The sequence below is a fragment of the Lates calcarifer genome, linkage group LG12 (assembly GCF_001640805.2).
Source record: "Lates calcarifer isolate ASB-BC8 linkage group LG12, TLL_Latcal_v3, whole genome shotgun sequence".
Classification (NCBI taxonomy): domain Eukaryota; kingdom Metazoa; phylum Chordata; class Actinopteri; family Centropomidae; genus Lates; species Lates calcarifer.
Window position 1 is genome coordinate 13,464,101 of NC_066844.1, and position 287,936 is coordinate 13,752,036.

General features: G+C 40.2%; 6 protein-coding genes across 15 annotated transcripts; 4 read left to right on the forward strand and 2 right to left on the reverse strand.

The window, feature by feature from the left end:
• The first annotated feature begins 21,348 nt into the window (after positions 1–21,348).
• prok2 (prokineticin 2) lies at positions 21,349–25,093 on the forward strand. The gene is made up of 4 exons (XM_018698967.2): positions 21,349–21,384; positions 22,428–22,619; positions 24,107–24,232; positions 24,656–25,093. The coding sequence occupies exons 1-4, from the start codon at positions 21,349–21,351 to the stop codon at positions 24,779–24,781; spliced, it is 480 nt and encodes a 159-aa protein (XP_018554483.1). The 3' UTR covers positions 24,782–25,093.
• A 4,503-nt stretch (positions 25,094–29,596) lies between these two features.
• gpr27 (G protein-coupled receptor 27) lies at positions 29,597–33,006 on the reverse strand. The gene has a single exon (XM_051074681.1). The coding sequence runs from the start codon at positions 31,721–31,723 to the stop codon at positions 30,608–30,610; it is 1,116 nt and encodes a 371-aa protein (XP_050930638.1). The 5' UTR covers positions 31,724–33,006; the 3' UTR covers positions 29,597–30,607.
• A 2,000-nt stretch (positions 33,007–35,006) lies between these two features.
• Positions 35,007–41,163, forward strand: eif4e3 (eukaryotic translation initiation factor 4E family member 3). The gene is made up of 7 exons (XM_018699009.2): positions 35,007–35,348; positions 36,715–36,787; positions 38,185–38,279; positions 38,700–38,760; positions 38,881–38,947; positions 39,051–39,206; positions 39,597–41,163. The coding sequence occupies exons 1-7, from the start codon at positions 35,164–35,166 to the stop codon at positions 39,641–39,643; spliced, it is 684 nt and encodes a 227-aa protein (XP_018554525.1). The 5' UTR covers positions 35,007–35,163; the 3' UTR covers positions 39,644–41,163.
• Positions 41,164–47,221: 6,058 nt separating this feature from the next.
• On the forward strand, positions 47,222–197,557 carry foxp1b (forkhead box P1b). Of its 10 annotated transcripts, none has more exons than XM_051074689.1 (21): positions 47,222–47,477; positions 51,750–51,828; positions 65,510–65,571; positions 80,873–80,916; positions 96,844–96,910; positions 114,628–114,798; positions 141,832–141,990; positions 159,959–160,096; positions 160,374–160,493; positions 163,953–164,103; positions 170,575–170,761; positions 176,023–176,130; positions 180,532–180,619; positions 181,952–182,035; positions 186,044–186,248; positions 186,461–186,537; positions 187,190–187,291; positions 188,510–188,631; positions 189,539–189,608; positions 189,818–189,984; positions 192,656–197,557. In XM_051074689.1, the coding sequence occupies exons 6-21, from the start codon at positions 114,640–114,642 to the stop codon at positions 192,798–192,800; spliced, it is 2,082 nt and encodes a 693-aa protein (XP_050930646.1). In that variant the 5' UTR covers positions 47,222–47,477; positions 51,750–51,828; positions 65,510–65,571; positions 80,873–80,916; positions 96,844–96,910; positions 114,628–114,639; the 3' UTR covers positions 192,801–197,557. The 10 variants fall into 10 exon arrangements, with proteins under 10 accessions (XP_050930646.1, XP_050930649.1, XP_050930654.1 ...); XM_051074694.1 differs by lacking the exon at positions 47,222–47,477 and adding an exon at positions 47,527–47,710 and having other exon boundaries at positions 160,377–160,493; XM_051074695.1 differs by lacking the exon at positions 47,222–47,477 and adding an exon at positions 47,528–47,710 and having other exon boundaries at positions 160,377–160,493; positions 163,956–164,103.
• A 55,422-nt stretch (positions 197,558–252,979) lies between these two features.
• Positions 252,980–259,181, forward strand: mdfic2 (MyoD family inhibitor domain containing 2). Its single transcript, XM_018698970.2, has 4 exons — positions 252,980–253,260; positions 253,383–253,470; positions 255,993–256,214; positions 258,741–259,181. Exons 2-4 carry the CDS (start codon positions 253,383–253,385, stop codon positions 258,995–258,997), a joined length of 567 nt encoding a protein of 188 aa, XP_018554486.1. The 5' UTR covers positions 252,980–253,260; the 3' UTR covers positions 258,998–259,181.
• A 14,822-nt stretch (positions 259,182–274,003) lies between these two features.
• Positions 274,004–285,550, reverse strand: zgc:113054 (uncharacterized protein LOC541322 homolog). Its single transcript, XM_018698965.2, has 11 exons — positions 285,459–285,550; positions 284,185–284,374; positions 284,005–284,096; positions 283,669–283,901; positions 283,198–283,434; positions 283,028–283,102; positions 282,670–282,886; positions 280,431–280,639; positions 278,920–278,992; positions 276,394–276,511; positions 274,004–274,845 (listed from the first exon to the last, which is right to left on the reverse strand). Exons 1-11 carry the CDS (start codon positions 285,472–285,474, stop codon positions 274,650–274,652), a joined length of 1,656 nt encoding a protein of 551 aa, XP_018554481.1. The 5' UTR covers positions 285,475–285,550; the 3' UTR covers positions 274,004–274,649.
• Between the last annotated feature and the right edge of the window lie 2,386 nt (positions 285,551–287,936).

Genomic DNA, 287,936 nt, shown 5'->3' on the forward strand with positions numbered 1-287,936 from the left:
TGACAGCCATTTGGAGCTCATGCTCAGCTTCTTTCATTCTTTATTATTCTCCCCTATGTGTGCTAAAGATTACAGATGCTGTTCTGGAGCGTAATTTCATTTAACCACATTATTACAAATGTTTGAACTCTGGCACATTGGTATAAATTTACACACATTTGCACATATTAAATTGCTGTAGGAGGAATTCTCAATGAGTCAAACATTTACACAAACATGCAACTATGGAGAGGGTGCAGCATGTCTCCATAACTTTTCTCTCTTTGTGACCTGACTGCTCTTTTGTTTTATCACTGCACAATACAGCCCTGTTACAGCAGCTCAACATGGGTGGTCCCTTTCATTTTGTTCTAATAAAAACCCTTCATCGTTAATGAACATAAGCACCAAGGTCGCCTAATTGGTGAACATAACACCACTGGTCGTGTGCAGCAAGAAATTGAAAAGTCATAAAAATGTCACATGAATATTCAGGCTGCTCCACACTGCCTGAGACGGACAACAACAGCTGTGCCCTTACATCTTCATCTTCATCCTTCTACATCATCCTAATTATGGGGATATGTTAATTGGGCATCTGTTGCCTGGAGTCAAATTCATCATTTTCCCGTCTCTCTCTCTCTCTCTCTCTCTCTTTCTCTTTCTCTCTCTGCCTTTCTCACTGCTTCTCCCTCCCTCTGCTTATCTCTGCTATCTGCCTCTCTGACTGGCTCGGAGGTAAAATCATCTCTCGGTCCGAGCATGCACCACCACCACCAGCATTAAAATGCGCACACACACACATGCACACACACACACACACACTTAAATGGAAACTAGAAGTAGCAGCCACACATGTGCTCATCTCATGCATGTTAACCCGTGTGATTGCAGAGATGCATGAATGCGGCATATGGAGGTGGTGGCAGTCTTCTGTGGTTGAAGGCGTCAGCTGGAGCTGTGAGGCAAGCTGTGAAACCAAGTCAATTAAGGAAACATGAAATTTTCAGGGAGTAAATATGCAATACACCGGCTGCTGTTCCTGCCTTCGATGTGGATATAATGTAACATGCTGCCATTTGCTGTTTGCTTTTATTCAAAGTGCCTCACAGTTCTGTGAGAGTTTTTAGCATGGCAGCGGATCAAGCATTTAATCCTGGCTGGCAGTGCCGGCACCAGGCAGGGAGCTACTCTGTCTAGTAAAGGCCAGCATAGTGGAGGTTGCTTGAGATCACTGTTGGAGGGTAACATCAGATGAAATTTCACAGCTGAAAGTGAATGCTGGAGTGTCACTTTATGATAAATGTTTCTTCTGTTTCCTGTCTCCACCATGTCTCAGGCTGGGAGGATGGGAGGCAGGTGTGTGTGGCAGCCACAGTGATGCTTCTTCATCTCCTCCCCTGAACCACACTGTGACAGGCATGTGACAGCATCCAAATACCAAACCTCAGATCTCAGGTACAAGTTATCATCTGGTAAATGAGGCACTCACAGTACAACAATAGTGATCAGGACTTACCTTTACCTTGTTCCCAAAGTTTTTCGAACGATGGCACCCTATTTTTTTCTTCTTTTTTGCCATGGCACCTCTTCATGTGTGTTGTGTGCTGTGTTGAACACTGATCTGGATCTGTGTTTTATTTTAAATGACAAATCTGTTCATAGTTTGCTCAGACAATGGCTATTTCTGACCACACTGGGAAACTCAAGTGTGTTGTGATACTGTGACAACCAGGAAGAGTGAGCTGTCATAGCTGCCACATTAGTGTATGTTCTACAGGGTTTTAAGTGCAGTGTGTACAATGTTTATTTCTTTCATTTTAATACATCCATCCATCCATTAGCTATACTGCTTATCTGTGGAGGTTTGCAGGGAGCTGGAGCCAATCCTGACAGGGGCAGGATATGCCCTGGACGGGTCACCGGTCTATCACAGGAGTGACATATAAAGATAAACAATATTCACACTCACTTTCACACCTATGGGCTATTTATAGCCACCTATTAATCTAACCTGAATGTTTTTGAACTGTGGAAGGGAGCCAGAGTACCTGGAGAGGACCCATGGAGGCACAGGGATAATTTTATTCAAATTTATTGGTGTGCGCAATTGTTCAATATTTCTAGGGCTACTGGGATGAAGTAGAGGTCTTCACAGGAGTCTCCACAAGGTCTAAGGTCTGGTAACTAAGACCAGACCTCAGCTGAACTAGGTCCAAATTATATATGGTCTAAATGGGCTGGCTAAGGTTTCATTTTATTCTTGCAGGTTTCTTGCCTATTTATCAACATGTCTGATATCCGAGTAAGAATAAACTCACTATGATGTCTGCTCACATGATGTATCATGGATAAAAATGTTTTTTAAGGATGCAGCATTTAAAAGGTGAAATGCAGGAAAAAATATTATGCATTGCTACTCCCTTTTTAAAAAATATAACTGCTCTTTGATAGTGTAGGTGATCTCTCTCTTTTTCCAAATCTGTATTAGCGAGCTTTCTTGACCTCCACTGCTTGACATTAGTAGATCCTCTAGATTTTTGCCTGAGACAGTCATTAGGCTCAAAATATACCAGACATGTTAGAACTGCTGTGTCTATGATGACTGATAAGTCACCTTATAACAGCTTTTCAGTTTTCATTGTGGTACCTCACATCCACTCTGCACATCCAGGTACTGATTTAGAATTTGCATTTAAATAATTCTCACCTCCAGCAGGAAAGAGAGTTCTTTAAAACCACTTTGAATGAGTAAAAATGTTCACTTTTTTGTTGGTCTGATAGTGGCAACACAAAGAGTTCTCTGTTTTCTTGGTCCCTGGAGGCTGGACAGGGTTCATTTGTGGCTGTGTTACATGGAGGTTTGCCTGCAGCGCTCTGTGACGATACATCCTCCGCTCAATTAGCCGCACTGACGCCAACGCCTCCCTGAAGATACCTTGGAGGCAGACAAGATGAAGCAGCACAGGATCCTGGGAAGCCAGAAGACTATTCTGAGTGATTCACAGTTTTGGCTCGTTGCCCACGCGAAGGTACGTTCAAGGTGTGTGTAGACATGGGTGGAAAGAGAGGGGAGGGCCCGCTTGTGTGACTGCTCTCCCCTCTCTCTCTCTCTCTCAGGTGAAAGAGAGAGTCCTTGAAGAATCTTGACACATTGTCCTGCAAGCATTCTAGAAACACAAAAGCTCTCAAAACCCCACACTCTTAGAGGCTTAATGTTTCTTTTTTCATCAAGGTCAAGTTGATAAAGCAGGAGAGTACTGTAAATGTAATGTTGAATTGCATGCATATGTGACTACAAAAAGCCTGTGAATCCATTACCGAGCTATTCTGCAATTATGCAAGAATAAAAGAGCAAGGTTTTCATCTGTTGCCCTGGGGCATGAAGTCAAAGTAAGAATCTGGGAAATCTGTTTCACTGTTTTTCTCTACTACTAAGACAGGAGCAATTCAACTTATAGCTAGTTCAGGAAACATTTTATAGTTGTTACCCTCACACATTATGTCTAGTAGGACTTTTAGAGAAATCTCTAACAGTGCCCATTATCAGAATAACTTGTCAGCAATAGCTGTCATGATTTAACAAAAGAGTGCAACCTATAGAACTATCAACGACGTTAAAGTCCCAGGAAAAGTCTTGCAGCTCAGGGGGTCACCAAAGTTATTAGGATTCATCCTCTGGATACCATGAATATCTGTGCAAAATGTAATTTGAAATATTACAGTATGGACCAAAGTGGTTGACAGACTGACTGACCAGCATCACCATCCCTGGGACCACTCTGCTCGGGTGGCTAAAAAACACTGTGTGTCTCAGGACACTGAGACAAACATTGTGATATTGATAGAGATTAGCTGATTATGCAAATTTACATTAAAGTGCTCAAAATGGGGGAAAAAAATAATTTGGAAGTTGACAAGCAAAACAACAAATATGCTACATCAAATCTGTGACACAAAAGACAGGATTCTCTGCAATAGGTTAGAGAAAAGAGGAATAGTAATATTGGAAAATACTCTGCTTTGATAAGGACAGAGAGCATTGCTCAACTTTGGCAAATGAAAAAAAAACAACTAAAAGGCACATCAGGTTTCACAGTGAGCTTTTTATCTTGTGTTGTACTTATCACACAAACCCCCAGAGGATGTAGGGAATATCTGCTCCTTATCGTATCTCATTTTCCCCTCTCGCAGTGAAATGTCCAGCCATAACATTGGATATCACAGTGGACCAGTTTCTGGGACAACACCAGGCAGGGAAGTGCTGTGCAAAGCATTTGTAGTTCATGCCTTCTGGTAATTTCTCTGTTTGTATGCTACTTTACAGTCCAGGAGATGGGAATCAGCCAAGAACAATAAAATCACATGCTGAAGGCAAGAGCAGGGGGGAGGTTGATCCAATAGAGAGAAATTCATGCTCACAACAATATATGAAGAAAAACAAATCCAAAATAAATATTTGACAGACATGGTGAAACTTGATCACTTAACAAATGAGTTTTCAGACTGGAAAAATGCCACTTGAATCCTTGAATCAAAGTTTGACATTTTCTTTTGGTTTGTTGCCTTTTGCCAGAATAACCCGCTTCTTTTGAACCTCTGTTATACTTGAAATCAGAAAAAAAAAAAAACATTCCACCACTGAAAAGTAAGCTGTCTACTTAATGTATGGCATTCATTAGTTACATTTCATTATTACACGGGCACTACCAGGTAACCATTTTAACTATAATTGGGCTGTGCTGTGTCACAATGTTGCATTATGGCCAAGACATGTTTTTGTTTATTCATTGTTTTTTTTCACAGAGAGATTCCTCTGAGACTGAAATCTATTTTACAAGCCAAAACAATCTATGAATAAATCACTAAAGCACAGACAAAAAAAAAAAGAACAATTCTCCAAACAACAAAGAGAGAGCAAAGAAGCTGTGCAAACAGTAACGTAGTCACTGTGAAGATGATGATGAGAATAACAAACTGTGTTGGAATAGTAGACAGGTGTACACAATACAAGAGGAAGGTATATACTGTCACATTTTGTAGCTCAGTGGTATACATTTATAAAGCTACTGATTATTTCATTAGGTTTGTTTTCCAAAACAGAACACACCCAATTTTGATGATTTGGAAAACAAACTCTCGGCCCTCAGAGACTCTCAGTCTGATCTTTTTATTTTTAGGTGATAAACCTTTTATTGATATCTATGTACATACCAACAACAAACTGACAGCTGCAGAAAATGGGCAAAACAACACTATAAAAATCTTGTAACATGTATGGCCAAAGAAATGCCACTTTCAGTGCAACACTATAGTATACTATGTAATATTATTAAATACAATACAATACTATGCTATGCTATGCTATGCTATTCTATACTATGCTATACTATGCTATACTATGCTATATTATGCTACGCTATGTTATATGAGATTATACTATGCTATGTTATGCTATACTATGCTACGCTATGTTATGCCATGCTATGCTGTGCTATGCTATATTATACTATACTATGCTATGTGATGCTATACAATGCTATTCTATCTTCTTCATCAGACATTTGGAGACACTGTTGTCCAGTCTGTTGAGGCATCAATCTAAGCTCTGAGTTGGCTGATGCGTGGACATCTAGTCTACCAGTCTGCTGTCAATTTGACTTGGTTTGTTTGCAGTACTTCATGAGAAACGTGACAGCCATTTGTGGTTTTTTTGTGGCGTTTCTTTATTCTGTGTGTTGTTTATAGGCCACATGATTTCCTGGGATGCTTAAAACCACTCTGATAGAAGTATCTTTCTTAGATAGTTCACACCCTCCCTTCAGAAATCAAAAGTGATTATTAAATTAGCTGCAGTGTGGAGCCTAGCTCCACTCTTGAAGTAATCATTAAGCATTCCTTTGATTCACATTGACTCAGAGAAAGAAAAAGATCATCCTTGCTCTGTGCTTGTGCTCTCCCGTGGCTTTGTAGAATCTTATTTTTGGCAGGAAATTGAAAACTCAAATTGTGTTGAACCTGTGGCCCGCAGGCAATTCAGTGGGAAGCCTCCATCCTTTTAAACTTGGCATATATGAAGGGCAAGTAAAGGTTTTTAGAGCAGCTTTGTTGACAGTTTTATTTTTTCCCCCACATTTTGAAAATTTATTTCTCTATGTAACCTACTGTTTACATCATCCCTCTTCTAGAGCTTTAGAGGAATCGCTCTTTTTTCTTGCTTTTCAGTGAAAGCCCTTTTTTTTCCCTGTCGTGTGCCACATCCCCCAGAGCTCTCAGCTGTGTGCCCTATTTTTAGAGGAGCACTCTGGCAATTTAGCTTAACAATGTGCTGGAGTCGCATCTTCGCTTCCATGTGATCTGGTGGGATGTTGACTGCAGCCTTTATGTTTACATTGTATGTGTATGTGTGTGTAGCCTATATTTTCAGACCTAAAAGCCCCCGTTAGGAACTGATATATACATGACATCTTATTCAGTACAGAAAGAAACAGAGGGGTCATGCAGTTAGGCCATAATTGGATGATAAACTGAATTTCTAAGAATTTCTGTCTGGCAGATATTAATATTTTCTGCACACTACTCTTGTAATATTTGCTGATTTTAAGACTAATCTATTCTTAGATTTATTAAGAAAAAGACATGTAAGGTTCACCATTATTGAACTGCATTACTATATGAACAGCAAGGCTGAGTTAACTAAATGGAGGCCCTGTCATGTCCTATAACAGTGGGAGCAAGCTCAGTTAACTGCCTAATTAGAAGCAGGGCTTGCATGAAACATATGAATTCATCTTGTGTCCCAGCCAATTTACTGATCAGTGCCCTCTGATAGAATTAACAGTCAGTCACACAAAATGTAGTGAGCCAACAGACACACAAAGAAAAGAGCATACATTAATCAGAATATAATAGGGAAATAATGTTGTTCTTACTTATTTGAGTCACTTATGTGTGTATTTTTTTCCTCATTAAGTTCTTATAATGGCTGAATGAGAGCCTGTATTTTTAGGTCAGTGTGCTCTGCTGTACTTGACTTCCTGCTCTTAAGAGGTGAATCCAGCGCTCAGATGTCATCATCAGTGCACCTTCAAATAGAGATTTTACCCCTGAAATATTAAAGAAATTCTTGAAGAGCACTTTCCTCCTGCTGAACATGAATAAACACAGCAGGTTTTTTCAAGGGAGACGCCAGATGCGAGTGAGAGGCGGGGATGGAGAAGCAGTGGGTGGATGCTGTACTCAGAGGAGTCCTGTGTGGGGGGGAAGGGGGTCTGATGAATGGGATGAGAGCAACTGAAGTGGCATTGACAAAAAGGCAGGAAGTCAGATTATCATCTGGAGAGAAGGAAGTGTATTAGAGGTGATAGCCTTGCCCTGTGGCAGGTGAAATGCAGAGATCTGGGAGGAGTAAACAGAAGGCTGGATCTTTAATCACTGGGCAGCCTCTGTGTGAGCTGAGAGCCAATGGGACTCAATAAGAGTAATATTTTGTATTATATTTATGCCTGGGATATACCATACAAATCATTTATATGACAATGTAACACCATGCACACACACATACATGTATGCAGTATAGCTAAAGGACAAATTATTGATAGACGACCTTAAAACAAATATTGGTTGACTTTAAATTAATCCCACAGTACTGCTGCTGGAAATACTCACTAGAGCAGCAAATTTGTAGCTGAATATATGACAAAAACTACACTGCCCAGCTGTTTAAATGAGCTTGAACAAATGTATAGTAACATCCTGTTAGCATTAAACTATGAATGAGATCTACTGGAATGCACAATTGTCATGACTTTCTCATTAAACCTATAATAAGACAGTGAAAACAAGCTGTAAACACAACATTGTCATCTACTTGTTAAGTAGAGATGGTGAGCATGTCATGAAACAGCTGTTTCTGGTTCTGCAAATCTAACAGTTATAACGAGACATTATTATTCATTTGGATGGCCACCTGGTAAATGTAGGTCAAATACTGACTCTACTTTCAAATCTGTTTTGGTGGGCAATGCCAAAGGGAAATCTCTGGAAATCACTGTGTTCATTTGCAAGTTGCTAACTTTATGTGTCTGCTGTTGGCTGCTGGGCAGGTATACAATGGGTGCTGCATCCAAAAATGAAACGATGAGAGTGGTCAGGCTAAACAGTTAACAGGCTAACAGTTACACAAACAAAAAAGCTCCAGAGAGCTGAGGGGTGCTGCAGAGTTTGGTGATAATTCTTTGTTTGTGTTGATGCCTTTCACATACAAGTAGCCATGTCATCCATTGTTAATATTAAAAATATATATTATAGCTGCCTCAGTGTAAACATGTGGCTCTCCTGTTCTCTTAATATTTTAATTATTTTATTTTTGGCTTCTATTACATGACCAGAGAGGTTTGCAAAGACACTAAGTGTGTTAAAATGTATCAGAAATGTATTAAATCCTACTAATTCACCACCACTTTCCAGAAACACTGAAGCAGAGGGGTTCAACATTACAAGCAGAGCTATTTATATTTAGTTCTGCCAGAAAACTGTTTGCTTTGGAGATTTCAAAAAAATAATAAATAAATAAAATTTTGTGTATCAAGCAGAGTGACAGAGTGAAGGTTTTGGTTTGAAATGTTTCCAAGTGTCGCATCACCTTAGCAGCAGAGAGGAGAGCGTGTTTATGTGTGTGTGTGTATGTGTTATGTCCTGCCACGTCAGATACAGCCACGTCTGTCAGTAAAGATATAGTGTTATTCTGATTCATCCCAATTTAAGCCAAAAAGCATGAAATGCAATTCATCCTTTGAGCGCAGACACAAAAATATAAATAACTGTCACAACTTCCCTTTCGTAAAACTTCTTCTGTCTGTATTCATATTCCTTACTGTCAGACTGGCACATCTGCCATGCACACTGCAGCTTCTGTCAGAGAATCAGAACAAAGCAGTCAGCTGTTCCCCTGTAGGCATATACGCACTGAGCTATCGTTGAGTTTTTATATCAGTGTTACACACAGAGCTGTACGTGTCATTGTGAGTGTGAGAAACAGGGACAGTGTTTGCCTTCAGAGCATCTTTGATCCTCCTTGTGCTGCTGTCACAGTCCATCCTGTGTGAAAAGGATACTGGACATTTTAAGATAAAAAGCTTACAGTCATTTGAGGAAGGAAGGAAGAGGTGGAAATCAACCTGTAAAATGGTTTTGTATTTCTGGGCTGATAGCTAGTATCAGCACTCATGACTCACTACCCATACTGATGATAATGTAGAACAAGCACAAAACCCATTTAGGCCCATGCAGATAAATTGTAGTGGTAGGTGAGAAAGCTACAAAAAAAAGACATGAAATTTTAATCTTCAAGGAAATGACTTTAAAAAGATTTTCTTCTCAGAACAAAAACAGGAAGAGGGAAAAGATAAAGACCTGGTTCAAAGCACCCTCTACCCCCACAGTCATGTCACTGACATGCTGGGAGGGCATGGTGAAGGAGGAAGAGGTGCCCAGAGCCACTACAGGACGAGGACACATCCTCAATCACCAGCTTCCTGAAGGCTGAATGGTTTGATGCCGGGCACTTCTAGGTGCTTCACTCTCAGGGTCATGTAGAATTTCTACATCTCATTTGAGGACGATGGGCGGTCACAGTCATGAAAAACACAACCGAAACACCACAACCACTTTCATCCTCAGAGGCACGCTGAGAACTAGCAGTGTTGGCCCTCAGAATCCAATCATTTTCATTCTAACATTCATACCCCACACTCAAACAGAGCACTTGTGGCACAAAGAAAGGATGAAGCTTTATGGAGAATGAAGTCTTCAGTGTGACACTACACTAAACTACATATTGTATTTGAACTTGACTATCTTTAGCAATAAAGAATAACTAGTCAACCTTGGCACCCTGATAGTAGATCCAGGTATGCAGTACAATATGGCTCTATTAATGAGAAAGTTCTGCTTATGAAATGCATTTTATATTCTTACATGGGATATTTTCATCCCAAATTAACAAAAAGTGAACAATCTGAAGAAAGAAAAAAAAATCTTCCCTGGAAATAGAATAAAATGAAAGGATCATCAAATTGGCTGCAAAGATAAAAGGTGAAAGGCAATGTACTATTCCACAGCATCTTGCATAATAGATGTGATGCCCTTGTACAGGGCGGAAATTGTCTTTCTAAAAATATTAGGGGAATAAAGGGAAATGTGTTTGAATGGGAAGCTGGGAATAATTGCATGCCCCTGATAACCAAAATACAACCAGATTTCTTCTGTTACTTTTTGCGATAGATTGAATAAAATAATGGTGATTCGGTTATGTCAGACACGTAGCATATACTTCTTGAATAAGCACTGAGGTTTGTGTAAAACACTCAAAAACATTCTCCACCATTTGATTGATTTGCAATATCAGATTAACAATATTTGGAGAGTATATCAGTTGATTGATGATGATTTTTATAATTAAAATGAATTATTTTAATATGTCAGTCAAGGTACTTCCATTATGTCTCTTCTATTGATTTTGTAACTTTTATTTGTGAAACACTTCTAAAATTTGGAAAATTTGTTAAAGACTTTTCCACAGAAAACATTCATTAAAATTATAGAGAAATCCAAACAGTGATAAAACACAATAGCTAGTTCAAAAAGCATTCACAAAACAGTAATTTAGTCTTTGATTTATGGAAGCATTTTGAGCAGCTCACATCCTGGCAACTGTGAAGTTCAGAAATAGTGATGGCAACACCAAGGTGCTATGCCGTGCTACAGAAGTCACACTGTATCTGAAACTGAGCCAGCACACTCAGACCTCTCACTTTGAATTCTCACACTTTCAATGTGGGCTATGATTCATTCACAGAAACACAAAAAGCTGAGTAAATTATTTTATAGATAACATGGTGGGTTAGGTGGAATTTTTTGTAGCTTTATTTTGCCTGAATGAAAAGAAAGAGAAGAATTTTTATTATATCTCATTCCCAGTCTCATGAGTTCTAATGTCCAGAGAGATATTTCACTTAGAGAAGCAAAGTTGTGTACATTTAGAAGTGCACATGAAATGCTACATGTTACCTGTGGATAAAGGCAAGAATATGATGACTATGAGAAGCAGCACTGCAATGTCATTAGTCAGTCATTACTATACAATATCTGGACATAAATGCTTAAAATTTGTAACCCACAAAAAAGATGTTTAAAGCTGCAGCAATTGACTTATGGCCACTAGGAGGCAGCAAATTAACAACAATCATTTGTCTTAAAGGGGTTATTGGTGGTGATAGTGGTTTGCCAAGAGCTTCAGCCAACATTGCTTTTGTGCACTCTGAGCAGTGCTATTTCTTCAGGGCAGTGTGAGCATTACAGTGAGTCGCCATCAAAAAGTGATGTGATGGGCCGGCCAGGGCTAACTGGTCAGCACGCTAACTTAAGTAGAAGAATAGCAGTGTGGAGCAAGAAGCACGTTGCCTTCCACCACAGGAGACAGCTCTGTTAATGCTAATATTGACTATGTAGTGTATGTAGTGATAGCAAACCTTACAAAGAGAAAAGAGAGGGAGAGAGCTGTTTATTTATATGTATTTATTTATCAATCTATTTTCTAGCAATTTTGGCTGTCGTTAGAATTCCTCATTGCCAAACACAACTTCCCAAACTACAACACAGGCAGGTTTTTTCTTTGTGCTGTAGTGCTGCTTTGTTGCCTCCACAAATGACTGTGCACTCAGGTGTGGTGTTTCCATTGTAATTAAGAAGCCAGACCTAGCTGCTGTAATGCCATACATGAATCACAGCACTCATTAACACCCAGTGGAGCTATCTATGGACCAGTCTGCATATTTATGCTCAGTAACTGCTGCTCCAACTCTCCCCAAGGAGGCTGTGTGTTTACTCATGGAGGTTGTTTGACATGCAGCACAGCATGTCAGGATATAGCCAGGCATCATGTTTTATCCCTCCTCAAACAAATGTGTTTGAGGCAGGATAAAAACATGTTGTAGTGGGGCTCTGATCCCATTAGAAGATGCGACAACAAGATAAAAAAAAAAAAAAAAAAGCTCTGAGGCTTTATTCAGATACAGAGGAAGAAACACACAGTCACTGAAATAAAACCCAGTCACAGCTTTCCTGCTCCATGTCAGAGACCCTGATCCCCTGGAGGACAGGGGAGAGAAAGGGCAATGTTCCTCAATGTTTTTTCTTTGGTGAAGGGAGTACCTCGTTATACTGTTCATCTCTTACCCCGGACCAATTGTCTTGGATAAACAGATTGGGAATGGTGGTGTGGAAATAAGAACCAAGGGAACAGAAAGCAGTTATGGTTAAAGAAATTATCTTTTCTTATCTAAGGTCCAATTTAGTCAAAATGAAATAAGCTTTTATGAGAAACCTGGAGGCCTCGGATGTTTTAATTAAATTTTTGTGTTTAATTTGTTTTTTTTTTTTTCTCATAAAACCAGCATCTAGAGGTTATTAGAACACTTACATCGTAAGGTGTTGGATTCAGACTTCCATGCAGCAGCATCCATGATTTTACATACCTGATATTGTTTTAACATGAAACCTCAAATGATAAAACCAAAGAAGAATAGGAGGCAGAGTCAAAGATGGCAGGCAGATTAGGAGCTGGACCATAATGTTCCTGAAAGATGACAGTCATTTAAGGCCATGATTGCCTCTTTAGAAAGAACTCACTGACCTACGTCTGCACTCATGCTTTATTTTTTACTGCTGGGGACAAAGTGTGTGTGGTCTGCATCCTCAAATACTCCCCCTAAAGCCTCTCTCTAGCCTGCTCTGATGATAGACAAGCTGTTTGTGTGTTACTTTGTGCCTCAGAGAATCTACTGGGGGTTAGTTGAGATTTTTTTTCAAAAAGGTTGCCACTTGTGTCTTTACTGGAGTCAAAGCTGGTTAGCCTCAAGTAACGTGATTCTGTCAAAAGTCCAAATGTAGAAAGGCCTTAGAACATCCTGGGAAAAGATGTAGAACATGGAAAGTAATTTTTCTGTGGCTGAAAGGATAAAGAAAAATGTGTTTGGATGTTCAGGGTTGCAGTTGTGAATAACGGTGACATTTCTTGTGCGTCTTCTCAACCTTACAGAGTTACAGTGTGTGGAAATAGTAGTCCATTTTGTACAATGAAGAGCATATCTATTGGCTTGTTACAGAATAAGGTCATGAAACCCCTGGGTACAATTAGTCTTCATTAGAGATGCATGGGTCACCTGACATCATCCTGATGTTCATGCATTTAAGGTACATGCATCCATCCGTGCCAAACATGATGATACTAAGTTATCTTAATGAAAATGTACTGATAATGCACCACAATAGGTGATCCTTAACAACAAATCCATGCAATAAACAATGTTGTTGCTTTGTGACTTCTTCCAAAATATGAGTTACTCAGACCACTCAAACACATGGTGTGGAGTTGTAGACATTCACCACACTGCTGCAGCCTGAAAGGTGAAGATCACTTAACCAACAGAGACAGCAAGCTTATTTTGGGTAGCTTTAGGGTTGTCCTGTTGAAGATGGCAAACAGTAAAAAGCACACAAACACAACTGTGTCCATTGGGAAAAGAAAAACTGTGATGCCTGTTAGTCCACCTGCTGTGTGTCTTCATTCTTTCACCACTATATAGTTCTGACAAATTTGAACAATGCTAAGCATTTCAACCGTAAAAACAATGATTTTGAATACCACATTTCATGATCATATCAAAATAAGCAACTTTTCAGTGTCTGTATTGTCACAGATTTTTTCCTCAAAGTCTCAGTCCTTAAATGTCAGATGATGAAGAGGGCACAGCTTAATACCACTGAAACAATTAGACAAGAAATGTCATTCACAGTAATGAATTCCATCTTAAAGGTGCAATCCGTAATTTTTGTGCCATCGCTACAGGGCCAGCATTAGCATTTTCAGCTGTTTACTTATCAGCCTAAAAGTAATCTAGCAAATTTAGCATTAAATTTCATTCCTTTACTCACCAAGACCTGTCTCTAGTGGTGGAAAGTAATGCCAATATTAATCTTGTATTGCTTTGCTTCTACTTAAATTAGCATGCTAAACAGTCTGTCCCTTCTCGTAATCCCACTGCGATAGTGAGTCACTGTATCCACTCTGCCCTCAGTCCAACATGAGGAGATGAGGAAGTAGCAGTAGCACATCTTGTCTTGTAAAAGCAACAATGGCTGAAGCTCTTGGTAAGTAAACAGTTATTAATGCTAATGTTACAACATACAAATAGCACCTTTAAATATGTTGCAAAAGGTCTAAACCCAATGGTGTCAACAGAATCTTACCACAGGGTCCACTTAGTAGATGTTCTGGGGCTTTTGATTGTATTACATCTTCTTCTTCGGCAGATAGAGTTTGCTTAGTTGTCATGGAATTGTAGATGTTCAGGGTTTTTTTTGTCACGTTGGCTTAAAGCTGGAAACATTATACTGAAACTGAAACTCTATTTAAAGTGGTCCATCCATTATCTATACTGCTGAAATTGGGTGAGAGGTAGCATACACCCTGGACAGGTTGCCAGTCTATCATAGTGCTGACATATAGAGACAAACAACCATTTACACCTATATTCACACCTGTGGGAAATTTAGTCTATTTAAAGTGGTGAGATATTTTTTTAAACTGCTGCTTCCAAGCTCAGTACTACATAAAACACATAATTTGATTCACAATTCACCATTCACCTTATTCTAATTTTATATTAGTGTTGATTCCTTAAAATTCTTTTACACTTGTATGGCATGCTTTTATTGCACAATGTCTCTTAATTTGTTATTTACCCACACAGATAATAGTCATAATAGTAATTTCCTCTATACAGTATCAATCAACCTGCATGTTGTAGCTCATATTCCAGCTATGACCAGTGTTTTCACTGACAGTAATGATGCATGTGATGAAGTGTCGCCCACTGGCCAAGCAAGCTTTCCATGCTGTTATTTTAGCATCATGCTGTGGTGCAAAACAACATAATATGTGTTGTAGTATGTTATAGTATGTGCTGGTCTCAGTATCTTTCCTTATCCATGATGGATTTACTCACACAAAAGAGAAAATCCCTTTCTCTGGCATGTTCCGTGTCTTCATCCTTTTGACCATGCATAGGAAGCCATGAATGAAATTGAAGGATGAACTATTACAGATATCAAGGTACTCTTTTACAGAGAAAATAAGAGAGTTCTGTCAGAGATTGATGCCAAGGTAAAATAAAAACAGGAATGTGAAAGTTGTGGCAGTCTCTGATGCATTTCTGCCACTGAAAGTTGTGTTTGAAGTTGTGCCTATTAAAAACTACTTCAACTTTTTGAAAGTTTGCCCCATCAGTCCCCTCACACAGCATTTGATGAAAGGACTGATACCAACATCACCTCCATGTCTCCAGTGGCTCATAACACTTTAAAACACAGCATGTCAAGTAGCTGTTGTGAGATAATGAGCATCAGCAGCATATATCTGTATCTTTAACCAGCTGTTTTTAACTTAATGAGACATCTAAAGCTTCTGGGTTTGTTTACTTGTTTACATCACTAACAATGTCTTCATCATTAGGGAATTCCATTTATGAGCAACATTTTGTCCTGAGAAGTTTTGAACCGAGAATTGACAGAATGACATAATTGAAAAAAATTGTGAAAACTGTACATCTATACATATTTGTTACAAAGACTAAACTTTAAACTCGTAAAGCATAGTTCTGTAACAGTAATGTATATCAAACTAGAATGGAAAGCTCATGAGGAGACCCTCAGTTTATATTTACTCAGTGGATAAAGGTGTGTTTGGTTTGGCATTTTGTCTCTTTTGCTGTAGAGCCAAATCAACTGACTGACCCAGACAGTTATAAACCTCACTGGAATGTGACACTTTCCCTGAGAAGAAAAAAAAAACATTAATCAGACAGACAGAGAAGATAATTGCAGAACTTACTCACACTGAATTTTGAATAGCAGCTCCTCTATCTCCTCATATGCTTCACACACACTGAAAAGTCCTTGTCCGTACTCTCAACAGCATGCCTGTTCTATGTTATCTATAAGCTCTCACATATGTAAATGCATGGGTGTATATGAATATGAGAAGACATCCAGGTAACATATATGTTATCACATGTTATATTATTTATGCCCTAATCACACACAAGCCTTGTGTAAAGAAGTTTATATTAAATATCCCTAAAATATTATTGTTTGTGTATATCCTTCTATATCACATAACTACATACACAGCCTATACATAATTCATACACCCATAGCAATTCAGTTTATATTTGATATGTTACCTGTATACCATATGCAATACAATATCACACACACTAGCATACAAAAATGTACTGTATATATCTATACACAGGGTTCTAAAAACTCAATTCAGCAAAGCCTGTGAGCTGAAGTCACAGACCAGGCTTCATTCTACCTGCATGCCTTTGGAATGTGGAAAGAGGTGTAAACATTAAACATTATATAAACATTACATATTCTACACAGAAAGCACCAAAGCCAAGTCTTAAACTGTTAATGCTGGGGTAACTGCTGATAAAGATATATAATTATTGTGCTTTGGGGTATTTAGTGACATTTTCATTTTAATGATAGTCATCCTGTGTCCAAGGACAATGTCCTACCATGTTTAGTCATATGCGTGTTATGTATCATGGGCTATGTGTGTGCTAAAATGATTATATGACACTGTAAAATATATCAGTGAGAATCAGCACAATGCTGCATACACATTACCATCATCATGCTGAAGCTACAATGTGATACTACTGTGATTTGCTGTAATAATGTCACTTAGAATATCAACTAACCAGTATCTGTGATTAATAAAATAAATTTGAAGAATCAATACGTCATGTAGGATGAAAAGAAAAATGAATGATATACGGCATAACTGCACATCAATCCACTGCAATGTCAAAGTGTAAAGTATTTTAAAATCATTAAAAGGACAATATTTTACCTTTCTAATTACTCATACATTGGCTAAGAAAAATAATAGCTGAACACAAGATTTTAACCCTTTCAAAAAAATGTAATATTGATGATTCTGGCTTACTACATATTTCCTTTGATCTATGCGGGATCATAGAGTTTATTTCTGAATCTATGCAAATGATGTTTTAGAGTTTAGCACTTACTTATCCTAACTTTGGTCATGCTGCACACTGCATCCTTGTTGAATGGTTGTAGATAATACAGTATTATCTCAGGCCAGTTTCATCTTATCATAGCTTCAGACTTGACCTAGTTAAAAAGTTTTTACTGATCTTTACACATTGCTAAATTTAAACTTACAACTGGATGACTTGTTGAGACCTGGAGGGTAAAAGAAATATGAAATATGGTTGTCACATCCAACTTGACACCTGATAAAATGCTGTTGATAATGATGATAAATAATGATTAAAAATTATGTTTCACAAAAATAATCCAACACGCTCAGCTTACAAAATGCTACACTAATAACATTTGACTAATGACGTTAGCTAGGTTAGCTTAATCTAATATATCCCTCTCATTCTTAAGCACTTGAATACACGAAACCATTGTCCTCATTTTTTAAAATCAATAGTTTCTTAGAAAAAGCTAATTATAAAATGATGACAGCTCTGACCTAGCTCTCACTACTACAACCAAGCTAATCTTGAACTCCAGTAAATTAGTACGATTTCTAAATGTGATTTGGTGAATTATGAGCTGATCTGTGAGAACTCCAGCATTCATCCATTACAGCACACACACAGGCCTCTGTAAGTAGAAGAAAAGACCACTTTTTATGGCAAGGTGTGATGGAATTTGTAGAGGATGCACAAGTGTGAACTCTTGTGACAGAAGGAATGGAAATTATCATTAGAGTGCCAGTAGGCGTGAGGTGTGACTAAGCAATAGGTAGGTAAGAGGTAGTGTTAGTGGAAGGAAAGCAGGAAAGGATAGCTCTGAGAGTGAAATAGCTACCTTGTGAAGTGACAGAGGACTGATGTGTGTGTGTGTGTGGTTGTGTGTGTGTGTTTTAAATAGATGGAAAGCAAATGGCAGGTACTTGAGTTAGAATTTATTCTATGTAGTAGATGCCAGGAATACATCTCATACATCTCAGTGTAACTGAAATGGTGCTAATTTTAACATGAAGCATAGAGATCCAACAGAAAGCCTTTGTCTAATGATGAGGGGGCATTCTGTGGCAACAACCCTTATGCATTTAAGATGATCAGAGGATTAGAGACAAATGAGATGAAACTCCAGAATGTTACTGGTTAAAAACAGAATCCCATGCAAAATGGCATCAGCATTGAACTTCATTACCTTGAATTAGTGGTTCACAATATTTTTCCCAGGCACACAATCTGCAGCTGTTCTTGTGTCCTTCAGTTTTTGTACATCCAGTCCTCAGCTGTTATTTCGACAGCCAAGGACAAAATTCACACTCCACCAGTATGCTACTTTATGAAAGACTAATAAATGGGGAGCAAGGCGAGGCATTGAGTACTCTGAGCTTCTTTGATAGAATGTTGCAAATATTGCGAACTGGCATGACGGTGCTACTTCTGAAAGAAACAGAATCCATAATTCATCGCTGTTGCTCACTTGGGGTTTTCTATCATTTTTCCACGCAATTTCCTTTATGTATGACACTGTGCAGTAAGGGTTCATATACTAAAAAGGAGGCAGACAACATGCTCACCCATACTCCTCCCTAATCTCTTCTCTGGGATTGTCCCAGCAGGTGGGGGCCTGGCATTACTCAGATTCACCCAACACGAAACCATGACAAGAGGGTCATAATAGAAAGAGAGAGAGAGGGGAAAAGAGAGATAGAGAGAGAGAGAGAGAAACAGCAGATTATGTGCAAGTGGGGCAAGCTGTAGGGATGGGGAGGGGAATAAGGGAGGAGGCATGCTGGGAGCATGGTGCGCCAACAGCAGCGACATTATGTCATCCAAGGGTCTGATCCTCTGATGACATGCACTGGCAGAAAGAATCTGATGTTCGCAACAACCCCATAATCTAGTGGCATGTGTCCCTCTCACATGTTTCTGGATGTGGAGCAAATGAGATTGGAGGGTAGAATCAGAGCAAGAGTGAATGACGGAAGCTCTGGCTGTACTGCAGTCTGCGAAATCCAACATGTCTGCGCAGTGGTAAACAACATGGTTTTTATCCCTCTGCTCTCTGCTGGGCTGGCAGCCCAGAGGAATGCTTTTTGTCAAGGATGTAAGCACCACTTCATGCCTCTCTTTTTTCATCAGAACATAACCATTAGTGTAAAAACACACACTGCCAAAAGGGGGGTCCTGGGAGCCAGTAATCTCTGAGTGACACACTGAGGAGCTGAGGATGTCAAGCATGTCTGTCAGGATGCCAAAAACTCTTGTCTTAATGGCTCCTCGTGTCCCTCAACATCCCCAACCACCATAATCCCCACCCTCCTTAAAGATTATAAAACACCACAAAGGATGGTACACTGCCCTCCATCTTTCATTACTTAAATAGTAATTTGGCATTATCAGTGCAGGAATGACACACAAGAAAGAGAGCCAGTTCACTATAGAAATTTTAAGACTGTAGAGGCTTGAATTTGCAGATTTGGGTTTTTGGCCTCATGATTTACCTGGTAAACATAAGATGTGTGTGCAGTGAATATGGGGATGATAAAATGACTCTGGTGATTTGGTGAACTTGTATATTTGTTGTTGGAATAGTTATAGAAGCATTAAAGGCAAATGATGATTAATTATGTCTCCTGGCAACAGGTGGAAAAGTTGCAAAAACTCAGTGTTGCAATAAATTTATATTATAAACTTATATTGGCAGTCACTTGAGGCTGTAAACCAGACCTGATTTTACAGGCACACAGCTTCACTTCAAACCAGATGGATCCATTTTGTTCAAATATGCCCTTGTTTTAGAAGCCCTTTATTCCCGTTCTGTTTACTCTGTTCTTTGATTTCGCTTTGCTCTTCACTTGAGGACAACAAGTGAAACGACTGAACTCAAATGCTCCTCAAAGGCAGAAAATGATAGCTATTTGCAGTGGCTGAGTGTACTTATATAGCTGCAACCTACTCCTCACCTCTTCTTCAAATTTCCTTTTCAGAAATACTTTTTTCCTTCATACATTTACAGAATAAAGGCCTCCATCTAGGGAACAGTCTATGCAGGTAGTTGGAGGTTTTACAATGTGATGTGATGAAAGCTGAATCTTTAGTTCATGCATGCCAAAGCATTAGATATTTTGGCACTGGGACAGAAGTGATGATATACAGGAGATGGTGTTTTACTCAGCTCAATAAATTTTTTCCAGTACTGCACTGATAAAGGTGTCAAATGATATTGAATATGGATCCAGTTTCGGTGCTGCTTGACCATAGTGTAGCCTTTCATACTATTGGCCATAAATTGCATCTTGATTGTACAGTCACTCCTTCAGACCATATCTCAAAAGCAGGCAAGACAGTTTTATTTCTATAGCACATTTCATCATTATGATTGGCTACATCCCCCCACAACCTTTAAAAATAAGCAGAAGATGGTAAGGTGAGATGGTAAGGGCCGGTTTATGATCTCTCAGAACTAGTTCTTAAGATGTGCTGTCCAACCGTGTCAGAAATCAAATGTGCTGATAGCAGCCACACTGGAAGGTGGAGTGGAAAGCCAGCCAGTCTTTCTTTTTCTTTGATTGATCGATAATGATTTGCATTGTTCAGTATAACAGTTGAGATGAAACACGGCAGTAATAGGTCACGGTCGCACGCTGGATTCTTGTCTTCCTGTGTGACTCAGTTGTCAGTGTCACTCTGCGAGGCTGTGATGAAGATAGATTTAACTCAGAAGTTTTGATTGGCCATGTCAGTCAGCTATAGGTGCCACTGTTCTAAAACATGGGACTTCATGCAATGGTGAGAAAACTACCAACCTGTGAACTACAGTAAACTGAGGTTTCCACAGGTTGCTCACTCAGTCCATCTGCATTTGTTTGTTTCTATTTCAGGATTTGAACTTTTCTATTCCCACAAAAATCTGACATCATTAAATCTGATGGAAGAAAAATGTGGTTGTTTAAGAAGCTGTACTGTAATTTTAGTAACTAAGTCTGTCAACTATTAATGACTATCAGTGATAGAGTGCTACACGAATGATTTATTTTCATCATTTCATTCCAGTTTAACTGATTTAATGATATTGATGAAAAGGTTTGAGCCTGTAAATACTTGTACTATTTTACTATTCTTTCCTTAGTAATTACCTAAAGGAGAACTCTGGTATTTTGGAACCTGAGCCTTATTACTTACTGTGCCCATGTCTTTGGGTGTAAATGACTTGGAATTAGTGCAAAATTAAGCAAGAATGGTGTACTCAGCCATTGCAAGCAGCAGCTGCAATGTAATGCAATGGGCGTCTGACAACATTATGGAAAGGATTCCTATAGAGATTTAGAACTTTTTATTAAAGAGTAAGATCCTTTTTGTTTAACTAGAAAGACCGTTATATATCATTACGAATCCATTTACAAAAACAGTAATTTTATTGAGTTGCTATAATACTGCTGCCTCAATCGGTTAGTTAGTTTGTGTCATTGTGTGACTTTCACTGATAGAGGAAGTATTGAAATCCTTTACATAAGTAAAGGTACCACACAAAGTACCTTTATCTTTAATCATGTAACTGATTATTAAAATTGCTGTTGACATTATTTTCTGTCAGTCTGTAATGTATCCATTTATCGATTAAATATCTCAGGGCAACTATTTTGCGTCATCAAAGGAACTTTTCTCACCCTGACATTTTTTTTTACTTACTGGATTATAATGAGTGGCAGTAAACTATCAAGCATTTATTCAGTCAAACAGAAGGATAAGGTTAGGATAAGAATATCAAGTTGAACTAATTTGGAAAATGTAAAACCCTTCTGTGACCCTGATGCAGGGTATGGTACTACATTTACAATACAAATGAGAACAACCAGAAATTGTTGTGCGAGATAATAAGTGGCCAGTACCACTTAAGTGTATTTCTTTTTCAGGAGTGCAGAGGACTCAGAGAATTCACATCCATGAATTGGAGCTGCTTTCATTGTGAATATTTTCTGTTCACACAAAACTGTGGCCTTGGAGTGAAAAGGTGAGGGGAAGAAAAAAAGGCAAGGAATATAACAGGATGATAGGGTGAATATGCCTACACTGATCCTTGAGGGTAAAATTATTGTTTTTGATATGAAAATGTGAATTTGTGGTAAAGAGCACTGTCAAAAAAAAAGACAGACAGAAAGAAAGACATTGGTATTGTCATGTTAAAGTCTACCTTGGACTGTCTTTTTCTTTCTTTTTTGTGTAGCCACTGCAAGGCAATGCTGGTGTGAGTGAGTCACAGAGTTTCTGAATGGCAGGCTGGGTTTATAAACCTCTGCCAGTCCCTCAAAACACAAGAGTTTGGAGGCCACTCGTCTCTGCAGTCGCTCACATATGCACATCCAGCAAGGTCCGTCAGCCTCAGCATCCTCGCTTTTCACCCTGGAGGGTACAGGAGCACAAAGACAGCTCTTTATCATGAGGTCCTTCTTCCTAATGCTCTTCTCCCTGTTGCTGGTGTCCCATGGATCTTCAGCCGTCATCACCGGGGTAAGTGGAAGGGAACAGGTAGATACCTCACAGGGCAATGGAAAGCTTTCGGCAAGGACTTGCTTTACAAACTGATATTTTCAAAAAAGAAGAAATGTTGCCTGGGGTGCACCTCTCAATGATGATGGCAAATATTTAGCACCAGTTACCAAGAACATAACAACACTTCAAAGGTAGGATACTTGAAATAGTAAAGCTACAGTAAAGTAATGATGCATATTATGCATGCATATTAATGCTTAGCCTCATTTTAACATTCAGCATTATGTTAATCAGTTTAAAATTTTAGAATACTAGAAAAGTACTCTTCAAATATTCAAATAAAGTATTTTAATTTTATGGTTCAGTAAAGGAAGAAAGTCAAATTACATTGTTCTGAAAATGTATTGTTATGCAATATATTTTTTGAGAGTTAAAAAAGATGACAAAAAAGATTTTTTTTTAAAACTCATTTCAGAAAAGCCACACCTACATTGTGTTGTTAGACATTTTTGGGGTTCTAAAAGCATAAAGGGCTAAATGTTATGTTATGAGAGTATAGAGTATATGATATATAAGTGCATCTGTCAGTTTATCTATGAATAATTTTCAATTTACAACAACCAAACAGTAAACTTATGAGCTTAGTCTTTGAATGAGTTCCCTATCCAAATCAGGATTCATGAGTATAAATCACTGCAATAACCTGCTAATAAAAACACTCCCTGCCGCCCCTGTCACTGTATTGCTGATGTGAATTGAGAGAGGAGCATGCAGCCAGAAAACAGAAAGTGATTTTCATCCACGTCTGTCACATAAAATCACTTGTGTTCCTCTTCATTGTGTTCCCTCCATCTCATCTAAAGTGAGAGCTGTCACTCAAATTCTCCTCCCAACACTCAGAACAATAAATCGCCGCCAATCCTGACAGGTTTCATTGAAGTGATGGTAGGACTAATGATGTAATAACAATACCATTAGCATTATATACTCTTAAGGGTAAACACCAGTGTGTATTGCACCTCTGCTGCCAACACCTTTCTCACTTCTCATCTAAAAGCTCACTAACACACAACCTGCCATTTCCTGTTAACATGATAATTATCACATAATATATTCAATTACACAACATCACATCACATACATGTGTGCCTTATATAATTACATATATAATTACTGCCTTCGTCTGTCCTTTAATTTGACACAGCACCAGTCACACCTGTAATAATAATATCTATTAACATTTTTAAACCTGGAAACTCAGAAGGTGCCATAATTTAAAATTAATAAGTCACAAAGTTATTAATGAAAAACTTAGATAAATGTATTCCATTACCTAGAGTACAGTATTAACTATTAGCTGGAAACAGTTATTAAATTAAGATTTTAGTTAAATGTCTGCAGTCATTAATATTCTTAACAAAGTACAATCACAGCATCTAAACCTGTGTGCACTAATGCACGTGTGTTGTTGTGTTGAATATGTGTGTGTGTGTGTGTATGTGTAGGCCTGCGAAAGGGACTCTCAGTGTGGAGGAGGGATGTGCTGTGCAGTGAGTCTGTGGATCCGCAGCCTCCGTATGTGTACGCCCATGGGACAGGAAGGACACGAGTGTCACCCTATGAGCCACAAGGTGAAATCTCCCACAGCAGTCTGACCTCTGACCTCTCTGTTCTCTAGTCTCATCTGTGACGCATCACATGCCATCGATTTTTCTCCATACAATGATATCATAGTGGTGATGACACAGGTTATGGGGTAAATGAGATCATAGTCTCCATTACAAAGACACAGCAGAAGAGTTTCTCTTGATGAGGTTTTGTAAATAGAGCTGTCTTCTGTTGCCTGTTGCAGCTTTAAAACTGAGCTAATCAATATTGTGATTTTGTTTTTATGTGATCACACTAAAAGCACTTACACCCTCCCCTTCAAAATTCACACAAGAGGCTAGAAAAACAATGTGCAAGAAGCAGTTATTGTCTCTGCCATCTCACCACTTTCCACTGCATCCATTATACCGGATGAAAATAAGAGGTGTATCCTTTTCTGCTTCCAGGTTCCTTTCTTTGGGAAAAGACTCCACCACACTTGCCCCTGTCTGCCCAACTTGTCGTGTATCACCATAGAGGAGGGCAGATCTAAATGTCTCTCACCCTACAAGTATCCAGACTACTACCTCTGAGGACCAACACAACAGTTACACTATTTGCTAACTGCACTGTAATTATTTTACCTGCCTTTAAAAGCCTGTTTCCACTTTTTCATTTATTTTGAATAAAGAGATATATTTAATAATGCATCATCGTTTTGGCTCAAGATAAATCAAAGTATATATTCAAAGGAAAATCCAACTGCTGGATCTTAGAACCAAGAAACTTTTTAAGATGATTCCATGTGGGGAGAGATGACTGCACCCTGCTGTTCATGATGATGGATGAGTGTTGTGAATATTAAAAAAACTGCATCATATACTGTAGTTTCTTCTTAAACATGTATGATGTAGCCACATTACAAGCTTGAATGTTTATTTGATTTACATTTGTATACTGGATCTTCATTTACATCCTTATATTCATGTATGCTTGCTTTATTTATTTCAGACATTGAACTTTAAAGATAGATATTCTGCTTTGTGATAAAAACAGATACCTCCCATAGAAATCTTGTAGTGAATCACTCAATCAGTCATTGTTTTTTAAATTTTAGACGTACTCATGCACACCTAACTTTCACATCAGCACTTTTAAGAAAGCAACAACAATGATAATGATAATTATGAATTAATATAATTTTCTGAAATATTTTTTTGCCCTTTAACATTAGATTTTGCGAACGTCTCTGTTAGAGACAGTGGACAAACTATTACAGGTTCAAATGGCTTCATTTAAACAGATGAAATAAGAGTTATTTTAAGCATGTTGTGCACCTTTAACAATGGTAGTCTGCCATGCTGGTAAAACCAAAGGAGAAGAAAAAGTAGGTGCTGTTAGCATAGCCAGACTGGCCATCAGGACAACAGGGACAAATCCCAGAGGGCTGCTGCACTAGTGGGCTGGTGGACAGTCAAAAACTCCCGTAGCCAGTAAATATTTACTGTGTGCTGCATGCATGTTCCAGGACTGGTTCACTGTTCACTCACAGCCAAGTTTTAACCATGTATTAGCAAACACACAATATTCAATTAGAATAATGTTCTAAGTTTATATCCATTTATACCTCTTATTAGGTACTTTTACCTTTTGGTTGACAACACAAAGAGAGCAGGATAGAGTCAGGAGAGAGAGAGAGAGAGAGAGAGAGAGAGAGAGAGGAGAGAGAGAGAGAGAGAGAGAGAGCAAGAACCAGGTGAGAAAATGCACAGTTAGTTAATTCCACATAAAATACCACACTGTAAACATGTCACAGTCTGGTCTGAGCCCCTCTAAAGGTCTAATCCTAGAATCAGTCCTGTAGTGAATAAAGTTTGTGATTAATTAGATTTTATTCAGTACTATTATTAATATATTGTTAGATTTTTGAGTGACAAACATAATACACAAAGAAACAAGCCCTTTTCCTTAACCAGCATCACATCTGTGTTAGGCAGTAGGAATAATTGTCACTTCAAACACTTTATGTTACACTGGCTTTTATGTCTCAGAGTTTGTAATTTGCAGTTTTAGGTGAGCTTTCAGCTGCCCTCTAGGGAAACATGAGGAGAAAAACACATTATTTCACTGGTAATAAAATTACACACTAAGTAAGATGTACAAGTTGGGTTATAGTTTCATTATCCACTCATAATCAAAAAGCAGATGCGACAGTATCTCTTCACTCTTAATTGCTTCCCAACCACAGTCAGTACAAAAAAGAAAAACTTTGAGAGCATGTTAATTGGTGTTAAAAGACGAGGGGAGACGGGTGTTTTCTCACATCCAGCTTGGCTGCACGTCTTTACAACACCAGGAAACAGTGAGACAGCTATGAAATTATTCACTGTCAGGCTTATGATTCACAGCATTTGTTCAAGGCTCATAGCCAAAATTAGATTTCTCCAATGTATAAAGCAATGACTCACATCAGTCTTACACGATAATGGATATTGGCCCTCGATGGCTCTAAATATGATGTATAGAGGTACATACAAAGTGGAAATACAAAGGGGACATACTGTTTGTATGCTAGTAACATCTTAATGACTTCAGACAGAATTCATTCTAACTTACTATACGGGTGTAACAACATGCAACAAATTAAATATGCCTAGGATTTGTGATTTTAAGACCATGTCAGCAAATAACTTGATTAGTGCTGAGTCAATTAATTGATAAGTTAACTGGCAGTAAATGAATAGGCTATTGTGAGAATGGATTGATCATTAGAACAAATCAGTAATCAGTAAAATTTAAATTACAGAAGTCAAACATGGTTCCTGGTTCTTAAATGTGAGAATTTGTTTATTTTCTTTGTGTCGTGTAATAGAAAGTCAGATATTGAGAAAACTCAGTCTGCCTCCAGGGATGGTATGATACAGTCAAAAGCTCCTGGACAACGAAGTAATGTGGACCTTGAGAGAAGGAATTAACCAATTACTCAAGGAAATAATCTGCAGTTTAATCAGTGAAGAAGACAAAAATTAGTTGCAGCGTTAAAAGGGGAACTCATTTTACACACCAAAGTCTGTTTACAGGTGTTGGGGAGTATTGCTGCATAGGTGAAAAAAGTTGTATAATGTCTTTTGGAGCTCCAGGATGAGCTGGATGGAGTCTAATAAAATGATATCACTTTAAAGCAAAAAAATAAAAATAAAAAAGAGAAGTGGGAGGAGTGAGCTTACCAGACCTCAGTAACCCACTCCCCAACTCTGAGACCTGTGTCTCCAACTGAACTGTTAGCAGTTAGAGTTGCATGGTGGGTAATGTAGGCACTGGATTTTGACAAGGAAGAAGAGTTCATAGAATATAAATCATATCTGTGATTCTGCTGCATCAATTTTTATTACTTTAAAATGTTAAAAGTGCAAGTGCAATGCTGAGTGAATAGAGTTCTCTCTACATTTGATGATTTCTTATAAAAGTTAAGTTAATAGTGGCTTTGAATTTTTGTATAACTTATATTGTTTTTTGTTTGTTTGTTTGTTTTTAAACTATTTAAACTATTTCAGCTGTCCAAGCTGTATTTTAGGGAAACCCGAGTGAGGAGAACCAAGGGCATCACTGTTGCTCAATGAACAGAGAGACAGAGAAGGTCAATGAAAGAACCCAGCAGTAAAATCCCAGCAAAAGGAATCGCATTTCCCCAGCATCACAGCAGAGCCTGTGTGCCCTGAAGACAACACGATGTGCCAAAAATACCTGACCTGCATCTGAATTGCACGAGAGCACGTGCAGGTGAGCGTCTTCTTGCAGCTGAGGAAGCCACAGCGGTTGCACGTTGAGATCTCTGCACGCTGGTAACGGAGCACAGCCAGCTGTCAGGGACAAGCAGGCATGTTGTGATGCTAATGGTTATGGATGCACTGAGGGCAGACAGTGTGTTGAGGAGCTCCGGTGTTGTATGGCAGATCGGAGTGACAGAGGGGGCTGGAGCTCAGAAGCACCTCACTAAATCACAGTGATTAAAGTGTGCACTGAGAGAAGTGCTCAGCCTCTAAAAGCTGCAGTTTGGTGTAATCGAGACCAATGTCAATGAATGCAACAGCAATTAGCTGAATCAATAGCCTGTTACTAGTTGAAGGAGGGAGGAGAGGTTTGGGGTTTGAGGGATTTTGAAGCAGGTGGCACAGAAACAGCCAACAAATCTATAGAACTGCTTAATACATGTTCTGTTGAAAACCATGAATCAAAATCATACAATTAACCTTTAGGCTTGGCAGATACTAATGATTTACCAGGAATTTCTGGCCACATGCTGTTGCTTGATGCTAACCACACATTGACAAGGTGACATGACACTGACATACGGTATTTCCAGCAGCTATAATTAGCTTGACAGCAAAAGATTTTTCATTGATATGAAATGGTGGCGGTAAATGTCAGGTTCAGGTGTCAGACTGTCAGAATCAAAGAGCAAAGGAGTCTTTTTAGATTTTCCATTTTAACCTGATGTTCAACAACACCTATGCTAGACACAGGGCTGTAGCCAGGGTTTCAGAAATACTAAGGTCATGATTCCCCTGATGCCTCTACAGCTTGTGTTTCTTTAAATATTTTCTTTTTTCATACTTTCATATTTTTTCAACAGTTAGCTGTTCATTTATAATTCCAGCTCATTTTACTTCAAAACATGAAAGTCTAAGCTGTTTCAAAGCCTTATTCACACTGGAGGGATGTTTTGGTGGGGAAATACAAGTCTGTTCATTTATTTATTTGTTTACTAACCTAAAAAGTAGAGACATTTAAATATATTGGGTGTAAAAATACTGGAATCAACCTAAAATATACCAAACACATGCATATGTAAGTACTTAACTTCCTGCAGGTCATTGAAGGGGCACTCCACCAATTCTGCACATAAAGTTGAGTTTACTGATCTGAACTGGAGGTACAGGGTTTGGGCATCTTGGATGCAAGGAGGGTGTGATGAAAAATGCTACTCATTTGCTTTATAGGAAATGTAGACCAAAGAAAAAAAAATTCTCTGCCTGTGCTGCCTTAATATTGGCTATTCTTTTTTGAATGTGTAAGCTCTCAGAATGGATATAAATATTAATATCAAGAACATGACCTAAGTGTCCTTGTAGTTAGGGGGTAATCCACTATGGAAACACTAAAATGCCAGTGTCTGTCTGTTGTTGTAAATTGCAGTAAATTTGTTTGAACAGGGGGTGTAACTCTTACTTTTTAACTGGGAACTGGGAAACGTAAGAAAACGCTGGCCAGAGCATAACCCAAGGCATCATGAGGGAAACTGAGCCTGCTGACAAAAATAAATTGCACAATACAGATGTCTGAGGGTGGCGGTTTTCATTTAAAGACATAACCTGAGATGCATTCAAGAGCAGAGTCAAGTAAAGATGTCTTGTTAAAAACAGATGATAGAGTCCAAAACAACTTATCATCCATTTCTTATTTATTTGCTAAGAAATACAAACAATGCAAACATCCTTTCCAAAGCACCAGATTGTTAACATTTGTCCCAATGTCTATAGTTTATAGAAAAGTGAAATCTGTAATCTATATCCTGCAGGGAATGTGAATCGACCCATTTCTTGACACAAACGACCCATGAAGATGAGTAAGACTTCAAAAATACTTTGAAAGTGATTTCTAACATCTTGTCCCAACACAAAGAATTCTAAGAGATTATGAAATATACAACATACCTGGTTGAAAAAAGCTGAAGGAAAGAGGGGATGGGGCTTTACAGTATTTACAAACGTGACAATGTCCTAATTAAAAAAATATACTGAGATCTGTATGTGGCAGATGTCAGAGATTCCAATCAGCTGATAGTTCTGTTGTGTTTCAGTCGTCAGTTCTGCAGAAGGCAAACAACCTCAGACAGGGGCGTTGGAATATAATTTCAAAATATACAAACAAATAGCCAAAATGACATTCATGTACAATATTGTAGTGGACTAGAATAGGTTGATATACTCAATATGGCACATATGAGGGGAAAAAAATCTCCAAATGTAGAACATAACATGGCACATATTATTCATAAGGGTTACATTCTATATTTGGAATGAATGTCACCTACAGTACATGCAAAGGTGTAAATTAAAAGGTGGCTTGAATATGATACCCAATAACATTATGCTTCTATGCCTTAATATGCCTCATAGCTTTAATCAGTCTGACTCTGATGAGCACATTTTTTTCTCCTTAAATCTGTTTTAAATAGTTGGTAAACTCTTTGCCACAAATAAAAAAAAAATGTAGGTAAACTGAACTGCAGTGGGCTCAGCCTCCACAAAATCCCTGTCTGCATGTGCACAACACATTTTGTGGGACCAGTCTGTGTACATTCTGGAACAAGATACTACAAACGTGTCTTTGGCAGTATTTTGAGGGGCCAGTGTGGTTCAGATGACACAGTATGGCTCCATGGGCGTCTGTGTTCCCAGGCAGCAGGGGAAACAGGCTCTGAGTCGCATCCGGAGCTCCTTGTTGAACAGGAAGCTGATGATGGGGTTCGCTCCCGCCTGGGCGAAGCTCATCCACACCGCAGCGGTCAGGTAGAGCTGCGGGACCGGAGCCCCCCGCACAAATATTCTCAGGTAGCAAGCGCTTATGTAAGGAGCCCACAGAATGAGGAAAGTCAGTGTGATCATGTAGTACATCTTCCCGATGCGTTTCTCCATTTTAAATTCATCCAGCACCAGCAGCCTCCTGTTACCGGGGTGAGAGGCTTGCCTGATGCCGACCAGCGTCGGCGGGGTGGGTCCGCGGCCGAAGCCGGCGATCCAGTTGGCGGCGGCCTGCCCGGTGGCTCCGGGGCCGTGGAAGGTCCAGTTCTGGCTGATGGCCGGGACCAGCTGGGCCGGTTTCATTTTACGGTGATCGTAGACGAAGCACAACATCTTAATGTAAACCACATGGGTCGTCCCCACGATGACGGCCAGCATCAGCATGAAGCCCAGGGTGTCGTTCGACTTCACATAGCGGTGCTCGAAGATGCACTGCTCCTCCTCACGGATGAACTTATAGGTGCCCACGTCGAATACCGGGGGGAAAGCCATGGCCACGGAGAGAGTCCACACCATGCAGATCACCGCCACGCACGTACACAGATTCATTCGCTTGGAGTAAAACCTGTGGTGGGCGATCGCCATGTACCGGGTGACGCTGACGCAGAAGAGCAGGAAGGCTACGTGGAAGCAGAAAAGCACCGACATGAAAGCGACGATCTTGCAACTGAGCGCACTGTACGGCCAGGCGGAGCCGCCGCCGATCGATGCCATCACGAAGGGGAAACACACGGCGGAGCGGACCACGTCTGCCAGGCACAGGTCCAGGAGGAAATAGTAGGGAGCCTTGTGCAACGAGCTGTCCTTCAGCAGCAGCAGCGACAGCGACGCGTTGCCCAGCAGGCTGATGCCCATGATGAGACCCAGGGAGGCCAACTTGACCGCAGAGGCCGTGGACGCATAGTTCTGTAAGGACGGGCTGCTCTCCCCAAACTCACTTGTGTTTGCCATCTATGCAGCCGAGGTTGACTGTATTCCCACATCAATTCATCGACGAGCGGTAGTATCCTGCCAGGGCTGAATGGAAAAACAACATCAACGCGATCCACCGCCCCTTGAACAGGAAAAAAAAAACTGTCAGGAATAAATTCCACTCACAAGCATCCGCTCAACATCGGATCACATCCATCCCGACGTGCACTGATCCCCACCAAAAAAAAAAACAAAACAAAAAAACAACTCTAAACAAAAGCCATTTAATATTTCTTCTTTTCTTCTTATCCTTCATCTCACTAGTGTCCGGTACAGAAAGCATCCCTGTCTGTTGTTCCATCCTCTCCTGAACAGAAGCAGCCTGGTTTAGTTTTGCACACCATATCGGAAGGCGTCCGTTCAGCAGACAAGCGGCTCAGGAAACACATCTCAATTGACACCGATGGCGGAGGTCTCCCGTTCGTCTTGAGAAATAAAAAAGCAGACAGTGTGGTGCGGAGGCATGGCGCAATTACGCACCCGCAGCCTCAGCAGCGACAACTAAAATATTAGTTCTCAGAGGTCGTATTAGCCAGTAAACCCCCCCACACCCCCTCCAACAAAAATGTTTGTAAAAGCTGAGTGGAGGTCGGGAGCACGCAGAGGGGAAGGTGAGCCTGTGTACGGCTGTATCGGTGGATCTCACTACGGCAGCGTCTAGTCTATGCAACGCACGTCCGCTTCTTGCATGTACTGAGCAGGCCTGGGATCAGGATTCTCATCTGCCGGTCCTTGACTGTTGCAATCTATAGGAAGTCTGTCTCAGTGCACTGATGAGATGCAAATGTTCCCGGGTTGTACGTGGTGTGCACTATATTTAATGAACACCACTCATATTACAGCAGGTTCTAAAACCAACTTTTGATCATAACTTTTAGGAAAATGTCATACATATGTGATATATTATTATTATTGCAAAACATTTTGAAACACACACATATGCACAAAGGCACACACAAACAGAACATAATTATGTGATTATGTGAAGATTCGTTTTAAATGAAATCAGTTGATTGAAATACATAAACAAATGAAAAATAGTCGTTTAACACTTAACACTAGGTGGTCATCACACTTCTAATAAACTATGTGACTTGATTTCTGCTGTAATTTTAGTTTCAGTCCATAAGTGATTTGGGGCTTGTTTTGTGTGTGCTCATATGACCTGTACCCACATATAAGGTAGACTCATTAACTGATAATGTGTTTTGCTACAATCTAGTAAGTCCCTCATGCAGTGAGGTATTCAGTTTTTTTTTTGTTTGTTTGTTTGTTTTTTTTAAAAGGAAAAATATAATGTTTTCTTGACTGACCCAAGACTTTAACTTATCAGACATGGCTATAATTCAGAGTGAATACAGCTAACTGATGTGTGAGATTTAAGAATGGCACAATCAGAGCTTACAGTGCGAGTTCAAATAAGGTAAAGAGTTACATAATGAAACAGCGGTGAGTAGAATGATATCTTAGAAGAATCAGCAGAAGAAAAGTGGGTCTGACAGAGACGGTTAAAGATGATACCTTTACAAAAATGGCAGTGGATTTTACAAGTGGCTTGAAAACAGCTGCAGAGAAAAAGAGCTATGTTGTAACATGACTCTCAAGAAAAAGAAAAGTGAGTCACATGTAATCTAGGATGTTATATTAATATGTTACAGATCTCTTGCTCTCAGCAGAACTTTGAATTATAGTTACCATCATGTGATACAGCTGCTGCTGCAGTGATTCACCAGCACCCCCTGCAGCCTGCTCCATGCAGTAGCATCAAGGGTGTAAGAAATCAGGTATATAAGCCTTAAAAGCTGTCTTAGAGACAAATATTGACTTTGATGGGAGAATTAACACTCGTATATGTATCAACAATGAAACCACAGCTGACCTGAACCTACTTTGGTCATGTCTAAGCTCTGCTCAAGTCCAATGTTTGTAACACTTTTTTTCATACAGTATATGCCCCATGTGACAATACTGGAGGATGATCCAACCAACACCACAGGAATAATCAAATAAGGATCGTTCAGGCAGATACTTAAAATACTACACATCCCAATAACACTGGTGGATCACTCATATGGCGTCAACTATCAATTGTAGGTACTGTTCTAGATATAGGTTTAGGTTGATAAGGTGTGGCACTCAGGTTGGACACATATGTTTTCAGGGTCTTATGGTGTGACAGTGTTGATGGTTAAAAGTGGCGATAACATGTTAATTTTCCAGGATGTAAAACCATAATTTTATACATAATGTTTTTTTTTTATATATCTTTGGTAGTTATATTAGAGATGGTTAAGTTAAACAGTGGGTTTGGTGCAGTTGAATTTTAAGGAAGGACCTGACAGGATGATGAATAGCTGAGATTTGAGGGGTTTTTTTTATTAATGAGCATTGAAACCTCACTACTTGTTTGCGTGAATGTTCAAATGCCCAAAGAACAAATAGTCTAACCCTTTGGTAAAGTAAAATGTGTACACACTAATAGGGAATCTTACATTTATAATATGCACATTTCTTGACATTTGAGTCTTGCTAGATCCACTAATGGCTGGTGATTTCACACAGACAGATCTCTGTGTGTATGGGGCTTCACCAACAACTGTCTTGTTGGAGCTTGCAAAGTACTTACACCAAGTGCCCTAAAACAGGCAACAAGGGGCTTGAGACTCAAGATAGTGTAATAGGAATGATGCCTCACTCAGGCAAAAAACTTGCACATTTCCTTGTCTACACAAGAGGGCTTCACTTTGTGCTTGGCTAACATAATGAAGGAGATGTAGCTAAAATAATGTCCTGTGATAGATATAGAGAGTAGAGTAATAATCAGGCTTATTCACCAAATATCTATCTCCACAAAAAGTAGTTTCTCTTTGCTAATGATAAAGGACACATTGCAAAAATATATAGCTATTACATACAGGGAATTAGTCCTGAAAACTAGGTGAAGGAGAAACTGCTGTGTTATGCCATACAGGTGTATAGCAGTGCAAAGGACCTGTGACAATGTTGCTTAAATTTAAAAGCAAAATTCTACCAGGTATACAGTAGCTGTGCCACATTTATTAAGACATCCTACTCCTCACACCATCAAATTCTTATATGGTTCTTTCTTAGCGTGGTAATTTAACATATTTAAGTTACTACAGTTGTTTCAGTTCAGTGTACCTCCATGATGGCTGGCTGGTTTGTGATTCAGGTCAGTTTCTGCTACCGGAAATCAGGCAGAGTGATACATCAACTTATTTTCCTGCTCTGTGGGATGGACCAACTGCGACGTTTCTGCCCAATGACGCAGAGACGTTACCAGTCGGTAGGCGGAAAAGCGGTGTGTTTCTGTATCTGGAGATAAAGCCAAACCGGGTGTAATTTTTAGGGACATTCATACAGGGACCATATAAAGGTTTAGCTTTGTGCCTGCTGAAATGGCGGTTCCCACGGGTCAGACAGATGTACAGATGGACAGAGGCGGCCTGAGCGGCCAGACAGTTTCCTCTGAGAGCAACATTGACATCGACGAGAAAGAGTTGGAAAACATCACAAAGAAACACCGAGAAGACGATACGACAACGCTGCCTTTGCACTCACCTTGGACGTTTTGGCTGGACAGGTAAAATATACCCCTCTTCCGTGTTGTCTTTAAGTCTTGAGCCCGGGACGAGCAGCAATGAGGGACGAAAAATAAAATTCAAGGCCACAGCTTTCCGCAAGGCCTCTGGGAGCAAATGTAGCGGGAGAATGTTTGCGTTCAACATGACCTTCTTTATTTACACCACTGCATCTGACACCCCAGAAAAGTTATCATTTTCACGGCTATGTCGTCATTCAAGGTAATGACCCCTACGTAACAAAGTGGACATGTTCATGTAATTTTTTGGATATCTAAACATGCTAGTCAAGTTACAAAAGCTCTGTTTCTCAGCAGGGGAGCCTAAGAGGGTATGGGTGAAATTGAGACGGTTATTCCATTTTCCAAAAAGTCAGAGAAAACAGGCTTCACTTTTTCCAACTACCAAATGGCGTATGACAGTCTGTGGTACACTCTATCCTTGCTGTGGACCCCTTCTTATCAAAATGAAGGCCTGTGGTGCAGTGTCCTTAGACATGTCAATAAAATGCATCAGCAACATTATATTGCGTGTTTTATTCTCTTGTATGAGATCATAGGAATTTTGATTGTCATGCGAGCACTGTTTAGATCTTTTACTAAGGAGCAAAGGTTTTCAAAGTTTGGATGACACTGATGTTTGATTTGTTACCTTTTTTGAAGTGACATGTTAATGAAATATTCTCATGAAACCTCTTTAAGGACTGAAGAATTCCCAGACCATAGACCCTATTAAGACTGAAACAATCATAGACAATTAACTAATTGGTCAAGCAACAAAGTTTATCAATCGTTACAGTCGTTTTAAACTCAGGTTTTGGACTGGTGGTGTGACAAGACATTTTTTAAGATGTCAAAGTTATCCAAACTTATGTTAGGCATTTCCCAGCAGTACTGACATTCAGAATGACTAATCAAAGAGTTAATGTGAAAAAATAGAAAAAAAAAATCAGTTTAATCAATGATAAAATTATTTAGGTACATTTAACACTAGTCCTGCTCTAGTACAAGTAAAACATAGATGGAAAATAGGAATTATGAACCTGTCATAGTTTAAAAATAAATATTATCTGTAAATTAAAAATAATGAATAATTGAGTGATCCAGCTGCTCCAAAAGGCTTCTGCCCATGTATACTTGTGCATTGAACATTTCATTTGTTTTAGTTACTATAAGAATGAAAGAAGACTACATGAATTCTCTCCGTCATCAATAATCCACAATGACAGAGTGAAAACTTTTTTGCAAATGTACTAAAAAGTACTAAAAATCAAAAACTATATATATTTATGTGTGCGTAAGCAATGCACTTTATCAACTTATATCATCATCCACAGTTGACTGACACACTTTTAACTTGTCTTTCTAGGTCATTACCAGGCACGACGGCTGCAGAATGTGAATCCAATCTGAAGAAGATCTACACAGTGCAAACTGTTCAGGTGATTTGGTGCAAGAGCTTCATCATCTTAAGAGCCAAGAGATCGAGTGCATGATTTGGCTGAGAGTCAGAATTCGCTTCAGCAGAGCTTCATTGATGCAAGGGAATAGGCAGTTCATTGGCACTTAAAGCCACAGTAGGCATGAATAGTGGAAAAAACGGAACCATACTGTTATGACACGTGAATGTTGTGAATAGTTTAGGCCACAGAGACCATATTATGCCAGCTATTTCTAGTGAAATTCAAACAGATTCAAGCTGCAGAGTGACTGATCTGTGTACCACCATACACGGTGCATACATTGCTGCCTTTTGATATGATGCACTGATGGCTGGTGTAAGGGAAAATTAAGGGAAAGTTCCTGTTATGCTTTCGTACCAAGCAGAGGTTTTGTCCCACAGAATTCCAAAGCAATTGAAACCTTGCCAATTGGCAAATGGCAGGTCTTTTAGTATAAAGCTTGACACCATACAACAGTCAAAGTTAGTAACATTTTGTGATGGTCTTCAAGGTTTGTTTACATCGCTAATGTCACTGTAAACACAGAAGTGAAACAGGCCCGTAGTTTCAGTTTCAGCAGAGACACACATAAATTACATATTCAACAGGTTTTTGTCCTGTGCAACAGTTTGCAGTTTAATGCAATGATGACAGAGTACGTAGTTATAGGGAGGCCTCCTATTTATTTGAGTCAACCATAACAAAACCTGGAAAAGACACTAAATGACCAAAGTGTGATGCAACTGATGTTAACATGTTTATGTTTGTGGGATGTGAAAGTTAAAAACAACAGATAAAATGCATTTCTGTTAGCTTTTTGGAATTGGTTTTATATGCACTCTTAATGTTACATATTATATACTGCAGTGTTGCAAATAAACCACATGTAACCTAGATGAAGGAGAAAAAATTTTGCTAGTCTCTGTCACAGAGCAATAACTTGGAGCATTAAAGTAATCAGAAACAACTCTTTTTCAATGTGTTGTTGGAGCTAGACTGATAAACCAGCCAGCCATGTTTTACCTAATTTTAGACACACTAATATTGGTGTAAATGTTGCCCAATAAGTAACAGGAAATTGCAATAAGGAAATGACAAACTGGGTTTTAGGTCATTTAAAAACAGTGTCTCCTCTACATAGTTTGCCCACCAGAGAGCACTGACAGATTGGTGTTTCAAACGTTCAAATGTCCTCTGCTCAGTATGTATTTCGGTCACAATTACAAAAATTGAAGATAAGGGATCCACATCGAGATGTGTAATCCCCAACCTATCACTATAAGATTTTTTATACTCCCAAATATCTCTACCAGAGTTAGCCTCAAAAATCAATTTTCAGTCAGGCAGTAATAGAATTCATTGTCTTTGAATTATATGTCTATTTCTTCTGTTTGCAGACATTCTGGAGTGTATACAACAACATCCCACCAGTCACAGCTTTGCCTTTGAGATGTAGCTATCACTTAATGCGTGGAGAACGAAGGCCACTTTGGTGAGTTTGTTATTATTGTAAGTAATATGATTATTTTCCATATCACTGGCTTGAACCAAGGGTAAATTATAACTGCAGGTAATGCTGTAACTGCTATGTAACTCCAGTTTCATTAGACATGGATAGCTGATAATATAATAATTACTATACAACACCTCCATGACTTCCTTTAAAGAGATGTAAAATATACATTTTTAAATATGTTTAAATATTTAAACATGTTACATAATAATTGGTGTCATATGATTTTATTGCTATCCAATAGTTATATACATCCATGGCCATTCAGATGGACTTTTTTTTATTTTGAGAAGTTCTTACATTATCCAGCATTTTCCTCTGTCTCTTGTCTTTATTGTAAAACTGATCCCTCTGCACAGTATCTAAAGTGTTTTTTTGTTTTATTTTTAACACTACCAGGGAAGAAGAAAGCAATGCAAAAGGAGGAGTTTGGAAGATGAAAATACCAAAAGAAAGCACTGTAGGTTTTGCGCTTTGTTTAGCTTCTTTTTTTGGCTTTGTGACATAAAAACATCAAAAATTTCACATCATAATATAAATTACCGAATTATTAATAGTTTATTCTTTGTTCTTGTTTCAGTCTGCAGTTTGGAAAGAATTGTTACTCGCTACTATTGGGGAGCAGTTTGCAGATTACTGTGCTTCAGGTGCAGTCCTTTACCTTTTCCAAATATAGCTATTGTACTGATGTAAAATTCATCTACCCTTAACTTTGGTGCTGTTTTCTGTTTTTCTCCTTTTGCTTCTCAGATGATGAGGTCGTTGGTGTCAGTGTTAGTGTTCGAGATCGGGAAGATGTTGTACAAGTGTGGAATAAAGACGCATCTCTTGCTAACGAAGCAAATATCTTGAGAAAAGTCTATGAGCTCCTCCCATACATATCTTTTAAAGCAGTTTTTTATAAGTGTAAGTATGCCCTTTTCCCTCACTTTCATTTATTGTACCATTGAATTTAGAATGTAGAGTGTACATGGCTGTAGGCTTATCCGGGGTTTACTGATGTTGCAGAGAAGGCAGCAAGACAAATGGCTCATATTTTTTCATGCTTGCTTCACATAGCACAGTCACATACATAGGCTAGTCTTGTCACTACCTGTTAAATATTTGTTATCAAAATAATAACTAAAATACAGTATTTACCTTTGTTTTTACTTAGATTGTGTTGTTTCAATTCAGAAGTGAAAAAACTCTCTCATCAGTCAAGGTCTTAACTGTGTCCTGCATGTAAAATGATCCTTATTCATGCCAAACAGATTAAATGTTTATACTCACAATGAATCACTTTCACTTTTGCAGCTCACATGGAACATCATGCCTTTGAGGGAGGACGTTCAAGACATTAGATTGTAACGCACTTTTTTTTCCTTTCTTTTTTTAACCTGAACTCTGTACCTGCCTTGACGTGAAGGCTCTGTCCACAACCTAATCAAGGATATTATTTTGCATCCAACAAGGAAATGTTATCAATATATTTTTATAACTTTTAATGACTGATGCCTTGTTTCATTTCAGTGTGGGTCCTAAAGCTCTGAACTCCTATGAGAATGTGTATATCCAGTGTAAATCTCACTCAGAGTTCATTCGTTCATGTTGATTTTGACTTCCTCCTATACTGAACTGCACTGTCATGGTCCTGTTCTCTGCATGGGCTATTGACCTCACAATTTATCCCCGGTATAGCAGCTGCATAATGTAGTGTTTTAACTGTTTGATATGGTAGATATCTCAGTTCATATCATGTTTTTAAGTCAGCTTATTCAGTGCCAAAGCACTTTTCTGCCATTTTCAGAAGTTTGTATCCTTCTGATAAAAGTGTTTTTATTCAGCTGGGGTTTTCCACCTCTGAGGATGAGTGAATGTCCCATTTAGTTTTGTGAATCTTCAACCGTACATCAAACTTCAGGGTAACACTTTGAGATATTGCAAATGACTACCTATTCCAATCATAGTGTCCCTCAGTTGTAAAGCCATCATAGGGTATCCAAACATACTCCAGCACAGATATGGCCCCAAGAAACTTTAGATCTGGTTTCTAAGATGTTTTTTTAAAGGGCAAAAATCCATCCTGAAAGGTGCCTCTTTGAATGTTCCCAGCCACACCACATTTGACATTTCTTTCAATACACGTGTTGAAAGCAGACCCTCTGCTCTCCAAAATGGAGTCACAGATTGTTTGGTGTATTACTCTGAGGAGATACTGCACATTTTTGTGCTCAAATAGTGGTGCTCCTTAGTACTTGTCTACACTTGTTTCCCCTACCAGTAAATCAAGTGTGCTTATTGGACTGTGTCCTTACAAACATTACACACACAGGAAAATGCAACATCATTATGTTTTGAAAGGAAGTAACACTGGCTCCTGCTACTCTCTTATTTAGCATTATATGTTGATGCAAAATGGCAAATTTTATTATCAAGAAAAAGTCAAATATGACAGATGTGGCAAGGTCCAGTAGTCACTGAGTCAGTTTAGACAGCTTCTTCAAAGTACATTATTAAACCATCAGTTACACTGACATCACCTATTTGATCATGTTCATACTGATTAATAGCACTGATTTTAATAGAGAAACTAGAAGCACATATTTTTCTATAAGATTCCTTTACGCAGCTGTGACTTCATCACCCAATCTGCGTTACCTTCACTAACACAGTTAACACTTTAATTACACAATTTCTATGATTTGTTTTATTGCAGTGTAGGCTACAGTAAACTCAATGCTTCTGGTATTATTGTATGTCACACAACTTTTATAGTTCAACTTTGAACTGGTTGATAAGTTATAAGGGGACAATATTTCCTTTGTAAACATGATTTTTGCAGTGACAAGGACAAAGTAAATAAAATGGAAATCAAAACAAAGTTCCTATCTGTGTTTCCTCTAGAACAGCACAATCACAAAAAAATATCTGTTAAAGGATGATGTTGCCACTCTGGCAAGTTAGGTATGTGGTAATACCTCAGTGTTTCAGCATCTTTCACTTATGCCCAGCCTATTTGTCTTGATTAATTCCAGTTGCTCATTACATCCTTTGTGTTGTATCAGTCTCATCAATGTGTAAAGCAAGATGGGAAATACAAAACGGTGTGTAGCAATGGCTCTCTAGTTGAAATAACATGTATTTCTGAGAGTTAGGAGGCCATTTGTGAATTTCCAGACCTTCCCCAAACACAGGTCTAACAAGTAACATTAACTGGGGCACCATAATTAAGATTATTTTTTATATTTGTGATTAAAGCTGCATTATTTTTGCAACTTTTTGGCCACTTGGCTGCACCACATCAAACTGTAGCACATCTAATGTTTTGGCAATCAGTTGTCTATTGACACATCCGGCAGATATGGCACAACAATATCATCCATTTGGGGTTGTGTCTCTGGTTACCAGATAAATATAAGTCCAATATTCACTCTCCTTTCAGCTCTGTTTTCATCTCCTCTGGGTAAGATTTAGTTTCTTGGATGCTAAATGCACAACATGATTAAGGTAGTTGCTAAGTTGCTAACGGGCATAAAACCAAAAATTATTGGCTAAAAATGCTCTGTAGGTAGATGTAGGGTTTTTTGTTGGTTTGTCACAGGCAATGCTTTTCATATTACATATTATGGTAATATGATATATTGTTGCTGCTTGAAAGGCAAAATTCAGAGACATTTGGATGAGTTTGGGGTTAGCTCATGTGAATATTTAGCAATGTGGTTTTAATCAGGTCACTAATGAGTCAGTATCACGTACAAGGCCACCCAAGTAATCTCAACAGTAGTCTCTCCTGTTTACAGTTTGTAACTGCAGATTCTCTCCCCTCAGTGTAGTCAGTCTAGAATAACAGTATTCAAATGTTTTCACAGTAAATCTGACATAAACCAAACCGAGCCAGACATAAATCCAAACCACATAAAATTACTTGTTTTGATCTCTCAACATGTCTGACAACCAAATACACAAGAGTTGATGTGAATGTCTCCGTGTGCAGAGGCTGAGGGTGAGCAATTACATGAACAGCTTGCTTAGCTTTTAGAGTGCCTCCATGTCCCCTGGGGTTGTAAAATGCATTCAGAAGGCTTGTCAGTAATTTAGAAAACCAGTGCAGAGTGCATCTACCTCCACTCTGCACTACACGGGGCTGTATATTCACAGCCAATTGAAATGGTAAAAAAAAAAAAATGCTTGTATGGACCAGCACATTCACCATTTTACAAACTTGATTGTATCCAGAGTCAAACATTAGAAGGATTCAGCAGCCGGTGACTTGTGCAGTTCAGAAACACTGCTCTAATGATCAGAGGGAAGAAGAATAGCTGACCCTGCCAAGCTACAAAGAAAAGCTTCTTGATCTTGGGGGAAATGCTCCCATCCTTACATGATTTACTCTGACACACACAATGGTGCCTCATTTCAAAAAGCAACACATCATTTAGACCTCAGACCTCGGTCAAAACCTAACTGTCAATGATGTTGAAACTATAATAGTTGTTGTTCTCCCTGCTAGTCAAAACTCCATAATTTATCTGTGTAAGAATTTCATGAATGCCAAAAGAGAAGCAGTTTTGAGTTTATTTCCTGCATTGTTATAAAATTAGGTAAGTGCTATGGATTTACTCTACACTGTACAAATACTAAAAAGAGGACACAGGTCAAGGCTTGATGCTATTGCTGCTCATCATGGTAACTGTGACCTCATACCTAGTTGTTAAGAACACTGATTTCCCTGGCTCCTGGCTGTGACAAATTTTCCAATAGACATGAATACTGTTTAATCATTTTAAGAATATCAACAGAATGTTCACAGTTAAAGACTGCAAACACATCTTGACCACATTTAGTTGAAAATGTTTTTTTCTATTCAGAGAAGCATGCAGCAATGTTTTTCTTGTCTTTAAAACTATGGTAAAAAAAAGGAACCAGGTGTGTAAAAATGATCATTCTTTATATATGTTATGCACTGTTGCACATAAATATAGCTTTCCTTGTGTGCCAGTGTTGTGAAAAATTAGTCAGTTGTTAAAAAATGCAATCAATACTGTATGTACAAAATCAATTTTCAATGTCAATATTGTGTGCAACATAGTAATTTAGTGTCAGAGAAAATGACAAGAATACAGTTTTATTTATGGAAAATTTACATTTAAAAAAAGGTGTGTGGACATAAATATAAAATAGGTATATAAGATATATAACGGCATATGGTATACTCTAAATGTTCAAAAGCTACTTCTAAGACACACAACTCAAACATGTTCCTTTGAGTCTTTGAGTCTTTCCTTGTTTTCAATTTCTACAGGATTCTACATAGTATATTTAACCTTTCTATTCAGAGATGCATTTGAGTTTATTTCCTGCATTGTTATAAAATTAGGTAAGTGCTATGGATTTACTCTACACTGTACAAATACTAAAAAGAGGACACAGGTCAAGGCTTGATGCTATTGCTGCTCATCATGGTAACAGTGACCTCATACCTAGTTGTTATACCAGCATATTTGGAACTCTATGGTATATACTCATACCAGCATATTTGGAACATTCTAAACAAATACAAATACAAAGATATTGTTCAGCTGAACTATACATAAAACATAACAATGCAATCAACATCTCAGTGTCAAATAGGACCTATTTTCCTAATTACCCCTAAATAATTACACAAATTTCCATTTCCATTATTATTATCATGTATAATATAGTTTCATTAAGGTAAATAACATTTTGCATGTTGACCTGTTGATCCATGGCGTCTAACACAGTGGATGGGATTTCTTTTGGAGTACTAAACTGAAAAAACTCCCTTGAGAGCCACTCATTCATGCCTAACTATTAAAAACTACTTATTAAAAACAAGTCATTTATCTTGTTATGTTTTTACATTTAAACACATCAAAATGTTAACACCCTATAAAATATTTATGTTTGGCTCATTAATTTGAAATGAAAATAAGCTTGGTGCAATCCTTGACTCTCAAGAATATCCTTATGTTTTACCTTATTGAAAACTATGAAAATGTTCTGTTTAAAAATTTAATGGTTATTTCTTAATGTTTGTTACCTAAAGATAAAAAAAAATGCACTGCCACATCAGGTATATTTACAAAGGCAGAAAGCAGCACAAGGTATCTCTTCTTTCACTCATTTAACAGTTCTCTACTGGTCATTATCTGTCCGGCTTCCCCAGATGTCCTCTTCCTTTCATTACGTGTTGAATGCTACAGCCCCCAGCAGCAGGGGAAAAACACTGTATGAAAGCAATCCGTCCCCCTTTGGAAATCAAGAGGAGCTCCTATTCATTTGCTTAATTACCTAATTAACAGAAAGCTAATTACTTTGTTGTGTGTATGTGTATGTGTGGAGAGGCCGTTACGTAACTGATAGTGATCCTCAATTAATTTGTAACTACACTCAATCAAGTCAGGGCCTTAATCCGCACGACACATCACCAGTGTGACACCAACAGAACAGGATAATAAATTCAGACACAGACACATGATTACGTGTTAGATTGCATTTGTAACACTGTACATACATTTGAATTTTTCTCATTAATTACAGAACGTAATCATGTTTACAACCTTGTGAAAAAACCCAACAGTAATCTTATGAATGCCTGTAGGACTGGCTTAATATACAAATCATAGAAAAACTGCTAACCTGTTTGGAATAAAATGAGGATAATGTAGTTATACCATGAGAGGTTAAAGTTCATGAAGTAGAAAAATGTCACCATTATTTCACTGCTGAGTACCACAGACACACTTCAAACGAGATTAATATTTTAGTTTTGTGACAAAGTTGTTGTTTTCTCTCAGGAACATCAGTATTGTAATTCATTTTGAAAGACCAAATTTTAATCACATAGCTCTCTCAGTTCTGGTCATGATGTGAGTACATGTGTGTTGAGTGCCCTAATTCATGTGTTTAAATCCAACTCTTTGGTCTCAGGCTTAACACTTATCACTGTGTTGCTCTCGCTTTGAGGGCCCTGAGGTCATTAAATGCAACACTGTGGTTGTAGGCCATACTGATGTGTGTGCCCTCAGGCTACTTGCTGCCATATATACAGCAGAGTGGGAATATGGCATTGTTTCTAGCTTGCCAAATATGACCTGTGGGATTGAGGATATCCTTTCATTACGACACACATGCACACACACCCACAAACACAGAACTATAGAAATATGATCAAGTGCCACTGATAACACCTATAACAGTATGATTAATTAATTAATATGTGTGTTGTAATTACTTGTCACATAATTGTTGAATGTGAAATGTTCCCCTCCGAAACTTTTAGAAGGTTTTTAAACCTTAGGTATGTAAAAGAGTTTTATTTTTATATTCACGGTCTGAAGGTAACGGGAAATATTACATTGTGTTTTCTTGTTTGGCTTTATTTTGTGTCACTGTCACATTAATTAAAACATACAAAAGGATAAAGAAATTTCTCTCTCTTAGCTTACTGTGACAGTGTACTGCTGGTGTGTTGAGTTCCCTGCAGAGGAGAACTTTGTTTGATGCTGAGGGATTTTGATTTCTGACAGTGACTCTGAAAATGAAGATGTGCCTGAAGCTTGGTAAAGATTATACTTCTGTGTGTTTAGATGCAGAATTGGAGCTGCACTGCTAGCATGGAGGACAGAATGCATGAAGTGCAAACATGTTGTAATGACCACAACACAGTGACTGTAATTTGTGATTACGGTAATAATTTGTATTTGGTGCCTGTCATTGAGAAATTACAGTGGCTCATGAATAAACATAAAATGTAATAAGTTATGCTGATTGACAGCAAATCATTTTGAACCTATTAATAGTTTTTAAAATGTCTTTTAGGGGTCTGTTATTGGCAATATTATTTCAAGAAGTTAACAGACATTAGTGTTTTAATTGTAGTCTGTGATACGTATGTAAAGTCTCTGTGTTTGGCAAAACACCCACACACTATAGGGTTAATTTATTACATGAATAAAACTGGTTTAAAATAGTATAGTGCCACAAAAGACTGAAAATATAAAGTAAAATGACCAGAAATTCACTGTGATGAAGTAGTCAAACTGTGGAAACATTATCATTTGTTTTGAGACTATGCATGGTCAGAGGGTGGCGCTCTCTACTAAGAAACAGCCTTTCCTAAAACAGTCCACTAGCAGCATTCCTCCCAGATGCAGCCATGATAAATGTAATGTTGTCCTTAGTGAAATGATCTGTGCTTTTCAGATCTTGATCAAGGACAGAAAACAAGATAAAATATTTTCCCTTAAGCCTAAATTAATGTTGCTTTACAGTGAGTGGTAACTGGACTGTTGAACTGTCTTCCTCCTCTGGGGCAAGTGACAGAAATTTTAGTTACTGTCATAATGTTTTTTCACTTTTTGTGACCATCATGTTGAGGGAAACCTGTTGAGGGGTCCGCACAACTTTTCAGCTGCAAAAAAATATGCAAAGCAGAGGTTCTTAATGACTTTGCTGAAATTTAGACACAGCTGTGTCCCCTTCAAAATATTATGAAGGGCTGGCCCACAGGTCAGAAAATAGAACCACACAAAACTGAAAGAAACTGCTTTCTTGTTATCTACACTGTCATTTTCAGAACCGTAATATCAGCCCCTTTAACTTAACTAACTCCTCACAACTGAGATTAAAACATCTTTGATGGTTATGTCAAAGCATTTCATCTCTTTGCAGCGAGGCTTTGGAACAGTTATGATGAACCTCAGATCAAAAAAAAAAAAAAAAAAAAAAAAAGACAGGAGAATTTTCTGAAATAATAGAAGTTCATTCTGCCTCAGTTGTAATTAGTCAGCTTAGACATTTTAGCTTTTCTGACAGCCCCCTCTCTCCTGTCACACTTTCAGCTAAAACTAATGCATATCATTACATTTCCCCATAGAAAGGACCCACTAAGTGCTACTGAATTGTATTTGTGACTATGATGTTTCTATGAGGGATCTGCAATGCAATGAACGTTGTTTATAGAGGCAGGTGGATATGACGTCACGGCCTTTGGATTGATCAAAACAACAACATCCAAATCCGCGATTCTTCCTTTTTTTTCTCCTTCTTTTCTCGGCGTGTTAAAATCTAATAACAACATTAAGAAAGGAGCTCGTGCCTTTCCTTACGAGGCAGGCTGGGAGGCAGCGAGTGTGAAACTCCATATTTTGCTCTTTTTCGACGCCCTCGGTAAGATTATCTCTTTCTCCTTGCATGTAGTTAAGTTTGTTAGTTAGTCCCCCCACCTCCCCTAACACCGAGGCGGGCGGAGTAATAGGCTATATTGTTGGTGTTTATGGTGTGATTTGTTGTCGCCCGCGTTCTCGGTACACAAGCTCGCGTGCACGGGTTCGTTATCTCATACTAGCGAATCGGTACCTCCGCGTGCGCCTGTTAGCTGCTGTAAAGCGTTTTCCATTCTGGTAAGTTTCACTATTATCATAATGTTAACATTAGCTTTGTTGTATCGTATCTAGATACCTGCTGCTGTTGTTGCTGCTGCCGCACTCAAATACACACAGAGAGACAGAGTTTCTCTTCTGGTTTTGGTGCTGTTTTCTGTAATTGTTTCAAATAGCGAAATAAACAAATAAACAAACACCTGTATTGTTGTCAAGTACGGTGGCTGCTAGCGATGTTTAATGTCGCTATAACGAACGCTTGTTACCGGAGTCCAACCACGAGTTTAGTATCCATTACTTTTTTGGAAAGTTCGGTTTCTAACTTAGTTGAGGCTACTCATGAGACCCCGGGGGGAAATGCACCTTTGGGGAAAAAGCATTTTCACCATTAACGCTAGTTGGTTAAGTGCTAATCAGCGATAGTCATTGACAGTCCGTAAATACGACGTTACCTGTTGACGATAACGGCATAAAAGTTTTTAACTTTACATGGTGAAAGGGAAGTTTGAGTGCCGTGATTTCTTTTGGAGTAAGACCAGGGAAGGAGCTTTTCCCCACGTGTTAGCTGTCCTCCAAACTCCGAGAGACCGAAGGAAGGCACTACAACTGCCCAAACTGTTCTTATTTTAAGTGTAATGTCGGTTTAGCTAACAGGTAGAGCTACTTTTATTTGGCTGTCCGTCTTTTGCGTTATTGAAGTTTTCTGTTGTTTTGGTGTGGCTTGTCCGTTTAGCGATAAGGCTGCACACAATACATTTAAAGCGGATATTCACCTCCTAGTTAACTTCTCATTAACACAAAGGATTTAGTAAATTAATTTTTAATTATAGCTGTGACAACGTTAAGTTACACCCCGATATTAGAAGTTTTTTAACATTATGTTTCCTTTAACTGCATTTTTGGCTTGCTTAAAGTTTGAACTCAGTGGTTTTATTGAGTCAGATTCAGATATGGTGTGGGTTACAGTTGGAGATTTTCTTAACTGTAAATAGGCTGAAGATGCAGAGCTCTTTATTATCACTTGTGAAAAATAGAGTTTAAGTTATTTTTATATGAACAATCATCTTTTGCTAGTATAGTGTGCAGGTGGAGTAGTAGTAGTTTCTTTTATGTTATCCTAATACAGTTCAAATGAAAGTTTGCTAAATAGACATATTTTTAAAATACTTAAGATCTGTTCCATGTTTTAATTAGCATTTTAAAGCAGGTGTAATACAGAAAAATGGGCACCAGTAATCAACATTATAATACATTTTACTGTGCAGTTTTTATATGTGTATTATAAACAATTGTCTCATGTACTTAATCCACACTGATGTATTATTAATTATTATTAAGACAGACAGAATTAGTATGTTTACCAATTATATATATATATATATAACAAAATATGTACATGTATTGAGATTGAGTAGCATACATATAAGAATGTAATATTACCCTAATATTTTATACAGTAAGTCGGCAGCTGGCAACAGCAGGACTAAAACCATCTGAAAATTTACAAAAGGGAAACTGCAGCTTTAACAACTATTGCTGGCAGTGCTCCCTCCTTCTTGGTCTTTGGATTAGTCATTGTCTGAGGGGAAAAAAAACACTTTTTTGTAGGAGAAGTAAAGTAAACAGCCTCCAACAAGCGAACCTTGACAACCCAGATTAAGGAAAACATTGGAGATCAAACAGTGCTGCTGCTGGGCTGTTGTCATGAGCTGCCTGAGAGAGAGAGCTGCAGACTATTTGAACAGGCACTGGGGTTTGTGTGCTCACTTATGCAGAAATGGACCTTCGCAAACGCTGACCCAGGTTTTAAAACACAGGATGAACTTTCTTTGCAACTTTTCCAGGCCTTGCTGTTTGACACGGCTGTTACATACAGACGTTCAGCCCGCATCTGATTCTGATGGGAACAGGCTAACACCGTCCCCCGCGTCTGCCTCTAGAAACAAGAATGACTGTAGTTTCTCTGCCCCATGCTACAGCTGAATAAATTGAGTTGGCAGGGAGGAAAGTAAAAAAGCTTGCAATTTGAGGAAGAGCAGCTGTATTCATTGTAGTGACGCAAGATGCTTTACGCACCAATCTGTGATTTTGTATTATTTGGAAAGCCCTTGTTTCTAGTTTGGCCTCTTCAGGCTCGGGCTAAGGCTCTTCTTTGTAGAGAGTTGAGGTTCAACTGGTAAGAAAGTAATCAGTCACTCATGCATTCAGTGTGAGGACTCCCATCCCTGAGTGGAGCGGCCCTCTCTTTCATCTGACGGCTCAGTATTTGTGAACACACATTGAAATACCCTGTGCTGGGTACGGAGGGGCTGTAAACTGACTGTGCACCCTTGCTTGCAGCTGAATGATAAGGAGAGTTATTTTCAGTCCAGTGTGGGAATAAGGTTCTGCGTTTGCAGTTTTTTTTTTCCTTTCAGATTTATTTGCCGGCTTCACCCCTCATTTGATTTCAGATACAAGACGCCCTCAAACCAGTTGCTTGAAACATTTTTTTTTGCACAAAGCAAGACAAGTGACAGATGAATAAAGGGAATTTTCTGGTAAATGAATTTGTCATGTGATTTTTGCATGTTTGATTCATACGACACAAAAGGGAGGAGAGTACTGGCAATATGAATATGAGGGCAGCGCTGCTCATTAGTGCTGTATTACACGAATGGAAGTGATAACAAAGGAAAGCAGAACAATATTACCAGGGTAAAGGTTAGTGTGTCCCGGCCCCTGTGGTGTGCCCAGGCAGACGGCTCTCAGTGCCAGGGAAGGCGATTGGTCAGAGAGTGGACAGCTTCAGGTGAGCTCTGTGCAGCTCCTCAGTCTCTACAGAGACTGCAAAACGCTCAGGACGGCCATTAACTCGTGCAGTCATTAATTACTGTCTTCTACTGTCATCTGTCCTTAATAAAGGGAGCGATGCTGACAAAAAAATGTCATCCGTCTGCATGGGAAGAGAAGGAGCATGCAATTACAATCAATTAGCTTGAGTTACAAAATGAATTTACTTCTGGTGTTGTGTTTCAGGAATACACCACAGCACTAGAATATAAATTGTCCATTTTTGGAAAAAGTATCTGCTCTTTCTGTCAAGTTGGTGTATTTAATAATTATCGGTGTGCTGATTTTACAATAAAGCAGTTTTAATTTACTATATAATTTGTCCTGTTTTACATGCAGTTACACATGCACTATTTTGCTTAATCTCTTAACATTGATTATATACGCAAATCGGACTGTTCTACCTTGTGTTTGAATCTTGGTAAAATGTGTTTTTGTAAATACTCATCCGATACTTGAGAGCACAGCAGAGTGCTGATGGACTTTTCTCAAACAAGATAAAGAAAGACTTGGAATAAAAAGATAAAAAATTTAATGGAGCTGGCGTTGCACTGTAGTGTGATCTGCAATGAGATTTGATACCTTTAGTAGAGAGGATAGTGAGACTGAAACCTATTCAGTATTAACAAGATGTATACATTTAATTTGACAATTCTTTTGGGTTCAGACATTGACATAATTAAATAAACAAAACTTAGTCAGTTTAGAAAATCATTAGATAATTGATGAGATGAATTGTAACTAAGTGCAAGTTTTTCTTTTTTTTTCTTCTTTTTTTTTTTAATCTGTCCAAATGGTTAGGATTATGTACAAGCTAATCACAATATTTTTATTCATATGATTCCCTTTTCTCTTTTTGAGTGAGGGCAAGAGCCTCTTAGTATGCAACAACTTAACATCAGAGTTTCTTTAATAGCACAACAGTTTTGGGAATGATGCAGGTAAGCTACAAACATTTTCATCCAGACTTTAGGGGCTCAACCATATGCTACAAGCTGTGTTCAACTGCCAGGCAAAACCTCAGCACCTGTTTCTATCAGCTGTCCAGTCTGCGTGTCAGTCTGCGTTTGTTTATGATGTGGCTCCAATGGCCTGACGCATGACATGTCTTTTGTTTTTAGGAAATTTTCTATCAAATACGCACTGATGAATATCTACACTGAGAGGGTTTTGTCATTACCAGGACATAACCTGAGATACTCACGTGTTGCTTTGTTTGTCATTCCAGGGCAACATGGAAAGGAAGTGAAGTCGGCTGCTTTGGGAACAATCTAAAGCCACTAGTGAAAGTTGGTTACGTCAGAACTGTAAGTCACTCCTCTCTTTGTTTGAACTTCCACTGTATTTTCAAAGGTTAATGTTCAAATAACGGTTTATCATTTGCAGCCTGGAACTACAAAAAGATATCTCTTGCTTCATTTGTTAAAACTTCATGCAGGATGAAGTGATGTAGACACTGATAATATTTTTTTTTTTGTTCAACATGGTGAGTGAGCAATTTCGCTTACTGGCAATTTTGAAAAAGCCAGACAAAGACAAAATAATAATATGGTGACTGTTCCTGGAGAAGCTAATGTTGGAATTAGGCTGTTCCTGAGCTCTTGTGGCGATAAGCAGATTAAAAAGGTGGCATGTTCCACTTATGTAGGATGTGATATTTAGTTGAAACGGACAGTTTGACTCAAAAAGTGCTGTTTGGGAAGGTTTAACTCATCTTTTTTTGTGTATTTTGATGACAGGTTGTGTGGTTTGATTAGTCAAACAAGTGGTTAGATCTGTGATATATTTTGTCGTTGTACATATAGTTTTAGTTTCTAGTGGTGGTTCTTTTCCTGTTCAGCTGTGGTGGCTGATCATGTTATCTATCAAGTTCTTCTGTTTAAATGCCAAACCAATCACTGCAATGCTGCTGGAAATTTGTGAAAATCTTTGCTTACACCAGCGGTTTTAGATCTCAAGACCTATCCAGAACTAGATGCTTTGAGCTTCAAAATAAAAGCTTTCATAATCTGGCTATGAATTAAATCATTACTATGCTTTCTCAGTGCAAGAATTAGAGTATCATAACTTACATTTACTAATATGAAAATGTCACAGGCTACTACTTAAACCCTGTTAAGTGTAGTAGACAGTATAATGTGAAATAAGGTTGCCGGAGCAGATCTTTAAGGGCCTCATCCTTGACTTCTTGGCTGTGTTTTGAGTCGGCAGCCCCAGCCTAATAAGAAACATAACATGGCAGAGCCTGCTCTTCCATCATCATTGCTGGGTGGAAAGTTGGTGTGCTTTGATCATGTCTTTTGGGCGCATCACTCCAGCTTAGCCTGCTGCTCGCTATGTGATAAGCCATCAGAGTACTCAGATCTGAGCCGGCAGCTCCGTGGGCTTGAGGAAAGACAGGAGAGTAATGGAGATGAGGAGAGAGCAGCAATGCAAATTTTGTTGACAGACTGTTACTGCAGCTGTTCTCTTTGCCTTTGAATTCAACAATGTTACTGTCCCTTTTCATTCATCTGTGAAGAAAAGGCCATGTTTCATTTCGTTTTTAAGTCCTTTCTTGGTGGAACAGCACTGTTTCCTTGTTGTACGTTTTGCCCTGTTGGCAATTAAAACCCCTTTAATTAGAGGTGCATATTAATTGCCTCAAAAACACATGTGATTTAATTATTTTACAAACCACTATGTTCAGATGTACTCTTGCTCTACCTGATACAAGTTCACTTTGAAGCCGAGTGCTTGGTTTTCGCACTTAGTTTCCTCTCTCTGTACATAAAAACATCATTTTGAACCCCCCTTTATGAAAGGGTGCTCCTAATTGACAGGTTGTTGCTTATTTATTTGATATATATTTACCAGCTGGGTGGTAATTGGGAAGCAGTAATTACCCAAGATGCAATGCAGCGCTTTGGCAGAGGTGCTACCACGCTGATGAGTCTGGAGTGCAGATGAAAGTATGCAGGTTACTATTATCATCCTAGCTGGCTGTTTAAACACTTGACAGCGGAGAGCAGAGATGGCTAATTGGGCCTGTGTCACTTATGCAGTCTCATTGTTTACTGTGATGATATACAGGATGAGATCAAACACATACTTTTATCTTTATGCTTTTTTTGGGTAGAATTGTTACTAGTATACCTGAGCTGTTAATAGCAACATTAAAAGGCCAGTGGAAGTACGGGCCTCGTGGATTCGGAGTCCTTCCTGATGATGTAGTTCCTTTACTGATAATGGCCTTGTTAACTGAGATTCATTACCTCTTCAGTCAGAGTCCCCTGGATATTGAGGGAGAGTGTTCTCAAACTACTGGGTTTGCCACGGTGAAGTCACACTGATGTGGTTTTGTGAGCTATTCATGGAAGGTGGTGACGGTATCTTCCCTGACTCCTGATGATTCAGTTGACCTGAGACTGGGGCGATGGTGGGTGGTATTTGACTTTGTTTGCAACTCAATTCCACTTTCACACCAACTCTCGCTTTCTCTCTCTTTCTCACACACACTTTCTCTCATTCCCCAGTTCACTCCCTCAAACGTACAGAGATGCACACCTTGTTTGTGTGCAGGCTGCTGTTGTTTGATAGCCCGCTCTCCCAGTAGATCCTCAGACGTTGTTGTTGTTTGCCTGTATTGGTCGGCGTGTGTGACTTGCATTTGCCCTGGCTCCTTGGAGGGAGTTTGTTTTTGTTCTCGCTGTTGTAAACAGGGTGGGGCTCCGTTCCCAAACCACCCAGTTTGGAGATGGTTATTTTCACAGGAGTTATTTTTTTGTTTATCATTTCGGTCAATAGATTAGCCTTGGATGGAATTATGTGTTCAAGCAGACAGTGTGGCTAACCATTTGCTGCATGTGCTGACTAGAGAAACACTTTGTCACTGTTGTTTTTGTGATTAAAGAAGCACTCTGATATGGTTTTGTTTTTTCTAACTTTGTCAGGGCTGAGTGATAATTCAGTGGCATTATTCATGCTTTTCCTTGTGATTACACTGTGCCAGAATTCTCACTAATTTTCCTTCGGAGTTCTCATTTTTAAACAAGTTAAATTTTGCCAAAATGTGTCACACCGTGTAATCTTGTAAAACACTGTAAAACAATTTACCTCATTCACAGTTGTTATGTTAACTTATAACAAATTATTTTCAATACTGTTTTCAAATATTATGACATATTAGTAACAATATAGGGCTTCATTTATTCTTTTTCATCGCAATATTTATTTTGTTCAGGTAGGTGTAGAGGGAGATTTTGGACATTGTGGTATAAAATTGCCCTTTTCATTTATAACTAACTGTAACTGATACATGTTCAGTTAAGTCTTCATTCAGGTTATGGCATAATGTTCTGACTAACATTGCTCAAGAGTGTTTTTGTTAGAGGAAAAGAATGAGGTTGTGTTGAGATGTTGTATCAGAAGCAATTTCAATATTAAGATTTCAGTTAAATGCCAAAAGGGTTATAATGAATTCAAGTCCCTGCCCAGTTTCCAAACATCATTTTTGTTTATTATAGCCAACTGGCTGAACACATCCCTGGCTAGGAATAGCTATGGCCAGGGATAGTCCTTCTCCAGCCCACTAGTTTGCTATGAGCACGCACTAGTTAAGTCATGCAAGAGAATGCCAAGGCTGATGACAAGACTGCTATAACTTCAACTTTTTGAAATTATATTTGTATTTCTATAGGTTTCCAGCCTGTGCAGTATTTTTTGGGCTTGTGTTTATGAAGTAAGTTTCGTTGAGATCCACACCAAGATCCTTGTCAGGTGTGTGGCTTTCACAGGGTGGCTCAGCATCAGGCGCTGCGGATGTGTGTAAAGTCCCTTTTAGATAGGTGGTGACAGCCACAGCGGCTGCCGCTGATCCTGCAAAGGTCTCGCCAGAATCATACAGCAGCAAGCGCAGCGGTCTGCTGCGTGACGTACGCTAAGCAGTGAGGTTGAAATGGTCAACAGCAGAAGACTTGGAAAATCTGTGTTCTGTTATGTGAGTGGGAAATGTATCCCCCTGCCGTGCCACTACCGCAAAATTGCTGTCAGGAACTCACTGCAGTGAGTAGAGGAGTGGGAAGTGACTGCATATGCTATGTTCATACAGCCAGCTAAACACAATTGTCACTCCTCACATGAGTTAAAAAAATTGTTTGTTATTTTGCAAGAATGTCAGTATGATCATGTAAGATTAAGTGTTTGGTTAATTTGTGAAGTATGTACAACAGCAAACCACACTAGATTTTGTGTCAACGTGGGAGCTAGGAGCAAGATATCACAAGACTTGCTGTATGTTTCTTAACCTGATCATATACACATTTCATTTCATGACTTACTCTCACTAGCAAATGCAGCTGTCAATCCCAGACACTTGCTGTTTGAGTGTAGCAATTTGCTCAGACATATTAATCAAATTGAAAATGTTTTAAAATTCACAAATTCACCCCAAATGCAGTTTGAATTATCATAGCAGGCGCTTTAGCAGCATTTTGTGTAACAACAAAGTACTGGTGGCAGCATGTGCTTTACGTCCTGACAGTAAACATGCACACACACACACACACACACACACCCCAGTAGTCAGGTGACATAACAGCAGCCAGTAACAGCAGGCACATAGCTTGTGTGTAAAAGGTGACGTGTCAAAGACAAAATGAGTGTTTACAGTGGTGAGGAAAAGAGAACGTCAAAAAGTTGATGTTGTAATATAGGACAAACCCAGTGTAGTTCAGTGATGAGCTTTTGTAGAAGAGCACAAACACAGACGTAAGCTCTTGAATATCTGTTTCATAAACCAGCATTTGTGCTTAATCTGAATGGGTTATGGCTGACTTAGCTTCACGACCCTGACTCTGTTCGGCTTTCTTATGAATGGGCGAACGCACGTTTATATTAGGGATGGAAATTTTGTTTAATGTTTTTGTGGCTTACAAGACATTTATGTAAGTGACTATACCTGTCTAAAAAAAGATCAAGATAAAGACAGAGCACAAGGGAAAGAGTGTATGAGTGGGTGAGCAAGAGGGAGAAACTAAACTGGAACTGAAACTTTATTGAGCACTTATTTTGTTCCAGTTACTAGTGTAAAAAGCATGAGAAAAAGTGTAATTCTGCACTTTAGCAGTGATGTGATTAGAATGCGCCTCTATGAACAGTGACGACGACCTGGCACACCAGAGGTTAACCCATGTCAGCAGTGGCTTTTTTGAGGGATTGCATTTAAAAGGAACCCAAATTTGTCTTACATTTATTATTATTATAATTATATATATTATATTATTATTTTTCATTCTAGCTATTTTTTATTTTATTCTATTTTTTTTAACACAAATGATACCATCATCTTTAACTGATTGACATTATTCACAATGTTTTTCTGCATTATGGTCTATGAGTACAAAGTTAGAGTGATGCTGACAAGTGACATCAAAGTGCCTTTTGCATCACGCACATCATCACTTTCCTCCCAGCTCGCTTTTGTTAAACATTTACTATTTACCGTTTACAGCCTTTTGTTGGAAATTTACTACACCTGTTGTAAATGCTATAAATTCAGTGCGGTTTAGGCAATCAGCTGTCCTGAGTTATTGGATATTTTTCTAAAAGCTTTTTCATGTTGTGTGTATGGAGTGTATGATGTACAAGCTTTTAATGTGTTGACCAATCAATTCCTCACACTGAAAACAACTCGCAGTGAGAAATGAGTAAATCAATCTTTTCATATCCTACTACAGAGAGGAGTCGGGCCAGGCTTTTGAGTGCATTTCTGTGTACTTTATACACAATTGTATGCAGTGATTGAAGGGCTAATTCAAAGAATTTTAATCACTCCGCCCAACCCTCTTGCAGTGTCATCTTTTTTCAAATGCCTCATAAAATGAATAGATGAGCAGTCTCTTTTTAGAGCATAATGGCTGCATTAGAATAGGAGATGGATAGTAGATGAAAACTCTGTATCCTTCATGCACTCTTTCTCTCTCTCTCCCTCAGTCACTCTGATCTCTTCTATCAATAGCGGTGCTGTGTAAAAGACCTTGCAGGGCACAGTGAAGTGTTGAGTTGAACCTCACATAGACAGAGGAATGGGAAAAGCAGAGGTGAGAACAGTTTGAGCTGTAAATTGGTGCAGGATTGACTGTTTCAGAACCAGCTTAGCTAATGTATGATTTCATGCTGCGGAACCAATAATAGATTTGTTTTGTTTGTGTTTCTCCACCTTCATTGATTGCAATGCCACACCCTCCTACTAGATTCACAGTGACAGCTCTTTTTCCACCAAGTGAGATCATGCTATTGGAGGCTGTGTGTTGTTCTCATCAGGGCCAACCACATAGTGCCAGTCAATATGTAAACAATGGTGGAGACAGTTTCTCATTGCCTAACTGACATTTCTCATTGCTTGGCTGATGATTCATCTGAGAAATGTCATCTCGCGACGTGTTTTCAGGGTGTACTGTACTTAAGGTAGTTTCAATAATTCACTCTGTGATCTTTGTCCACCACATTCACTGCCATACTGTATATAGTACTGGAGGCTGTCCAAGGCCATTCACTTCTTGTTTGGACTCTGATCCACAAATAAGCAACATATTCCTGATCATGTGATCAGACTTGGAAAAACAAGTTCTTGTCTAAACAGACAATAGTGTTGCTGACAGACATTACCTGTGTTTTGTCAGCAACAGGTAGATCTAAAAGTTCATATGTATGGAGGCAATCACTTCAGTGATAATCATAATTTTGATTTACCGTAAGCTGTCCTGTCACAATTGGTTTTGCATTGCCAAAGGACACACATTTAGTCAGTCCCTTGTACATAGGAAGTGTCTCTGCTCATGCCCAAAATAACTTTGAATAGCTAAGGATAATAGTTTGTTTTTTCATGTGGTCAGGTGCTTTCTGAGGAAGGTGCCATCTATTACTAACCCCCTTGAATTGCAGTGTAGCTCTGAACAGTACTCAATCGTGGAGAACAGCAACTGTACTGATCTTGGATTGACAACAGTAACAACAACAGTAACGACTGTATAAATTTGTCATTCACCAGAGATTCTTTCATACTATTATTCCAAGCTTACTACTTTTTCTGAGTGTCATAGCCCATTGTTATTCATAGTTAAGTGTTCAACAGTTTCACGATAGATTTTCCATAAAAACTTATCTGTATCACTCACTCCTAATTCTGCTCCAAACAATTGTTGCTTCAATAAATAGCTTAATATGCTAACTCTGATGTGCGGGGGCTTTGAGAAGGCAATACCATGTCGCAGACAAAAGGTATTTGTGCTATTTGTACGTTTTGTTGTCGCTAGCCAATGTTTGCAATAACAACTGTTTACTTACCAGTCTAGAATAAACGTTGTGGGTTCAATATCAAACATATCATATAACATATTATAACAAACGTATCCTTTGCTCACCAAGAGCTGTGTCTTGCAACAGCAATGTTTTGCTTGAAGATCTATAACTTCTACTAAAGTTAGCATGCTAATCACGTAGCCCCACCTTCGCCACTTTCCGGTAACGAGTCACTGTACCAGACTACCCTGAAGAAGTAGCACTGCTCAGAGATCGTGTTTTATGTCTTCTGTTTTAAATGAAATGATGGCTGAAGCTCTTGTCAAGCGGTCATGTTCAGTAGTAGAGAAAAAAATAAATAGCCCCCTTTAAGCCACAGTATATTGCAGAGAAACAATTTTCTCAGTTATTTTGAGTACTTCTGTAAGTATTCACAGACGGACATCTTAAGATAACCTAACAATACATAAATAACATATAATTTGACTGCTTATAAGTGAAAGCCAAACTATTCTAGTGAGAGTCACCATGTTGAGAATACACAATATACATTCCATAAACATACAAACAGTGATGCTGTCTGTATAGAAAACCAACTGTGGGGCTTTTCGTTAGTTTAGCATTCTCTAGAAAGTCTCCTATTAACTGGCAATATAATGAGATTAAAGCATGTTATCCACATTCTATGTAGTTTCTTTCCTGTAAAATAAGAGAATTTAATTTAATATTCATCCCATTCTAACTTCAAGATAAGTAAAGGTTGTAGGTGTCTTTTCCCTTTAATGCTGCTTAAGATAGTATAAGATTTGGTTAGTGGAAACTACCCATTTTCTTACAAAGACACCTGGCAGTGAGGTTACGGGAGGCAAAGATTTTCTTTGCTTTCATGTTCTGGGAGCGAAACCTTAGATATTTTTCTGCTCTCTTCACTTGTGCTAATGTAAATGATTTGCATGGAGTTTGTCCCCGCTGATTAAGGCTGTTTGGACTGTTCTTCTTTGGAACCATGCCAATTGAATTTTCTGCCTTCTAACACGCTTGGAGAGTGGGGAATATGGTTCTCATTGGGCCTGAGGCTTGATCTCCTTCTTGCCTCCCCCCAATCCTCTCACATCACTCTGACAATTAGTGAGCTCGACCATCCCCAAATGACACACGTAATTAAAGAGTTGGCATTATAATTACAATGTGTTTATTGTCTGTTTATGGGTTCTGTGCAGTGCATAACGCGCTTGGAGATTTCTTTGGTGTAAATGGATTGAGGGCTGTTAATATACTTGGTGGTAAATGCGATTTCATGTGGTTAACATCTCGATACCTCCTTTATCAGCCCTTTGACAGTCGCTCTGTTTGTCGCGCATACAACTCAAATTGGCCGACAGCAGAACCTGGCACCCGAAAAAACCAAATTATTTAGTCATGGGCTTTTAACGGGCACAACGGTAAATGCATGTTAAGTAAATGATGCAATTTATTCCCTTCTCCTCATTGCCAGGCTGGCTGCCACGGGACTTCTGCCAGCTTTAAATAAGTGGTACCCAGATGGTATTCACATGATGCCCACTTGGTTACAAAACGGTCCTGGGGAATAAAGCTGACTGCCACAACAACCAATGGGTCAGCCGGTGTGCCTGTTGCTTTTGCACTCTGCGTGTTCAAATGGGTTAATGTTGTATCACTTTGCTGAATTCTTTGGGAAGGTTGTATCTCAGGGGTCCTAAATGAATTGGAAAAGACCCACGTTAATGAGGAGGGCGGGATAGAGAGACAGGGGAGAGATATTCTCTACAGGAGCCTGTTTTTTTTTCTTTGCTAATGTTGGGCTTCTTGCTTCCTTAAAAGAGAGAGAGAGAAGGACGCAAGTGATGAGCAGTGCCTCCTTTTCTCTCCATGCATTTTTGCAGCCTCCCTCCTGCTCTGCAGCTGTGCTGTCTCTTGGAGAAGTGGTGAACTGTGTCATCTCCAGCCACTAACAACCAACAGCTGCAGCACCAGCCACCGCTGCAGATCGAGGGACAATGTGGAACTGATTTTCTAACGCAGAGAAATAAATAAACAAAGACCCAGAAAAAAAAGACACAATACCACAAACAACACACAGCTTATGCAAATGCAGGAGAAATGTGTTCGCGAATCGATAAGCCTTATTTGTGTATGAAGAGACTATAGGACAAGAGTGACCATTTTACACAGAGATGCACATTACTAAGTTTGCTATTTTATCTGCAGTAGCTACCCCCAAACATCTGTTTAGTTTTTTCCCTCCTCTACAGAATATGTTAAACCAACACATTATGATGAAACACACAAACTGTTTGTTGTTGAGTTGTGACATGAAACAACTCAGAGGTGACACCAGATGTTCGAGGCAAAGTTTTTAGTCATGTGGTGGGAGAGAGGTCAAACTGTCAGTAGGTTAAAGGTTGAACAGCGCAAAAACAAAACAAAAAAAAACTGCAGTGCCCACATGGTTAATTAGGGATGAGGGATTTATCAGGGAACGTTACATTCATGTCACTGTGATAAGTTCTTTCTCTGTGAGTCTAGTTTTGCTGCTTTTGTTTTGAATGTGATCGCAAAACATGAGAATTCTGTCAAAGTCTATTGCAAGACAGTACTATTTATTTTCTGAGATATCAATTTTTTCCATGAATGAAAAATGAAATCTCAGCAGCTCTTTCCATTGTTTAGCTTTTTCTCCCAGTCACCTTGTAATTGTTTCTGTGTCATAAGCAGCTATTAGTATTGCTAGAAAATGGTAATGCTTTGAGAGACTCATCTCTTCCAGAGAATGGCTCTCTATCACACTCTCACATTCTTTTAAAAGGGAAAAGGAAGATGAATTTTGCCCATAAAGGCTGTATCACAAGGGCTTTTTATCCTAAATGGCTCTGGGGATTGTTATCTGTGGGAAGTGTGTCCTGCCTCCGTCGTGTTCAATCAAGTGTCCACTTAGCTGTGACTGGGAGTAATTGTTCCCAAGTGGGCCACACACTGACCTGTTAATGTCTGCGTTGACCCTCTAACCTTGTCAGCACGTCTTGGGAAGGAGTTTAAATCATGTGGATCTCCTCCCTGTCTTTACGCTACCGGGTCAAGTGGGCGTCGGCCCCTGAAAGACCACTCTCTTGTAATTGTCCCCAGCAGCATGGGTCAGCTAGGGGTGTTCCCAAAGACCAGCTCTTATTAGATGAGGTACTGGGAGTGGTGTGACTTAATGGGTCATGCCATTGATCCGATACAGCACCAATGTCCCCCCTGAACAGTCACAGTCTCTGCAATACCTGGTCACTGGCTTGACTCTGGTTGAGTGCGTGTGAGGTGGGCTACACTGGAGATCCATCTCTCTCTGTTTTTATGGATGTGGGGTGTTTTGTGAATATAATTTCTTGTTTATGAACTGTATGACTTATTGTGCCCTTCGCTTTTTTCCCCCCACTTTCAGTTTTACTTCATTTTGATGAATTTGAATACATTACACAAGTTCCTTTTTGTCATTCATGTTGTAATAGAACGTGACAACACAACACAGACTTAAGGCATTGTGTACGTGCCCCATGCAATGAAGGGCCACTTACATTTAGATATGATAGAGATGAGTGCAAAAAGGGGCACAAAGCATGTTTAACTCTCTTTTGTTGGCACTTCCAGATTTAGCTTTAGTGCCCATCTCCCATGAAACAGCCTTGGCAACACCAAGTGATAGAATGAGATGATAAGAGAGAATAATGGTGCTGCAGAAACATATTTATGAATCAGGATTGCAATGTAAAAATGAATAAACTTGTCATTCAACAGCATATACTCGTAGCTTGTGAATGCACTCCAAGAACACATGAAAGTGGGTTAGGTGTTGAAAGTAAAAAGTTAATAGTCTGCATCACAAAGTACTGAAGAATTTTTTCAGTTATATAGATAGACGTCCAACAGCCTTACTGATACAGAGCCATTGGATCTGATGTGACTAACAGTCAGGGAGTGTAAATTCATTGGGGGGGTAAAGTTTTAAAAGCAGTAAACAACAGTGACAGTATGCAGCAAACATTTTGCACTGTGTTTTATTCAGCAGCTGACCTGTGTTGATGTTTCAACCAAAAATCAACATCTGGCACCTGCTGGGTGCTAATTTCTGACCCTGCTCATACTCCTCAATGAGGACAGACAGCTTCAAATACCTGTCTAGATTGCCTAGAAACTCACAAATGAGTAGCAATTAACACACATGCTACAAAGTGGCTCAAAGTGGAGTTTCTTCAGAAACTGACATAGTTTGTAATTTGAGTGAAAAGGGGGGGATTACAACCACATGTTTCCAGAGTAGGAGTGATCTGAGTGTTGAGCAGCTGGCATGCAAAAAGGCCACAAAGTGAGAATGCTTTACTGCTGGAGGTGAATATTTTGAACTTTATGTTAGCGTCTTAGCACATTGAAGTGTTTGGTTGTTTAGTCTTTTTTATGGACAGATTGCGCTATAAAACGTAACCACTTTTTCATTAGTTGTCATTAATTTGCAGTAAAGACCCCAAATCAGGGCTACCTCTTAAGTGTATGCACTGCAGTGCTATTTTAACATCCCTTTTGTGAGACTGCACATAAATCCCATCTCTTCTGAATCTTCTCATGAAGTAGTTTGTAAAGCTTGAGTAAGTTGTATGTTTGGAGACATGGCAGCAAGCCTGGCTGAAGACACAGAGTGCCCTCTGTCGCTGATCCCAGAATCAGGGGACCCTTAAAAGCGAGCTCCTTTTGAGGGGTATGGAGATACAATAGTACAGCCTTGAATTGATGGGGGGGGGGTGGCTGTCTTGTGGGATCAACATATTTTTGGGAGTAATGACAGGCATGCAACCGAGTAATCAGAAGGGTCTTATCTGGGGCCGATGGTAGGCCCAGGAATGTGGACAGGCTGTGGAAACAACGGCTGCACTAATGGGGTTAGTTGAATTCCACACTGGTGAATTATGAGGAGTTGGGACGTTGGTGCTGTGGTGCGGTGTGGTTTGTTGTGTCTGGTTGGAGCGCTACACCGCTACACACAGAAACAGAGTTATAGATTTGGTTTTTGACACATTTTCTCATAGAGCAGGCCAATTAACTGGGAGCTGAATTGCTTTGCTCTGCTGCTGGAGACACAGCCACATTAAACAGCACACACACACACACACACACACACACACACACACACACACATACATATATATATATATATATATATGTATATATATATATATATATATATATATATATATCATGGGGCAACAAGCCACACATGCAGCCATGACTTCTGTGACAGGGACAAAACCAGAAGCCATCCATTCTGCTGCCTCATTTGCATGATCTGAACCATATGTGGAAGTCATTAGCATCTTTCCACTTGTTTATCTGGCTACAGATGAATGCTTTTGAGCTTAACACCAGGTTTTTGAATAAACAAAATGTCCAGCTTGTTACAGACATTTTTGCAGTGGTATAAGCCATTTATCATTTATGCATGCATTTATGCAAACCCATGTAATATTCTTAATATTTGTTTTATTACTAAAGTTGAGACCACTGCAGGTCACTATTACTGTTATATATTGTTAGCATGTTTCTGATTTAGTTTTTGTAATGTGGTATCAGTAATGTATTTAATGCAACAGTGACTTTTCTCAATGAGGAACTTTAAGTAGTACAAATTGTAAGCATGATTGTCAGTAGTAGTAAGTATTTAATTGTTTTAATACAATCCAGCCGTTATACTGTTCACTCTAACTATGATTTATGGTTGCCATAATTTTAGGAATATAATTTCATATTGCAATAGAAATATAGCAAATGGTCAAAAATATGATGATATAATTGATTTCCATTCTTAGATAGCATGAACAAATGAGTCACAAACTGCCACTCATGTAAAAGGAATAGAGGTATACATTGTGTAAGGGCTTCAGATTAGTTTGTTAGGCTGTCATTATAATTGTTTTTCTACCTCAGATTTGTGAAATGTTCCACTGTTTGTCAAGTGTTTGTCTGATGTCCTGACCAAAAAGAAGAGTTTAAAACTACAGTTAAATGTTTGGTTCAACTTTCACCCAGGAGCATAAATCAGCCTCTAAACTTTAAAGAAATAATGACTCAACCTTTATCATGATAATTACAGATTTTGACTAATATAAATTCTTATCTTGATAACATTTGTGGCCATATTGCTCAGCCTTTCTTGCATATGGCCATTCAAAATGAATGCAGCATGTTTTTATGTGGGCTCTCACAGGTTAATAAAGGGCAACTTTACTGTGTTAAAGTGAGGGATGAATCATAAAGACCAGTTACTGTGATGCAAACACTTTTGCTAGTATTTTACATTGTGCGTCTGTCATAAATGCTTATCTGCATTTCAGATATAAAAGACTTGATATGCATATAGGCCAGGAGATGCCAACAGGAATCAGTGTGTCATAAAGTATCAAATACTTGTGGCTGACGACGATCACGTTTACTTTTGCCAGTTCTTATGTCATTTCTGTACATGTGGGCTAAGTGGACCAGGGTAGGGGCTTTCCCCACCTTTTCACTTCCTGTTTGTAATCGTTGTATCTTTCCCCTTCCTTCCTTCTCTCTCTCTCTCTCTCTCTCTCTCTCTCTCTGTCTCTCTCTCTCTCTCTCTCTCTCTCTCCCCCCCCCTGTTTGTGTCCTCTCTGAAACCCCCATGGTCCTGCCCTCAAGACTGTGAGCTGAATTCTGATTGGAAGAATGGAGTGCCAGTCTGTCCTGCACCAGTGATCAGGGTATGTGGCAATCCTCCCAATAACCCGTCTCTTATTTCATACAGTAATGTGTGTGCTGTTAGTCTGTGAAATGACTCCAAAACACAATAAGACTATTAGGCTTATTTGTATCAGGCCATAACTAGCTTGAAGCAGATCCCTACAGATTTACTCTGAGCTTTTCATCAGTTTTATTGCTCAGCTGCTTAGGTCAGTGAATACGTGTATGAAAGATAAAGAAAACAAATAGTACAGAGTAGTGCTGAATGTTTTTGAGAAAATGTGTAATTGGAGTTTTCTTCACCAATACTGCAGTTATTTAGTAAATAAAACTCCAGGACTGTATTTGTGTGGACCGGCTCCAGGCCGCTGAGTTGTTGCCGACATGTCAGATTTTTGCCAGTTATTTTAAAAGGACTGGGGTTGCTCTTGCCCATAGCTGTTATCCCACTTCAAAATAAGCAGGGCCAATCATGGCTACTTCACAAACTCTTAATTCTGGAGGTCCTGATTCAGAGCTTTTAACTCAATAGTTTAAAAGTGATATGATGTTCTTGTATTTTAATAGAAGATCTTGTCAGAGACTCACTATTAATCCACTATCAGTCATTTAGCTAGCTGCCAACAACAGTACCTGTCTAAGAATGATGTAATGACTAGATGTAGAGACGGATTAACCACTGTCTTTTTGAACATCACAAATAACAGAGAAGTAATGCTACTTAGCTACAGCTGCATTAATGAATGGTTTCTGGTATATATTTTCACTCCTTATAATGTTTTAAGATGACCTTGCCAATAATTGTCAATTAGTTGAGACACTATATTAACTGGCAACAATATTTTAATTTATTTATTTAGCACATGAGCAAAAATTCAGTGGTTGTAGCTTCACAAAGATGACTTTGAGTCTTGGACCATTGACTGGACAAAACATAACATTTTTAGACATGTTAGGCTCTGGGAGCTTGGACATTTTTTGAGTTAATTAATTAATTAATTGCAGCCCTAATAGGCAATAATTAAAATGGTAAATTTTACTTTTTCATGTAATGTTGATATAAAAATTATAAATACGATAATGACAATAATAATAAGTTCAATGTGTTAATACAGCTTAGTGCCCTCTGCCTGAATGTTGCACCGTCAGCTGCTTTGTGTTCATGACTCTCCTTTGTTTTTTAATATCGTTGGCATACTGTAGTCTTTTCTGTCCCTCTGCTCACCTCTGTCTGTCCTGGGAGCCCTGATTGGCTGAACACTTTCTGCACTACAGTCTGGCTGCTTGCCAGCCATGCTGCCAGTGGCTGCTGTGCCCCCTGATCAGAAGAGAATGTGACATTTGTGCAGAGGTAATGGAATCTGCGTGCAATTAAATCTCTGACTGTGAAGAGGAGTCTATCTCCTCCCCGCTCCCCCTCATCTCCTGCCATTCCCAGCAGCAGGGGGGGTCAGGTATGATGATGAAACCGTCCCAGCAGGCCCATCGCCGCGCTCTTTTTCCCAATCTCCATGTCAGGTTGTGTTTTTTAACTTTGCTGCACTAGCCCTGCCTCTATCTGGCAATTAATTACAGAAAATGTCCATTAGGAATCTCTCCAAATATTGTATAAGAATTAATATTCAGTTATAAAAATTACATTACAAGTCTGCAATGTTACCAGTGCTTTAATAAATTCTGCTGCTGGTGACAGTTGTTATTTTGTAGTGAATGTTGTTGGGTAGTTAAACATGATTTGAATTTTTATTTTTTTTTTTGTAGGGGGAGGGGTGGAGTGTAAGACAGACAGAAGGAAAGTGAGACAGAGGGCAGATTCATGCATGGATGAGAAGAGGGTCATATCTCTCTGCTCCGCTTTCTCTGCTGCCCTGCCACTACACTTAACGCCTCATTTGTGGGCTTTGTGGCCAATGGCTTGAGTCTGTGATCTGTTGCCATAAAAGGCAGCTTTTTCCTCTCTGCTGATGGGGCACTTGCTTGTGGGTTAATACCAGACCCCTCAATAGGCAGACTCGTATCTAATGGATATGTGTATCCCCATCAGGATAGCTCATCAACATAAAACTCTTTGCTGCCATTGTGCTTGGTGGAGCTGGTTGGGAAGGACAGAGCCACGCCATGCAAGCATTTCCCTTGAACTTGTGTAGGAGTTGTTCCTATCTGTGTTCCTCATCCACACTGGGTTGACAGAGATGCAGGATATCCAGATCAAGGTTTGGCTAAATCCTCCCCTGTGTTGTTCACACCCTGTCTGAACTCTTTGCGGTTTAGCCACTGGACATAATATTCATTATGAATATTGAAATGGAAATGTATGTTCCAGTTCATTTAAACAATGAAAGATTACACTTTATTTTCCACATGCTGCTGCTGAATGTCTGAACCCAGCTTTAATGTGACGATTTTTCTGTCATGTTGGACTCTTTTTTTCACATTCAGCTTCCCTGGTAATGTCTTTTGTAATGATGAATTATTAATGTCAGCGTTGGTTGAAGGGAGCGTTGTCTCAGAAAATAAAAGGGTCACTCTTTTTCTTCTTTTCTCTACAGCCAAGGGTTAATTTGAACCAACAATCAAATGAACCCCCCCCCCCCCCCCCCAATTTCCTTGCTGCACCCTGAGTTGTAATGAAAACTGCTGGGTTTTAACTTTATTGACTAACATCCTGCTAAATAAATACAATGTTATTCCTCTTGGCTTCTCTCTACTTTCCTCTGCTGCAGATGGCTTTGCAGCGTTGTGTGATACAGAGAGAAAGGCTTTGCTCGGGGAAGGAGAGAGAAAGAGGCTTACTCCATTAGTGTCATTCGAATGGTGAATTAGATCAGTCTGACAGATAGATGCGGAAAATTGTTTTAATTGTATAATTATCTGTGGTTAGCCACTTGTGCGGAAAAGTGCTGTGATGTGGGTGAAGGCCAGGGAAGAGCACATTTTGGCCTTTATGTGCTTATTTTGTCTTTGCACAGGAAATGAACAACAATCGGGGGGGGCCTGAGGATAAAACATAAACACACCCAAACTTGCAAGACACTCACACTCCCCCTAGGCAGGTTAAGACATGCTCAGTGGGATGCTGCCCTTTAAAGTAATGTGTCTGGCCAGTGAGCCTTCTCCTGAGGAAAAGAGGGAGTGCGCCTGTAACCATCTGAACAAGATGGCACAGCTTAACACAAATGGAACAGCTATGTAGAATGCCACTCACTTAACACTGCTGGTGCTCTGAAGAGAGAGCAAGAAATAGGCCCAGTATATCAGTAACTGGCTTAGTCACCTTCAGCTGATTTCTGATAAGATGTAAAATGCAAGACTATGGACAAATGGCACTACACTTTTGGCTTTATATCTGTCAGTTGCTCTGTGCTGTTTTTTTCCCTTTGCAAAACATTCCCATTAATGATTGTGCATGAAGTTCCTATCTTCACAGCCAATTTGGTTGGAAAATATTGATAGATAATATTTCCCTGTTTAAAACAGTGAGGAGTTATTTTACTGAACACCGTATGTTTTTGTTGTATACAGAATGTTTAACTGCTGGACTAATTTGGCTCAGTCTTGCTTCCTTCATCCTTTTTCCCCAGATTATTGTTGATATAATTTTGAATCACAGTACTCTCACATTGCATCCTTTGCACATAGAATGTTATCACTGTTAGAGCAGCAGACTACTTATTGTTGCTGTTTTAACAAAGATTTTCTGTATAGATTTAATAGTTAAGTGCTGTTCCCATTTTGACACCAGTCAAGCAATAGTTTGTGATGAGAGAATTATGTTAATTCTTAATTTAATTGGAAATTTAAAAACAAACAAACAAACAAAACAAAAAAACAAACAAACATGTCACCTTCCTCAGTGTAATGAATTATATAAAAATCTAAATTATGAAAATTTGCAAAATTTTGATTTCAGTGATTATGATATCAATGAACATACAAGCATCCATACAGAAAGCATGTAGATGTGACTTACAGTCTTCTCTTGACAGATCAGTTACTGAATGATTTTTCAAGCCTGGTGGGCAAAACTAAGCCCCAGCCAAACACTAAATGCTCTCCAGTCAGCAGCCGCATTCAATTTTCAGCTCAACTCATTCAAGTGTAATGAAACAATGCAAGAAATGCTGGAGGACTATGGGCCAGGATGCTCTCACTCTTGAATGAAAAGTTGAGATAGGACATAGGACGGGAGGTGCTACCATATAAATTCCCTTCCCTGAGCATCTGTTTCTGTTCCTAGTTTTGTCTGTTATCAAAAGCATTTTGTTATATAATACACAAGTCGGTTTGTCATCACATCAAGAAGCCGTAACCAAATAATAGATATTCACAGGCTGAGCCAGTCTGATGAGAGTCTTGCAACACAAAGCAATTTATGGACTGAGAGCTTGTCATGTCTCAGTTGTTGCCTTCGTCGTGCTCTGTTGTTCAGCTGCATCTCCTGTGATAATGCACAGGGGATTAGCAGGTAACAAGGCAGCAGCGCTCCTCTGAGGATGTTGCGCGTGGCTTTGAACGTTGCGCACAATACTACATAAACAGAAGGGGAGTACCACCGAATGGTGATTTCCCGGCTACACAGGGAGCCTCCTCCTGGATAATGTGGTAATGAAAGGTGACAGGAAGGACTCAGGGTCTGGAACGAAGCCGGGGCAGCTGGTCAGAGCAGGAGAATAGGAAGCAGTGTGCACCCGGGCTAAAGTGCAGTGAGAAGCAAATTAAAGCTCATATCTGCCATCTCCCTCGCCTCCCTGCACTTTCCTGTTTGGACTTGAAGGTGATTGGGAGCCAAGGCGGTGACAGTTGACGGAAGCTACGCGGAGGAGAGAGTATTTATTTACAGTGAGATGCAGCGATGCTTGTTCAGGATGCGGTTTCACGCAGGATGTGCCCCCCACCCCCACCCCCCCTTCCACACACACACACACACACCTCCTCCCATCGTTCTCATCTCCACCCTCACACTACAATCCCCAGGTTTGATCAAGAATGGGAAGTGAGTTATTGAGGAGGAGGGGCTGGCCTGCTGCAAGGCCAGGCAGCTTGTATTGTGTAAGAGGCTGGGTCTGGACACAGCCAGCAGAGAGCTCACTCAGCATGCCTTCCTGCCTGGCCTGGGAGGTGGTACCAAAGTCAACACAGGTCACTCAGGAAAAGGAGTGTGAAGCATTAAGATTGCATTGTGTGATAAAGATTGTCTTTTTGCATGTGCATACAGAGATCTATGTTTGAGGCAGAGAAATTGAGAGATGTGGTGCATATGAGACATGTGTATATGTGAGAGAGAGTGTGTGTTTTACGAGAGAGTGTGCGTACCCTGCCAGGAATTCCACCTTGTAAAGCAGGGATTAGGGGGGATCTGAAGGTGTGTAAATCCCAATAATTACACCGCACACTGCAGTTGCAGTACAATTACCTTTGTTGTTACCCCACAAAACATTATTCACATTACAATTAACTTATCATTTTAAAGATGCAAGTGTGTGCAACCAACCACCCAAGAGGAAACACCTTAAAATTTTGGCTTTATTAGTCCGATAAAACTGAACATGTAGCAGGTAACAAGTTTTCACCTGGCCGAATTCTGCCATCCCTGACTTCCTTTCATCTGGTGAGATATCGAGTGCTAAGCATGTGAGTGTGCTGAGAAGGTGAGCCATTCTGATCTCTGCTCACTAGCTGTCATGTCGGCATTAATCCACCCCAAAGTTTCAAAGGCAGGTTTTATGACCTGCCTTACGGCCTCATCTATGTGGACAAGCGGTATCTAAACTCTGGAGAACCTGCCACATAAAAAGCACATCTGTTAGAGCCTAAATTGTAAAACAGGCCCCACGTGTCCAGGCAGCGTTGAGTTAATAATACACTTTAAGTGCAGCTTATAACACTCCCCACAGCAGAAGCAGCAGCAGCAGCGGCAGTGATTGTCTTATAGTCACTTCATTTGATCAGCTCATATCTTTTTTGCTTATTGTATTTTTATGTCTTTTTCAAAGTTTTTGACCTTCAAAGACAGTGTACACAATTTCTCCTGGTTTAGATCATATCTGTTTAGTCGAAAAACAGCAGTGTTTTCACTGCAACTTTCTGTTTTTCAAGCCTATTTAAATTAGAACTCTCAAAGTTCTCATTAGATGACTGTTTCAAACTTAATTCCTGATAAAATGCTAAAATACATTACAACACTTTTGTTAACAGTTTTTTTTGGTCACAGTAATCGGCTACCACTGTCTTTACAGACTTCATTGTCATCTGAGTCATAAATACGACAGTAATGGAGAATTGCTGCAGGGCTTAAAGGTCAGGCTAGCAGCATAGTAGCATTAGCCAATAATAGCAAGATTATGCTCAGTCTTGAGGTTTAACACTGCTGTCTATATATACGGTACTATTAACAGATTTGTGAGTGATATAATTTAAGCAGCAGTTGTCATTACATGGACGCAGTTATTATACACTTTTGCTCAGTCTCTTAAAGAGGAATTGTTCCTTCTCTACTTTGTATATTCTGTCATTACTCTTATCAGTGCATTCGGATTCCTGATTCCTGTGTGTCTGTATGTTGATGTGTGCCCCCTCAGTGGCCTGTACCCCTGTTGGTTAGCTGTGTGCCAGTGAGTTCTTTGAGGGGATGGCTTGTCTCCAGATCTGTGAGCTTAGCTTTGGACCTGGAAGAAACGCGGAACACACAAGCACAACAACATAAATTGCAGAGTTTATTTTAAGTTTGCTCAAAGTCATTTGGCAGATGAGGAACTGTGCAGTTGTAAGATGTGCAGTAACAAAACTAAATATCAAACAGTTAAAAAGAAACTTGCAGTTTCAGTTTATTTTGTAAATGTTATACATGATCGCTCTTGCTGAAATTCTGTTTTTAGTGGTGCGAGAATTTTGAGGACTGTCACTTGAGTATTATCTCTAACTTTAGAGGGTGAGAATGCCAATCAAACCAACCCTGTTAAAACAGGTGAGGTATTTTTTTGTAGGATATTGTTATTGATTTTTATATGGTCATTTAAGAGATTGACTAATTGGAAAAAGAGTGAATTTTTAATGCAACTCTGTGACAGCAGAGCCTGTGTAATTGGTGAAAGCCAAGGATTATCCTTGAGAGCACTTTTATGAATGGATTGATATGTGTTTAGCGAATGTCCACTAGAACACATCATCATGTTTCTTGGAAAACAGGTTTATAACTTCACTGCACAGGACCACCTGTTGTAACACATATGTAAAAGACAGACATAAAATTATTTTGCTCTTATACTCAGTATGAATTGTATTTGCATTTTGAGCTGGTAAAAAGTTTTGAGTGTGTCTGTAATATTTGTATGTATTGAAGTAAAGAGACATGTCTTCAGTTGTAATAAGTTAAGAATGTACCTCAAAGCTTATTTCCATTCAAAAGCCAAACTAATCATGTTAAAAAAAACAAGTTAATTTAGCCAACGCTGAGAAGGTCAAATAAATTCCAGATTGTATTGTTAAGTATTTTTATCAGGTCAGAGGGTCCAGATACAGCACCTGTTACTGCTGAAGGCACAGAGGGAACAGTATTAAAGAACTTACAATGTTTTTTATTCAGTATTTTCTGTCCTTGTGATGCTGTCTGTAATTGATAATGACAACACAGGTCCATCTTGCATGAATCAGGCAACATTTGTTATTTACTGAGATAGACAATGCTCTCTCAGAGTGTAAGCTGGGTCTTAGCCTAATTGATGTTTTGGAAGATGAGCTCAATTGGATGAGTCATTAGGCCTATTACCAGAGTTTTATTAAATGCCCCCACCCAAAAAGAAAGAAAAAATCTGTTGTGGGATATTTTCTTCGAAGAATAACAGGAGGTTGGATTGGTAAAAGGCAGATAATATATGTGTGAGATTGATCAGTGAGTAGCGACCCCATTATCTCCTGAGATGTTAATTACACTGTGCTCAGCTTGCATGTCAAAAGGCAGATAATTGAAGAAGGTAAAAGATGTGCCACACTTTATTTATGCGTTCACTTGGAGCTGGTAGAAGATTGTCTCTCTTTCTTGTGTGCTTTTTATTCCTCTCCTTTCTTCTCTCCTTTTTTGTCTGCAGTGTATTTATTGTTGGGTAATATTACATTGTCAGAGTTGATAATTTAGCAGAGATATTGTTCACAATCATTACCGTGTCCCTTGTGTGTTGTGTGTAGAACACGCACAGTAATCCTCTGTCCTGTCTGTGTATTCACTGCCCCAGCTTTCTAAGACCTTTAAAGGTCTTGTAGTCAGCTGTTGTGTGTTGTGACAAATACTTTTTCAGACCTCATAGAGAACTCTCTGCAAATTATCTCTAGCTTGGTTTTAGTTTGAAATTCAACAGCTTTTTGTAAACATCTAAATGTCAGCCTGCAGTCACACAGATAATCTCACTCTGTTGCTAAAAACTGTAGGTCTGAAAATGAACAAGAGTGCAATCATGCTCTTTATAGATCCTCTAACTGAGGGAAGTTGCAGCTCCTTAAATGTTATTTTATAAATAAAAAAGTGGAACTATCATTTACTGTATCAGGGTAAAGTTAGTGTAATAACAGTCTCCTATTAGCTGATGAAATTTCCTGGTTGGTAATGTGTTACAGTGACTACAGCTGCTGGATGATGACAGAAAGAGTGGTGAAGCATAACACAAACATTAAAAAGAAAAGAATAAAGAGGGCAGCGTTTTTGGGAGAGTCTTTGTACTATTCTCTTTAGCTAAAGTTGCAGTATCTGTCAACAGAGGTCCTGAAATACACACTTAGGTGCGAAAAGCGCCAGAAACCCTTTAAAAGGTCTGTCGCTTTTTTCTTTTCTTTTCTTTTCTTTTTTTTTAAACAATGTTTCTGATCTGAGTGTAGTTCCCCCACCTGTGTAGCTCTGTGTCTGTAAACTTCCTATTGACAGTGTATAAGCCATAGGGGACATGTTGTTCTTTAAAAAAAAAAAAAAAAAATCTTGTTTGTCATTTCGCATGCTTACATGCTTAGAGATATCGTCAAAACTGTGGTTTCCTGTGGTGTCTCTGTGTGCTGCAATTTACAAGTGCACGTGAACACTGTCTGCACTCCCAAAAGCGAATGTGCACATACGCACACACACACACACACACAAACACACACTCGGTTCTCCTCTCCTTTCTCTGTTGACATCATAACATGGGGCGGAGCTTTGAGGGAGTGGCCAGACCGTGGTCATCACACCTCAGGCAGGGCCTGATGGACAGTTGCTGCACAGATGATTTAGTGCATCACCTGGTGGACGCTGCTAAGAATGAGCACAGCATGATGGAAAACCACATTCAGAACACTGGGATTTTTAGTGTGGTGACGTTACCACTGTACAAGACTTAAGACGGTGACATTTTGGGTTCTGGTTTTGTAGTTTACTTTCACTCATTTGTGTATTTTCTCTTTTTTTCCCATCAAATACGGGTTAAATCCACCACACGTCAGAGTCAGAAACCGTTTACAATGACATCATTACACCAGATTATAATAATGACTAAACCCATGGTTTAAAAATAAATGGAAAATGTAAACTCTTATGTAACAGTGGATGAGGACAAAGTCAAATGTCCAAAGGAGGTTTTATAGTAGGAATTCACAAGGATTTTAGTGTTGAAGGAGGAAACAGTTTAAAGCCCATTCTCTTCTAGCATGAAAGTCAGTACAGAGATAGAGCTGAGGGTTGCTAGTACAGGTTCATCTTTGCACAGACATCAGGAGGAACCCCACCTTTCTCTCTGCTTCCGACCAATATCTAAAATCCATTAGCATCTTTCCACTTGTTTATTGGCCGTGCCAGCAGGCTCCACAAGGCAGAGAGTGAACTTCATTAGATTTAAAGTTTTTTATGGTATTAAGTTTGAAGCGTTTTTCTCATTTTGGCCACTTTTTGTTTGCCAGAGAAAGACCTCTGCTCTCAGATGCCAGCCAGCAGTATTTTGCTGTGGCAATGCAGCCTTATCTGCGCTTGAGGTCTGTACTTTAATGGGCTTTATTGATCTAAACAACATCAAGGGGTTGCGGTGATGTTATTAAGGCAGAGATAACTTCTGTGTAATTCCACTCCAACAATATATTAGCCTTTTATTGGTCTAAATAACTTTGCCTTTTAGACAGTAATGCACCAGTAAGTCACAGCAGCTCTTCATGTCGGCAGGATCTTAATAAAGCATTTCCTCTGGACATCCTGCTGCGGAGAGAGTGAAAAACGACAGGTTAAAAGGCATGCTGGGAAGTTTCCATGCCATCACTGTAAATTATCTCTTTTGAATACATAAATATAGCGAGAGGAGAGCTGTGAACGGGAAGGGGTGGGGGAGATTGGTGGAAGTTTGCACAAACATGTGTTCCAGCGCTTTCTCTGTTTCACACATGGAGGTGCTATGAGTAGCACTGTATGTTCCAAAAAAAAAAAAAAAAAACGGAATATGTGCAACATCATGTAGGCAGTAGCAAATCAGTGTTGCTCTGTTGCCATATGGTTTTATTTACTGCTTAAACAGTGAGATGAATTGATTAGTTCACGTAGATAACCAATATGAATTGCTGGTCAGACAACTTCGTACAAAATTTTAAGACACTGCTAGCTTGTGACAGGCAGTTGTCCGGTATTTTTGCTATATTATAGCCTAAACAATTCATAAAACACAATACAACATAAAACACTATAAAGATACACAAAAAAGAATGAGTGTAAACGTGAATATGGCATAATAGTTGTAGTATATGCTGGATATACATAAACAATAAGCGTGATATAATAGGCATGTAAGTGGGCATAATGCCATACAATGCAATGATTTTATACATAAAACAAAATTGTAAGCCACTGTTCAGTCTTAAGTAAAATAAGAGTTGTAATGTAATGATATAGAATCAAATTAATTATAGTTTTGAAGACCTGGTTGTCATTAGCTTAGCTTTGTTATTGATTTAATGTACATGGTGCGTGTGTTGTGTGTCTTCAAACTTCTAAAGGACAGTTGCAATAATTCTTTCCTTTCAAGGGCAGCATATACTGTATCTAATATTTATATGAAATAACGAACCCATTTATCTGGAAGTGTATTTTCAAGGGGCGGGGGGGAGGGCTGGGCTTCATAATTTGCAGCTATTTAAAGCCTTGGTTTTGGTAATGAATTATTTTGTCATCTCGACTGTGATGAGATTCATCTTTAATAACTGTAACAATTATTTTATTAAAAAGAAAAGCCATGCATTATGGCTATCTCGCCGAGGTCTCAAAGCTGGAAGGAATTCTCATTAAGAGCATTATATTACCCCGGTGCGCTTTCAGTCGGATGTCCCGCTGAAATTACATTAGGTGTCAACAATGTTTGTGTTAGAAGTAAGCAGTCATATTTACAGAGGCTAGCTTTTTCATTTGCTGCCTGACACTGGCAGATGGATTAAAAAAGATACTAATGCTCTGTATCTGATTAAGTCACTTGGAGAGAAACTCCTCTAAAGTGTTGACTTTTAATATAAGGCAAGCAATGTTCTGTCATCAATGCAGACATAAATCTTTATTCAGAGATGAGAAACTTTTGATTGCTTGAGATTATTATATGATTTATTTAGCATGGAACAAAGGGCTCTTATCGCCCCTCATTCCCAACATTTAGATCCTTCCCAAACTATAAGCATCAGGTTGTTTGTGTCATGATTGATTTATCAGTGTCTTTTCATCTACATCCTGTGTTTCTTCTGATGGCTAGCGTGGTGTGCAACATTGTGTTTTGTTAATGGTTTCATGCCCAGGGTTGCTGCTAATGACATGGTTGTAATTGTTTGTCAGTGTGATAATGTGTGATTTCCTATTTCCATGTGAAGTTGGACATTTGATGAAGGAGGGATCTTGTCAGGAAGACAAAGTGCTGTCATTTGTCACCAGCTAAATGAGCTTCTCTCCAGACATCCTCTCTGTTTTCAGTGGCAATATTATATTCACAAATCCCTTTTGGGCTGTTGCCATGATTTCTACATTGTTCAGAGCATTGTATAAAAGGCCGAGAAAACCTAAACTCAACTCTGCTTTCTTCCACATGTGGAACACAGAAGCCTCAAAAAACAGATTTCTTGTATAAAACCAAATTTTGGTGAAAAAGTCAGAAACTGTGAAACCGAGATTAAGGTTAAACCAACAATGAGATAAAAGTTTCAGAAAGTCACTTAGGTTGGGTTTGGTGCTGACATATAGAAATCTGTTAACTGTATTTCACAGAAAGACAGAAGTGAAATTTCTGAGTGTGGTAATCTTTTATTCTTAGTGTTTGCTAGGAGTCATCGCTTCCTTAAACTTAACATTTTTAAACTGAGAAACAATTTCATCATCTTCACAGGAAAGACTTTTTCAGTTCATGTCACTGTATGCATTTAGTCACAGATTTTCTGATTTCATCTTAATGTTAACTCGTTTTCCTTGGCTAATAGTCAATAATATATTTTGTCCATGTTGTCTCTCCAGCTATATCGTAAACTTATGAGGCACATAATTGCAGCAATTGAAGGACAGGATTATGGGACTGCCTCCGTACTTTCCAAAGTCTTTGATGTAGTCGCCCCCTGAATGGGCTGCTTCTGTTTCTGATTAGACTGATTCCATATTGTGAGGTTGGGGGCAGATCCTTCCTAGTTAACAATCTAATGAGCTAAACAAGCTAAACAAAGGAGAGGTGTAGTGAATAGGTCTCCTGAGGGAGCTACTTATTGTCACAATTGCTCCTCTGTCTTCTCTTTCCACCCCACATCGATTCATGTCTTCACTGGTTATGCTCCGTCCGCTGCAGCACACATGGGTGGTGTAATCAGCTAAATGTAGCCTCTGCTTTCTTATTATTACCTGGGTGCTTAACACTGATATTTTTTTTTTCCTTCAAGGACAAATGTTGTAGGAGAAGGCAGATCCCGTGTGAAGTCCCTGAGCTCTCGCCGAGCAGCAGATCTCTTTTCAGCACCAGCTGTTCTCTCAGATACACCAGGCCGTGCTGAAATTCTCTTAATATAATTCTGGGGGCTCAGGAGAATAGTGCAAAACAAGCGTGCCAGCGAGGAGAACGTTGAATTTTTCATCAGTGGGCCTCAACTCGCTGAGTTAGTGGGCAGCGCTCTCATTCATGAGCAGATGTTCAGTGCAGTTACACTCTGCAGTTAATGTGAACTTACTGGCCTCTCTGCCATTGGCTGCAAGGACGTTGGCAGCGACCTGGCATCTGAGAATTACTCCCAGTAAAAGGCACAGGCCTGAAAAGTGAAGCCCTGGCCTTTTTTAGCCACTTCCCAGCCCAGGAGCTGGATCCCGGTCAGGGGAAGGCACTGACAGCCCATCCGTCTTCAGTCCGACAGTGATGAAACACTTGCCACTGTTTGCTTGGGGAATAGCAGTGGAATTCCTACAGATAATTTCCACAAGTTTTACATTAATTTCTAATGACTAGGGTGAAATATACTGTATGCGTGTGAAACATAAATACATTAAGGTTCATACTAACCTGCTGCTTGTATGAAACAATTTTACATGCAGAGCAATTATTCCAGTACCCTTGAAAGAGGAAATTCCTAGAAGCAAGGCACGTGTGAGGGGGTAACAGTTTGGCCCTGGTAGGTCTATAGCTGAAACCAGCTGGTGCTGTGGTCAGCCTGGTGGGCCGTATCCTCTCCCCAGCCTGGTGCTTCAGACATCTGCATGTCCAAGCTGCTCAGGCTGGGTTTGATGTGGTCATACAGATCTGTAATAGTTTCCTCCTAACCACGCAAAAGGCTATTTGATGTAAAATGCCATTAACTGGTTCAGAATATGTACATGACATCAAGTTTAGCAGGCGGCATGCCAATCATCTCAGGCGTGTGTGAAAGTCATCGCAGTGAAGTTGTGCATATGGGACTTAAAGAGTGGAAATGACAAGCTCTTGTTTCCTCTGCATGTCTCATTTTCACTTTATAATTGGTCGTTTTCAGGTTGGCTTTACGAGAGCAAAACTAATTAGTGTTTCTAAATTCAGCAGAAAAAAAAGTCAGTCGGCTTGATTGTTCTGGTTTCCTCTCTTGTGTCAGGCGCGCAACAATAAAATAAGACTCTAATCATTTTCAAATTGCTCGTATTTTTAAACCCCAGAGCTGAATGTCACTCCCGGTCTCTTGGCATTTTGTTTGGCAAGATCAGGGAACAGTGGTTGCCCTCTCGCCTGTGTGCTCTCTTTGTGATTCGTGGGAAGTTTGGACTTGGGGCTAGTGGAAAAAAAAACAATGCGTTGTGTTTTAGGTGGGGTTGTTTCTGCTTTGATTGGGAACGTCCTGCTGACAGGAGCAGCCTAGCAAGTTTACAGTAGCTGTGACATTGCTGTTACCTTTATTCAAAGTGCTCCAGCTGCAGCGAGCCCTCAGGAAGCCCAGCGCAGGCCCACATGGGCGGCTGGCGGCCCACAGAGAGGAGAATGAGCCCTGTTTGAGTTGGCAGACGCTCCCCTCTCGGGGAACTTTTGCTGGCTCTGCAGAAAGGCCAGTGGCGGCGGCTCTGGTGGGGCGGCGGTGATTCTCAGGGCAGGATGGGCTTTTTCCACCTCTCCTCCCTTTCAGGAAACACATTTTGCCGTTTCTTCCCTCTGTGTGTGCGAACGGAGGGAAGGAGTTAAGGCGAGGGGGCATGGGGCAGTGGGACGGAATGACAGAGCTCAGCTGTGAGTGCTAATGTGTGGTGATCTGAAAAGGGCGGTTTAATACCCCGAGCAAGCCATTTGAGAAAGCTTGGGTGCTCACTCTGGTGGAGCTTCATTTATATTAGATAGAAACATTTAGTGTGTGCTGTAAAGCTTACCCTATTTTTATTTTTCCATCAACACTATAGGGATTCAGTCTTCAGAAGCCAGTAATTAAAAAGTGCTTGATCTAAGGTTAGGGAGGAGCAGTGTTTAAATGCAATTAGAGCAATGCTCAAATTAATTTGTACCCAGTTACAGTTTTTAAAATGTGTCATTATTTGTTTAATCAAGGGAGTTCTGTTTGAGGTGCTAAATATGTATCCACAGAGGAAGGAGGGGGGTGTAATGAATAATCATTTCAAAGTGACCTGTTTTGTGTCCCTCCACTATTACACACGATAACCGACACCCAAATAGCATCTGAGGTGACAAAAGTGACAGTGGAAAAAGGTGTATGTATTCATTTTTTGTTAGTCACCCTCATATTTCAAATAATTTCCACTGTTTCTCTTTTTTCTTCCTCTCTATCACCCCCCACCCCCTGACTTTCCTTCCTACCAACTCTCCTCTTCTTCTTCTCTCCTCCCCTTCTCTCTGCTGCTCGCCGGTCCAGCCAGGAGACTCCAGTGGTGACATCCTGTGGAGCCAGAGATCAAAGTAAGTACTTCTCATGCGTGTCTGTGTACTGCCGGGCGACTCCGTTGCACACAGACACACTACTTGTGCGTTAGCTTTAAATCAAACTCATCATTATTTTCTAACTTTTGGATTAACTAGTTTTTAGTGCCTTTTCAAAGGAGGCCACTGTATGGAAATTGTTATTAGTTTGAATGCCACGAAATGATAAGAAAGGTTTTGCATAGTAACCGATTTTCTCATTTCCTGATGCAGTCGCATATTTACATTACTTTGAATGATGCTGAAGTGACGACAGTGGCACTGCCCCCGACAGCGTCTGTACTCTTGGTGTTGACTGTTGAAAGTTGACAGTGAACCTGAAAAGTAAAGAAAAATTGCACATAGTGTGCTGGATCATGTCTGCATCCCCTGACTATCCTAGAAGTCATTACTCCTTGTGTGGTGTATAAACATGTCAAAAACAAACAATGACCCTGGGCAGACTCCACACTGCAAAACAATTTCAAAGCCTGCGGTGTAGTGTAAACACAAAACACGGCTAACCTTCACGCAGGGAAGACTTCACCTTAAACCCGGTGTTTGTTTTATAGTCCCTGTCGACCTTGGTCAGATATAGTGTACATCTCTTTGGTTCTTTTGAGGTCGATGTAGCTCAGGTTCTGCGCTGACATTTAGGTTGAGGCTTTCAGTGGATGTCTGTAAAGGTTTATAATATTGTGTATAGATTGAGGTTGCTGATATTTATTATTTAAATTTATGTTAAATATATTTATTATAAGACATAATGTAGAATATGTAGATCATCATGGGACATTAAAACATTAAAATAAATGAAACTTTTTTTTTTTTTTTTTTTAAACAACAACAAAAATTTTTAAAAAGCCTTTGCTGGGGTGTAGATTTCCCATACAGGGACCCTACACATCAAATGCTGAATATTCATATTCTTGTTTCAGAGACTCTTCTGCCTCTGCGAGCTCTTTTCACACTGAGCCGGGGGTGACTGTAGGGTGATGTGAACCCATATTTTTAATAAAGCCCAGCTGCTGAATGATCAAATAGTGTCTCTAATTAAGGCCTGAGTGTACACCCATGTAAAATTCTCTCTGGAACGCTAACAACCTGTGATACATTTCCAGAGGAATTTGTTGTGCAGGTCTCAGAGAAGGCAGGGGAGTTGAGTGTTTGGGGGCTCAGAGGGAGGAGGGGCAGTGTTCATGTGGCAAGCCAACATGTTGTTCACATCCGTGTCAGATTGAGGCTAATGAAGGCCAGACTGATCCTTGGATGCAAGCCTTAAGTAAATGATCCCTCTTTGAATATATTAGAGCCCCATAACAGCGTTGTGCCTCCCTGCCGTGCCAGCGCCCCTACGCGTTGTCTTGTGGTCTGACGAGGCCGGTCAAAATGGCAGTCACGGTGTTTGATCATGTTGTATACCATCCAACCTGATTTCAGTTTTATTGTTACATTGACTTGGTGGTGGAGAAACTACACACGCTGATCGTTTCCACGTCAGTGTTTTTGAAAAACGGTTTGATAGTAAATGGAAAGTGTGAGGGTTGTGTCATTTGACAATGTAAATGAGCCATCTCAGATTTTTCCCCACCTTCTTAAAAGGGATTGTATTTACATAAAGGGCTATGGTTTGATACTCACACATGCAGTCAAACCTTAGTTTTCTCATTTTGCAGTTATATTTTTATTTTTATGAATTTGGATTGAATAATTTAAAAATGAAAACATCTGAAAATAATTACAGTAGAATAAAAATAGTAAAGAGAGAGAAAAAAGTCTCACAGACAGAACTTTATGGCTACACTAGCACTGCATGTAAATGAATCCTACACATGTAATTACGAGGCACTTTTGAATATTGATTGGAAAGACAAGGGCATAGAAATCAAGCACATTCCTTTAGAACCTACTGTAGCATCCCATTAATAAATACCTTTCTGGCTCTTTAGTGCTGGGCTTGCCTTACACTGAGTGAAACAGTGTCGTTTGATTTTCGCTGATATAGCATGTGTACTTCATAGATGGGTGGATTGGATGGATCCAATTAGCCATGGTCATCGCTCATGTGTTTAAGCTGACAGTGGGAGTCTTGCATAGAATATCCTTGATTTTGGTAGTTTTGTGAAATGCTTTTGCAAAGTACTTTAAAAGCCCATAAAGAGCACATTGTGAAGAATGCACCCTTGATGGAGATTTGATTTACAGCTGTGGCAAATTATCTCAATTAGATGTGGGAGGGAAGTAATTGATTTCCAGGAGGCAGTGTACAATGATGGGGAATTCTTAGTGGATGATAGAGTGACCAAGATCCATACTTTTTTTCCTTTTATATTATACACAATCAACACTGCAATTACTCCTGACTTTTACTTAAGATTTCATACAGCCTTTATTGGCAGATAATGCATCTTTTAATAGATCACAGAGCACTCACATTCCACAGCCTACACACCCCACACTTGCAGCGCGCAGAGAGGATTGATGGCTTGTGACAGCGGCTGCACAGGTGCACGTAGTGTCTCATAAGGCCTCCTGACCTTCCACATGATGCGTACCATGCTGGCCTGTTTGTAAGCGTGAGCCCTGTAAACATGGACAGAGGGGGATGAGAAAGTACATTTGCCCCGGTCGTGCTCAGCTCGCAGACAGGCACAACGCAACATGACAAGCAACAGATGTGTCACACAGGCTGAAATCAAAACAGCCGTCCAGCATGGAGTTGTGCACACCATCAGACATGGTTGCTGTGATGAGGCGGGGAGGCAGCGAGCGCTGCTGGCAGATGAGACAAGGCAGCGCCTCTGCTGCTCCCAGCTTCCTGTCTGGAAGAGGACAGGCCTGTTTGTAGGCTGCTTTGACACTCCTAGTCACTTTGTCATCTGGGGCGCTCGCTGCAGCTCTGATCACATGTACACATTGCATTCAAAGGGCGTCATATCAGCTGTGTGACAGGTAGGCTCCCAATGAGACAACAGCCAAAGGGGATGTCCTTTTCAATAGTACAAATGCACAGTATGCTAAGACAAAATAACATCATATGACATCATTCTGAATGCTCTTGTGTTGACTTTTTTTCAGTCCTGCCCTGTATCAGAACAGAGAGGCCTGTACAGACAGATTAAAGTGACTGTAACTCCATCCATGATGTCCACTTCACACAAACTGATTGTTGTGTTTGACAGCGGCAGTAAAAGTGCAGCAGGCGTTAGCTTAACACAGGGAGCATGTGAGCATGTTAATGATATTCTTAGCAGCTTAATCTGACTATTGCCACTGCCCCATATCCAAATAGTGTAGCTACATGTTGAGCCGTGTGTGTGTGTGTGTGTGTGTGTGTGTGTGTGTGTGTGTGTGTGTGTGTTGGGAGGGGGGGTTGGAATCCATCATCAGAGCAAGCGAATGAATGAAGGTGCAGCAACAGCTGCTTGACTGATCACGCACTACAGACTGTCACCCCACATCTGTTTACCACTCCGACAGCCACATGAGTGTTTATATTCACGGGTGTAATTGAGCTATTTTCCCGAGGGCAGCTGTAACCCACACTAAGTTATATCCCAACTTTCCATTAAAGCGTGGGGGGAAGTTTTACTGATAGTAATCACGCCCAGCAACACTGCTATGTAAATATGGCTTATCAGCTTTGCCAATTTGGTTAAGTGGCATGTACGTGGGTGATTCACATATCCAGCTCTGTGGCTCTGACACAGGCCACATACAGTCGTCGTTTAGTAGGGTTGGTAACTTGCATTGTTAACAGGTATGTGTTCAGCAAGAACGCAATTATGAAGACAATGGCATGTCAAACCAGTATTGTGTAAAAAAGAAGCAAATACCCTTGCAAAGTCTTCAACCTGCAGTATGGGCAAATGTAACTGTCTGCATTCAGCATGTACAGTATATGGAAATTGAAATGGGAATATCTAGATCTAAAACGCACCATTTAAATATTCAAATGTTAACACCAAACAATATAATGCATTATGGCTTTTAATATTTGCATACAACTCTGTTTGCTGTGAGGTGGGGATGATACAAGGAAGAGAGAGGGAGAGAGATAGTGAGGGAGAAACACTGAGTTAGAGGATATGGAGCAGACAAACAAGGCCTTTGTCTGCCTGATATAAGAAAATGACATCTGGTAACTGTGCAAACTTTGTATATTAGTTCTTAAAAACAATCATATTACTTACTACTTATAAGTTTCATTATTGAACATAAAAGATCAGTACCAGTTTTTTGTAACATACCTTAACACCAACAGTTACCTCTCTTGTAATTAAAAAGGGATGAGAAGCAGGAGTGGTGGATTTTAACTCTTAACATTACTTTGTATATCTTGAAAATATTTTGGAAGATAACCACTGAGACTGAGATTGCAGACACAATGTTCCACCTGACAGAGTGTGCGCTTATGGTGTGTTGTCTCCTTCCACCATGCAGCTGCATCTTGGAAAAGCACTTTTTAAGCAAGGCACACCCATCCAGAGTTTTTGACATTGACAACACAATCATTTCAATCCCTAATAAGGAAAGTTGCAGATGTTTTCACATGTAGTAAATTTTTTCTTGGTTGCAATATCCTTTTTCACACTAAGAGCAAAGTGAAGTGTATGCAATGGTGCTCTGAATTTGGCTACTTTAGAAAAGGTGATGTACCTTTTTTGGCAGAGTAGAACTTCCGCTGTAAAAGTGGAAAGTGTTAGCTTTTCAGAACTGTGCTGAAAGACATTTTTGGTACTGGAGAAACTGTCTGTTTAAAGAGGTGAATATATTTAAATAATCTAGCATCTGTCACACGCACTGGGATCAGATGCAACAGAGCAACAGTCTTTACTACATTTTTAAAAAATAATTTCTTCTCCCAAGTAAGTGCTACAGGCAGAGTTTGATATGTTCAAATTGCATCCTTGGGCTTGGGAGAAACAAACTTTTATTAGAAATCTTGATCAGAAAACCTCGTGCAACTGGTTTGTGGTGACTGGTAGGTCTGTCTATGGAAGAAATTGTGCCATTTCCATTAAAAGCCACAGCCACAGTGGCTTCTTTTATTATATTAAATAAACACTTTATATGTAGCATGAATGTATTAGTCGACATAGCCAAACAAACAAATAAAATTAGGTCCACCAACAGAAACAGAAACAGTAGATGTTGCACATGACCTGTTTGGGTATTAAGCTATACACTTATACACATATACATTACACTAAATAATCAGGTCTTATCTGGCACTTTCTTCCTCCCCTCACTCTCTCATCACATGATCTTGTGTGTAGGTCAAACTGAGCGGACACAAACAGAGGAATGGTGAGAGGAAGAGGGAGCGAGAGAGCAGGAAAAGGCCCTGGTCACTGTCTGACAGGGTTAAAGATAGTGAAGGACTGCCAGTCCAAGCTGTGACATCTGTTGCCAACATGTACTGTAATTTTGTACTGTAATTAAATGAAATCTAAAATTTTTAATTCTATGCTGTGCAATAACAGCCCCCAGTAATGAATAATTTAAGGAATAAGGGAGGCTGTTACTTGACCCTTTTTCACTTTGTGTTTAAATTTAGCTGGTGTCATTGTCCAGCAGTGTGATTAATAGTTTATCAGTCTCGACTATACATCTCCATGAAATATCTCTTTCCATCTGTCATTAAACTGCACATGGAAATTGGTTGGGTTTTCAATCAGGCATAGCTTAGACCGAAAAAAAAAGAGGAAAATTACAAAAGGAAATAGCCATCAAGATGTACTCACATACAGGTAAGGCTGTGACCCAATATAGGACATAATTTGTGGAATAAGTCTTTCTAGCACTAAGCCTCTGAATACTTTCACTTGAAAAAATTGTGCTATTTTGTCCTTTTTATACGATAATTGGATTGAGACCTCATACAAGGCACAATATGCATCTTAAATGTGGTTTTAAATAAGCCTGAGGTGTGTAGTAAAGACAGTGAGTTGAGAGAGCGAGGGGCCTACCGCAAGGGGTTGACCAGTGAGCCAGAGATTGGCTTCCCTGTCAAATAAAGATTAGGCCTTTATTTCACCATCTAATCCCTGTAAATCTCTTATGGAAGAACTCGGGCATTGTAGGACTTTTAATGGTGCAGAGACCTCACAGTCTGCATGTCTTCTTTATCTCTGAATGTACATAAGTGGAGACAACAGCCTATGGTCGCTGGTTAGTCAGTGCATTTAAAGGAGCTATTGTAAGGTTTGCTATCGCTACATAGCCAACGTCAGCATTAACAGCTGATGTTGGTTATGTAGCGATAGCTATTCCTGACCAGTTTAGAGGTTCAGCATCAAACTTAATTCCTTCACTCGCCAAGAGCTGTCTCCAGTGGTGGAAAGCCCACACGTCTCATCACTTTCTGATAGTGACTCAGGGTTCAGAGGGTGTATTTTAACCTCTTGTATTGTAAACGCAAAAATAGCTGTAGCTCTTGGCAAGCGACCATCAGCACCACTCACTTCTGTCAAGAAACTGATTGGCGACACAGAAAACTCAGCCACTTTAAATCTGGATTACAAATGAGTTAAAAGTGAAAGCAGAGGGTTATTGTAATTTTACATTATGTTGTTTTTCACCATTGACTTGTGCTTGTTAGCTTCCCTTGCTAACAAGTTTAATTCCAGTTGAAGTTGTTCAGATGGCGCTTGCATTTTAGATTTTGCTATTACTGTATTTAGCAGACTTGGTGCTGTAATGTGACTTCTCTGGCTTCATTTTTTCAGACTTAGTTATTGAATGTCTCCAGTTTTTTCCCCCCTCAACTATGCTGAACATTCTTTTTATTGAATTATTAATGTATGTATTGAATTATTGAAGGAAGATAATTTCTGATCAGATTAATATTAACTCCCTGTTAAATATTAATGACTGATGTTAAAAACGATGAACTTACGGAACTATTAATATAATCATAAACAGACATAGTAAAAAGTGGCATGGAGTCAAATGTGTTGGGACTGCTTCAATCCCTTTTAATGCTGTTTCCCTTGAGGTCTGTGAATATGAAATATTGCAGCGGTCAACTTTGTACTGAGACACTTGGCTAATGTCATTGGCCAGTCCTGCCCCGGGGCTGACGGTGGTGTCACAGGGGGAAGTTCACCAGCATTTGTCTGCAGGTTACCTTTGTCACCTTGTCCACAGCTGACCTGAACTATGGCCAGGGGAAAAATTACAAAGATGTTTTGGTGTTAATATTGGACTGGCCCCTTTATCACCCCTGCTGATTGGCAGAGCTCCACTGACACCTCTAGTACTCAGCTCCTCCCCCCAGCTCTTACTCTGAAGGCTGGTGGCTAAACTCAAATGAGACTCTGTCGGCTCTACCATCTTTACCTTTTTCACAAGAGGTGGCAAAAAGTGAATTTCATCTTGCAAGTCTAGAGCAGGTTAAAGCCAGCCCTTTGTCATTTATGATTAAAAACTCTCTTTACATTAATCATTTTCAGCAAAGAGTTGATGTATAATTTGTTACTCTTTGGTTTGTTATTACGATCTTCCCATTGTATTCATAAAATATGGAAATCAGAAAAAAAATAAACCATTATTGTAACATAATGGTAAGCACCTAGGAAATATGGTTACATTAATTATGTTTTAAATGCTAATGCCAGTGAAGAACATAATAACGAAGACATGAAAGACTCCCTATTCAAAATCTGATAGCCAGGGAGAAGCAAATTATTTCAAATATTTGATATTTAAATTATTTTCAAATGAACAGAGACATGAGTAGAGCAGAGGCGAGTAGTTTCCCCTGGTGATCCTCCAGGCTCCTTTGTTTCCTCGGTGTGTCTCCAGCTCATTAATGTTCTAAGCATGTGAGAGAACCAGACCATACTCTATAACCCATAGCTGGGTGACACTTCAGGCCCAACACACACGTATACAGTACACACGCACATACATTTTCACACACACACACACACACGTAAAAAATCCTCAGCCGTTTAAAGTCTGCTGGCTCTTTCAGGAAGTGATGGCCGCCGAGCTGTCCTGATTAAAATGACAATAGTCTAATTAACTCGACCTTAGTGTCAGTGCACTAAAACGGCTGATGGCCCGCCAGTTCCTGTTTGAAAACGCTTTGTCTCCTCTTCATCCAAAAATATGACTTTTTTTCCCAGCAAAATGCCTCAACCCCATTTGACGAGATTTGCTAATGGCAATTATTTCTCATAAGCTAATTAAATCTAGGCAAAGTTTTCCACCCCCATTCCCCCCTATAGAAATCCTTCTGCTACAATCCTTCAGGGATTTTTCATTCAGGGTGTAGTATCACAAGCACCTTCAAGCAATGTTAGACATTTAGATTATATACTGCAGAGTGTTGTTTTGGTGTTAAATCAGATTTTATTAGAAGCATTTTAAATCCTAGTTTCTTTTTTTTTTTTTTTTTACCACTTCAGTCATCTGTAGTAGTGCCAGTCAGCTGGTTGCGTTTCCCTCTGCTCTTTGACCCACAGCCTCCATCAGTCAAACATTCAAACAGCCAGATAGGAAAAGGCCAAAGATGGCAGGCAAACAAGTCTGTTTTATGGCTAAAATCTTTCACCCTCTACAACTGGGAAAATTAGATTTTTCTTGCCCCTCCCCCCCATGATTCTTTGGCATTATTTGATGGACTCATCTAAAGTGCAGAGGAGAGAAAAAAGAACAACAACATAAAAAAAAACTTTAATGACTGAAGAAGAAACTGGTTTTTGTTCTATTATCCTTCTGTTGGTGATTAAGGTCTATAGGGAGATAATTACGCTTTAGTCTGGAGTTAATGAAACGAAAACTTCTCTTTTCTTGTGAAAAGGAAGGGCAGATCTTTTGTGTTGCTATCTGCAGTCATCTCCCACCCTTGACAAGGCACACAGAGAATTGGTTTTGTTTTAAGGTTGCAGCCCCCTCTGCTGCCTGTCAATCTGTGGCTGATATGAGGGATCTGTGAATGAAGCCAGAGTCAATGAGGTCTGTCTCCACTGCTCTGTTGCATCTGCCTGTCTGTGAACGTTAGCACACTGGAAGACATCAAATAAGAACATCACAACAGGTCATCTGGGATACGAGCTGATTTGAATAATCTGCAGCAAAAAAAAAGAACATATATATATCTTCATTCTATAACTACTACAGGTTGTCGTGTTGTTACAGCACTCCATGTACAGCATACAAGCATGTGTTCGCCATCTAATGACCCTGCTCTGTTGAACATGAAAGGAACGCACGGATTTGAATTTATCACACAGCAACACAGGAGCCATATGTATTATCTGACTTCAGACGCCCCCTCTGAACACATGGAGGTGTCGGCTATTGTCTGGTATGCCAAAGCCGTGCGGCACAAGTGGTGGCCAGAGAGCACATATTAAACTGTCCTTGTGGAAGTTCACATCTGGTGTGTGGAGTTCTGTCTGTGTGTGTGTGTGTGTGTGTGTGTGTGAGACTGTGCCCCCCCCCCCCCCCTTCTAACAGCACTCTCACATTTCATCATCTGTTCTCCAGCGCCAGGGTGCTCCGGCACAAGTTGGCCGCCCTGGATCCATCTGTTGTTATTATTTTCCACTGATAATTGGCTTGAACAATGGAATGCCTGTGTCCCCCTTGCCTTTGAAACCCTACACCCTGTTTATTTTCCAGAGGTCTCATTTCTGCTCTCCTTTCTCTGCCTCTCTTACTCCCTCTCACCCCTCAATTTCTCCCTAGCTCCCCTCCTTTCACCCAATATCACGTCACCCCCAGCCCCCTCCCTGCTCCACCTGATCCGTTTGAGAGGGTTTCACATGAAAATGACATCTTTGACTGGCCACATCAGTATATGTGTCACTCTGCATCTGATGCTGCTCTTCAGATTTTCTGGAGGGGGCTCAGCTCCTTCTTCTCCTTTTTTCCCCCCTCTCTGATGACCTGGCAGTATTCTGCAGGAGTTTCCCCCAACACCACACGCTTCTGCATTCCTGTCCTAAGTAAGAAAAAAAACTGAGGGAGAGATAGATAGGGGAAGAGAATAAGAGGAAAGGAGGAAAGTGGGGACACAAGAGTGTCTTTAGAAAGTAACATGGACAGTGGACATTGGAATAAATCTGATTAAAATTCAGATTTTATTTTTTGCCATTTCCACCAGCAGGTGTGTAGAAGAAGCATATGTAAAGATGAATAAAAGGATGGCAAGGTGTATTTTTTTTTTATCCAGGATATAATTTAATGAATACCCACACCAAAAAAATGACCTTCTTAAATTAATTAAATTTGATATTTTGAAATGTAATTAGTGTTTTAGGTTGTAATTAAACAGTTTCATGCTCCGGTTACAATCTCATGTCGTTCTGTTAATATCAAATTTCACTAAGTTTTATTAACAATCAAGTAATATAAGCAAAGTTTTTTTTTAATGTAGCATACTTATGTACAGTATCTGAGAAGGTGTAAATAAGACATCATACCAGAAAAAAAAAAAAAAAACTCTGTGGCATGTGAAAGTTGTGCACCCTTTTTCCAGCTTCTGTATAATAATCTTCTGTTCTTGTCATTAGGGACATCTTTGAGGACTGAGGAAGTATTTTCTGTTTTTTTTTTTTCCCTTCCTTTTGTTCTGCCTTGTGTGACCGTGCTGATGTTCATTTGTTCTGCCTGCTCTTGTCTAATTAAAAGAGGCCAGGACAGGTAGGGCTCTCAGCAGGCATCTGCTCTGTACCAGTTCTTCATTTGCTGAGTGTTTGTGTTTATGCAAAGGGGGCCTCTTCCTGCATATTTAATCTAGAGCAAGGCACTGGCTTTTGTTGTGTTTAGACCACATACCTCCAGTCCCTCTCAACACTGCAGTCTGGGCTTCAGTTCACACACTCACTCTCTCTCTCTCTCTCTCTCTCTCTCTCTCTCTCTCATACACACACACACATACATTTGCAAACACACTCAACTACCACACACTACTTCAACTACTCCATACCTGCTACTTTCACTGGCAGCTTTCTCTTCCTCAGAAGTGGATTTCAAAACACTTTGCTGAGAGGGAATCTACATCAATATACAGTCTCATGAACATGATGAAAGTCTGTTTAACTGTTCATGGGTAAGTCTGTAAAGATTCCATTATCTTTCGACACTTTTCATTTTTTTTTCCCTTCTCCTCCTCTTCTTGCCTTTTATTGGACATTGGTGGATGTATGTGCATGTCCACGCGGGTGTGTTTGTAGGTGTGTTCTGTAAGTGATTGACAGAGTCTGTGTACAAGGTGTAGATAGCAGTTGGTCTCACTGTAGGTTGAAAGAGATACAGCAATACATCCACTATCCACTTGTAGTGTAATGTTGCAAATTGGTGTTGGAAGTCAGTTGTGTGTCAAACTGAAACGGTCATGGGTACTTTAAAAAGCAAAAATATTTAAGCAAATATTTGCATTTTCCAGCAGGACAATTTACTTTTATCTTTGACTTATATGATTGTAAACTGTATATTTTTGGATTTCAGACTTTTGGAGGGGCAGAACATGTAAGACATCATCTTGAGTTGTGCGAAATGATTATGGACATTTTTCACCATTTTCTCTCAGTTTTTAAACAAAACAATGAATTGGTTAATCACGAAAATAGCTGAAAGATTCACTGATAATGACAGTGTTTGTTAGCTACAGCCCTAGTTGTGCACTTGTGGTTGAGATTTCAAATCTAAATGCATTTAGCACAGACATTGTACCTATAGCTAGTTAATGCAAAGTGCCTTAATGCTAAGATAGACAGCGTGAACTGCAATGTTGTAAATAAAAACCTATTCCTGTTTTTCCTTTACCCTTACAGTGAATTTTTTTAATACATCCGGATTGCGATGAGATCATGTTAAGGAAGAAGAACACGGGAGATAAGAACAAAAAACCTGATGTATAGTCGAACTTGATTAATAGAGGAATGTGTTCTGTAAGTTAAAAATTCACAAATGATTGGACAATATCACCCAGCAGTTATCTTATATTTGCATTCCCCCTGGTGTGGCTGAGCATGCACTGAGTACTGCCGGTGTGTGCATGTGCACAGATGCCTGTGTATGCGTGAAGAAGAGTGTGTCCATGTTAATGTGGTTTTTTTTTTTTCTTCAGTGCAGCAGGGTTGGAGGTGATAGCAAGTGGTATAACCCCACGGTGATGCGTGAGGGTATTAGTTCCTCCCCTCACTCATCGCCTCTTGTTCTCTCTTTGTCTTTGTCTGGGGAAATGGAATCTGCAGCTTATTGATATTAATAGCGCACAGGATCTGTGGTCGGAGAGGAGCTAGGACCTGGGCAAGAGTGGAAACATGATATGGCTGGGTAGAATTGACAGGGGTTGGTTATAAAAATAGGATTGCATAATGTTCACTGTGTGTTAGCCCTTTGTGTGCTGCGCTGTACGTGCGTGATCAGTTTAACTTTTTAACTCCGCTGATCTAATTTCATGTGCAAAGTGTGAGACTCTCTTTTTAAACTGTGTGGAGGTGCCCATCCTGTCACTACTTCTTCTTCTCTCAGCAACGTACATCTTTCTGATGGTTTTACTCATGGATCAATAGATTAGAATTCCTGAAAAGACAGAGGGGAGTGCATTTGGCATCCACTTGATAAGACTTTTTGTATTCAACATGCTCATTTAAATAGTGTAAAGAAATGCGTGGCCTTGTTTGTTTTGGTTTAGGAGTGAAATTCCACTTCCTTGGTATTAAGGCAGCAAAGCTCTCTGTGTGCACTCTGTGTACTTTGTTCTTAGCTCAGCAAAACGTGAGGGCAGGTCCAAAGAATCTGGGGGATCAGACAGGCCTGACATTCACCAGACTGCACTGTTGCCTTTTAAGCTTAGAAAAAAAAAGAGAATCTGAAAAAAAAAAGCGCCCAGAATAAGGGCTGGCTGGATTGAAGTTGGGTTTAATTGGTGGGTTTTGAGTCTGTTTGCGTGTCAGAAAGTGCTGTTGTTTACAGTCTGTGTGGGTGTTAAAATATAACGCCAGGATCCTGCCAATCACATCAAAAAGGGGGAAAAAAACACAATGCTTGTTTTTTCACTTTTTCAAATGCTGACTTTTTTGTCTTTACGAGACTTAGCCATGTTTTTCATTTAATCAGTCCTTCTTAATAAAAATCCCAGAAGAAAAGAGGGAGAAAATAGTGTGCAGTCAGCCCTTTTAGCAGATCAGATCATACAGTAAGCAGCTGCGTTTGTTGAAAAGTGAGTCATGCTTTAGATTTTCCTGTGTTTCAGAGCACAGACAGTGACTTGGAAAATCTCCTGCCCACACCCTAAAAACAAACACCAATGACCCTGTATATAGATATCACTGACTCGCAACTAAAGCTCTCCTACGCCCTCTTCTTATTTACACATTGCTCTTAATACAGATCGTCTGGCCTCAAGGAGTGTTAAACCAGTGTCACTACTTTCTTCTTTGTTTTATTCAAACACACCGTTGGCATGATAAATAGTTACTGTAGATTTATTCAGATGCTGATACTAAGTGATCGAAACATCCCGGATGGGCTGTAAAGAACCGAGAGACAACTCTGGCAGCCTCCTATTGACAACCATTGAGTTGAGCATTAATTAATATGGTAATGATGTGTGAAGGTTCATTAACGGGCTGCCACAGAAGTAGCCACAGATACAGTATTAAGCGTGCTTAGAGTAATTAATGGAATAACTTTACTTAGTGGTAAATATTCATGGGCCCTCATCTTTTTGTCTGCACGGTGTGAAGAGAGAGGAGAGCCTGTCCATTAGAGGAGCTGAAGAGCTGTCCACAGTGAATGCGGGCCTTTTGTTGGGATTGGGTGCATTTCAGTGGAGGGGTATTAATTCATATTTTGAACATGCTATCTTACAACAAAGCCAAAGGCACTGATAACATACCTGGGACTAGAGAGCATATTGTGAAGCCGTGACCCCCTCACAAATAGGGAAGTCCACTTCACAGGTTTGTGGACAGAATAAAATGAGTCTTTGTTCGTGCTCAGATGTAACCACAGCAGTTCATTACCATAGCAAAAAACCCTTCTGATTGTCCATTTCCTCTGAAAATAGGGTGTTTGCATGTTTTTCCCCCCACCACTACAATGAACCCTGTGGTATTTGCATAGAGAATGGAAACATTTATTTGGATCATCTGATCCACTAAAAGTATCAGGCTAACGCCTGTTATCCACTGCACGACTCTTGTAGCTACAATGGGATATTTCTTTGTCAAAAGTCTTTATTGTCCTATTCTCCACTTTGTTTAACACAATACACCTACAACATCCTCTCAAGACTTTGCAAGAGAACCTTGCAAAATGCTCCTTAGTTTCCTTTGTCTTTTGAAATTGTTGCATTTTGATTCATATTCTTAGTTCAGGCCTCTTACTGAGCATGCACATAACCCACCTAGGTGGGTAATTATCTCAACCAGGAGTTGTTCTATTCCCTAAAATCTCAATGTGGGAGTGTGTGATGGGCTCGGTTTTCCCAACCGGGTGAAGCAGCATGCGCTTGTTTATCCTCACCCTACGTTCTCCGCACCCCCACTGTTCTAAATGGCAATATTACAGCCTTGTGCTGTTTGAAATGGAGACAATTATCTGTTTAGGTATTACAAGGTGGGCTTTATATTACAAGGAGAAAAGGCATACGGCTGCTATCAGGATCCCGTTGTTGCCTTTTCTCTCCAATACAAATTTTCCATCATTAAAATGATGGAACATTTATCTAAATGGATGTTATGCATTGGGTAAACTCATTTAGCTCCCGGGGCTCTTTCAGGTGATGGGAATTAATGATGTTTAGTAGTTTGAAACTGAAAATATCTGTCATTTGTCACCACTCACCATTGATTTACGATTCCATTGATGATATGTTAATTGAAGTGTAATGAATCACAATAATAGGGTAGTTGTGTGGGAATGGTCCATTTTCGATGATTGTTCAACCCTCAGTAGAGTTCAGAGCGAGCTGCGTGTTGACTCTCTTTTTCAACAAGGGCATTTAACACATAATTAATGCTGAAACTGGGCAAGTTGGGCTGGTGTGTTTTTTATCTATGCTCAGTCTGCTTTAGATAAACACTCGCACAAATGCCTGGCCACAGTTTTGACTGCCAAATGTAAACGGCAAAAAAGAACAGTGGGAGAGGGAGTTGGAGCTTTTTTTTTTCCTTTCATATTTGGATATGCTTTAATGCTTTTATTCAAATGCACCTGAGATATTGCCCCACAGTCACTTCTCAGTTTACCATAAAAATAAGATTTTGTTTCCTTTTCTCTCTCTTTTTTTCATCTTTCCCTGCCTGGGTTGAGTGCTCAGTTAGGAAAGCTGTGTGCATGCAGATCAGGGCCGCCCAGGGGGAGTTGAGTCAGGGCAGAGCAGGTACAGGTACAGTGTGTTCACCACCAGGGGGGCCAAGAAGGGCATCCGCTGTCAGTAATATGAAAAAGGTTTTGTCTTGCAAATAAACCATACACTCACATCAGACGGCACCATTGTTCACTTGTTATCATGAGTGGGTGTAGTTGTAGTTAACAGTCAGATGGAAATGCGAGGATGTGTCCAACAGTGACAATAGTTGGCTACAGGAGGATAAACGAGAGGTGCCTTTTGCCCCGTTCTGAGCTGAAATGGTGGATGTGCATCCGTAGCAGCAAGGGGAGGTACAGTGACTGGTACTTCATACAAACAAAGGAGAGCAAACAGCACAAGAATACAGAGAAATGATTTCTTTCTTATGATTTCTCTGAACGCGTTTAAAGTTTGTGTTTGTGCATGTTATCAGCTCTAATCAATAGCAACTGGTGGTCCACTTGTTATTGGAGGCATTTAGTTTATACTCATGTACTCTGTTGTTTCTTTTTGTAAATTAGCTTGTGGCTGCTGATGACAAGCATTATGGTCTGTAGTGGTAATTATTTCATAACCATAAATAATTCTCCATGTTGTGTCCGCAGGGTGAGGAGGCTGTTTTACCACCGCTGGAACTGAAGATTGCTTTAAATAAGCAAGCCCTTGTAGAAGGTAAACACACAATCATTCACTAGACTCTGGTCCCTGCATGTACATGAATACTGTATTGAATTGGCTTAATAATTAACAGAATGCAGTGCAGTTGTCTTATTTGTGTGCTGCATTTTGTGTGTGTATGCGTGGAGCAGGAGGTTTTGGGGGGTGGCAGGTGTGCTCTGGCAGTGGTTTGAGGTGCTGCTGATTTCAGAGTAGCATGGAGAGTAAGAAAAGGACAGTTCCCTTGAGGGTCAAATTGAATTGGTTGTTTAATTAGTAGTTTTAAATTAGTTTGAAGTTGCACGGTTAAAGAACTTGGGAGAAATGTGGAAATGTGGCAGTATCTGTCTGTTTGCACGTGTTGACATTTGTCTGGAAAAGCTGAAATATGGTAATGCTATGTTTACCAAACAAGAGGTGGGAGCTTTAACACATTTGCTCTTGTTGTCATTGGCATCTCAGTCATTCCGGTTGCTATCTCCTGTTTACTTCTCACACCCGTCTCCCTATCTGAGAAGGTTTGAGGCCCCTAGGATGTGAACTTTTGGCTAGAGCGATCCGGTGAGCTAGAGTGGGACTTCAGGGAAGTGGTGTGTGTGTGTGTGTGTGTGTGTGTGTGTGTGTACGTGTATGTGTGGTGTTAACACTTCAGGAGCTCAGGGCTTCAGAGGAGGAGGAGTGTCTGTTTTTTGTCTCTTACAACTTCAAACTCACTGTCATCTCTTTTTCTCATTCCCTTTTTTTCTGTCAACATTTCTTCTCAGCACTCTCGCACTCTCCCTCCAGTAATGTGTTGTGACTTATGGGTACATAGGTAGAATGTAATGTGACAAATAAAGACAGCGTATTTGGCCAGTGGAAGCCATTTACAGAGCAACAAAGATGTTCTATGCAAGAAATTCTGGGGTATTTAAGTCTGATTCAAGCGGTCTTCATTTCTGGGATTGCAACTAGTGACTGAATTAATGTAATGATTATTGAATTATGTAACAACATGCTCTGCCCATGGAGGAATCGTTCATATTAGCAAAATTAAGAAGGGATAAAATACCTTTTTTTCATTGTAATATTGCTATTTTTATAAAATCATTTTCACACACTTGATTTCCATAACCATATGCTAATATCTTAATATTTGGTCTTCATGTTAAGTTTAAACAAAATGCTAAATTTGAACATTTTCATGCCATAAAAATAGGAAAAAGAACTCAGGTGTTCTGCCAAGAATATTTTTCTCAAAACAACATTTAAAAAAGGGAGCCCTCTGTTCAAAAGTGATTTCAACAGACAAACATCAGCAACTATTGTTTATAATAAAAATGTAATAAATACATGCAGCTACTTCCTAGTGTTAACTCCTACCACTCCTTTTTCCATTGAGTTTGGAAAAAGTGGTTGTAAATATCATCACATCACAGTTAGACCAGTTATATTTCTCTTCATTGTGAGAGGAGGCCCTCGTCGGCCACAGTATGTTTAACAGCCTACACACCTCTTGTATTTGACTCAGACAATCACAGCCACATTTGGAAAACAGAGACTTGGAGAAAAGCTGAAGTGGTGGATTCGTGCTGCTGCTGTTTATCTGGAGTGCATTCTCTGCATAGTCAGGTCCACTCCAGCAGGCCTCTCCAGTTGCCTGCTCCAGATGTAAGATCAGTCCTGAAATCTTCCAAATGGTTGTGTAATTAATGTTAATGTGGCAAAATCAGCCTAATTATTGACACAGGTTTCCAATGTGATTTTGATTGCATCACTAATGCGGAAGAAATCCCTGTGGCAGCTTATGGGATTAGTATGACTTGGTGTTTAAAGCTCTTTTAAAGTGCAATAGAGTCAAATACAGTGTGCGTGTGTGTGTGTGTGTGTGTGTGTGTGTGTGTGTGTGTGTGAAAACATGCGTTGTTCTCATTTGTCAGTGCATTTGGGCTAACCGTTCTTTTTAAAAATAGTTATCGTTAAGTGTATGGTAATAAGAAAATTATGATTTGAAATGCAGTAAAAATCTTAAAGCAGTCTGACAGAGATGTTGATTTAGATATTACTTATGATCATATGGACATATCTGTGCAATAGGGCTACCACTGTGCCGTATGTAGGCCCGCTCTTTCTGCCAATTTATTCAGACCTGATGACATCTAACTTTGTAAAGCAGTGCCTCTGCTTAGCAGAATCCTCAGATGCCCAAAACATGTTTTTCGGCTTTAAAATGTTATTGTCTCATGCTGGACTTTATTTGAATTTTATGAATCCCTGTAAGGGACAGACAAACACATCATGCAAACACTCACTTTCTTGTAATTCTTCCTTTGCCTTAAATGCTTTGGTTTGTATTGCCTTAGTTGTAGCTGTTGAGGTTGCTTTGTTTAATCCACTTTTTATGGAAGTGATAAGAATAAACAAGTGGATTCATGAGTTGGACCCACAGAAAGGTCGTGTGCAGATTTATGCTGGGATGAAAATAGGGAATCTGTAATAGTTCCCTTGACTGCATTTATTGCTTACTTAAAAAAAAGTAATTTCTTTATATCAGCATCAAGCTGAAAATTGCCATGTATTAGTATTAGGCTTGGTAAGCTTCTAATTCTGTGGCATTTACAGCCGGCTGTGTTTCCATGCATTTATAACACTTTGATTCTTAAGAGCTCCTTTAATCGCTTATGCCTAGCTTGGAACATAATAAACAACTCGCTGTAGCGAAAGTGCCACATGGGGGAGATTTCCAGCAAGAAAGTTAAACGCTTCTGTCACTGGCAGTTTTGTTGCTGTGTTTTTCATGCACTGTAAGTGCCGTAATCTACTCTCTGAGCTTGGCTGCTGTAGTTAAAAACAGTGACAGGCAGAATAGATGCAAGGCAGCGTGAAAATGAAAAATTATCGTTGCCTACAAAGACGTCACAATGGAGACCAAGGCAGAGACATAAAGCGGCGGCGTGCTTGTGCCGTTTCCTGTTGATTGAGATCACAGGATGTGTCAGAGCCTTCTAAACACTCTCACCTGGCCGCCGTCTGCTTTCCCTATCTGATGCTCTGCTCCCATGGCCGCATCAGCTGCTATCAGAACAAACTCTGGCAGATTGCCTCCCTCTGTATTGTCTTTCTAAACAGGTTGCACAGTTAAATGTGTGCCTTATGCTATGCTGAATACAGCTGTCACATAAAATGGAGCAACATTCTGTCTTTCTTGCATCTCCTTCAACTTTCATGTGAATTATCTTCTGTGGAGGTAGAGAGAATCGCACTGATAATGTTATCACTGATGTGTTATCCTGAAGCTACTTAAAATATCCTTTTGGGGGAAAATGCTTTTGGCAACTTTCAATCTATTTTTCTATCAGCATCAAACACACATGTCTTCTTCTTTTGGTCTGGAAACATATTGACGGATGTGTAAACTCTGGTCTGCCTAGGAGAGTGAAGAACTTTGATAGTGTCAGCCTGCTACCAGGTGCAGATGGCTAACGTGACTCTTAGTGTGAGATTGACTGAGGTGACAGAAGTAAGCAAATTCCACCCGCAGATGAGTTTCTTACAGCAAGATGAAAAGGAAATCACAAAAGTGAGAAAAAATGTCAAAGCTCCCTTTTTTTGGTTTTCGGCCTTGTGTCTCTGCCTCAGGAAAGATGAAATAGAACTAATAACTTGGATTGATTTGTTGTCTTCAGAGCCAAATTACTATACAGAATTGTTTTGTGGTAACTTGAGCCAGCATCTGTCAGACTGCAAAACAATATACTGTACTGTGACTAGTGGAACATGAGTTAACATATGTACATACTGCCCTTACCCCTTAAAACAAAATCATACATTTATATATTATGGCATATTTAAAGGAGTCTTGTTTATGGTTTCCTCTCTGAGTAGTGAAGGTCTGTGACTATGTAAGGAAATTCTAAAAAGTTCCTACAAGCTGCAGTGATTCTTATTTGGATAGTTTTGACTTTTGTTGCAATCATTTCATGTCATGGTAAATATCACTTTGGCAGTCTGTTGCTTTCTCCGTTTATTTTAGAAAACAAATCCCTTTTAGGGATAAAGCACCTGGTGGGGCTACTTAATGGAATGGCTTCAGCCCTACGCAAATAAACAGCTTGCATTTTTGGTGTGAGATTAGGAATGAGGCTGAGAGAGAGAGAGAGAGAGAGAGAGAGAGAGATAGAAGGAGGTGGGAAAAAAATTAAACAAAGAAAGTCACCATGTGGAGAAGCCAGAAGTGGAGGAGCTGCACGTCTGCAGTACTTCTGGTTCATACTATAGTCCACTGTTTACATTATATATCCAAAGAAATGCATGTGAACGTTATGTTCTTTGAACCTGGGCAAGACTTTCCCTTTCTCAGCTTCATTCTGAGGTGTAGCTCTTTTTTGAATAGTTGACCAGTGAGTCAGCAGTGGTTATTAATAAGGGCTGGAAAAATATCTGAGTCTTTGTTTTCCACACTTGCACATACACAAACATGCGGATATGCCTTTTCTTAACCTGAAAAAGATAATGTGGTGACCACAGCCAAAGAAAAGGGAGTAAACAGGGTGGAGAACGAGTGACCAGTGGAACATAAAACAGAGTGAGAGCTAAATTTCTCATAGATAGCTCAACGTGATTTTGAAATTAGTAAGAAATGGAGAGACTGCCCTCCTGTAAAAACAAGAGGCCGTTGGGGGTCTTTCCAAGTAGTTACATTGCAGTTACGTTTTATTGTTAGGCAACCTCTAGTAAATATGACTGTAGCAAAGGAGGAAGTCATATGATGTACAACAACAAAGTCCACGACAAAACACAGGACTTTCACTCAGGAGACGTTTGTTTCCTGTGTTTGCGCTGGTACGCTCCTATGGGTTGTAACTGAGGGTTGGGACAAGTGACCTGACCAAGCGTATCAAATAGCATCTCAGTTATTTCATTCAACTACAACAGTTTGCCCATTGCTCTGATTCACATCATATAATGTTAAGAGCTGGGTTTGCATTCAGTTGCTGGTTAGACTCTCTGGAGAGTGTTAAAATAATAAGTCCGAATTAAAGATGTCATTTAAGTGGAACCTTTTTTCTCGAAGCTACATTCATGATGGTGGATAAATCTGAGAATTCTACCAATGAAAGTGATATCATCCACGCTAGCAGCATAGTCAACCTCAAGCGCAAACTGAAATGTGTATCTTGAATCTAATACCACAGTGTTTTAAGTATTGAAAGTCTGCATTGAATTGAGTGATAGAGCACAATCATTGTTTTGAAACATGCGGTTTGTTATTGGTCAATGCAGCAAATTTGCCTGTCAGAGTTCACCAAAGTTGAACTCTATGAAAAAAATTACTTCACTCCCGCAACTCAGTCCACTGATTTGTGAAGTATTTGAATCACAGTATGTGAAGTTCTTATTCAGCCTCTTGTGTTTAGACAATATTAAACCCTGATGCACTGAGAATTTGGAGCGCTTGTTCAGCTGAAAAAGAAAGAGATTTGCAGAGAAACATGTATCATTGTGGACATGCGGTATCAAAAACATGGTGAAATGGAACCAGCTCCATTTTCTGCACCATCCTACTCTTATGACTGTTACTGTTTTCCATTGTAGCCAAACACAACATTTAGATGTTCTCACTGACATATTGTTCAGTCTTGTCTTATTGACAAACTCAATTGAACTGAATTGATGATGACTGATTTTACCAGCTCCCAGTATAAAGCCAGTGTCTGTGAAAGATGGTGGATCATTGTGGAGAAAAGAGGAAAATATGTGTTTCCAGATTTAGCCACCACAGTGTGGACATGGCCTGGAAGGGACAGAGAAGCTGAAAGGGTATTTCTACCAAAATGTGGGGTTGTTTATGTAATTGAATGAAGGTGGAGGCATTTTTTAAACTGATATTTATTTACGGTTTTCTCTTTTTTTTGCCCTGGTTTTAGCCTTGGCTCCTGCGTTGTTTTCATAAACAAAGTCTCTCTGGCTGGCTAGAAAAAACACAGGGCTGCTCAGTGCACTGAAAACAGGAATGACAAACACCATTAGCTGAAAAATTTCCATCTCATTGCAACTATGTTATTGTTTACTTTACCATACACGTCCTAATATGGTTACCTCCCTGTCAAAGCGGGCTAGAGCTGAGCCGAGGGGCCCTCGCAGGGAGACGCTTTCAGCTGCCACTTAGACAATAAGAAACAAATGTCACAGCTCGGCAAAATAGCCTGGGCTTTCACAGTCTTACAGCAGTTGGCCTTCCATGCTGCTTGGCCCAGGCTCCTGTGTGATATTTATCTACTCGGCACTGTTAGATGCCCTCGTAGTGTACCCCCACCTCTCTCCCTCTGTCCCCTCTCTTCTTGTCTTCTTTCTGTCTTTCTTTATTTGTCTGTATCTCTCCATCGATCTCTGTCCCTGTCCTGGTGTTAGCTATGTATAGGTTGACTGATGGGCCTCTGTTTGCTGTGTTAAGTTATTTATCAGGGGGTGGGGGTGATGTGTTTGGAGTGGCTGTTGTCCTCCTCCCTGTGGCCGAGCAGAGGCCAGTTCAGCTGCAGGTCACGCCCTGGCCCAAAGCCGATGCTGCGTTTGAACTGGAAATGTCTTGGCAATGCTCAGAGACCCTTTATGATACTTGGATGAAATCATCTCACAAGAGAATCCTGGGATACTGCAGAAGAAATGTACCATTCTGGAGGCTGTGCCTTTTTTTTATTTTAATGGTTCTGAAGTTTGCTGAAGCATCAGTCGTAGTTGTAAATACCTGCCAGTGTGTTATTTCTTAATGCAGATTGAATAAAGTAGTGATTTAACCTCTAAAATTCATGAAAGTTTTAAGATTTGCTTTTGCAGCAGCAACAGTAGTTTGTTTAAAACAAGCTGAAAAGGATCATTTTGCATGAGCAGTGTCATCAATACAAAAATCCAGGTGAAATGTCAGCAAAATCTTGGACATTACTGGACATTACTTATAGCCAGTCAGTCATCTGGGAGTATCCTCCATGGATTTTCAGTACACAGGCTATTAGGCATTAGGGTCAGGCAGCCTCACCGCAGGTTAGTCTAACGGCAGGTGGAAATAAGGTTCTTTCAGATGCATGGGCTTTCTTTTTCCCAGTTGGTGGAGGATGATGGCAGCCTCACCTCAATCCTAAAATCCTCACGTTTATGATATTTGCCCAGTATTATCTGTGCCTGTGGATGAATGGGAGGACAGAGCATGAGGAATGTAGAAGGTCAGACTGCCTGATTTACACAGTACAGAGCCCGAGAATCCTTGGGAAAATAACTTGGGCTGGGATCAAACAGACGTCATGTGATATGTTCTTAACACTGACCTTTACATTCATGCATTTTACTGCTCCCCACTGGCAAACGATGCACTTAATATAAAACTATTTGTATTTTGGACATTTTAAAAATAAATCCAAGTTAAAAAAAAAACAAACAGTTTTTAATAATCGTGCAGTTTGAAAGATACTTGTTCTTGATAGATGTAAGGAAGTGGTTAAATAATTAGTTATCAATTCACATTTTCAAGAAGTGATGATCACAGTGATAAAATCCTGTTTTTGTTTCAGTTCAGACTTAACTTACTGTTCATTATTTTGTCAGGCCTAAGTATAATTTCCACTCCACTGCAGTTATATTTTGTAGATAAGCTAATGGCACAGACCCTTTGTGTTTTTTTCCACCTGAAGGGAAAGACTAAACCCTCTTTGACGTTAATGAACTTTGTGAAAGGGTTGTTTACTGGCTTCAAGGTCAGTTTCTGAGAAGGGCAACAGGTTTTCTTGTAAACATATTTACAGCCAAAGATGTGTAAACACTCTAAATGTATACAGGTGCAGCAGGGGTGATACTGGCTTATATTTTCCTTTCTTCTCTTTGTGTTTTTTTTTCCTGACCTTTCCCCCTGTGACACACACATACAGGCTGTTGTGTGCATGTGTGCTTATTTCTGGAAGCACTTTAAAGTAATGTGTGCACCAACATAAAACAAAATAATAAAAAAAATAAAAGGTACTCTTAGAGAGTGTAATGATGTGCCTACTCACAATATAAAGCAGAGAGAGGAGAAGAAGGAGAGGCAGATAGCAAGGCAAATGCAGGACTAGTGGGGGTATTAAATATGAATTAATGGAATGTTGCTCAGGCACATCTCTGGGTGTAGTGTAGTGTTGAAAAATAAAATTTATGTTGCCGGCTACTAGCCGTGAAGGTGCATTTGGACTTAGTATCCTTTAATTAGAAGTGAGATATTAGCATTTCATAGGGCTTTATGCTGGGTGAGGGGATCGGCCGGCCACCGCGCCTTCATTAGCCAGCTTCTCTGTGTAATGAGTGCCGTCATTAGCTGATGGAGTGGATTTGCCCTAGCTCTACCTTGAAAGGCACATCTTTTACATACTTGCAAGAAATAAGGCCTTTTAATGGATTTCTTAATGAATGAATAAGATGCCACTTCTTTAAAATTTGTTGAGTGCATTTCTGATAATGTACACCACTAGCTGCTGCCTTTTTCCTTTTCTTTTTGTTAATTATTAGCAAAGGCAAAACAGAGGAATGTTGGTGGTAATAGTAACAAAGAACTATAACTTGACATTTTGCAAAAAAAAATAAATAAAAAAAATCCATCATAAATTCTAAACTATCAATACTATGTGGATGATAAAAGTGCCAGATCAAAAGGATTGACTTTCATTCATATGCACCTGACACAAGGTGTGTGTGATTTCTGTCAGAGGTCTGAGGAAGTGCTCTTTGAGCTACAGTGCTAGATGTTAAAACCCACCGTGTTTATCAGGGAGAGAGGCAGGACAGCTATTGGATAAACCTGACTGCAAGTTATATGTGTGTCTGTGCAGGATTGTGTGCACACTCAACAACAGTCAAGACAGTCAGTGCGGAGGTGTTTTTTTGTGATATGGAAGTCTCCCTAAGCCCTCGGCTGCAGCTCCATTCTCAGAATCAGGCGTGAAGTGATTAGTATTTTATTGATGAGCTCCTGAAGTGGCAAGTGTGGGAAATTGGATCTTTGATCTCCTGGAGTTTGGGAAATATATCCTGAGTGTGTGGAGCTCTCCAGGTAACACCCCCCCCCCCCCCCCTTCCCTCCCATCCTACCGACATCAGTTCAATATACACACACATACACACACACACACTCACAGAAATGTGCACGCACACACACAGACGGACATGTCATTTGGGAGGGATATTCCTCCCCTTCTCCAAAACACATATTTGTTTTGGATGTTTTCACTGAGAGTCTACATGGTGATTACAGATGTTCATTAACAAAATTGGGTATTTGTTTTAAACTTTAACCAATCACTTTGATATGCTAATTACAGTGTAATTTAATTTGAGCCCTGTAATGATGATGCCGTTATTATGGACATAAATGATGCAGTTAAGCTGAGAGTAATCTCATTTGCATACTGTACATGCCAGTAAATTAAGCCCTTTCCTGCGTTGCTTCAGCTTTAATTTTCCACTCCTTTTCACACAGCATCCCTCAGCCCCTGTGCCTAATAGCAGGCCAGTTTGTTTGATGTGGAGAGCTGCTGCCTCATACTAAATCTAGTCACAATATGTAATACATAAAGGTTCTCATTATAACTCTAAGTGCTCTTTTAAGAACTTGGTATTAATAAGCAGGCAAGCTTTTCATGCTTTGTAGTGATACACAAAAACAGTTTTGTCCCTCACCATAATCAGCCTCAACATTCCTTAATCTGCATCTGAGAAATAAAAACTATCATGGTTGCAATAATGATGTACCCGGGAATAGTTAAAGAGCCCCTAATCATATTGTATATGTCCTCTTGCTATGTGTTGATCAGAGATATCTTCAAAGAGGTGATCGTATTTTCATATTCCTCCTTTGAAAAAAAGATGAAGGGCATTTGGATGTGTTTTATAACTAAAATTTTTTCCCTCCTACACAAAAAAAAAACTAATTGAAAAATATGGGCTTATTGTATGTTTAGAGCAAATAATTTGGCATCTTTTCTTTGTACAAATGCTTTTTGATGTCCATATAAAGGAGGCATATTTCTGACAGAGGGACACGGCTGGCCTTGATGAAAGCTCCTGTGTCTTCATTAGAGAAGCAGCACCTCATGGTGTCTGATTGTGTGATGTTTGCAGTTAGAAGGTAAACATGTTTGTCATACAGGGGTGTATTTATGTTGATCAAACATATGAGATGGGCCGTGGTGAATGTTAAGGACTTTGGGCTCAGTGCAGGGCTCAGCAGCTCTGTGAACGTACAGCCTCACGCAATCGTCTGAACTTGCCCGTATGTCCCCTGCTTACAGAGTCCGACTTCGCTTCGTGTTTTTGAAGGTGGGTTAGGAGGGTGGTTTATGGACTTTAACACTGACAATACAATTGCCCTTCACTGAGAATGCTCCTCCATTTTGCGCCATAAAGAATATTATTTTTCTGCCAGCCAATTTTCTCTGTTAGTCTCTAATTGGCTACATAAATCTCGGCCGTTGAGGGTGAGAAATGTTGCCGTGTCACACAGTGTAATCTTCACCCTTATTTACCAATTCATTAAGATTCATTGATGCAGGATCGGTGAGAGGAAATGACAACATAAATCAGGCCTCCAACATAATGACCCTAATCAGTTGGGAATTGCAGAAAATGTCATGATGAACTATGTCCTTGTATTAGTGCCACTGTACATTGTCATTGTGCTGCTTTATGAGTGGGACGCATCCTCCTGACACAGGCTGTATTTAACGAAAAAGAGTTGTTAAAACCTGATTCCATTAAAACGCAGAAATTCATGTAAGGTCTTTTGGTATTTAGCCCCTCGCCCTTTATCTTCAGTTTAACTGCTTAATGGAAGGCACAAGCTCCCTTCCTTTTTAACCCTCTCTGTCCTCTCTCTGGGAAGCTAGGGCTTTTAAAATAATAACATGCTTCTTAGGCTTGAACGACCCTAGTATCATATCCAGGAAGAATTGCTCCTTCAGAGGCAGCAGGAGGGATCAGTGGGTAAGACCACTCCCATACCAGTGACAGTGAATCAGATGCCTAATAGCAAACTGCTGTTGTGTTATAGATTCTCAAACTCAGTAAATTTAAAGCAGTCACTAAGCATTGACAGTCGTAGGGGAGATACTATTGAAATGAAATAGCCACTACATTACCATTCTATTATTTGTGTGTAAAGGTTAATGACTGTGTCCAGAAAATCAATAGCTTAACTTAATCTCTGTGTGAGTAACTCTAAACAAAAGAAGTGGGGGACCTACACCTGCTGTGTGTTTTTGTCCAGAAAGAAACATTTACCAGTGTTAGGAATCATTTAAATAGCAGGGATTATGTCAGACCCTACAGTTTTTTTCCAAGTTATCATGCATGCACTGAGAGAGGAATCATAATAAATGCATCTACCACACTTGATGACTTACTCAACAGTAATTAGCAGCTTACTTTGTGTGTGGAGCTGTGGTTTACCACAGGTCTGTCTCGATGATTTAACAGAACTGCAAAAGCTTTCTCCAAAAAATGATTAGGCTACATATTGTCAGCTCACAGAGGAAGTGTGCACTGCGCTTAGCGCCCCCCCCACCACTACCACCAAAAAAAAGAGCAGTTATAATAATATTGTCCTCTCTTTGCCTATGCGTGCAATATTAATTAGACAAGTTCGTTAAGGCTAACCTTGGTTTTCCCAGGAAAATGCATCTGACACATTTCCTTTGTATTCCTATACTCATGGGACCAGCCCTTACATGAATTCTAGTAAAAATGATTAAAAATATATGACATGCTTTAAGTAATGTTAAAACAATAAGAGCTTTTGCAGTTCCCATAGGATGCAGATAGATTGAAGTTGTGTTTTTCTATGTGTATGACTGTTTGACAGGTCTAATTGGAGATGAGCTTGAGTGTAGCGACGCCTGCTTTTTTCTGTGCATTGAGCTCGTGGTCAGAAAAAGAGGCCCCCTCGTCTCCTGGTGTCTGTCCTCTCAGTGTAGTGTTAATGGGCATGAGCCACATGTGAGCGAGATTATCAAAGTCAAATGAAGGAGAGTCGCTAAGAAAATGTGTGGCAAACCACTCCTAAAAGAGGCTCCACATCCCAGAATTACTATTCCATTCATGTACAACCAGATTTAAACTCATTAGACTTCTCTATTTACTTAGTCTCTATCGGCCCTGGTTGTACTAAAAATACCATGGCCTGCCTTACTTTGGCACATTCCGTCATTGTCTGTGCACAGCAGGCCTTTACACCGAGGTATTTCTCGGATGGCTCCGTGCAAAGGAGACAAACTGTTTTGTATATTTTCTGAAATTATGGATCTACTCAGCTTCTCCATTGGAGTCTGCCTTCTAGTACCCTTCTTATTGATAATTTATTTGAGCTTGTAGCGTGATAATAGGTTGATATTCACATAAATCACCACTGCCTGGATGTCGAGCCCCTTTTCCGCTGCACCTGGTGGAGTAATAGGTTTGGATCTAGATTTCATGCTTGAGAATCCTATCACACTCGTCACAATGTGTTATAAATATGTGTTTGGCACTCTTGCTCATATTTTATGCCTCCTTACATGGGGGTAACTGTTTTTTTTGAGGACTAAATGAAATCAGTAGGGGAAGTGGAGACAGAAAACTATGAATTCTGGGTAGGGAAGCCTCAGTGGATGACTTGAGCTCAGCAGATGGCATGTTGTTGGATGCATGAAAAATTCATGGTCAAGGTGACATGCAGCTTGAAAGTCCCCTCACTACATTACTTTACCTTGTCTTCTGTAATCGCTACTTATTTTTGGACAATGAAATGTTCGATGTTGCAGATGGAGCAACTCGTGATGTGCTGAGGTTACACATAAATCAAGTAATCAAATCCATGCACTTTGATTTATGATAGATAAGATTTCTGTCCATTCAGTTTCCACCTATTTCCTTCTTTTGTTGTTTTTTCACTCTGTACCCTGATGTTGTGAGTGCCAGCTCTCGAAAACCCTGAGACATCCTTTGTTATTTCCACAAACCCAGTTACTGAATAATTGAAGAAGGTAAATGTTTAACATGTTTTTACAAGTTCCTTGCCGCGCTGTTGTGAAGAGCCACTGTTTGTTGGGTCTGGAAGAAACACTCGGTTGCTTTGCTTGACAACCATATGTTTCCACGGGAGACCACCACGCCGGTTGCCCACCCCACCGTCGCCCATCTTGTTCTCATTCAACGGCGGCTCGCCAGCAGCTGCGGCGCTTTATGCGTCTTCAAATGTCAGAATAATGACTTTTTGTTTATCTTGACTTCTGCTTTGCTGTTTATTTTAGCCTGAAGCCACATTTGCATCAACCTTGATTCCCTAAAGCCTCGCCCCCCTCTCCTCCCTTCCCAGAACCTGTTTACACTCTGCCTGCCCCTAGTGTCACCTAGGAAATCGCCTGATCATTCCACCTGGTTAATATTAAATGGCTCCTGCAAGGAGATGTGTTTGTTCATAAACACAAACCCCCCCACCCCCACTCCTCCTGTTTACTGTAGCCATGGCAGCAATCACTTATTAAACAAACAGCTGCTTTGTTTGCCAGCGTGAGTGGTCTGCCTATAACCCGTACAAGGTCTGGGAAGAACTTGGGAAAGTGTCTCGTGTGGTGCAGGGATGTGAGGTATTACTTGCGGGTGGGGTGTGTGTGTTCCTACTATATTGTCACAGTAGTCTGGAGATATGCTTTGCTTATCTGTGACTTGGTTGAAGTGGCTGACAAGATTACATGGTTGTTTGGTCTGACTGTGAATTCTCCTTTGGCAGAATGTCATCCCAGAATGTGTTAGTTCCTCCCAGCAGAGAGCGGCAAGAGAATTGTAGTGAGAGTGGCAACGAGTCCAGATTGAGTTTTTTTTTTTTTCCTTTTTGATTGAGGTGGTTCTGGTTTTGGCAAAAGTCTCATTTTTTTTATAATAATACAGGGGGGGTCGGGGGGGTGATTCAGTGGATGTTTCCAAGAGACTCAGAGTAGTTTGTTATCAGTGATAGCTGTGATAATGGATTATTTAACATACAGTTTGTGTCTTTTGACTTTTCCCCAGAATCAGAAGCCAAAATACAGCAAAACAAGAGACTCTTAACAAACCTTGAGAAGCATTCTGTTGTTGCACCTTTGGTACACGCTGATGTGTTGTCTAGTCTAGTAACCAAGCAGAACCTAAACAGCTCTAAAGTGAACCTCTCCCCATTGTCTCCTCCTTTGTGTGTCTTTATCTCCCATCCAAGAAATGTTGTGCTTTTGTTGTGTGCTTGTGTAAACAAGGGCTGTGTGAGAACTTGGCGAGTCGAAGCAGGTGGCCGCTGAGGCTTTACTGTCATGAGCATTAAAGAAAAACAGAACATGGAGAAGGGTCAAAGCACAGCTGCGCAGGGCCGACCCTACCTTGAATCGACTGCTGACTTGTTTGAGCTGTTGAATTCTAGGCAAGCATGACAGGGGGACAGGCATTATATTTCCACTGAGGGGGGGCGGAGAGAGAGGAGGAGAGGCAGGGTCGATGAGCTTTGGCCGCCGGCTGTTCTTAACCTTCAACCTGTCTGGTCAGGTGGGAGACACATGAGACTCTTGTTTGTACTGTACTCCTCATAGTTGAGGCGGGGAAAACAAAACAAACTGTAAACAAACAGAAACTCTGACCTTTTTTATTATCCAGTGTTTGTTCCAAACACTTGTTTTGTTTTGCAAGCAACTCCCCCCCCAAAAGAACAGAGAGGCAGCTAATAATCAACAGCACAGCCAGTTCTTTTTGTACAAACTGTTGTTGCCTTGTTTTGATCTCCTGGAATTTCCATTATTTAGATTCTTTTTTTAAACTTTTTTCCAGCTCAGAAAAAAAGTTGACATGCTCCATTATTAATAAGAAAGATTTTTTTCTCATGTCTCTTTTTGTGTGTTGTTTTGTGTTGTAATGTTTGTGTGCATGCATATGCTCTTAACCCCAGTAACTACACCCTTTATAGCAGGACACTTGACCCATGGTTAGAGCTGAATTTGTGCAAGTTGTATAAATGGAACGGATGGAAAAACTTGGAGTTTTTTGAGTCATCACAGACAAGGCTATCCCCTGAGCAAAGTGAAAATAAATAGATAGATAAACAAACGCAGGCCAAGTCACGTGGCTTGAGCTGCCCAGGCCCCAGCTGATGATGGTGTCCCTGCCTCAGTGCTTCACAGATTAACATTGTTATCAGCACAACTCTCTAATAAGGCTCTTTCCTATCTGCTTGATATTTATGATGGATAATGCCCATTTTCCATTTTCTTTTTTCCTCCAATTTTTTCGCTCATGATATTGCAGCTTTGAATTATTCTGTGGTAAAATTAATGAGAAAGTAGATTTATGGGTTTCATTTGTTTGTCAATTCGAAAATTAATTGGGTGTTAATTTTAGCCATCCCCTCATCAGTGCCGGTTCCAAGCATGCGCGCATTACTTTGCATTCATTGTAGCTTTTCTCTCCTTTATTGTGGGTCACTAGTTTTGCATACATTAAAATAGCCCTGCGGCTCATTCTCTTGATTACTTTTAGAGATGCCATGCATTTGGAAATTTACGCCTTTCCGTTATAATTATGAAAATTTTGCATGGAATGACAGTGCATGTATAATAGCCATTACTTTCTCCCCCTTTTATGTAGCTTTGGAAAAAAAAGAAAGCAGGCCCTCTTTTTTGCATGTGGAAAAATGTCTTTTATTTGAAAAATAAGTGGGGGTGAATAACGTCAGCACATGGTTTATTTCAAATGGCATTTAATTTCGCCCGAGAATGTGTGTTTCTAATTGGTGTCTCAGAAGGGGAGTTGGTGCAAGCAAGGGCCTGTAGATGGAGTTGTGGCTGGCTCCATCCCATCCCACAGTATTCTTCTTGCTCACTCCTTGTTTAGAAAATCCCATTATGGAGGGAACCCGTGCCAGACTGGAGGGGTGAGCCGGGTCAACATCTGTCTGGAGGGAGAGGGGGGCCGGCTCTAGCCCCAGCCCAGAAAACAGGGCCTGTAGGCCGGGCCCAAGCTGCTCAGACAGGCCCCTGAGTGTGGGGGCGTTGTGACACACAACTGAACCGGCACAGGCCACAGTGTCAGATGACTCACTCGGTTATGCTTCTTGCAAGGAGGGCTTCTACAGGAGTGGAGATGTAAACCATAGTGCACTTTGGGTTTGATTTTTTTCTCTGGTGCTGTTTTAGCTCACTGTAGCCCACAACTGCTACTGATGATACTAAGCTGGGACACTGTCCTTGAGAACCAGGGTATAAACCAGTGTTACATAGTGCTGTTTATTTTTTAATAATCCCGCGTCTGGGATTATTATCTCACCTATGCTCTGTAAATAGTCTTATGTGACAAGTTGTCAACCTCAATTTCCTATCTGTCAGCCTGAGTGTGTGTCCCCACAGTGTCTGGGTGTGCGTCTGCATCTTGTTTAGATCTGGATCTCTGGAGACACCGTGCCCGCATAGTTGAGCACATATTAACTCACTCTGGCCTTTCCCTATTACACGCCTTAAATGCAACACCATAAATCTGCATTTAGTTCCATTTTCACCTTCTTTCATGATGAGGCCCAGTGTTTTAAAGGCATTTATTCTGCTTCATATAAATAATTAATCAGCCAAGTTAATTCGCTTCTGCCTGACTTGGTCAGCTTCATTAACCGCCCTGGAATTGGGAGGCTAGATGCGGTGCACCAGTGAGACCTGCGACCAACGCACAATAGCTGTAAATCATTCCACTGATTTGAGGAATACAGGCACTGATATGCACCAGTGTCACTGGCACTCATCCCCAGAAAGGCAAATGGGGGTGGTGTGGGAGAGACACATAGATATGTCTGTCTGGCCTTTGTGTATCCAAAAGCAGAACAGAGGATGTAACATGTAAGCAAATAGCTGTGTATTCGCATTTAACAACGAATACTGCTATTATATTTTGAAATAAAGCAAAAAGCATACAATAGTACATAAAACCACATTTCAGATATTTGTTTGTTGTTCTTTTGAGTTAAGTTATGAAAGACAGCATTTTTCCCAACTACTCTTTATTATTTATATTCAAACCTGTATTTTGGTGTTAATTGAGCACCCCTGAAGGATTTGACTGTTTTTGCTCAGCCTCAGATTGGCTGTTTCTCATGGAGATCCTTTGGCAGGCCTCACACAGTCGCCCTGTTTCCCATTAAAAAGCCATTCTGCCGTGGTTCTTCTGGGAGCCTTGCAAGTAAATATATCCATTTCCATAGAAAGTGTTTTGTTTTGGAGGTCCACTGTTTTCTTGGGCTCCTCTGCTCTCTCTCAACTCAGGTTGGGTTCCTCTCCAATGTGTGCTAGACCCCAACCCCCCACCACCGCACCTCTGCATATACCCCACAATGGAGAACACAAACAAAAACCTGAGTCCCGCTCACTTTTCTCCAGCCCAGCGAGGACTTGTCATCTGCAAAGGATCTGCACCGGAAAAGACAAAACAAAGGAGCAGTTCATTACTCTGTGGAGAAGCAGTCTGTGAGAATGTGTGCGTGTGTGTTTGCCTCATTGCATATGCTACAAGCAAACAAACAAGACACAGGGAAGCACAAACCAATAGGGAAACCTGCAATAAAAGTGAAATTGTGTGGGAAGGATATGACAGATGTTTATAGTTTGGCCCAGAGTTGAAATGCGACCTCATTGCTGTGTGTTTTAACAGCTGTTTCTCTCTGTCTCTGTCCCTGTTTTCTCTCTTTCTGTGTCTTCTCTCAGGTTTTTTAAGTCATGATGCAAGAATCTGGGACGGAGGCGACGAGCAACGGACCAGCCAGTCAAAATGGAGGAGCGAGTGCGGAGGGCGGGTCCAGGGAGGCACGACCCAAGAGTGCCACGCCGTCAGTGGAGGTGACTGCAGCCGACTTCATGCATCTCCAGCAGCACCAGGTAGACCGGTCCCTCCTTCACACCTGTCTTCACTTTATGAAGCCATGTCAACAGCAGGCCTGATCCCCCCCTTAAAGTGCCCCTTAATATTTAATTCCATCTCCAAGTACATCTAGTACATAAACACATTATTATTATTATTTATGTATATTGAGGCCCTTTTTGAATATTTAAAGAAGGGGAAGTGCTCTCTCCGTGTGATTGTGTTTGGTTATGAACGTGTTTATCGTAGCATGCAGCATCTGCATTTTGGTTAAATATTTATAATGGTGTTCTGACATATTTTAAGTATGTAGGTGCCACAGGATTGTGTAGACAGTTAAGAAACCATGATGTCCAATAGGATGACAGCGTTTTCCCCTGGCTCATTGTAAACACACCTCACACTCACAACTAATGCAACACTTTGCTGCGTTAACCAATGAGACGAGGAGATGCACGCCGGTGTTGTCGTCGGCGAAGCCCAAAACATTTTCACCATCTCAGACTTGAGGCAAACAGACAAGCTTTTTCTGTTGGTGTCAGCATTATGTGTGGCACACGACAGTGTGTTTAAGGAAACAACATTGAAAAGATCAGTGTGTCTTGTGCTATCTCGGTCTATCCGACAGGACGACCGCGGTTGTTGTCAGGAGCTGTTTGGTGATGATGCACAGGCTCCGTGCCGCTGTCTGTTGTCACAGCACATCCATCAGGGAGGGCAACAATGCTACAGCATGCTGTTCCAAGCTGTAGCATGGGGGATATGGTGCTGTAGCATATAGAGCAGAGCAATAATTCACCATAATCATTCATAATCTTTCAGCAGAATCATCATGACATTATGATGCGATATTGTGACTCTGTGATACACAGTTCTGTTGTCAGAAATGATGATAACCAGCAAATTGCTTCATATCTTATTTTGACAACACAAGGTATGAAAAATATTTCTTGTAAATAGCTTAGCATTTTGAAAATGCACCGATATCTGACTTGATGTGATATGCAGACCAGTGCAGTTTTAATCAGCTGATATTGCTCTGCCCTATGTATGTATCACTTCAGTAGTTTGTGATTAGCCATATCTTTTAAGTATTGCTCCATTACCCATGCTTTATTTAATTGTAGAGTTGAAAGATGTATGAATAATTGGCAGAGGAGCAAACATACAGTGCAGGCCAAATGTGATGTTTTAGTTGTGGTCATCTTAGTGTACACAGTGTGTGCTTTGGAACGGGATGCCTCTGTTAATCACATTTTTTCAGGGTATTAAGTGGGAGAGTATTGGACTAGATACCAAAGAAGAAGTGTTAGCAGATCAGTAAGTAGAAAGGGCGTGTCAGCATGCTTCCTGCTCCTTAGTCTCAGTGCTAGGCCTTTAGGCTTTTCCAGATCTGCGCTTCATTCCCACTCCCCCAGCTCCAGACCCCGCTCCCAGACCTAACCTCCAACCCATCGTTTTTTCCAGCTCAAAATGAGCATGTCGTCAGTGAGAAAATCACAGCCATACTGAATTCATTACTGCAGTAGTCACACAAAACCATGGATAAAATTTCAATAACTGCAGGCCACAGTTGAGTAAACAGTTGCACTGAAACTTAATTCCTGTTGACTTTTCCTTCATTCTTTGCCAGGGGCACATTCTGATTCGCTCTGCAAAGACAACAGGGTTACAACTTTGATGAATGTGAGGCAGGGGAGAGGGAAAGAGAGAGAGAAAAGTGTCACGGATGTGCACTTGACACCAAGAAAGGATGGAAATAAAGCCTCCCCGCTAGAATAGAGTTAGTCGTCCAAGCATGGTCCCTGTTTTCTAGTCATCCAGAAAGAACTATTACTCTCCAGGATCTGCGCTGGCATTTAAAGGAAGGAAAAATGAACAACTTTCTCTTTCCCATTTCAATGTATTACAGTCACATTTTCTGCCTTCTGCTCTCTACTGTGTCAAATAACGCTTTTTGCTTTATGCCTTTTGAACAAATCCACTGATTAATTTCTGTGGCCTGCATTTGGAGTTGAGACAGAGGGAGGCATATTAATTGTTGTGTGTGATAAATGACACGTGGATGTGGACAGAGGATGCAACGTCTCACTCTCCTGACACTGGGCTTTGATAGGCTACTTACCAGAGTAGTGTTACTGGGAAGGCAGGCAGGCAGTCTTTTTATTCTCCCATTAGACTAACCCAGGATTTTCGCTCATGCACCATGAACCATGTTAATTGTCCCCAGGGCATTACGATCTTCGCTCAATTACTTGATAACTTTTTACTTTTGTGGCATTTCACAGTCTTTCTTTTAAGTTTTATTTGCAGCTTGCACTAATACGCCTCTAACTGACACACTGAGGTTTTTTTTAATTTTTTTATTCTTTGTTCTCCACAAAACATCCAAGATGCTATTACCCCTTTAGGTGAGGCAAAAATCAATCTAGAATCTTCTCAAATGTCTGAGATTCCCCTGAGTGAGCAGGAACAACAAACCTGGCAGTGGCATATCATTTATTCTTATTAGGGGACATAACTATGAAAGACAGTCCTCATTAATAAAGATGGGGGGATGAAATAATTGTAATCTGTTTGATCATCTTGATTCTGACAGGGGAATTCATCTTGTAGACTAGTCAGATTTGGGGGAAGTGGACCATAAGCTTGATTTAAGCATCTCTATTAGTAAGTCAAATACTGTTTGTTAAGAACTAAGGATGGAAAAAAAAGGCTCTGTCTGTCTTTTGAGTTCTTTTTTTTGAGGAACTCTGGTGATATCTGTTGTGTTGTAACGGTTTGAACGTTTGGGTGTGCTTTTAAACATTGTTGTGTATCTTGTTGCTTTTCTTGCTTAATTATTTGCAGTTGTTTGTGCATAACATATGAGTATCTTCTCTTTTTTTAGAGCGTGAGTAGAGTATTTTCATAACATATGTGTTTTCCCCACAATCTGAGTTATGTTGATTTTCTCGGTGTTTTTGTTTGTGTTGCAGAAGTTGTGGTTTTAACGTTATCCACATGAGGAAGTGAAGATACTGTAGGAGAGAAAATACAAAAAGAAAAAAAAAACAAAAGCATGAAAGGGCTTTTGCAATAACCTGTTTTGCGATTTGTAATTTAAATGATTTTGCAACAGGAAGTTGTGTTGTGTAGCTGTAGTAGTCAAATAAACACACAGTGGCAGTGATGATGTTAGAGACTTTGTATCAGCTTTAAGCTTCAGCTTCAGGACATTCAACTCCCTACACATATATCTTGTGATGTATCGTCATTTTCAGCAATACCTTTTCAACATCACACATGCTTAACCATTCAACTCAAAATTTGGTTGATACAACTGTAGAGCATTAAATATTAATATCCTGTCCTGAAGCCCTTTTAATCAAGTTAGAGCGATTTCTAAAATATCAGCCTGTCTCTCGCCCTCTCAGTGATACTACACAAATATATCCCAACAATATCATAAAAGAAAAAAATAAAGCAAGGATGAATAATTGCTCTTCTTTTATTGCATACATATCCAATTCTGCTTTGTCAAACAAGTGCCTTTAAAGCTTTGTTACTTATCACAAGATAAGCCCAGCCCAATTATGAGCTTGTTTTTTTTCCCTCTCTGTCTGCGTGGTTGTGGATTTGTCTGTTGTGTTGCGTGTACAGAGAGGGAGAGAGTGACACGCATCACTGTGGCCACAGAAAGAGCTGAGCGGGCACAGGTTTCCTGTTTGCATAATGCAAGGCTTACACGGTCCCTTGTGGAGGCTTGAGAAGGTGGAAATGCGCATCTTTGCCACAGTCACCAAAAGCTCTGTTCTGCCAAGCTTCAGGGGGAAGTGCTAGATGATAAGCCTCGCTATCGCGTCACACTCACACAGGCGCGTGCACAAACACACGTGAACACACACACACAAACAGAGACATACAGTACACATACAAAACATGGACATGCTCAGAGAGAACAGAGGCCCATAGGCCAGGGCTGGCAATACAGGGCCTGCTGGTTTCTGGCATCCCGTCCACATTATAGGCTAATGGTCAGACTGAGGAAGCTAACAGCGGCAGGTCAGAGAGGAGGCCAGAGAGCGTTTACCGCCTCGCATCTCTGCTAATCGCATGTACTCTGCTGCTGAGCTGAGGGCAAGAGGGAAGGAGTGCTATGCCTGGATTGAAATATGTACAGTGTTATGGTGTTTCACAAGATGAATGCAGCCTTATCACCACACTTTTGAATTGAATTCCTGCCAGTATCTCTGTATTTACTCTGCTACAGAATTATATATCAGTGTAGTGCAGTGTTGAATATTTGACATGTGTGATAAAGGCTTCTTTGCTCTAGGTGCTTTCTGACCGAAAGCTGTGGTGCATTATCCTACTGAATGTGTGCTTCCAACCTGGGCCTTGTCATCTAAGTCTTGCACTATGCAAGTGCGCCTCCACAGAGCAGATCACACTGAAAAGATCCAAGCCCCCACAGTCTTGCTGTGCATATACTCCTCAATCTCAGGTATCTTCATGTATAGTGTTCATATTGTCACAGGAGGCCAAGCACAGGCTCCAACTTATTGGAAAATCTGGCGGAGAGGATAACATCAGTGTTATGACACTGCATATTGCCCTAAATTGCTTTATTGGTAAAATGATAGTGCTCGTCCAATTTGAATAATTTTATGGAATCCCTCACAGAACAGTTTAATTATGTTATCACACAACTGGCAACATCTGTCTTTATACCACGGCACATGACAGTTTTATTACAGGCTGAATTTCTTTGCTGGTTCTGGCAATTGATGTGTGATCTGATTAATAATCACACAGATGGAGGTGAAAATTGAACAGTGATGCGCTGCTATGTCGAAAAAAGGGGGAAATAATTATTAAAGGGAAAAAAAAAACACAGCCCGTGTCAGTGAAAATAGCACAAATATTTTACCAAGACTTAAACCTCTCTCACTTGAAGCATATTGCTTTTTTAAAGCACAGTTGCATGCATTTTTTCTATCAGAGAGAAATCTGTTTAGTCTAGGTGCAACTTTTCAAATCCTTTTGTCACCCGAGTTTTGTTAGTGAGGTTTTGGGAGGTAAACCACCCAGCACCTCTCCTTTGTCTTATGGATGTCTCCAAGACAGCCAGCCTATGAACTCATCCATTTTGTTGAGTCTACCTCCAGCCAGCCGCTCTCCGACTGGGAGGAGATGAAGCACAGGTTGCATCTGTGCCGAAACCCATAGTTTAAAATAGTTGACTGTTGCTCGGGTCGACATCCTGTTTACACACCCTGCTCATGTGGGCAGCAGGAGGGGGATCACAGGAGTTGTTTGACATTGCGGTAATCAGAATGGACTCACATAGGAACACAAACTTGCACACACTCACTCATCTCACATCGTACATCCCATTTTAACAGAGCACAAAGGAAAAAGAAACATAAGGTGAGTAATGTGATTGTTCCAAACATGCATTCTAACATGTTGGTCCCTGACTAGTTTTTAAAGTTAGACTAACTAATTGTTTAGGGCAGTAAAGATGGATTGATTTTCTCTCATTCCACTTAGTTTCCATCAGTATAGTTGACACACCATCTGAATGCACTCCACAGGTTTACATCATTTGAATCAAAGGAACTAACATTGCTGTTCACTTGTGGTTCATTGTTTTGCAAGTTTAATATATCATGTCAAATATGATAAATATAAACATTAAAACAAATGAAATAAATAAAGAGCAACCTGATTTATACAACAATCAAGTGAACAAACAACACTATTTCCTTCATTAGGTTAGGAATTAAGAAGATGGCCACACCAATCTGGATAAATCTGAAAATGCTTTTTATATGTAATATTAACTTGTATTCTCAATAGCATCTTCCTGTTGTTAGCAATGTAAAGGGCATTTGTAAACACATCCATCCGCAGTGGAAAACTGCCAAAACAAAAGAGAAATACTTAAACGTCCTACACTCTGTCCTCTTTTGGACATGCCTTACAGCCAATATCTGGTAAGGAGTTGGACAGCCAGAGCTGTGTCCTTCTACTGAGTCTCGGCATGCCTCTGTTCTGTGCCCTCTTGCTCGCCATCATCACTTATTTTTATTCATTGTAGCCAAACACACAGGTTAGTTGTTCTTATTGACAAAGTTTTCTGTTCCTGTCATTAGACAACTGAACAAATATTTGATCACGCCTCATAAATGCTACATATTAACCAAGGCTAACAATAATTCCTGTGCTACTGAACTGGGGTGTCAACCAAAGCTCTATTTTATGCCAGTAAATGTTTTCAACACATTGGATACATATAAAACAGACCTGTATTGTATGATTAGCCATGTTACTTTCAAAACGAGAAGTCATAGAGATTATTAGAGGTCTTGTTATTTCATTGTAGTACAAAACATTCCATTTCATATTTCATATTTGTGAAAAACTCTGTTTTTGAGTGTAAAAATGGGGGCTTGGTGTGGACAGAAGGCTGAAATGGTTAATGCAGGTAGATTTATGATCATTAACAGTTAATCAGGTTTCAGTGTGAATATGTGTTTGACAGAGATCGACAGTTTATACAGCTAAACAATAGGCAATTTGTAAAATAGTTCAAACACAATCTCAAGAGTCTGCCGTACTCACTGTCACTCACATTACCAAGCAGATTCCTTATATAGGATAATAGATAAAATACATTCAAAATGTCTCAGTGTTGGTTCGGACATATGGTTGGTGGTAGGAGACAAATCTGATTACAGACCACTTCTATACAGGAGTTTTATAATCCAACTGTTGTACATACACATCATCTGACTCCCTAAACTGCTTTCTCATATTAATCTGGATTCTTGTGTGTGTGTAAACATGGTATGTCCCAATGGAAAATGTGTGGATGAGGAAACGTCTCAAGGACGTGTGCAGGTACAAATGTCTCCCATGTAAATGATGCGAGTGTATGCTGGTATCATTAAGAAGAGTGAAGTGGCTCTCATTGTGTGGCGCCCGGATGGTCTTTGATGGCCTCAGCCTGCGTGTTTGTGCTGAAGTGGGCAACTCTAAACTTTGAGCAGGTGTCTGAAGCAGCTGGCTGGAGGCAGACAGGGAAACACGTCTGCGTCAGTTCAGTATTAAATGGCTTAGAGAGAGGCCTCGGCTAGCCAGAGGACTAATGCATCCTCAATGTTTTATTTAAAGTAGTGCCAACAACCGCTTATGAATGCTCCACATCAAGATGCACACACAAATCCTCACACAAGCACACGCACACACACACACACACACACACACAGAGGCACGCAGAGTAATTTTGCGCTGTTTAGCTGAACAACTTGTGTGTTTAGTGTTGTAAATAAGTAACCGTTTTAACAGGGCCTCAGGAGACTGTGGTCGGGAAAGTACATGCTCAGACATGACTGGCTTTAATAGCCATTGTCAAAACACTGTTTAAACAAAACCCTTTCTTCACCCGATTGGAATGTTTACATTTAGTTGAATAATAATGCCATTTTAAGGAGCAGCTATTCTTTAAGGATAGCCAATCTGACCCAATTTATTAGGGATAGACTTAAGGATGCACAGTTCCTCTTGGGAAAACATTCAAGCGCAGGGCCTATTCATTTTTAATGAGAGCACTACTTTAAAAACTTCATAGAATTAATATGTATCAGTGAAGTCTTTCCTGTGCAGAAAACTTCAGGGTAATTAATATTCATAGGCTGTGCTTGTTAACACCCCCAATGCTAGTGCAATGTAGATCCAATTAACATAGAATGGACCCCAAGGATTTGGGCAGATAAGGGTTAAATGAGCTATTGAAATTGAAACTGGGACCGTCTCTTCTTAAAACACTTATTTGTTTCAGTAAGCCCAAATTTTTGTTATAGATGAAGGCATCTTTTGGATGTAAACAGCCACTAAGGTTCATGGAGAGAGTTCATGGAGACTCTGTATGTGCATGTAAAATGTTGACGTGTGTGTGCATGTGCATGCCTAATACACGTAAGCATGCGCACTTGCTCGTATACATGTGTGCATAGAGGGCATCACCTACACAGCCAGGCTAATGTGAAAATCCTGTAGTGAGCCTGGATTTTATCTCTTATTCATAATCTCTTTGCACAATGTGGGTAACAGACATCAGAGTTCATTCTTGGCATCATCCTGCGAGGCCCAGCCAGGCTAGGCGACAGAGGGAGGAAGTACAGGGGTTCTAAGGGGAGCTAGGTGATGGTAGCAAAATACCTGTTTGCCACCTGCTGCCGTTTGTTAGCACACAAACTGCAGATATTGCTCCCTAGAGCATCCCGAGACAGCGGTGGCCACAGCATCTCACTTCTAAAAGAACTCAGTTAAAGACAAGACCACTGAAGTTAATATGCCATACTAATATCATGTTAGTGAAAATAGTAAGTAAATTACTAAGAAGTACTCCAGTGATTTTGGTATTGCCATCCTGTATGGTTGGGGGACTTGTGAAAGACAAATTGACAAAACAACAGTCAGAGCTGAAGCAGCAGAGATCCAAGACATTTTGACTTTCAGACTCTAGTGTGGCTCAAGCTCCAAAACCCTTGATGCTGACATGATCTGGGACAGTTTTTCAGAGCGTGCCCTCCACTACCATGAAATGTGAAACAAATGTTTCCATGTGTAAACTAAACTTAATGTGTAAAATTGGTGCAGTGCCCCTTTAAATTCCACAACAAGTGAAATAATAATAATAATGATAATAATGATTTAGGTTGTATATGTGTGTCAATGTGTATATTGCGTGTAAAATATAGATAGATAGATAGAATTAGCTATTTAAACCCTCAAATTCATGACTGCATTGATGAATGAATAATCTAATTGAATTATCAGGTACAATCTGTTGTTTTTTTTTTGCCTCCTTTGGTTACACAGTATTATGACTTATTGTTTATGATTGGCAGATATCATAGATCGCAGAAGGATTAAAATGAGATATAATGTTTGAACCAGTCTGTCCAGCTGTACATCATCTGTCCATTTTGCTGTATTTGCCTGGAAATGACCTATGGTATGCATCAATCTGCACACTACACACAGCCTGGATGGGCTTTGTGCGTGTTTGGCAATTTTTAACTCTATTAATAATCATCACACCTTGCAAACTATTTTGTATTTACTCTACAGTGGAGTAACTGATAAAAATTTGAGCAGTCAACTAGAACAGTGTTGCTATAGGAATAAGGTTGAATGTAACACAATAAGAACATATGTAATATAGTATTAAATCTTATGTAACAATGTATTAGTATAGAAATTTCAATAGTACACACTCTATATCCCTTTTCTATGATACAGAAAAAACCCCGACAGCTCTGTTTTCGCACAGGGAGGAAAATGATAAACTACCAATGCTGGCAATCAAATGAGCCTTCATTGAAGTAAATATGCATGGACAGCCACACCGTGTATAGGTCTCTTAGAGTAAATTTGATTGTTTGACATGCATACACCCATCAAAGTATCTATCAGTGATTAATAACAACCCCCTTGCACGTTCAGCAGTGACATGGCCTCTATTTGAGAGAAAAATGGCACAGGTCGGTATTCAGTGGTGAATAGCTGTATACCATTTAGAGAATGATATGGCCTGATGGGATGTCTCGCCATAAATAATAGTGATGGCACCTCTGCATCCTGTGAATGACATGTGCCATAAATACTTGGCCCGGCCAGAGACAATGGTTCATATAAATCCTCATGCAATCTTTTTTTTTCTCTGTGCAAAAAGATATATATTATTTAAATGGACAATAAAAACAAACGTTTTTTCCTCCTCAGTTGGAGGCAGAGAGACCTCCGGAGCAGGACAATGTGTGCCGCTCCCTCGTTGTGGTCTCTGATGTGCTGTTGTTATTTGCTTGTTTACAATCTTTGACATGATGTAATGGGATGGCTGTGAAAGTACTAGCCAGTAAATGGCACAGAAAATAAGACAGTCCTTTATGTCTCCCCCCTCCTCTTTTCTCTTTCTCCCCCCCCCCTTTTTTTCCTTGTTTTTCTCGGCAAACAAGGAATATGTTCTGCATTTGACTGAAGGAACATGAGCCTTGAATATAAGTAACTGTTTTTTGCATTAGGTTCTCCCTGGAGGTAGGGGGGAAAATATCATGTCCCTGCGTGAAATGTGAATGTGAAATCTAGCAGAAAGAAATATTTATGACCATTTTCTGCTTGATTAGAGCTGGATGACATGCCTTAGGAGACAGTGAGTGGACAAAAGGCAGCAGTGCTGCTTCTGGGCAGATGTTAAAGGAAGAGTTGTTTAGGGAGGAGGGCATTCTGTCCAGGGGCTCTGCTTGGATGCCTTTGTGTTTGTGTGTGTGTGTGTGTATGTGTCTGTGTGTCTGTGGGTGGGATAGGGTTTTGGGGGGGGCGTGGGGCACGGAGGGTCGTGTTTGAAGCATGGTAGAGGAAATTGAGTAAGTCCAACAGGAGTGTACTGGGAGGCAGATGGAGAGCACACAAGATCAATCACTGGTCTTGTTCTCAGATGCACACAATACAAGTAATGTCTCTCAGATGCTACATTTAATATCTAAAACACTAATAAAACTCTGATACACTGAGAAACAAAATCACACTGGTATGTGTTTTGATGTTTTACACATTTCACTTCTGGCAACAATTTATCAACCAATCAAGGTCAACTGGGATTTAGTCCAAGATGCAGTGAACTGTTTGATGTTGCTGCAGTGGTTGTCAGCTATTTGACTTTGATTTCACTGCTACTGTCCAGTGTCAAGAAACTGCCTGCTCTTTGGGGCAGGATACTAACTTACTACGTACTTCATACTAACCAGTGTACAGTACTCAGTCAATAATCAGTGCATGCTGTGCACCCTCGTTATGATTCTGCACAGTACTGACATCAAATAAAATATATTTATACAGTGCTTCAGATGGTGTGCTCATTCTCCAAAACAACACAGATGAAACTCAAATTTAGATTACTTTTATCTGATGATACAGAATTTTGTAAACCATTTACAGTTCTACAAGCCTAAGTTAATTTGGACACAGTAGCCGACACTGTGCCACAGTATCAGTGCTTGATGTGCTGTCTGTATTTTTCTTAATTAGCAAAATTCAGATACCAGTAGCCCTGCTTCAACAAATGTAGTGTCAAAATAAATCATCTGTCATTTATCAGTTACTAATTCCCCATCTTACCTGAACTTTACTTGAATCACTGTTGCTTTCTATAGGATAGACCCTCATGTATGACAGGCACACCTTAAATTGTGATTTGATTTTACGTTGGTATCATTGGTAAATAATTATTAACTAAGCATAGCTGAATTTCAAAGAGAGCCTTGTGTTGGAAGTGTTACTTGATCAGTTAGGAATTACTAAAAGTCGGAAATTATTTAACTTTTAAATATTTCCAGATCTCATGTGCACACTGTAGAGTTGAACAGCTTCAGTGAAAGTAAGGGACATCAAATTCATGGCAGTATTTAAGCAGGATGGAAATTTTAGTTGTCATTATTCTGCACAATACCTTATTATACACAGTACGTGCCTTTCAAAAGCTAAAATTGGCCCTTAGAAACTTGATACTGTGTAGAATAAATTCCTCTGTCAACTTAATGCTGTTTTCTCTGTACATTAGCATATTTTATGCTCTGTACATAATATTAGCATAGATTGCATACAGTAATGGAAAGGGCCAAAACAAGGATTATTGAGAACCTACAGGGCCCACGCATGGATAATTGAGTTGTATGGAAATATAACTGCATAAGACACCTGGTCTGAGCAATTTTGTGTTTGCAACTGCTGTCAGTGGGTATCTGTCTTATTATGGCACTATATGTTATTCCGCGAGTGTGTTAGCGTGTTAATGTGTCGTCAAAAAGATATGTTCTCAGTACCAATGCAGAGGTATTTCCCTGCTGTCTGCACCTATTGATGCAACGTCTTGTCAGACAATACCCCACAATACAATATTTTGGATAATTAAACACACAAAGACTCAGTATTCCCGTGTTAGGCCTGGGCTAAACACCTCAGTAATCATCTCCACTTGCAACAGGCTTATCAGTGTTGTAGAGCACCAGGACAAGTGCCAACATATAAATAATCAGTTAATTACTGTATTGATGCAATTGTCTTCATTGCACAAGCAACCCGTCTTTGGCAGGAGGTTGTTTGTGTTTAGATTGGAGCCTGTGACAGGGGAGAAGCCACAGCTCTTAGAGCCATTTCCAATGGATCAGAGAAGTACAAAATTGAGAGTATGATTAATTTTTCAATTTCTCTCTGCGGATATCTAATAATTGTGCCCATAGATAGCCAAAGGCTCTTATTAAACATTAACATGCAAAAAGAAGAGTTAGAATCAGAAAGATGGTATTTTGGATTGAATAATGTAAAATATCTGTAGGGCAACAGGGAAAGAAGCAAACTAGTCCAGGTTTATTCTTCAAATGTTTTCCACCACCGCAATGTCTACTCCTAATTACTGAGCTCTTATCTGCACACTCAACACTATGTTTATTTTTCCTCATTGCTAAATGCAAATTTCTCTAACCTTTTAATAACATGTACATGTCAGTAATTTTTAAACTGAATCATTAGAAATGTCAGTTGGACGCTGCCAGGATTGTGTTTTTAATTGGTATGTAACTCTACTGGACAGACAAGTTTTTATTTTTTAATTCAAAGTTTTTGATAATTAATGTGAGGCTGTCTCCAGCATATAAATACTTGTTTCTCTTGATCTGGTAAAGGCAGTGTTGAGAGGCACATGGTTCTTATTAAAATACATCAGCGTGTTATCTCCCTACTTTACAATAGAGAGACACTTTGCCTTTAAGAAGCTGAGTCTTAGAGGAGGTTCCACTCTCAGGTCTCACTCTTGTCTTCTTTTCTCTCTTTTTCTGTCTTTCTCGGCTTCTCCCCATGCTGTCTCCATCACTTTGCTCACTTCCACATAATATCATCTTCATCTCAGATAGCTGTGGCACACAGGGGAACTGCATTTGTTGATCAGATTTGGCTTGGCTGACGCCTCCTCCCCAGAAGTGTGGGGATGTGCGTGTAATGCTTGCCTGAGCCCCAGCCATCACTGGCTGATTGAGTGATCCTGCCTGTCACAGGACAAGATAACCACATCAGTAAATACTCTGCAGTCCTCGGCTCCTCACCGCCATCCGCCACTACCAGGGGCAGCGCTGCACTCCACAAACACTGATGCATTGATTTCCAGCTCTGGGTTGTGTCACAAGACTAAAAACCCAAATCCTGGTACATATTCTCTTATCAGTCATTTTCTGTCATAGCTACAAAGGGTGTACGTAAAAGCACATTCCATATTTAACACATAGCCATATTGTACCAGCTCTCTGCTCTTCCAAAGGGAATTCTTACTCAAGTTACAGTTAGCTTTCTTCTCAATTTGATGAGGTCTCTAGCTGATATCACACCACCAGACTCCGGTTTCACAGTGCGATCTTTTGATATTCCCCTCTCTTCAAAACATCACTGGCATGGAAGACGGATTGAATTAGCGATTTGTGGTGTATTTATCTCGATCTGAGAGTAATTTGGTGCTCTCTGTCTTAGCACTCAAGCTCAATGAAAACAATAAATGGTGTCCTTATCTTCTGGAGTGAAATCAAGATAGGCACAGGAGGCTGTGAGTTATTTGTGGTTGATTTGAAGGGAAAGGAGGGACAGGAAATGGATACCCCTCTCACATTACCTCTTGCCATACAGCGGGAAGAGAGGGAGAGGCAGAAGGAGGGAAGGTTTTTTAATCAGCAGAAAGCTGTGCTTCTAATGTAAAAGTGTCAAAGATGTGCCTCAACCCTGCAATGAGTGAAATCTGGTCAAGTCTTGTGTTAAATTGAAAACGGGGCTGCTGGGATTTGGAGGTTAGGGGACAGGGGACTCTGTGGCAGTGGCATCTTGGTCAATTATCACAGTCTCCTGTGCTCTGTCCCACCCTTGAGGCCTCCTCTCCTCTGTCTGTCTGGCCCACTACACAACCAAGAGCATAAGGAAACCCCCCCAAAAAAACAAGTAGTAGTGGATTTTGAACATGAGCAAATGTTTCTTAAACAGTTGATTTTCAAGTGAAGCGGTTATTCTTCTCTAAATCAAGCACATGGCCTCAGACATTTTTGCTTTGAATCTCAACTGCAGGTGATTACAGAAATTTAAAAACAAAAAACTGCCACATGTGTCTCTGTTCTTCCCCATGCCCTGCTTGTAGAAGCCTTGCACTTAATGCTCTCGCTGCAGCTGCATGTCCCGGCATATCCCAGCAGCCTCTCTGGCTGGAGAGAAAAGGATCACTTCCTGGCAGGTGCGATGTGGGGAGCCACAGCTCCTGCATTTTTGCTGACTCGTACCGAGTGGAAAAAAAAATTGTAAACTAGAGGAGGGGGAAAAAAATGAAAGTTACCCTACTACTCTATTTATATGTGTATGTGTGCAGTCTATTTTAACCACCTGAGCGGGAGCCAGAAAGCCAGCACTTGCCCCATATTTTAACCAGATGTTGAGGAGGGGAAGAAAAGCCCCACAAGAGTCTTGCAATCAAAATAATTATCTTTATGGGTGGATGTTTACAAAGTGTTAATGTGATATTCTGCAGGCAGACTAACTGAGTAGGCTTTTATGTGTTAAACATGATGAATGCATCTGTCTATTGAAAGACCAACACCTTTTGCTTTATAAAAGCAATGCAGTTTATAAATGTCTTTACAGCTTTCTTCAAAAGAGGGAAAGAACATGCATGATCCTCCTCCTCTCTGTCTCACTTCCCCCTTTTTCCCTACTATGAATCACAGCAGACGGGACAGACAGGAGTGGATGCGGCCTCTTTGATAGACAGTCAAAGAAGCAACAGCCGTGATTTGTAGCTACAGGGAAACAGTACTGCTGTAACCTGTCCCCTTGCCAGGCATTCATATCAGATGGAGGCAAAGGTGCAGGCATTTGAGCATATTTTCATGGTAGTTCATGTTTCTCAAGATCAAATTGTGAATTATATTCTGATTCTATATCATTTATTTATTTATTTATTTATTTATTTATTTATCACCTGATTGGGAAATTTACAGTATGTAGGCAGACATCTAATAGAATGTGCTCATTTTGCACATTAGCTTCAGGGGAGTTTGTGTTTTTGGAGCACATTAGCTTTGCTGCATTGTAGTTTGACAGACGTTTTCTCCCAGGAATCAGTGTTTAATTTGAATAATCACAAAAAATGTGTTCTTTTGGTTTGCGGGGACATCAGTGTCCCAGCTGAATAAAGAAGTAAATGAGGGGAAGAAAAACAGGTAATTATGCTGAAGCAGCAAATGAATGACCCACTGACCCTTAATCCTAATTGATTTTGTAGAGGCAAATTGTTTTTATTACCCATTTTGATGTATTTTTGCTAACTGTCTCTTTTTTTTTTAGATGTAGTTAATTGGTTATGTGAATAAAGAATCAAATACTAGAAACAGGGAGGGAGGAAGTCTGTGTCTCTTCCATTTACCAGCAAGGCAATTATAGTTGGCAGCTTGCACTTTATGCAGTGATGTCATATCCTGGAAGAAGAGCAAAGACTTCACCTCCCACCAGAGTCATTATACCCACAATGTTATTTAGCTTTATTTACTGTTTAAAAACCATGCATGCATAACATTAACATACTGTAGGCTGTTTGGTGGAATAGTTAGGCTTGTAGACACACAAATTATGCAAATGAAAAAATGAAAGCTAAAAAAAAAAGTCAGCAGCAGCTGTGTGTATATCAGAAACAGCATTGCTTTGTGAGTGTCTGCCCTGGGTCAGGCCATCAACCTCACAAACCGTTGCAAATATGTGGCGGTCAGCGAGTGTACTGCGTGTGCAAGCGCACTGTCTGGGTGATGACATGTGCAACTTTGCATGTAAATTCTTAGGCGATTCACCTCCAAGTGAACCTACTGAGAGCGATTCTAGCGCTGGCTTAAAGACAGAGGTGTGTTTTTATGACTAGGTGAGGCACGTCCTCACCAAGGCCCTCAAGCACTGTATCCCTCTACCCTCCCCTTTAATCACTGTATCAACTGCTCTCATAAACTCCATGAGCTGTGTATTAGTGTGTGTGTGTTTGTGCATGTGTTTAAACGTGTGTGTGTAAATGCTGTGTGCATGCGTCCGTGAGCATGTGCCCTTCCTTGTTTCCCCATTTTTAAACTTAATCAGCAAAAATAAAAGCCGTTGTAAGCTAGCTCATATTAAAGAGGTGATTATTGGTAATAAATACTTTTTATACATACTTATTACAGAGGCAGTTTTCTTCTTGCGCTTAATGAGAGTAATTTGATTTGCTTGAGAGATTACAGTTTCCTAGAATTAATGCGGCAATCCCCATTCCAAGATAGAGTGAGATCTAAGATTCTTCACAGGTCGTGTGCTGCTAGATGCACCCCTCTCACATAGCAGCTAATGGAGTTGAACAGCAGTCTGTCATTCCCCCGCCCACCACCCCAGCAGCTCTATAGCCCACATGCCCTTGGTTCCTGCAGTGCTTGTTGTTTGGGCTACTTCTGCCACCTGCATTTTACTTTTACCTTTTATTCACACAACCGCCACTAAGTAGCTCTTTCAGAAAAACTGGGGGTGGGGTGGTAATTTATTGTATATTTGCAATGTTCCATTCTCAATGAAAATTCAACATCTGGACAAATTACTCACCCAATTGCACTAATTCAAATGTCAGGATCTTTTTTTTTTTTTTTTTAACCATAGTTTTTCTCCCCTGTCTTATTTCCTCAGTTTGTGGTAGTTTAATATTTCCATCACATGTTTATGTAAGCCCTTCAAGCTTAGTGCATAACTTAATTTGAGCTGTGATCATCTTCTCCTGCGACATTTATTGAAGCCTGCAGCCTGCAGGTCTCAGCGCCTAAAGCTGAAGGTGGCTCAGGCAGATTGAGGGCGGCCAATTCTGTCAGTGCAGTGCACTCCGCATGTTAATTAAGGTTTAGAAAAGTGCTTACACTCAAAGGACTTTTTTTCCATGACTTGTTAGTCCATAAACACTCCAGAACAAGGCTGAAGTGAAAGAGGATTTGTAAATCAGAATTGTAGAATTCTAAACTATGAATGTGGTTGAATGAGAAGTCCCAGAGTACCTAAGACTTTATCTTTAGTGGTAGATAGACTCTGCATCGACTGTCACAGATCAGGTATAGCCTTAAAGCTGAAGGAAACTCAAAACCATTAATTTGTCATTGAATGGGTGTTGATTGTGTTGGTGGCCTTGCCATCAGCCCCTACAAATGGCACCAAATGTTCAGCATTTCCCCGCTCGTTCCCAATCTTTCTAACATTTCTTTGCTGTTTCAGTTGCTCAGTTCTGAACAGTCAAAGATGGGGATGGATTACTGTTATTTAGGGCTTCACCATTATGTCTAGTTGTCAGGTTCATTAATCAGCTAGTCTACTTGAGAGGAACATGAAACATGAATGTAAAATTAAACGTACATTGGCCGTAGCTTTAGGTGGTTGTGTAACAGTTTTCTTGGCTCTCTGCCATTTGTAGCCTCGTATACAGGCCCTCACTGCAAGCTACAAACCAGTTTTGCCAATTACTGGGTTGTTGTGTTGAATAATTTTTATGCATGTGTTGTAGCAGGTGACATTGCTAAGGTGTTTTCACGCCACGCCAATGCAAAATAAACAAGCTTTCCATTCGGTTGCATTTGGGGTTGGACATTGGAAGGATCCTCTGCTGGATTTTCAGTATTGGATATATGGATTGAAGTTGTTTAAGCTCATCTTGCTTAAACATACATTTTGTGGCTGTGGAAGTCGTCAGTTACAATGGTTGCTGTCTGCAACATAAAGTATGCGTTTTGTCGTTTGACATCCTTAGACTGTGGCACAGTCCTCTTGATTGTATTTGCATATAAGTAAAAGCATCCTGGTGGTCAGAAAACCCCCTTGTAGCAGTTATTTACAGTTTTTGTTTTTGTAACTTCTCACGTTTTAAACAGTGCATTACACAATAATCTACGTACACACTAAACGTGATTATAGATAGAAGTCTTTTATAGCTCTAAATTAGCCTTGTTGTCTATGTTGCAAATTGAGAGAGTGAGGGTTCTCAGCCTCTTTGGCACCAGAACTGTCAGTCTTTGTTTCACCTTCCACATCTACCACCTACCAAGTCAGTGGTAGTTTAATAATTCCTGGCATAAAAGAAGCAGTTTGTGAACCACCAAAAAAGTGAGGCCCACCATGCGTCACATCCTCTGCCTGTGAGACTATAACACATTACTGTCCAGTGTGACTGGTGATGTGTCTGGACCCTGCTGGAGATTACCCCTCTTTATGGCTGGAGCAATCAGATTTTTTTTCTTCCTTTTTTCCCTTCCCTTTCTTTATTCCTGGCGGCATAGGATCATATTACCCATCTTGGAATGACTTCAACAGAGACACTGCTATTCCCAGGGAGCTGTCTCTCCCTGCTGCAACTCAATCCATAGCCAATTGGACTGGCCCGTGATTTATAGAAAATCCTCTCCTTCGGACAAACTCTCGCTCCACACAGACACACGCACACACACACGCACACACACACACACACACACACACACACACACACACACACACGCACACTGGGAATTCTCCCTCAGCAGCTCATGATGTGTCAGGTCTCAGGTCAGGACAGTTCAAGGCAGTGAGCATCAGTGGGAAAAGATATGCAGTCACAAACCACAGAAAGCCTCACCATAAAGGCTATGGTAAGGTTCTTACAAGATACATAAAACCATAGAGGGATGAAGAAGGATTTTTTTGTGGTTTCTTAATGAAATCAAGAGCAGATATTTGTCTGCTCTTTGGGCAGATGTCATTACAAATCCATCTTCAAGGGAGCAGTCAAAATTTGCTTTGGGCAGTGTCACGCTTGTTGTCTGCTTTACTGATTAGCAGGATTATTCATCTAGATGAGTTACTTTTGCATCTACACTGAGTTAATCAACATGCCCTGTGGTGCAGAGGCCGAAGAGTGGTCAGCTGACAACACAGGGCATCAGTTCAGGCCCCAAGCACTGTGACACTCCATGACTGTGGCAGCTGTCTGATCTCTCTTTCACCTTCTCGCGCACCATCCTATAGCTGTGTGCAGACTACATTCATCTATATTCACCACAACTAAATTGGAAGATTTAGGAGGTTTTACGGGTCCTATCCTGGAGGTCTCGAGTGTATCAATAATGTTGAGTCCTCCGTCTATGAGACCAGGGCAGATAGATCTTCCCATTCTAAACAATATCATTCAAGCATGATAAAATCTGCTCACAGTATTCTAGGTCTCACGCTGGGTTTTTGGAAGCGCCCGTTTTCCCAAGCACAACACTCCCCGTTACAAAGTGATGCAACATTTCGACCGAAGATGAAATCGGGAGGAGCGCGTGTTTTCTAACAGTCCATCTAAGCACCCAGCACAGTTGGCATGCCTCTGCTCTTTTCCTCCCACTTTATCAACTTGACGGATATTATCGCCGTATTCACTGGTGGGCATCCTGAGGCATCATACACTCTGAACAAAAAGCTAAGGTCAGGGAGAGAGGGGCTACTGAGATCTGGCTGCTGCATTGTTCCCAGATCATTTGTGCTTTTGCCTTCTTATTTTTTTATGACTCTTTTTAGCTCATTTTATCCTCCTCTCATTCTCATACTTAGGTTTTTTTTTTCTCTTCTTACCCATCTGCCTCTAAATGACACCTAAGCATTGACTGCTCCTCCGACTGATTTGCCTGTGTGTGACCTCCCCCCTTTAGTGGAGTCATTCACAGGCAATGCTAAAGTAGAATGCCTGGCTCTTGGCGGGTAGACATAAGAGAGAGTGACACGCGGCTGTGCGCTGATAGACTTTCCACTGGAGTGGATTAAATCAGCATCAGGCTAGTGGAGCTGATTACCCCAATATGAAAATGCAGTATCTTAATGGTACATATTTTCATGAGGCAGCCCAGTTGCCTTTCATTTTGCAGCTAATATGTCTATTCTTATGAGTCATTTACTTCTTTAATTACCTTTAGCAGCAGATGCACAATGGTGTATTAATGTGAATGATTTTTACTGCCACTTTATCATACTGAGCCTGTGAAGTTGAAAGGCGTAATTGAGGTGGAAGAGCGACTCATGAGAGAAACAATATTTAGTTGACAGCTCCTCTTGTACTCTGGGAGGGTGTTTATGAGTTTACACCGCACTAAAGCTGTAATAAACACAGTATTCGTTTAATAATGGCGGGGTACGGAAATGCTTTCACTGAGATCCGCTCAGTTATTGAATCATCCCGGGAAGTTTTTTGGTATAATCAGACCACACTGTGCATGTGTACGTATTCACTTGCACATTGTTGCATGTGTCTCATCATTGTGTCATTGCATGCGTTTTTTGCGGGTAATGAAATAACTGTTTGCAGCAAGCAAAACCTTATTTGCTGTTCCCCCGTTTGCAGCATGTGCAACTCTGACAATCCATGTAATTTGCATGTGTGTGCTTGTGGTGTGCCTGTCTGTTTTGTCTGCAGCTTGTGTACTTTCCTTGGTGTGATTTTCTGATCCAGACCACTCTGAATAGAGGCCTTCTTTAGCCATCTGTTGTTAAGCTGCTGGCTAAGCAAGGCTGGGGAATCCAAACAAACGCCGAGCACACAGCAAACGGAAGCTGTCAGGCCAGCATAGCTGAGCTGACCTCGCCGGGCTGGGGGAGGGTGGAGGGGGGGTGACCCCTCTGTACCAGGCTCCGAGCGTCCGAACCGCCTGGTTGGGGCACTGTTTACCCTCCCCTCTGCACCTCCTGCAACCTCCGCCTCTCCTCTGATACATTCTGTTTTTTTCTCTCTCTTTCTATCTCCCTTTTACCTCTCTTTTCTGTTTCACACTTGTATTCTCTTCCTCCATCTGTCCGATCCCCCCCACCTCCACCCCTCCTCTCCCTCTTTTCACTCCACTCCCTCCATCATCAGTCCTGCTTCACAGCCCCCTCTCTTCTATCTCCACTCACAGTTAATAACTTTGCTTTCGTCTTGTTTTTCTTACAGTCATTTTTTTTCTCCAAAAAACATTTGTCAGAGCAATGCGTTACCTGTTATTGGGAGAGAGAGGGGTGGAGAGGGTTACAGGGGGAGGTGTGTTGGACAACAATTTTTTTTTTTTTTTTTATTGAAGTCAGACTTTGTCTTATGTAAGTGCACGCACTGCCTTATTGTTTAAACGCGGATATTTGAAATGTTTAGTGTTGTCATAAATATTAATAGATTAGTTGAAAAGTGCAGTGAAGGAAGGGAATCTAATGGTTTGAAGTGGGTATAAAACGTTGATTTATTTATGTATTCTACATGAATTAGTTTGGAAATCTAAACACAGACTGGAGAGTGTTGTTGCGAGGGCCCTGTAATGCGCAAGGTTTGAGCATCAGGGCCTGTTTTCCATGTGGAGTGGCTTTTTGGAAATGGCATTAATTATATACTTACTGGGAAACCAGACTTTCCCTGCTTTGCATTGCAGATAAACGTCTGTATTACTGAGGAAAAGAGAAAGAAAAAAACGCAATTAATATAAATAGACATGATCCTCGCTGCTTATCCGCTTACACGTTTAAAAATCACCCCCCTGCCAAAAAATAAAAAAATTATATGCATTTCAATTAAAATGACAGTATTCCAAGTGAATTCCATAGCTATATGTTTGCATAGTCAATACTTGTCTAGCATTATACCATATATGATTGGATAACTTTGCTTCCTTGCTCTGCCTGTGGAAGGATACTACTTAAGCTTTACATACTAGCAAATTATGTGGAGAAGCCAGCCTATTGGCTTGGTTAGACAATGGCTGAAGAGCAGAGGGCCTTGTCTTTGAAAAGGAAACAGCAGAAGTGATAAATGTCAGGTGAGTTGAGACGTGCAATCAGTCAGAAAGTCAAGCAGATAACCTTGACATTTAGGCTGCTGGCTGTTGAAACCCCACAGAGGCTGCAGAGTGAGACTAGAGGGGCCGGTGTCTTCTGAGCCGGACTACATTAAGAGCTAACCTATTAGTTGTGTTGTTGCTGCCTGTCTCTGAGCTCCACTCTCCTGCCTAATAAAGCCTGGCGAAACATGGCCGTTGTGTAAATACACTGAAGCACACACACACACACACACACACACAAGTACGGAAACACACAAACAGATGCAGATCTCGTTCCTTCTGCTTTTCCCGGTGAGTGGCCGCAGGGATCCGGTTACACCTGCTCGCACATCTTCTAGCAATTAGGAGCAATCTGCTTGAAACCATTTCACGTTCAAGGTCTTCCCCAGCTGTGGCGAGAGGAGGAGGTCTCTCTGTTGATGGGCCTGAACAAACATCGTTGGCCTCGTCGTTTCCCACTGTCTGACTCCCGGTGGAGACACCCCAAATGATTCCCCCCTGAATGTTTTCCCCATCACATTTACCCATATCATGTCTATTTTCTCTGGACATTTTATCACATTCCTTTTCTATTTGTCTGTCATTGACAAAATGTGATTTGAGCGGTATGTGTCTGTCACGTGAAGCAAATGGAGTGATTCAGATGCCTCCCTTGGATTTGGGCTATTGATGTTATTTTTGGTTGTTACTGGGTCACTAAAGTTACATAAAGAGAGAACAGAGAGAAACATATCTGAAATATGTCTGTGTCTTTTTTTTTTATTGTGGGAAAAGGTGCAGTGAGGGATTCAGCAGAGAGCCGACTTTACTGTGTGGCAACGCTCTGAGTTGGGATTTGTAAGACACCCAGAGCTGGCTTTAGCAGCAGGAAACCCCAAAGCCTGTAAATAATCCACATGTGCAGACTGCACATAAAGACATCCAGTACTTAGCAGTTCCCTTATCACAGCGTGATAGCCTAGGGACATAAGAGACGCTCCTGCCTCTGTTCACTAATATGGTGTGAAAGTAGATGCAGATAAAACGCCTGTTGTTTATTGAGGAAGTTGCGTTAACATGGGGAAGAGGGTGTGAACTTTGAACGCATTTGAAATGGGGGGGGAAATAAAAAGAGGATTGCAAATGACAAGGATACCAAATTGCAACGCCTTTGTTGCTGATAAAACCTTGTCATGTGCCAGAGGGTGTTTTCTAATCAAAAGCACCTGGAGGGTTCACTCCCTCTGTGGTGTGTGTGAGTGTGTGCATGTGTGCATATTTGTGTGCATGTAGACACAGACAATGAATGTATGCATGGTGTGTGAATGTAGGCGTCTGCACTTGTGTTCTTATTCCAGTAACAAGCTTGCTTTCCAAACAACTTCAGTTTGAGATTATAACAGGTCTACTGTAGTCCTGCATTCTTAAGCAGAAGGTGATGTAAACTGCACAAATCCAATTTATATCTCAACACACAATATTACAAATTCTTCTTTTCTTTGTTCTTTTTTAACCGTTAAGTAAATTTCCAGTGATTATACAATTAAAAAAAACTATGAGTCAGAAAATACAAAGTATAAAACAATGAGTCTTTCACCATTTACCATGTGTGCAATGCAGTTCTCGGGACAGCCTACTGTAACTTTGTAGCTGATCAGTTTAAGCTGATCTGTCACTTGATTTTAGCTATTATACTCCTCTGCGTGTTCAAAGCCTCGCACCTGTCATCAGTTTCCAGTTTATCACATTTTGTCTGGTGCAGCTCTTACGCTTGCATGTCTATCAAGCGTCCACTTGTTTGAATGGGAGATCAAAAGAAGATAAATTCCAGAGGAGGAGGAGGAGGAGGAAGAGGAGGAGGAGGAGGGGCAGAGCTCTGAAATAGAGGAGTGGGTGCTGTGTAAACACTGCAGTGACAGTTCACAATAGGTTATTTTAGCCCAGCATTAGGCCTCTGAAAAGTCATGCCAGCTCCAGTGGCCTTTTTAAAAATACAAACATGACTGCAACATTCCCAAGCGTGGAGCAGACCCCACAACACCGGTTTTCAGCCTGTTCGCCTGTTAGTCTCATCATATTTCATACCAACAACAGCATTTACTCATCTTTCTATCTTTGGTTTTCAAAAGGCACATTTTAAAGTTATTAAGCCAACATCTCCAGGCATGTGCTGTCAGGCAGCAGTGTGATTTCAGTTCATTTGCCCATGTCAGGATGATCACTGACTACGATTTGCACAGTCCATGATCACATAATTACAGCCCTTACTTTAATTGGAAGAGAATAATTTGAGGAAGGTGTTGACACGAATAGCAGGAGGCTGTTGTCATTTTTACATTTACATTTACATTGCAATGTTGCAAAATGCCATCATTGTCTAAATTGTCATGTGAATCCTCCACTTTAAGAAGAACACATTTCATAAGTCAGTCATGGTAATCCTATAATATGTAACTTTCCTGCTGTTGTATATAAATAATATATACAAGGACAAAACAAAGTAGTTCAAACACACTAACACACATCTGGACACTGTGGTGGTCAAGCTTAGGTGCTGATTGCATAATATTAATGGTGATACTTGCTTATATCACCGCTGTTATTACTATTAAAATTTGAATGTACTTGCTAACAAGCTATTATGGCAATGCCACTATTTCCGCATCTACTTGTAGTGGCTGATCATTGAGCAAGTTTGAAGTTTGCTTTTTTTTTTAACAGATGACACTGAGGGAAGACTTCCCAGAAATGTATCTCTTCATCCATTACTGTCTGAACTTCCTATCATATCCTGTTGACTCAACTCTCTTTGTTCCAACACCCTCGGTTGTAAACCCAGACACACCGCACACACATTTCACTGCATGTGTCATCAGTTACAGGGGAACGAAAACAGCAAACTTTGTTTACTCTTCAATATGCCCGTAATACCACCACGCCTTGGGCGTTGTAAATGATTTTGTTACAGCTTTTCTTTTTCTTTCGAATTTCCTTATGAATTGCTTGTGTCTCAGAGCAAGAATCTGTTTTAGTCACCTGAAGCTAACCTTTTAAGTTCATGACGCTGTGGTGGCAACATTTAAGAAATGAACACATCATTGTTTAATCATTTGTAGATTATCACAGCTGCTAACACAATATAATCACACTACCTTACCCAAGTTATATTACTGTTATGAATATTGTTCTAAGTGTTGGTGACTTTGGTAACTTTGGTACTATGATTTGATGCTGAAATATCTTATTTTTAGTTGTTTGTTAGTTTTTTTTTTTGTTTGTTTGTTTGTTTTAGTTTTTTCTTTTCTAATGTGCGTGGAAATAATGGTGAAATCATTTCCAAATAAAATGTAATTGATAAAAAATTAGTAACCTTCAATTAATTGATTAAAGGTCCTTTTGAATGTAAATAATCAATAAAAAGGCTTCATAATGTGATGAAGAAATATCATCATGCTCTTCACGACTACACATGCTCTTCACGACTACAAGAGACAATCTCTCAGTGTTATTTTCATTAGTACTTTTCTGATCCTCTCCTGCTGTCTGTTTAGCTCATATCTTGTTTTTATTATGTATTATTAAGTTGCTCTGGAGATGAAAAAAACAAATCTAATACCCAAAATGTAAGATAAGTAAAGTAAATATTGCCATCGTGTGGGAGTGAATCTTGTTCACATAGTTCTTAGTTTCAATTTATACACTTTCTTTATGAGTGTACGTGCTTGCAGGGGGTTCCCCTCAACAAATTTCGAAGCAGAGGACAATTAGGCATGCAGAATGAGATATATCGCTCTAGCGTCATTTATCTTTACACGAGAGGCTCGGAGAAAGACAAGAGACAGACAGAAGGAAGGAAAATTTATGCACTTAAAAGTTAAGCATGGTGAAATGCCAGGAGTGTGGCCTCTTTGTAGCTTGTGGTCATATTTATGCCTCATGATGTCATCCGACAGCCGTGTGTGTTTGGGAGGGTCAGTGCATACACCCACACGCAGACCATCATACAGCTGTTCACTCCAACCCCCTGACTGTGTCTTCCCATTCTGTCTTAAAGTATTGTCTGACTTTACTGGCACTAAGGCCGATTCTCAAAGTTATTTCTATCTCTTCATCTGTCCACAGAGCTTTCTATGTGCCCTTTCTCTGTAGATATCTTACTTTCACACAATCTTTCACAGGTTTCACTCACTGGTTCACACGTTGCTCTATCTTTTTTCCTTCTTTTAGCCTCTTTGCTCTCTCTCAGTATCTTCTTGTTAAACATTCCACCATTTTACTTTCACAATTTCTGAACTTCTAACATAATTGACTGGAGAACTTATAGATTGTCCCATTTGTGAGATGAGCTTGGATGTCCCCCCCCCCCACACACACACACTCCAGTCTGTTTGTTTAATTGTGGGAGCAATCGTCTGAGGAGCATGGAAAGAATGAGGCCAGTTATTTACCCAGATGGTTTACTGGTGGAGGTGTGAGGCTGGCCAGCTCACTGTGGGAACACAACGCTTGCTTTTCTTGGTATCGCTGACCGTTTTCAAGACCACTGTGTTTTTTCCCCCCAGCTCTCTCCAGCTTTGTTTGCTCTGGATGGCATGTTTGATTATTTATCGTAAGGGAAAAGGGAGTAGCTGGAGTAATAAACATGTGACTGCACTGTATTTTGTTTTCCACTGAGAAGGCCGTGTCCTTTAACAGATATTTGAGGCAGCCAGAAAGCCTTTTATTTGCTTTTGAGAGAGGAGTTTGACTGAGCTAAAGGAGGATCAAAAGTACTGATTAGTGTCTTTGACAATTTGTGTTTGCTGTTAGTGCAACTTATCAGCAGATAAATATTTCTTCTGGATGGCTGCAGTTGATTTTTTTGTCTTCTTTCTGTCTGTGAATTTGTTTTGACATCTGATCATTGTTCTCTGTCTGTTTGTGGAGGAACTGTTTATACCAGCCATAGCTTTATGATTCTGAATGGGAGAGTATGAAAAGATCGTCTGTGATGTTTGTTTTTTTATCTACCAGAAGGCCAAGGGAATATTATTGTAAGGGGATACATCTGCTCTGATAATAGGCATCAAAGTGTTCTCAAGGGCATATCTACTCCTGCCATTTCTATTGGACTTTTTTTTTAATACATCTTTTTTCTTATCTCTCTGTTAGGCTCTCCAAGTGGCTCGACAGATACTCCTCCAACAGCAGCAGCAGCAGCAGCAGCAGCAGCAGCAACAACAACAACAGCCCCAGTCACATCAAATGCAGTCTCAACAAAACACTGGCCGCAAATCCCCCAAAGCCAGTGACAAGCAGCAAAGCCTACAGGTACTGTAAATATGTCATTCTCAGAAACTCCCTTATTTATTAACCCATGATTATCAGATAGCTCCGTTATTTGACTTTGTGGTTGCTCAAATAAAAAAAAAAAAAAAAGAAGTGAACTTTTGCAACTCTCTCTAGAACACAGTGTGCGAGAAAAGCCCAGCACTAGACTAAGTTCACAAACAGGAAATTAAAATTGGCAGTGCAACATTTGCAGTTATGTATGCTCACGCATTATGTGTGATTTAGCAGCACTCACATGCACACACAAACACACACAAGCACGCACACACACACACAATCAACCATCTAAATCTTGACATAGAACATTAGAAGCAGTGCTGTGTAGAAATGGGTGCTGTTGTGAAATATGTAGGCCAGACTTTTAGAAAAGGCTCTGTGTGGCCAGATCACATGAGCTCATCCATTAGTACCATGATCATTCCAGTGCAATCATACACATCAGTGTATGTGGTTAGTACAGGCTTCAGACTCCTTCTGCCAGCAGCAGGAGTTGCTATTGACCACATTACTTAATTTAGGAGGTGTACGGCCTCTGTAAGAGCAGGAGAAAGTGTGGAAATGAGGGAAAGGAAAAGGGAGAAGTGAGAGAGCTACATTCCTCCCACAAAGAAGTGAGTTTGGCTATGCAGAGGAAGCTTCATGCTTTCCCCGTTTGCCTTTCATCGCACACACACACACACACACACACACACACACACAGCAGAAATGAAAGAAAAAGGAGGAGGTTCTCACCACCAGCAGTAGGAGGTGCTGTGGAGAAGCCCATAAAAGGGGTGGATGATCCAGGTGGAGGGGCTGAGAGGTGGAGTTTAAAAAAAAGAGGAGCGAGGGGTGGGAAAATGTGAAGGTTGGGAGAGGTAGAGAGACTTTAGGCCTTTGTGATGCAAGGGAAAAAAAAGTAGGGAAAAAAAATCTTAAAATTAAAAAAAAAAAAAAATCTCTTTCTGCTTTTAATAAGACCAGCACAGCATATCTGATGCAATATTTACGTTAATTTCAGATCAGCTGCCTCAAAGATGTATATCTTTGTTTGAACAAGGAGCGCTTGTTTGTGTCAGTGTGAAATTGCAAACGACTTCAGGGCATATTTGGTAATTAATACGGAGGCCCTGTTCTCTATGTGTGTATATATATAATATTTAATACCCTTACTATCCCATTGGGGGCCCTTTTTAATGAGCTATTGTAGCAGCTAGGTCTAATGTCAGGTTGTGAAAAAGCCTCTTTGTTGTGCAGATGTCTTCGGAATAGCTCCAGAGGATGAAATATGACTGTGATGACCTTTCAGTTGTGTGCATATTTGTCAGGATTCAAATAAGTTGAAAGGATCAAACTAAACAGTTTCCCCAGCCTGGCAGGGAATTGTGCTGCAGAGGTCAACAGAGGGGACCACAACGGCAGATTCCAGCGTACAGCCAGTTGTTGGTACATAGTGAAGTACTAGAGCATCTCCAGCAGACAAAGACAAAATTAAAATTCTAATTTATTAATGTATACAGAGAGCTTGGCCAAGCTGTCACTCAGCTATTGAAAAGAGAGTCGGGCCCTTTCCCCCACATCCCCTCCCCTCCACCCACCCCCCACCCTCCTGCCCTGTTCTTGTGAAGAGAGCACAGGCTTGCTGTAGTATCTAACTAACACCATAAATTGCCCGCTCTCTAATGTTGTATGTTACATTTTGCTGGGTTGAAACCGCCATTATGACAAAGCCACAGGTCCAGACAAGTGTTTGTTTATCTCTGAAGTACATATTCTGCTAATTAAACACACCCTGGCCACATACACACACAGTTTAAAGCCAAGTGTTCATACATAAACATCAGCGAGCCGTTCTGTGTGAGAGATGTATTACATTTGTTTTTGTTTTGTTTTTTTTTCCTTTTCCTCCTCCACTCATGGTTTTCTGCTGGTGACATTTCTCTTGTTGTCTCTTTTTTTTTTCCCTCACACGTCTCTCTCCCTTTCTCTCTCATAAACACATTTTGTGAAACACCAGAGGGTAACGGTCTGAGTCTCATCTCACTTCCTCTTTTAAGAACAAACCCGTGCTTAGAGGAGCCCTCTACACACAGAACATTCACTATCTCCATCACACAGCCTGGATAATGATTCTCTGTTGAGCTGGACTGGGTCATCAAAAGACATGATCCAACAATTATGAGGCTGTGTAGTAAGCTGACACCCCATAAAAGCACCTGATCTGCGGACGAGGCTCCATTCATCTCAGCGGTCTTCCCATTAGGCATGAGGAGATGTGCAGAGAGACTTTTACTCATTTGGAAATGTGACTCACTTTCCAATTCATTCTTATTCAAATCAAAAATAATGAAGCACGGTATACACAGAACATCTGACAAAAATGACCTGCATAGAGTAGTAAAGGGAAAAAAAAATGAGTCAAACAAACCTCAGAATTCTTGATCAGCATTAAATGGCTCTTTGGTTTTATATCTCCAACAGGGGTGCCCCCCCACACACATACCCCCCTCACCCCTGCCTCTGGATGAAGATGCCTGCGCTGTATACTCAGCAGCCTAGAGGAGCTTTAATCAGACTAGATATACAAACATCTGCTTCACAGACTGGAAAGCAGCTAAACATACTTGACTGGTCAAAAAGGCAGTAAATTACATTGACAGAATGACACGTGTAATTAAAAGAATCCACGCCACTTTTACCTTTTGCGCTTCACACCTACAGTGGCACAACGACAAGAGCCAGCAACTCCCACCCCGCTAATTACCATTATCAGTGAAATGGTAGGGTTTGACTCATTAGTTCCATGTGCATTTAATTAGAGGCAGGCTGAAATTGGATTTAACTTATTACTTTTTCATGGATCACTTTCTTGTCATCACTTCAAATTGGATTGCAGCCCCAGGTAACTAATTATGCCAGCTGCAGGATCAGGAGTGGAGAAATAGGTAATTAGGAACAACACTGTCGGACCCTCGCTGATAGTCCACCAGCACCAAGGTAGGGGGAGGGGGAAATTGAAGCTCATTTGTGGCATTGCTCACGAGCCTGGCTGGTTAACTACAACTCATTGCAAGGGATCCTAGGTAGGCATCCACCTCCTACAGGGGATTATGTGGCATTCAGCTGGGCTGAAGATGTTGTGTCAACATGGTGTCTTTGCTATCAGTGTAATACTGCGATTATGCTTGTTTCCCATCCAGAATTATGCCTGAGATTGGCCTTCATTATTCATGTCACTGGTACAGTGTGAGGTGTGGCCAGCAGCCAGCTGAAGTTCCCTGTGTGGACACTGCATGAATGACATGTCTGTCTGTACTAGTTTGAGGAGTGGCAGGTGAATAATATAGGAAAGCAAGGACAGGCTTAACAAATGTAGCTGTAGCTGAGTTTTTACTTTGTGTGTCAGAACAGAAATAGTCTGCCAAGTTGAGAGGAGTGTAAAGGAAATGATAACTTCCCTTTACGTACTTTTGAAAGCTTTTATGTTTCATCTTAAAGTGAAGAGCTTCTTTGTAAGGAATTTTAAACTACTGTTAAAGAACATCTTTACCCTTTGGGTGTCATTGTTTTTTTGTATTTATTGTAACTGTGCGTTGGCCTTTTGTTTTTAAATGAGAAACACAATTCACTATTATCTGATAAATGTTGCATTGAACATTTTCATGATGTCAAAGGTGGATTACTTGTTATTCTTCAGACACAGAAACTACTGATAATGTTTCAAAACCATGGCAGCAGACATTTTTCTTATCTGTACTCTTACTAGCTGAAGCCACAATCCTCACTTCTTTCCTCTGCTTTTCCTTTTTTCTTTCTTTTTATTTCACTCTCTGTGTTTTCACACCATAGTGTACAGCCTCACAGAGGGCATCTCCAGGTCAAAAGATAATGTCTTTTCAGTTTACAGGATGAAAGCCTTTTAAGTTGTAGAGCGCACCCGCCCCCCCCCCCCCCCTCCTTGCCCCTCCTCCTTGCGTTTGCTCTTCACATCCTTCATTTGTGGTCTGTTGGGGGGAAGCGTGATGTGACACAATCCAGGGGCCAAGCCTCTGTCTGACAGGACAGGGAGAAGCCGCCGGGCTCTCTTTCTCTCCCTCTCCTACTGTTTTTGCAGTAGGCCCATGGCATTGTCCTGACACATGTATACCACAGCGCTCCAATCTGTAAGTCATTAGAGCACTAGGCCGAAGCCTGTCAGCTGGAGCTCAGCCAGTGCTGCAGGGTGATCTGAGGCAGCATTTCGAGGTGTTCCCGCAGCCCAGTCGGCCAGTGGCCCAAAGTGGCACGGCAATGGTAGCCCACTGGCGAAGTGACAGTGAACACAAGATTGGATTAATGTTCTGGGTTAGACGCTGTGAGATAAAGACTCTCTTTACATATAGGGAGAACACATTTGAAGAATTTTAAACTAGAAAAAATACTGAAGAGGAAAGAAAGGAAACCAGAACTAAGTGGAATAAGTGCTGAATATATAACACAGAAGGAATGGTGGCACACTCACAAGACCAAAGCAGTGTCAGTTTCTAATTGATTATGTTAACGACTGCTTTAAGATTGACAAGATTAACCAGTCTATTAATCAAATCTCTGCAGGTTGTTTCACACACACAGATAATTCGCTGAGTATGTGGAAATAACCACTCATACCAACCAAAATAAGCTGACAGTTTGTATTTTCAAACTGATGTGTGTTTTTGGTTTTTTGTTTCTGTTAATGCTGAAAAGATTGATACCACTCTCATATTTGTAAGCATGTAACCACCAGTTAGTTAGTGTAACACAGGGAGTGGTGTCTTGTTGACACCATGAGAATTCAGACAACCGTTAGAGAAGTGTCTAGAGCAAAACCACAATGTGTTGTTGTTACACTTGTCTTTGGGTTTTTGGGCGGATTAAAGATATTAGTTGTAACATGTTAATTAATGAGTTTTGGAGGTACTTGTAGGTGGATTCTGTTACCCTTGGACAGAGCTGGGCTAGCTTTTTTTCTTGTTTGCTGTCTTAGAGCTAAGCTATGCTCCCGCTCACCCGCTGCTGAATCTATCTTCAAATTTGGCATACCAACATGAGAGATGCCCTGATCATTTTATCTAACCCATGGTTAGATAAAAATGTTCATTTAAGAGTCCTGTGATTTTTTTTCTGATTATACTCCAGGTGGAAAATGTAACCTTTTTTTCCGGATTCACTTCCTTACCTCCAGAATGTGGTGTTGCTTATCAACATTTTAGGGAAATATTTTTCAGAATAGCTTCCATGTCAGTCGGCAAAGTGTCTTCAGCAGCAAAATCCTGTAATTCATCAGTTGTGTGCGTGATCTTCAGGAGGAGTTCATCTCTTTGTGTTTGTAAAAAGTCTCAAGGTGATGCTGTAATGAAATCTAATTTTGACACGTGCATTGCTTTGAGGTGATAGAATCTGTCTGGAATGATCAACACAACACCAAGGCCGGCGCTCACATGGAACCCCAGGATCAGGCCGTCTCTTTTGCTGCTTGTTTTCCTTGTCATATTGTAAAAATGTATTATGTGTACTGTATAGATTAGAACCAGGTTGGGGATAATCCTGTCAGAATGAAGTCATCTGTCCCAATTCCGTGCAGCCAAGCAGAGACTGGGGGGTGGGGTGGGGGTGGGGGCTGCTGCTGTGTTGGGAGCCTTCTCCCAGCCAAGACGATGACTGTCGAATTGACTCCAGTCACAGTGCTGGGAGCCACTCTACCATTTTCAGGACCCTCTTTTCATTTGAGGCCTGATGTTTCCCTTCAAGCAGTGAACCCTCTCAACCCTCTACCCCTTCTCAGTCATCCACCCAGATAGAGACACACACCACACACACACACACACACACACACGTCTCCTTAAAATTTGTTGTATCTTTGTGTCATCCTCTGGCGCTATATCTTGATGTCAAGCTTATGTTGTTTGGAGTGATTCACACGCCCTTTTGCGGAGGGGTGGAAGGATAGATGGATGCACAGCCAACCATAGCATTAATAAACACTAACAGCTATGCAAGGTGCAGTCAAGTCAGCATCAGCTCACAATGCAGCTTCTCTTTTGGTGTCGCCGCACACTTTTGACAGCTTGGCGACTCTCTCTGATTCCATTTTCACTTTTTGTTAGAAGAAAGGAAAAGAAATACCGTCTCACTCAGACAGCATGTTAGAGATCCAGAGACAGAAAGGCCTTCAGCTACATGAGGACATAATTTGGAGCTGTATTTTATATTTGTGTTGGACATCATACAGTAAACCATCACAGTGCACAGCCAAGTCATCCATGTAGTTACACCCAGTCGACAGAAAGCTTAAAAGCATAGAAACGTTATGTTACTTTTGCATTTTTGTTTTTCCCTTATTAGCTTGCTGAAAGAAATTCACATGAAAAGTAGGAGCAAATCACCAGGAAGAGTGCTCATCTATATCTATTACCTCTAGGAATGCTCCTGAGGAATTTATTGGTCATTGTTGGAAACAGGACAGGCTAACAAATATTGTTTAATAACACCACAGACAAGGTTAGCTAAACATTTAATCATAGTGGTTTGCAGCACTATAGACTTACTGTGCACCCTACATTGAGAGTCTTCCTTAAAAAGCGATGACAAGAGCCACCCACAGACAAACTACTTGTACTTTGCCCAAATCTGTCTGATTTTAATAATAAACTTTATGTATTTGCAGTTACATATTAAAGTACATAATTACATTATGATATAATCAAAATAACAGGTGCTACATACAAACGTATTTGTTTCCTCATATTTAGTGGTCAGGTTATTTTTACCTCCACGTCCCCCACAGACTCATTGCTTTTTGAAATACCGTGTACTGAGTTTCTGTGTATTAATATAGTTTCTGATTTAAATCAAAGATGAATCAATCACCGAACAAGACAAGGCAGAAATTCCCCCACCTCCTTAAATCGATGTTGCTCAAACCTAAAAGTGCTCTTGTTTTGACTAAGTGAAAAACCACACTAGACGGTACACGCTGAAACACAAGCTCCGTTATACACTGGCTGGCATTATCACCTCAGGAAATATTTTTGCAAATACTGAGTTCACATGTGCTGACTAAACAATGTGTTCCTGAATGCTGAAATTAAAAGTAAATAACCAAAACCCATCTATAATAGACCAGGAGGAACATGGTGACTCAGGCGTGACTTACTGTAACTCCAGTCTGCTTCGGGTGATAACCTCATTCAATCTAAATATGACTTATTCCAAGTATCAGAGGGAGTATCAGTAGGTTGCAGATGGTAAAAGGTGAGTTCACTGTAATGTCATAACATTTGAAATACACTTTATTTTATGCTTTAAAAAACAATAGCATTAAAATAATTATAGAGTTTCACTTGCGTTAGGAACAAGGGTACAGAAAAATTAAATAAACATAAAATAAATGCAGCTTGAGTAACATTAAAAATCAAATGAAATAAAACAAAAGCTACTTTTGGTTTTGTTAACCTCAAAAATAGAAATACAATGAAATTTCTCCACCTCTTCAAAAAGATTTTTGTGCTTTTTTGTTTTTTGATGTCAGATCACTCTACTGCATGGTGTTAGTGCAAGTAAGCGGCTCCTCAAATAACAGTTTTTGCCTCAAATTAAATGCAGGTTCTTTCTGAACTGTGCAAAGTCTATGTGTGCTTGTAGCTTGGAAAGTGTTTGATTTATATCTGTAATTAAATGCTTTGTGTCTTTGACTTTGACAGGGGACACAGTGTAATATATTGAAATGTATAAAAATAAATAAGTAATAAAAGTTCACATATTTTGGTACTGATGTTAATCTAAAAAGTATTTTTGTTGCCTTGGTGATATTATATAGAGCAGCTGTTATTTATATAGGTCCCACACCTGCCCTGCTGACTCCCTCCGTCAGTAAACAATGATTTACTTTACATACACACAGGGAAACAGACTGGGTTTGTTTTCTCATGACAATGGTCCAGGTCACAAGAGCCTTTCAAGAAAAGGAATGAGTGTAGTCTTGTATTTTCCTCCACTTCCTCTCTGCTCCCTGTCGTTCTCTTTCTCTGGTAACAGTAAGACATTGGTTGGCATGCCGGTGCAGCTTATTCACTGGCCATGTTAGTGTTTTGGGAAGGCTTTGTAATTGGAGCTGAGTCGTTATCTTTAGCCAGAGCCGAGCGGAGCAGGGCTCAGGCCAGACCAGACATTAACTCATACTTTCACTCTAACTCAAGCAGGAAATGGGAGTATTTTATAATGTCATCCACTCTGTCATGAACACAATCGCTCAGTACTCTCTGTAAACTATCACAGGGGACGGCGGTTCAAGGCTCAAGGATATTGATGTTTCTCAGTGTGCAGGAACAAAAAAAAATCTATATACCGTGTGTATCACATCGACACATATGTGTAATTATTTTACATAGCGCAGGCACAGAGGCAATGGATTAGAAAGACAGTGTGTGAGAGGAGAAGCTTGAACTGTGTGTCTGCTAAATTTATCATGAGGCCTTTGGGAGCGTTGAAATGAGAACAGTGGCCTATTACTGCTAAGAAGGTGTTTTATTGAGAATACGCCGACATACCACCCCAGGGAGAGTGCTGGGGGAGAAGAGTGTGGCCATAGCCTAAACCACTTTGTGCATGTGTGTATTTATATGTGTGTGTGTGTGTGTGTGTGTGTGGTGAGTGCATGCCGTTGTACGCACATGCCTACATGTCACTGTCTTTTTGTGTGAGCCGTCTTCAGTGTGTCAGATAGAAAATAAAAGCGCCTTTTCTTCCACTTAATTATTCCCTATGATATGTATTGGAATTGTCACTTTTGACACTTGAGGTGTCCCAGTCAATAATTTATATAGGTCAGGCCAGCTTAGCAGAGCTCATTGTTAGTTATTAGCAGATGAGAGCAGTGGCTTGTTATGCAGGCGCTCTGTTTATTTTACCAGTGTGTTTGCGCACTGGAATGCGTCCCATGAACATTCCTTCATCCCTGGCCAAGGGTTTATAGCTGTTGATATGAGCTGTGTTTTAGAGCTCTGTTATTCAGCTCTGTGTTTATTGTTATGATAATTAACAAAGTGAGGTGTTAATCTTGCCTCATGCCTTTCCTCTAATTCATTGTTAAGTGGGTTGCACAACTTGGTGAACCTGATTTTATTGTTATTACTAAAAGTAGGTCTGATTAGCAACTCTTAAATTTCTTTAGGGTTTCTACAGCATGTGCCACAGAATAAATTTTACACAAGGCTAAAACTACAGTAAATACCAAAATGTAGCATTGTTTAGTTTGACAATATGTACATTGACATGGAGCAAGCTTTTTATCCTGCCCTCTCTCTCTCATGGTGAGTTCAGTCAGATCTCCAGTAGGTGGCAGGGTCCTGTTTTCCTCTCCTGTCTTTTCCCCTTACTGAGTGCACATGGGTGTTAAAGAGTGTGATGATATCATGACAGCTAATTGCTCTCATTGGGATGGAGTTGGATGGATTGCCTGGTAGCTGCTGTAATGTTAGCTATTAATGTAAGTGGTTTTAGCTTGTCTGAGACCAAACTGTAGTCTAAGTGTTTTAAAAACTGGAAAAAAAGTTCATGCTGCAGTTGTTCATTTTATGACCAAATACACACAAACTTGGTGTATTGCAACGAGTTGCATGTCATAGTGTAAGCACACGCTGTATACACATTAGTATTATTGGAGTAAATACAAGGCAAAACAAACTGTTCTCATAAATATGTTATTTTATTCTAAAATATAATACATGTGGTATCAGCTTGGGAAATTTAAAAGGAAGAAAAAGTCCCAATGACTACAAAGCATCTAAATTGTTTGTGCATTTGTTGTTTTCAGCATGTGAAATGAGTTGTGTCTTTGTTCTGGCACTGTAAACAGTTCCATTTAGCAGAACAATAAAGGGCCTGATAGCAGGGCCAGTTTTCTTTCTTTCCGCTGGATAGCTGTGTTTACTTATCTGTTGTTTAATTAAAGGGCCTCTTTTCTTTAGGCTCCCATTGTTTCAATAGCACGGCCGGAGTCCCGGCAGGGGTCAAAGGGTTAACAGCCGTCAACTGTGTCTTTTTTTTTTTTTTTTTTTTTTTTTTCCTTTTTTTTTTTTTAAAGGGGCCCCCACACAAAGGCACGGGTTCACCTGCAGCCCAGCCCGCGGCTCCCTATTGTGTGGCCCCATTTGAATTGATTATGTTTAGAGGGCTGGTTGTGATTGGTGGAGAAGGGCGTGGTTGATTGGATAGTTTTGTATCTTGTCAGCCAGGGAGCAACCTTGCGCGTGCAATCTGTCTGTATCCCGAGGAAGGTTGGAGACTCCACAGCACAGCAGCGCTTGTTCTCAGCCTCCCTGCCTGCCAGCCTGTGTGCCTCTACCTCTCCCTCCCTCTCTCTCTCACTGACTCACTCACGCTCGCTCTCTCTCTCTCTCTCGCTCTCTCTCTCTCTCCCTCTCTCTCCCTCTCTCCCTTTCCCCTCGCCGCTGTGCTCTCCGCTCTGCTTCACTCCACACCGCGTGGCCCGGCACTCTGTTTACCCTGCCAGCTAAATGGAGTTTGTCAGGTTTGTCAATATGATTGATTTCTGTGATTTTGCCAGCTTTCTTGTGTAAAAAAAAACTTGACAATTTAATTTGACCAGGGAAAAAGAGAAAAGGAGGCTTATTGTCTGTCTATCGTTGATGTTCTGTCATTGTAATTGGTTAATTTTGTCATGCAGTTTGTATGAGAGGAGCAGTTATCCAGGGTTTACTTTGCCGGAGAGACACTGACAGTTTACAGGCTTGCTCTGATTGGAGAAAGACATGAAAGCAATGTCATGTACATTAGATTTACTGTTTTAGAATGTACTGCATCTCAAAATAAGACTGTGCAAATTAGCTGCTTGCGTTTATATGTGTGTTGTGCTGTTGTTGGTTGTCAGAAATTTAGCTTTTCACTTTTAGTTGATGCAGCAGCTTTTTCACTTTGTTTGGTAGTTACAGTATTCGATCCCTGAAGTTTCTGACTGCCATTTCACACTGTTTGTTTAGTTTTGTTTACTTTGCTGATAGTGAGCTAACCTGTTAAGCAGGATCCAGTACTGTACTGTGCTGTTCGAATTATGGAAAGTTCTAGGAAAAACAAGAGACAGGTTTGTCCTCTCTTTTACATTGTTGTTTTTCTTAGTTAATGATTGTTTTATGCAATTATACGTACTTATTATGTTTTATTAGTTAAAACATTCCCAGGGCAAGGCATTAAAAATATGCAGAAAGGCTTTAATTTTTTTATTCTATGTTGGGTTTTGCTGGTTTTTTGTGATGATTTGTTGTTCTGAGGTAATGAGTGCTGGTCAGACTTTGCTTGCTCTCAGGCTATGGCCTGGACTAATCCTCACTCTCCTCATGGTGTCACAGTGAATTAAGACAGAGCCTGGCACAGCTCTATATTTGACACCGTCACCACAAAACCACGTTGGAGACACGCTGTCACTCCAAATGTCATCGCTCAAATCTTCCTGAAAAGTTCGAGTGTGTGAATGTTTTTAAAGTGCTTGTGTGTCTGTGTGTGTGAGTGTGTGTCTGTGTGCATGTGTCAGTGCTTGCAACAAAGGGAGTTGCAGAGTACATTTAGGAGGGAAAGTTGTGGTCATTTTCTTCAATTTTTTTCTGCTGTCAACTTTGAGTCTGACTTGACAGCTTTGAGGTTTTACACAGAAAACAGCTATTGATTTCCTGTTGTTTAATGACCTCAAGTATTTTTACAGTAATTTTAATACACTCATGCAACTACAGAAAGGATCCACATGTGCTGTGTGTTTGCACTTACCATTTAGCTGAAACTTTTTTTTTGAGGGGGTGCAATATTTCAGCACCTTGCATCAGTGTGGGTGCCTGAAAGAAAGGAGAGATGGAGGATAATAGTGAAGGAGAATATCAGATGGTTGAGGAGGAGGAGGAGGAGGAGGAGAGCGAAGCCTAAACAGGCCAGTGTGCACCGTAATGCCGTACAGCTGTGCCGAGACTCGCAGTTTGGGAGAGCTGGAGTGCGAGCTGATTGGGTTGACAGTTTGTAATCAAAGTTGATTTATTGTTCATTAGTAGTGCATTAGCCCTTTCAGGCAGGGGCGTTATTTGTGCAGTGGCCTGTCAAGGCGAGGGGCTGCCAGCACCTGTCATTTCTAAACCATGACATAGGCAATCAGATATTAGCCGTGTACCCAGAGAGGGGGGCACAGGGGGTAGCCGGCAGAGCCCCACGACTCGCTGGGATATCCTTTACGGGGACGGTCTAGGCAAGTCAGAGAGGAGAGACGGGGGAATAGTTTAGCAGTGATATAGTGAGCCACCAGCTGCTCTCTGCTGTTATTCCCTGGCTTTCCCGACTAAAACATGTTTTTACTTGAAAAAGGCTTTCATTCATTTTTTTTTTTTAAGGGTCATTACTGCACGGAGTGTGTGCGTCTCTGTTTCAGACGGGAAGATTAACTCTACACTTGAGATGCCATGTGTTTCAAAGGGTTGAGATGGTAGGATAATGACGAGATTACATGGTGGAGAGTGTTTTGTGGCAGAAGGTCTTTTACACCACTTGTCTATGGCGCGACCTATATATTTTAAAACAGTAAGGGATGTGATGGTATTGACATGTTGCCCCTAGAAAGTAAGGGTGAATCATTAGGCATATGTGTGGACATAAACAATGCTGGCATTGCCTGATTTTACTTAGAAAGTAAAGCTATAAACCCACTGCTGACACTGAATATCTTTTACTATATAATTTAATTAATTGGCTGTATCCTTTATATGAATCACATAACACATTAACATTAAGAGTGTCAAGAAGCAACACAATTTGTGGACCTCTTGTCTGCCGTCATGGAAACAAGGATTAGCGTTTGCGTTGCTGGTGTGTAGAGAATAGAAACAATCTACACGAGGATGTGTCGGCCATTGTCTTTTGACTACAGTTTCATTTGAAAAGGATTTTAGAGGCTGTGATCTTAATTAAATCTCAACTGACTCAAATAATGCATCTGAAGACATTGTGCATCGTTGCGTAACCGTGCAGGGCTGGTAAACCATCGATCACGAGCTCACGGTTTACACCAACAGTGACTGTAAGATGTTTTCTGGCAAAAGCGAAAACAGTGAACGGTGGTGTGTAAGATTGTATTTGTCACCCTGAATTTGTAAGTCAAGTTTCGGAAACTCGAATGCTTTGTGGGTTGCAAAATGTGCTCTTGGAGGTGTGGCTTGAAAGGTCAGAAAGAGTGACAGGACATTGAGTCACATGTCAGAAATGCAACAAAGCACTTAAGGGTTTTTTTTTTTTTTTTTTTTTTTTTTTTGGTGAACTTGACTTTTTTTAAAGTCTCATTTCTAAATAACTAACAAAAACTGTGTCAGTGTTACTTTATTTATATTACTACTATTAATAATAAATGAAGAAAATCATCATTGATTTTTTTAAATTGTATAATAAAATCACAAATATATTTTCTGAAATACAAATAGCAATTTTGGAATACTACACTCAAACATGATGCTGATGCAAAGGCTGGTGTCTATGTGTGTGTGTATATATGATGTGAGTGTGGTGTGCGTATGTGTGTGTGGTGTGTCCCTAGTCACCTGCAATGGTGGCTGCCTCCAGTGTGGGAAACAGCATCCAGCGTGCTGCTCAGCTGTTATTGTTGGGGTGAGAGCTCACTAACTTCAGTGCGCAGTTTGTTTGTTTAAACCCGACACTGGGACCAGCTCCGGCGAAAAAACGTGTTTGTTTGTAGTCGAAAAGTTAATTAAAATGCAATCTTAACTTTTGTTTTTACAGTTGCTGCAAATAATTTGTGCCTCACCCCCTCACACCCCTACACCAGATACAGAATATATAATGTATGGTAAATGGAGACAGAATGTGGCTGTGATTATCCTGTTTATCTGAGCTGTAAACATTTTTAAAACTGCTTGATTGTGGATGACGAGGAAGTTATTATGGGGGGCTTAACACATGTAGGGATGAGTGGTTCTATCCAGCTTTTTTAAATTTTGCAGGAGAATCCAACAGCACGTTTTAAACACATACTATTTATAACAATTTATTTATTAAAATGTATTATTATTAGTAGTAGTAGTATTATTATTTGTATTATTATTATTATTGGAAAAGGCTATCAGTGTGAATATACTGCATCTATATTTTTAGAGGAATAAACGCTCTCTCCCCTCAGAGATTTCAATCAACCTGAATGGCTAATGTGGAATTAGTCTTTCCAGTCTCGTCGACGACTAATTATGTTCACACATCACTTAAGTACAATAGCTCCCGTGAAATCCTCATTTTGGTGACATTTTCATGCAGCAGATCACAGTCAGGATGGGAAGTCGTTTCCTTGCGCCACTGCAGGCCAAGGTAAAACAACAGCATCAAACGGACTAGACTCTTGTGATTTCTCTAGGGCTTGTTATTTCTTTTTCACTTCTCCATTCCATTTGATGCCCCTACAAAACAAGATGACCCCAGGGAGCACAAATGAAAATTTGATAATTCTCTTCTTCTTTTTTTTTTTCTTCTTTTTTTTCCCTTTCTTTTTTTTCTGAACCTTTGCGGCCAGTGAAATGTCTATGTCAGTCTCACTGATATTCACCTCCTTGTCCCTCATTTCTGTTCCTCTTAATTGCCACTGTGCGGGGTAAGGATCCATCTAACAGCCTTGTTCACCCCTGCTCCTTTTCACCAGGCTTTGACCTCTGACTTGTGATGGGGGGGGTGCTCGGGAAGCGTCTTCATTAACTCTGAATCAGTGACTTTCAACGTTTTCAGATGTGTGGTTTGTGTTCCTTCAATTGATTATCATATTTTGCGGGGGTTTTTTCTCTCTTGAGTAGTGATCTACAAAGAGAAGTTGGTTTTAATGGCTTTTATACAGTTTTATATGTGTGCATGTTGACGCAGTGCAGAGAATTATTATCTTTTACCAAAATGGATATATTAACAATTTTTTGTCATTGTTTTAATTTGAAAAACATGTTCAATTATTATTATTATTATTTTTTTTTTTTTTATGTTTTGTCCCTAATGCCATATAGAGTGCAAGCAGACTTCCATGCTCTGTATGGAAAATATGGTTTTGCTCCTCACATACAGTGTGATATGGACTTCACATGTGCCTGTATGTGCTTGTGACAGTTAACATGCCATAGTTTAGATTTGTGTGTGTGTGTGTGTGTGTGTGTGTGTTTGGCCAGCAGGCCTGTGCTGGTACAGTATGTTGCCTCCAGTCACTCTGCAGCTGTGTGAGAATGTTCCAGGTTTGAATGTTTATGTATGGAGGCACCTGGAGAGCACCACACCTTTGTGAAATTCATAAACATCAGCTATTTCTGGCATCCTCAGAATGTCCTCCTTTTCACATCCTCATATTGGTAGAGTAGATTAGAGCTGGGCTCAGTGGATCCCTCCAGTTATTAGCCCAGTACGGGCCTTCTTTTAGACTATCTTTAGATGGTGATATATTTTGGTGGATCATCTGGAGTCATGATGTTATCCAAGAGATAAGGGAGTGCACCATATGGGAGTGCTCTAAATGGCAACTGGCGTCCTGTGTTTGCGTTAAATGGGCATGATACAGCGGCCAGGGCAATATTTTTCAGTTAAAGTGCTCCCTCCCTGCCCTTCCTCTCAATAGGACCCAGTCTTAGGCAGATTTTCACTCCTTCAGCACAGGATTAAATGGTAGTAGTTACGTTGATCAATAGGTTAAGAAGCATACAATCCCTCTTGCTGCTAATGACCTCAGTAGTAATGGGTAATAAAATGGGGGTCTGTAATAGCCTCTTGCTGGTGCTGTGCATAGAGGAAGCTGCTCTAGCTGTAGTTACTGTGAGCCAGACGCTCGTGACAAGGCGAAGTGTGAAACCATGATGAGATATACACCTCAGGTGTAAAGAATTAAGACAGTTAAATTGACAAAAATCTCAGTGTAATTTGTAATGAAATTGACGGCTATTGAAAGCTGGTTAAGTGTGTAAAGCTACTGTTTTAACTTGAAGCTTGCTCTCCCCCTTTTCACATCACACTCTATATAATATGGCATGACAAAATGATTATACATTTGAAAATATGACAAAATTTACAGCTTTAGCACAGCAGCAAAAAATAGAGCATGACAAATATGGAGTAGATTTTTTATTGCATATGGTTAAAGTAAAGCTTAAAAAAAAACAGGGATGACATTATTATTTATCCTCGGTGTACGTGGGGGGTTAATGTCATATTTAGACGGGAACTATATATCATATCACGTATGGCGCTTGCATGTGTGACACTTACATGCAGCAAGACAGGGCAGCTTGGTTGACCTTCAAAATAGTTAATCAAAATTAGCGATGCCCAGAAAAAAGGACTTCAGTGGATAATGACTGTGAAATTAGGAAATGGGAGGCCAGGGCTATGCAAATGACAGGACAAGTCATGTGCAAAAGTCAAGATGAACTGCATATTAAGACATAATACAGGGGGGAATTAATATTGCATTTTCTCCCTCGCGCCTCTATGCCTGGTGCTGCGAATGAGAAATGTGAAATGTGTGTTAGTCCTGGGTGGGGCTGAGCCTCCTTTATTCTCTTGGGGCCTGAAGAACACAGCACAATGTAGTCTGGCACTGCTCAATAAAGTTAACGGAGAGCATCAAAGCTGGTCCGTCCTATTTGACATCACTGCCCTTTCCTCTGCATTAGTAGTACAAACTGTTCATTATGGCAGCACTTTGTTTTTGTTTTATGCTACAATGGGGAGAATGAATAAGGTAATATGCATGCAGGGTGTGTGTCAAGAAAAGCCCCTTAGTTACCGGACAAGATTTTAAACAGCTAAATTACATTCAGAAATGCATGAAAAATTCAAAGGGGTGTCATTAGCTATAAGGCGGCCACACAATTTGGGTAACCTTGGTGAAGACAGACTGTCACCCGTTATGTCCGCTCTATCAACTGCTGACATCAGGCTGAGAGACAGAAACTACATTTTAACACACACTCAGGCACATGCACACTATATATGTATATGTGCACGTCCACAAAAAGAACGAGCACCAAAACGTGTTAACAATTGCAAAGACGCAGCACTATCAAGTACATCTTAGTTGCTGTTTGTCGCACAAATGTCAAGGAAAGGAGCTTTTAATTGTATTGCACATCATAGCAGTGAGTGGCAGCATCCAGACGCACTTTGAGTCCCCTACGCCGCTGGAGCAATTAAGGCACCCTGACAACTGTGGGGGCTCTTTCAGTGTCACAACAAATCACTTGTTTTGAGGAGTCATGCACTCACACCTTTCTGCTGGGAGTTAGTTAGAGGCCTGCGTGTTCTTCAATGTGGCTCCTCCTCCAGGCACTCTATATCTTCACAATAATAGATCGCTGTTGACAGCATCTCTAATGAAATGTTCTCACATGACATGTCGTGCGTGTGCAGCAGCGTTTTTGAAGCAATCTTTCACGTCCTCAGGTATGGCGTGGCATATTTGCATGTAGTGTAAATGGCAAGCATCTCGGCAGGTGTGGATCATATCCGATGACGTAGTAGTAGGGTTTGTGTGCGAGAGGGGAAGGTCGCAGGATGGAGGGTTGGGGTGGATCCGACTGGCTGTTTGCTCCACAGGCATGATCCACGCCCAGCTGTCCTTTAGCCCGCCTCAGTCTGGTGTGGTGTCATAATGGTTAGAGGGGTCGATATGTGTGTCTTTGTGTGTTTGTTGGAGGGCATGTGCAGATTGTAACACATGAGGATGACACTTGAGATTAATTCTAGAATCCGGTCAAAAGCAAGGGGCATTACAAATATATATATGTGTGTGTACATATATGTGTATATATACACACACACACATGTATATATACATGTTTCCTTATGTTTCCTGCTTTAATTCAGTACTGTATTTGTGGACTGGTGGGCAATGTTTTTTTAGACATCTATGTGCTTGTTGTGTGTGTCTGTGCAGGTTCCAGTGTCAGTGGCTATGATGACACCTCAAGTGATAACTCCACAGCAGATGCAGCAGATCCTTCAGCAGCAAGTCCTGAGCCCTCAGCAGCTTCAGGTTCTTCTCCAGCAGCAACAGGCCCTCATGTTACAGCAGGTAATGTACAACTGGCATTCATGTCATAAATCATTTTGTCAGACAGTGTATCACATCTTTCAGATGATAGATGTCTCTTTTTTGGAATAGAAATCTTCTTATGTATATCATTTCACAAAGATAAATTCACTTTGAAATGCTATTCTTTTTTTTTTTTTTTTCCAAAGCCTCAAAGATAACATTCCTTCATGTATTGAAAATTCTTGCAAAAACTCACTGCTGAGTTTCCATGACTGACAGACTTTGACTCACATATCGCCTTCCTGTCTTTATGCAGCAGCAACTCCAAGAATTCTACAAGAAGCAGCAGGAACAGCTCCACCTCCAGCTCCTACAGCAGCAGCAGCAGCAGCAGCAGCAACAGCAGCAGCATGCAGGCAGCAAGCAGAGTAAAGAGGTAGGCTGACATCACTCCAACCGCCTGCCATTACCAAAGCCGTTGGCCAGACAGAGCATGGAAGGCATGTGTGCTCCCTCCCTCAACCCCATCTGCTTCCAGACTGTGGTTAAAGCAGAGAGGAGAGGGGGAGAATCAAGTGCACTCATGCTTCTGATTAGCATGTCAGACTTGCCGGATAAATGGTAACAACTGACTGATACTCTGCTAAGAATACAGTGCCTCCTTTTCTGGAACTGTTTCAACATTAAATATACAATATTTTACAGAGCCTGAGCTTTAGTTCATTATTCTAGATGGTTTTTTTTTTCCCAAGTAAACAAGTGTCCTATGCAACAAAGAGATGACCATTCCTGTGAGCCTCATGTAGGACATAATGAAAGGCAGAAGGGAGAAAGGCAAGAACATGGAGCATATAAATCTGAGAGGCTTTTCTCGGTAATTAACATGGAAATGGCAGAGGAAGAGAAGGCATGTAATTGTGAGATATCAGGTGCAGAGAGCGCTCCCAGCTTTGTTGCCTGTGTTGAGTTTTTTTCCTTTTTTCTCTCCATCTTTCCCGCTCCCTCTCCTTTGCTCCCTCCAGTACAGCAGGGCTTGCTCATAGGCAGCGGCTTAATGCGTGTTAATGACTGGCGGATACAGGCATCACTGTGGACAAAGCAAATTATTATTGTGCGGTCAGAAGAAGTTCAAAGACGATCTGGGAATTTTTTGCTGTTGTGTCCCCATTGAGTTCCATGTTTGGAGAGTGGAGGAAGCATAGAAAATTAAGCCCAATGTTAAAAGCAGACATACGCACACACACACACACACACACACACATATATCCACACATGCTCACACTCACACACGTCCGTGTGCTGTCGAAGCTCCAAACTTCAAAGTCGTAGCTCCCTAATTAATGAACTGCGGGTTTCAGTTTGGACAAGTTGTGGTGTGATGCTCCCATAAATCAACATGACAGCAGAGCTCCTCGGCCTCAGATAGGGCCTGTCACCAAGTCGCATCTGATGTAAACAGTAGAGGAGCAAGGGAGAGAAGAGAGTGGGGGGGGGTGGGGTTGAGGAGGTGCAATTGATCAGTTGAATGGAGCATGAGAATAAAAGAAAAAATAAAACAACTTTTGAAGCATATTATGTATGATCACAGGAAATGGATGCTGCCTCGAGAGGCTCTCCCCCTCTGCCGATGTTTTCTTTCTCTCCCCATCGCTCTCTCTTTTTTCAGTCGCATTTCTCGCAGCCATCAAAAGACAGAATAAGAATTATGCAGTGACTCCCCTGTGGCTGCCAGACAATAACCCCCTGTTGTTGCTTTGTGCCTCTTTTATTTTAAAGACATCAAAATTTAGTTTTTCAAAGATCTTTAACTTTATATTTGAAGCTTGACAATAAAGGCCTGCCAGTGCCACTCTTTATCATTTGTCAGGGACTGTATTTTTCTCTCCCTCGTGCCACTTCTTGTTAACCTCTTATTTGGTCTATTGGGTCTGGGGTTTTTAATGTGTCTGCATGCTGGGAGCGCACAGGAGCTCCTGTCAGCTGATGGGACCAGGAAAAAAAAAAAAAACAAAGTGAGAGAGGAGTTAAATTCATTTGCAACACTTGATTTTTCTCTCTTCCTTTTTTTTTTCTAAAAGCCACCCCCTGTTTATTTAGTGCTTTGAGAAAAGACATTGTTCCTTGTGAACTCCCACCCCCGTAGTACTATTATCTTTGTCTCAGACTGTCAGGGAGGAGCTGGAGAACAGAAACCCACTGAAGACATGAGAAACTTCTCTCACATTGATGGAGAGGAAAAAAGAACCAACCACCTTTGATAAACAGGATGGATCAGAGAAAATCACAGGCCGCCTGCATCCCAAATTTCACTGCAATCTCTCTGAGATCTCTATCACGTCTCTCTCCTCTATCTGTATCTCACTTTCTCATCCCTCATTTTGGGTTAGATCACACATGAGCCTGTGAATCAATGTGGTTACTCCTTGATTATGACCCTCCGCCACCACTGTCGAAGCACCTTCTTCCCCTGATTGATCCAATGAGACGACCCCACTTGCTGTAATAGACCAGGGCTGCCCAGAGCTTTATTTTTAGTGAGCCAGTACAGGAGCAGCAGGCTGGGTGTGGGGGCAGGAGGGAGAGAGAGGAAGGGAAAAGGAAGGCCGCTAGACCCTTTTGACAAGCCGAATGGGGGTGGGTACACTTTTTATCTGGCTGTTTCAGTGGTTTCTGAGCCGCCAGCAAGTGACCTGACAGCCGCGTTGCACCGAGACCTTTTTTGTATGCACTCAATTGTGAGAAGTAAACAAAGTGGTGTATCCTGTGTTTGGTAACAGGGTGCGGTGCACAGCTTGGCAGCCCCGGCACTGCTTTTAGTGCCCCCTTCTCTCCTCCCACCCGCTCGACAACTGGCCTTGTATACTCATAAACAGTATCCTGTTGAGTCTCAGGCGTGTTTATTTTCTACTTATCTGTTCGAAAATACAGAAGGTGTCCTGATAGATCTTGTTTGATTTTAGAGAGTTGTCTATGGATTGAGAGCAGGGACTGATGAAAGGGTTAAAAGTCATCTCTCTCCTCTGTGCCCCTCTTATCTAAATAGCATCTCTCATTTGTTTTGACTCATAGGAGATTGGGGATATTAGATAATTTCCTTCTATTTATTATTCTGACTCTGTCTGTCTTTTCCTCCTTTCCATTTTCTTCTGCACTCTCATATCATGTTTTCATCATATCAAAGTTCACACGTTTCACTTTTCAGAGCCAAAGTCCCCCTCCCTCAACCCTAAAATCAGTAAAGAAACACCAGTATTTCATTATAATTTTCTTGATGAAACAGCTGTTGCAGTGTAAGATCAACAAAGTGACTATCTCTCAGTCAGACCACAATGTGTGATTGAACACAGCTTGCTGTGCTGTTTGGGGGGAAGAGTGTATCCCAGAGCTCAGCGCCATGCCTGGGAGAGTTGTGAGAGTTGCCAGGGTGGTTATTAAGCACTTTGATTTAGTCACACGTTGTTTGCTGAATTATGAATGGCTGTAATTAAATTCCTGTGGCTCTTATTATGAATGATTAACTATGTTGTTTCGTTGTTTGTCATTTGCTTCCCGACTCCTCGTTAATTAAGAGAGAGAGAGATGTATAGTCCACCTGTCTTAAGTGGGCCCAGACAAACCCACACTAAAGGAAAAATTTATGAAACTTGTACTGTGCTATTTTCTGTGTTAGCACATGCAAAATCCATTAAATCTGTTTTTATGAATGAGCATGTTGTTCTAAAGACCTGAACTATGAACTCTGTGGCCTTTGTAGTATAAACCTGAAATTCATCTTTACATGTTAGCTGTTATGCTTCTATATACAGTTTGTGTGTTTGCTAATGGTGTTCCCCTCTTATCTTTGTGTGTGTGTGTGTGTGTGTGTGTGTGCGCATTTGTGTATGTGCACTGCCAGCAGCAGGTGTCAGCACAGCAGTTGGCCTTCCAGCAGCAGCTCCTGCAGGTCCAGCAGGTCCAGCAGCAGCACCTCCTCAACCTTCAGAGGCAAGGGCTGCTCACCATCCAGCCTGGACAGACCGGCCTACCGCTGCACTCCCTCACTCAGGGTCAGTACCTACTGTCACAGCACTGTGCTGAACCACTAGATTACAGCACATAAACACCCCTTTGTTGTAAAAAAAAAACACTGCAACATGTCTATGCCTGGGGATGACCCAACACCTCTTTTCACTTCAGTATTTTTACAAGTTTGTCATTGTAAACTAAAGATTTGGCCAGTTGTTGAGTAAATATTAGACTCTAGATTATAAGACAAAAACAATGAAGACTGAGGTTACACCGATAAAGTCGTTTATTGATATATTGGATGATCCTGGCCTTGTATTTAAAAATCCCACATTGGCTAGTTGGTTTCCTTCAGCTGTTATTATAAGAGTTCTTCCCTGATCACAGCGTGTGACCATATTTTTGTAACAATGATAATTCTACCTTACAAAATTATTAGAATGTCTCATCTAGAGAAATTATTCAGTCCCAGTGTAGGAGGAATTTAATCAGATGTAAAAGGTACAGTGACACTTATTTTTGGCTCTCATGAAATTTTTAGAGCCAGATGAGCATCAAGAACATGAATATAGTTTCATAGGCTTTTAATCTCTTACAGTTTTTCGAGAAACACTGGAGTATTTTCGTCCTATTGATACTGATCTCTGTGCTAACTATAGGCAGCTTCACACTAAACAGCATTCCTATGGGCTTTCACAAAACTAAACACTTAATAAATTAGATTAGATTTAGATTAGATTATTTTGACTCTGACTGTCATGTAGAGCTATTGGTTTGTCTATTACACTTTTTTGAAAATTAAAAATACCACTTTTACCAACAATCTATTTTAACATTGTGGCTTGTGTAGGTGTGTCACTGTATATTCAGAGTGGTTTGATCTACCACTGTCATTGCCCTGCTACAATACCTTTACAAATTTGCTTAGTCAAAGTGAACAATGCACTTAAGTATGTAACCACATACTATACGTGGTTTCACTGACTCAGGACACACCTACTGTAAATCCTCACTCAACACTTCTATAATTTACTAAATGGCATCTCATACCTCTCATCTGGGACAGTCTACTGTTCAGTGAACCTGTTGCACTTTGATTCTGGTGCTTGGTTTGTTATCATCGCAGACAGTCAAGGTAAAAATAAAGACGCTTCTTTTTTTTCCCCCCTCGTCCACGGTTTGTCCTTCAACTCTCTGTCCTGTGTCAGTGATTGGCATCCTGGTTGCTGCCTCCTTCAGCAAGAAGGAAGACTGGATCTATTGTTCTTAAACTGCCAGTGAACTTGTCATTGTGAAACTGCCTGTTACTCGATAGGGAGTCAATACTTGTTGTTTGGCCAGGAAGTTTATTCCTTTATTTATTCTTTAATGTTTTGTTAAGGAGTGGTCACCTTATGACAAAGACGCTGTCATAAGGGATTTAGACCATGACATTGACTATTCATTCCCAGCTAAGACAAACAGTTTTGAAATAACAAGATAAGGGCGATAAAAACAGGAGGGTTTTTTTTTGGGGGGGTGCTTAGGTAATGGGCAAACACAAACACGGTTTGTACAGTGGTGTTATTGTTTGGACTGGGTATGGAATCACTCATCCGCTTGCAGACGATTGCCATGGGCACAGGCGTGGAGCGCTGCTGTGATGTGAGTGTGCTTTGCTGAATTGCTCTGTGTCAGATGTCTGGCAAACACTCACACACCCCTTGAGTAAAGCATTATACGGGTGATATGGCGAGGTACTGTACTTTTTACGGATTTCACAACAGTCCCAGAACATCCTGTTTATACTGTGTCATCTTCACATACCTCCAAATCACCTCACCTTATCAAGAGAGTAGTTGTATTGAATTTATATAATTTTTACCATATCGGTTTTTGATACACATTTACTTTTTGTTAGGGCTGCATGGCTTTTCTCTTAAAACTGTGATTCAGATTATTATTTGCATTTGATATGTGCACCATGTGCTTAATTTCTACTTAAGCTATATCAACAAATGACAAAAAGAAATAATTGGACACTGCAACCACATATTACCATATCCAATAAGGTGCCAAATTACTGAGGAAATATTTTTAGTTGGGAAATTCTTTTGCAAAGAATCTTGAGAGAAAATCTTACTTTTAAATGAGTGAGAAAATTATAATTTTATTCTCATAGGGAATTTTTCACCCTTAATAATGCACTAAAATGAATTATACTCAAAACTGACAGGATCATTTCTCCTAGGTGTTGTTTGCATAAACACCAAAACGAGGAACTCAATCTCGCTGTGTACAATTAGTTTATTGTTTCAGTTTGTTACAGCCAGTCAGACCTGGTTAGTTTGCCCTTGCAATCCATTGAAGGTTTACTCTGTGCCACTGACAGCTGTTACAACACTTAGGCTAGTGCTTCAGGCCCCCAGTTTGTCTTCCTATTCTACACATTTTCTGCTTGACTGTTTGAAGTTATTGATGACCTTTCTGTTTTCCACATCACTAAACTCTTTCATGCATCAGCGGGCCAGGCCCATGGTGCTCAGATCTAATCTGCAATATTCAGCTAGCAGTTAGCACTGTGTTGGAAGTGATGAGTTGATCTGCTCTGTTTGGGTCTCAGTGATTATGGATTCAAACTTGGGGGCAGTAAATTGGCATGACTTTTTAGCTGATTATTTTTCTTTCTTTCATTTCAAAATGTAGATACCAGTATAATTTTTTTTAAAAGGCCAGTGTTACTACATGCTCTCCACTGTATCCCTTTTTCCCCTGTGCCTAGACAAAGAAAGGAACAAAAGGTTTTCAAATAATAGGTCACTGAAACAGAGTAATTAAAGAAAAGTAGGTGAGCAGTCTGTATTTGTGTTTCAGGTACTATGATGCAGCTCATTTTTGTATCCATTTCCTGCTCTGTTAAATTGTTGCCTGAGACAGATTACTCATTTTTGCTGCTAAAACGATAGACTAAAGGAATGCATTTGAATTAGCCTTTCAAAATTTGATAGCACTAATTATGTATAAACTTGTAGATAGCAGTTTTGAGTGAAAAACAATTGGAGTGTAATTTGTTTCTCTTGTCGTAAATTCTTTTGACGTTAATGTTCAAAGTCTTGGAAGCGCCCAGACGGTATCTGTTATAAATTACAACAGTGTGTTTGGGGAGGATATAACTCTCATAAATATAAATTTGATCCATCCACCCCTCCCTCCCTCTCCTCACAAAAAGCCTGTCCTCTTGACCTGATAAGTGAGTCAGTGGTTGGTCAGACTCACATTGCTCAGGTGTTGTATATGTGTGTATGTGTGTGTGTGTGTGTGTGTGTGTGTGTGTGTGTGTGTGTGTGTGTGTGTGTGTGTGTGTGTGTGTGTTTGCATGCTTATGGACATGCTTATGTGTATGTGTGTCAGAGAGGAGGCGAGTGTTTGTGCACATCCTGGCTGAAACAGCCCCTCACCCTCTAAGGTTGCTCTGCAAGAGAGTGAGTTCTTGTAGCTGTGCAACATCATTTAAGCTGTCTGGGAAAGGCCAGTGGGACAGTGACAAGACAAATTTGTCGGTAATATGAAAGCAAAGAATGTGGCGAGCCATGAGGTGCTCACAGTGCAGCAGCACATCAGGGACAGCGGTGGGTAATGCGACTGACCTGTCAGTGATTGATACATCCAGCAGTGGGCTACTGGTAATAGTTCCTGCAGCATTAGGACAGGACATATTTCAGGCCTAAGGGGTGCATATCAGCAGGCCAGTGATTACGGCAACATAAACAGGGGTGCAGTAAAGGTCCCAGCCTGACGGAACAATAAACTAATAGCGATGTCACTGTCCCCCCATGGCACCAGCACTGTGTGTGAGAAGTAACAGCTCGGTTTAAAGAGCCTGGAGCACTGGGGGCCATTTTTTATTTGGGGGATGATGGCCTGCAACTGATGTCATTATGAACCTTAAATCAACTTTCTGCTTGCTTGAACATGGTCACCTGGGTACAGGGGGACAAGGACAGGAAAAGGTTGAAGAGCTCGGCCTGTCTCGGTGCCAGAGCTACCTGCAGAGGTAAAATTGAGTTGGGAGGCCGGTGATCAATCAACTGTCCCAACAACATACATTTTTTAAAGTGCTTGTCCGTATTTCCCAGTCGTAATGAGTGGAATAGTTGTGTTGAAAAATGGAAAGAGAAAAGATAAACCAATCCGGCATTTAAAGGATGGACAAACTGGGGACCCAAGAAAGAGGATTTACAGATCAATGTCATTATGTGTTCCACAGTAATCAGATGGAGAGAAACCCAATGCATTTTGTCCAAAGACAAAATAAAATACCTGCTGAGACATCCGCGTAATGATATTTTATTGTCATTTATTTGAATCATGAGCCATTGCTGTTGTTGGAAGAGGTTAGGGTTAGATACGAGAGGAGCAAGGGAAGAGGCAAGCAGAGAGCAATAAAACTATGGACTAGATCCAGAAAGAGACAGCTTGGTCCCACTCCGTTACCTCTCTCATCAGACCAGTCTATCCACTGCGGTTTCATCTGAGTAAACAGTGGTGTCGGGGTCACCAGGACTGCTGGGTAATTGAGCCAGTGTGGGCCGCCCTGTCAAGCACATCGGCTAAAAATACATCGCCCACTGTCACCGGGCACCAAGTGGGGGGAAAATGATTGGTCCCGCTGTCGGAGCACAGGACACTCGCATCACCAGTGACCTTCCCCTTCCAAACCAGCCATCACAGGGAAGAAAAAGAAACAACAAAAAAAAAACAGAACTTTTTGCTCCAAAGTCTCCTTACACCATCAAACAACAATGGGTCCTTTGATAATGCAACTGGAAATCAGCAAGCATTGGATTAGCATGCTATAACACAGACTGCAATATTAAGCATGTTTAGCCTGTCATGGACGTGCACTTCGATTAGAGCACATCAAGGCATTGAGGAGAATAAGGGAGAATACAGGCAGGCAGAATAGAGCGAGCGTGTTGAAATATTTGAATGAGGAAAGACGCTCCTTGGAACGTGGAAAGGTTATTGATTTGTCCTGCAATCATTTCCTGCTCTTTGATATGCAAACGATCTAGTGTGAATTTACAGCAATCCTATCAGACTCATTTCACAGTTCTTAGCCCCTGCGTCTCTCTGGAGTCCTCCGCCTCATTAGGCCAATGTTCTCCATTACCAGCATAATTAAAATCTTTAGTAGCTTATCAAATTAAAAATATTTTTGCTGATCGTATTGAGATCTTCACCTCACAGTTATTTTCCACAACAGGAATAAATTAAGACTAAGCATTTTGCACACAATGTATTACAATCTGGTGCTTGAAAGGAGCACTTCTGGTATCTATAGAGCTGGTGATGAGAAATGGGGAGGGGTGGAGGATCCAGAGAATGTAAACCCAAGTAGATAAGCATGTGCAAATCATCTTCCATTTGCCAGTGCTCATTTTGAGAATGGATTTAATTAATTGTAATGTTAAACGAGTGGTCTTGCCCATTTGCTCTGTGGTTAAATTCACCACATATCCAAGGGCCTATTTCACCACGCTTAAAACATGTGGCTTGTTTAAGCACAGATCTGAATACAAATCCACACATATTCGCCTTTTAGATCTTTCAGTATGTCATTAAACAGGGTAACCCAGATGCCTCCTGTTTTGACTGAAAATACAAATAGCCACAGATTCTGCACCCAGGAGGCTTAATCTTATTTTACATATCAGCTTTATCCTCATTTGTGTCAAGTGAAACAGACCTCTCCAGCACAGTAACAGACACACTATAGATGGACACATATATATTGTGTGCCAACAAAGGCTCTCTTCTCTCAGACATGGAAAGTGGGGTGCACAAACACACCATTATCCCTCTTCATCCTGACTCTGGCCCTGGGTGTCGGGATCGCTGTCACTCATGGGGAGAAAAAAAGACATGCACACTCTGTGGATGTGTTTCCAGCATACAGAAAAATGTCTTCTGTCTTCAAGGGATTTTTTTTTTTTCAAAGGGCTGTGTGAGCTGCAGTGTGCTTGACTTGTTAAATGAGGTTTAAGTCTTCTGTGTCAATTGGAGGCGGTGCAGAGCTTTAAGTATTTTGCACATTAATGCGCTTTTGAGAATATTACCCCAGGGTCCTGTTTCTCAAGGAGGCAGGGGTGGGATGTTTTCTAGTGTTGCTATTGTAAACTTTTTGTTGTGTGTGTTCTGCACATCTCTGTTGTTGAGAGAAAATGATGGTGATTATTCAGATTTCATGCCTTGTCTAGATGTTAATTATTTACTCTGGGCATGAAATTTGCGTGAATGCCAGGGATTTGTGTATACAAACACGCTTCAGATCACAGGGAAAACGGGAGGAAGAGAGGGAGGTGGCAGGGAGGGTGGGGGGGAGTCAGGAGCTCTCAGTGCATTACCCTGTAGTGGAATATTTTCTAATTAATACTCGGCTTTGTTTACAGACGCTTTGATTTAATTAAGTGATGAAGAAGAGAGTTGGATTAGCTGTTAATTGATTTAATTATCCAATTTGTTTGTCTCAGGCATGATTCCAGCAGAGCTGCAGCAACTGTGGAAGGAGGTGACAAATGCTCACGTGAAGGAGGAGCACAACAGCAGCAACAACGGCCACCGGGGCCTCGACCTGTCCTCCCCGGCACCGCCAAAGAACCCACTCCTCAACCAGCATGCCTCCACCAACGGGCAATATATGAGTCATAAGAGAGAAGGGTGAGTCCCTCCATCTGCACAGACATATAGAATTTTTTTGTCTTCTTTTATTTGCTCATGTCTTGTGTCTTTTGCACGCTCTCACAATGAGAATATGGGTCAGTGAAGACATACAAGCTCAGAATGATCACAGCTCACACCTTTATACAACATTAGTTTTTCAGCGCACTGTTCCTTAAGTCATTTGTAACCTACAACTGGTAATTAAACTGGTGAAACAATCTTCACTGTCATTTTAGTTTAAAGCAAACAGAGGGCCTATGTGTCATATATTCCCACTTAAAATAGCTGGTTCTCACAGGGCCTTAGTTGATGGACACGTCCCCAAAGGTTTGCTCAAATTACTATTAATTTCTAGTTTTTTTTTTTCATTAAGGCCAACACAGTCACTTTTCTGTGTTGCTGGATGCAGCTGGGGATTTCATAGGAACACCTGGCAGGAATGCAGGGATTTGGAGGAATGTGCATGCAGTCGGAATGGGATCACCATACTATTAATGAGGGGGTCAGAGCACTGACACCCCCCCCCCCACTGCTATTGTTTCAGTTGTGCAGCTGGGACTTAAGTTGCATTTCCCTGTGAACATTTTGATTACCAGCGTCTTTTCAGTGAAGAAAAACATTTCCTTGTACACTGGGAACTTGATGACATGTAGAATCAACCTGTCAGTTCAGGAATTGAAAAAAACAAAGCAAGAACAACAAGCTATTATATGCTAAAACAAAACAAACACTGGGTGTATCATATTTTCAATATGAATCATCTATGGAAGGCGTTTGCTCTCTCTCTTTCTCTGTGTGTGTGTGTGTGTGTCTTTAAGGAAGGAATTAATTTAGCATCTTACACATTTGCTTGTTTTCTTGCACCAAAGCCTGATCTTTGAACTGCTAGTGAGGAGCCTCCAGGCACCATGAGCTCACTGCATAACATCTGACTTGTGTTTCAGTGATCAAAACCTAGGCGTCATTATGAAAGCAATGCCGATGAAAACATGTTTAGCACAGTAAACCAGCAGGCCTTTGGAGGTGAAGAGGGGCTGCTAGTGGAGGGAACCGGGGGGTTGTAGAGAGGATCTGAGTGACACTGACAGGAAATACTATGATTCACTGATGGAGAGATACAAATGGAAAGCAGCTATTTCTTTTCAAGTAGTGCTATCAGTTTTAAATAGATTGATGACATACTACCTGTACAGACCTATCCTCTTTACTGTGTTTCAGAGTTATCTTCCAGCACAGACACTGGAGAAAAATATAATAAAAAATGGGTTAGTTGCGTTAGTTGCTCCCACAGTTGACAGTATCCACAGGATTCCGGTTCTTCATCCAGCACCTGGCTGAATGTCTGGTTTTTGTGTAGTTAAAGACAAATTGCAGGGGAGGATATTGACTCACTCACTCTATCACACATTGTCGCAAGCGAGCAAACAAGGTGAGCATCGATGGCAGGGAAAAGGCAAGAACCAGCCTCAGCTGAGAGCTCCATGAAACATCAGAGAAGACATAACGCGAGAGCTGGCAGCCCCTCTGCCTCGCACTGACTGTCAGAGATTAAAGAGGATGTCAACAGCAGTTTAACACAAGCTTAAGTGAAGAAGGCAGTCTCAGTCTGAATATTCTCGCAGTATCTTAGATCTGTCAGAAAACCGGGCAGGTGATTCTCATCCACAACATCTGCTCCAGGAAGTCCTGGATTACCTACCCAGAGTTTCAAATGTGCGTTTCCTAAGAACAGATGACTGATACGAAATGAGTGCAAACATTCTTTATTAAAAGCAGAATGATGTGAATTTAGATTCACACCACCAATAATCCTTTCTTGTGTTAATTTTGGAACACTTAAATTGCACAACTATCAAGAGCATTATTCCTCTCTTTTGAAGATGCAGACTCAATTCTAATCAGACTCCATGGGAAGAAAAATGAAATATTATTAAGTATGATTATTCTAAGCAAGGCTCTGAGAAAACGTCTGTGTTATAATCCAGGGATTTGAATAATCAGGTTGAAGATAATGGGCTGGGCTGGCCTGGGCGTAAATAGAGAGCATCCACTCATCCTCCCAGTGCTGAACTTAATGAACTTTTAATTGATGCGGTTTTGCAAGTCCTTTTGTCATGCAACAGAAACAAGCCTCTCTGCTGATGGGCCTGTTTTCCCGACTGGCTTCAGATTGGTTTACAGCAGGCCCTAAGTACCATGTAGTTAGTTTCATGTGTCATATAAAATATGCCCAGGCACAACGACGCCTGCAACTAAAACCTTAAGTGCATCCACAGGAATCACTCACCGGCTTTGCACTTCCGTCTTAAGGAAGGAGGAGAAATTCAATCACTGCCGGCTTGACACACCGAAGATGAGGCACGTGTTCCTGCTTTTAGTTGTCTCTAAGAACACTCTGGCAAGGCAGGCTGGGATTTCTGTTTGTCTGAATAACATCCCTGATATGACCAGGGCCTGAGTCACTCAATCTGTCAGTGCGTGTTGTTCCCCAGCCCACAGCCTGTGATGCATAGATAGAGATATACCCCTGTGAGCCAGGTCATCTTTATTCAATGATTTGCTTATTTAAATGAAATGTGCCTGATCTGTATCTGACACAAATTCCCAATACAGTGCTGCATCAGCTTTGTAAGGGGGAGCATCCTCACAAAGCACTTGGCCCACTTTACTTCCCAACAACCATCAGTAACCACAGCTTGGGGACTGTAACACAGCAATCTGTTAAAGAGATAAATAATCAGATTTGGCACAGCACTCCCATCTCTCTCTTGCCTTTCATTTGTCTTACACCAGTAAAAAATGATAATTAAATCATTTAGGGTAAGGCAGGCAGTGGCACAGAGAAGACGGCAGGAAAGGATCAAGTATAGGGCCTAGAGAGTTAAAAAGGGGAGGGGAGCGGGTATGGACAGAGGATGGAGGGGGAGGACACAAGGGAATAGGCTAACATCACTTCCAACGATGAGGGAGTGTGTTGTGACTGGTCTCACACACTGTGGCCAGACTCTGACCTAGCATGGTGGACATCAATCTTCCCACTTTTGCTGATAGATTGAGTCCATCAGCACACGATGCCATAGATCATGACTTGTTTATGGCCCAAAGCATCTCATCAAAAGAAGTGAACTAGAAAACAACTGGCTCCCAGCTGTCGAAGCCATCTTTGTGTGCAGTTCCTCCTGTCTGTCTGCACATAAACACAATGCAACACCTGGAAGGTTCACACATTTTCTGCCCGGGTCTGTAGGCACTTTAATGTTCTTTCTCCTCTAAAGGAAGCTGATGACACGGTTTTTCTCATCGCTGTTACAAGATCATTAGAGTGTTCTTCCTCCAGGCTGCCTGACAATAATAACATCCTGACAGACCTGTCGTGGGTGCAAGTCAAATTTAACACAACGCAGGGAGCTGCTGAGTATTTTTTTTTTTCCATCCTGAACATATTCTCAAATGGGAGAAAACCCCGTGAATCCTACACTCTTCTCCTATTACACTAATGTAGCTCATTTGGTGTAAATTCTGTCATTTACTACTGTTTAGCCATCCACCGTTTAAAAGGGCTCTTCTGCCGCCAGCCCCTCACAGCGCTTTGTGCTCACTGATTCCCAGCGCACTCCACATTTCAATATCTTATTAATACAGAATTAACCAACAAGCCCCGCTCGCAAAGAATTAAAAAAGGATCTCTTTAAATTAAAAACCAGCGTTACCTTCACCAGTCCACACATTTCCTTGTTAAAAACTCATTATTATAGGTCTTCCGCCATCTATTTATTAGCTGTATCAAAACAGAGGTCTTAATGTGAATGCATAATTCATAATTGAATAAAAAAAAATCTGATTTTTAAAAGAGGGGAGGGATAAAAAAGCTGCTAACCACATTCATGAATGCTTGACTGCTTCCTAATTGCAATGCAATTATCACATGTTATGAACAATGTGAACTCTTAAGCAAGTAATTATAACACAAGGAAACCTGTGACGACCTTTAAAATTTCCTACTTGAGGTACAGTTTTACTAACATTGATACAAATGAGATTTTAATCTGAACATCAGCTTGTTTAATCCTGCAAAATTGGCACACCACGTTTAGATTACTTTCTTTTTTTACTAATTCATTTTTACATCCATTTTTAAATCCCGGCAGATGGATGATTGGGCTAAGAAATGTGAGATTTTATTATTTTCTGTATTTATTTTTCCTCTATCCTTAAAGACATATCTTGAAGTAGTCGTATTAGACATTATCTCTTATTGAAACTATGTATGTGAATGAGATTTTAGGGGCTGGAGTTATTCCCACATGGCAACACAACAGTTTGTGGTGTAATGAATCTCCCTATCTGGCCCACTGTCTTAGAGAGCAGGGCTCAGACTAGAAGAGAAGCAGCAGCATTGTGCTCATGAGCCACCAGAAGCACAGGTGGTAGCGATATAGGCCAGTCCCCCAGGCTCTTGTAGCTGAAAGTTGTGTGTCTTGTATAGTGCCCGTGTCCATATGGCTGCCTGTCTCGCTCTCTTAGCAGACACTGCCTCTCCACACAGGCTGCTTTTCTCTCAGCGCTGATTGTGGTTAGCTGTGGTTGCACGCCTCTCGCCATATGGAAGATGTTGTAAAGTTTGTTTTTCAGGGATGTTCCCGCTATTTAGACTGATTGTATGAAGCCATACGCTCCCCAAAGATGCGTGCTTGTCAGCCCCTGGTGACATGGATTGGTCAGTAGATAAATTGATACCAGGCGGGGGATGTTTACAGTTTGTGCATGGTGTGAAAGTGCCTGATGCTTTTGGGAGTTTTCATGTTGCGGTACAGACTGCTCCAGGTGGGCTCTGGGACGTGATGCAGTGGGCAGCACAGAAACAACTGCAACTGAGGGAGCCCCCCTTGTAGTCATGATCAAAGTGAATTGTAACATGGCTCAGTGATACTAAATAATTACATATTGATTTGGTTGTGCTTTCACAACATGAGTCCCCTTTTTTTTCTGAGAGGAGCAAGCAGAGATCACACAGGTACACTGATTCCACACAGACCAAGGCTCACAGATCAAGTAGAAGTCAAGGTTTTCAAGTGGAAACAACAGACAGTACACACAGGGAGGTGCTAACCTTAGGCATCAGCTTAACCATAGACACCATCATCCTTGACCTCTTGCTATGTTTTGTGACCACAGGCCTGTAAATGTGTTTGTGTTTCAGAAAGGTTGTGATGTGTTATTGTTATTGACATCTGTCTCTCTGTGAATTTCTCTTCCAGGTCAACGCTAGAAGAGCCTTCCCCCCACAGTCACCCTCTATATGGTCATGGGGTTTGCAAGTGGCCTGGATGTGAGGCAGTGTTCGATGATTTCCAGTCATTCCTCAAGTAAGTTAAAAGTCATAGCCCGAGATGCGTTTCTATCACAGTTTGTGTGTCCTCGTGTTGGGTCGATTACGCATTTTGTGACCCCCCGGCAACTCAAAGGCACTACAGGTGCAGCTGGTTGTTATTCCTGAGAGTCTGTACCTGGGTTGGCCCTCTCTTGACAAGGGTACTGTGGCGGGGTCTCCTTCTGAGAACGGCATGGGCCTCTAATTCCTGTGATAAGTGCAGTTCCCATGGTGACGGGGGCCGTTTTTCCCAAACAAACAACGGTAGGATGTTTATCTGTGGCAGCCCACACTTAGGGCGCTCTGCATGTTTGCCCTTGTCACTGGACAGGAGGACTGGTGTGTGTGTGTGTGTGTGTGTGTGTATCTGACTGTCTTGCTCAGCTTTTTCTGTCTTTCTGTTTTTTTTCTAGCTCCCTTCTCATGCTTTACTTCTTGACTTGTTTTTTGGTCCACACCTCAGCACTATGTTAAATTTAACCATGTATACAGTACTGGGGAACTTCAGCCACAGTCCACACCTGCTGTGTAGCATCTTTTCAGTGTAATAGGTTTGACTCTTTCTAGCCTGACACAGGCCTTTTGTTTTGCACCATGATTCCCTGCCTGAGTCAGACCCCTGGTTTACTAATCAAGCCGGTGTGCAGCGCGCTCTAGGTAATCCAACACATAACAGCACCATGGTTACGGAGAGGATGAAAACATCTGCGTTGTGGCAGCAGATCAATGGCTCACTGTCACCCCAGATTAGTCGCACTTTAAACAAGATATGACACAATTCCATTATCCTAAAACAAGCGCTCAGCGAACACACAGCTTCCTCACAGACGCAGGAGAGAAAGGTGCTGCAGAGGGCGGCCTCACAGGCTGCTGAAAGTTTTGACTGTCTTTGTCAACATTTTGAATCCTCTTTTGATCATTTATATAAATCCACTTTGTGCATAGTTTGCATTTGAAAAGCTTATCACACTAGATTGTACAGTACAGTTTCTGTTCAGGATGAAAAAGAGGCTGTTACTCTCTTTAATTTCAATTTAATAAACATCCTGTGACACTGAGTTATTAAACCACGCATTACACACACATACACACACACACATTCTCTTTCACACATAGACACACATATTTCAGCTTTGGGAGTGACTCTTTAAATCCATCACTATTTATTGTATTCTGACATTGCCTCACCCTTTGTTTATAGAAGAGAGGGGAATTAAATTCAGTGCGCCTGGTAGAGCTCTGCCTGAAAAAGTCTCCAAGTGCACTCTGCTATGTTTTTACAAGTGTTTTTATCATGGCAACATCTTGTTTACTTTAGTTGCCTGCTCAAACTGCTTGGAACATGTTAAGAAAACATTTGGGGAGAGTCTCCACAAAGCTGCCTTTGTTTAACAGCAGGCGAGAGTGCAAGCAGCTCACCAAGGTGTTAACTCTCAAACCCTTAAGCACTTCCACATGAAACCCAGCAACTGATACTGCAGGCCTCCAAAAAGAATCAAAAATAAAAACAAAGACATCAGGCATTATAATGCTTTTACAAAAGTCTCCTAAGGTTAGGAGAAATGTTGAAAATATAAGTGAAGAGAAGTGTTTATGTATGTGTGTGTCTGTGATTGTGTAGTCAGCAGAACACAGTGTACCGTGTACCAGAAAGAAAGAAAGGTGAGGAGGACTCTAACGTCAACCAGATTTCAGCTCCACATGCCAACAGTAACAACTAACACGGGACTGAAATGTTGTTTTAAACTGTGTGTGTATTTATTCTATCTTTTAAAGAAAACATTACATACCTACACACACTATCTTGATAAATACAAAGCACCAAATCCCTGTTCCTGTTTTTGGGTTCAGCATACAGAAGGGTGGGGTTGAGTTCATAGCGGAGCCTGGTGTTTTTATAGGGGTCAAGACCCTTCTCTTCAGTGTCCAGTCAGAGGTCAGAGCTAGTGAAACACTGTAGTGCCCTCTAGTGCTGCACTATCTGTCTGCTGAAACCACAAAAACTTATCTCTCACACCTCCACACGATGTAGTAATTGTTTTATAAGTAATGCAGCCCTGCATCACTGCAAATAAGGCAGACTTATAAAATTAAAAATAAAATCACACACACAAATAAGCCCAACATAAAGTAATGTAAAATAAAATAAGAATATTTTTTCTTCTTTCTAAATCTAAACAGCTGCAGTCTGTAGTAAGTATGAAAATAAAAATCATCATTATGTTTAAACATCAATTTTCAATGCATTTCAAATGTAAATACTACTGTAAAGATATGTGCATTTAATTTAAAATTCCACCCAGGAGTGAAGATAAACCTTCCTTAGAGACAGCCTTAAGCTCTGGGTCCAGTCTATATAATTAGAAATTGTAAAGAAAAAAAAAGAAGATAGGAAAACTAACTGATATGTAAAAGCCGACTGTTACAGGAATGCCTATTTAACTTGTTTTATTGTGGCAATTTACATTAGGGACTGTCATCCTGCCAGAGAGCTTTTAAAAGTGGCTTCATTTGAAGTCCAGAAAGTGACACATGCCAACGTTCATAGTCTCTCTCGATGTCAATTCCCCGTATCCCCTGCTCCCGTGTCCAGACACTCCTCTCAAGGCTGCATTAGGGCCATTTGAATATTTCATTTCCTATTAATTATGCACTGTGACTCTCCATGTCATTAGAAGAAATAAAGTGGAATGTAACAAAGGATGAAAAGAAGCAGGGCACATGTCTCCTATGAACAGAGAAATTCCAAAGCTGCTCACGTAGGCCACCCTTCATTGAAAATTCAGTCTGTGCCAGTTAAATTGAAGCTGAAACGTCTTTACCTATTATTTTCTTCTTTGAAATTTAGTAAGATGTCCTGAAATGTTTACCAGTTTCATTTTCTGAGCTACTTAATTAAATGGGCATTTATTTGACTCAAGCAAATGGAAAGCCCAGAGAAGTCTGAATTGATTTCAGCAAAGGGGCTATTGCCCACGCTTTCTTTAAATATGCCTTTTTAATTTCTTTTTCGCCACAATAATTAACATGAAAGGCCTGAATGTATATCACAGTCATTTAAAAAAAATGTATTATCCAAACACAAAGGGAAGACCTGAAGGGGGGTGGGGGGCTAAGTTTCCTATAAAGATTTAAATCACTCACCTCAAGGTTGAAAATGCAGCAGCTGGAGTGAAACTTTCACATTTCAAGCAGAGCACTATCAATTTTCCCTTCCCTTCACATGTCTATTTTCTGAGTGTATATGCAGTGTTTAATGCACAAATGTGTTGTCTGTACATAAAGCAATGGCGTCAAATTTATTGGGCCATCATAACGCCAGCGCTGCCACTGTGCCTTCACAGGTTGACTCTGGCTATTTTTGATTTGCAGTAAATGACAGAAAAAGTGCATTTGAAAAAGGCAGACGCGTCACACACCTCTCTCCCATCTGCCGGCGCCACCATGAGCACACACAGACATGCCTTGGTGACAGTGACCTACATGGTCACCGAAGATGTGATATAATTTATGATATATATAATATATTGGATCCATTAGCGAGCATAATGAAGTAGTGAAATGAAAGGGTATTTGTGAAATCAGTTCAAACATCCTGCTCGGATTATGATTAAATGATTAATGAAATGCCCCTGCATAAGCATTTTCAAACAGTAATTCATGCGGCGGCTGATAAAATTCCTCCAATCATATTTCCTTCACTCGTGAACCTTATCTCCACCATTTTATATAAATCACAGGGAAAAAACCTGTCTGCTGCCCGGCAAGCTACTTATTTAGATTAGTTATAAATGTACAGGAAAAGAGAACATCTTCCCCTGTATGAAATAATCACATATAATTATATCCATAATTCAAGTTTGTGACAGATCCCATCTCATCGTCCTGTTGTCCTCTGCATTTGGTCTGGCTTTAATTTGAATTCTCTTAATTTTAATGACAAGATTAACAAAAAGAAAAAAAAAAACAACCAAAAAGGGCAAATTCAACGAGGCAAATGGAACCTGCAGTGATGAAGAAAATGGCATCAGGCAACTGGTGCATAATTTAGCAAAGGACTCCAACCTGAAATTCTTCAATCATCCCTCTTATCTGTGAGCTGAAGTTGAAGCAGACATGACTGTCATGAAATATTGAGTGTCATTCTTGTATGTTAAAAGAAGTATTTCCACTGGTTTTGCAGGCGTTGTGTGTGTAATCTTGCAAGATGCTGTTCATTTTACCTTGAAGCTCTGCATAATATTTGCCTAAATGATATCATATATTCTTGTGTGTTGTGCTACTCAATTACCAGGTTGTGTCATTAAACCAGACATCACAGGACTTTTGTTTCTTACATCTAAAAGGCTACAGAGGGTGAAAGTCAAATGTGTGTTCTCTGTTTTCTGTTTTCCAGGCATCTTAACAATGAGCACGCCCTGGATGACAGGAGCACGGCCCAGTGTCGGGTGCAAATGCAGGTCGTACAACAGCTGGAGCTGCAGGTATTGTCTCAGCGTTTGTTTTGGCCCAAATATTTATGTGTCGTCTTCTCCTGACACTTCCTCAGGGTCTGCCGAACCCCTCCCTGTCCGTCTGATATCAGTCATGGGGTCACTCATGGAAAGAGGGGAGTGGGGGTGAGGGCAGAACGAAATAATTTTGTACATTTGTAAGTAACCAGTCATTAAAAATGTGTTATGTATGCATGACAGCTAAGAAAAGATATATGAAGGACCCGGGGCTAAGTAGAGAAGATAATTACATTTTGAATTTTACTGGGTTTTAAAGTTATTTATGACTTTTAACTATTTGGCACCAACAGTAAAACGCTCAGTGAAATGAGAGATGCTCATTGTTGAGTGAGTTATGGGAACAGAAAGGTTATTGTAGGCCCCCCACAAAAAAACTGTTGATGCAGTAATCAGTGGTTTTATTGCTTTGTCCCTTATGATTGGTCTTGAATGGTCTTTTTCTGAAAAAATGTGCATTTATACATTAAGAATGTACTTGTAGAAAAAAGCTTCACTGCCATTCCATTAGGGAGGCTTTATAATGGCCACTGAGTCATACTGTATATGTGTCTGTGTGTGACAATGGTGGGTTAAATGGTGAATATGACCACTATGCTAATGGAAGACTGCACTTATTTATTAGTATTACAGGGGAAAATAAGCCATTTCATTAAACTGTATTTTTATTAATTAGCGACTGCTACAGTTGCAAAGCAAACACAGCAAGGATCAAGTGTAATGTATTCCAGATTTCATGTATTATTCACTTGTGGTTTACATATTAGCCACATAATACCCAAAAATGACTGATAATGACTATAAAACAATTGTGGTTTACAGAATGTTAACCTTACACAATGAGAGTTCAGTTTCTCAAACATTACACCATACCAACGTCCTGTTATTTCCGCTCTGGTGCTGTATTATCCAGAGGGATAGAGCGAAGGTTTATCAGAGACAGATTTCCTCTGCATGCAGCCTATCACCATAATTTAAGCTGGCAGCTAACACAGCGCTGAGTTTTAGACAGGTAGAAGGGGCCTAGGCTTGTTATTGGCAATGAGACGCAGTATACTTTAACCTTGAATTGGAGACAGCAGTTTGATTGTCTCAAGTGCAAAATTGTTGACAGCTTCCAAAAGCATTTTAAAAACAAATAATTAGATGGTCCCAAGAGCAAAAAGATGGATTTGTTCAAACATGCTCATTGTGAGAGATGCCCTCACTGGAAAGGAATGTATGGAATTAATGAAAGTACAGAAAATGATTTTTTTCCCTTTTGTTCATAAAAATGTAACGTTCTCTTTCTCTTTCCCATTACAGCTAGCGAAAGACAAAGAGCGTCTGCAAGCCATGATGACGCACCTTCATGTCAAGTCCACAGAGCCCAAAGCCACCCCACAGCCGGTGAGCAGCAACCCTGTCATACGTCTCTCTCTCGTCCCTCCCCCATCCTTTTGTTTGTCTTAATTGGCACACATGTATTCATTAATCCTTCCTCCATCTTCTTATTTATCTGCTAAATAAAAACAGCTGTTCTCTTGAGGGAGGCAGTAAATATTGTTTGGACCACATCTGCTGACATCCGAGATTCAATTTGGTGTCTGTGATGAACTGGATGCACACTCTGTAACAGCCCCCATCTCAGCTTTCAGAGAGCCAGTCCCTGTTTGGGCAGAGAAGAAAGATGAGAAAGCACTGGAAAATAGAAATAATAATAACTGATAACAGATATTATATTTTATAAATGGATGAAATATAATATTTTGTGCTTTCAAAGTTTTCAAAGTGCTTTCTTGCCAGATAGCACAAAATATAAAAATAAACATTTATTAGATGCCAAACAGATCTTACAAATGTTGAATAATCAAAATAAAAAAAAAGAAGAAAAAATATGGCTAAAATGAAACAATACTAAAAAAGAAACAACTGAGTATATTCATTAAAATTCTGATATTTCCAATAGGTCAAGGTTAAACGTATCAACAGCATTTTTCACTTCAGTTTTAAGTTTTTCGATTTTAACTTTAAATGTTTAAGTTGAATTTGGCAGGAAAGTCAATATCACAATTTCAGATTGTACTGTTAAACTTATTGGATGATGAACAGAGGTAATTTTGTAAAAAAAAAAAAAAAAAAGAAAATCTTGCAGTGTGTGAAAAGAAACAAAAATACAAGGAGTGTATGTGGTAGGGGGAGGTGAATAACTGAAATCTTTAATAAATGTAACAGCAAATCAATTTATTATCTTTGTGACACATTCCAAACATCATGCTTATCACTCTTAATATATGCCATGCCATAAAACCCACTGGTTAATCCCTATTCTATAGGGGTAAGGGCTTAACATACGGCATTTAAGTGTCTGCGCTATTTTGTCATGTTTAAGAAGGGGGCTCACCACCATATTTCAGTCTGTATGACAGTTCATTCACAGAGCCAAATGTGTAAAGATCATTTTACTGGAGGGCGTGAATCGGAAAACACGCGCACAGATGTACAATACACATGCAGGACTCCTGTCTCTGAACACACTGTGCTGCTTGGATAATTTATTTACAGTCAGAGAGGTGGCTATTGACGTGCAGAGGCTGCATGTGCGCTCCACACGGCGCAGCCAGTCAACATAAAGCGCCCTGAGATGTTGAACGACAATAGGCTGTCTGTTAAAGCTGTGCCTGTGTCACACACACTGATTGTGTAGATTAGAGTGCAAAACGAGGGCTCTGACAGAGGGACATTTGTATATGAAAAGTGGTAGCGGCGGCAGATAGCATCTTGAGTTCGCTACCTCTCCTCTCTCCCCGGGGCCTGTGAGAATGGCTGTGTCAGAGCTCAGCGTTAACACTCTCAAGGGGAGCGAGCTGGGATTTTTATTCAAATAAATAGACTCCCATTCTCCAGCGCACTTTGCCTACTGGGAGCTGCTATGAAATACTATGATAAATATGTCTGGCTTCGGGTGGGTGAGTGGTGGACTTACACAGGTCAGGGCCCATGGCCTCACTGAGGCTTTAGTGAGATTGCAGCATCAGAGCGCGCACCCCACCCCACTCCCCCCCAAAAAAGGAATCCCTCCTCTGAGTAGATGCAGGAGATGGAGACAGAGCCACTCTGAAGAAACAATTGTGTTCTTGCTATAATTGCTAGTTCTGCTTTTCTGCTGTTCTGTGCTGTTGCATATAATAAAGGCATGCATAAGTGGCCAACTGTCATAGCAAAGTAGCTCAGATGAGTTTGCTGGTTTACATTTAGTTATAATTAAAGACAAACAAACTGATACTGTGCATGCACAACGTCAAATGAACAGGATTCATTTTATTCTTCTGAGGTGGATGGGGGCGGGGGGAAAGATCAAAACAAAATGTGCCACATTAGCAGTGCGTGTCTCTGTGTGTGTGTGGTGTGTGTGCGTATGCCTGTGTATGTGTGTTTGTATTTGCCTCTGTGTGGGTGGGTGTCTGCACTCGGTGTCACTAAGCATTCTTGTCAGAAATCTGACCTTTTACGCCATACATAATTAAGGAGGGACTTTTTGTTTATTTTCTTTAGCAGCTTGCCGAGTCAAAGCCAGTATAATTAGATCACCAATTACCATTTAATTAATTTCAGTCTGAAGTCTCATTTTGTCTAGGCACTGGAGTGAGCCCAAATGGTGAGGCAAACAAAGGCAAGGCTATTACCAGCCTGTCTGGCCTATTGTTGAAGCCTCTCTGTGTTTATGGCCAGGGAATATGGATGAAACATGAAACAAAGCCTGCTAATCCACAGGAAGAGAAGTCAACACCGCAGCCCCATTCTATTGATAGCATTGTGTCAGAAACACGCAAGCCCAAGTGTGATTTATTTTGTTCATGATTTAGAATAACACGTCTTCTGCTACTGTTGGTGAGGATGTAGTCTACATTTGTGCATCCCAGCAATAATCCAAATTATTTGGGCAGACTCTGCCAAAAAGGCAGAGTTCAGCTTCCAAAACATAAATAGACATTGTGTGGACTTGGACACATGTCTGTTAAAGTGGGAGAGTCAAAAAAACACAAATGTCACTATTTTTGGACAGAGCAGTTTGCAACTTAATGATTAGGAAATGTCTATTTTTTTAATCAAATAAAAATATGTGTAAAAAAATATAAAACTAAATATAGTGTCAGATTTCTGATATCTATATTATACCAATTGGTGATGAGCATTAATAATGTTATTAGTAACTTGGTGGCTGAACAGGATTTTTGTGTAGAGTCAGATGTTAAAAACCACCATCACCTCCCTACCATTATCAGCAGAAATTAGACATCTGATCCCTCGTAATCAACAGCTGATGTCAACGATGAGACGGGTCCTACCCACACTGTCCTCCCTTTCTCTAGCTCTTTATTTGTCTTTCTGTATTTTTTCCTCTTTCTTTTTTCTCACAGTCTGAAGTCATGTTTAATTTGGAAACTGGCCTCCTTCGGCAAATTAGCAATTAGAACAATTTTGTGGGAATATGTATATGTGTCATTAGTTTTCCTGCCAATTAATAGCTGGAGCAGAGGGTCAGGCTAGAATTTTCCACTTGACTGCTGCTTCAGTGCGGAGGCTTGGCACTTGGCTCGGAGCCGCCACAGCTGCTGGAAGCCATGCTATACCTTTGGAACACTTGCCATAATTAGTTTACCTTGTAGCCATTATTACTTAAATCCCTCCTTCTCCTTAGCCAACCCATCCACACACACAGGCCTCGGCTGGTAAAATTGAAAATTTTAACAACATAAGGCTGTGCATGAAAATACTGTGAGACCATCTTTACCATGGCCGTCGTGGCCCTGATGATGGAGGTCAGTCAGATACAGTAGTTAATCATCAGATCACCTCCGTAAGCAGCTCCTAATTAGAGTCCTCACTATAACATTTCAGCTTGTAATTAGCCCAGATTGGCTTCTTCCTCCGGCTGCCTTATTAGCAGGGCTGCTCAGCGGTAGGTGAGAATCACACTGTCATTTTTCAGAGCCGTGCTCGGGCCGCCCATCTTTCCTTCACCACTCAACCCTCACCAGTTACTATGCTGTAGACCCACAGTGGGAGGATGAGGTGAAGGGGGGGCTGTAGTCCAAACGGGACAAAAGATTAAACAAAGGCGGTGAAACAGAAAGCTGGGAACAGGCCTGACATGGCAGCAAGAGAGAGGGAGGGAGGAGAGAGCAGAGTGTGAAGAATGGAGGAGGTGGAGAGTGGAGGAACGGGGCTCCAGGGTTGTTTTCCAAACACTTAGCGAACGTTCATGGATCATCTCAGGTCCCGCCTGCAATTAGAGAGGAGATATGCATAGTCAATGAGGCGTCTGCGACACACGGGTAATTAGAGGACTAACTGAGCTCCTGTCTGCCTGTGTTTCTCTGTTTGTTTGGTCTTGGTCTGACTTCCTTTCCTTAGCTCAACCTGGTGTCCAACGTCACATTGTCTAAGTCGGCCCCTGAGGCCTCTCCTCCTCTGAGCCTGCCCCAGACCCCCACCACGCCCACAGCGCCCCTCACACCTCTATCCCAGACCCACTCCGTCATCACAGCCAACAGCCTCCACAGCGTGGGCCCCATGCGACGGCGCTACTCAGAAAAGTACAACATGCCCATCTCTCCAGGTACTGCGGCATGTACACACACACGGTCACGTGTGCAAATAAATGCATGAAACAGCACACTCATCTGCCACATAACCATACAGACTGCATCTGTGTATACACACACAACCATGTAATCATGCCATAATTTGTGTTATCTGCCTCTGATAGGACATTACTGTTGACAACTGATCATTTTATTCCATGTCGACACTGTTTGTGTTTGTTCACAGATATCAGTCAGAACAAAGAGTTTTACATGAATGCAGATGTTAGACCACCATTCACATACGCCTCACTAATAAGACAGGTAAGGACTCTGCTTGAGCTTTTAATCTATTTAATCAGGAAACTTTAACATTCACCAGCCTGCAGAAATACATCAGTTCACCCATTTAGAAGGTCACAAACTACTTTTGTTCAACTTCTTTCTCCATTCGTTTCTTGTTCAATTTTGAATACATTTTAAAAAGAGGAGCAGATTAACCATCTTCAAATGAGTGCAAGAATGCGTACGGGATTCTAAAAAACATCCACATATGACAATTGCATTTGATTAAGCATTTCAGTGGCTGTGATTATTACCAAATTCATTTCACACAACAGTAGGGATGAACCTGTTTTAAGATGGCCAGTCAATTATCGCTCGGCCGCAGTAATCTGGGATCTCAGGAATTAATCTGAGCCGGCCATAATTGCTGCCCTGTAATCTGCCTGAGAAATGTTTTCGCTTGCCCTTCATTTACACCCACAAAGGAAAATATATTCAAATCTGCCGTTTTGAATAAAAAGTGCAGAAGACTTTTCTAAACAGAGTACACTTTACATAGACAGTTTCTTTGCTGTTGGCTGTGTTTTTCCCAAAGGAACACACAATCCTGCGTGCAACCTGTGAATTATTGATCATCTTGTGAAAGGAGCAAAATTGTAAATGTTTGTTTCTGTCACTGTTCCTCATCCAGGCAATCCTCGAATCTCCAGAAAAGCAGCTAACACTAAACGAAATCTACAACTGGTTCACACGAATGTTTGCATATTTCAGGCGCAACGCAGCGACGTGGAAGGTAATTTTTGCTTTTTCAAATCAGCACCAGAGAAGAAGGAGACATTGTGTTGATGATAGGGAGAATTAAATGATAGCCAGGCATAATAGCTTTAGAAATGAACCTTTACACAAATACATAACAATCCTCCACTTATTCTGTCCAAATGAACCACCCTTTAAACAAACATATGAACCACATCGAAAAACCAAGGAGAGGAATATGTGCATTCTTGTAAAAAAGAAAAAAAAAGAAAGACAAAAAAAAACAATCTCCCTGTAATATGTGGGGATGTTCTGGTGGTGGGTGGCATTAGTTTAACATAGCAGCGCTCTGCCAGTGACTCCTGGCTGAGTCCCTCTCACTCACTTCAGAAGGGAACGCTCTGTTTTCTATCAGGCCACAAACACACACAAAACGAAAACCAAGACACAGAAATGACTGGAGTCAGAGAAAGTGAGGTGATGAAGCACTGAAAGCCCCTTCTAAGCATTAGCTGATCTGTGAGATGAGACCCAACACACACACACACACACACACACACACACACACACACACACACACACACACACACACACACACACACACACACACACACACACACACACATACACACACATATATATACACTACTACCACCCTGCTCTACCCCATCCTCCATCAGCTACCACACTTACTGACAGGCCTTCCATAGGGGCACATTGGTGTTATAAACACTGGATTCCACAACTCTCTCCCTCTACGCACACACTTAGTATATACACAAGCACTCACTATAGCTCCTGAAATAATAAGGGAGTGATATATACAGGGCTACTCTCATGCCAAACGATTGGGGGTGGACCCTTAGTTTAAGTTTTAATGCTTCTTTTTTTTCCTAACATAGCAAAGGAACTTGAATGACCAGAACCTTTTTGAGTTTCTGTTAAATATCAGGAATGAAATGTTAAGGTTCAACATCTCACATTGTCCATTTGTACAGAGTGATCAGAGAGGCTTGCCACTAACTCTATTGCCATGGAGACCAAGGAATATATTTGTGTTGTTTAAGTCATTTGAAACTCAATGACCATTTACTGCCAATAACATTCTGGTCTATTTATTGTTTTCATTCAGGTTTCATCCAGTGCCTGTCAAAATATTTCCTTTGTTGAAATGAAAGTTTTCCCATGCAGACATATTTACTGTACACTGAAAGCAACCTCTTTTTTTCTCTCTTTGTCTTTACACCAACTGCAGAATGCAGTCCGGCATAATCTTAGTCTTCACAAGTGTTTTGTGCGAGTAGAAAACGTAAAAGGGGCTGTGTGGACAGTCGACGAAATAGAGTTCCAAAAGAGACGGCCTCAAAAGATCAGTGGGTAGGTTTGGCCCTTTGAGCCCCGTCTAGCGTCTGTCTCACCGTTGACTGATGGGAAGAGGCTGCTGCTGCTACTCCATCTCATTGTCTGTGTGCCATAACGTCCAAAGTCCCCGCTTGCTTTGGCGTGCCTCCCCTTCATGCTTTCAGAAGCCTTTTGGTGATGCCTCATACCCCACAATGGCTTATTTTCATTTTGATCCTCACCCTCTCCCCTCCTCCCTGTGTCGTCTTTCTTTCTGTCTGTCTGTCTGTCCGTCTGTGTGTCCGTGCTCTGTTTGTGCTGTCGATCACTGCATCTGCATCTGGCTTCCCCACCCCCCTCTACCCCTCTTGCCCCCCCGGCTGCCTTGCTTTCCCAGGGTGCCATTCGCACCAACCTTTCCCTGCATAAGTGCTTTGTGAGAGTAGAGGATGAGTTTGGGTCCTTTTGGACTGTTGATGATGAGGAGTTTAAGCGCGGCCGCCACATACAGCGAGGCCGTCCTCGGAAATACGCCACTGATGAGAACTTTGACGAGCTGCTCGTACAGTAAGCACTTCCGCCTGCACTGCAAACTCCAGAGGCCCCCAGCCCCACCTGCATGCCCTCCCCCTTCCCCCTCTCACTGTTGCCATCATGCTTTTTGTGTTTAGCTCTCCATCCATCATGCTTTCACAAGATCTACTCCATCAACTTAGTCCCTCTTGCCATGAATTGCAAAGTGGTGATAGTTGTGTGGTACTGTCAAGTGGTTGAACATCTCAGAACTGTAGCCTTAATATCCACATTACTACACCAGTAAATGTGTTTAGTCCTTATACAAAGTGCATTGATTTCTTTTTATGAAATAAGATACTGTAGCCAAGGATTGCAATGCTAGGTGAGACATGAGTCTGTGGTTGTAATTGAATTTTTCTGTTTGCAGAAGTCCAGCCTTAGTGAAGAACATTCAGACCAGCTTGGGCTATGGTCCGGCCCTCTCCGCTGCCTTCCAGGTAAAAATAAAATGTGACTTCATCTTTTGCTGCCTCACTCAGAACTTTAAAAGAAAAAAAAAAACAACATCTCTCTCCATCTCATACGCCCAGTCACCCAGGTTTTGTTTTTCGTGGATGTTCTGGTATGAAAAGAGTGATGGGCAACTGAGAAAGTGCTGACAACTCTCTTCCGTTTCACATTTAATGCTTCGGGCTTTGCTTTTCAGGCTTCAATGGCAGAAAACAACATACCTCTATACACTACTGCTTCCATTGGAAGTCCCACCCTCAACTCCCTGGCTAACGCCATCCGTGAGGAGATGAATGGAGCAATGGACCATGGAAACAGCAACGGCAGTGACAGCAGCCCGGGACGCTCGCCCCTGCCAGCTATGTGAGTGGCACACACACTTTCTATCTCCAACGCAGTCTGTGCAAGAATAGAGAATAAAAGGAAAGAGTTTCAGCTCCACTGACTAACACTAACACTCTAAATAGATGTAGACAGAAAATTATTTCAGTGCCCACCCAAAACGCATGGCATCAGATGAAACAGAAACAATGCCAGAGAGGACGATAAATAAAATGAAGAGGGATGATATTGGAGTGGTGCGTGGGGTCATGGCCAGAGCTGTGGCTGGCCTCCCTGCAGAAAAGGAAACTCCACCTTTTCAAAGCTTCCATCACCCGAACCGTTCAGGAAGAAAAGACCAGAGCCCCTCTGTTATTTTAACAGCAAGTTTATGAACTCTCCCTTATGTGTCCTGCTGTCTGTCTCAGTCTCGCCATAATCAGCATTCCAATTTGTTAAAATATTTATAAAATGCCAGAACGCAGAGTGACAGAGCTGCTGGCTCCGACACGGTGCAACATGAGCTGCAACACATTCAGAAACGCCTCTGAGCCGCTGAAAGAAAAACAACACAAAAGCATAATTAGTCTGGAGGACATCATCCAAGATTCTCATGTAGGAAAGTTGCGGTCGGCCTGGAAACCGCAGCTCCCCGTTCACTTGTTGTATAGGAGTGTCTGCTAAGTTGTTTGAAGCCTAAAATAATACAGCACACGCCGCATCGTTTCCAGATGTGGGGGCAGACCACCGATGTGCAGCACAGGGTAGACTCGGGGATGGCCTCCTGAAATGTCTGAGCTTGGGGGAAATTCTGCCTGAAAACAAAAAAGGTGCAGTAATGAGCTCCTGGCCAAATGGAGGAAAGTGCCATCCCTAATCACTGTGAACATAGCTCTGAGCGTGGCTGTGGAACAGGAAAGGCAGAGACAGGATGGGTGTGCTGGCCTAAAGGCAGCCTGCTTCTCCCTCTGCCCCTCTGCTTCTATCTTTAGGCTGATAAAGCTCACTTACTCTATCTCCATAATTATGTCTATAAGCTTTATGCAAGTACAAAATGAGTTAAAACTGTTTTCTTTTGCTTTTAAAGAACTTTATTCTCTTATTAACAAAACATACCCCTTGTTTCATGCCTTTGGATGGAGCATTAAATGTGTTATATACAGTAGCACGATCTCTGGAGGTCTCCTTATGCTCAGGGAATGAGCCATAAACTAACATGTGCAAAAACATCCCTGTTCTTATGTGGTACTCTGGCTCACACTGTCGCTAATACAAGTACCACTGTTAGCTGTGTAACAACATGTGTTTTCCACATGTGCCAGTGCGCTGCTGATCGGACGCAGCTTTTTAACACCGTGAAGAAACCAGAGCACTTCTCTTAAACAGCCAGACAAGAGGCAGGTATCCAGAGAAGGCTAATTATAAGCAAAGTGTAGAATCAGCATGCAGTTCAATAGCATAATAATAACAATTTCATGTCTGCCCCGCAGCCACAGAGTCAGACCTGAGGCTACAGCACTTGTGGAGTTACTTTGATGTGAAAATGATAGAAAAGCTGACTTTACTTTTTCCCCTTTTTTTTATAATTTACACCAAAATATGTCAGCTCATTAGCATACAAGTGTCTCCATCACAATAGTTGCAAATTACACAAGACGTCCTGGTGTGAATAAATCAAATGTGGGCTTTGGTGATGAAGAATGTGCCAGTTGTCCCTTGTTGTTGTAGTAAATGAGCCCGGTGCCTCTTCCTGACACCGCTCTACCTCCACTACAGCAGCCTGGCACCGCAGGTTAGAGCGGCAAGTCCCCTGCAGCTGCTCATAATGTTTTTTTTTTTTGTTTTTTTTTCCTCCTCTCTGCCACAGCCAGGCCTCCTCTCCCCCCTGCGCTTTATTCCTGCTCTGCTTCTGTAATGAGAAATTTGGCAGATCTCATCTCTTTAGTGGCTCTTTTGCCCAGGCTGTAAGCTGGGAGGGGGGGGGGAGGGGGCTCATGTTTTTGCCTTGTTTACAAGTGACAGCGTTATTATTCTCATAAGGGCTCTGTTTCTTATCACAGTGTTGTGCCGAGTGTGCTGCCGCTGCTCTCCTCGCGCGCCTTTCCTGCCAGCGCTTTTCTTCTCTTATTGACACTTGGTTGAAAATATGCATTAATTCTGGAGTTTAAAGCATGTATGCCGGTGTCTGGTCGCTGTGTTTGCTTGAAGTTGATTAATGATAGAAGCCGGCTCGGGGTCGTCCTCTGGAGACCCGCCTCGCAGGTTGTGCATGTTAACGAGCAGGAAGGGGAACACACAGCGCGCCACTGATCCTCCGCCACCAGGAGGCTGACAGCGGCAGCCCACTCGCTCCGCAGAGTCCATTCTCTCCTCTCCTCGTCTCACGTTGTTAATCTTCCTCATTTATCAATTCTAAGTGAATACCCTGTTGTCGGTTGCCATGAAAATAAAAAGCCTGCAGCTTTGCCGGGATTGGAATACCTCAAAAGAAAGCTGAAATTATCATCCACACCATTGAGGCCCCCACTCACAGGCTCACTGTAGCCAGACATTTGTTTTTGTTCCCCTGTTTCCTTCTTTATAAACAGAATCAGCACAGGTCTGTAACATTTCGTGCCTGCGTATGTGTGGAAGGTTATATATAAAAAAAAGAGGGGTTGTAAGAAAGTTAACTGGAGCCCTTTTTTTTTAAAAATCTCTTCTTCTCCTCCAGGCATCACATCAGCGTTAAGGAGGAACCACTGGACCCCGAAGACCACGAAGGGCCTCTCTCCCTGGTAACGACTGCCAATCATAGTCCAGATTTCGATCACCACAGAGATTACGACGACGACCAGGGCCACGACGACATGCTGTAAGGCTAGCGCCGCCGCCTGCCACCAACACCACCCCACCCCCTCCCTCCCCCAGCCTCAGAGGCTGAGGCAGTCTGGGTCATCTGGGAGACGGAGACGCTCCGCAGATAACAAACACTGAACTGCAGTCTCAGCCACTGATGACAGCTCTCAAATGTTTCCAAGTTAACTTTTTAGTGCCATTACAATACATAGCAAAAACACACACACACACACAAAAAAAAAAAACAGAATACACCTCACATGAGGTTCCTTTTTTCTGATTCCTTTCTACTTTTGATTTAAGTAAAAGCTTAAAAAAGTGAAAACTTTTCGTTTCTACTCATGTGTCGGACGGACTTGTTTGGTACGGGGGGACGGGCGACGTGTTTGCGGTCACACTCTGGGAGACCCTCGCTGTGCAGCCGGGACGCACTGCACTCTGCGGACTGCAGGGGGGGGGGGGGGGGGGTCTCTCCCCCACACACTCTCTCTCTCTCTCTCTCTCTCTCTCTCTCTCTCTCTGCCACCCCCCCACCCCCTCAGACACACACACACACACACACATCTAACCACAAACTGAAGAAAGAGACAGAGAGAGAAAGAGAGAGAGAATGACTGACGTTTAATTTACACCGTGTGTATGCGTGTGTGAGAGGGAGAGCGAGTGCGGACTTCTGTTCATTGTCACTGCCTTCAACACTTCTGATTGGTTTGATTCCATCTAGGGTGGGAGGGATAATGTTTTCATTTGGGTGTATTATTTTTGTTGGGGGGAGTTGAGAGGTTATAAAATATCAACATAATGTGTCTTTTCCATCATTCAATGCTGTTATTGATGTTTTTGTTTTGTTTATTTCTTTAAACTGATCAGACCTCATGCCCATGCTGTGGAGATTCTGTGTGGTCAGCACTTGATGATGAATGTTTATGATTTCCTTTCATGTTGTTCTTTTAAAACACACACACACACACACGAAGCAGAATGTCAGATACCAAGCAGTGTTTTCCTGTCATTTATTCCACAATCTTCCAAAAAAAAAAAGGAAAAAAAAAGTCACCATTCTTGACATGTAGCCCACCCCTCACTCCCTCCCCTCCCTGCCTCCCTCCCTCCTCCTCCTCCCCCCTCCTTCTCATGAAGTCCATTGGCGATGCACTACTCATAATGAAGGCTCTCTCCACGCATCAATGAAGCTTAATTTAAGATGCGAATGAATGACAGAGAAATCATGCAGGTTATGATTTATCCTTATGAAATTATACTTTAAAACAGCCCCTCACGGCAGAGCATGCTTAGCTGCAACAGAATTTCTGATCACCTACAAGCTCCGGGTTTTTTTTTTTTTTTTTTTTCGAAAAAGCAAAATGAAAATGTCAGGTGTGTGCCGGCGAGATAATGATTTAGACCAACTAATTGTGATTCCTGAACACAACTGTCATTGTTAATCAAACGTGTCTGCTTTCTCCACGCCATAATTTCACTCAGAGTTCGAAAGATAAACGTGCATTCCCTGTAGTTTTATTTGTATCACGCGCATGACTAAGTTTTAAGTTTTAGTGAGTGTTAATAATTGCACACCAGATGAAATGCTCATTTTTCTTTTCTTTCAAGGGAACAAAACATTTTCCCAACTTGCAATAAGACCTAAACATTGCACATTCCAACATTTGACAGCCATCGTTAAAGGACCCCCACGTATAGTACATGCCATTTAGGAAGTGTGGAGACCTCAATGTTCAGTGTCATCCAAAAAGCCAATAGTTGTAGTCCATAGTGCTGAACCGAGGGAGATCCACATGTGGTTTTGTGATGCAGCAACAAAAAATATTCCAGCCTTGGTAGAGTTAAATTTTAAAGAGACCATTAATTTCAAGACTGCAATCAACCACTTTTAATTTTTTATTTATTATTAGTATTATTATTATTTTATGTTTTATTTGGCTTTTTTTTTAGTTGTTGGTGTTGTTTTATTATCTTGTTCTGTGACTACCAAAGATAAACTACAAAGTCAATGTTGTGTGTTCCATGCAATAGCAGATAAGGCCAAATATGTCTCCTGCCATTCTCTTCCATCGGACGATCCCAGCGGCCGCGATCGAGCCGGTGGCAGACCGAATCGAGGGTGAACTGCTCCTCAAACTGGTGTTTTCATTCATTTTTATTGTAAGGGGAAAAAAAACCAAAGGGGGTGTCTCAAACAGGATAGCTGCAGTTAAATGTTTTGCAGTGACCAAAATCTGAATGGGAAGCGCTGACAGTCTGACTACACAATGACCAAATTAGGGAAACTTTTTTTTTTTTTTTTTTTCTTCTTTTTTGTCTTTGGGGCCAGTGAGTGGAAAAGGGAGCTTTTTGGTCAGGAGCAGATATGTGTGCAACATAAAGGGTATGTAGATAAAGCTGATGAGGAAAAATAGCTTTGCAGAGAACAATGTGAAATGGATTCTATACTTCAACTGGACCACACAATGATTCAATGTTTCTCTTCTTTTTTTTTTTCCTTTAACATCTGTATCCTTTGAAATGATTGTATGCCACTTTTTAGGGGTTTTAGTGTCTTTGTTAAGATTGGCAAGACTTTATGATTGTGTTTAGTTTCTGTCAACTTATTACTTTTTATATTAAAAAACACTCCTGTCAACTAATAAGCTGGGTACAAGGTACTTTATGGCAGTTATTGTTATTGTTATTATTATTTTTTTTAAGTTCACCGCTCATTAACTAAAAAGGAAAAGGGCAATCTGTGGTTTCCAGAAGATGTATTTAATATCCAGGCAGCTGTGGGATGGGTCAGTTACAGCCGGGCTAGGATCGTGAGAACAGGGCCGAGCTCGTCCACAAACCCCCCAGTCATCTGGCTGGTTTGTTTGGTATTCAAAAAGGAGGGAAAAGTGCTGGTAGATTAGAACATTCTCAGCATGTGTAGCTTGACATTACTAAAGATAACAGCATGAGAAAACCGTTAGTACGCATACCTCATTTCAAAGCTATAGGGAATGATTCAATTAAAATGAGAAGAAAAAATAAACAAACATTTCACTCAGTTGCACTCAGTTGTATGTCTTGCATGTGTAGTCTGATACTGTAGAGAGAAAAGTACAAAAAAAATAATAAGAAAACTGAAATTAGAGCTTGTTTATCTTAAAGGTTTCATCCTTTTTTCTTTCTTTTTTTTTTGCCAAAAACCAATCCAAACCTCAGGCCTTTTGTTCATGGAGATATCACCCAGCTGTGTGTGGCACCATTCATCCTGTCAAAGTCTGTTCTCTGATGGGTTGTTTTAAGGGCGTTCCAATATTAGGTTGTACATACATGTCAGTATAGCCTTTGTCTTTTCCTGTCCTTTCTCCCCTCTCTCTCTATCTCTCTCTCTCTCTCTCTCTCTCTCTCTCTTTTTTTTTTTTTTTTGTTTTTTTATGATCAAAAAATACATTTGTGTTATGATGTTTGCTTTATCGCCACTGCTTTGTATTAACTATGAAATAGCTATGAGAAAAAAAAAACTGCTGTATGTATTGGAATAGCAAACTGTGCTGCAAATGTATTTTACTTAGTAATCCTTGCTTTAAAAAAAAAAAAAAGAAAAAACAGAAAAAAAAATCACATCATCCTCGCAGACATCTGGGTGAGCTGGGCAGGGGCAGGCTGGGGGGGAGATTATCCCCGATTTTGGATTTTAAACTGTAATATAGAAAACAGACTTTTCTCTGTTTATCATTGACCTAAGCATTTTGTACAGATTTTTTTCCCTCTTTGTGTTAAGCTGTTTTTTGATACTTCCTTTTGATGGTCCAACCACTGCCTTCTGTGGCTGTATGTTAAAGATTACTGCTCTGAGAAAAAGGGCAGACAGGTATATTTCCTCTACAAGACGGAGATATCTTGCATGACTAATCCCAGGGTCACAGAGATTGGGGGGGTGGGAGTGGGGGGCGAGGAGGGTATGGTTTAAGTGGTCAGTAATAATATAAGGGTGTATCAATCTAATGATATTTTATATGAAATTAATAGGAAAAAGAAGAAAAATATGCAGTGCCAAGATGTAAAGAATATTGTTAAATGCTGTCTTTTTTTTCTTTATTTCCTTTTTTTTTTGTCGGAGAAATTCACTTCACTCGCATCAAAGATGTGTCCGTATCATCCACGTCATGTAGGTAAAACACACACATTTTCTTTGGCATCAAGATATTTATATTTTTATCTCAAGGGTCATTGTAAAAATGAGTCGAACCAAGCACAGCAGGCGGGTCAAAGGTGAGAGATTCAGAGTGCTAACGTCCTGCAAACTGCGGCCGTGTGGTGTCAGATTCCCCCTCACACACACACACACACATACACACCCCAACACCAGAACTAAGAACACCATTGTTTTCATCCATCACCGACCATCCAGCCCCACTGTCATTCCGTCCCCTTCTTTCTCCCTCTCTCACGTCACATTTTTTCTTTTTTTTTACCACATGGAAGTGGGTGGGGTGGGGGTGTTGGAGGAAGGGAGAGAAGAGGGGGTGGGGGGTGGTGGGGAGCAGCAAAGAGCTGTCACGGTGCTCTCATCCTGCAGCAGCTTGACTTTCTTTCTCTTTTTCTTTGAAGATGTACTCTGTAGTTTCTTTCTTCCTGTTTTTTTTTTTTAGAGAGAAATATTATTGCTCATCATTTCCATCAGTCTGTAACCTCCTCATCATTCCTTGTCTGTCTGATGCAGACCACTCTGTTGTAGTCAGTGGCGATGACTGACGTGAGCATTCTAAACATGCAATAAAATGCTGGTTGTTCAGATCGTTTCCTTGAGTCTCTCATTGTATCTGTTTTGCGCAGTGTGGCAACACTGAGCTGCTCATTTTGATTATATCGCATGTAATTGAACTTAAGTGTCGACCGAAGAATGGTTAATGGATGGTTGATGGTTAATGGTTAATGTAGGATTAAGGAGTCATCCAAAGTTTGAATACATTTATGCTACTTTTTATTTTGACTTGCACATGGAAGATGCATTTTTTTGCAGCTTTCATAACACTCTTAAATACCAAACACAGCCTTTTTGGTTAGTTGTCATCTACTGTTAAGGGAATCAATGCATCAAAAAGCAAAGAGAACAACTGATACAAATTCATATTACCAGATATATGACCATGTTTATGGGCGAACAGAGCAGCAATGTTTCAGTTTCGCACCTTTCAGTGCTTCATCATTTCCACCTGCAGAACAGTTGAACACAGACCTGTGTTTGTCATCTGCTGCAGGAGTCTTCATCTCAGCCTCAACATTAAATTATATTGTAATTAAAAAGAGACAGTTAAACTGTCTTTTCCTAACAGCAATTTAGGTAACTGCATTTGATAAGCTATAAATTCTTACAGCATTAAAATTCCAGAAATAATAGCGATATGGATTTGGTGACAGGAGTTAATGCTGATGACCAGGACTTGGGTTTTTACGACAGAGGCACAGGTCATGTTGGCCACTAAACAGGAGACAAAGATCAAGTCTAAGCACTTTTAATCTTGTGAAACAAGCAATTACAAATAGTTGCATTGATTTGTTAAAAAGCTTTAGGTGACATAAATCGTTTCTTGCTTAGCTTATTGCTGGAAAACATAAATGTCAAGTGTATTATTAATTAAGGCCTTTGAAAGACAAGATTTAATGGAAACGATATAAAATCACAGCAATCTTTCTGTGGGCAGTATTTCACTGGATGCTCCAGCTTCACATGTGTCTGTGTTGTTTTCATGACACTGATCACAAACTGGATCAGATAACATAAAGTTAGAGGGAACTCACACTAATGGAAAGTGTTTGTGTTGAAAAAAAAAATCAGCCATTAACAGAGGCATTCACATAAATTAATCGCACAGTAACTTACAGAGAGGCACTAACATATGATATTATTATAGTCCATAAAGTTGGATGAAATATTATGGGAACAGTGGGTCTCTGTAGATATATTGACACAGTGACATGATCAGCCAATACTGGCCTTCAACACATAAATATGAATTGCCTTGTAGACCATAGACAACACACCAATCACAACCACACAAAACTTCAAGGCCAAAATGTTGAGTTTTCCACATTTAAGTCCAGTATCCAAATCTAACAGTGTACCTTCAGTGGCATCTAGACACCAAAGTAATACCATATGGCCAGAATCATCAATATCAGTACCAATATTGATACTTTTTTATCATAAGAGTGAGTGAAGTTCTATCATATCAAGAAGAGACATGTCATGATTTATCTTCTTTTAAAAGCAGCTTCTGGATGTTTTTTCCTCACCCCAGATGATCTGCCTTCTTTACTTTTACTAAATAAAACATGTATATTGTGGGAATTCTCTGAATTACACACTCATAACAACAACATAAATTTGGTGCAGTCTTTGTTTCGAATTCTAAAGATTGACTAAAGGCAATGTGCTCGAATGTCGATCTGTAGACCTTGAAACAAAAGATTGCTTTTTGAGTTATGAGTGTGTGGCTTTTCCCCTCTCTATTTGATTCCTGCCTACGAGCTAAAATAGGTGTGTGTTTTTACTTGACTTGAATTCTCTGAATTAACAAGGTGCGTGCACACATCAGCAGTGGAGAAGCGAATCATGCATGCACTGCGAAAAGTTGCAAGAAAACATTTTCAGTATCAGTAGTTTAGGTATCGATCCGCCCACCTCGAGCCTCAAGTCAGTGGAATTTTACTTGTGGTGCTCACAGCATTGAGAAAAATCTACCCAGAGACAATGACTCGGTTAATCCGCAGACCGCACTGTTACGGTCTGTGGATTAAGTTTGTTTTAATGACTCTACCGCAGAAATAGTCCCTATGAAAAACTGTTGACAGTGTGTTCTTTCAATTATGCAGTCTAATAAGGACACTGATTCTATAAAGAAGTGTTGATGACTTTTCACGTCTCCCGTAATTTCTTTCATCTCGACATGGTAGTTGAGATTGCAGTTGCAAATGTTTGTAACTTTAATTGAAGAAATACAGTGTGACTATATGAGATTTGCTATTTCTGTCATCATCATCCGTTTTCATTTTCCTATTGCAGTTTTTCTGTGATGTAGCTAGATACGTGGGAAGTTCCCATTCTTAATCCTGACTACAAATCTGTGATTGGTTGAATTTTTTTTTCTAACCATGGAAACTGGGTCAACATTAAGTACAGCACCAGATCTGTTTGTATCAGCAAACAAATCAGAGATGTGGACGGCGATACCTTGGAAGGCAAAAAAAAAAAAAAAAAAAAAAAGAAGAAGAAGAAAAAAACCCCAAGAAAAAAAAATACCCCTGGTATGTTAAAAATGTTAACTCATCATAATTCTGATTTACTTCTGATTTACCATGAATGAAAATTTTGATCATGCCAAATTTATGATGAACTTTTTTTCCCACTTCATGGCAGAAATTGGCTTCCATAGATTTCTTGAAATGGGCAAATTTTCCAAGTGCTGAGAGCTCCACATTTAACATGTCATTGAGGTAGGACTGTTACAAGATCTTAAAGCCTGGGCACTAAAACCAAAACTATATGGCCACATACTATTAAGTATATTATTCTTACTAAGTAAGAAAAATATGTTCTTTTTGTAAACTCGGTGAACTGACCCTTTGAGTAACAGATCTCTGTCCATTTTCTATCACAATCACAAATGTTGCTGTTTAACCCCAAAGAGAGACTCTATTGTTGCTCTGTCCTGCCCTACAGACACCACACAGCTCACAGTCATATTATTTAGCTCTGTTAGATTGCAAAAACAAATGTGGATGGCTGCTGTTCACTTTATTCTAATTAAAGCGTGGCACAGCCTCATCCATTCACACAAGAGCTTCAGTCAAATAGTCAAAGCTGGCAAACTCCCAACATTGCAGCGAGGCAATTAGCAGTCCTGCAGTGTTTGTTATTCATGGTTTGATGTAAAAATTTGTTTATTAAGATGGGCTGCAGGCACTGGTGTGCAATAGACCTGCTTGTAATTAGATTCCAATTATTTGTCTGTTTCTGATATTGTAAACTGGCACTTACCACATCAGTTAAATTGACACACTGCACTGCTTGGTTTACTCGGTAATTAAAATGTGTTCTGTTAATTAGATGATGACCACTTTATTCCAGGGCTCTTGTGTTTGGGCTCCTCCGCGGCTCGCTGTTTGGATCATGAGTTGCCAGACGCTTCCCTAATCAGCCCTTGTTTTGTTTCAATTACCACCTGCTGTTCAAAAGGCATGCCTCACTGCCCCCCACCCCTACACACACAGACACACACACGCACATGCATACACACCCAACCGCACACTCACACACAACAATACCACAAGGCCTGTTTCACTACCAGCACCGGCTCCAACACAACAATCAGTAATTCACAGCTGGGCCTGCTTTCTTCTTTATTAGAAGGCACAGCTAGGTTTCAAAGAGAGTCCAAGCAATTAAAAAGGGAACTAAAGGAAGATGAAAGTATAAAGGTACTTATCACATCAGTTAGCAGGCCTCGTGTGAGTAGCCAATGGTAATTACGTTCATTGGGTAAATAGCCGAGATGCTCTGATGCCTCCTTCTCTTGGTAACGGAGAGTTAAGGGTGGGAGAGCTGTTGGATCCACTGATGGGTTCACTAACTGAAGATGACTAACAATATAATGCAGGTGCTGTGATAGCAACTGAATGTGGATGCACTGTTGGTTAAAGACACATTCGCTCATGTTGTTATAGCAACCCAAATCCCAGAATTTCTTCTCTGAGGCTGAACTGTAAACTGGTTGGCTTTTATTTATCCACAGTTTCAGTTTAATCTCTGTTTTGTATTGCCTTTGAACATTTTTGTTAGTCAGTTAGGGACCACTTACGGTTTATTTTAGGTTTTCCTTCACCTTGGTAATATTTTGACAAACAATTCCAACCCAAAGCCCACTTAAAATCTTAAAATCTTTATCTTTTTTTTTTTTTTTTTTTTTTTTTTTTTTTACCAGACCTGCAAAGGGAGTCAGCTCAGCTGTCATTAAGATGGATCTGTTGATATTCAGTGTCAGCTTAACAACAATTTCATTTATAACATTTTTAGAAATACTCAGTTCAGTTCACTACTCAGTTAAGTTCAAGACTGATATCCCAGTAAATAAAGACCATCCATCCATCCATTATCTATAATGCTTATCCTTTGAAGGTTGTGGGGGGCTGGAGCCAGGGCTGACATATAGAGGCAAACAACAACAACAACAAAAACTATTAAAATCACATTGATGATCCACACTTCTGCAATGGATGACATTCATTTGTTACCATGAACACACACACTGTAGTTTTTTTGACTCATATCCATTCATCCTCTTGGTGCCATAAACACTCACTAGGGTGACAAATGTGTATTAACCCAAGTCCCCAACAGATGCAAACTAATTATTTCCTAACCCTAACCCTAACCCTGTTTTAGCTATGTTAGATTAAAAAACTCCAGCACTGACTGAGCTGATTAGCAGAGTTACAGAGCCTGTTTTAAAGATGAAACCATTTATTTGTGAGCCATTTCATTTACATCTTCAGTAGGAACCATTGGGCTTGAGGCTGAGTGCCACAGTAGACTAGCACACTGTAGATTGTTTTAACTGTTGTTGACCATAAGTATAGAGTTCTGCCAGTTCTATCTTTAAATGATCGAGATAAATGTATATCAAGAATACTGTCCCATGCAACATCCAAATAGTCAACAAACAATACCTAACATAGTACATAAAAACCCACACATAAAATCTTTTAGATTTGATTGGTCCATTTTATGTTTGGAGGAGTAAATCGAGTCAACAAGACTTGTCTCTGTGTTGAGACTACATAGTAATCCAGCATTCTAACCTGCTGGTGTGGTGCAGGTGTGAAGCGTTAGAGCCTCAGGTTGATCCTGCTCTGCTGTAAACAGAGTAACTCCAGTGATGAACTGTACTGCAGGTTTCCACTCAGCTCCAGCACTCACTGTCTGACCTGTACTCATGTCCCAGCATCCAGCATTAATAGACGAAATGCTTGGTTTGAATAATTGAAGAGAAAACAACATGAATAATTACGTCTGGCTCTTACACTTTGTGTCATACTGAATTAACAGAGAAATGGCTGCTACTGGAAGGGTTTTTTAAAAATGATTATAGATTTGCAACCAGGAAAGAAAAACAATGTGTTACCAGAAACAAGACACTGATTATTTGTTTGGTTTCACACAATGTGCTAGCCACACCAGAGCTAATGTTTCAAGACTGAGAGATGGTTTTATGTGGGAAAATACTTATTATACGTATTATACATATTTTTTCCATTCATTTTGATGGAACTGCAAGGAGCAGTCTGACATTTTGGGATATATGTTAAAGTACCACCAGGAGCTGGTTAGCTTAGCACAGCATGGCTATTACAGGCTTAGCTCTGTAAAAAAAGAAAGAAATAAAGAACAAAAGAAAGAAAGAAAGAAAAAGAAAGAAAGAAAGAGAAAATTCTGAGTTTCAGTATGTTTATTGGTGAGCAGATTTTGTTACCTTTGGACAGAGCCTGGCTACCTGTTTCCCCATGTCTGGTCTTTGTGCTAAGCTAAGCTAATGGGCTAGCTTCATATTCAGAGTACAGACATCAGAGTGGTATCAGTCTTCTCATCTTACACAAGGCAAGAAAGCAAATAAAAGTATTTTCCAAAATGTTGGAAATGGCTAATCCAACCGTCACACCACCATATATTTAATACATATAGCGGTCATAAATTATCTACAACTATATAATCCATATTTTCTGAAATAAAACTGCATACAGTACACCAGCTTTCATTTTATTTTTGATTTAGAAGCATCACTCATGTGGAAATTTAAATTGTATTTTGGTGGTTCTCTGACAGATTTACTTAAAAAGAAGTGTATTATCGTAAACTGTAGATAGCCTTCATTGGCAACAGTCTGAATTTCTATTCACTTCTATCCTGCTCTGATTCCTATATGAGCTTTCTTTCACTCCCCATGTGAATTTAATGTTTTTTTTCCCTCCTTTCTTTGAAAAAAGCTATCATTTAAACATGTCATGGGTAGTGTTTACCTGCAGTGAACCTTGATTGAGGAAGCCTGTGACTTTACACTGATGCCCTCCTAATCTGTATGACTGGCATGCTAATTTCTCTGACGCTGCCATTCAAAACACAAACATGAAATGTTGGTTTTAGAACCGGGAGACCTGGTAGAGTGAATTTCAAGTGCTTATTCAAATATTTCATTAAAATGTAAATTTTTACAACGCTGTACGTCTAGCTGTGCACAAGGCATGACTTAAGAAGTTATGAAGTTATAACAGCATTTCTCTGTCTGATGCCAATTAACTGGTGGGGAGACTATAATGTCTTTACCTTGTTTTATCGCAGCATAACAGCGCACCAACAAATGCATCTCATGCAACAGGAGTTTCAGGTATTGACAGCTAAGATTGGTGGCCTGGAAGAAAAAAAAAGACAAAGTCAATCATGAAGCCTCCTGAAGAGTGGTGGCTAATCAATTTTCTTATCTCACACAAAGTGCAAATGAAGTAATTAAAATTAGGGTTATGCAAAAGCAAGGAAAGTGAATTGTGAATGAGCCATGTGGCCATAGAGCTGGCTGCTGCTGCTGGACGTGCAGATTTACCTCTGACATTTATCAGGACAAGGAAACAATATGTTAGAGGTTCACTTCACACAGGCTGGTAGGGAAGCAAGGAAAGGTAAGGATCATTTGGATCTGGATTTACATTACTGTGGAATTCAACCACCACTGATAAATTTGTGTTGAAATTTATAAAAATAAATCTTTTAACTTTTAAAAACACAAATCTTAACTGATGCAGTTCTAATACCCCTCTATATTTATCAGGGTCACAAATTCAGATAGAAAATTCAAGTCTCTTAATTGAACTTTGGACATACAGAACATAACCTGATTGGACAAGTTGTCAATACACATGGTGAAATAATCTTTGGTAGCTCAGACCTCTGTAGCTAGAGAGAACTATTTTCATACATAGAACACAGAGACAAGAAAAAGAAACAAATCCAAACAATGAACTCTATGGAAATATCGAAAGAGTGGGATTTGAACCACACACATGTAGCTAGTTGGTTTTCAAAGTCACCCAAAGATTTTTTTTTTTAATGCCAAAATATTTCAGAACGTCATTGCAGGCACCAATTCCCATTAAAATTTCCAGGAAATGTTTATCCTTATCAGTATTTCTGTCAGATATAAACAGTATTCACTGTGAACCACTTGACTCAAATGTCTCTAGCATCATCACTCAGCTGATACTTCATACAACACTGGTATAAAATTACTAGCTGTTAGCCGTTGCAATCATAGCAGCCAATTATAGCCAACTAACATTACCCTTCAGTAGTTGTTGTAGGTGTGCTGACATAACCAAGGAACTTTGTAGCTTAGTTTCTACTTAGCTATACTAGTCTCTCTAAAACATAGTAACTATTTGTTTCTTAAATAAGTTGTTGACAGTTATAATATAATAAGGCTTTAATACCTTTAGAATGTTAGATAGTATTCTGTTTGTAATGTTAATTGTATGTATTGTAGGTATGTACTGATGTGCCATTTAAAGCATTGATTGATTGATTTTGGATTTATTTTTATATTGTTCTGATATGGAAGCTGCAGTGTACAACTGAAATGGTCTCAGACACAGGAAGAGGAAAGTAAAAAAAGAATATTTTTTTATATATATATACATATATAAGAAAAGACAGTAAAAATTTGCTGCATGTTTTTGTGTGTCTTGGAGACCTCCTGCTTGAAATATGCTACAATTTGAAGGAACGATATTTGATAAAGTCATAATACACAGAAAATTCCCTGCAAGACTTTTTCCTTGCCAGTCAGTTATTCATCATATCAGCATGTGTGCCTGTCAATAGATCTATTAATGGATAAAACAGTGGCATGTTGACTTTTAGGGTGTCTATCTGGCTTATACGTGCAGTTTGCCACCTTGATCAGACAATGAAACTTTAGTGACAAGAACCTCCGGGTTTGTATCGCTCCAGGTTCTTCACTCTCCCCTTTTATTTCTTTATTTATTCTCTCATTTTTAACTTGCAAGGGGGAAGAAGACAAAATGGTTGCAGGTGGTGATGAAAATAAGAGCCATCCATCATTATTTATTAGGCATGAAAAAGATACACAATAATGTAATTTAATCTCTCAGCAGACAATTATTTCCACATATTGATAACGCAATGCGAAAAGTGCCATGAATCCTAATATGATGTTTGCTTTTATTGGTGTATGATACAACCAGAACAAATAATGTAATTGTATCAGGGAGAAAATGTGATTATTTGCACATGCTAACATTATAATACCAATCTGCTGCAGACAATGGTATCATATTATTTTGCTGTGCTTAACTAGTTACAATTTGCATTAAGTTATTATGTCTGGGTGGCAATAAAGACAGCGCTTTCCCTCTGGTCTGTGCTTTTCTTAGTTTCTCATTACAGCTCTGTGAAAATTTTGGGAGACTTCAAGTCCAACAGCCTGCATGATCTCTGATTTGAAGAGGGAAACTTTTATGTTTAGTTTTAACTGCAATTTAATATGATTTTCCTCCCTGTCTGTGTCTTATAGCCTTTATTTATTTTTTCATAGTTCTATTCCAAGTACAGATGAGAATATCCAGTGTACATCCAGGCCAGACTGAGGTTAAAGAAACACGACACAATAGACACAATTACTATGCAAATGACAGTGCCGGAAACAAAAACACCTTTTCCATTAAAAAGTAAAATGCTTTAAATATTTGCATATAGGTGCTCTGATTTGGTTATTCACAATATCAAGATGATTAACATTAATGAAGGAGCGGCTTGATGCACTGACTGTCAGGCCACATCAGGCCACCTCTGTAACCTCCTCTGTGTTTTGCATGGTGAGGCATTCACGCCATACTGAACTAATGACCAAGTCAGCCTGTGTAAAATTAGACCGTGCATCTACACACAAGTGTCTTCCTGACATTATGAGAATGTTTTATTGATGACTCATTATTAGCAGTCCAGCAGTGAGAGGTGAGTTTGATCCACCCAGAAGATGCAAAGTGTAATAATAATAATGTCTGCTTAATTATTAATACCCAAAACCTAATCCATCTCTGCAGAGAATATGTACATATTTTAGTGTCTCATTTGAATTTTTGCAACAAACACACACCTAAAAACCATTAGATGGCCGTGGTAATGACAGGTTTAAATGGGCTGATTTTTAAGAATTAATGTATTACTGCCACTGTATGGCCCGAGCTGAAAGAAAGAGGTCTTCCTGTTTATTCTGTTTGATTCTGAAAGCGTGCAGCATCCCACTGCACGTCCCCGTAGAGAGGCGAGCAGAGCACACACTGTGTGAAGGCGTCATTCTGCACCGGAGGCTAGAGGAGTGTTTGCAAGTCATTAGTGGTTTGTAAATGATATTTGTTCCCATGTGACATATCATTTGAAATGGTTTTCTAATAATAACACCCACTGATAATAAAATAAGAGGGCCCTCATGTTGTGATTATGCTTTTCATAAATTTGGTTTGGGAAAAAAAAAGGGGGGGGGGGGCATTTCAGTATGAATAAGTGCTCAATATGTTGATATGAATTTTACACTGTAGAGGTGATACTCTGAAAGATAACCCTGCTTTAAGCTCAGGTTCAGTTTGACCAGTGAGAGCACTGAGCTGGAAGAATGAATCAAACTTTGGTTACAACCTGACGTGGCTTTGTTGCAAAGAAAAAGCATCTTTCCTCTAAAGCTCATTGCACAGTATTCTAAAAGCAAAAAGCTTGAACTGTCACCTCCTTCCTTAATGACTCCTGACAAATACCCTGTCTTCCTGCTGTGCGTTTCCTGTTCACCACAGCACAGAGCCAAGACAGCTTGGCACAGGATGCAGTGTGTCTGGTGAATGGGGAACCATACTGCCGCTCTAACACCATTTACCTTGTATTTTATGAAATGAACCAGCGGCTCGGAGATCAATAGGCCCCTGTGGTGAATGCGAACAACGCTACTGGGTCCTTATCAGGAGCCCGCTGCCAATCTGTGGCAAGTGAAGCCTGCACCTTCCCTGGATACACCATTGGTCTTTGAAATTAAAGTTGACGCCTGTAATCCAGGGAAATGGTCCCTCTACTCTCGCTTAACACCGGTTTAGTTTCACCCCAGCTGATGATAAAGCATGACAGAAATACAGAGCACTATCTCCTTGCCGGGGTTGATAGGTTTTGCCAGCTTATCAGGAAACAGGCAGCTAACCTTCTTATGCCTGGCCCGTGGACAAAACTGAGGAGTCAATTTACAAAAGAAGCCATGCTGGGTGCCTTGTAAATAAAACCATTCTTTCTCTACAGAAGACAAAAAAATAAAAAGAAAATAACCAATCTTTATAACCCACCCAAAAGTGAGTAAATGTATAACACAGGAGGCTAAGCGCTAGTGATAGAGTGTATTCATGTAAATCCGCCCAAGCACAGCTGCAGGAAATTGACAGGGATCTACTGGAGCGCTTTGCCTGTAAAGGGTGGGATTTACATGCCTAACTAGGGCTTAACCACCCTCCCCCGAGTTTACCTGTTACTCTCTGGCCTCTGAGCATGTGTCTGGATGGGCTAAGGTTGCACTGCTTATTCTTAATGCCTTTTCATCCCCCCTCATATCTGTCAGTCTCAGAAATGAACTCATAAACTCCAGCAGGGGCGACTCACTATCACAAAATTGGTTTGGCGTGACAGAACATCAGGAGTTTTGTTTGTTTCCTGCTCCGGAGGCCTCAGAACTTTTCCACAGCAGACATCAGATCAGCTAAAATTAATGCGCATGTGTACAGCAGGATGCGAGTGATGCCGAACGAGGCTGTGAGGTGCGAGTGCTGCTGCAGGACTGCTTTATGGGTAATTGAGATCACATTAATGCAAGTGTTCCTCCTGAGGAGAAAGTGCAAGTCTTTTCCTTTTGGACAGGATGTGGCTTTGGGCAGTTAGGGGATGGTGGGCGTCGCTCCTGGGCTCCACAGCCCTCAGCTGAATCTTAGCCCCTGCAGGCTGATTCTGTAGACCGCTCATGGCAGTTTAGACTAAGCAGAAAAACTGTTTGGCTTTCTTTTTCTTTTCTATTTTTTCCATGAAGCTCACATCTGTACACGTAGAGCACGCAGCAATAGGCTCATGCCAAAGCAGTCTCAACAAAAACATTGAAATGTTTCCTCATTTGTTTTTTTCCTCTGAACCTAAGATCTCTCCAGATGATTAAAAAACACAAATAGCTAGCACCAATTCTATTAATGCCGTCGTCCTATCACACAGGAACCGAGCGCAGATGCAAAGCGTTCCTTTTTTGCCTTGTGTGTTTTGTATTTTTCCCCCCTCTAAACAATGATTTTCAGAACTGGAGCCGCCGCCAATAAAATTAATGGGAGACTTGCTGAGTCCATACAGGAAGTGGGCTTTTTAAATAAACACATTGTTTCCAAACTAATCCACACCCCTATTGTTTACAGACGGGGAACTGGGCTGGGTGCAGACCGGGCCGGTCCACCCCGATTAATCCCCCTCCCCCTCTTGTCAAGGCCACTCCATTTCTAAACAGAGGATGAGAAAGATAAAACTGTCAAGCAGGAGTTCACTTTGATGTTATTTCAGGTCAGCATCTGTTTTCATGTTTGTTCTCTAAATTACATGATGTTCAGGACTTCTTATGATCTAAATAGTCGGTGATGAACAGTTACTATTATTAATCAACTATAATGATATAAGTGAGTGATTCAAATTTTTTTGGAAAAAAAAAAACAAAAAACATCTTTGGAAATGTTTTTGGAAAACCTCAAGCTTCTTGGTGGGCATTTACCATGGCAGCAGCTGGGAGATGGCACTGAACATCATACTTTGAAAGCTTTCAGCTGATACACTGTTTATCTTTTTTAATGATGTTAGCTATGAATGATAAGTAATTTAAGCTATCTCTCCCTTTCAACCTATCTAGTGGCAGCTGTCTCCTCTTTCATGGGTAACCAGGCCGTCAGTGATTACAGCAACTAGCTACTGGCTAACAGCTGTGCAGCCAAATATCTATTTTTACTGCCCACCCACACAAATGTACTAATAAAATTACAGTAACCACATCATCGTTCGTCAGTATTAAATATCCTCACTCACTGTTAGAACACTAGTGTAGAGCACCAAAGTCCTGACACCACATCCGGGCAAGCCTCTGTTCCGTCAGGTTCAGTGAATGTGTTCCCTGAGTTTACTGTCCATGATCTAAGACCAGCTGGAATCCATTACAGCACGTTGTTAACATCCAAAAAACTACAGTTCCCTTCATTCCACCTTACCTTCACTTTGTTGAATCAGCCTATTCTCTCTTTGACATGCAAGTGATACGCCAATCCCACCCGTGACACGTTACTTTCTTTTCATTGCATAAGGTGATTTTTGGCTTATTAGATAAGCATTGGGTGGATGGCTATAGACTTTGTTAGCAGAATGTGAAGTTGCACAGGCAGCAGGAGAGCACTGGTAGAGAACAGTGACTGAACATATTGACTGTTACATTGGATATTTTACTGCTGATAAACAGCATTTTAACAGTTCTAACCCAAACCATAATCTTTTCCTAACTCTAACTGAGTGGTTTTTCGGTCCTAAACCATTGTACGCACTGCACACAAAAAGTGCAATGTCATGTTATTTGTACGCAGATTGATGATACTGGGTCAGTTAAATAGACAACAACATTAAATCAATTTAAGAAATCATCCTTATATAGACATATGACCTAAATCACATACTGTTGGGTGAGGATAATGTGAACCCAGAAGTTACAGTAACAGTTAAAATCCTAAATCAGTATCAATCTTTGTATGATTAGAATCTACTTTTACGTGATCAACTACAGTAAATATTAACTTTATAGAACACAGTCTCTTCTATTAGCATGCAGGGGCCCTTATGTAATGAATATATTTTGCGTGATCCAATTATCATCCCTGAATTTGAAATATCTGTGGATATTCAGAACCACTCTGTCAACCACTCTCACTTATCGCCTCCTGCATCGATTTTTGTTTCAAATACTACCAGTCACTTATACTTCAATTTACATAATGTCCGATGAGGAAAAATTTGTCAGACAGATTGCAATTCATATCTCCACTCTGTGCGCTCGCCCGCCCTAATACTTCAGTTAGCTACCTCACATTTACATTTCAATCAGTGATTATAGCCTCTCCTCCTCTCACCCCGCTGAAAGTAAATACAGGACTCCACTATCTGGGACTGAAATGCATTTGTTCGGACCTGGAGCGATAGGCATGAATATTCTGCCTGGTACATATTACCATGTGCCGCTAAGTGTCACATGCTGCAAATGCATCCTTTAATAGCTCGCTGCTCTGTGTACAGCACAGCGTGGCACTAACACTGCCAGGAGCCTCAGACGTGCTAAAAATGTCTCATTTTGGCTTAAAGTGGCCACCAAATGGCATCTGACATGTTCTCTGAGGCTGCTGCTCAGTGTCCAGCGCACTCACTCTGTCTATACTGATAATTTTGTGTTGTTTGTTGAAACCCACTGCCTTTTTTTCTTTTTCTTCACACTCCGGGTTTACCTCGTGGTGTGTTTTTAGAATATTAGTGGGCAGAAAATGAAACTCTAGCACATGAACCACTTCCTGCAAGTTTTCATACAGCTGCACACATTAAACACATCATCATGGAAAAGGTCAAGCAAGTGGAAAATGTGTCTGTTGTTAGTTTACTGTTGACCGCAACTGTGAAATCAACGTTTGACATGTTTGTTCCTCTGTATGTTTTTTTTTTTTTTTTTTTTTTGCATAGATGGCCCTGAACATAATAAAGGAACAAAATGCTGTGTGTTTCATGAAGCTGACACCCACACAGGCAGCTGCTGATGACAAATGTTGGGCTCCCTGTAGTCGGAGTGAAGCCACGCACAGAAAGCAGGTTATATCTTCGCTGTGTTGGAAGCCACCGTAGGAAAGTCTGCTGCATTTGGAAAAGCTCACTTCCATGTCCTCCACCACTGGACGCCTGCTGTCTGTTGACTTCTCTGTCAGTGGTAACCCAATATCCCAACTTCATAGGGAAAAGTCTGTCAGTTGATGAGTCATCGTGAAGCTTACAATCATTACTTTTTAATTGCTCTTTGAGTGGAATTTTCTTTGTGTCGGGCCTGGCACAGTAAGGTGAGCTGGGAACTGTAAAGCTCAGAGGGGAATTGTTTGCATGTTTTCTTGTTTGCTTGTCTTGGAACGATTTCGCAACTCATCTATCATGAAGCAAGGAAGAAAAAAAAAGGACAAATCATAATAATCACACTTTGCCACAAACTGTTCTCCCCGGCCTTCTGTTTTCCAAGTCTGGTTACACACATGTTGGCTCCGCAGAATATTCAATAGACATTTATAGGAAATAAATTAAGAGATGAATGCAAACCATATGGCATTCAGAGGTTTATTTGTAAAGCCCCTGCATCAAAGCTTTTTCCAGATCACACCATATTAGCTATGTTTTTCCAGTCCAGCAAAATCAGGAAGGTAACCACAGACTTCCCTGATGGGAAACACATGAGCAGCGGTCCACCGAGACAAGGAGCCTCATACATGGACAAGGCATCGTCAGGGAGCATCAGTAAAAATAATTATTCCCTGCATGTCTGGATGTCATATGTCACCCTGGGTTGACTTTAATAGGAGGGGAGCATGATGGAGCTGCGTCACTGCTCTGAGAAAGCTTTTTAGCCTCACAGTGAACCAACCCCCACCCCCCAGCTCTCAGCCCCCCGCTACATTCACACTTCTTTACATGTGAGGTGACCTGGATGCCTGCGCAAGGCGTGGGCTTGAAGACAGACCGGGAAGCAAGCCAAGAGGAAACAGCAGTGCCCAGGGTATATGCTTCCACCCCTGCATGTGCACCACCCCCACCCCCACCCCTCTTCTCTTTCTTTCCCGCCCAAGCACTTTCATATAGGCCAGACAAGTTTATGGTTTCGTGCATTTGAGTGTGACAGCAGCAGCCCTCCCGCGTGTGACGGGCCCAACAGCAGCGGTCGGCCCAACACCCGGGGTGGTTTCCCTTCTTCGCTGTTGATCTTGGGCTCGCGCTGCACACATGCGGATGGCCTGCCAATGTCAGACGTGGAGTGCCACACCGCTGAGAGTCCGCAACTTTAACCAGGAAGGTATTATTTTTTGCTGTGGAGACGCGCACTTTCTGCAAAGATGGGTTGGGGTTGTGGTTGCTTTTCCAGTGCTTCAAAGTCTAGAATCCGCATAGGATGTAGGCTGTGGAAGTGTTAGTTCTTGTGCCATTTCACAATGTGGACAACATGGGGTCAACTCTCTTTCAACCTCTTCTTTCTCTGCATTAACACACACACATAAATGCAGCGTATGCTCAGAGTGATCAGGACCTGCTGTGCACCATGGGGCAGTTTACCTCAGGACCGATAGAAAAGCACTTCCAGGAAAAAAAAGCCAGAGATTCCTGCTGAGGGAAAATGCATCAAAGCGCCTGACTTAAGGCTATAATTAGCTGCCATGGTGCTTGAAATGTAGAAGAATGAAGTCTTTGGAGAAACTGAATTGTTTATTTAATTTACATTTGTTGTTTTAATTTTCCCTCAAATGAGCAAATTCTTCACAAGCACTGAGTGATCTCCAGTGCACCTCATTAGCTGTTTGTCGGTGGTATTATGCATAGTGGAGTTTCATGAGGTGCTAAAAGCAAGCATGAGCGATACCATGTCAGAATAACTGATATTGTTTTGTCCTTCTAGGAAAGAAACTGCTCCTATTTTCCCTCAGTCCTGTCTTTCAGGTTGTACGACAGAGGGGGCGTCCTCTTTGGCAGAGTGGAGCAATGGCTGTGGATAAATACAGTCAGTCCGTTCCCTAATGATGTATGAAATCCTAAACTAATACGTATGTATGACCTGCCCTTCCTCTGTCTCCTGTCTGGTGATCCAGCCAAACCAGTGCCCCTGCCGCTGGTGAACAGCACGCCACTGATGAAAACCATGGCCTTCAGGAGAACTTCAGCATTGTCTTCCCTTGAGAGAGGAGGAAAACTCCTCTCTTCTCTCTGCCACTGACACATTTGCTGAAGGCTCGCTGCTCCACTAGCTTTTCTTGAGTAAAACGATTTACAGATATTTAAAATTTACTGATGTTTTCATGCACTGTGTGTGGGGAGGTTTTATATAAGGCTTATTCGACAACCTGTTCGAAAAAAAGAGTCCTGCCTGTAAAATAACCTCAGCTGCTTCAGATTCCATAAAAAGGAAAACATTACTAACAGCATGATCATTTTTTATGTATGAACGATATTTGCTCAAGTCAAACTGTTTCACAGCTCTGGTTTAATGTGGAACTGTGCTTTAACAAAACAGTGCACAGGGACCGCTGATGGGCTCACATGGAAGCGTTTCAACTCCGAGCAATCACGGCTCAGTTTACTCTGGCTACTCTATACGTTGCACCTTTGCAGCACCTCATCAACACAATGAGAAACAGAGAGTCATTTGTGTTTGTTGGCAGCCGAGGAGCCGTCTTTCAGTCAGGCCCAGAGAGGAAGCACGACCATCATGTAGCGTCCCCATCGAATTGCTATCTGTAGCTTTATCAAATCTTCACACTGGCATGTTTCTCAGCGCAGGATCAAATAACCTCAGGCTGCAATTTCTTCTAGCACATGAAGTCAGTGCAGACTCCATGAACTCCAGGAAAAGCTGAAGAAAAACCACCTCACCACATCTGTAAAACTGAGGATAACCATAACTCTTGACTTAATTTGAAACAGGTATGCACAACAGGAAGAAGTGTTTGAAGAAGTGATTGTCTCTGTAATTCCAAGTGACTGGATCCATAAGGAGTGTCAATTTGTTTCTGTTTTTTCATCTACAAAGGCAGAAGGCAGTAGCAACTGTTTGCCCAGAGAGGCCTGCCAAGCCAAATGATATTTTTGGGTTTAGACCAACTTTCCTTAAATATGGACAACAGATTCTTGGTTTTAAAAGACAACACATTTATATCATGTTATGGTGGAAGGAGTGATATGTGGAGAGTGGTTATGATTTAAGTTTTACAGTTATTAACAGTGAAAATCCATTAAAAAAACACTCCAGATGACAGCAATATTGGTTGTAATCCAGGTTTCTCATGTCCTGACTATGTGTTTCTTATAACAGTTGATCCACCTGAGAGTTAATTTTATCAAGAAGACATGCCCTCAATTTAGTGCTCATTTATTTAGCATTTGTAAATCTTAAACAATAGCTTCATGTCAGCTTCACGATAAATTCATGAATACTGATTCAGTCCTCATGTCAGCTTTCATTAGCTGCTCAAGTGATCCTGCTATCACTCCTGGTACAGCAGTGAAACTCTGTATCATTTCACTGAACCACATTTTCAAAAAAACTAAAGTCTCATGGCAAACAGTACATTAAATTTACACTGTGTGGTGGGTGATGGTTTTTGTTGAGAGTGATTCTGTGCTTGCAAATATGTTTCAAACCGAGGTACAAAAGTGTAGACCTCAGCATTAATTTTGCTTGCACTTACAGCTAAATGACTGACAGAAGCCACCACTGCAACTCAGTTTTTTCAGTTGCAGCTTTTATCCAAATTTGGAATAAAATATTCAGTCCGTTGTGAAATGTCAAAAATTCAAAATTCACAGTCTGTACGCACAACAGGCCCTGCCTTGTACTCTATGAGGGAGAGTTCTGTTCTGTCAACTGGAAAAAAGGATTTGAATGAAGTTTGTTGTGCTGATCGTGTGATAATACAAACTCTCCAAGAGGTAATGCGTGGAAATATTTTGGAGTTTACTTGCCTTGTGGTGTTTGTTTGTTTGTTTTGCCCTTACCAGTCAGCTGGGGTGACATATTTGTCAGGGCAATAGTCAAGTTTACATCCAAATTTAGATTTTAAAGGTGCTATATGTATTATTTTGCTATCACTGTATAGCCAATCTTAGACTTAACAGCTGTTTACTATGTTTACTAAAGTTAGCATGCTAACCAGCTAGCCTGGTCCCACCTCATACCACTTTGCAATAGTGAGTCACTGTAGCATCTGCCTTCAGTCCAACATGAGAAAATTAAGAAGTAGTCTAGAGGGTTTTTTGTAGGTAAACTGTTAATGCTAAATTGATGGGTTGCTTCAAGTCATGTTGGGCAGTGGTTTAGAAATGAGACAAAGACATGTACAACATACGAGTATAAAAGAACATCCAACATATCTGATCGACCCTCCAACAACATCAAACACTGTGATGTAGGGTTATTTGTTTGAATGCATTCAAATGAATTACATGATGGTTATCATTCTATCCAAGTCACAACTCCACTTGACAAACTATCTACAATGATTAGATGTCCTTGGCTTTTAAAAAAAAAGCATTCAGTATGAATTATTATTAAATCAAGCAGTATTCTTCATTTACAGTCCAGATAAAACATCTCATTGTGTTTGATAACAGCCATTTATCTCAGAGTCAGCAGTTATTGTCCAGCAAATGTTGCTCCAAATTATCCCCTCGCTTTTATTTCCCCCATTTGAATTTAGTAACTCTCAAACTGGCAATTTATTTATTTTTTTTTCAATGAATAATGTGACACTGAGTGTCCCTTGAGTTTCACTTGATATTGTCTTTCTTATTTGTTCTTTCATTTGACTCCACTTGAACATCATTTTAAAAAACAAGCACAGAGAGAGTTGATCCTCATCCTTCCTTTAAACCCTCTCAAATTAATCATCGATTCATCAGATCACTTGTCTTTGTGTTCGCCCGCTTCAGTAACTCTTACAACAGATGAGAGTCACCTCCAAATAGTGTCTTCATCGTACAAGTGCCGAGCATCGAAATCCCCACAATTCCCTGTTTCTTTATCCAATGTCAACAGCTGACAGTCTTTCAAAGTCAAATGTAGCATCACTTTCAATAATTAAAGCGGTTTGTATTTCAAATAGAATATTTCATTTACAAAAAAAGTCATATCTGGGCAACACCATTGGATGGACAGCTTTGCATTAATGATAGAAAAGAATAACCACAGTAATCCCATCCCCCCACCTGTGAAAGTGATTACATTTTATGATTAAAAGGGAAAATAATTGAATACCCTTGAAAAACCCACAGTTAATATTGACATTTTTATCACAGTGGACTTTAGTTGCAAACAACATAGACTATTCTGTTATTGTTGTATTCTTTAGATCAAAGGGGGCTTTAATAAGGCCATTATAAATACATCTGAAAATTCACTCTGATATTCAGAAAACAAATCAATACAGGATGTGCGCCGTTCATTGGTCTTTTATTGTGGCACTGTAGGCCGTTGCTGAGGTACCACATCATAATGAACAAAAACCACGCAGGGTTTCGGTGCCCCTGCTGTGTTCAAAGTCAGTCATATCCAGTGTACTTTATAATTGAAATAAAGGTAATCTCTCCATTCCTTTGAGCTGCAGCACATTCTTCTGCTGTTGTCTACAAGGAACATGCAATGATGGTGGTGGTAGGAGTCCACTAAAAAAAATAAGGGAGGCTATGGTCACCATACCAGTCAAGAGCATTGCTGTTGATTCTTGAGATAGTAATGCCCAGTACTCACCAAGAGCTGAGGCGTTCTTTACTGACTGACTGACATCTCACTATGATGTATCTCCTGACCCTTTGGTGAATTTCTTTAGGATGTGCCATAAGCCATATATTTCCTCATAATTTATTAAACTGCAGTGGCAAAGTGTATCCCTAAATCTATATGCCTGTTATGCTCCTCGTTTGGAGCACAGTGACGGTTGATTAGGCCTCAACACCCCTGTCCCTCACCTAGCAGCCTACTTTATTTCTTTGCAATATTGATGAGTTGTAGGTCCCTCAGTGGAGGAGCATGGGCTAAAAGCCCCCTCCTGGACCACAGGCCTGCTGAGTGAGGAGGGTGAGTCCAGTGGACCCCATTGGCAATTGGGCTAAAATGGATAGAACTGTGGGTAGATTGCATGGCCAACATATGACTGATGAAACTAGATGCCAGGTAGAGTTGGGTTATTTGATAATATTTACAGCAAGACAATATAACTTCATCTACCAGAGATTTTGCTGTTATTTATACAGAGGTAGCTCTAACTTAACATAATAATTCTATCTTGAATTACTTCAGACGTTGCAAGTCAGGGGTGAATCTGTCTGCTTTATAGCAGCATTATAATTTCACAAGACTTTTGCATCAATGTGATGACATAACTTATTTTTTTAATAGATTTAATTCACAGGATTGATCGAAGACATACTTTGTTTTATTCATATACAGCTTCTCAACTGAAAATGTACAATATTGCAATATATACTGAAAAACAATTCACAGATTATGAATTTATACATGTCGCCCACTTCTATTGCCAGGTATGCAGTATTTAACATTTTTAAAGGAGTGGTTACATTTAGACAAAAATACCATAGCAAAATTAATGTAATGAAAAATAACCAACAAGAACAGCCAAATGTTTCCATGTTATCCTGTCAGAGACAATCAGCAATAAGCAGTGAATTTAGCTTTTTGATGATTTCCAAAGCTTTGATCATCATTCCTTTGTGATGGGTCTTATCAGGGCCGTAGCTTCCACTGAAGACAATCAGGTCATCCTCAGTCATTTTTCAGGGAATTTTAAGAAACATATAAAACAGTAACACTTAATTTTATGGGTTAGTAATTTCTTACTAATTTCCTTGGAAGTTTTCTGGAAAGAACTGTAGGTAATCTGGTACTAATTAATGGGAAAATAGAGACAAAGCTCTAAGACAGATGTTTGAGTGTTTCACGATGAAAGCAGTTGTTGATTTCCAGAGAAATATATTTGAACAACTGACTGCATAAACAGGGAAAATCAAAAATGATAATAACAATTGAAAAACACAGATACTTTCTTTTTGGAATCTGAGATAGAAGTGGGAGACCTCAGCATTTCTATGGTCCTGGCTGATGAACTGAAAACAAATGATTCCAGATAAAAGACTAATTTCTGCCATTAAACTTGAAGCCTTGATCCAAAATCAGTCTTCATCTAAAATAAATGTTGTCTTCATAATTAGGGTAGTCTTGCTGTATACTGAGCCAATACAGAAGCTGTGTGTGTCTTTAGTTAGTTAGTTTTAGTTATTCAGGAAACTATTGCAGTATATGCCCATTTGCACATACAGCACAGTAAAAAAGATGCTGGACAAATTATTAAATCATTTTCCTCACTTGTCATTCCAGTTTCTCTAAATCTAACACCTAGTTGCAGCAACTCCAGGCGAGTTCACTCTGTGATTCTGGGAAATAATAAACAGAATCCTAAATATGGCAGAATGGGCAGCAGTGTGACATTGTGGATGTTTGACGTTCACACCACACATTTTGAGTGCGTCATCTGGGAGATTTATTGGGTAACTGTAGACCTCTGCCGGCCATTTAACAATAAATCATAACAACAAAGCAACACTGTTAATAAGATCAAAACATCAAAAAACAGCAACATGATCTTGTTTCCAAGCTATTAGAAGTGGTGATTTAATTCAGTTCTTTTGTATTCACCAAAACAAGATCACAGTGTCAGTATTCCTCATATGTCTTAACAATGTTTCACATAAACAGATACAGTATATGTGTCTGTAGCTTAGTCATCACACCCCACAACCAGAGACAAGGTGAAGAGAAGTGATCAGCTTCCTCTCTCACCTAAAGCACATGACCGCTACACTCCTCACCTCACTATTGTGCACAGCAGTGTATAATAAACCTTGTTTGAAGTACATTAACCTGGCTCACAACAATGGTAATGTGCACCCTGAGGGGGATACCGGCGTTATTGACTTCCTGTTCCTGGAATGTTTTTCTCCTGACTGTTAACTGAACTCGTTTTAAGTTTGCAGGCATGTGTGGAAAGCGAACATGTTAAAGACATATCCCTCTCTTTTAATGTATGAATGTGGATTAACAGTTGATTACAAGTGTCGGCTCAAGTACATCTGGACCTTAGATGAGACCTAAGATAACTGCATTCCTGCAACTCCAAAACATGTTGTCCTGGAGTTTGGGGTCACAACGTGATTTTCAAACCTTCAAACATTTAATTTCTTCTCATTTTCTAATTTCACACAATTTGAATAACAGAAAATGATTTATTTTAATGTTTTCAAGACAAAACCTACCTAACAGCACTGATTTATTGATTGAATGATTAAATAATTGATTTTGTTTTACTCCAATTACAAAATACTGTATAGATCAACTGAGCATTCATGTTGTTCTTTTAGTGGTGACCTTTTCTTGCAGTTGCACAATCTCACAGCATAAGTAATATAAAATCAATGACACAGCTTTGACAAAAACATGAGAAATTTACAGTGACCAATAGCATCAAGCTAAATCACCCAAGAAGGACCATGATAACAAACTGAGAATCCCTCTGTAAGTTGTTCCACGCACTCACTATGGTGTGTGTGTGTGTGTGTGTATTACTATTTCAAAATAAGAGCAGACCATGAAAGTCAGGTGACAGTAATAGTTAAACATGCATCTAGTCAGTTAGAGCAAACACAAAAAACACACAAAAACAAACACACTGTTATAATGAAATATAATGTAATTGTTATGACATCCACTAAAATCTGTGACTGATGTTTGAGTAGATCCATTTTTGTCCAATACAAGTGTGGTATCAACATTTCAACATGAGTTTACATGAAGTCACCAAACTCCATAAGCCAATAAGAATGATGAAGGTGTAACTTCACAGATGCAACAGCATCAGTAAGTATTTAAGTCAAACACATTAAGAAAGCAATTTCCTGTCAGGGATCAATAAAGTACTATTCTTTTCTGAAAACACCTGTCTTTGCTTCTTCTCATTGCAGGTTTATTCGCAGGTCAGCAGTTTCTTATTACATAGTTTACATAGTTTTCTTCAAAAGTTGTTCATTCCATTTCGAGTCTTTAATGAGTGACTGAACACCATCCCAGAAAAAAATTCTTTCACTAACTGACTCCTTCAGATGTGTTGCACTCTTTCAGGCTAAGATTTGTGTTTAATGTGTCATATTAGATAGTGAACAGTGCTACAAGCTCTAGTGATAGTAGCACACAAGTATAGTCCTAAAATACTAGTGTCCTACACTGACATTTAAAAAACTTGGTTTCCAGACTTTAAGTATTGGTGAAAAGCTCCAAAAGGCCACTGTACTCAGCAGCAAACAGCAGACAGTTGAGTTGGCAAAGACAAAAAGCAGAGCCAAAAGAGAGTGAATATTGAACTTAGGTTCACAAAGGGGCCAGAAACTCAACTTCACATAAATGCTGATGTTCCATGATCATCTCTGGAGTATAGATAAGAAACTGTTTGTGTTCGTCATATCAATTTAAAAAGTGATGATATGTCAGTGTTGTGTTTAAAACTTGCTCCTTCTGCCCCGAGTTAGCCAAAGTCCATGGACATTTAGCTTAACAACAGCTGCATAGTCACATTCTATTACTTGCTAGTGGCTAATTAGCATCATAGGGGTGACTTATGTCATGTTACTTAGTCATGTATATTTTTTTAATAATCCCTGCTATCAAGAAAAAAATACAAAATTTATCAATAATTCATGAACAATAAATATTCTGATGATTTAGCAAAGCATCACATTTAGGTTGCATGTAATTTATTGCTGATCTAGTTAAACTTTTCCTTCCAAATATTAGCTCGACATGTAAACACGTGCATAGGTTGGTTTAGGTTATTACACTATACACTAAAACTCACTATTAACACTGTATTATTGTCTGTCCACTGCACTTTCCACTGTCCACAGTTATTCATCACACCCCCCACTGTGCAGACACGAACTGCAGCCTCTATAATGTCACCAATATTACATTGTGCTACAGTATAACTGGCTGTTATTGTCATCAACGTTTGGTTGTCAATGTTTTTCTCTTTGACTTCTGGATTTAATTTTAATAAAAACCAAAACCAGTATTGTATTTTCCAGATGTCTGCAAATTATTTCCATAAAGTCTTCATGATGTGATATTATTCATGACAACTTCTCCACATACTTCCTTTAAGTAAGATCCCCAGACCTGTATTATATTAGTCAGTTTTATTTCTTTTGATAAATGTCTAAAAGTGTTTTCAGTATTTCTATAATGGGATTCAAGTTACCTAAAGGAAAAAGCATTTATTTATTATTTAAGTACTTTACCAAACTAATATTATTCCATTGCTAATGTTTCATCTTACAATATAGTTTGAAAAGCATTAAATATTCATGAACCTTACAGCAATAATGGCTAAATTTGTGCAAAACTTTGAAGCCGAACTTGACCACACTGTTGTGGAAAGTAAACTTTTGCATTAATTCATGCTCTCAGAGCAAACAGATGAGGAGACAAGCTTCTGGGCAGGTTACATCCACAGAGCTGTTTATCAAAATAAGCAGCCAGTCCAGAGTGGTCAGCCTATTGATTTTCCTGCCAAATATAATCTGTTTCACCATCATAAATCTGTGTCTGACATCTGCACAAAGCCCCATTTTAGCCAAACACTGCCAAGTAAGGCTGTTTATTCACTGATGGCCTGATAGTCTCCATGACAACGCTCACTACAATTAGACAACTGTAATCCCGCCTTCAAACATGCACGCAGTTAATTATTTCAGCACAAAGTGAGAGGCGAAATGCGAAGAGGGGAGATAGAAAGGCAGCTGTGGAATCCTGGACCGTTGCTGTCAGTCTGCCTCATGCAGTGTTGTGTGAATGTGTGTGTGTGTGTTTGTACTCTGAACACAGCACAGCCAGCCTTTAATGAGGACTGAACCAAAACTAAATAATAAGAAATGAAGGATGAGATTGAGAAATAAACACAAAAGTGCACAGAGATGTTTTTGTTGTCAGTATGTATCTACACTAAAATATTAGAGCATTGTTCTACCCATATCACACAAAAAAGACATTAACTATTTTCCTCTAGTGCTGTAAGCCATGTAAATAGTTCTAGTTTTATGTATATGTAGGGCTGTGTTTTCATTTTGATCACTAGGTGTGAGTGTGCGCCCTTTATATTGTACTGTTCACATGCTTTGTCCCTCTCGAGATGCCGTACTCAGGAAGTTAGGGTGATGTGCGCCACGTTGTTGAGAAGAAAAAAGTTTTTGTTCCCTTTGGTCATGTTGTATGGCTTAGAGGCTATGTGTAAAGAAATAAAATGCGCTCAAGTCTCGACCACAATCCCAAATCCTGTCTCCAGTGCGTCCTTCTCGGCACCCGACATCCCACGACACTTTTAAAAAACACAATGCAGAGCACTGGGAGGGAGGAGGCTAAACGTGGGCTACATGCACATATTTAGAGATTTCTGCCTCCATACTAATAGAACAGAAGTGAATGAAATTCCACATGTGATATTCTACTAACTGAAAAATGAAAACTTAAAGGAGCTATTGGTAAATTTTTGTATTGTTAAATAGCTAACGTTAGAATTAGCAGCTGTTAATTAGTTCAGCAACTTTTTTCCTTTACTTGCTTCACTTTCAGTGCTGTCTGCACTGGTAGAAAGTAACAGCAATGTTTTGCTTCTGGTTCTATCACTTCTTTTGTTTTACAGATGTTAGCATGCTAACCAGTTTGCTGGCCCTATCTGAGCTGGCCTATCTTGTTACTTTCCGATAGGGACTCACTGTAGCATCCAGACTGCCCTGAAGAAGTAGCGCTGCACAGAGGGTGTATTTTAACCACTTGTATTGTTAACACGACAATGGCTGAAGCTCTGGCAACTGACCATCACCATCACTCCCTCACTGCAAGAGACCAAGTCAGCGGCAGAGAAAACTTTCAGGTAGCCCCTTTAAAACACTCAACAGCAAGATCTCTTTCCACAAACTGTGTCCATTGTTCTGGAAAATACATCAAACATGCTGTCAACTGTTTTCATCAGGATTTCTGGGTAAAAGTGGTTAAAAGTCTTTACACTGAGGTCTGAGGATTGTACCAATGAAAGGGTGCAATTTTCTAGAAAAACAGGTTCGTCTGGAAATTTATAATTGTCATTTTTATGCCAGAATGCCATTTACCTGCACTGCAGATGCAGGTGAAAATTCCAGCAATTTAGAGTTGACAGAAAAAGAGCAGATGCAGCAGAGTTAGTCCCATATAAATGGGTCAAGTGTCAAAAACACTGGATTGCAAGCGTCCCTTAATGCAACATGAAAACATTGTTCATTAAACCACCATTCTTGGTGAATCCAAGCTTGGTAAGCATCAAAAACATTCTGAAATGGTTCTTTCCCTTAGCAGAATTAGATCCATTCAGTGAAAAATTATTCTGTTAAACTGTGTTTTCTCAGTTGTTAACTGTTCATGTTATTCCACAGAATACAGCAGCACATGCTTTCTCTCCTTCCCAGCCTGCACTCTTCAAATGTTGACTCAGACAGCGCCCTTATTCCCAGGATGCCCTCAACAAGCACCATTTGCTCCTGCCACATGCCATGTTAACAGAAAAAACTCATTTGCAATGTATTGTTAAAATTTTTATTAATAGCAATTTATGTCACTCAGATGGGGCCTCTGCAGAAAAAGAAAACATTTGGGCCTTGTACAGATCTATCACTCAAGTTGTCAAAAAAATTTGTTCTCATGCAATATAAATAGGCCTTGAGTCTGTGGGTAGTAAGATGGGATCTGTTTCTGCGAGGGCGACGGGCTGGCTGTTTAGAGACTCCCAGTAAAACAGGTCATGCTGTTCACATCATGAAGCCTCAATCACAAACAAATGTTTTATTTAAAGAGCCAAAGCGTTGTTTACTCCAGTCTGCTTACTCTCCTTCCCTTCTCTTCCTCTCCCGCCCGGGTGCGCTCTGTGTGTTCAGCACATTTGAATGCTGGAAGCATACTAAGAGGAAACAAAAACACTCCTGACAGGAAGCTCTACCCTGTCATGTAAAGGAACAAATAGGTAGGCATGTAGCTAAGTGAACAAATTGCACTGACACAGTTTAATAAATGAAGCATTCAGGGAGAACAAATGTGTTAACCGTTGCAGAACTCACTATTGCTATAACCTCAGCGGAGCTTGTTTGCTGAATAGACGGGAGGGTAAATCTGAGTAAAGTACACAAGAAGTGACGGCTTTTGCTGTATTTGTCATTGACAAATATGGGTTGTTAATGTGCTGCACTTGTCTGCCATATCGTCGGAATCTGTCAAGTTATTATGAGTCTACTGAAGGATCTGTCCTGGGTCACAGTCCCATCTGTTGTCCTATTGACTGCAACTGTGACCGAAAGCCAATTCTATTGACAAATCAGCACAGGAGACATCTACTATCAGCATTTATCTATAGCCATAGTTCCATAATTCATCAAGGTTGTTTTCTCCTTAAAGGATGATTCCCCCTGTTTTTCTAAAAGTTACATTGACAACCAGTCTTGCAACAATAAATTCATACAACCTGGATTTCTTTTGAATTATTTTTTAATTTACTGACAGCTTCATTTGTTTTCCTACATATATCTACTAGTGGCAATTACAGCATGATTAAAGGGAACATTTTGGGCAATATGCTTATTTGCTTAGATGAGAAGATCGATACCACTCTCATATCTGTCCTTTCAACATCAAGCCATAGACTGTAGCTGGTTGGCTTAACATGAGCTGGGTCTTCTTCAGTCACAATGAGGTTGTCAGACAACCAGAGGATCTCCCAGTAAGTCACCTAACCCACCAAACCACAGTTTGTCATTTTAACAATTTGAGTCTTGCACAGATAAAACAATCAAAATACAGCATGTCAACTAGTGAGCCTTAGAGGTGCTGGTCAGTGGATTGTTTTACCGGACAGACCTAGGCTAGGTGTTTTCCACTAGCCAGCTGCTGGCTGTATCTTCATATTTAACAGACAGAAAAAGGTTGACCTGAATCTTTTCATCTAACTCTTATAGTATATCTCTTAAAATGTCTAACTACTCCCTTAACCATTTTATGGTTATGTTTATGTGATTCAAAGAACTTGGTTAGGAAGGCTGACAAAAGACAGGCACAAGACAAGATTTGTTTATTTACCATGATCTTTCCTAACACTAACCAGTGCTTTTTTTGCCTGAATATAACCACACACAGGATACAGTAAAAACGTTGCTACTAAGCATGAAGGACACATCAATTATACTTCCTCCTAAATGTAGTAAGCAACACCTTTTAGCAGTATCTATGAGTAATTTTAAGAAGACAGGGCTGGAAAAATCAGGATCCCAACTGTCTGTTGGAAACACCAGTCTCAGTTCACAGAACAGAAAGTTGTCCTGTTTTAGTGGTTACATTTATTGTAGTGTTGAGTGCACAACTTTTTGTTTAACCAGCTAAACTGTTGGATTACTTAAAACCCATCTTAGATCTTAGTAATTACTGGTGAGTACCATGTCATCCTGACTGATTGAAAATTTATGAAAGGCTTAAACCAGTATCATCCTTTAACCATCAACAGAGCAGACAGCACTGTAACCTGGACTTTACTGTATGTTCATATTCAGTCACTCTCCCCTTTGATGATCTTCCTTCTAAAATACAACATCTTTCCATCTTCAATGACATGCTACTCAGAAGCACATTAAAAGCAAGTGTTTCATTAGTGTGCCTGTTGTTGTTTTTCACACTGGAGGGCTCCTGTTTTGCATATGATGAGATGATTGTGCGTGTGAGCAGGAGGGAGTGAGTGGTGCTTAATGTGGTGGACAGTGATCAGCATCCCGCACCCCCTCCAGGACCGCAGGCCATCTCATTTACATTCCCGCCCGTTTGTGGACAGAGCGCTGCAAATCTACTGCGGCTCCACTCTGCCTGTATGCCTGCAGCACCCACCCAATATGTGTGTGTGTGCCACTGCCAAGTCAGCCAAGGAGGATTTTACACAGGTTAAAGCCTCTAAATGAAAGCAGTTATTCTCATGACTAATTCATGAGATGCTGAATTATGGCTGACAAACAAGAGAAATTTAAGTATGACAAGCAAAATGAGGCATAAAGGCTCATATTCTACCAACTGCAAAATGAGATGATTGAGGGAAAGAGGGGAGCTGTTCTCCGGCGTTGTGCAAAATCTGACAACACTGACTGACCTGGTCAAATACTACTACGTACTCCATCCTTGGGCTTTTGATGTGTTTGGTTCCCCTCTGCCTCCCCAACAGAGAAAATATGTGTTTTTAGCTGCAGGCCAGGAAGACGGAGTGAAAGAGAGAGAAGGGGAAGGTGGGGCAGGGGTGGGGGTGGGGGTGGGGGTGGGATGGGGGGTTGTGAAAACCCAGGCAGGGGTGCCATTCTGCTGGCCAGTGTCTGGCTCTTCACATGTCCTCCTCCAACACTCAAAACAGCACCACACAGTGAGACAAAAGGTGAAGGGTAGGCAGGTCATTACACACACACACACACACACACACACAACACTTTTCTGCCCACCTTTTTCCCCATCTCCCTCTTCATCTGCCATTCTCTTCACTTCAACCCCCTCCCTCCACCACTAACCACCACCAGCAACCAACCTGCATTCATTCTCAAGTTAGTGATGTGAAGGTTAACTGGCCTCTCATCCCACCTAAAACAACAACAAAAGGAATACCAGAGTGATAGTGGCGCTTTTGAACAGTTCAAAAGATGTCGGCGCACATAAACCCTGTGTCTATCTTGATCACAAAGGAGGGTGACATGAGGGAAAATAGCACTTCAAATGATGCAACAAGACAGTGCTGACAATTTGCGGGGAGTTTCTGCAAACTGTGATCACATGTGTGAAACAAAGACCCCTTGACATTTGAAATGGATGAAATGGATGGTTTGTTCGAACTCAGATCAATGCTGCGGGTAAAGAAGAAAAAAAGAAAAAAGGATACAATGCACTGAACTGACTTTTTTTTTCTTTTTTCTCCTTTTTCCCTTACTGTCTGATATTTACCTGCTAAGCAAACATGTCATAACTGAATTTTTGACAGAAATTGCTCTAGAGGCTGGGAGGAGATCTTCCCTCAGGGCATAAAACATCATTAACATTATTATTGTTTGAGTTATTTTTTCCCCCTTTTTCTGTTAATTCAAAGGAGTTGTATTTACATGATGGATCTACAGTATTGACTGAATAATTTCTATAGAGTGTGAATATGCAAATAGCTGCTCAAACGTTAGAAAATACATATCCTAGCGTGCAATTATGTAAATCGTCTTTGGTTATTCATTCAGTTATTCACCCTTGTATTCGCTCATGCATTCATTTGCTATATTAGGGGCCGGCGGTGATGCCCTGGAAGCGGCAGGCTCTCTCCGCAGGCTCTGTGGACAGACAATGGGCAGGGAGAAAATCCCCCTCTCCAGAGTTGTGCTGCAAGTTGACCTGCTCACAGCACACAACACCATATGGAGAGAGATTGCTTTGAAGAGGCCTGCGTGGCCCTGCACACCGGTACACGACAAGGAACACACTCACACATGCTGAAGCACGAGCACGCACCCTTGACCTCATGCACACACATACTGTATATGATTGCTTCCTTGTTTCCTGCCGAAAACACAAACCGTTGCTCCAGAGCTCTCCTACAAATACAGTTATAACTCAGTGGTTTTATGTTTAAGGTCTTTTCAGAGAAACATGAACAAAACGACACTCTAAATAAAAAAAAATTCATTAAATTCCTGCTGCTTAATATGAAGAAAAATTTGGTTTTGACGAGCAATATTAGACAATAAAGATCAAACTGTTCATGAGAAACACTGATGTGGTAAATGACGGAAGAAAGAGATACAACTTCTTCAAAGTAGATCAAAACAAAGTTTAATAGCTGAGCACCCTCAGGCGTGTATTTCAGCCTACATCTTAAGGAGCAATACTTTTCGTGCCCTTCATGATTTTATGCCATACAGTAAGCGCATAAATACACTCTCCAGTTTTTGTGAGCACATGGGTGGGTCACCGTCAGGATTGATTTCCATGAGGACTGACATGAAAAATGTACACATAATGTTCACAACACATGGTTCTGATCAGACTTTTGACCTCCACATAACCTGCAATCACTAATTTTAAGCTTGCTTCCATATGGAGAGGGAGCACAGTATTAAAGGTGACATGCAATGGGGAAAAAAGAGAAAAAGAAAAAAGAAGAAAGCTTAGAAAAATAAAGCAGTGAACTGTATTGTGTCATAACTGGCCGGTCACAGTCAGATATTTTCATTCCTGAATAGCTTCACTGTGTAATGTAATGATCCCAACCACACGTGTGTGTGTGTGTGTGTGTGTGTGTGTGTATGTGTGTGTTCAGGTGAGGTTTTTTGTCATTTCTCCCACCTATATTCTTCTCCAGCATACACTTCCATTCATTAGGACTCATGCATTAAGACTAAGCTAGTATTGATTTAAAAAAGCTAGAAAAGCATAGCTGACATGCTGGTTTACTGGCTAATACTCAGTATGCTCTGCACCCACTAACTACAAAACCATGAAAAAAAACAAAAACAACAAAACCACAAACTGATGATGTACTGTAGCATTACACAACATACACTGAGGCAATAGTCTGATATAAAGCGTTGCTGGAGGGTGAGAGAGCGTCCCGTTGCGACACCCAGGGTGACTTAGAGATATGTTTAGCAAAGGAACAAAGAGCAGGAAGGAAATGCAGAAGACACACTGAGCAAAGAAAAACATTTTCAAACACGACAGCAAAACACACCCTGCTCCAATCTTCAGTTTTCACTTAGGGAGATAATGAGTTTGGCTTCTTATTGGTCACTGATATCATTACTGTCTGTAGAATGTCTTATTGCAATTTCGTTTTGAAGTTAAACCCTGTTACTTGTTCTCCACATGAGTCCATGAATTGTCAGTGAATTGCATTTTTCATTTGTTCTATGGTTTAGTTTGCAGTTTATATTTGCATGGAAGCTTCCAGTGCAAATTTTGTGCTGACATGACTGTTTTCAGGGTAAAAATCAAAGGATTGAGTACTGTTCATACCAAAATACATTTACTCAAGTATTATACTAGAGTACAAATTCATGGCACTTAACTTGAGTATTTCCATTTGACGCCACTACATCATTTGTTAGCTATAAGTTACTATACACAAAACATCTGATGAGCTTGTATGTATAAAGAATTATTATGGATTAGTTTCATATGAAAACTAGCTCCTAGTCATAAAATAACTAAAAAAGTTCCACCACGACCAACTACAACAATAAACTTCAACTTAATACATCAACAATAAAAACTAACTTCATAAAACAATAACTGTGATTGAAGTTCCAAACAATATTGTTGATGACAAAGCAAGGAGGAGACAAAATTACACCTGACTTCACACACCAGCAGAGCCCGGAGCTAGCTGCACTGAACACCTTTAAAAGATTGGCCACCATGTGGTAAATGTAAAGGAAATGCATTTGGACATGGGTTATATGGACTGCTGTCATATACTATGGATTATTGCAACATTTCCTATTAGCAGCTAAGCTTTGGATATATCATCCAATAATAAATGTAGCACTGTGTCTGAACATAATCCAGCCAGTGATTACCTTTTCTACTAAATGCTCTAGCGGTTTAGCTTTATATTAACACAGTTTACAGGAGACAGGGTTGTATTGTCAGGAGAGAAGCCCTGTGGTTACAGAAAAGCTAAGACAGTACAAATCCAAAGTGAGGCCTCAGGGTGTCACTTTCAGAAATTTCGGGAGTGTTAATGATAGGATGTTTAATAATATTATGTTATACGTAACTAAACTATCTTAACTAATGCCAGATGTCCATTCTTTGTTGTCCACAGTCATCTGTGTAAGCAGCTTATTATGAACCATAATTACGTTTTATTATAGGAGACCTCTTGTGGCTACGGTTATTATGATAGGAAAAGGAAGTCAGGTGATGTAGCATATAGGATGACATGGTCAGGGTTAGGAGGTCGTTAAGATGGATGGATGGGTTGGCAATACTTTGTTCATTCAAATTGTTCATTTCCCATTCATTTCCCACTCCCATTCATTGTTCATTTGCTGCTGGTATATCATCTAAGTTGGAGGACTTGTTACATTGAGTACTTTTTTGAAACAGAATTTAAATTTTGAAATGTTAAAGTATATTTTGCTCACTATACTTCTGTATACATACTACAGTAAAGTTTTCAAAACAGTACTTTTGTATAGCAAACGTAAAATGTAACAGAGCATTTTTTGTGCAGTATTGCTTCTTTTACTGAAACGCATGCAGATGAACAACAGACACTAAAACTCAAAGAAATTACTTGAACAGTTCCAAGTGACGCAGATGTCAGTGCAGCCTTAACAAACTGACTTTCCGCTGACTGTTTAGTTTGAATCAAATTCTCACTTATGTCATATTAGCATGCTGATATCTCGAACTTTTCAGTTCGAAATGCATGAAACAAACATGTAATGACATAATATTTCTACATATCCAAACTGCATGTGCTGTGAATGCTACGTTAATGTCTCTCATCTTTTGAGAAGCAAGTTTCCCTGTTCTTCAGATTATCTGTTCATAAGTCACGGTGGAGGGATGTGTGTGTTAGAAAAAACTGAAATGAATAACAACAGCATTTTGCTTGGAGTTAGTAAATACAGAGACTTTCAAAGATGTCTTCTTTGAGGAATGCATCTATCTCCCACAATAAGTGAAAGTAGTCCCCGTGCGTCACTGCATGTACCACATGCAGGGCCTGAAACGCTCCACGCTCCATGTTTGGGTAAACTGCGTAACAAATTGGAGAAAAGAGGCAGGAGCCAGAGACACAGAGTAAACTCCCTCCTGGACAATACCATACTGTATTATTAATACAACAGCATAGGTCTCTGCGTTGTAACCTGCTAAGATGGGGGAACATGCTCATCGATGATATCAAGGTGACTGAACACACACAGAGCAGCGGGCCAGCTGCTGCTCTGGCTGCATGGTGGGGCTCACGCTGTGGACTAGGTGCTTGGCTGCATAATTGGGAATTATTAAACATGGCTCTAGCAGCGAGGTGATCATGAAATTGTATTTTCCGTCTTGAGGGATGAAAGCAAGAATTAAAATGTTACCGTTTGTTAGGAAGCGGGGAAAAAAAATTGAAGAGTCTTGTCCTAAACCTCCCATGATTCAATTTCTTTTAAGAAACAAAGGAAATGCATTTGGACGAGTGGGGAGATGGATGACACAGACTGCTGTCATAAATTGTGGATTGTTGTAAATTGCAATCTGGATAAATATTTCATCAGTACCTGGACCTACATGATGAGATGCGGATTGAGATGTTGTCCATTTTTCTACACGTGAAAGAAGCAAACAGCTAGCAAAGACAAACTGAGAGTTAAGTGAGCGAATAACATAAAATATGGAATAATAAATGATTTTATGATTAAGTGTGATGTTTACAGACCTGTATACAGCATGGATGGTTATTCAGCTATCCTCATCTCTGTTACCTTATCATGTTGAAAATTAAAACTTTTTTTTAATGTTGTCATTTTTACACGTGAAAGAAGCAAACAGCTAGCAAAGACAAACTGAGAGTTAAGTGAGCGAATAACATAAAATATGGAATAATAAATGATTTTATGATTAAGTGTGATGTTTACAGACCTGTATACAGCATGGATGGTTATTCAGCTATCCTCATCTCTGTTACCTTATCATGTTGAAAATTAAAAACTTTTTTTGTCCAACCTGCACTTGACCTTAAAAACTACACATCTAAAAGGTAGTGGGGTCAGTCACTTTTCCAAAATACACATTCCTAACAAACACTACAAATATGACAAAACATATTCATAGCATCTAAGATGTCTTGGAGTCACTGTGATTTCAACCGCACTGCACATCAGCTAAACTGATGAGGGTCTTATCACAGAAATGGTCATGTGACATTGGAGCACTTGGCTAAAGATAAGTTAAATGATGTGGAATAAAAGGTCAAATATGAAGATAAATATAACATATATATGTGGGCAGTAAAGATTATTTTATTTCATGGTGTTTTTGGATGAAATGTTATTTCTGTTACAATCACTTCCACCTCTTTTATCTGACGTGATCGAGCAGACGTGTGATTGAAATGATACAGTGGAAAGGGTAAACCTTTCTAGTAACAAGTGGCTAACATTCTAAATGTGTTTTTTTGTAGTTAAATCTGTGAGTTTTAGTTTTGTTAAACTGGCTATATTTTGAAGCTGATTTATTAAATTATTTTAATTACAATATGCACTTTAAAAAAAGCTAAAAACAGACTCACTGAAATGTTGATTCACTATTGTTTACCAGCCCTGTTTGACATTTAATCCATTCATTTCCACTATGTCATTTCCATCAACATACTATGTAGTAAAAATGTATAGAAATAGGATTCTCATTTAAATTAAGATTTTTGCCACTGTGAAAATTATTATAAATTTGTAGAGGTTGATAAAACTGTGTAGTGTATAAAATTGACAATTAGACTTAATTCAATTAATACTAAGCTCTATTCCATAAAAACAATGATTAAAATATTGTCTAAAACCTTGAAAATCAACGAAACGTTATAATATTTGGGAAGTCAGTCTATGAGATGGTATGTTACTAATCTGTTCTGTGGTGTGATGCAAATAATTTCCTCTGAATGTTTGAATTAAATGACAGAAATCTATATAATTTGTCCTAAACCTCTGCATACATGTTTAGGAGTTGTTTCCAAAGAAAAATTTTAATATATAAATTCAGGTTTGGGTGATGCCTATATTAGTACTGCTTAATGAAGGTCCACACTTTGAATCCATGTGCCAGTCCTCACCGTGTCAACATGAAAAAAAAAAAAAAAAAAATCAAATAAATATAACTGCCAACAACCTTCTCCTGTTCATCTGAATATTAACCTAAACTTTGCAAATCAGAAAAGTGTGACAGGCGACACGCGTCTTTGAAATGAGTTCATCTCACTGGAATCATTAGTTTGGAGCTGCGAGCAGAACATTTTCCTCTGTAGCAGCAGTTTCAAATCACAATGCAATAATATTTTCCAGCATAATCTAAAATGATGTTGGAGGGAAAAAACGGCGAGTGGCTTGATGTGGCAAAGGAGCAGAGGATGTTAGTGATTGTCCTATATTGCTCATGCTCTCATGGATTACTTAATTATCAGCCCGTGCCGACGTTCTGCTCTGTTAATGGTAGGCAATATGGCCTTTACCTCACTTAAGGAATAAATTGTATTGCTCCATCTCTCTCCATCTTGTGAGGAACACGCCCTCCCACACACATATAAACATCCTCCTCTCTTCACTGCTCATATAGATCATTTAAACTGGAATGGGATAGTTACTGAAGCAAAATCCCGATGAGATCCAGCGCTATTTCACAATAACAATTTCTTTAATTGGGCATCTCTGCCTATTTCCCTGCAACCTGTTTTATTCTTCTTTGCAAAAATCAGGAATGGGATCCTCATTGACACATGCTGTGTTTATGATTTTGAATCATGAGGAGTGCAACTTCTCAGAGAAATTGTTATTGCCTCAGTGGGAAGCATTGTTTTGAGCAGAGGTTTAGAAGATAAAAAAAATATTAAGTTAATCATGAGCTCAGTCAGTCGTAAGCTGTGGCAGGTGGCGGCTGGCTCGACATCAAAAGAGAAATGCACACCTTGAAGAGGAAGAAGGCAGGGCAGGGGATAGGTATCTGTGTCATCAGGAGGTCACTGTCATTAGCAACTACAGGACAGTGGTGGTGGCCAGCAGCAGTGGAGGTGGGCTCAGTTTAAGGCTGAATAGGAAGAAACAGAGAGGAGCCGTGTCAGAATATAGATGTCAGTGTGACATGCTACTGTGTATTTATGCTATTATTTGATTGCAAAACATCATTTATATTTTTATTATGTGTTTTACAGTACACTCAGCATTGCAGTTTAAGATGTTCACTGTAAGTCTATATCCATAATGTGAATGACACAATTTTAATTAGCAGTTCTCTATCAGAGTATCCCACCAGTTTAATATTATCAGACTCAAAATGTGCCTGTAAAAAAGCATCAAAATCAGTGCAGCGGTACGAGAGATACAGTATCATCTTTTGTCACTCATTATTCTACTTTGACAAAACCTGATGCCTACATTACCCACAATACAAGTCAACCACCAACAGTTTAGTCAGAGGTTCAGGTGTGTTATGCTAGTGGCTGCTAATGTAGTCTTAAGCCACTAAACTTAAACAGATATGGATTTTTTCATTTTCTAACTTGCAGTCTTCAGCACTACCTGACACTGACTCAGATGACATCACTTGAGGCAGTTCATCAGACTGAACGCAGCTCCCCCTGGTGACACAAAGGACTGTACAATAAAAAATAAAGGAAAAAAAGACTTGTAAACAGACTTTGATCATTAGTGTCCCCTTTTAAGCACTCACTTGACGTTTTGGGAAATAGAAATGAGAAGATCAACACCACTCTCATGTCTGTATACTAAATATGGAGAAACAGACAGTAGCTGGTTAGCTTAGCCTAATATAAAGACTGGAAACAGGGACTCTGTCCTAATCTCTATATCTTGTTTGTTTAACTCATACAAAAACAAGGGTTTGCACTACAAGGACTAGAACTTTGGAAAACACCCTCTTGATTTGTCCAACTTAGTGTGCACAGGCCTCATATTAACTACAGTGTGTGTAAGATGACAGCAGAGCAGCAGTGTGTATGTACAATAGTACAGTGGCCACACACATGCACCCACAGCACAAGTAGGGCAGTAAGGGAGTCTGACACCACTCCACACAGTCCCATTGACCTCATCATGAGTTGCACTCTCAATAGGAAGTCTCCTCTGTTTTACACTTTCATTCCAATATACTGTGACCAGCAGCAGGGCCGCTCTGAAACCTTAAAAACCTTGTTTGCCAGGTCGGTGTGCTTTCCCCTCACCGAGCTTGTTTGGAGTAAATATCCGGCATTAATATCCACACACAGATCTTTTGCCAGAGGATTATTGAACATTAATTACATTAGCATTTTCTCTCTGACAACAAGGTGGCTTCTTATCTGTGATCTTCAAACTGCGACTGGGAACTATTGATCTGGGCCATGTTGTCATTCAGATGATAATTAGGAGCGGGTGAGGGGTCAGCCTCCAATCCGTTTGAACATCTGGCTGAGAGTTCCTCAAGGACAATGGGAGCTGCAGGATGCCGCCACTCTGTCGAGCTCCTGCGTGTCTTTATGTGCCTAAGTCCATTATACAAATTGTCTAATTAATTCCCACATTCCAGCAGAGTGGCCTAACAATCAATGGAGACAAAACACTGGGAGAAGAGGCCCAGTCAGAGCCCAGGATGCAGTTACAGTTAGTGCATATGGAGCTGGAGGTGGTGCACCTGCTGCAGGGTTTAACTCTGACCTTTTTATAGAAGGCAAAGCTACAGGAGAAAATGCAAGGTGTAATTGCAAAGGCAAAGAGAAGACTGGGATTTCTATAATTTACTTCCACCTATTAGTGAAGTAGTGGTACTTTATTTTGTGACTTTTTAAAATCCATCTTATCTTTCCGAAGAGAACACTATTAACATTAATCTATATAAAATTCTAGAATAACAACACACTGTGAGTGGGCCATAGCTGTAGAGGTGGTGCTATCACAGGTTAGGCTTATCTATAATTAAAACTGTATTTTAAGGACATGCAAATGTAGATATTAGCAGACCTAACATATATCCTTCTCAGTATGCTGGGGACAGAGTTCAAAAGAATCATTTTACAGAGACCCTGCTTTTGCAAAAAGTAGTTCAATGGATTCTTTTTCATGAGTAAATAAAGGTAATCTCCATGGGTGCATTAAATTCTGTCGCCGCTGCATTTATGTTATCATTAATGCGATGAATAATTCCGTTTGCACACTGCAAAAGTGCTTACAGCAGAACTTTGGAAGAATCAACTGAACAAATTGTGTAAGAAATTCCTAAATGGTCTTGTTCTGAGTGTTTGAGTGTGGAAAAAGATCTCCTCTGCCTCTCAGCGTTTTGTACCAAGCTGTACCACTGCATGCTTGACCACTTGGAACAATGGCTTGTTAATCCAGAGTTCAAAGGAAACCGGAGCAGAGCAAGACAACAGATGTTGTGCGGGTGAAATTTTCCAAAAAGTACAGATAAGCACTGGATATAAAAGAGAAAGCGGCTGTTTTAGTCTGTAAATTATTACTGCCTGTAAACTGTAACATAAAGAGCCTGTGGTTCTGTTAGTCAGACAGTGTGAGCTGTTGTCGCTACAGGAAACAGCTTATCATGGTTTCTGTTAACATGCTGCAATGTAAATGAACAGCTAAACTGTACTTGATCCAAATGTGCAAATGCAAAACATAAATGTAAATCAGTGTGAGTGTGTGTGTGCCTGGGGAGGACGCAGACAAACAATGCAAATATTGCCCCCTTGTGGTTCATGTGCACTCATGGGTGTTGAGGGGAGCTGGCAGCCATCTGGGACAGCAGAGACAAGGTACCTGTCATAGCTTGATTTCAAGATGTAAAATAAAAATAAAGACTGGAGGAGTAAAGGAGGTGCTTTTTAACATCTGAACTGGGAATCATGGAAATCATGTGGGAATTTTGAGAGGCTTTTTAGGTTTTGTATAGAGTGGAAATAAACAATTTCTTTTTGCAACCAAACCTCCACATTAACTGCATTCCCTTCTCATACCCACCTCTCTGTCCCTCTCTGCTGTCCCTCTCTCTCTTTCTCTCATTAGAGCAGAGTAAATTTCAATGTCACTTAAAGTCACGGCTGTAATTTATTGGCTCCTTAATACTGATGGACAAAGGTCGTGAGCAGCGCTGTGAGGCGTTCTATCAGGTTTATCTGTGCGGGTCATTAACCTTGACCTGGTGTAAATGCACTCCAGTCCAGGAAGCTCCCCCCGTCCTGCACGCAAACGTTTCTATGCCCCCAAGAAGTTCTTCCCTGCGACGGCCACTCACTCTGCTGCCCTGCTAGCACAAGTGCTTTAAACTTGCCTTAATTGTCATATGGCAGCCAACGCAGCTTTCTTAATTGATCTGACCTTTCACAGCGCTTTCTAATTTCCAATCCCGCTTTCATTGTTCCATCTGGCACTTTTAAAACGACATCTGGTTGACTGTACTTTACCCGGTGATCTCTGTACAGTTATTTTTAAACTTAATGTATGCTTCAACAGATGTTAGTTTTTATAGGTGAACAAGGAGCTACACTGCACTCTCCAATGCCAGCCTGTGTCCATAATACTTCCCCTGAACAATTCAAATATTGACACCAGAAATTACAAGCCAGGTCACCAGCAAACTCTCTGCTTCTTGTTTTTGTTCACGATTAGCTAAACATCAATTCACCACAGCTTTCTCTAATCACAGCCCATAAATAAAACATTAGCTTTCAGTTTATGAGCAAATAAACAATTTTGTTGCCATGCAGAGTTCAGTTTTGCAAATATGTCTGATGTCAGTGAGAAGGCAGGAAGATTTGTTTGATAAATAATAAGCTAAGTGTGGGCATTGTTCACCATGGACACTGAGAAAAAAGCAGTAATAATGTGGCTGCTACTCAGACCTCTTTTCAGTGGAACCCCTATCAAGAATTTCCCTCACTATCAAGACCATAGCTTCTTTTTTCTTCACTCGAGTTGTCTGATGAAAAAGCCTCTCTGCAGAGCTGTTATTTGCGGATCAGTTCTACCATGGGGCATCTTCCCTTTCTGCACGTTCTCTGCAAGATTTTGATAACTCCCAAACTGCAATCTTCCCTGCTCATATATAATCTTCTTTTTAACCCTTTCCGCAAAACTGCAGCTCCCTGGTCTGTCCTCCCTATCTCCCAAACATGGACGACATGTTGCAGACATATTCCCTCTCACTAAAAACTTAATTTTCTGCTCTGACATTTTTTCCAAAAGATAAATTTCCTATGGCCTGTATTTTCATGGGGAGGCACTCAGAGATGGCTCTACCTGCAGGCTGTTAAATTAGTGCCATATAATTGACTGATTAAACGCTTATTGATTGCTGAGATCCGGATGATGGAGACAGAGGATATGGATACTCTTGCCCTTGCATTTTACACTGTCCTCTGTTCATGAGGCAGCAGAAGCTGATCCTTGACTTAAAAAAAACCCTGACTGTTTCCACATTTTGCAGATTGAGGGTTGAACTTTTAACAAGATTGCCAAGAATTCATTGGGATTGTAAATTTAATAAATGCATATCGTAAGTTACATATATTGTGTTTGTACACATTTTTTTGTCCATTTAATAACAAAATAGGGCAGTGTTGGGCAGTCTCACAGGGCTTTAGGAGACAGGGATTGACATGCGGCAGCCTCAAGGTCAAAGTCTGCTGTTCCCCTGAAAGCCTCCAGCCACTGATAGACACGTCTTCCCTCCTGAGCCGTGCTGGAGTGAACACACCACAGAACATCTGTTCGCAAACAGCCCTGATGGAGCCGTACTGACACCGAACGCACACTCGCCGCCCGCACCTCACCACCCAATTCCCCGGTCGGGGCCAGATGGCGGCCCGCACCGCCGCTCCCTCCTCTCCTCATCCAGGACAAATCATGAGGAAGAATGGCCTGCAGGTACCGCCCCAGGCACGTCTGTGCCACTCACCGCTGACCACCCTCTGGTGGCTTCCAATGTTCCCTCCTGTCAAAAGACAAATTGTCCAACAGACTGCTCTTTTATGAATTCACCCCGCGGTCCATTTCTCAAAAGAGGTTAAGGAAAATCCTTGGCCTGAGCTGCTCAACTTTGAGACAGAACTCTGTTCTCTGAAAAGTTAAGAAGCCTGGAGACAGAGAAAAGCAAGGGTTTGGAAAGACAAGGGTACTCTGAATTTCTCCACAATGGCAGACTGTTAATCTGAGTTCAACTGGCACAGACACCTCACTGCCATCCTCTGTATGAGGTGCCTCTGAACACCCTGACCTCTGAATTATGTGCTTTGCTGCCTTTATAAATAGGAATAAAGGTGAGGAAGAAGAGAGATCATAGGAGAACCTATTCTTAAGAAATTACCCTATAGTTTGTAACAGCAAACCAAATTACTGGAAAATAAAATACAGACTATCCCCATCTTCTGGCAAGTGTTTATTTAGTGTCAGTTTGGGGAAGCTGAACCTAAAATCTGAAAAGGATAAACACAAATGACTGAGGTTAACCACTAATGCTACTTCAGTTCCATCTGCTGTGCAAGTACACACACACACACAGAAAGAGAGACAGACACACACATCAATCATCAAGCAAACAACCAAAGTCATCTCATCATCATAAAAACCAATTGTTCTGTTCTGTGATTCAGCAGCTGCTCATGTGCTCTTCTCTGGTTTCTTTCATATGATTGTGGGATATTTCTCTGTGCTGGATCTCACTTTGAGAGAGGCCTGGACTATTTCAGCTCTAAAGTCATCTTTTTTACAGGTGACCCGGTTAGGAATGTCACCACAGATCAGGGATAAGTGTGATTAATCTCCACTGACATTCTTATGGCACCTTTTACACAGCATTTCATCTTGAGGCTGCACAGGAGAGATGTGTGGGAAACAATATGTCTCTGGTGACAGTAAAAATCTGCCTCATGGATAACAGCAATATCTGCTCATTTAGCCTTAGTGCTTTTTTTGGGGGGGGCAACGATAGATCATATGGATGAGGTTTTCTTTCACTAATGTGTCATTGTGCAAATTAAGCTTTATGTACAGCAGCATAGATGTTTACATTATGCATAATTGCTACTATGGCAGTTATACTTACAGTCTGAAGTGGGTCCTGGCAGGTTTTTAATAGGTCACAACGTAGGTCACCATAAGGAGATCTTATCCATTAATGCTTTGTCATACTGTTCCATTAGCACCTTGTATCCCCTAGAACAAGACTTTAAAAAAGCTCTCTTGATAAAACTCAAATAAACATAGTCCACCTCTACTCTTCATCTTAGTGACCAGAATGTTTAACTCAAGCCAGGAAACATGCTAAACACTGACCCAGCTATCATACAAATACTTGATAGGTCAGTTCACCCAAAATAGCAACACATCTTTCTCCTTTGTGGTATGTAGTCATGGAGTTATTTTAGCTTTTGTTTGTTGAGATTGTAGGGATTATTGCAGTGAATGGATAGTATTTATCTTGTGGCGCTTACAGCATCAAATAATTACATTTTAAAAACCCAACATTGACATGTACCCCCCACCCCCCAGAAACTGTCCCTGCAACTCGGGATAATCCACAGACCTCAAAAAGACCTCAAAAACAGTTTTCAATGAGAAATCTTTTCTCTGGAACTGTCATTGGTGTGATTTGTTTAAAATGACATTTTTTCAGTGCTTTGTGCGCCAAAACATAAAATTCAGTTCATCTCCACTTTATTAGAGTGGCGGCAGAAGTCTAAAAACCCTGCCAAACAAAACCATTACTGTCTGTATGTCTAAATACTACCAGGGGTAACACGGAAAATATGTTTTTTTGTTTTTTTTTTGCGTGAGTGTATGAATTTGGTAAACTGTCTCTTTAAAATAAAAGTCTGCCAATATTCTATATATTTTTTCACTGTCAAGAATTCCCATGGAAAAGACTAAACCAACAATGTTTTAGGCTGTCTCTTAGAGCTTTGTGACCTCCCCAGTCTTTCTATTGCACTGGTGAGTATTTATGGTGGCAGAACGATGTGGGATTCACTCAAAATAAACAGTCCACATGTTCATCATAATGAAGAGTGTGTGGCTCAATGATATGCTCTTAATAGTTTTTGGACAATAATGGAGCTCTATGTCACAGAGAGATAAGCTATATGTGACACTGGATACACAGGCAGTTGTTAGTACGATCAGTTTATTGTTGGTTTTTGATTTTATCATGTGCTTGTTGGCAACAGGAAAATATAGAATACCACCAAACTTATAATTTAAAGCACCAACACAATTTACCATAGCTTTTCTAAGATTGCTTTGAACCATTTTGTTGTGTACTGTCCACTGTTTAAGTAAACACATATTTAAAGTGACTTGGTCTCATGGTGCAGCATTAAGTTGAAAAATAAACTGCCACTTTTCCAGCTGGTTCCCAGAATAACTCTGTACTAATCTGTTTCAAGATTTATCATAAATGAAGTATTTCCACATATTCATAAAACATGTCCACATTCCGACCAAAGCAAACAAGCAAACTTACCAAGATAACAACTCAACACTCAATTGTTAATGTATTACTTATATTAATCATCTCAGCAGCATTGAGCTGTGATACTGTTTGTAGCTCAATGACACAAGTTGGACCTGTGAGCTGGTCTGGGTGTGTTACAAAAAGCCATATAATCAAATGTCGCTCTCTGTGATCAAACACATCTATCTCAGCTCCTGTCCAGAGTACAGCCTCTTGACCCATGCCAGCTGCCTGGAAACATTTGAACTAATATTTACACCAATTAAGAAGTTCCATAAACATCAAATATCAAGTCAAGCACCATCAAAAAAAAAAAAAAAAAAAAAAAAAAAAAACTCACAAGTGCTCTTAATGAGAAGATATGACTAAATACGGTCAGCTGTTACATCATCAGGATGACTCACCAATTTTTGGACAGCTCTTACCGAGATAAGCAACCACTCTACACTGCTATTTCCTGAGCAACACTTCAAGCATGTTTACAGTAAAACCAGGGCCCTCCAGACACACCACACAAGAGCGCACTTGACCGCGTGATGCGCTCTCTGAGAATGAGGTAAAAAACATTTTGAACTAAGCAGGCCCCTACAGCGAAAGATCTCCACCAAATTGCACTGGTGTTATTCACTGAGACTGCGCTAATTAGAGCTGTGCTTCATGGAAGAAGAGGCAGAGGGTGGGGGTGTATTTCTTGAAGCACTCACAAGCTTAATGGTGCAAAGAATTTCTACCTGACGAGGGCATTCCTACCACAGGTATGTGTCCTGACTGCCAGCAGCACCACCAGCCAAACAGCAATTTAGCACTCTACTACAAGTGTTTACACTGCACTTTGGCACTGCAACTTTTTTAATGTACCTTGCTGTTTTTTAATATTCACTGTGTATTTACATTAAGAGGCTGAATTTGAAAATTTGCAAATGGGATGCTAAGCCTTTATGGCTTCAGTCAGAGCCACAGGGCCACGGCGTGAGCTTGTCACCACAGAGCTGTGGCTCAAGCCCACTCGCTGTCAGAGTAGAGCCAGTTGGCGCTGCAGGGAGGGCAGGGATGCAGGGAGGGTGGGGTGGTGGGTGGGGGGGGGGCTGCTCTTCCGCCTTCAATCCCACATGATCTCACTGGTCCTAGAGAGTATATCAGGCAAAAGCAGCGTGATCATTAAATGCCCATGCTGCAAATCTTTTTAATTATTCTCCTTCCTCCCTAGCCTTTTAATGAGAGGAGTATCCACAGATAATGCGGGTAATTGGACAATGGGATTCACTCATTCAATTATTGACCACTGAATCTGCTCAAGAGTTGATGGGTAATTCTCATTCTCAGCTCTGGCTCCAAGGCTCAGTGTTCAGTATCATAGTAAAAAAAAACAAAGAATGCTCCTTCTGGTGGATTGTATGCTATTTAAATACATTTTTTGGGCTCTGTCCAAAAAGCATATTACATTATAATTTGTTTGAACCATGAAAGGGTTAGATCTAAATAGTGTGTGGCAGGCCTATCCATAAAATCTTGCTAAGTAACCTCTGGTATGCGATTTTGGCCTTTGCACTAAAACCACATTTGCCATTTTCAGTGAGAGATGCGTATGTTGAGTGATCGGCTTTTGTTTGAAAGCTATTGAAATTGGAGATGAGTGTGTACTAGTCATTTTAATGGTCTGCTCTGAATCTGGCAGAACAATTCGGCTGCATTCAGAATGTCTCCTGGAATGATATTAAATGTTCATAATGAAAGGTAGTGGTCATTAAAGGAATAGTTTGAAATTCTGTAAAAGCTTTTTTCTTTCTTGCTGAGAGTTATATGTGAATACACTTTCATGTCTGTGTGATAAATAGGAAGCAGTGCAGGAACTTAGCTTAACATGCAGACTAGAACAACAGAGAAACAGCTGGCTTGGCTCTGTCCAAATTTAACAAAATTCACCTAGCAGCACACCTCACTAACTCACTAATTAAATATATATGTACATACACATACACATACATACACACACACACACACACACACACACACATATAGACTGAAGTGTAAAAACAACAATGCAAACATTTTATGGGAGTTTTGTGTAACTATTGGCTTGGACCAATAACTTCCTGGAGTCTCTGCTAGTTGCCTAGTAAGAGAGTGGTCTGTCATTTTTAATATGTGGTACACACACCACAATTGTATAGAAAGAAAATGGAAAGACACAATTCAACAGAGATTCGTCCTGGCCATGTGAACTGAGGAGAAAATGCAATAGTAAGAGTTGAAACTCTTCAACCTACCAAAATTACTAGGAACTAACAAAAAAATCAAGTTTATCCTGGGGCTCTACAAGTTTTCTACATAAAGAGAGAGGGAAAATAAAAGAGACTAAAGGAAAATAACAAAAAAACAGAAGTTTGTGGTGAGTTTTGAGTTCACTTTGAGGCATGCTAAGCGAAGCTAACTGGCTGCTGGCTCCAGCTTTATATAAGTGGACAGGCATGAGAGATGAGAGTGATATTGATCTTCTCAACTAATTCTCAGCAAGAAAGTGAATAAGAGTATTTACCGGATGTTCAAACATTCCTTCAAATAATTTACCAGCATGTTTTTTTTTTTTTTTTTTTTTTAAGCTAACATAACTTATTTTCTGGGTGTTGGGGGGAATGAAATCTTCCTTCCACACCACACAAACAGTTCAGATCTCATGTTGGCCTACAGATATATCTTTAGACAGGTTTATCTTTATGGTTTATCCTAGCAGACATGGGATTGCAAGTAGCAGAGTAAACACTGTTCCCCAGCTAAAAAAAGGCAACTGCCCCCCACCCCATCTGAACCCCTGCTTAATGCTCAATTGAAAAAATCCAGTCTCTGGATAAAGGACCTCTCCAGTTTGAGTGAATTTCAAACCTGAAGGCAAAATCTACAAACCACAGCGAAAACCCCAGAGAGAGGGAGAATTCCCCCACTGATCATCCAATTTGGCTGATAGCAGTGTGTGAAGAAAAAAAAAAGAAAACAGGGAGAAGGAGAGAAAAAAAAATCTCACAGGAATCTTCCATCACCCTGCTTCTTTGTAGCGGCCCACATTGATCCAGCGCATTAATCATGAGCAGACAAACAGCATGTTGTGTCTGTTGGTAATTGTGACTCTCAACCATACTTAGCCTATAGCTACTTTCAACATGAGCTGATAAACCACTCTATTACTATAGCACAATGTAGGACACGTTCCGTCAGTGGCAGCTTGAGAGCAAAGAGCTTCCTGCAGCAGTATCACAAAAGGCAGTTTATCTGTGTCCAGTAATGGAATTACACACATTCTACTGAGGAGAAGCTAAGATATTTTCTCAGTGGCATTACTCTATTAGAAGAAAACACATTTTTACACTGGGAGGAACAAGCTTGCTACTGCTAGCTTTCCAGCAGAGCATTTGTGTTAACAGCCAAATCCCCCCACCCCCCCCCACCCCCGATCCACTTGTGAAATTCACACCTCTAGCTAGAGTCATTATCATAATTGTTACCAAATACTGTAACTCCCAAGTTTTAATTGCAATACCATTAATTTCCAATCTGAATGATTCCCTTGCACAGACAATTTCATTTCCAAATTGACATCCCCACTCAAATGATTTCATATAAACACACTGATAAAAAATAATAATATCTCAAGGGCCAAATAGCAAGAGAGAAGGGGGGAGGAAAATGATTTCAATATGGTTTAGAGGCAGGCAAATTGTATCAAGAACTAGTCACGGTTACTCCTCCAAGGCTTTAAAACAAATATGCCCTTCAACTGACGCGTTATCATCGTCTCCGCACTGCAAATAAACTATGCCTTGCCTCATTTCTTTTCAAGATAAAAGACCAGTCGTTTGGGCATAATGGTCAGGGCCAACAAAATGAAATAATAAACCATTCATTAAATCAAGCACACAAGTGGTAACTTTTCTAATAAAAGATTCTGAAAGTTTAATTAATAGCAGTCGTTAGCGCTCGTTTAAAACTTATCGATTTAAACATAACAATATGTTAAAATAATGTATCCTGCAACAGTCATCACCCTCCCTCAGCGGGGCCTCTGCTCGCACCACATTGTAATCAACAGATTGTTAGACATGCATTTTCTGGGCCACTGACAAAGCCTGATGTATGGGGTCGAAGGGAGCGTTCGTAATCCATCCATTGCTGCAATTTATTATCTTATTTTAATTGTATACACAAACATTGAGGTGATTTAGGTGACACGGTGGAAAGATGAAATCCGTTTATATTAAAAGGGTTGCTCACCCCTGGAGCCCACTGCCAGCAACACCTTTCAATGACTGCTTTTAACAACATGGTTATTGTTTTATTGATCAGGGTTTTATTACGGATTTGACACTCATGTTATGTGTTAATCGAACTGCATATAATTTTTTGACACATATTTTACGAGATTATGACTGCAATTAATTTAATAACTATTATTTTTTCGGTGATTTCAGTCTTAACGAGGTTTGTGGGAGAGTGCTCCATTCGTCTTGGCTGTGTTGTCACTCATGCACTCTCTGGCACGGTGGCGCAGTGCATGACCTTAATGGAAGCCACGGAAATGGCCAATCGAGCTAGCGTCCGCACTCCCCAGCACATCGTGGAGCCACCTTCTTTTGTTCTAGGAAGTGATATCACTATTAAGGAAGCCATTCATAGCCATATAATTCCTCCTTTCTACACTTTAACACTCTGAGCTTATGGGAAAATTATACAACTCAGCCTTTGCTCAAAAGTACCTTGAGGATGTGTCATTTTTCAGGGAGTGTACGTTTAACCTACGAGGGGAAAAAAATAACCATTTCTGCAATGTGAAGAAGGATTAATATCTTCTCTTAAAACACAAATTATGCAACATTGGCTTTACACACAGTAAATCAGGAAAACATGGACGCCTGCTGATGGTATGTAGGCAGTTAAAGCAGGACAGGGGGACAGGGAACATAACAACGTGTCAAGCAGAGATAAAGCTCACACATCTATAAAGGCAGGCACATAGAAACGGGGCCACTGTTGGTCAATAGCCTCCATCTGTGTCTACTCTCATCTCTAAGAAGTGCACATCTGCTGAACATGGCACAATTTATCTATCAGAAGAATTATTAATTAATTGTTCATCTCATCCCGTATAATTGAGGACAGATCTGGAACGCCATTAGCTGTGATAATAAAGAGAGCGATACCTCCCGCCCACCTGAGCACACAGGGAAAAGCCTCCTTTGCTCTGGTTCTTTGTGGCCTTGTCAGCAAATGTATTCTTTTGCAGTGAGCAGTAGTTAACAACTTATAGGTTTGTCAAACCAATTTCATTCTTTTTTAAATCTTCATAGCAATTATCTTTTTGCATAATCAGTTTCAAGACCTTGGGGGTCTACTGGGTCTTGTAACGTCTTTAAAATAATTGTTCAGATAGTAATTTGAAGTTTTGTGGAAATTGCTTAATAATCAGATCCCAAAGTCAATATTTGGCTGAGGAACTAAGTTGTAGATGGAAAAGACTTCATGGAGCTCCGACAGAAAAGAGGACCAGCTAAAAATAAAATTACATCAGAAGTTGGAGCCAACTCAACATAAAGGCATGCATGTGTGCATGCAAGTGTGTGTCTGCTTGCACCCTCAAGCTAGCGAGCGCCCATGTGAATGCACATTGCGCTGTAGTTCATGTGTATGTGTGGCAGAGAGTTTAGCTGTACAGGTACACATCCAGAGACAATATCCAGATTAAGTAGACCCATTTGAAGTCATAGTAATTTTCCATTTAAACACGCCATCAAAAGAAACACCGAGTCAGAAAGATATCAGTGGGAATAAAGCTATATTATCATGAAACATTAACAGCTGTTGTGGACCTAACACAGCGGTTATCTACGTTGAGAATTTGAAAGATATCCAACTTAAAGGGAGGGGGTGCAAATTTTATGTTTGTCCCAATTACCCTTGTAATGAGATGTATCTGAGTCTGTAGTAATGACAGTAATGAGAAAGATAAAATGACAATGTGTAAAAACAGAGCTGGCATATCAATGACACGCCAGACAGAACTCTCCATTTGATGTATTGGGGGACAAAGGAAGCACAAGATCCGTGATCCCCAACCACAAGGACAAATAAAAGAAAATACAGGTCTAGCACGGTGCTCCCCTTGACTCCCAAAGTATATATGAATCACTACCCTTATTATCACTCTGACACAGCAAGGAGCTTTGCTTTATGAATGCTACTTAAGGAGCATCTCATAATGTGCACTGACTAAACCCAATCATAATCTGTCTTGCCCAATAACAACAAGACAATGCTTTACAGAAAACGTCTGATGTCATATCATCATTACACTAATAGCAAAAGTGCAGGCTACTCTTAGCCCACTCCCAATTAGTCATTTTAAACTGCTTATTGGTGAGAAAGCATCAATGATCAATTCAAGTATTTAGCCTGTGGAGCAGGGCCTGAGTCAGTGCCAACACTGATTATCTAAAGGAGCAAACTGGTCTATAATAATGGATATTTCTCACGATGCCTCTGTGAAGCTGCAGACATTGTTCATTTTATATAAAAGCTGTACAAATAGAGTTATATATCATTATATCATCAGCATAAATGTAAAGTTCAGCTTTCATCATTATTTATGTCAATTACCTTTATTGTTCCATTTACATAATACTTAAAACTTAATGTGCTTTATGTTGAGATAATCAGTATGCATTGCCCCTCATTTTAAGTGTGCTTTGGCTCATTTTGGTGTTACAGTCTGCTCTCTAATTATTTATTTCAAACTATGCTACCTAGTCAGCACCAAACAGCAGACATACATAGTCAGCAATAAGCTAGCGAGCTAGCTAAGGGAGAGTTTAGCAACTAAAGAATTGAATATTTTCCCTAACAAGCTAACAAGCCTAAAAGAAGACTGAATTTTGGACTTACATTTGGCAGGTGCCCAGAAACACAACATGCTCAAATTCACGCTGATGTTGGTCTGTGTCTGTGGCTGAAAATGTAGCTGTTAAATGACAAGTTAGTCATACCAACCTTGTTCAGAGAAAACATCAATATTTAGTTACAGCGTGTTCCACTACATCCAATAAGAAAAAAAATTATTGAATACTACTTTAACCATTACTGTATGATTATTAAGCATTGTTATCTGATGAAGCCTGGATATTGAACCTCTATGCTGTAGACAGGTAGACAGATTGATTGACTGCATTAGATAAAGATAAAAAAATATATAATATACATTAGAAAAAACATCAGAAATACAATGTGTACGTAAGACAGGTTGGAGAGCAATAAGAAATTAAAGACTTCAATGTGTCTGTGGTGCTATTGGATATCTAAAACTGTCAAGTATTGAAAGCTGGCACTGAATGTCTGGTCAGATTCAAATTATTTGCTCTTTCACAAAACAGGGATTTGAATGTTTTGTTAAGGCAGCAGTCTTGCAGAGCTCATGTTTAACATTTGAGAGCTTCTCATGTTAAATCAAAAAGGATTTTCAAGAAAAGAATGTCTATATTTCTCCAAGTAAAGTGAGAGGAAATATTGTGTTTGGTCCTCTATCAAAACTCTGGAATCAGAAATAGTATTGAAAAATATCAAATGATACCCAGCCCTATAAAGTGCTCAGTGTATAGTGCTATAGCCAAGCTACCTGATATATTCTTAAAAATATACTGACGATTATTTTATGTTCTCAGTAGCAAATGTAACAAAGCTCATTAATCAGAAGATTTGGCCAAACACTTTTTAGGTTTACCATTGTTTGATCATTGTTAATATCCAGTGTGACACAATAAGACCTCAGACATTAACGAACCTTTCAGCTATGCAAATTAAATACAGAATATTGACTGAGTAAAATGAAATAGATTGCCTGAAACCAGTGTAGAAGCTCTGAAATCAGAGCAATACGCCTAAATGTTAATAGAAAAAAATCTATTTAGCCTTTTAGTGGGTTGAATAACTTCAAGGCTTTTTACGAACACCCCATGGATCATCAGGAAGTCCCAGGTGGGACTGTAGCCTTAGGAAATGCTCACTTCCTCCACTGTGGAGAGAATCCCCAGTTGGTTTAAGTCATATACTGTTAGACGCCAAAGAATCCAATTTACCCCATTCCCATACTTCTTTGATTTCCTTTGCTTTGTAAGGTCATTTATCTGCAATCTTAATTTGGAAACTGTGATTTCTTCACTCTGTGACAAGCAGCAGGAAGTTTCTTTCCCCCCACCCTTGTCAGCTGTCATAAAGGTAGGCAGGTGTCCTGTAAGCTGTAGAAAAACTCGAATATAACAGACATGATCAATTAGAGCAAAAACGATCTCCAAAATGAATTATTGTGTCCTTAATGGGTTGGGCAGAAAGACTCCCCAGAGCAAACAAGGTGAGCTCTTCTTTAAGGTACAACTCTTTAAGTGGATCAGAACAAGCAGGTCCACAGGAAACTCTGTGGTAGTTAATGAAGACCATTAATAACTGCAGAAACATATACTCTTAAGGATATTTACCAGTGGTAGAGCAGGTCTGTCAGAGAGGGATTCTTTGACTTCATATTCCATCCTTTCTCAAGCAAGGCTCAGCTTCTCAGAGGTGATTTTTCAGGATTACTACCTAATCCTGTGAGGAAATAGCTATTGGCGGCAATTGTCCCCATCTCTTTTGCACTTAGTTTAACAGTAGGTTGATGTGAAAACAGATGGAGGAAGTCAGTGCTGGAAACATTTTGAATTTTAAATGTTTGGAATAGTTTACAGTGTAAACTATTACTATTAGGACATTCTGGGTTTGCCAATCATTAGATTTTCTAATTTTTCACATTGTATTGATTATCTGTATTTACTTTCTGATGTTTTTAATATTCAGGCAAACAGTTTGCTGTAAATATTGCAAATAAGGCATTAGGAATTAATGTACATTTTATGTACATTATTACTCAACAAAAGCGTCATCAGTTAAGATGAACTAAATTCAGCTCCAATTGTGTGTTTTTTTAGATGTGCATCTTTTATCTATCTGAGGATAATGACATCTGCCTGTAAAAATAAACTTGGCCCACCAGGGTTAACCATTTGTAAAAGAAGAGAGTGAATATGACAGAAAGTGTCGTCTTCCCTTTGTCTTAGTCGATTTCAAGGTGACATGGGAGTCTGCTCTCATCACCAGAGCCAACCATGACACTTATTCTCCATGGAACTCATTAAGGGGCAAAGGGGAACCTCTGCACCGGCAGCATGTTCAACAAACTAAGACATTTTACTAAAACCAGGGGGAAAAAAAGAAAAGAAGAAATTCCATTCAATTCAACGAAGCACCTGGCAGGGCCACACACGCACATGCTGTAAATGTTAAGTTGCCTTTCCAAGGTGATCCTTCCAAGGAAGAAAGAAACAATGCTTTCTGTAAGACTTTCTGGTGGTTGAATTATGCCTTAACACTGCATTCATGTAATGTAATGTAACGTAATGTAATTCATGTTCATAAATACAACCAGCCAGGTAATGAAAATGTAACAAGTTTCTTAGTTTCTGGTCTCAAAACAACATTTTCTCAACTTCCTGGCTTTGCTTCCAATCTTTATAACACAAATCTGACTCAGGCATATACATATACATATACAAAGAGAAATTCAAGCTATGATGACCTAGCTCTTTTGTAGTGTGGTTATAACCCAGTTATCATCGGTTATTTAATTGGTCTGAAATTTAATTGGTAAATTACTTTAAATGGAAATTAAGATGGATAAGCAGGGAAACAGGTTCATCAGCCAGTACATAAACATGGAAAGCCTGAAGCTGTGATGAGAAGCAGGGGTGGATGTGCATGAGTACTTGTTTACAGCTGTAAATAATGGAGTGGGCTGTAAGTGCAGCGAAGGGGGTCAGAAAGCTGTCACTTAGACATAGTGTAATTTGTACCTGAACTTGATCTCAGGCTGTCACTTCGCTCTGCATTAGGGAAAGCTCTAATGGGGTAGAGTGTCAGCCACTGTGACTTCTCGGCAGACGCGAAGCCGCACAGCTCATTTGAAAGAGACCACATTTCCATAGGAGCCAAATTAACCACGTAACCTGCTGAACCTGTGTGACCATGTCATTGACGCCAGCCAGTGAAAGAGAACCTGCTGTGTCAGTGAGAAACAACACCACCAAAGAGTGAGAATATGGTGTTGTTACATCATCACCGTAGGCCCTTTGAAGAACACAAGAGCACGGTCTTGATTTGTCTTCTCTCCATAACACTGTATCATCATCATCACTACACAAAGAAAATGAGAGGAGGAGGAAGAAAGAAAGCTCTAGAAACTCTCAGTGGAAATTCTCTTCAGGAGTTATATTTACACTGAGCGCAGCATAGTGGGAGCTCGGTAGACAAATACTCTCACATCTTAATTTTTCAATTAGCATGGCTCTTGTTCTCTAAACATATGCAAACACAGCGGGGCGTCCATTAAAATGCAACTCTAGTGTTGAGCCTAATTAGAGTAAATTGGTTGGCTTGTATTCGGAGAAATTTGAATGCAGCTCACTATCCGTGTTTCTCGGTGTGTTTTCGCCCCCAACAAACAAACTGCCACTCGCTGCCTCATAAATATGTTCAACAGAACACGGCCTTGAAGGAGTGAGTGAGATGATGTTTGTGTGTTAGAGTGTATGTGTACAGTAAATGAATACAGTACATGACTTCTTGTCTTTTCTTTACAATAAGTGGCATCTTACAAAAACTCTTGTAGGCTGAAGAAGAGTGACTTGATACTTGTATGGTATTTCCAATCTCCAATAATATCACTACTATAAAATCTCTGTAGTATGTCCTGATTGCTAAATTACGCATTTGTACAGGGAATTATAAGTGATATTTTCTTTTATTATGTGATGCTCTGTATTTACCTTTGGCTTCATTATCACTTCATAGTGGGAAATAACTCAAACTAATAAAATGTTGCTGACTTTGTCTCAGTGATGTTTTGATAGGAGCGGATCTCCAGTATTTTTGCCAACGTCATTGGAACATTGGAGAGGCTTACAGTACAGTAGGCAGCAGGCCAAATGGACCCTGTGCAATGTAAAGGATAATTTGTCCTGGGTGCTCTCTGCTTTGCCGAGGTAAACAGCTGCCTCCACAGCCAGGACCAGAAGACTATGTGGCAGCCCGCTGCGTGAGAACCTAATCCTAAGACCCGAGGAGTGTATGAGGACACCGAGCTGTGGTAACACTGTGTTAGACGTTGACTCCCATTGGCCACAGTTATGTGCAGCCTCATATTTTTGACTTGAGGTAATCAGGTTTGTCATACTAAGTACATTTTCTGTTTGTGATGCAATGGACCAGATGGCAGATGAAATGACTCTGAGAGCTGATCTGAAAGACAAAGGGAGAGTAAATACTGCTGAGAAGAGCCCTAGCTGGGTGAGAGGAGGTAAGTCTATGTGACTCAGGTCTGTGGAAAAAATCAGAGCAATCACATTGAGTCACTGTGTTTCTTGTAAATCTCTGTTATGATAATGTACAGTTGTTAGCATCATCCTTCCTGTTCCCAGTACCAAAGCAGTTGCATGAGTCTACTCACTACTGTCTTATACTAGATATTTGACATGAGATTTTTTTTTTCTTTTTTTTAAAGCTGTACGGTTTCATAACATAACGGTTTCCCCAGTAAATCACATTTTGCAGCAATTAAACAAATGGGTTTTGTCAGTCGCTTGCTTACATAAATTCTTTAAATTGTGTCAGTGTTTTTTATGTTTGATATATGTGCTGCAAAATTGAGTTTGCAATTTGATTTTAAACATGAATTGAAATTATCTTCAGATCCACCGCTCCAAGTAACTGTGGTGTCTAATGAGTGAGTGCGGCTCAGTGAAACACTGGAACAAAACCTGAAAAATGCATAGTATGCCTGCAGGCCTTATTTCTCTATCAGCTAATGGTCATGGGCATGGACCAGCTGCACTTCTTACTTAATTCATTAGATAACCCGGGAGCATCACGCTGCTTCTCAGCTCAAACATACACTCAGACGGCACTGATTTTGAACTTTTTGTACTTCTTGTACTTCAAATACAAGTCCCTGCCTTCTTCACTTTTCATTCAATCACTGAGAAATGACAGATGAAATCCGACAGTTCTAATGAGAGATAAAAGTAAACTTCAAGCTTACAAAAGGTGAATACATGGGAGACAATTTTGAACTTTGTTATTTCATATGTATTAAAACATAGCTAATAAAATCTTAAAAATGGCCAATACAGCCCTGAGCAACGTCCATTTGTATCTTTCTTTCAACAATTTAGGTAAGACAAATACAGTTTATTCAACTTTCAAAAATGTGTCCAGAGTGTGAATAAATCATTAGTCATTAAATGTTAAATAAAACAGAGAAAAGAATGGTGAATAATTCATTTCAAATAGGTGGTGAAAAAGTAAACAGTCTGCAGCCAGCGCAATAATTCATTAATATCTATTTAAATCAGATGTTAACAAACAGACCTATTCCTGCACTCCAGAAACTTCACAGCCTATAACTCCACATTCTCTTGTCTGATTTTCTGTAAATTTCTTCAGCATACATAGAATCTGCTGCTCAGATGCAATTTTTTTTCTGTGTGTGGATGGTGTGGGTTTTATACATTATCATGGTGTCAGTCTGGTCACTTACCAGCTGTTTCAGAAGCAATGGAGGTAGCACCACTGACTTGGTGTATTACACATCTCAGTTAGCAAACTGTGAAGCCCCACAGATCTGTTTCTCTATGTTTTGTATATTAGCGTAAGCCTCCACAAGTAGCAAAGCTGTCAATTTTTGGCATCTGCCATCAGTGGCAGTTCCTCTGGACAGAGCCAGGCTAGCTGTTTCCATAGCTGTTACTAGAGGTCCATTAACTTAACCTAACATAACAACTGGAAACAGGGAGACAGCTAGTTTAGCTGTCACCTGTAAAGCTCACTGATTAAGTCTTGTCTCCATGGGGTTGCTAGCCTTGCCAAATAACCCTACATTTTGGTTTTGTATAGGATAAATAGATAGATAGATACATAAGTTGTTAATTAGCAAGCTTAAGAACTATTACAAAAAGCTTGTGGCTAATTTGATTAAAAATACTTTTTTGTTATTATTCACTAACCTAAATCTCATTTATGTTTTGGCAATTTTATGTAAGCATTTTAAGGCTGTAATTTATCTCGCAGTTTCATTCCCACTGCCTAAGCATTCACTCTTCTCTGTGACCACTAAAACATTGAGAGCTGTCGTGTCCTGTGATGGTATACAGTAAATGCTGTTTAAAAGCTTTTTTGTGCTGACAGAAATAAACTCAGAACTATGCTGGCATGCAAATGATCAACTTTGTGGTAAATGTGGACTCCACATTTCTCCAGCCAAGAAATAGCAAGCAATAGTGGAAAAATTTTAAAACAGTACAAAAGATTATAATATTGTATTGCATCATATTTTATTACATTGTATTGCTTATATTGTTGACAGTAATTTTGTTTGTATGATATCACATAGAATTGTATAATTTTGTATCACATATCAAACCACGTTGCTTCATATTGAATTGCGTAGTATTGTTTCGCATTACCTGTTGTAACATATCGTATCACATTGTGACGTTGTTTTGCATGTATGCACATGTTGTGTTGTATCGTATCAAATTGTACTGTTTCGTGTCACGTCCATTTAGCATTGTGTTGTATTGTATTTTGTCCTACTATGTCTAATTGTATTGGTTTGTAGTAATTCTTCTCAGCAGCTTCAAAATATCTGTAAATCAGGCCATTTGGACTAGTGCCTGATGTGTTGGTTTTTAAGCCTAGATGTGCCTGCACTAACACATGTTGGTGTTGTGTTCTTTAAATTTTCAATCAAATTGTGCTTGTAAAAATGATAAAGAGTACCTGTTGTTTCTTGCTTCATTTAAAATTTTGTCTCTTGGACAGAAAGGATCAAAAGCGAGACTCAAGTCAGCAACTGGAGACTCAGTGTGACTGCAGAAACTGAGCCAGGGGACACCAGTCAGGACACAGATGCTCAGCAGCCCAGAGAGTGTGACAGCGCCTCTCCCCCTCTGTTCTCTTTGAAAATGTACCTGAGGAGATCTTCCTCCACAGCATCCTCTACCACAGAATCTCTGTCTCCTTCTCAGCAGAGCAACATGGGAGGTTAGTAACACCAGCATTTCTTCACCAGCCCCACCCCATGTAACTGCACACACAGTTGCCAAACCCGTCCACATAAACACACACAAATCATTTCAGGAAACAAAACCTTGTTTTGAGTCCTCAGTAAAACTGTTCTGAAATTAACTTTTTCATCCAAACACAGCTTTTCCACTGATGAAATAAATGGTTATTAATATGCAGAATAATAATGCTACAGACAACAGACAGAATAAAAAATTTGACAAATTGCAAGCTTTATGCCTCACCATGCTGTGAGAATGCTTAAATACGGTTCATATAATCAATTATGAAAATGTGTGAATAATTTAAAAAATGAAACTACAGCAAAAAAGAGAAAGACTAATGCAAAAAATGGCCACCAAAGTAAATTTGCTACTGTAGATGTAGCAGCATAAGTGATTACATTGCAGACTGTTGATATTCTTATGCACTTTTGTTAAATTAGATATTAAATAAGTCATTTTGAAATAACTAGTTTTCATTGAAGAGATAATTCAACGTTTTAGGAAATACCCTTATTCACTGGGATTAAAAAATTAAGGTCAATCTCATGTGCATTTAATATGAAGCTAGAGTCAGGATGTGGTTAGCCTAGCCTAGCATAAAGACTGGAAGTAGGGGGAAACAGCTAGCCTGGCTCCTGTCCAAATGCATATACTTACACTTCAAAAGTTCATTAAATAAGATACTGCGTTAGAAAAAAAAAAAGAAGAAGAAGAAGAAGGATTCAGGTGTCTCAACCACTTCTTGACAGTTACTACATCCAGCCATTACATCTATGCAGAGTGTAGGGGCCGAAATGTCATCAGTGAGCACAGGTTTTGGTATTTCTATGCACAGACACTAAGTCAGCAGTCCACAACCTTTTTTGCACCGCGGACCGGTTTTATGTAACATAATATTGGGGGGGGAGTGTTAAATTACTGGAATATACATTCGGCATAAAACCAAACACTCGTAAAGAGCATTATAAATACAACTCACCATGACACAGCAGCAGGCAGCATCAGCTCTTCACCAACAGTGAAACACGGTTAGCCACAAAGTAGACTGTATTCTCTGTACAGTTACACTTATTGCTGTGGTGGCCCTGAGGACTTGCTTCTGTCCTTCTTGTTCACGTTGTCTTCAAAGTACTTCAAAGTAGGCTTGTCTTTTATTGCAGGGTGCTTTGTCTCCATGTGTTGAAGCAGTTCTGAAGACTCCACTGCCTCATTTGATAGCCTGTTGCCATATACTATGATATTATGTAGAAGGGACCTGGAGCATGTAAACCACCTGTCGCAATAAAGCCGTATTTTAAGTAGGACTTAGCTAGTTCTGGTCATTTTTTTTTCAAAATAAAACACCCCACAGACTCCAATAGTCAATAAAGTGAAATAATATAGGGGACTGCTGCACTAAGTAATCACACATGGCAACATCACTGTGACGACAAGGCCTCAGGAAGTTGCACACAGTCACTGCCAGCTGGCTGTTGTTAGATCCAGTTTACACTAAAGTTTAACTGTGGTCCCATGTAGATCTACTTTGCTATATTTAGGCACATAAACACCTGAGCAGGGAGACATATAGTAGGCGTCACATGTGTGTATTTTTTTTTTGTTTTTCTGTACTGCTAATAATACTGTATCTCTCTAGCTCTGTAGAACGAAGGCAAGACAAGTGGTCAGCAGGTGGAAAACCCATTTAATTCCCACAGGATTCAAAACAAACCTGGTGCATCGCTTTGCATTTACAAATGGTGCTCGCACCAGATGGTGACATTACTGCAGAACCTAAAGGGGATTTATTCAGTTGTTGTCACACTCTTCTCATTGGTTTATGCCATAAAGGATATTCTAAAAAAATAAATATAACAAAAAACCCCCCAAGCATGATTGTTTATACCAATATATATTTAGATATAGATCAGGATTTAGATCCAGATAATTGGTTTCGTTGATTGTGCAGTCTTGGAGGGGGTATGTATTCTCTAAAGTCTTTGCAAGACAAGTCATGAGGTCTTTCCAACAACATATTTTCAATGAGTAACTGTCTGTTCATGGTCAGTGTCATTTGATGATCTCACACTTCATAGCACTCATGGGGCCACTGTTTGGCAAAGGCTGCTGGGAACACACATAGCATTGTTTTACTGCAACCACACCACAAGTTGGAAATGCTTTGGGCAAAGTATACAAGAGAGACTTTTAGTAATTGATTATCTCTCCAAACAGCTTTCTTGCTTGTCTCTCTGTGAGTGAGCAAGGCATGATTTCCTAAATTATGCATGTATAATGGAAGGACAGGAGGCTTTTAAAATGTTATAGGATGTAAGTGAAGATAAGCAGCTCTTATAGCAACACAAATGATTTATGTCCCAAGATGTGGTTTAAACATCACACATTATTTCATAGGGGTCATTGCAAAGTGTGAGGTGGCCTTTATGAAGCCAAAAAAATTCAGTGTTGAATAAATGCAGTAGAGTAAACTAATATCCCTGACTGGAGTTGTCTCTCTCAGTTGACTGTGCAGGAATGGTCCTGAACTGTCTCTTCTGCCGCTTCTACGACATGATCCTCATGCTGCCTGACTCCTGTGAGAGAGTTGCCAGCAACTGCTGCCCCAGCTACAAACAAGTTGTCACAACAGTGGAGTCAACACCCAGCAGTGATGATGACTTTTGCTTTGACTTGGACTGTGGTCTGCTCACTTCCTGTCATGATGCAAATGACTGCCTAGAGCTGGCCATGGAGGTTTCTGAATTATGCTACCATTAGTAGGACACCCATACTAATCACCAATCACCATAAGAAACTGGCTGGAAAATCAAAAAATCAGACCATCCCATGTGAAGTGGAGGATTTCCAAGGGCTAAACACAAATAAATACAAATAAAGTAACATTAAAGGTGTTGTATGATAGATTTGTGATATTAAAATGTCAATAAACAAATGCATTATTCATCACTGTGTGCATGTGACTTTTTTTATGTGTCCTGAGTGTATGAAATTGACATTTATCATCACAGACATTTTGACTTGTTATGGCAGGAAAAAAGCCAGGCGGAACAGTGGCTCAGTTTTCAACATCAACAATGGGTCAGTTTTTAGTTTTTAAGTAGCCAGCATGTACAACAGAACTGGGAACTGTCAAAACTAAATTGAATGCAGGCACTATTATCAATATTATCAACTATACCTATGTGTGGCCATGTCAGACAGGTCTACTGGCTTTTTAATGACCCTAGGAATTCTCTACACAGTAGAAATGTAACTAACTGTTGGTAGCTGTGGGTTAACATCAGTGTTCCCATTGTTTATTGCAAAATGCTGTATCTACGGTAAATGCTTACTTTTCAGCATGCATGTACACTGCATGCATGTAAACTGGGCAATTGCTCTCTTTGTAAACATAAAATGGAGGAACTTAGCAAGCCATGCTAAATGGATTCTCATGACATCAAAGCATCTGAGAATTAATGTATGAAACTATTGGATACAACACCACACATTAAAACAGTGCAGATGAAGTTAAGGTTGTTTGCTGCCATTTAAAAAAATGCATTTGCCTCAGTGGTGGCTGGCCAGATATCTACCACAGATCTGACCTGCTAGTTTTTCACTTGTGAGGCATCTTCTGCTGCTTTCACACAGTGGTAACAAAATGAGAAGAACAGGAAAAACACCCCTTACTCTGACTTTGAGCGTTAATGCATAATCCCAATGTGTTAACCACACTGCTAACATTGCACATTGTGTGTGTGTGTGTGTGTGTTGTATTACATATTTGTAGCTGTTCTGAAACCAGATACAGTGTCAAGCTCCTATAAAATGAGTTGAATGGATTGTATTAGTGGCTTTTAGGATACTTTTATTTTCATGTGACTGCCATTGGTGGTGCATTTGCAGCCATTCTGACAACAGAAATTCTTTTCACTAAGTCAGAGATATCATCAGTGTGAGGAATTCCCAATACCTCAGACTTTGTAAATGAACATTTTTTCCCCGCTCATAATGATTTTAAGTGATATGACATGAATGTAGCAACACATGTCACAGTTTTACAATGTGAACTGACCCAGTAGCATTCTTGGAGTTAATTCAAACAAATTCCATGTTAGTTCTCAGTTGTTCAACCTTTACTTTTTTATGTGACAGCCCTAAATGGAGGCAATATCTATCTACAGTTTGCAAACATTAGCTAACATTACCTACCATAAGCCCCTGGTCATACTGGATCAAGTAAGGATGCAGCAGGGAAAACACTGAGTGTATTGAATTGTGCTGAGTGTGTTATATTGCTCATGAATTCAGGTTTTCTTTTGTAAGAGAAAGACATGAGATAGTTATTGCATGAAAAGCTACATAGTCTTGGTTTCTCGCCAGGACTGGATGGCGGTGATGGTCACATGCTAAGAACTTAGAGGTCACTGCAAGAGTTAGAATGTGTCCTCTGTGCAGCGTTACTTCCTCAGGGCAGTGTGAACACTAAAGTGAGTCGCTATCAGAAAGGGACAAGATGGGCCAACCAGGCTGGGGCTAGATGGTTACTTCTTCAGTAGAAGAAGTGATAGAATCAGAAGCAAAATATTTCTGTTGTGTTCCACCTCTGGAGACCTTTTAATGCTAACATAGGCTATGCATTGATAGAAAAAGTTACAAATAGCAACTAGCTTTGAATGTCAAACTTGTCAACAATTTAGCATGTTATGGTTACAAATTTTGGTTAGAAATGTCCTGGCCAACAACTGACTTTGGTAAAGTTATGTGATTTTAGTTACCTTCCACCTATCAGAAAGCAGACATTATATATTTCTTCAAAAATGGATAGTTCATTGGTGATTGATGAATACTTACCTCAAAATGTCATTGTAAATACATATTTCTTTATCTCCAACCTCCTGGCTATAACTCTCACCATCTACTGTATATACTGAATGAATGAATACCTTAACAGTCTGAGTTAAGTAGTGTCTGGAATTTGAATTGTACTGTACCAAATCGCCGTGCAGCAAGGCAGCAGTGTCATCACAAACAATACACTGGCCTGGAGGCCTGTGAATTCCATCGCTGCTCTGTTGATACACGTACTGACACAGCACCAAGCACTCCAGCTTCAACATGATAGTCTTTCTGAAGTATGGAAAAAAAAAAATCTTGAAGCCTGTCCCCTGTTGAGCGTGCCTATTTCAGTTCAAGTGCCACTGGAAACACAGGAGCTGTTGGATATGGCATTTGTAGGACACTCGTCCTTGTCGCTCCCCTCGACCTCTGTTCTCAAAGACAGTTCTCTCAAGTGGTAGATCGCTGTTTGGATCACTTCAGTCTGAAATATGTCCTTGTCACATAATGGGAAATGGACACAGGAGCATGGCTTCTATGTCAGTGTGAGAACAGTATACAAGACAACATTGTTCTTAAGCATCATCTGTTTCCCAGAGAGGTCAGCGTGAGAGCAGAGGCGTACAACACAGTGTTACTGGATCATGTTCAATTACCAAACATTTGTTTTCTGCCATTACATATAAAGATGAGAGTAATCTCATTCTGCAAACAAGACAACTATTATAGAACAGTTGTCAGTAGCACTAGTGTCTCCAGTTGTCACAGTAATGGTACTGTATTAGAGTCCTGAAACAAATGAGAGCACATGGTATGTATCTGAACTGCATGGGAAGTTTGATCATGTAGTGTTATGTGTACAGCAGATATAGAATATAGGGACATTGAAATGTTTTGTTCTTGAGTTCTTTCTAAATACAAAGCCCCCATCAATGGAAAACCTCACTAATACCACTGAAAAAGAGTGTTGAACTGTACCAGTTTAATTAATTAAGCCACAAGCTGTATTAGTGTTGCTTCACTGTGTTTTTTTTGTTTTATTTTACCTAATTATTAATTTCTCCCAATCAAACTTCATAAAGTCTTGCACCCCTGGAAAAGGCTCTGGCCACATTTAGCTCAGTCATTAAGCCCTTTGATATAAATGGGTCAGGTAACTGAGTTGTAATTTTTTTGTAAAGTAAGTTTATGCTAATGAATTAATTAAAGTCAGTCTGCACTGACTGAAAAACTGAAAAGGTATTATAGGTATTCCATCACAGTAAATATCATGTTGCATTTTTTTGTTTATTTGTTTGTTTGCAATCACTCCAGGGACTTTCGAAACCGCAGACATGTATGGTTTTCTAGCACAAGGTATTAAATATATTTGGAATATTCTTGTTATATAGTTAACAATAAATCACAATTATGTGTGTTGTATAAGTTTAAAAGGGTAACTTCAGATTTCTTTGGTAGAAGCTTATGTTACTGTATTATGCACAATACCGCTCATTACGTGAATTTGTTCAACCTCTAAAGTTAGTTATGTGTTCATGAATAGTGAGTAATATTGGGATGAATGCAAATAACAGCGACACATACTCAATTAAGTTAGCCAGTTAGCCATGTGTTATATTATGGATAACTAACAGGTAGGCATAACAGTCACCACTTTTTGTGTTTCCAGGCAACTAACAGATGTCAAAAAAAGAGGAAATTATTCTATTGCCTGAAAATCTTGTCCTGAAAACCATGACAGCATGTGTCAAACAGAGAAACTGAGATGGTATTTGGTCACAATACGAAGCCTACAGAAGACAGATGAACACGTAACAGAAAAAAATAAAATAAAATACAGCATCAGAAATGGCTACAAAGTGAAACAAAGCCTTTGAATAAAAACAACATATTGTGAGCACTGAAAAGCTGTTATCTGCAGCAATGCTGACATTCACTGTCAGAAGACAAGGACACATACAGCGGTGTTTGCAAACACAAAACCTGGTAATTCAACAATACAGTATTTCTCCTCCCTTTTTCCACATTACACAAGTTTACATTTAAGGAAGTCTCCAAACCACAATGTCTGTAAAACTATTATAATGGCTTAAGAACTGAGCCTTGAGATACGTAATATTGAGGAGATACAGTATTTAGTAACAGAGGCTGAAAGTCGTTTGACAGGTAATATTAAAACCAGACTGGAGCAGCCACACAGACAATAATCCAAATCCTTCATCTTTTAATTAAAATACTTTGATCAGCTACGTTGAAAGTTGCACTTTAGTCATGCAACAGAAATGATTAGTCTACATTCATCAGGAAATCATCAGCAACTCTAAGAGGTTATTTCAGTTATGTCATTTTATGAAAACCAGACTGAAATATTTTGAAAATGTTCCAGATTCTCTTGAAATGAACTGTTTTGAAAAAATAGAAGGTTTTTAATACAGACGGTTTAGATATTACTCACAGATTTACATGATACAATTTATATGTCCCTTCTGAAAATCTGAAGAAGTTACTTGAACTGTTATTTTATAGGTATAGTGTGAAGTTAAATTATAACTGTTATATCTGCATGTGTATTTTTAGGTGGAATTAGTCCTCTGATATGAATTATGCTCTAAACTGTGACCATGTTTGACCTCCTGAAAGCTGCACAGGAGCTCAAACAGCAGTTCAAAGACTACAAAAAATAAATGTGCATACTGCACATGCTGTGCAAAATTGTATGTTGCGGGTTACATCTACAGGGAACACTGCTTGTGACCAATTTTCTCATTACCTGGTGCAGCACAATTACAAAGCTGAGTGCTCTAGCTGATACTGCTCCATAAAACCTATTGGAGGTCCTTTGTGGTTTTTCGAACATAAAGTGTGTCTGCATAAACAGATGCCAGTTTTAAAGCGAAAACATCTGCACATCTTAAACTGGCTGGATCTCTTTCAAATTACCTGATGGCTTTGGGAGTAGCATGGGCTTCAGCAAACTCTAATGTTTTTTAATAACGTCCAAATGGTCTGTCCTTTACTGGCCCGGTTCAAATGCTGTCCCATCCAGGCCGAACGGATGTGGACAAGGTCAGGTGGTTTTCACTGCTGCACAACACATGCACGCACCTTAATGGTTGCTCAGAGGCTGGTATTAACCCATTAGCTTGCACATTGCTCCTCTAGTTCACAGCTTAATTCAAAACACTTGCATTGAGGGTCAAAAAGAAACAGTAATATTGAAATGATTAAATGTGAAATGTGTTGTAGCCAGCAAAATACTTCCAAACGCTGCACGCCACTCTGCTGTTGTGTTTAGTGACACAAGACTCGCATTAACAAAGTGATCTAATCGCGTGCTGCTTCGCCATGTTTACATGCATCTCTGCTCACTAATCGGATATGAGGTTTCTTCAGAGTTCAGGCCCTGATCGCTTCATTAGTGTGAAGCTGCTCTTCCTCCAGAGTACACAGCACTAATACCGTCTCCCTTCAGACACAGCACTACAGCCCAGAGTGGCCTCCCGAGGAAGCAGCACCATTAAATATTAATGCCATGTGTTTAGAGGGTTTTTATTTCAAACAGCGGGTTTGTCAGCATCTTATGTAGTGTTCTTCAAGATTAAGTCCATGTGGAAAATGGGGGTCCCGAAGCTTTATGTAGCCTTGTGCCTTCAGAATAATTTAGGCCTGTTTTTCTAATGGTCTTTCTGTGTTAATATTGCCAACATATTCAATGTGATTTTCTTAAGTAAATGGAGCATTTTTAAGCATCTGAGAGTACTGCTTTCTGTACCTTGCTGTGCAGTGTAGCTGTCACAAGGTGAAGAATGTTTGGGTGCATTCGAGTTGACGTCACTTCAAATATTTGATGCATGTGTTTCTCATAAGCCTTCTCTGCAGTTACACCCATGGGGCAGTGCATTGTTAGAGCAAAATGGTATGATGTCTAAGAAAACAGCATTCAACTCCACCAAACTATGACATTAGAAGACAGTAAATATTACAAAATACTGATTATAATTAATTCCATGTAGTTTTATTGCTGGACTAGTACACTACATCTGTGGATGCAGCAGGACATGTCTAAATTTATTAAAAATCTATCAAGAAATTTGTCATTTGTCCTCATTTTTTGTCATTTGCTATTGTCCTAGTTTACATGCCAATTTCACAATTACCCCCTCAAATGAACCTGACCTCACTCTCATATAGGGAAGTGGTGTGTGTGAGCATCCTCCTCAATTAGGTCAGGGGCGTTAATAGTACAGTGGAAAACGAACACTCCCCACAACATCCTCCAGGAATTGCGCCTGACACTACTGACTCTCTTGAATCTATATTTGGGCCACGTGCGTGGATGTGTGTCACCCAAGACTACTCGCCTAATCTCCGCCACAGAAAGTAAAGTGAGTTGTGTGCCCATGGGCGGAGATTGTCAAGGCACAAAGGGAGCTCCCAGCAGGCACTGCAAAAACCAGGCCCTGGGCAGGTTTTTATGATACCTTTCAATCAGCGGATGATTCCCAGCTGAAATGACAGGTGATTTGACTCAGCCTCCAATTAATGACCTCATTTTAACAATTAAGAGCAGAGGAGGAAGGGGAAAGCCCTGCGAAAAGACAGCGAACAGAGCTGGAGGGCGAGTTTTGATGCCTTGATAGTACAAGGCGCTAGCAATCTCACTATGTCGAACGTGACTGAAGCCTGTCATCCCGACTCAGGTTACCCTCTCCCTGTTCTAACCAGGTGGCATCCTGCATGGAGAGCACACACTGGTAAGGAGCTGCCATGGGGATGGCAAGAAGAAAGGAAAAGTGTATGGCTGGGATAGGGCGAGGAGGTGACAGGAGGGTGGCAAGGGGATGATGGAGTGCATCAAGCTGTGAGTGTCCCCCCCTTCTACCCTCTCTTGCCCCCACCCCCCACAGCATAGAGGAAATTAAAGAGCTGTGTAGCAGGAGGAGAAGAGGGGAGGAGGGTGGTGATTTAGAGCGTGGCGCAGGGGGATGGGGACCCGGCGCATTGGAGTTAATTACTGAATAATGAGGAACAATTTATTGTGTTCTTGTTAGAGACATCAAAATGCTGCTGGATACTGCCTATAGAGACAAGCATGCCTCTCTCACTCCTTGTGCATTGGTTAAAATGTGGTATTTAACTCAGAGTCATTAACAGGCCCCCGCCTTGCTTTGCCTTACCTTATAAATTGGAGGTGATGCAGGTCTTCTGGGCTGATGAAGAGACTTATCACATTGCCCTACAATACTTACACTTTCCTCCAGGCCCTCAGAGTTTATACTAAAACTTAATGAGAGCTGCATTGACTCAAGATCAGTCTCTCCTTGTTTTCAAGTCTTGTGATCATGATGTGTAAGCTTGATCTCAGACAAAGGTCATAAAAAGTAGGCTTCTGATTTGTAGCATATCAGCAAATAAGACAGGTAATTAAGCTAAGATTAGCTCCATGCGCTGACTTTTTAATGTTTTCATTTGACTTCATGTTGTCAAATGTCTAAAGTGACTCATAATAAAACAAGAATGTTTAAATGTGCATTAGTACCAGAGGACTTAGGTTACGGCTAAAAATCAGCTCCTCCTTTATGTAGAGAATGTAGAAATTAAGAATTAAGCATTATTTTTGTGTTGCACTGTGATCAGTTCTAGTATTATAAGAATGACAAGGAAAAGTCTAACTCTATTTCAAGTAGTGGACTAACTGAGGAGTCTTAGGAAAACAAGACCATCTTGAGTAACGTTGGCTAAGGTAACATTGGGTAGTCATTAACTGGGCTTATCTCGTGTAACTTGTAACCCTAAAAAAGAATGTAGTTAATAATATGCTAATTAGTGTCACTTGAAGTAAGGCGTGTTTGCTACTATAGGTAGTAAGCTAGGTCGCTGGCTTTTACTAATGACTGCAACTTATTATTGCAGATAAACATTCTATTCAATCCATTCTTTTCACTTTGGCTTGTGTTGTGCTTTTGGTTTTGGTAAGCTTAAAAATAATACCACCCTATAAACTCTTTAATACAAAGTGTAGTGCACCACTGATTTTAAGCTGTCAGAGTTTACATCACACTTTAAATCCATGGAAATTGAACAACATATTGCAAAACGTGATAAATTAAGCATTACTGACCCTTACAACACCAGACATGTACAATTTCCTGATAAGCTTTCCCTCGTCCAGAAAGTTAGCCCTGTAAAATCCACGCCACAATGCCTATGTCTGGAATGCCTTTTTATGTAATAGAACTGTTAGAAATTGTGATAAAAGTATGCAAAATAAACAAGATTAGGAAAAATTAGGAAGCGTTGGATTCTGTAACTTTTATGAAGTGATTGCTACGTATGCGTAATCCATTGCTTGTGGGTTCCCATTGCTCTCTTTTCTTCTGCTGGCTTCTAGCAGATTTTATGGCAGTAATCCATTTCTGTTGTTTTTCCGGGTCTTTGGGAATCCAAAAAAAATGCTCTCCCCTTTGCTTGTCCCCGACTATTCTGGCATTTTTGTAAATACAGCAGGCAAAGAGACAAGTTAACTGCTAGCAGTGGTATACCTGGCAGTAATCTGAACAGCACACTTTCCTGCCAATATGGCAGTGTTTTGATTTCGACTGTCGCATGCCAGAATTGCGTGACATCAACTACTGGAGCTCTATCTCTCTTCCTATATGATGTAACGTTTGAGCCAGCTGCTCTTCAGGGGCTGGACCCAATCCTAGCCGACATTGGGCTAGAGGCAGGGTACACCAGATCACCAGTCTGTCACAGGGCTGATTTATAGAAACAAACAACCACTCACACTCACAACTACAGGCAATTTAGAGTCACCAATTAACTTAACCTGCATATCTTTAGACTGTGGGAAGAAGCTGAAGTACCTGGAAATAACCCAGGCTGGCACAGGGAGAACATGCAAATCCCACACAGTTAGTTAAATATGCTTCCTTGCTGCAGGAATGTCCTGCCAATAACTCTTTCATTGTCACTGTAAACATGACACATCCTATATGATGGTTATTGTGTTCCTTGTAAAAGACTGTCTGGGTATAACTTCAATTATTTGGCAGGAAAGTGAAAAAAGGAACGCTGAATGCAACTTGACTTTATTCGCCACCACAGAAAGACCAACTCTCTTCTTTCTTCTTAACACAAGTGTCAGACTTGCTATCAGTCCTTAGCAGAGTGTGAAGTATCCCAACTCTTTGATGTGTTAAATATGAAATCTGACCATAGAACAAAGCAGCTGTCAGCAACCAGCACGTGTCAAAAGCAATCCATGCCAATTATTATTGAGTTTCTGTCATGCATGCATCTGCTTTGCAGACACTGAGGTGTGTTACAGTACCACAGTGCTAACAAAGACTTCAGACAGTCTTCAAAAATAAACATCACAGGCTTCAGTTGTCTTCATCAAAATGCTGCTGATGATCGTCTGCAAACACACTCTAAGATGCACCTTTTGTCCAGGCTGCTTTGAGATGAGGGTTAAATGATTTGCTGCAACACAGTCAGAAGTGTTAGGTCTAACACTGTATTGTGACCTAGAGAATATGACTTTAACTTTGTCAAAGGTTCCCCACATTAACAGCAACACAATCACTGGATCACAAATCACACACTGTAAGTTATGAGAGTTACATGCTGTGTCTCTCATGACATTGAGGGAGAAAGCGAGAAGGTGCTTGCTGAGTGTGTAGCCATGCTGTGTTGCCCAAATAGATACGTTCCATCTGAGAGTGATGCAGCCTTCGGAATGATCCCGCTAGACAGATGAGTGCTACTTGAATGTTAATGAGGGCTCCTTTAGACACGCATAAATTAAATGATTAGATGTCTGCAATCATGCAAGGTCCTTAGGTGTCCCCTATTTATGGCATTTGAAATGTAGCTGCCTTTATTTACGACATGTCTCCCCTGCACAGGCTTCGCCACCTGAGCAGCCTAACGCTTTCAAAAGACGAGTTTTTTAATGACCTGCAAATGAATCACTCTGGCAGAATCGTAAGAGAAGCGGAGCCCTCCCCCTTTTTGAAAACAAAAAGGGAAATTGTGCCATCCACTGAAAAAGCTTGCAGTTGTCTGGAATAAAAGCCATGCTACGGGAAGTGAGGGATGCAGTAAAACATATTTGTTTCAGCGATGCTGCTTACTGTAAGATACACTGTCGAGCCTCAGAGAGGGCCTCCAGAGGACGGCACAGTCTCTGAAAGCAGTCACCTAACAATGAATCTTCTTCTTCTTCTTGGTTCACACGCTCTTCATTGTCGTTTTCTAGTCGCAACAACAGCTATTTTCATCTTCATGATTGCATTAATTACAGCATAACTCATGTCTCTTGGCTCCAGTAGTGTTTTCCCCACAGAAAACAGCATGTCAAGGCTTCAACAAAGGAAAGGAACAGTACATATACTCACTTGGCACTTCATTAATCAACATAGAAAATCAGCATGGCTTGACACTTATCTAGTTCTGACTGAATCTACTACCAGAGTTGTATTGTATTTTCTTTTACTAATGTCATTTCATTCTACCCTGAAGATTTTAATGAGATTTAGATTGCATTCTCATTAATGTAATAAAAAAGAGAATGCAGCCACATATATCCAAATCACTCAGTATATATACATAAAGCCTCATGATGGACAGGCACTAAGTGACTGCTTTTCTATTGAGTCATTGAGCACATTTTAAAGACTTCTCAGGGTCCCAAGAAGACCCTTGGGTGCGCAGACAGCAATAATAAGAAGCACCTATGTTACAGTCATCCACTCTCAGGCTAAAGCGAGGGCTTTTTTTGTGTTTTTGTGGTGAGAGAGAGAGAGAGCGGGAGAGAGAGAGAGAGGAAGAGAGAAATTTCTCTTAAGATTCTCGCTTTTTTCCCCCCTCTATTTATTAGGGTAATGAATTTCCGACTGCAGTGCCAGTTCCACTGAGCCTGCTTCTCGGCCTAATTCTCTGTAACATTTCCTCATTGCCGCTGGGGAACATTATATGAAGGCAGGGCTTACAATACCATCAATATGCCCAAGACGACAATCGGACGTCTCATAGATATTAATGGAAGTGCAAATTAAATCAAAGTTGGAGTGCAGCTATCGGGGCTATGATCAATGCCTTTTGCACAGTCAGATTTAATATGGGGTTTGTAATTTGAGTATCCAAACAAAATGTGCATCTTAATGGGAAAGATGAAAGTAATCCCACATGGGGAGGAAATAATACATTAGCTGCATTGTAATTAGAGAACTCGGAGTGCAATGTTTCCCCAGCTCAGTATTAATGTTGAATAAAAACCTGATACATTTACGATGTGGATACAGGATGTGGACATTTGAATTGTTTTTTAGATACCTCTTGAGGTGTCATAGGAGGGATTTTTGACAAAAACAATCACAATCATTTAAGGTAAATGCATTAGTATTGAACTGAATACAGGCACGTAGAGCATAAAAAAAACAGTGCTGCTGCTTTATCAGCCAGGTCCCATGATTGATAAAGCAGCAGGAACACATCTGTGTTATTGCAGTCATGGCAAATAATGAAAGAAAAACACATCAGGTGTGTTTTGATGTGATTATGATGTATTTGATTTGATTATGAAAAATCCTATGTTTTAAAGCCAAGAAGCTAAAAGGGAACAAAACAAAAGTAAGTGAAACATGATTTTGTTTTTTTTGTTTTTTTTCCTTTAATGAAGCCCGGTTGTGCAAGTCACCTCACAAGCATTCAGACAGAATACGATATAATAATGCAGCTCAATAAAGCCCTCACACTTTTATTTATTGGCAGTCCTTCCAAATACACACAGCAGCCAGTTAAACTGACCACATGTAAAGTCAGCAGGTAGCATGAAGAGAGCAAACAGCAAAACAGCTTCTCAATGAATAACACATGAGATATCAAACATTAGTGGACAACGATCCAGTGCCTTTATCGAGTCGAGTACAACACACAAGCAGAATCACATGAAAACATGAATGGCACATTAAACTTGATGCAACATCTCATGATTAGAATGAAACATCAATCAATAGTTGATATTGGTGTGCTTTTGTACAAGCAAATTAACCTAAATAAACAGATGTGAACCTTTTCAATGTAATTTTTAATTGGTTTTGTCAGGGTAATTTCTACTTTAAGAGAATAACAAGTACAAATTGTTCAAGACTGTGGGAAATTTGCCTATTTGCTTTCTTGCTGAGAGTAACATGAGAAGATTCATACCACTCCTGTGTCTGTATTCTAAATATGAAGCTAGCTCAAGCATCTATTTAGCTTAGCATAACTGGAAGCAAGTTAAAAGATATCATAGCTCTGTCTGGAAATTTAAAAAAAAATCCTACCAGCTATAAAGTACACTAAATATGACATTATATCTTGTTTGTTTAATATGTATAAACATCAAATATAAAAAGCTGTGGTTATTACTCAAAGTTAAGTACATCTAAGCTAAGCTAGATACACTTAGATACACCAGCTGTTGGCAGTAGTTTCATGCTTACGGGACATTATCAATTATCGATCTACTCATCTAACTCTCAGCAAGAAAGCTAATATGAGTGTTTACCAAAATGTATAACTATTGCCTTGAGTGCAACACAGTTTTCAGTGTCAAATATAAATCTTTTTAATAGCAATGTGTAAATCAAGACCTACAGATTGTCACAGCTCCTTGTCTTTTCCAACTCCTGTCTTTGCTCATTTAAATCCACAAAAACATTTTTAGCAATGGCTGACAGATAGTTTCAGTTTTACATTTTAAAATAGCCAAGTGTTTTGGCTGCAATGAAGATCAGATATTTCCATCAGGTAATTAGTCAAATTAAATCATCTTGGGTCATTAAGTTTGAAGTTCAAACAGCACTACTAGCCCTTATTAGAAGATAAACGTTGACATTTTCCTTTTGCTGTTGCACAGTCCTACCTCTGATGATAGCATCAGAGGGCTCAGCTCAATTTATTAGGGATAACATTTCATCTTCAAACACCTCACTGAGTGGGTATGTAACAGGACGCTATAATCCATCAATAAGTGTATTGATATTGTCAAATGTTAATATGTCATCCATAAACCCTTGGGCATTCTTGTCACCAGGACACAGCCTGCTCAGCAACACCTATTGCCTCATTGTGTTGTTCAGCATCGACCCAGGTCTCCCCCTGAAACGTCTGCCGCTGTAAAATGTTGCATGCCGTGACTGAGTTGAGCATTAATCAAAGCTGATTTGAAGTGTGAAGGCGCAAGTGCCTTTTTCTGCTGGAGAACTGTTTAGCACAACAGCGCTATGTACAACAGGGTCCCACTCTTCAGTGTAATGGTAGCAAAAGGAGGTCATAAATAATGGATTCAAGATCACTTACACCTCATGAAGCAGGCTATGGCATTTGAGGGGATATCACATTTTGCTGCTCAAATTATAGATTTGGCTCTTTTGGCAGCAATTGAAAAGGAAAACAAGACCCCTCCAAGAGGGCTTTGAAAGAGTTTAATATGGTGCAAAACATGATGGCAAAACAACAGTTTAGACACTGCATGATAACAGCAAATAGCTGGAAACACAAGGACTAAGAGTAAAAAGGCTGTACTTTTTGCATCCCTTCTGATAGACTTGTGGATGAAACAATCACTTGTATTTGCAGTAACTGTCAAAACTAACCATATTATATCTCAGTGTCACTTTTATCATTGAAAAATACTGATGGAAAAACACTCAGGTTAACAGTTCATCCTATTTGTCCTGAGTAAAGATTTGGTCTGTAGATGCTAGTGTATATTGCACTTTTATCAGTGTTATAGATTCATATTTGCACTTTGTTTTCTCTGAACTTTAAAAACTATTCCAATCTCCCCTTGAGAAATGATGGATATAATTACATTTTTAATGCATTGGAAATGTAGTAGTGTCCACTATCAAACCACATTTAATTGAAAATATATTAGTATTTATTCAGCATTTCGCTGTCTCTAATGCTGAGCTGTTTGCAGACTAGAATTGGAGAGGTGTTCTTATTTTATCATTATCTCCTCACATACACATAAGGCAGAGTTCATTGTTATTACCTTTAAATGATAGCAAATAATGTGATAACCTCTTCTTGTAACTTTGTCTCCTTCTGTGAGTGCTGTAGCTGCCTGTCTTTATACTGCCCCTCAGTGGCAAGATGGGGAAATTGCCTACAAAAAGGCAAGTTGCCTTCTGAGCAATTCTGCAAAATCTTGCATGCACATGCTGTGCCAAAGTTTGATGTTTTACCATAAAATATGAGGATAAGAATCCCAATAATTCCTAATGTGCCAATACAGCTGGAGATAAATAGCATAGAGCAGAGGAGATGATCAGATCTCACTCCATATCTTAATGGGATCCTCTCACACGCCATCCCCATTAATGACCAATCCCCCAATTATGTAAATCAGAAAACGGTCACTAACAGTGAGAAATTGAAGTTGCTCACATAAACACCAACAGTGTCACATTGCAGAGGAGTGCTAATTGGCCACTACTTTTCACATAATTGCAGTGACTGGGGTCATGTCCTCAGCTAACCTCTCCTTTAAGTATTGTTTTTCAGCACACAAACAGTTAATGGAGCAATTAAGATGGCGCTCACAAGCACCACTTGTGGGGACCATTTGGCAAGAAAGAGCTGGAGAGAGGAGGACTGGGATGCTGTTATCCTGCATATGGTACACAAGAGTCCGGGGGGGAGGTAAGTCAAGGTGCAGACAGTGCATAATACAACTCGCTGGTGTCCTGTTCTGGTGTGCATGTAACTGGTGGCTATCACTGAACAAATCATTTTGTATTAGGCACTTTCTGTGATTTTGTAAGAACTTTTAAAAGCTAATAACAAGTTTTACTCCTGTGTCAACATATACAGCAGATCTTGTAGATTAGATATGCGTGTTTGTTTGTAATGTAAAATCAAACATATAGTGAATCATGCAGAGAAGCTTCCTTTTATTCATCACAATACCAAACTCTCATTCCTTTGTTGTCCTGTAAAGCACTTTGAACTGCATTTGTATTGAGTGGTGCTACAAAAATGTACTTACAAAAAAAAAAGTTTGCTTTTGCATTTTTGATACAATAGAAAAAGATCTGTTTCTTACAGTGTCATTTAAGACAAACACTAACAGTCACATTCAAAAACAAAACTGAGTTTAAACAGAATGAAAAAAATGTCTAGAGAATATGCAGCAGAAACAGTGACAAAACAATTTGGACGTGTATTAAAGAACACTTACAGTTTTCCTTTTCACTCTTGGACTTTTCTCAAACAAGTCAGCAAATTTCCACTGTGTGACAAGAGGACTGGTGGTGGTTACTCTGCTTTTATTACTTAACAAGATACAGTTATTTTTTTCCACATAAAAGTTCAGTGTGCCACAGCCATAACATATGATAGCAAACCAAACCTTCATCTCACCACACCATAAGATAGATGGTGGCTGACCAAAAGTTAAACATCCAGTAAAATTTAAACTAATACTGCTGTGAATGTGTCACAGGGATACAATGTGAATGCCACCTATTTCTGAGACTAATCCCAGGAGAGTGAAGAGGAAAAAAGTTTTCATCTCTTCATCTAACCCCCTCTACCACAGACTTTGCCCACCCTCTATGACTAAGTTATGCCCTGTCATGTAGTCGGAGGCGTCAGATGCCAAGTAGACCACTGCAGCTTGCAGGTCTGTCACTTGAGCCAGTCTACCAGCAGGGATATCTGACAGCCAGCGCTGCACCAGAGGCCTCAGACTCTCCGAGTGGATGAGAGGGGTGTCAACAATCCCCCTGAAAAGAGAGACAGAGAAAGTGCGAGGGAAAGAGGAAAGAAAAAAAAATACACACACACACATACACACAATGAAATCAGAAGGCATCACAGTTCAGAGCCAGGAGTGACAGCATTGTTTCAGAGCCACCACTTTGGTGACAAAAATAAACCCAATTATCCTTTGAAGAAAGGGCATGGCATGGCATCTCTGATATTTACTGTGCGACTGGTGGCACTTTAATGACTGGCACATCTCAGGAAGAGCCCAGGGGTATGAAGGGACGTCTGGCATAATTTGCTCATAGCCTTTGGTTAACTACTTATTATATGCAACTCCCTCATATTCCTGATTGAAATGTTCTTGAGTTACTTTGATTCTCAGACAGTGCTTAGATAGAATTCCTAAGAAAACAGGTGTGCCGCTTTTAGTTTTGTGGCTGTCTAATAGCTCTGTGTCACAACAAATGCAGTTCCTTCTATCTCCTCCAGTAAAATATCACAGAGCTTACATTTGAATAAATATGTCAACACGCCTGCTTCTGCCTAATGTGAGATGACTTCTGACTTTATACACAATTGATATGACAGTGACTAAAAGCTGTGAGGCCTGAATCATTGTTCGATGTATCCCGGTGCCTTGATATGGAATTCCAACATTTGGCTAAATTAGCACTTCCAAGGAGCGTGTGACACCTTGGTTAACATATTCCACCTCAATTATATTTCTCTTCAGCTGCCCTGTTATCTGGAACCTTTCCTGGCAATCAGAGGTACTGTTTTCCCTCAGCCAATTTTCTAGATAATGCAGCTTATCACCGCTGCGGCTAAAGTTGCCAATGGAATCAGGCTCCAGTCAACCTCGTGAGCGCTAATTGTGTCCCTTTTTTATGCATATTTACCGACTGTCACTTCAAAGAAATCAGCAGCCCATTGAGACACCCAGTTAGCGAGGGGAGAGAGAATTGCTTCTTTGCAAATTAAAATTAGCAAACAAGCTGCCGATAAATAAAGCTGAGCGCAGTGCGTGTGCGAGGGCTTTGTTCTGGGGCTGTGACTGGGCCTGGCTTGCCCGGTGCCACCGGACGGATTTGCTCAGGGATGGCTGGGGCTAAGGGATGCTCCACTTAACACAAACACACACACACACACACACACACACACACACACACACACAGTCCCTTCTACACACATATACAGCCTTTCCTGTGTTCTCTCCTTTTCTTCCTACTGCTCAGCTTCACAGACAAATAGATACAAACAAGGCGCTATTGTTGCAGCGACACTTGGAGTGAGGTTGCAAATTTGATTCCCTAATTGAATAGAACAATTAGAGCAAGTGTTTGGTTGATTCATCCCACAAGACGTCATCTAATTAAGCACTGATGCATTGTTTGAGGACTTAAATTAGTGCATCATTCTCAAATGGGGGCTCTTCATATGAAAGCAAACACACTAATCACCACTTCCTTTTGCAGCTCAATCCCTTCACACACTCAAAAGGTGGACCAGCATGTTTTGGCACCTACGCATAAAGGAGAAGCGAGCCAAGAATAGACAGCACTTACGGTGAGATGCAGTTGACGCGCACTCCTCTGTCAATCCATTCAGTGCCCAGAGTCTGAGTCAGTTTGACCACTCCGGCCTTGGATGTGTTGTAGGAAAGCTGCTTCTGGGGATGGGGGACTGTGGGTTAGAGAAAAGAAAATCAGTTACCCTAAATGGCCGAAAGTGCAGCGATTCATAAAGATAGCATTTACTGCATCATTAATAATGGTATGAAATCCTCAGGTAATCATTGAAATATTCTCTTTGTTTCATTTTTTATTCGTGAAAAAAAGAGAATAACAATAGCTCTCTTCTCAAAGGGGGCTAACAACCTACACATTTTATATTGCAGCCCATGCAGTTTCTCGTGGACACTACATAAAAGCTCTTCCATTAGCTGCTGGGGGACTCTGCAGATGAAGCCATGTAAAATTAATTGCTTATAATGTCCAGTTATGCTCTGTCCTCAGCAACAAAGGCAGGGAGCCATTTGTTTGCCTTGACCATCACAGATGCTGCACACTGCATGGGATGCCGGGACAGGGGCTCATTTTCTGCTGGTTGATTAATCATCACAAGGAAGGCTCCAAGTTACATACAACTTTAGTAGTTAACCTCATCACCTGCCGATCTGACTGCCAAATGGCTTCAGTGTGAGACCAGGATGATAAATACCGGCCAGCTGCAAAGAGGGAAGGGACTGGTCCAGGGGAGAAAAAAGGCCGGAGCATCCCGCATACATTGCTGGGATAAAAGGAGGTAAATGTGCAGGATGCAAGTAGAAGGTGGAAAGTGCTGAAAAGATGTAAGAGATGTAGGACAACATTGTCATAGCTGAAGAGTTTGGTTGTGTGGGATTGTTTCGTGTGGCGAGATAGCAAAAGAAGGTAAGGTTGGGCTGGGCAGGGCTGGATAAGGGTAGGCTAGGACCTCAGAGGAGCAGGCGAGGAGGAGCAGAGCCCAGGGCTTACACGCAGATTGAAGGTGAAATCCGACTTATCAGGACAGGAAACACAGCTCAAAATGCCTAACAGCACTAATCCTCGCTCAAGACCTGATGATACGGCCCCAAAATACCATTCAGAAAATGCCTTCATCCTTTAAATAAACCTGCATTGATGTTTTTGCCGTCTTAAAGAGTAGTAATCCGCAGAGAAGGGAAAAGGAGGTAGAAGGAGAGCATTCTCCAAAGCCCTCTTTAACATTCACCCTGCTACTTACTGCCCATTTCAAGTGGAAGAAAACATGCTCTTTATCAGGCACGCCTTTACATTCTGAATTCTTCTGAGCAGATAAGGAGTTCAAATGATGCACTCTTTTCCCAGAATGGTGCTAATGTACATTACTATGCAGCTGAGATCTGCAGGTATGTGTGCCAGAGTCACAAATCCTTCAGTAAGGTCATCAAGCAGCCAAAAAAAGTGTGACCATATCAGTTGGGATATTTCCTGTCTGGGTGTCTTTGAGCTGCTGGCCATCATTCGGAAAAAAATGGTGGTTGATGGTTGGTTGTGTGTGTGTGTGTGTGTGTGTGTGTGGAGGGGGGGTGTTAGTGGGCACACATACACATTCTATTCAGCAGATGGACAAAAAGCTGTCATTGTGCATTTTAATTGGGCATTTACGGCTGCTTTTTGGGCTTCCACTTGGCTAGAACAGGTCCCATCTGATTACACATTATGACAATATTACAACAGATGTCCAGACCAATAAAGTAAATTCCTGAAGGACTGTACGTAATGTGAGTAATTGATCATTTTTTTTATGCCGGCCTCTATTTACCAGCATGCTCCTGTTTTACAGATTGCCCCTGCAGTCGGGACTGGGGCCCATATGGCACAGCGGTTTACTGGCGATTTGACTATACTGCTGATGAAGTGTTGCTGTTCCTCTGGAGGAACCTGTTGGAGGAGGAATATTACACCAGTGCTGCGAATTACAGGGCTTTTACTGGGGCTCTCACAAAACTCTAAAAGTGTCTTCCGCTGTTCAAACAAGGCCGCTGGCACAGGCTGAGGTTTTGCCGTTGCACAGGAACCCTCCCTTCCCAAGTTGGACCTCAGGTTGCCTTCCACATCCTCCAGACAGCTCCGCAGAGAGGGGATGTTTATTATGATGCAAAACCGCCTCAGCGAGGCGCAATCACAACACTTTGTATTTCCTGCTATGCTTACTGTATGCAGGGGTGGATGCAGCTCTACAGAACAGCTTATCTGGGGTAAAAGTTGCAAAGGAGAAAAGCTGCCTAATCCTGTTTTAAATGTTTTTCTCATAAACACAAAAACTGAAAAAAAGTATGTGACGCTTTTTTCCCCTTATTTCAACTAGGATGATCTTAAGTCAGATATGACGACTTTCTGTCTGATGATAAAAACTATCTAATGTGATGTGTACTCCCGCACATAGCTGTGCAGCACAAATGTATTTAACTCTCTACTTCTTCCCCCTCCTCCTCTCAGCCTAACTCTCCACGCCAAATGGAGAGATTAAAAGCAGACATGGAGGGGCTCCAGAGAGAGGGTGTAGGAAATAGAATCATCACTCACCTATTAGACTGGCCATGGAGGCTGTGTTGATAATCTTGCCATATCCTTGCTTCAACATCACTCGACCTGCAGCCTAAGGCAAGGTTTCGGGGGGGAAGAGACACATTAAATACCTTATTATTATGGCACCGATATGCTACCAAAAGAGTACAGATCAACATAAAAACATGTAGTTTATCCTTAGAGACAGACATAGTGGTTTAACAGCATTTGGTGCATGAGTTGATTTTAAAGTTGCACATTAGGGGTGGTGGGGCATACTCACAACCAACTGACAGCGACTAGATAATTTGGAACTAAATTTAGTATCTACAGAGCAGCTGAAGCTGGTTGGACCATCAGTAATTAGGTCATATTCTAACTAGTTTTGACAGAAATAGACTACTGAAGGAATATATGATCAAGAATCAATTTGGCTCTTTCAGCATATTTTCACAAGTAATCTGACGACAGAAATGCAGAAATATTTGTAATTAGTGAACAAATTCACCATTTTAAATGTTTAATGAAGTATACCTTACTAAAATTCTGGTTTTACCATTGTAGCTCTGTGGCTTCCAATCATTTGTATCTGCTGCACAGTGTGTCTACATAATCACTGCTGTCCAGTCAACATCATGTTTACACATTTGTTGTAGGGGTGGGCTATACAACAATAACTTTTATATCGCAATATATAGATGTTTGTCATGTTCTGACCATGAAGAAAAGTTTACAACCACAAATAACCATCTGGTTTCTTTAACTGTCACCAAAGACCAAAAACCAGACTTTATACTTAAAAGAAATATTGATTTGATATTTATCGTGATAATAATCGATATCGCCTGATATGATTTTTGTCATGGTAACATAATTGGCCATTGATTTTGAATATATCAAATTTGATTATTAAGTATTCCTTTGTAGGGTGAGAGAATACTAAGAATACTAAAGCCCTTAAACAAAAAAAAAACTTTTTTTAAACATGTTTTTGAATGGACACAGCTGAAATCTGGGCTGTTGTTCTTAGTTCATGAAAAGTTGATGATTTTTGTCATTTTAAGTGTGCCTGATTCTGTTGTCGTTTTATTTCTGTTAAACAGAGACATTGAGTCTGATTATGTAAAATCAGACCAGTTGAACAAAAGATGCCTTCAGATTAAAGTAATCCACACAGGATTTTAGTGGAGTATCTCATTGTTTAGTAAATTGTGGCATTAAGCATTGGTGCAGAATTTGTATTTTATAATTGTTCCCCTATTTCAAAACTTAAAGGCCAATGGAAAAAAAAAATATGTCTACGTAGTATCAGTGAAGAGTAAAAATCTCATGTCCCTATTCATGAGTGAAACAATTAACATAAATGAAACTTGAACCTTAATTTAATGGGGTTCCTACATCAACAAATGTGTTTTTGTCTGTGTCAAATGCATATCACACTAGTGTAATAAGATGAAGAATAAATTATTTCCATGTCAGCAACAGTCTGACACTCACTCTTGGTGTCTTTTACATCCAGTGATACTTACCTGACAGCACATGAAAGTCCCCCTCAGGTTGACATTAAAGGTTTGGTCCCACTCCTCTAGACTGGTGTCTTCACTGGCTGAGTTCATATTGATGCCGGCATTGTTACAAGCGATGTGGATCGCTCCCCATTTGGAAACGATGTTGTCAATCATCCTCTGGACATCATCTGACTTGCTGATGTCAGCTGTGATTGAAATGGCATTGATACCTGCATCCAAAAAAAAAAAAAAAAAAAAAAACACAAGAGAAACAACATAGATGCCTGTTAGAATTCTATTCACACTGTATCTTTAGTGATCTTTAGGAATTTATTTTTGATTAGATGTACAAAAAACAAAAACATGAAAATAAATGGAAAGATAAGAATAGAATTTATCAATAAATGCTATCAAATGGTATTTTTCCTCTTGTTTGTTTTTTTGTGTAGGACAGTTCATTCACTAGGAGGACAGTAGAAAGAAAAATCACATATATATGTCAAACCAAGCAAAGTATACTGTACCTTTTCCTTTAGTATGCTGCCATCTGCTGGCCACATACCAAAAACTGACCACAATGACAGTTAATGTCTTTGGCACAAATGTGAAGTGCATTAACCTAGTTTGATGTCGTTCTACTCATTAATGCTTCAGTGTTGAGAGGCGCATTCATCAGTATAACCTTTGATGCGTCTGTTTCACCAGTCTGAGGAGCACATAATGTTGTGACTCTGGCAGATTTTCATAGGTGTTTCATTTTGCATCAGGACTCTCAAGAAATATCTGTTTTATGTTTATGTTTTCTACTTTTCACAGCTTTCCTTTGGTCTTGGTCTGTCATATATTATGATTGTTGCTCCATCTCACCATTTGAAGAGTGCTATATTGTACATCAACCTGGATTTCATAGTAGGGAATGCATGAGAGGGATAAAACTATTGCAGCTACGAGCAGAAAATACAATTATTATTAGGGATGCACTGATACCAATACCAGCATCAGGTATCTGTCCGATACTCTGTTCCTATACTCATACTCGTATTCATAAATAGGTCCCAATACCACAGCACCCGATACCACTTTACGGCAGCGTGACATTCAGTTGGGTGGTCAGGTGCTAATTGAGAGCAAGGAGGAGCAATGTCGGCAGTGTGGAGGTATTTTAAAGTGGATGATGGTGACAAAAGTAAAGTGGACTGTAATGCAGCCAAAAAATCCCTGCTCTGCAAAGTTGTCAAGAGGAAGGACGAAAGCGAGAACTTTCAACACAAGCAATCTGATAAAACATCTAAAAAAAACAAAGAGGGTTAGGATCAGTCACAGCAATTTCTTACAGCCAGAGAATGAAACAATATCTGATGAAAATAAAACACGTTTTCAAATAAATGTACGAAGTGTAATGGCATTAATAAGTACTCATATTGGCACTTGGTATTGGCAAGTACTTGTATTTGTAATTGGATTGAAAAAATGTGGTATTGGTGCATCCCTAATTATTATGATCACGTCATTATCATCATTTTGTTATAGCATCAATTAAAGGCAGCTGTTGGGGACGAAGTATATTTATTCTTTACATTGCTCAGAAAACCGGAGATAAACTTGGGTCATTGGAATACTGCAAACTACATTTATTTTAATGTGTTGACTCATGTCAGTAACTATTTTTATCATTGACTGACTGTTCAAGAAAATATGGAAAATATTTGTTGTTTTCAGTATCTGAAATGTGACAATTCACTGCTTTTGCATGTCTCAACATTAGTGTTAATAGACAATCTTTAAGTTTTGGACTGTTGGTCTGTTGTTGAAATTATGGTAGGCCTTTTTAAGATAATCCTTTTATTAGTCCCACAGCTGAGAAATTTACATCATTTTTCAGTATTTTCTCATGTATTACATACGATTAACCAAGAAAATAATCAGCAGATTAATTGATTATGAAAAATAGGTTCTCAAATTAAGAATTCAATGTGTGGTCATACTGAAACTAGTACAACTGTGTGTAAGTAAACTGAAAATGTTCAGAGCTTGTTTGCAAACAATATGTCAAATAACCAAAACAAATCAAAATCCAATTAAATACAGTTTCTCTTTAGATGTAAACGTGCCTTTTTGCCTGTGTGACCTCACCAAGTCCAATGTCATTTGAATTTTGCTACTGGCCTGAGTTCAAACTAAGATAGATAAATGGATTGGAACAGGATGGTGATTTGCAGTTCATTTTCAAGTCTACATTTGTTGTGTTAACATGCCATACCTTTAAGAAAGAGCTCTTTAGCCACGGCCTCAGCTTTATCTTTGTCCACGTCTATCACAGCCACCTTTGCACCGGCTTCCCCCAGAGCATGAGCGAATGCTCGACCTATACCCTGACCAGCACCCGTCACGTAGGCCACCTTTCCATCAAGATGCATCCGATCGAGAATAGGGCGCCCCTTGACCCCACGGAAAACCTCATCATCTGTTATTTTACTCTAACAAACAGAAACATGATAAGCACACATTATCAGCAAGAACTGTGCTATTACAAAGAAACTTTCATCTGTGTAGGCATGACAACATTTACATAATTCCATGTCAGTGCTGACTGACCACTGGGGTTATCTAAATAGTACCTGTGTCCTTGCACACTCGGAGGCTGCAGACACCCGGCAGATAACGCTGATGCCATCTCTGAGAGGGAGAATGACCTTTAAAAAAGATGGGAATCGTTAACATAAAAAAGGAATACCTGTAACAAATACACATACACACACACAGTTGTTAGTTAATGTCTGAAAGTTACCTGCTCCACACGTGGATCATTAGAGACAAACTGGTTGAATTCTCGAAGCGCCAATCCGTTGTTATCTGTGGTGTCTTTAAGATAAACCTTCGCTTTGAACAGTGAGTTATCTACACAAATGACCCCTCGTAATCTCAGCAGATTGTTGTCCAGGATAAAGTTGTAGTAGTTGATGTAATTATTCTTGTCAGCGTCAATGAAGACCATGTCAAACTGCTCACCAGCAGCAGCTAATTCCTGGAGAAGAGAGCGTTAGAAAACCAGAAAACCAAAAAAACAAACCAGTGTTGATTAGTCAGTGTTAACCTTTGCCTGCCCTGATTATGCAAAGCACTTGACATAACACACAGTCTCCACGACTGTAGATGTTATAATCCTATAAAGCTTCCTATAAATCCTATAATAAATCTCTGAAAATGGACAAAACTGCTCTGGCAGGTGTTCAATAGTTTTTGACAAATTTTCTCTCACCTTTAGGGTGTCCATTGCAGAGCCAGTTTTGACAGTAATCTTCTTGCCATGTGGAGACTTGTCAAAAATGGGCTGAGCAAACTCTTTGAGGTATTGCTCTAACTCGCACGCAACTAAGCAACCATCCTCAGGAAGCCCTTCAGCCATGGACAGAGCTCCGTAGCCAGTGAACATCCCAATCTCTAGGACCTTCTTGGCTTGACTCATGCGAACCAGCATCTTCAGGGTCTGGCCTGCCAAAAACACACCAGAGAGCATGACATCATTATATGGTATATTGTATATATCAGTGAATATACCAACATTGAGCTGTAGCTATACACGTCAATGCCCAACCTTCAACATGTCCAGTGATGCACTCCTTAGGAAGCCGGAACATAGTTTTGCCCTCTTTGTGAACTTGATCCCAGTCATGAGAAATTGTATTCCTACAATTAACATTGCCATTACCAACAGTTACCTTGTTATTCTTTTTTTGGAAATTTGGATGATTGAGTGTTCAAAACTAGGACATACTTATATATCTCTGCCAGAGGTTCACTTTCCTGCGTGGTCATTTTCTCCAGGTAGTCATCCAGGCCACTGGCTATGTCCAGAGCCTTATGCAATTGACTTGTCAACTCTTCTGGGACATTGCCACTGGATGCAGCGATCTCACTGGCTTTTGTGAGCAGATCCACAAGAACTTCCACTGGGGTGTCAGGAACTGGGGGTGATAACATGAAGTAATTTCAGTTTATTCATAAACTGCTCTCCCTGCTACTCATGCCCTTTCCAGACAATATTATGTAAGACTGTAATGATAAATCGATAAATTCTGCTAACATCAAAACAGAAAAAGAGGAGTAGCAAAACTATACAATTGATAAACTGGAACTAAGTTTTCTTTCCCACTTCTCCCCATAAATTTGACATACCTGTACTTTATTTGAGTATTTCCATTTTATGCTATTCTATACTTCTCCACTACATTTCAGAAGGAAATATATTCCTCTACATATATTGGACAGCTATAGTCACTTGTTACTTTGCAGATCAAGATTTTGCATTAAAAACATGTGATGAGCTGATGAAATATAATACACTGCCTAGGATTAAACCAGCAGTTCCCAGTCTTTTCGACTTGTTATATCATGAGTTGGGATGAGTTGAGAGCTCAGAGACATGTCCCCTCGCACTCTCACATGGTTTCATTTCAATAACTATTTGAGACCCAAAGGGTTACAAAACATCTCACAAAAATAAATAGCAATATCGTAGATTAGAGAAAAGTATAGAAAACAAATACACAATTGTGCAGCATGACTTAGTTTTTCATATATCCTCTCCCATTGTTCATCTCCTGCCCCTCATTTATATCTTCTGACCTGGGTAAGACCCCTGAGTTGGACACCAACTATCTAAATAGTTACGTAGTTAAAACTTGCTCCTTCTAGACCAGCTACAACAGTAAAGTGCTTTTTTCACAATACCAATGTAATACTATAATATCTAATAATCATCACTACTGGGTTCTCAAGTAAACATTAGACCTCAGTTACAAGGGACATTTTTCTGCAGACTTAATTTTACTTTCCACACGTTAAGTGCATTTTGTCGTTAATGTTGTTGATGTACTTCAACCACGTGTTAGACAACAGGCGTCAGTGTAGAAATCGAGATAGTGAGTCTGATACTTGACGCAGAGAGATACACTGGACAGAAGAATACGGTTCTCAAACTAATGATATGTGTTATCCCCTAACGATATTTTCTCTGACCCCGCCACAACGCAAAACTTTCGATCTTACCTTTGACGGCGGGCATGGTGTGAGTGTATGGGCGTGACGAACTTCGGCAGCTGGCAGTGTCAGTAAGCACACTTGTTGACGTGGTGGCGGAGTTTCTGTTATATCACTACATTATGCAAATTGATGAGTAAGGGGAGTGACCGATAGCTTGCACAACATACGAAAACGTTATCCAACCGCAAGTGGTGCGTGACTGCACCCGTGCATCTTACTACTCTGCATAGGAAAACAAGGACAGTTTCGCCTTGGAAACAAATAACTTCACGTGGACCATAGGAGTGTTACCAACCCAGGTTGAACGTGCAACTACTCAAAAAGAAGTCTAAGGGGTCTGTGTGTGAAACACATTGTCGCGATGGGCCAGCGTGGTGGAGTTCCTGGAATAACTAGAATGCATAGAATTGGTGGAACACAGCTGTGGGTATTTATAGCTGGGACCAATGGCCCTCATAAATAGAGGAAAATGAGGGAAGGGAGGGAAGGAAAACACCCATTTGACATCTGTTATATTTTATTTATGAACATTTTATCTTCTGTTTTATAAAAATAGAAAAAAATATATGTAATTATAAGTTATTTAACATTTAAGCAAGGCAACGCTGACCCTTGCATGTGCATGCTGCTCTTTTCCTTCCAAATATATTGAAATATTTTAAGCCCGGGGCTTCTCTGTCCAGGCATGTTCTCTCACCCAGTGTCAGCTCAGTTAGGCTACAGCCCCCCTGCGATAAGTGAAAAAGAAATTCCACCATTAAAATAAATTCTCACATAAAATTATTACAGTTGATTCACATCTTTCAAAGTTAAATACTTCATTATCATTAACTCTTTCTTAAATTCTGTTTATACCGGGCATTAACACGCATTCGATCAAAAGTGGCTCTAAGTACAGGTGTGAATGAGACCAAAGATGCACTGAGATCCCATTACTCAGACCACAGTGTATGTGAACTGATGTACTTATGGCTGCCCACTTGTGATTGGATCACCTAAGATGCATGTCAGTGCCAACTCTCTCTAGTGTTCCTTGTCTTCACACTGTTGTAAAAAACATAAAAACAAAACATAACACAGCAACAATTACTGTGAATTAGACTGGCATTTGCTACCTTCTTTGACATCTATATCTAAAAAATGTTGTTGCCAAATGCAGAGGGTGGACAGGGTGGATTAACACTGATGTATATGTAACAATCCTGTGGATGTGTGAGTAGTGAATGTTTGAGTTTGGGTCCCTGCATCATGCATACTATCTCACTGGCATGGTTTAGTTGCCTAAAACAGACTCATGTCACTTAAATTAGCTCCATCTGTGATTTCCTGTCTATGTCTATGGTAAAAAAAAGCCTACACTAAATATGGTGAATTGTAAGAGATGAAAATCTTTTACAAAATTCTTAGTAGTACTTGTAAAACACTTTTATTGATGAAACTGTTCCATTGCTGAAATTTGGCCCCATATAATTTTGTGTCTTATGTAACATTAAATTCAAAGTTGCACCAAATGGTTGTTGCTCAAGGCATGATAGCGAAATGTCTGGCTGTAATGTAATCAGACAAAAGAGTCAGTGATTACATTGTAATGATTGAAAGCACTTCAAAATACAATCAACCAGTCAATTTGTTTGCTTAAGAAGCTTGTAGCAAGTTAGACTTGTCAATTTTGACTGCCATGTTTTTTAGAAAAAACAACTAGCAACTTATATACTGCAAGTTTCATAACTACAGCTTTGGTGTCATGTTATGAAAACCCTGTCAAACCTGTTTGAAAATGCCTGTCAGCCTGAGTGGACTACTGTCTCCCCTGCCAGTGAGTTTAACATTGTTTTTTGCTCTCAGTCATCTAAATTACTGTCACTACAGAGAAATGGTATAATACAAGTGGCAGTTTTGTTTTGTTTTTTGTTTTTTGGCATTTTATTTTAGAAATTTTATTGGAAGGTAATTGCCTGCCTCTAGTGGTCAGTATATTTGATATCAGCATTGAATCAAATGACTGAACTTAGTGCATTTCAGGGGCTGCAAGCTGAGCTGCCACTAACCTATGCTCAGCTTGTTTCTCTGCTAAACTATGATCCACATATTCAGGAGGTTTTCACCAGGAGCAATGTTCCCTCTAAGCTGCGCGCCTGCACAATTGCGCACTGCTCCCGCTTTCTCCACGCACAGCAAAACTCTGTAGTGCATTAAATTACAGTGTGCGACAGTGTGCACGTCCGATGTTGCTCACAGTGGTCCAAGGAATTCTCAGGGAGTTTGTGTGTATGCTCTGACACATGAAAAATTAGAGGGAACATTGACCAGGAGAGAAAAAAAAACACTGACTCAAGTAGTTTCATGTTAAAAAATTAGTGTTTCTCAGACACTGTTTGGCAGCCACTAACATTTGCAGAGCTTGTTTCTTTGATAAATTCAAGATGTCTAATTCATCTGGTTAAAATATAGTTAAGAATGACCAAGAACTTAAAAATGGGTCGT

What these genes read in the sequence shown, in the direction of transcription:
- prok2 (XM_018698967.2), top strand. Translation starts at nt 21,349, where the DNA reads ATGGTGTACTCAGCCATTGCAAGCAGCAGCTGCAAT. An exon ending in TTGCAAGCAGCAGCTGCAAT is followed by an intron (nt 21,385 to 22,427) that starts GTAATGCAATGG and finishes TCAAAACACAAG; the next exon opens with AGTTTGGAGGCCACTCGTCT. An exon ending in GTCACCCTATGAGCCACAAG is followed by an intron (nt 24,233 to 24,655) that starts GTGAAATCTCCC and finishes TTCTGCTTCCAG; the next exon opens with GTTCCTTTCTTTGGGAAAAG.
- gpr27 (XM_051074681.1), bottom strand. Translation starts at nt 31,723, where the DNA reads ATGGCAAACACAAGTGAGTTTGGGGAGAGCAGCCCGTCCTTACAGAAC.
- eif4e3 (XM_018699009.2), top strand. Translation starts at nt 35,164, where the DNA reads ATGGCGGTTCCCACGGGTCAGACAGATGTACAGATGGACAGAGGCGGC. An exon ending in ACACAGTGCAAACTGTTCAG is followed by an intron (nt 36,788 to 38,184) that starts GTGATTTGGTGC and finishes TTCTGTTTGCAG; the next exon opens with ACATTCTGGAGTGTATACAA. An exon ending in TAAAGCAGTTTTTTATAAGT is followed by an intron (nt 39,207 to 39,596) that starts GTAAGTATGCCC and finishes TCACTTTTGCAG; the next exon opens with CTCACATGGAACATCATGCC.
- foxp1b (XM_051074689.1), top strand. Translation starts at nt 114,640, where the DNA reads ATGATGCAAGAATCTGGGACGGAGGCGACGAGCAACGGACCAGCCAGT. An exon ending in ATGAGTCATAAGAGAGAAGG is followed by an intron (nt 170,762 to 176,022) that starts GTGAGTCCCTCC and finishes TTTCTCTTCCAG; the next exon opens with GTCAACGCTAGAAGAGCCTT. An exon ending in GATTTCCAGTCATTCCTCAA is followed by an intron (nt 176,131 to 180,531) that starts GTAAGTTAAAAG and finishes TCTGTTTTCCAG; the next exon opens with GCATCTTAACAATGAGCACG.
- mdfic2 (XM_018698970.2), top strand. Translation starts at nt 253,383, where the DNA reads ATGGCAGATGAAATGACTCTGAGAGCTGATCTGAAAGACAAAGGGAGA. An exon ending in CCCTAGCTGGGTGAGAGGAG is followed by an intron (nt 253,471 to 255,992) that starts GTAAGTCTATGT and finishes TCTCTTGGACAG; the next exon opens with AAAGGATCAAAAGCGAGACT. An exon ending in TCAGCAGAGCAACATGGGAG is followed by an intron (nt 256,215 to 258,740) that starts GTTAGTAACACC and finishes TGTCTCTCTCAG; the next exon opens with TTGACTGTGCAGGAATGGTC.
- zgc:113054 (XM_018698965.2), bottom strand. An exon ending in CTCCATGGCCAGTCTAATAG is followed by an intron (nt 276,512 to 278,919) that starts GTGAGTGATGAT and finishes TCTAACCCACAG; the next exon opens with TCCCCCATCCCCAGAAGCAG. An exon ending in CGCGTCAACTGCATCTCACC is followed by an intron (nt 274,846 to 276,393) that starts GTAAGTGCTGTC and finishes CTCTCTTTTCAG; the next exon opens with GGGGATTGTTGACACCCCTC.